The sequence below is a fragment of the Nuphar pumila genome, chromosome 3 (assembly GCF_984573655.1).
Source record: "Nuphar pumila chromosome 3, dmNupPumi1.hap1.1, whole genome shotgun sequence".
Taxonomy (NCBI): domain Eukaryota; kingdom Viridiplantae; phylum Streptophyta; class Magnoliopsida; order Nymphaeales; family Nymphaeaceae; genus Nuphar; species Nuphar pumila.
In genome coordinates this window covers 70,802,699-71,091,056 of record NC_143251.1, presented here as the reverse complement: position 1 = coordinate 71,091,056, position 288,358 = coordinate 70,802,699, and positions in this window count along the sequence as shown.

The following is a 288,358-nucleotide window of genomic DNA, read 5'->3' as shown; positions in this document are numbered from 1 at the left end:
TGAATAAAAGAAATTTGCAAAAGTACAGGGATGATATCTAAACTAATTTACTGCAGAAAAAGAGATTTTAAGAAACTACAAATAAGCAATATGAAACAGCAAATGGGCTGTTATGATATACTAAAAATGTATGGTAATGTAATGTTGCAAGAACAGGGGCGTGGATGCCTAACAGGGCATTTCTTTATGCCTTACATGGAATGTGACGTTACATAGGATCTGGAAACAAATAGAAACACAGACACTACAGTGGGCTATTGAAATGTGGGTGAAATGGAACACAATAAAAGAAACTAATAAAATTTACATAGCACAAAAAAAAAATCAAAGGTCTATTAAGGTGTAATGGGGCAAATTTTTCAGCACCTCTGATAGAAACAACTTCACCTGCTGCTATATGTGTTTGCCTAATTCTACTTTCTTCATCAATCACATTGTGCTATGAAGTACTGAATCCAATATCCCAGCAACCTTGAAAACACCACCGATGATGGCACAAACATTTGTAATGAAGTGAGAAAAGGATTTGGATACTTCTGTCACCAGTACCTGCATAGGAGAGAGCTCAAAGTGGAACTTAGCAACAGGAATGTCCTGACTCTGCACCAAACTGCTGTGTGTAGTATACTTGTACTCCTCGAGCAATTTAAATTCTGGGCTAGCCTTTCTTGATACAACCTCAGTCTTCACTATCTGAAGGTAGTGTTTAGTCTTGATTCGATAGGTGCTGAAAGTAGAGGAGCCCTCCTTCTGACTAGTACGCTTGCATCAACTGTTTTGGGGGTTTCTTGCACCAAATGGGCTTGTAGGCAGCAAGTAAGAGCAGTTCTTCTGCTGCTAGACTGACACAAATGGGGGAAAACGATGGCTGGACTGAAGGAAAGGGGCGGTTTCCTGCTGGACCTCTGCTGGGCTGAAGGAAGATGGGAAGGAGCTGGTGGGCTGAAGGCAATCTTTTGCGGTTGGGCTGAAGGAAGGTGGTGAAAACCTCTGAAAAATGCTGGATGGAGATCTGCAATGGGCTGAAAGTAGATGGGGAGCAGCTGGCTCTCCTGCGGCTGGGATGAAGATGAATGAGCGGCAGCTGCTTGAGAGGAAGACCCCTGCAAAATCGAGAAGGAAAATTCAATTGGCCCTCTCTCCCTCCCCTTTTGCTGTAGGAAAAATGGTTCCTCTCTCTGGTGAATCCCCTGCGATAAGAACAAAAGCCCTCTCAATCGGCCAACTTTTTCCCCTCCTTTTGTAAATCAATAGCCATCTTTTTAAAGACTTTAGCCTCTTAAAGAAAAACGCAGTTTTAAGCTTCCATTATGGTTTTTGAAATTTTTTCAAATTGAAACTTCAATGTTGCCGTTTTCAAAAGGGTGCATCTTGTGTTTTTTTCAAATATTTCATTTCATTTACCTAAGTTTTAGGTAAAATGAAATTTATTTGTTTTTTTTTTCTTTAGGGAAGTTCGGCTGTGTCATTTAATTCTGGAAAAGAAAATCAACACAAGGGTTGATTTTAAAGATAATGGTTCGAAACCAATTTAAGAAAAGAAGATCACCGCGATGGTTGATTTTGAAAAAGATATTAAACTTTTGGGTGATCATAACGAAGATGTTCGTAAATTTTTTTTAAAAAAAAATTCGCGATTTTTGAAAAACCCTCATAGGTAATTTCATTTCTCTCATGAATGATGTTGGGATTGCCCCTCATCTTGAAAAGAATGGGAATTTAATGTCGCTTAATAGAAGCCAATGGCAAAGAAGATTCTTTGAAAAAGGTACCCTAATGGGGCAAAAGAAAGAAGTATTGGATGAAGAAAATTGAAATTTTATTGATAAGCAGAACTGATAACAAAAGACTGCATATTTATAAGCACTCGACCAAAAGGTTGCAAAAACTAGGCAAACTTGCCCCTACGAGGTGACTGGCAAAACGAAAGGGAGAAAACAAGAAACTTTGGCATCATCAACTTTCTGAATAATCTGAGAAATTGGTCAGGATGGCCAGCTCGTCTTCTTCTTCAGTTTCAGCAGAAGGCTCTTGTCAATGCAATCCTAAACAATATTTTTGAAGACAAAACAATGATCGATGTCATGCCCTACTGCTCGATGGAACTTGCAGAACTGATTCATGAACCTTCCCATGATGGTGGGAGGAGTTGTGGCCTTTGGGAGCTTCACTAATCCCTTGGTCAACATGAATTCAAGGGCTTCTTTGAGTGTTTGTTTGAGAGGAGTGAACACACGATCATTACTCCAACCTTCACGCTTTATCTTTTCCTTTTGTGGAAAGTTGGGCTGAGATAGCTTGTTATTCTGTTTTCCCTCTCGATCCGCATGGTTGCCCTTACTACTTTTGTTATCATTGTGGCTGATGTTGGCGGAGGAGGCGAAATTTGCCTTTTTCTTTGAATCTAGATTGTTCTTGACGAGGGTGATACCATCATATACACTGTTCTCTATTCCTATCTCGAGCCATTCGGCTCGTTCAATGAGTTCAATGAAAGACTTGGATGGTGAGGTAGAAATGAGACTCCTCAAAGGCTGTGAAAAGTTAGTGAGGATCAGTGATAAAGCATGTCACTCTGATATAGAATCCCTCATTTTGTTGCAGGTCTCTCTCCATCTGCAAACGAAGTCCTTGGCTTTTTCACTATCTCCCTGCTTCAGATTACAGAGGTGATTTAACATTGGTAGCACTTCAGTATTTAACAGAAATTGCTCGATGAATAAATTGACCACCTTATCAAATTCTCGCAGCTCGATTGGATTGATATTCTCGGAGTACCACTTGGCGGCAGTACCTTCTAGGCTACGAGGAAAGCTGAGAAATAGGGCTCTATTGTCTCTCTTGAATTTGGAGCATTCGGCAAAGAACATGGCGATGTGGGCTTTGGGATCACCAGAACCATCAAACTTGATAAATTTATGAGGCAGATTTTCTAGATCTTCGTCTCCTTCTAGGCCATCATAGAAATCCTCGCTAGTGAAGACTTTCTTGCCCTTGTCGCGGGCTTTCAGATCTTTAACCACTTTGGAAATTTCTTTGAACTGTGTCTGGAAGAGCTTTTCTGCAACTTGACCTTTTGATTTGCGACTCCTCCTTTGTTCTTGGCTATGTTTCTGAAATGTCGGATGTACCTCATATTCTTCCTTAGTGTCTTCCGCTGATTCTGATTCATCTAAAATTTCCTCCGGCTGAATTTGCTTTTTGGAAGTCTTCTTATCCTTGTGCCCGTGAAACTTCTCTCTGAATAGATTATTTTCTAAACTGGTCCCGGGCTGCTCGTTCATCATTTTGGTCATCATTTTCTGGAACATGGCGTACATCTGTGGGTCTATGCCATCCTCCTCTTGTTGTTGATCTTGACTTCCGGGGGAATCCATTTCTCCTTCTGAGGCTGAGGAGTGCTATGGTGATGTGGTTCTTCTTCCTGACCTTGTTCGAACCATCAAATGTTGTGGATGCTCTCTGAGGATGAAGTCTTAATTAGACTCTGAGGGAACTTTGGATTGGGAGGAAAATGATTATTGATGATATGGTAAACAATTGGAAGAATATCCCATTACTAGGGATGGAGTTGCCGCTGAAATCACGACAATTGTGTTGTCATTCTTTGTAAGAGAAATAACAACAGAAAATGTGCCTTGTTACCTAGGCGAGGTCGTCAACCACGAGGAAAACACCATTTTGAAGGAAAAAGATATCTCTTGGAAAAACAATCCGCAAACGGATTTAGAATAAGGAGAAGGCAAGGGGGTAAACAATTTCCACCGCAATAATCAAGGTATGCACGAAGAAAATAAGATGAAGAATTTTGCAAATAGACAAAAGGATTGAAAATCTAATGAGGGAAAACATATGATGTTGGAAAATTGCAGGCAGGATGAAAATGCAGCTGGAAATTCGAGATCCAGTAGAACGGAAGAATGAAAAATCACCTAGAGTTTTGAAAGAAATTGGATATTTGGGAAAATCTTTCAGGGTTTGAGAAAATAAAGGGAAAGGATGAGAATATGGGTATTTGAAAATATTTTAGGAAAAATGTAAGAAAATAGAGGTAATATACGAACACTCACATCCTGCACAAACATTTATGCACATACAACACTCCCTAAAAGGCTGACTCTAGATGCATCATTTTGGAAAACAGTTGTAGAACCCTAATCCTAACTCTAGGTTCAGATCATCTTTGTCCAATCCAGTTATGCCGATATACTCGAATCGAAATTCGAGGTACGTGGCATATAATTTCAACTCTGGTTCTATGGTGAGGTTTTCCAACATCCTTGAGTGCCTACCGATATACTTCAGACTGTGGCCCGCGGTACGTGGTAGGGGGGCGTTAACCCAAATAATTGGCCCAGTTGTGAGGCTCTGTTCTGAACTAGGGTTCTAGAAGAGAGTCCAGAAACATGAAGACCAGGTAATGATAGGTAATGGAGGGTTTAAAAAAATGATCACATGCAAAAAAATAGAGGGCTCTAAATCCTAGAGAGATAGATTTTGAAAACTTTGAAGAAGCATACATTGTTTGCATTCAGATCCTAAATTGAGGACAGTTGTATTTAGACCTAAGTCTATGTGAACATGAGAATATCTCCTCAATCTGGTCCTACCAAACCATGCCTAGTCTATATGTAGTCAATGTCAGCTAGGTCAAAATCTAGGCTCCTAGGTTCGCATGATAGCAAAAGTAAAGAACTGACATTTTGTGAACATAATTTCGATAATTGAACTAAGTCAAGCACAATTTTGGTCAGACAAGGACAGGTCCCATCACGGTCGCCAAACCTGTTATAGTCGCAAAATTTTTCTCGTCTTCCCTTCCTTGAGGAAGAGAGACGAAAATGCTTTCGCGATTCAAACTTGACCGGATTTTAAAAATTGTTTTGAAATACTTGCCTCCATTTTAAAAATCATGAGAAAATCCATGGGATTGTGCTAGACCTGTCGATACGAGGTTCGACCGTTCCTGCCGCCTTTAATAGGGGTAATCGAACCAAGGACCAAAATTGTGCTTGACTTAGTTAAATCATCAAAATTGTGTTCTATCCTAAATGCACAAAAAATTCAGGCATGTGCTATGAGATTTGGTAAAATATAAGTTGGAAAACTATGATGTATGCTTAGAAAACATTTGGAGTTGAAAAGCATTTCTCAGGAAAAAGATGGAAATCAATTTCTCAATAAACTCATACGAAGAAGATTTGAAATCTCAAGAAAGTTTATAAAGATTTGGAAAATCTTGAAGAAATGAGAATTTCGAGAAAATGGTAAGAATTTTTGAGAAAAGATGTACACTTGAAGAGGAAAACACTTGTCAAGAAAACTCGGACTTTGAGAATTTTCATAGGAAAATGATGGAAAATTTATAGGAAAACTCATTGGAGAAGGGAATTCAAAACTTAGGAAGTTGAAATCCTGAGAATATTGTCTTTGATTCTTGAGAAAGATGAATAATTCTTTTTTGAAAATGAATCTTAAGAAAATAGCATTTTCAGGGAAAACTTTAGTTTGAGAAATCCAACCTCGAAAATCTTCATAGTTTCTTGAGGAATCGATTTCCATGGAATGAAATTTTTTTAAGAAAATCATGAGAAAAGCAGATGATGCCATGATGCAGATGATTTGAATGAATGAATGCACTTTGAAAAGATTTTCTGAGAAATTTGTTGGAAAAATGTGTATTAAGCCAAAGTAAATCTTTCACATATTCTGACTATGGCCATGAATATGTTCAGAGTTTATTTGAGTTAATTCACAATATTTTGAAAAATTAGAAATATCATGTGCATTTCGAAGATAGCCTAAGAGTGTAGGCTCAGTGTGACTAGTAGGAAGATGATGGATCTGGGTCTCGTCCATATTCCGACTAGGGCCGTAAATATGGACTTCACCGAGTTCATCAACTCTCTAAGAGTTGGTGCACATGTCATTCATGTACATCCATGGTGTTTTTGCAAAATGAGATATATGAATCATAGAATTAGGATATTGCAGCAATCAAACTACATGAGATGCATCCTAATCTAAGCAGTAAAAGTAAATATTATTTCATGTTTCATTGGTACATCTCTGACATAAGTCAAAATAAATGAAATAAAAAAATTACATGGCATAAAAGAATTAGCATCCTCCAAATTTTCCTGCAAAATGAGAATTAGTACAAGATAACCAAGGAAATGGGTATATATATAATATGTACAACGAAGATATACATGGTTATATCTAAATACTTGAATTTGTGCTAAATGACATATGATAATGAAGATGTATTTACAAAAAGAAAAAGAAAAAGAAAAATATCTACATGAATACTTGTATGTGAAAACAAGTGTACATGAAGATATCCTTATATATATATATATATATATATATATATACGTGTAATGAGAAAATACTTGTAGTAATTAGAATTCTATATGTAATCGTTAAAATCAGAAAATACAAGATTATATATACAGTTTCTGTAGGTGATTTCACAAAGCCGTAATTCCCAAATTATAACATATTTCTCAGTAAAATTGGGTATGGAGATTCCCTATATATCAATAACAAAGCATGCAAAAGTTGGTCCGGAAATCAGGAATGGATATTAAAATATCCATCCATGAACATGGCTCATTATCAAGACTGGGTACCTGCAGCAGAAGAGATGGGCAAATACATAACATATACAATGTGCAGGAAATGTACTGTGGAGGCACCATGGGCTGTCTTCAAGGGTTACAAAACAATAAAGAGAGACTAAAAAAAAAAAACATTGGCCACCCTTTAACGGTAGCTGGGCTTTGATATGATAAGAAAAAGAAATACAAATCAATCATGTAGATGAATTCTTGCTATTTGAAACCCATGAGATCTTATGGTGTGAGAACTCAGCTGAGCCTCCCTCATTTGGCCTTTATTCTTAACAAGGTCTCCACAGAAACTTTAGTTGGTACATGGAAAAACTCAAAATTCAAAAGCCAAAAGCATTACATACGTTTCAACCCATCATGGAGGAAAAAAAAAACACTTGAGTTAGAGGAAGTATCATAAAAAAAATTGAATAGATAATCAAAAGGAATGATGGCTGTAGGTAATAGAACTTAACATAGGTAAAAATAAAATCATAATAAGCTAATAAATACAAAACTTATGCTGAATAAAAGAAATTTGCAAAAGTACAGGGATGATATCTAAACTAATTTACTGCAGAAAAAGAGATTTTAAGAAACTACAAATAAGCAATATGAAACAGCAAATGGGCTGTTATGATATACTAAAAATGTATGGTAATGTAATGTTGCAAGAACAGGGGCGTGGATGCCTAACAGGGCATTTCTTTATGCCTTACATGGAATGTGACGTTACATAGGATCTGGAAACAAATAGAAACACAGACACTACAGTGGGCTATTGAAATGTGGGTGAAATGGAACACAATAAAAGAAACTAATAAAATTTACATAGCACAAAAAAAAAATCAAAGGTCTATTAAGGTGTAATGGGGCAAATTTTTCAGCACCTCTGATAGAAACAACTTCACCTGCTGCTATATGTGTTTGCCTAATTCTACTTTCTTCATCAATCACATTGTGCTATGAAGTACTGAATCCAATATCCCAGCAACCTTGAAAACACCACCGATGATGGCACAAACATTTGTAATGAAGTGAGAAAAGGATTTGGATACTTCTGTCACCAGTACCTGCATAGGAGAGAGCTCAAAGTGGAACTTAGCAACAGGAATGTCCTGACTCTGCACCAAACTGCTGTGTGTAGTATACTTGTACTCCTCGAGCAATTTAAATTCTGGGCTAGCCTTTCTTGATACAACCTCAGTCTTCACTATCTGAAGGTAGTGTTTAGACTTGATTCGATAGGTGCTGAAAGTAGAGGAGCCCTCCTTCTGACTAGTACGCTTGCATCAACTGTTTTGGGGGTTTCTTGCACCAAATGGGCTTGTAGGCAGCAAGTAAGAGCAGTTCTTCTGCTGCTAGACTGACACAAATGGGGGAAAACGATGGCTGGACTGAAGGAAAGGGGCGGTTTCCTGCTGGACCTCTGCTGGGCTGAAGGAAGATGGGAAGGAGCTGGTGGGCTGAAGGCAATCTTTTGCGGTTGGGCTGAAGGAAGGTGGTGAAAACCTCTGAAAAATGCTGGATGGAGATCTGCAATGGGCTGAAAGTAGATGGGGAGCAGCTGGCTCTCCTGCGGCTGGGATGAAGATGAATGAGCGGCAGCTGCTTGAGAGGAAGACCCCTGCAAAATCGAGAAGGAAAATTCAATTGGCCCTCTCTCCCTCCCCTTTTGCTGTAGGAAAAATGGTTCCTCTCTCTGGTGAATCCCCTGCGATAAGAACAAAAGCCCTCTCAATCGGCCAACTTTTTCCCCTCCTTTTGTAAATCAATAGCCATCTTTTTAAAGACTTTAGCCTCTTAAAGAAAAACGCAGTTTTAAGCTTCCATTATGGTTTTTGAAATTTTTTCAAATTGAAACTTCAATGTTGCCGTTTTCAAAAGGGTGCATCTTGTGTTTTTTTCAAATATTTCATTTCATTTACCTAAGTTTTAGGTAAAATGAAATTTATTTGTTTTTTTTTTCTTTAGGGAAGTTCGGCTGTGTCATTTAATTCTGGAAAAGAAAATCAACACAAGGGTTGATTTTAAAGATAATGGTTCGAAACCAATTTAAGAAAAGAAGATCACCGCGATGGTTGATTTTGAAAAAGATATTAAACTTTTGGGTGATCATAACGAAGATGTTCGTAAATTTTTTTTAAAAAAAAATTCGCGATTTTTGAAAAACCCTCATAGGTAATTTCATTTCTCTCATGAATGATGTTGGGATTGCCCCTCATCTTGAAAAGAATGGGAATTTAATGTCGCTTAATAGAAGCCAATGGCAAAGAAGATTCTTTGAAAAAGGTACCCTAATGGGGCAAAAGAAAGAAGTATTGGATGAAGAAAATTGAAATTTTATTGATAAGCAGAACTGATAACAAAAGACTGCATATTTATAAGCACTCGACCAAAAGGTTGCAAAAACTAGGCAAACTTGCCCCTACGAGGTGACTGGCAAAACGAAAGGGAGAAAACAAGAAACTTTGGCATCATCAACTTTCTGAATAATCTGAGAAATTGGTCAGGATGGCCAGCTCGTCTTCTTCTTCAGTTTCAGCAGAAGGCTCTTGTCAATGCAATCCTAAACAATATTTTTGAAGACAAAACAATGATCGATGTCATGCCCTACTGCTCGATGGAACTTGCAGAACTGATTCATGAACCTTCCCATGATGGTGGGAGGAGTTGTGGCCTTTGGGAGCTTCACTAATCCCTTGGTCAACATGAATTCAAGGGCTTCTTTGAGTGTTTGTTTGAGAGGAGTGAACACACGATCATTACTCCAACCTTCACGCTTTATCTTTTCCTTTTGTGGAAAGTTGGGCTGAGATAGCTTGTTATTCTGTTTTCCCTCTCGATCCGCATGGTTGCCCTTACTACTTTTGTTATCATTGTGGCTGATGTTGGCGGAGGAGGCGAAATTTGCCTTTTTCTTTGAATCTAGATTGTTCTTGACGAGGGTGATACCATCATATACACTGTTCTCTATTCCTATCTCGAGCCATTCGGCTCGTTCAATGAGTTCAATGAAAGACTTGGATGGTGAGGTAGAAATGAGACTCCTCAAAGGCTGTGAAAAGTTAGTGAGGATCAGTGATAAAGCATGTCACTCTGATATAGAATCCCTCATTTTGTTGCAGGTCTCTCTCCATCTGCAAACGAAGTCCTTGGCTTTTTCACTATCTCCCTGCTTCAGATTACAGAGGTGATTTAACATTGGTAGCACTTCAGTATTTAACAGAAATTGCTCGATGAATAAATTGACCACCTTATCAAATTCTCGCAGCTCGATTGGATTGATATTCTCGGAGTACCACTTGGCGGCAGTACCTTCTAGGCTACGAGGAAAGCTGAGAAATAGGGCTCTATTGTCTCTCTTGAATTTGGAGCATTCGGCAAAGAACATGGCGATGTGGGCTTTGGGATCACCAGAACCATCAAACTTGATAAATTTATGAGGCAGATTTTCTAGATCTTCGTCTCCTTCTAGGCCATCATAGAAATCCTCGCTAGTGAAGACTTTCTTGCCCTTGTCGCGGGCTTTCAGATCTTTAACCACTTTGGAAATTTCTTTGAACTGTGTCTGGAAGAGCTTTTCTGCAACTTGACCTTTTGATTTGCGACTCCTCCTTTGTTCTTGGCTATGTTTCTGAAATGTCGGATGTACCTCATATTCTTCCTTAGTGTCTTCCGCTGATTCTGATTCATCTAAAATTTCCTCCGGCTGAATTTGCTTTTTGGAAGTCTTCTTATCCTTGTGCCCGTGAAACTTCTCTCTGAATAGATTATTTTCTAAACTGGTCCCGGGCTGCTCGTTCATCATTTTGGTCATCATTTTCTGGAACATGGCGTACATCTGTGGGTCTATGCCATCCTCCTCTTGTTGTTGATCTTGACTTCCGGGGGAATCCATTTCTCCTTCTGAGGCTGAGGAGTGCTATGGTGATGTGGTTCTTCTTCCTGACCTTGTTCGAACCATCAAATGTTGTGGATGCTCTCTGAGGATGAAGTCTTAATTAGACTCTGAGGGAACTTTGGATTGGGAGGAAAATGATTATTGATGATATGGTAAACAATTGGAAGAATATCCCATTACTAGGGATGGAGTTGCCGCTGAAATCACGACAATTGTGTTGTCATTCTTTGTAAGAGAAATAACAACAGAAAATGTGCCTTGTTACCTAGGCGAGGTCGTCAACCACGAGGAAAACACCATTTTGAAGGAAAAAGATATCTCTTGGAAAAACAATCCGCAAACGGATTTAGAATAAGGAGAAGGCAAGGGGGTAAACAATTTCCACCGCAATAATCAAGGTATGCACGAAGAAAATAAGATGAAGAATTTTGCAAATAGACAAAAGGATTGAAAATCTAATGAGGGAAAACATATGATGTTGGAAAATTGCAGGCAGGATGAAAATGCAGCTGGAAATTCGAGATCTAGTAGAACGGAAGAATGAAAAATCACCTAGAGTTTTGAAAGAAATTGGATATTTGGGAAAATCTTTCAGGGTTTGAGAAAATAAAGGGAAAGGATGAGAATATGGGTATTTGAAAATATTTTAGGAAAAATGTAAGAAAATAGAGGTAATATACGAACACTCACATCCTGCACAAACATTTATGCACATACAACACTCCCTAAAAGGCTGACTCTAGATGCATCATTTTGGAAAACAGTTGTAGAACCCTAATCCTAACTCTAGGTTCAGATCATCTTTGTCCAATCCAGTTATGCCGATATACTCGAATCGAAATTCGAGGTACGTGGCATATAATTTCAACTCTGGTTCTATGGTGAGGTTTTCCAACATCCTTGAGTGCCTACCGATATACTTCAGACTGTGGCCCGCGGTACGTGGTAGGGGGGCGTTAACCCAAATAATTGGCCCAGTTGTGAGGCTCTGTTCTGAACTAGGGTTCTAGAAGAGAGTCCAGAAACATGAAGACCAGGTAATGATAGGTAATGGAGGGTTTAAAAAAATGATCACATGCAAAAAAATAGAGGGCTCTAAATCCTAGAGAGATAGATTTTGAAAACTTTGAAGAAGCATACATTGTTTGCATTCAGATCCTAAATTGAGGACAGTTGTATTTAGACCTAAGTCTATGTGAACATGAGAATATCTCCTCAATCTGGTCCTACCAAACCATGCCTAGTCTATATGTAGTCAATGTCAGCTAGGTCAAAATCTAGGCTCCTAGGTTCGCATGATAGCAAAAGTAAAGAACTGACATTTTGTGAACATAATTTCGATAATTGAACTAAGTCAAGCACAATTTTGGTCAGACAAGGACAGGTCCCATCACGGTCGCCAAACCTGTTATAGTCGCAAAATTTTTCTCGTCTTCCCTTCCTTGAGGAAGAGAGACGAAAATGCTTTCGCGATTCAAACTTGACCGGATTTTAAAAATTGTTTTGAAATACTTGCCTCCATTTTAAAAATCATGAGAAAATCCATGGGATTGTGCTAGACCTGTCGATACGAGGTTCGACCGTTCCTGCCGCCTTTAATAGGGGTAATCGAACCAAGGACCAAAATTGTGCTTGACTTAGTTAAATCATCAAAATTGTGTTCTATCCTAAATGCACAAAAAATTCAGGCATGTGCTATGAGATTTGGTAAAATATAAGTTGGAAAACTATGATGTATGCTTAGAAAACATTTGGAGTTGAAAAGCATTTCTCAGGAAAAAGATGGAAATCAATTTCTCAATAAACTCATACGAAGAAGATTTGAAATCTCAAGAAAGTTTATAAAGATTTGGAAAATCTTGAAGAAATGAGAATTTCGAGAAAATGGTAAGAATTTTTGAGAAAAGATGTACACTTGAAGAGGAAAACACTTGTCAAGAAAACTCGGACTTTGAGAATTTTCATAGGAAAATGATGGAAAATTTATAGGAAAACTCATTGGAGAAGGGAATTCAAAACTTAGGAAGTTGAAATCCTGAGAATATTGTCTTTGATTCTTGAGAAAGATGAATAATTCTTTTTTGAAAATGAATCTTAAGAAAATAGCATTTTCAGGGAAAACTTTAGTTTGAGAAATCCAACCTCGAAAATCTTCATAGTTTCTTGAGGAATCGATTTCCATGGAATGAAATTTTTTTAAGAAAATCATGAGAAAAGCAGATGATGCCATGATGCAGATGATTTGAATGAATGAATGCACTTTGAAAAGATTTTCTGAGAAATTTGTTGGAAAAATGTGTATTAAGCCAAAGTAAATCTTTCACATATTCTGACTATGGCCATGAATATGTTCAGAGTTTATTTGAGTTAATTCACAATATTTTGAAAAATTAGAAATATCATGTGCATTTCGAAGATAGCCTAAGAGTGTAGGCTCAGTGTGACTAGTAGGAAGATGATGGATCTGGGTCTCGTCCATATTCCGACTAGGGCCGTAAATATGGACTTCACCGAGTTCATCAACTCTCTAAGAGTTGGTGCACATGTCATTCATGTACATCCATGGTGTTTTTGCAAAATGAGATATATGAATCATAGAATTAGGATATTGCAGGAATCAAACTACATGAGATGCATCCTAATCTAAGCAGTAAAAGTAAATATTATTTCATGTTTCATTGGTACATCTCTGACATAAGTCAAAATAAATGAAATAAAAAAATTACATGGCATAAAAGAATTAGCATCCTCCAAATTTTCCTGCAAAATGAGAATTAGTACAAGATAACCAAGGAAATGGGTATATATATAATATGTACAACGAAGATATACATGGTTATATCTAAATACTTGAATTTGTGCTAAATGACATATGATAATGAAGATGTATTTACAAAAAGAAAAAGAAAAAGAAAAATATCTACATGAATACTTGTATGTGAAAACAAGTGTACATGAAGATATCCTTATATATATATATATATATATATATATATATATATACGTGTAATGAGAAAATACTTGTAGTAATTAGAATTCTATATGTAATCGTTAAAATCAGAAAATACAAGATTATATATACAGTTTCTGTAGGTGATTTCACAAAGCCGTAATTCCCAAATTATAACATATTTCTCAGTAAAATTGGGTATGGAGATTCCCTATATATCAATAACAAAGCATGCAAAAGTTGGTCCGGAAATCAGGAATGGATATTAAAATATCCATCCATGAACATGGCTCATTATCAAGACTGGGTACCTGCAGCAGAAGAGATGGGCAAATACATAACATATACAATGTGCAGGAAATGTACTGTGGAGGCACCATGGGCTGTCTTCAAGGGTTACAAAACAATAAAGAGAGACTAAAAAAAAAAAACATTGGCCACCCTTTAACGGTAGCTGGGCTTTGATATGATAAGAAAAAGAAATACAAATCAATCATGTAGATGAATTCTTGCTATTTGAAACCCATGAGATCTTATGGTGTGAGAACTCAGCTGAGCCTCCCTCATTTGGCCTTTATTCTTAACAAGGTCTCCACAGAAACTTTAGTTGGTACATGGAAAAACTCAAAATTCAAAAGCCAAAAGCATTACATACGTTTCAACCCATCATGGAGGAAAAAAAAAACACTTGAGTTAGAGGAAGTATCATAAAAAAAATTGAATAGATAATCAAAAGGAATGATGGCTGTAGGTAATAGAACTTAACATAGGTAAAAATAAAATCATAATAAGCTAATAAATACAAAACTTATGCTGAATAAAAGAAATTTGCAAAAGTACAGGGATGATATCTAAACTAATTTACTGCAGAAAAAGAGATTTTAAGAAACTACAAATAAGCAATATGAAACAGCAAATGGGCTGTTATGATATACTAAAAATGTATGGTAATGTAATGTTGCAAGAACAGGGGCGTGGATGCCTAACAGGGCATTTCTTTATGCCTTACATGGAATGTGACGTTACATAGGATCTGGAAACAAATAGAAACACAGACACTACAGTGGGCTATTGAAATGTGGGTGAAATGGAACACAATAAAAGAAACTAATAAAATTTACATAGCACAAAAAAAAAATCAAAGGTCTATTAAGGTGTAATGGGGCAAATTTTTCAGCACCTCTGATAGAAACAACTTCACCTGCTGCTATATGTGTTTGCCTAATTCTACTTTCTTCATCAATCACATTGTGCTATGAAGTACTGAATCCAATATCCCAGCAACCTTGAAAACACCACCGATGATGGCACAAACATTTGTAATGAAGTGAGAAAAGGATTTGGATACTTCTGTCACCAGTACCTGCATAGGAGAGAGCTCAAAGTGGAACTTAGCAACAGGAATGTCCTGACTCTGCACCAAACTGCTGTGTGTAGTATACTTGTACTCCTCGAGCAATTTAAATTCTGGGCTAGCCTTTCTTGATACAACCTCAGTCTTCACTATCTGAAGGTAGTGTTTAGTCTTGATTCGATAGGTGCTGAAAGTAGAGGAGCCCTCCTTCTGACTAGTACGCTTGCATCAACTGTTTTGGGGGTTTCTTGCACCAAATGGGCTTGTAGGCAGCAAGTAAGAGCAGTTCTTCTGCTGCTAGACTGACACAAATGGGGGAAAATGATGGCTGGACTGAAGGAAAGGGGCGGTTTCCTGCTGGACCTCTGCTGGGCTGAAGGAAGATGGGAAGGAGCTGGTGGGCTGAAGGCAATCTTTTGCGGCTGGGCTGAAGGAAGGTGGTGAAAACCTCTGAAAAATGCTGGATGGAGATCTGCAATGGGCTGAAAGTAGATGGGGAGCAGCTGGCTCTCCTGCGGCTGGGATGAAGATGAATGAGCGGCAGCTGCTTGAGAGGAAGACCCCTGCAAAATCGAGAAGGAAAATTCAATTGGCCCTCTCTCCCTCCCCTTTTGCTGTAGGAAAAATGGTTCCTCTCTCTGGTGAATCCCCTGCGATAAGAACAAAAGCCCTCTCAATCGGCCAACTTTTTCCCCTCCTTTTGTAAATCAATAGCCATCTTTTTAAAGACTTTAGCCTCTTAAAGAAAAACGCAGTTTTAAACTTCCATTATGGTTTTTAAAATTTTTTCAAATTGAAACTTCAATGTTGCCGTTTTCAAAAGGGTGCATCTTGTGTTTTTTTCAAATATTTCATTTCATTTACCTAAGTTTTAGGTAAAATGAAATTTATTTGTTTTTTTTTTCTTTAGGAAAGTTCGGCTGTGTCATTTAATTCTGGAAAAGAAAATCAACACAAGGGTTGATTTTAAAGATAATGGTTCGAAACCAATTTAAGAAAAGAAGATCACCGCGATGGTTGATTTTGAAAAAGATATTAAACTTTTGGGTGATCATAACGAAGATGTTCGTAAATTTTTTTTTAAAAAAATTTCGCGATTTTTGAAAAACCGTCATAGGTAATTTCATTTCTCTCATGAATGATGTTGGGATTGCCCCTCATCTTGAAAAGAATGGGAATTTAATGTCGCTTAATAGAAGCCAATGGCAAAGAAGATTCTTTGAAAAAGGTACCCTAATGGGGCAAAAGAAAGAAGTATTGGATGAAGAAAATTGAAATTTTATTGATAAGCAGAACTGATAACAAAAGACTGCATATTTATAAGCACTCGACCAAAAGGTTGCAAAAACTAGGCAAACTTGCCCCTACGAGGTGACTGGCAAAACGAAAGGGAGAAAACAAGAAACTTTGGCATCATCAACTTTCTGAATAATCTGAGAAATTGGTCAGGATGGCCAGCTCGTCTTCTTCTTCAGTTTCAGTAGAAGGCTCTTGTCAATGCAATCCTAAACAATATTTTTGAAGACAAAACAATGATCGATGTCATGCCCTACTGCTCGATGGAACTTGCAGAACTGATTCATGAACCTTCCCATGATGGTGGGAGGAGTTGTGGCCTTTGGGAGCTTCACTAATCCCTTGGTCAACATGAATTCAAGGGCTTCTTTGAGTGTTTGTTTGAGAGGAGTGAACACACGATCATTACTCCAACCTTCACGCTTTATCTTTTCCTTTTGTGGAAGGTTGGGCTGAGATAGCTTGTTATTCTATTTTTCCTCTCGATCTGCATGGTTGCCCTTACTACTTTTGTTATCATTGTGGCTGATGTTGGCGGAGGAGGCGAAATTTGCCTTTTTCTTTGAATCTAGATTGTTCTTGACGAGGGTGATACCATCATATACACCGTTCTCTATTCCAATCTCGAGCCATTCGGCTCGTTCAATGAAAGACTTGGATGGTGAGGTAAAAATGAGACTCCTCAAAGGCTGTGAAAAGTTGTTGAGGATCAGTGATAAAGCATGTCACTCTGATATAGGATCCCTCATTTTGTTGCAGGTCTCTCTCCATCTGCGAACGAAGTCCTTGGCTTTTTCACTATCTCCCTGCTTCAGATTACAGAGGTGATTTAACATTGGTAGCGCTTCAGTATTTAACAGAAATTGCTCGATGAATAAATTGACCACCTTATCGAATTCTCGCAGCTCGATTGGATTGATATGCTCGGAGTACCACTTGGCGGCAGTACCTTCTAGGCTACGAGGAAAGCAGAGAAATAGGGCTCTATTGTCTCTCTTGAATTTGGAGCATTCAGCAAAAAACATGGCGATATGGGCTTTGGGATCACCAGAACCATCGAACTTGATGAATTTATGAGGCAGATTTTCTAGATCTTCGTCTCCTTCTAGGCCATCATAGAAATCCTCGCTAGTGAAGACTTTCTTGCCCTTGTCGCGGGCTTGCAGATCTTTAACCACTTTGGCCATTTCTTTGAACTGTGTCTGCAAGAGCTTTTCTGCAACTTGACCTTTTGATTTGCGACTCCTCCTTTGTTCTTGGCTATGTTTCTGAAATGTCGGATGTACCTCATATTCTTCCTCAGTGTCTTCCGCTGATTCTAATTCATCTAAAATTTCCTCCGGTTGAATTTGCTTCTTGGAAGTCTTCTTATCCTTGTGCCCGTGAAACTTCTCTCTGAATAGATTCTTTTCTGAACTGGTCCCGGGCTGCTTGTTCATCATTTTGGTCATCATTTTCTGGAACATGGCGTACATCTGTGGGTCTATGCCATCCTCCTCTTGTTGCTGATCTTGACTTCCGGGGGAATCCATTTCTCCTTCTGAGGCTGAAGAGTGTTGTGGTGATGTGGTTCTTCTTCCTGACCTTGTTCGAACCATCAAATGTTGTGGATGCTCTCTGAAGGATGAAGTCTTAATTAGACTCTGAGGGAACTTTGGATTGGGAGGAAAATGATTATTGACGATATGCAAAACAATTGGAAGAATATCCCATTACTAGAGATGGAGTTGCCGCTGAAATCACAACAATTGTGTTGTCATTCTTTGTAAGAGAAATAACAACGGAAAATGTGCCTTGTTACCTAGGCGAGGTCGTCAACCACGAGGAAAACACCATTTTGAAGGAAATAGATATCTCTTGGAAAAACAATTTGCAAATGGATTTAGAATAAGGAGAAGGCAAGGGGGTAAACAATTTCCACTGCAATAATCAAGGTATGCACGAAGAAAATAAGATGAAGAATTTTGCAAATAGACAAAAGGATTGAAAATCTAATGAGGGAAAACATATGATGTTGGAAAATTGCAGGCAGGATGAAAATGCAGCCGGAAATTCGAGATCCAGTAGAACGGAAGAATGAAAAATCACCTAGAGTTTTGAAAGAAATTTGATATTTGGGAAAATCTTTCAGGGTTTGAGAAAATAAAGGGAAAGGATGAGAATATGGGTATTTGAAAATATTTTAGGAAAAATGTAAGAAAATAGAGGTAATATACGAACACTCACATCCTGCACAAACATTTATGCACATACAACACTCCCTAAAAGGCTGACTCTAGATGCATCATTTTGGAAAACAGTTGTAGGACCCTAATCTTAACTCTAGGTTCAGATCATCTTTGTCCAATCCAGTTATGCCGATATACCCGAATCGAAATCCGAGGTACGTGGCATATAATTTTAACTCCGGTTCTAAGGTGAGATTTTCCAACATCCTTGAACGCCTACAGATATACTTCGGACTGTGGCCCACGGTACGTGTGTAAACACCCCAATTTTTCACTCACCTTCTTGATATCGCCCTCAATCACCATATTTCAGTTCTTCAGAAGCAATAAAGGGCAAAATGGTCATTTTATGAGATTAAACCTTGCAGAAAGTCCAAAATTTTATTCTTGAGCCTCAAAATTTCCATATTTAGGTTCAGAGACATCTTCAAATTGCAAATCTTCAAAATCCTTTTCTGGACAAAAAGCTAGAATTTTCAAGTCCGAGCTCAGAGTGATATTTCATAGAGCATGTCTTTTGCATCGCATTGCATGAACACTTTGCATCATTTCATTGCATAGCATGTCAGTTTGAGATCCAGAATTCCTGATTTTCAAAATCGTCAATCCAGATTTGATTTTTAAACTTTTCAAAACCGATTTTTAAAACCCTGGGTATTCAAAATTACCAAATTTTCCCACTTTACCCCCAGGACTTTGAATTACAAAAAATTTTCTCAAGAAAACAATCTGGATATTTGGATATTGATTTTAAAGACTTTATCTCAAGACTTTTTGCAAAAGATTTTAAATCTCTTTACAAATTTTGTTTTTACATTTATCCATATTTTTGCATTGAAAACCCAATTTTTCCAAATTCTTGAAAATAAATAATGTTTTATCTCGTATTTTCAAATAAATGGAGCAGGACCCGCCTTTGAACTAGCACCATACTCAGATTCCCAGGTAAGTATCTTATTCTCAAGTGGGACCCACTCGGAGGTCATACCAATTTGCAAAATTTTCTTTTTAAAATTCTTATTTTTTTTTTTTTTTTAGTGGGCCCCTATTTGAAAATAAAAAGATTTTACAAAACAAAAAAAACTTTATTTTCAAAAAGAATTAAAAAAAAAAAAAAATTTGGCTGAGGTGGCATCTCCCATTTAATTTTATTCTTTTTATTTTTTTAATTTTATTTACTATTCGTTTTTTTTAAAAGAAACAGCCCCAAAACGGCGCCACAGCTGAAATTTCCTTAAAAAAGTTCATTTTACCTAAACCTTAGGTAAAAGAACCGAAAACTTTTGAAAAAAATGAAACCGTCCTCTTTTAAACAGTAAATCTTTCAAACTTAATGAGGCATCGGTTTCACATTGCCGAAATTTTCAAAAAGAGAGAAGATGTAACAAAAACTGGAGGAAAGAAGCTGCGTTTTTTTTTTTTTTTTTGGAAAGAGGCTGAATGTCTTTAAAAAGACCCAGCCATTGATCGATAGGGGAAGGAAAAATCATGATTTTCTTGTCTTCTTGGGTTTTCGCAGGAGATTTCTTGCCAGCAGAGAGGAAGCAGCAGGTTTTGGTTTTTTTTTTTTTTCCCTTTCAACCCATCTTCAGCCACAGGTCGTCCACCACCAAGTCTTCATCTTCTTCAGCCAACGTCTGCATCTCTTTCAGCCACAACAGGAGGTCCAGCGGCTGCATCACCATCACCACCAGTCGCAGATCTTCAGCCACTACAGCAGCTGCCGCCATCTCCTTCTTCAGCCCACCATCAGCAGGTGGCGGCCCCTTTATCGTTGGTTACAGGAGTCCAGCCATCATCGACTCCTTCATATTGCCTTCAGACAGCAGGCCATCTCCTCCTTCAGCCCACCAGCCGCAGAGGATCCAGTATACCCCCCAGAAGGAACATCCATCTCCCTTCAGCCCCTGCCAAACCAAGGTGTTTATAACAGAAAACATTGAAATTTTCAATGATACAATTTCTGTAAAAGGCAATATGTGAGACTTTAGTTGAATTTTTTTTATTCGTGTAAGGTATTGCTGGTAGCATAATTTCTCTTTGATCTTATCGTTTTCACCCCCTTTTCCTTTGTTTTCTACCTAGTTTCTGTTTGATATCATCATAATCCAACCCTTCATATTTACATTCTCACCTTAATCCCCTGTTATAACCTTTTACCTCCTGTATATTTTTTTTTTTGTAATTCACCCATAGGTATATATGTGCATTCTGTGTTTATCAATGTGTTATAACTGTTGTTAAACAGTTGTAATGTTTTCTCCTTTTTAAACGAAAGTAAATCCTATAACCAGACAGGTGGGTTGGTATATCAAGTGATTTGAGCAATAAAGAACAACATCAAATTCCATTTCGTAACAGAGAAGGATTATTCTCTTGTTTACTGCAACTGTGATACGTATAGATCAAACCAATTGCATTTTGGCTCTCTTCTAGAACTGGTGCCAATTTACTGAACGTGCATCTGTGTAGAAACAGAATTTCATAATGCTACTATTGTTTTTTTTTTTTTCTGTTTGCACAGTTTGACAATTCAATTGGATTAGATCAACTTCCTTCTCATTTATGTAAAAGCTTTTGTGAATGAAATGCAAAATGAATGAAACAGATCATATGAAATATGAACATCTTTGCAGTGTGATTTTTTTTTTTTTATGCCAGCAGTTGATCATTTTATAATACCGTCCGTCAGGTATCTCATACTAGGCATGACATTGACATTGAAATATATATATTCTATATATAACACTGCTGCATTACCATCAATACCTTCATATTTATTACCTCCTGCACATTGTCGTAGTACATTTCATTCATTTACAACCTCTGTGTACTCATAACAGCCTTCACAACCATCACTTATAGGATCACCTTCGTTATCCTCACCCATCTCTTTTCCTGCAGGAGTGCAGTCATGAAAAACAACTATCTTCATGAACGGATATATCCATATCCGTTCATGATCCATATGTCATCTTTTGCAAGCGTCATTACTGATATATAGGGAAGCTCCATACCCATTTTTATCGAAAATTATCTTGTAGTTTGGGAAATACGGCTGTGTAAAATCCCCTACAGAAACTGTATATACCTGTATTTTCTGATTTTACCCATTATATGAAATTTTCCTTTATATGTATATTTTCTTATTATAGGTATATATATATCGATTTCCATTGTATGTCTACCTATATATATACGTATATATGTATATATATATGTATATATATATATATGTATATATATATGTATATATATTCATATATATATATATATATAATCCCTTCATGAGTCTTTGCTATTACATGTATTTTTCTTTTCTCTTACTCTTGTAAATACATCATCATTTGATTTATGAAATTTTGTTTAGCTTGATGGTAAAATTCTTGTTTTATGAAGTTATGGCTGGAATCTCATCATTTGATGCTACAATTTCTGTTTTATGAAGCTATGGGCTAGAATATCATCATGTGATTTATGAGCTTGATGTTCAAAATTCTTGTTCTATGAAGTTATGGCTGGAACTTCATTATTTGATGCTACAATTTCTGTTTTTATGAAGCTATGGGCTGGAACATCATCATTCGATTTATGAACTTGATGTTCAAATTTCTGTTTTACGAAGATATGTTGGAACTTCATCATTTGATTTATGAGCTTGATATGCAAATTCCTGTTTTTTATGAAGTTATGTTGGAACACCATCATTCGATTTATGAGATTTCGTCTAGCTTGCTGTTAAAATCCCTGTTTTATGAAGCTATGGCTGGAACATCACCCTTGGTCTTATGAGATTTTGCTTAGCTTAGTGCTAAATTCTTGTTTGCTATATTGTTATAATATCATCCCATTTGCAGCACCAATTATACATATTGTTTCATCATTTTCCGCGACATTTTCACCTTTTCACCAAGCTTTTCATATCCTTTTCATGATATCCTTGAAATAGTCCATGATGCTTCCACAACCCATTTCCTGCATATATTCATTTTCTGCTGCAAGTGTGCAGTCTTGATATTTGGCCATATTCATGAACGGATATCTCTATATCCAATCGTGATCTCCCAACCATCTTTGGCGTGCTTCATTATGGATATATAGGGAGGCCCCATACCCATTTTTACTGGAAATTGCATTATAATTTGAGAAGTATGATTGTGTGAAATCACCTACAGAAACTGTATATACCTGTAATTTCTGGTTTTACCTATTATACGTAATTTCCATTAGTATGTACATATTTCCTCATTATATGTATATCTCTCTCTCTCTCTCTCTATATATATATATATATATATATATTTATCTATATGTATACGTATATATGTATATATATATATATATACATAGATATATACTTATATATATATATATATATATATATCTTCATGTGCTCTTATTTCCATGTATGAACATCCATATATTTTCTCATATAGTTACACCTCCATCGTTACATGACATTGAGCACTTATTTTAGCATTTTGATATATGTATATGTCTCTTCGTTGTATATATTATATATATATGTCCATTTCCTTGTTTATTTTGTACTAACTCTCATTTTGCAGGAAAATCTAGAAGATGTTGATTCCTTGGCTCCATTTCAATTTTCTTTTACTTTATGTTATGCAATGTAACAATCCAATGTAAACCTTGGAATAAGATTTACTTTTACTGCTTAGATTAGGCCGCATCTCATATAGTTTGATTTCAGTAATATCCTGATTCTATGATGCATATATCTCAATTTTCAAAACCCACCGTGGATGAACACGAATGGCACGTGCACCAACTCTTAGAGAGTTGATGAACTCGGTGGAGTCCATATTTACGGCCCTAGTCGGAATACGGACGAAACCCAGATCCATCATCTCTCTACCAGTAACGTTGAGCCTACACTCTTAGGCTATCTTGAAATGCACCTCATATTTCCAATGTTTTCAAAATATTGTGAATTAACTCAAATAAACCCTGAATATATTCATGGCCACAGTCAGAATATGTGAAGGATTTACTTTGGATTAATCCACATTTTTCCAATAAATTTTTCAGAAATATTTTCAAAAGTGCATTCATTCATTCAAACCATCTGCATCATTCATTTTTCTCAAAAGATTTTCATTTCATGGAATCGATTTTCTCAATAAACTATGATGATATTCGGAGTTGGATTTTCCAAATCAAAGTTTTTCTATGATTTTCCTTAAAAAGTTATTTTCTTAAGATCCATTTTCAAAAGGAATTTTCATCTTTCTCAAAAATCAAAAAAATTGATTTTCAGAGATTTCAAGGACAAGATTCTTAGGAATTCAATTTCCTGAATTTTGAATTTCCTTCTCTAATGAGTTTTCCTACAAAATTTTCTATCATTTTCCTAAAAAAATTCTTAAAATTCGAGTTTTTCCTGACAAATGCTTTCCTTTTCAAATATTCATCTTTTCTCAAGAATTCCTTCTCTTTTCCCGAGATTCTCATTTCTTCATGATATTCCAAGTCTTTCTAAACTCTCTTAAAATTTTCCTGAGATTCCTATTTCCTCATGGTTTTCCCAATCTTTCTCAACTTTCTCAAAATTTTCCTGAGATTCTCATTTCTTCATGGTTTTCTAAGTCTTTATAAACTTTCTCAAGACTTTCTCGAGATTCTCACTTCTTCAAGATTTTCCAACTCTTTATAAACTTTCCCGAGATTTTCAAACCTTCTTCGTCTGAGTTTTCCTAAAAGATTGATTTCCATCTTTTCCTGAGAAATGCTTTTCAACTCCAAATGTTTTCTCAGCATACATCATATTTTCCAATTTACATTTTCCAAAATTCTCATAGCACATGCCTGAATTCTCTATGCATTTAGGATAGAACACAATTTCAATGATTTTACTAAGTCAAGCACAATTTTGGTCCTTGGTTCGATTACCCCTATTAAAGGCGGCAGGAACGGTCAAACCTCGTACCGACAGGTCGAGCCCCATCCCATGGATTTTCCCGCAATTTTCAAAACGGAGGCAAGTATTTCAAAAAAATTTCCAAAATCCGGTCAAGTTTGAATCGCGAAAGCATTTCCCTCTCTCTTCCGCCAGGAAGGGAAGACGGGGAAAAATTTTGCGATGATAACAACGTGGTAGGGGGGCGTTAACCCAAATAATTGGCCCAGTTGTGAGGCTCTGTCCTGAACTAGGGTTCTAGAAGAGAGCTCAGCAACGTGAAGGCCAGGTAATGATAGGTAATGGAGGGTTTGAAAAAATGATCACATGCAAAAAAATAGAGGGCTCTAAATCCTAGAGAGATAGATTTTGAAAACTTTGAAGAAGCATACATTGTTTGCATTCAGATCCTAAATTGAGGAGAGTTGTATTTAGACCTAAGTCTATGTGAACATGAGAATATCTCCTCAATCTGGTCCTACCAAACCATGCCTAGTCTATATGCAGTCAATGTCAGCTAGGTCAGAATCTAGGCTCCTAGGTTCGCATGATAGCAAAAGTACAGAACTGACATTTTGTGAACATAATTTCGATAATTGAACTAAGTCAAGCACAATTTTGGTCAGGCAAGGACAGGTCCCATCACGGTTGCCAAACCTGTTATAGTCGCAAAATTTTTCTCGTCTTCCCTTCCTTACGGAAGAGAGAGGAAAATGCTTTCGCGATACAAACTTGACCGGATTTTAGAAATTGTTTTGAAATACTCGCCTCCATTTTAAAAATCGCGAGAAAATCCATGGGATGGTGCTCGACCTGTCGGTACGAGGTTCGACCGTTCCTGCCGCCTTTAATAGGAGTAATCGAACCAAGGACCAAAATTGTGCTTGACTTAGTTAAATCATCAAAATTGTGCTCTATCCTAAATGCACAGAGAATTCAGGCATGTGCTATGAGATTTGGTAAAATATAAGTTGGAAAACTATGATGTATGCTTAGAAAACATTTGGAGTTGAAAAGCATTTCTCAGAAAAAAGATGGAAATCAATTTCTCAGGAAACTCAGACGAAGAAGATTTTAAATCTCGAGAAAGTTTATAAAGATTTGGAAAATCTTGAAGAAATGAGAATCTCGACAAAATGGTAAGAATTTTTGAGGAAAGATGAACACTTGAAGAGGAAAACACTTGTCAGGAAAACTCGGACTTTGAGAATTTTTTTAGGAAAATGATGGAAATTTTATAGGAAAACTCATTGGAGAAGGGAATTCAAAACTTAAAAAGTTGAAATCCTGAGAATATTGTCTTTGAAGTATCTGAAAATCGACTTTGATTCTTGAGAAAGATGAAAAATTCTTTTTTGAAAATGAATCTTAAGAAAATAGCATTTTCAGGGAAAATCACCGGAAAACTTTGGTTTGAGAAATCCAACCTCGAAAATCTTCATAGTTTCTTGAGGAATCGATTTCCATGGAATGAAAATTTTTTGAGAAAATCATGAGAAAAGCAGATGATGCCATGATGCAGATGATTTGAATGAATGATGCACTTTGAAAAGATTTTCTGAGAAATTTGTTGGAAAAATGTGTATTAAGCCAAAGTAAATCTTTCACATATTCTGACTGTGGACATGAATATGTTCAGAGTTTATTTGAGTTAATTCACAATATTTTGAAAAATTAGAAATATGATGTGCATTTCGAAGATAGCCTAAGAGTGTAGGCTCAGTGTGACTAGTAGGAAGATTATGAATCTGGGTCTCATCCATATTCCGACTAGGGCCGTAAATATGGACTCCACCGAGTTCATCAACTCTCTAAGAGTTGGTGCACGTGTCATACGTGTACATCCATGGTGTTTTTGCAAAATGAGATATATGAATCATAGAATCATGATATTGCAAGAATCAAACTACATGAGATGCATCCTAATCTAAGCAGTAAAAGTAAATATTATTCCAAGTTTGATTGGTACATCTCTGACATAAGTCAAAATAAATGAAATAAAAAAAAATACATGGCATAAAAGAATTAGCATCTTCTAGATTTTCCAGCAAAATGAGAATTAGTACAAGATAACCAAGGAAATGGGTATATATATAATATGTACAACGAAGATATACATGGTTATATCTAAATACTTGAATTTGTGCTAAATGACATATGATAATGAAGATGTATTTACAAAAAGAAAAAGAAAAATATCTACATGAATACTTGTATGTGAAAACAAGTGTACATGAAGATATCCTTATATATATATATATATATATATATATATATATATATATACGTGTAATGAGAAAATACATGTAGTAATTAGAATTCTATATGTAATCGGTAAAATCAGAAAATACAAGATTATATATACAGTTTCTGTAGGTGATTTCACAAAGCCGTAATTCCCAAATTATAACATATTTCTCAGTAAAATTGGGTATGGAGCTTCCCTATATATCAATAACAAAGCATGCAAAAGTTGGTCCGGAAATCAGGAATGGATATTAAAATATCCATCCATGAACATGGCTCATTATCAAGACTGGGTACCTGCAGCAGAAGAGATGGGCAAATACATAACATATACAATGTGCAGGAAATGTACTGTGGAGGCACCATGGGCTGTCTTCAAGGGTTACAAAACAATAAAGAGAGACTAAAAAAAAAAAACAATGGCCACCCTTTAACGGTAGCTGGGCTTTGATATGATAAAAAAAAGAAATACAAATCAATCATGTAGATGAATTCTTGCTATTTGAAACCCATGAGATCTTATGGTGTGAGAACCCAGCTGAGCCTCCCTCATTTGGCCTTTATTCTTAACAAGGTCTCCACAGAAACTTTAGTTGGTACATGGAAAAACTCAAAATTCAAAAGCCAAAAGCATTACATACGTTTCAACCCATCATGGAGGAAAAAAAAACACTTGAATTAGAGGAAGAATCATAAAAAAAATTGATTAGATAATCAAAAGGAATGATGGCTGTAGGTAATAGAACTTAACATAGGTAAACATAAAATCATAATAAGCTAATAAATACAAAACTTATGCTGAATAAAAGAAATTTGCAAAAGTACAGGGATGATATCTAAACTAATTTACTGCAGAAAAAGAGATTTTAAGAAACTACAAATAAGCAATATGAAACAGCAAATGGGCTGTTATGATATACTAAAAATGTATGGGAATGTAATGTTGCAAGAACAGGGGCGTGGATGCCTAACAGGGCATTTCTTTATGCCTTACATGGAATGTGACGTTACTTAGGATCTGGAAACAAATAGAAACACATACACTACAGTGGTGTGAACACCCCAAATTTTTCAAAAATTTGTAAAAATGACCTTTTTGCCCCTGGTTTCATTTTCTGAGAAAACCAAAGCTAAATTTTGATCATGTTTCAGATTTTCTGAATTAAATTCCACATTGATATATTCAATTTCAACTCCGGGTCTGAACCCAGTGTTTTAAATCCATATTTCCTCGAAATCTGGATTCAAACCCATTTCTGAAGAAATTTTCTCAAAATAGCTTTTAAATCCTCAGAAAAATTCCCTTTTTGTAAATATTTTTGCAAAAACACAAAAAAAAAATTTATTAGTTTCAACCCTTGATTTCTCGTAAAACTTTAGGATCTTATTCTAAAACTACAAAAATTGAAAAATAAACTAAAAACCAAAAAAATTGAGAAAAATTACAAGAAAAACGAAGGATTTTTTTTAAGCCTTTTGAAGCCATTTTGCTGAAAAACTCATTTTCAAAACCATTTTATAAAAATTTCCCAAAAAGGGGCCCTCTTTTGAGAAATTGGAAAAATCACAAACTGCCGCAGGCTCGCTTCTCCTCTCCGCCCTCAATCTGCAACAACCTGCCCATTCTTCACCTTCCATCTCCAACGAGCTTTTCACTCAAACCTTCCACCTCTTCTTTAAGAAGAGGTCTTCACCCATGATCGAGCCATCCATCAGCATCATCGTCACCGAGCTTTCTCTGCAAAAATCCATTGCAATTCATCAATTTCATCCATTATCATCATTTTCCATCCCATTGACAAGGTTTTTCTGAAGAATCCATTGCCAACATCGGAGAAGCAACCATCATCCGTGACATTCATCCAGTTTTTCTTGACATTTCATTTGAGTTTTTCGATTGATTATCAACACCCATTCCTTCATTTCGAGCATCCCCTGCGAAACATTACGGAACAACTCTCTTCTGAAGCATTTCCTCTGCAAGAGATCGCCCACCTTCAGCTTTGGAGTATCGCATCAGAATTTTAGCCTTCCTCCAGATTGCCCTGGTTATTCCCCCAAATACCTCCTTCATCCGGAGTCCCTGCAACGCTTTGGTAAATCTTGCATTCTTTGTTGTTTTCTGTAAGCCGTCTATTTAATTTCTTTTGATTTCATTTTGGTCCCAGTTATGCACCAGGGATGGCGTTGGGTTGCCTGTGCAACACCAACCCATCCATGTGCTATAGCAAGAGGAACAATCTTGTTTCGATAATTATTTTTTTTTTAGTTTATATAAATATTTGTTTATGCTGTGTAAGTTCAATGGTCATTTGTAGTCTATTTGAATCATAATTCATGCTCTGCGTTATTCTGATTTCCTTTGCTATCTCTACTTTTCTTGTCCATCTGATTCCCAGTTTTCTGTGAATAATCAGTTTATGTCTCGATCATATATCGATATTTGAATTCTTGTTTTTGTTGATTTTCACATTTCCGCTTTTATTTTGATGATCCATTAAGCTTGATTGTCGCGATTAATTTAAGATCTTATCAGGTCCCTTATGTCATAACTGGTTGGGTCAATGTACTTCTGAACACATTCACGATATCCCCTGTATTACAGTCCAATCTTCCTGTTGTAGGATCTGCAACTTCCAATGTTATACCTAGAAACATTGGTAGCATTCCCTCAATAGGCATGACCACTGAATTCATTACTTGAACTCTTCTGCCGTCCTGCACATTTATTCATAGCATTGCTCATCATATACATGTTTCCCATATTGTTTTCCACTTCATGTTTTGCACTATTACGGTCCAGCCATTTCACCTAGCACACCTGCTGCTATGCTTGTTCCATCTAAATCCCTTATATATCTGATTGATTAAGGGTCAGATTTACTATCAATTCATTCCCCTAAGTTAGCAGTCAAAATCCTCTGCTATCAGAAGTTTCTTTTTAGGATACCTCTGTGTAATATAACCTTTTCACCATCACATTTTTCAGTGATATTTTCATTCACTACTTGATCCCCTAGGTATTGACCAAACCCAAGCTGACATTCCTTTTTTTAAAAAAAAAAATAATAAAATTCTAGGCTTACACTGCTTGCTGTAATGTGATTAGTCTTGTTCCATGTTTCAGCTGCGCTATTATGGTTCATATCAATCTCTCCACGTAGTTTTCAGCTTGATGATATTAAGTCATTTAATGTAATTACTTCCCCTATATTCCAGATTTCCTGCTCAATCATGTAGTTAGAAATTTTCAAAAGAAAAATCTCTGGTTTGTGGGACGATGGACTCCATCTGAGAAAAGGTTGTCTGATAAATTAACCCAATGTAGGCTTTGAGTGGTTAAATTAATCGTGTGTATGCTTGTTCTGGTCTTAAATAGAGGTTTCAGGTAAAGTTTATTTTGCTCACTTATGTTTTACATCCCCTTTTATCTCATAATATGCAGATATTTGTGCCTATCACTTGCAGCACACACCACCTTATCTACTTGCACATCTTGCTCAGCAGGTCCATCGCCTAAACATAAGTTTAATGATCTGAACTTTAGCATCATCAGCACAACTCCTTTATTGACTCACGCCTTCATCAATCCCTTTGGCTACTGTTAGACATTAATATTGCGTTATCAAAAATTTAGCATTTTAGATATGTGTCATTTGTTTGTATCCCCATAAGCGTCAACTCTTCCCAGCATCTGCGTAATTTCTGTCTTACACAAATCACCTGGTATCATTTTCTTGGGTCTGGCCATTAAGATCCTCTTGCGTTGTTGGAAGTCCTGGATTTCCATAACCATTTTAAATTCTTCTCTGAGATCCACACCATTACCATTAGATAGTGTTAGGTCATCAGGGAGTCATCCATCTGAGGTATGCCTTACCATCAATTTTGCTCGATTCAGGCAGTCACCAGCTCGCCAGAAAGAGCAATGACGTCAGCCATGTGCAGTAATGTGTCAAAACTGTCGGATAGTAATCCCAGGGATAGTAATTGGGGAGGATCCATCCCCTAATACTCATAGATGTCCTGGAGTTCTTGGAAGAGACCAATTGCATCAGGAATGGAGTTGAAGAGGCCTTGTTCTGAAGGTAAATTTTCAGAGCTGGGTAGGAGCACTATCTGGCTTAAGAAGGAAGGTATCTTGCATGCTTTTTAAAGTTAAGTCTTCTTTGGTAAATAGAATTTGTCGTGTTTCTCTTTTGATATGTGGATTTTTACATACATCCTCCTGTTGCAAAGAGGCCAAGAATTGTTACTGTCGGAGGATAAACCTGAGGTAAATTATGTAGATTCAAGAAGCTAACACTTTGGCTCTCAGGACCAATCAGTTGGTTTCCTGTACATGTAATCCAAGGAAATTAGTGATTAAGGACCCCACTAAAGACCAATCAGTTGGTTTCCCAATGTTCTTATGTTATATTTTTGCATTTCTTATTTCCATCCCTCCCCACATTTCTTCATTTCATCATGGCGACATTCAGCTACATCCATCACCACTGTAATTGATGCACCACCGGATTATAAATTCCAGTTTGATCTTTAGATGCTGCTGAGAATTTGGAAACTTTTTTTTTTTTACCACACCTTATGTCTTCAGCACATACAGCATTCCCAGCAACCTTGTGTCACCACCAACAGCCTCACCTGTTAAATGCTCACAACACCTGTGCATACGTGAGTGCAACAACCTAATGGTTGTTGCAGCTCACAAACCTCCCCTTTACTATCCTTCATGCCCCCACCTATACCATTTTGCTCAAACATTTTGTTTTCTCTTCCTTGTTTTGTTAACAAAGTCAGTATACCACCATTATATGGATCCATTTTCTGTGTATATTCTGCTGTAATTTCCTGTCTGTATTATTACACCCCCTATATATTCTGCTACACAGCAGCGCCTCTTTTTGGAGCATATATTCTGTCGCTTCACAGCACCATGCAGTGCTTTTTCCACTAGTGCCTTCAATTAGTCCCCGCTGCCATTTCTGCTCCACCAGTTTCTTTACTTCCAGCCACAACCTATCTTTCATAAGTATCCAATCTCACCCTACCTATGTCCTGTTACCACTCTATTTCCCCCTGCTCCAGCACCCCCATCTGTATACAGCATATACCTGATCAGTTATGCTCATTTGCTACAATTCACACAGTACCTACTGCATCCTTGTGTACACATCTAGCATCAATCTTACAACTGCAAAATTCTGGACTGCTGTTATAACTCTTTGCTAATTTACTACCTTGATATATCAAGAAACCACCACCTTGAGGTATGGTATATCGAATCCCATGGATTTTGTTGTTGTATGATTGTTTCACTTGTTGTCTAGAGCTCCTAGGTTATATAACATTTTCCTAATACTTGCTTGATTAGTTAAATCATATCATTAGCATAGGGATCTACATACTAATATGTTACGATGCCTCTTGCCATCTTCATTTATCCATAAGTATCTCTTCATTAATACAAATATGACCATATGTATATTGATTTTAGCATGATTGGCTCCTATATTTTTGCACCTTTGCTATATGCTAATCCTGTTTTGCAGGAATTAAGCGGAAGGGCCCATTCTCCCTCTTAGTTTAGGAATTAGAATCTTAATTTTATTTTCAAAAAGATGTAATAGTTAGATTATAATGAGAATTTTATATTTCAAGTATTAGATTGATTAGAATGTATGAGCATAGATATTCTAGAAATGCTTGTTTTCATATCATTTTTTCTCTCTCATTGCAAAATTTCATAAATGGGAACACAAATGGCACGTGCACCATTTCGTAAAAGATAATAAATACTAAGTTGATGATCCACATCAATGGCCATAGTCAGGGTGTGGACAAAACTTAGCATTTTTATCTTTTACAAAATAACACTAGATCCACACTGGATCCATTTTTCAAAATTCATCATATTTTTCTAAAATATTTTCTTCTTTTATCAGAATTTAACTTAAAATTAACTCAAAATATATACCAATGGCCATAGTCTGGGTATATTGAGGGTTAATTTCATTTTAAATTCTATAAAAGCACCAAAAATGTATTTTATCCTTCATTTTGAATTTAGATATGACTATTATATAATACACTCAATGACCATAGTCAGGAGTGTATTATATCATTAATCTTATTTAAATTCATTTGAAGAATGAAATATAATTTTCAAATCCAATTTCAACTTATTCAAATTCATTCATCATTTAGGATAGAACTGCATCATATTTTCAAAATTTCCTTTTCAAAATTTCAAGTAATTCTTCTTCTTAATTTCTCAGATCAAATCTTATTCAAATCCAATTCTATCTCATTTCAAAGATTCGAAAATTCAATTTCAAAGTCCAATTTGACTTTAAAACTCCAAAATCATTTTATATTCAAACTTCAAATTTCCAACTCAATTCAAAATTCAAATTCAAAGTTCAATTTGACTTTGAAGTTTCTGATTTATCTTCAAATTCAAAAATCAAGTTTATCTTCAAATTCAAAATCACAAGATTGATTTTGAATCTTGACTCTTCTTAAAATTTTAAATTCAATCCGGGTTTTCAAAACCCAGATCCATCTTCAAAAGTCCCATTTGGACTTTCAAAACCCAATTCATCTTGGATCTCAGATTACAGATCCAAATGCCATATAGGATTCAAAATCCAATTTCATCTTGGATCTCAGATTATGGATCCAAATTCCACTTAGGATCTAGATCCTCATTCTACTTTGGATCTTAGATTTCATATCCAAAATCTATTCTAGGATCCAGAATCTAATTCTACTTTGGACCTCAGACTTTAGATCCAAATCCATTCTTAGGATCCGGAATCCAATTCTACTTTGGATCTCAGATTTCATATCCAAAATCTATTCTAGGATCCAGAATCAAATTCTACTTTGGACCTCAGACTTTAGATCCAAATCCATTCTAGGATCCAGAATCCAATTCTACTTTGGATCTCAGACTTCAGATCCAATTCCATCTTAGGATCCAGAGTCCAACCCTATCTCGGATCTCAGATTTCAGATCCAAATACCATCTTGGATTCCAAATCTTGAATCCAATTCCATTCAAAATTCCAAATCCAAATTCCACTTTAATTCCAAACCTTAAAATCAATTCCATTTCATTTCAGATTTCAAATCAAGTTCTCATTCCAGATCCTAAAATTCAAAATTCAACTTTGAACTCTATTCAGAATCCAGATCTTGGATTCGGATTTCATCTTGAAATTCTAACTTTTAAATCAATTCCATTTCTCAATTTTATTTTCCAATTCCATCTTTCCTTCTGATTCAACTCCATTTCATTCTGATTCAAAATCCATTTATGACTTTGAAAATTCCTTTCTTCTTCTTTTATCTCAAAACTTCAAAAACATTTTCCAAATCCAGATTCATCTTCCCAAGCTCTTGATTATTCTAAAAACTTAGAACTTTAATCCTAAGTTCCAAGTTAGAAATCATTTCTTCACTTTATCAGATTCATCTCAGAAACACTTGGGAATTCTTCAAAACATTTTCAAAAGAACATACATCTTTGCATTTGCACAAGCATGATTCTTTGTTCATTTAGACTTAGGTTAGATTTCTTAGATAATTTCTTAGCAAAGCAAAAGGCATAAATTCGACCATTGGTTCGATTACCCTTGGTAAAGGCGCCAGGAACGGTCGAACCTCGTACATATTTCAAAAACGGTCGAACCTCCCAATTTTCCCGCAAATATTTCAAAAACGGAGGCGAGTTATTTTCTACATATTTTTAAAATTAAGGTCAAGTGAGACCCGCAAAAGAATTCCTCTTCTTATTTTCTCTTCTTTTCTCTTCCCTCTTTCTTTCCGTCTTTTATTTTCTCCCTTCAAAAAGGAGGAAATAGAGGTTGGAAAGGAAAAGAGAAGGAAGAGAGAGAATATTATAAAGAGGAAAATTTTTGCGATGATCACAGTTTTGGCGACCGTGATGGGACTCGTCTCCGTCCGGTCGAATTATGCCTTTTCTTTTGCTTTAATATTATCTAAATCTTTATTCTACATATGTCAGCTTCATTTTCATGCAAACCTTAGGAGCCTAGATTTTGTCCTAAAACTGACAACATTGCATATAGGATTTAAGTATGGTTTGGTAGGACCATATTGAGGAGATTATTCCATGCTCATATTAGACTTAGGTCTGAAATACGACTCTCCTCAATTTCAGGGATTAAATGCAAAACAATGTATGCAAGTGTATGCTTCTCTTCATTTTTATCTATCTCTTTAGGACTTGCATTAGAGCCATCTGATTTCTTGCATGTTGCACATATTTTGAAAACCTCCTTACCTATATTGTCCCGGTCTTCACGTTGCTGGGCTGTCTCACTGAACCATAGTTCGGGAGAGAGCCTCACAACTGGACCACTTATTTGGGTTCGCGCCCCCCTACCACGTACCTAAGGGCCATAGTCCGAGGTATATCGGTAGGTGCTCAAGGATGTTGGAAAGCCATTACCTTAGAACCGGAGAAATATTTCTATGCCACGTACTTCGAGCTTCGGCTTGGGTATATCGGCGTATCTTGATTGGAATCAGATGATCTGAACCCTAGAGTTAGGATTAAGGTCCTACAAGCCATTTCAAATATTGCATTTAGAGTTAGCCTTTAGGGAGTGTTGTATGCGCATCCTTGTTTGTGCAGCTTTAATTGTATGATAATCCTCTTATTCTCTCATATATATGTATCATACCCTTTTCAAAAAACCTGGGTGTATTATTCAAAACTTACCCTTATTTTCAAAAACCCCAGGTGTATATTGAAAAGAAGAAATTATTATCTTCATTGTATGTCTGACCTGATCCATTTGTATAATGGATCAGGTTCAGATCCAGTTCATGTATTGTAAATTATTATTTTGTAAAAGGGTATTTTCGTACCCTAATGTTTACACTTTATGTTAAATAGAATGAGAGGGCAGTCACGATGGACTGAACCCTCCTTTCAGCTGGAAATCTCTCTCTCCCTCTCTTCTCTCATCGTAGATTAGGGTTTCATTCTTTCATGGTATCAGAGCAGGGCGTGGATCTGCGTGAATCTGCGTGAAGAAAGCACAGCGTGTGCATCAGCGTGGATCTGCATCAACGTGGATCTGCATCAGCCATCTGCGTGAATCTGGGTGTGAATACCCAGCGTAAATACCCAGTGAAGAATGTCTGGGCGTGAATCAGCGTGATTTCAGCCTGCGTGAAGAAAGAAAGCCCAGCCTGCGTGAAGAAAGTCCATCTGCGTGAATCTGCGTCTGCGTGAAGAAAACCCAGCCTGAGTTTGCGTGAGCAAATCCCAGCGTGAATCCACCAGCGTCAGCAGAGTGAACTTATCAGCCGTGAATCCCAGCGTGAATCTGTGTGCCGTGATTTGAATCTGTGTGGTAAATCTCTGTGAATCTGTGTGGTATTGTGGCCCTGAAATACCTAGCGTGAATCTGTGTGAAGAAAATCTTTGTGAAGAAAATCTGTGATTTCTTTCAGCCGTGTGTTACAGCATCAATCTGTGTTTTCTTTTCAGCCGTGATTGCTTCTTTGTGAAATCAGGTTCATCAGGTTTAATCCCTGTTGTTTTCCTACATTTAATCTCTTGATCTGTGGTTTAAACCCTGCTAACCATTGTTAATCTCTTGATCTGTGATTTCCTTTTCCTTTCTGTTGTTTTTCCTGCTAATCACTGCTAATCATTGTTAGCCATCTGTCATATCATCTGTCTTTTTCTGTTAGCCGAGTTCTTTGTTCTTCATACCTAAGTGTCAGTTCAAGCATATTCATCAAATGGAATTTACTCACGGGCAATCATGCCTGTCCTCAAGTTTTCTTGGTCAACTAGTCTCTGAAAAATTGAATAACTGTAATTTCTTGACCTGGAAAAGACAGATTATTCCGTTTATAAAAAGTCAGGACCTTTCTGGCCATCTGGATGGATCGGTCCCACCGCCTCCAGAATTTCTCTCGCAAGAAAAAGTGGACGATAAAGGTGAACAATCTGTTGTTCTTCACAGGAATCCAGAATATGTTGCTTGGATGAAGAGAGATCAATCGCTAGTGGCATATATCACTTCAACTCTTTCACAGGAGGTCCTTATTGCTCTTCCTGATGATTGTTCGGCAAAGGAACTGTGGAATATGTTAGTTCAAACATATTCACAAATTTCTGAGGCAAGAATTATGTTTCTTAAGCGAGAATTTCAAATGCTGAAGAAAGATTCCATGTCTATTATGGAATACCTGAATAAAATGAAAGGCATCACAGATCAGTTGGCGGTTATTGGGTGTCTTGTCAGTGAAAAAGATAAAGTACAACAAACCTTGAGTGGATTGGGGCTAGATTATCATGTTATGACGACAACCTTACTATGCTTACCAGAACTTCCAAAGTTTGAAGATCTTCGTGCAAAACTGTTGCAATATGAGATGAATCTGATAGGTTCCTCTGAAGCCTTTCATGGGAATTCCGGAACACAAGATGTGCTGGCTATGGGAATGAGTTATGGTCGAGGTAGAGGAAGTTCTTTTCGAGGAAAAGGAGGACAAGGGAGAAATAACTATGGAGGTCGTGGCATACTTCCAACACCCAATGTTCAGGGACAAAGACCCATTCCCACCTGTTTCCTATGCAACAAGAAAGGGCACATTAAAGCGAACTGTTGGTTTAATCCTCAAAACAAAGGGAAAGCTCCACAAGCAGAGGCTAGAAAGGATGGAGAAGTAAAAGAGTTGTTGTTGGCAGCCTTGGCAGGATTGAATATGAAACAAAATGACAAAGGAACTTGGTATGTCGACTCTGGAGCAGCTACTCATGTTACAGGTGATGTAGGTAAACTCTTGACTCTTACACCTTATGTTGGAAAGAATAGCATTGTCACAGGAGATGGATCACATCATGCCATCTCACATACTGGAAATGCCATTATACACATGTCAAAGTCCTCTCTTAAACTTCCAAGTGTCATCCATGCTCCTAATATTCAAAAGAACATTGTTTCTGTCTCAAAGCTTGTTGATGATGCAAATGCTTCAGTTGAATTTACTCCCTCTTCTGTTTATGTCAAGGATCTTCGCACGAGGAGGACATTCGCTGAAGGAAAACGATGGGGCAACATGTACATCTTCCAAGAAGATCCTTCCTTCATTCATCCCAACTATTCATCCTTGAAGCCTCACCAAGTCTTTGATTCTGATTTTTTATTTAATGTTTCTGAAAGTAATAAGCCAAGACTTTGGCATAGTCGTCTTGGCCATTGTGGTCGCCATTTTATTGAAAAACTTGTCATGAATAATCTTATTCCTAAGTCCAGTCTGAGTTCAGAAGTCGTTGATACAAAATGTTCTAGCTGTCATCTATGTAAGAGTCATGTCTTACCTTTTGCTTCCATTAATAAAAGAGCTTCAAGGCCATTTGAGGTCATTTGTTCAGATGTCTGGGGGCCTGCTCCAATTACTTCTTTTTCTGGCAGTAAATACTATCTTATTTTCGTTGATAGTTATTCACGTTATACTTGGATATTCTTTATGAAGCACAAATCAGAAGTTTTTGGATTGTTCCAGAAATTTCACTCTTTCGTTCAAAATCATTTCTCTATCAACATTCTTAATTTCCAGTGTGATGGAGGAGGTGAATTCTCCTCGAGTGACTTTGTTAATTTTCTTCAACATAATGGGATAAAGAGAAGAGCGTCTTGCCTCATACACCTCAACAAAATGGGATTGCTAAGAGGAAGCATCGACATATTGTTGATACTGCAATGAGCATGATGCACGGGAGCAATCTTCCTACATCATTATGGACTGAGGCCTTCCACTCCACAGTTCATGTGATAAATTGCTTGCCCATGAATATCTTAGAAAATAAGTCACCATACTTCTCTCTTTTTGGCATACAACCTGATTATCATGAATTACGTGTGTTTGGGTCTGTTTGTTATGTGCACATTGATAGCTCACTCAGGCACAAGTTCCAAGATAAAGCTTTGAAATGCAGGTTTATAGGATATGCCGAAGATTACAAAGGGTACAGGTCTTATGATCCCCTGTGTAAGCGTGTCAAAATATCAGGGAATGTTATTTTCGATGAAATGAACTTTGCTGATCAGGATAATAATTCAACTATGGTGGATACTGATAACTCAAGCTCCAGCATTGAGGTATACTACCCATGGTTAAATTCAGAACTCTTCTCCAATGGTACAATAGATCGTCCAGAAAATTGCAATCAGAATGAGCCACATGAGGATTCAGCCAATGAGACTCAAACGGAGGAAACTGTCACATATGACTTGGAGCCAACAAGGTATAAGGGAATTGTGTACACTCGGCGAGAGAAAGAGCCCTCATTCACTTCTTGTTCGAACACGGATATCAGAAGATCTTCACGGATTCGACATCCACTTGACAGGTGGGTAAGTTATAAAAATTTTTCAATGGAATTTCAGTTATTCTTGACATCCATAAGTAAAGAGGATGAGCCTCTTATGTTCTATCAAGCTGCGAGCTCTAGAAGATGGGTAGAAGCAATGAATGAAGAAATGGAGGCCTTACATGAATGTGGCACATGGGAGATTGTGCCTAGACCACTGAACAGAAATGTAGTTGGGTCAAAATGGGTGTACAAGATAAAATATAAACCAGATGGGAGCATCGAAAGGTACAAGGCTCGACTGGTAGCCAAGGGATTCACACAAGAGGAAGGCCAAGACTTTGATGAAACTTTTAGTCCTGTTGTCAAGATGGGGACTATTCGTATTGTGTTGAGTCTAGCCATTAAACATGGATGGACATTGAGCCAGCTGGATGTGAAAAATGCTTTTCTGCACGGGGATTTAAAAGAAGAGGTCTACATGGAACAACCCACTGGATATGCAGAACGAGACGCCAAAAAATATGTATGCAAATTAAAGAGAGCACTCTATGGTTTGAAACAAGCTTCTCGTTCCTGGTTCGACAGTTTTTCTCTAGAAATACAACGACATGGCTTTTCTAGGTCTCTTCTGGATCACTCATTATTCATTCACAATGAACAAGGAGTTACTACTCTTCTGTTGATATATGTAGATGATATCATCATCACAGGGAATTGTAAAAGCCACATTGAGCAGGTGAAGAAGTTATTAAATCAGAGATTTAAGATGAAAGATTTGGGAGAGCTGCGATATTTTCTTGGGGTAGAAGTTGATAACAAGAATGATACACTTACCCTTACTCAACACAAATATACGCTGGACATTCTCGGCAGAGCAGGCATGACAGATTGTAAGCCGTTAACAACTCCAAGTGTCATTCATCAGAAATTGAGTTAGCAAGAAGGGGATATATATGGAGATCCCACTAAGTATCGCAGTTTAGTTGGCATGTTGCAATACCTGACTTTTACTAGACCTGACATAGTATATTCGGTTAATCAGGTATCCCAGTTTATACATGAACCTCGTGTGTCACATATGGAGGCAGTCAAACGTATACTTCGCTACCTAAAGGGTACAGTGGGTGATGGGCTGGTATACAAAGGCAAGGAAGAATTAGATCCAGGTGGGGGCCATGAGATTATTACTTATGCTGATGCTGATTGGGCGGGGGATCCAGACGAACGACGATCAGTATCTGGTTATTGCAGCTTCATTGGGCCAAACTTGGTATCCTGGAGCAGTAGAAAACAAAAGGCGATTGCTAGATTGAGCACTGAGGCCGAATACAGATCAATGGCCACTGCCACGGCCGAGGGTACATGGATAAGACATCTTCTGACTGAAATGGGAGAGCCGATTGTTCGATCACTGTCGCTATGTGACAATCAAAGTGCCATCAACATGTCATTCAATCCCATTCACCATAGTCGAGCAAAGCACATTGAAATAGATCAACATTTTATCAGGAAAAAGGTTGAAGACAAAGAGATTGAGCCCATGTATGTGTCAACAAAAGAACAAGTTGTTGATATCCTCACTAAAGGGTTAACAAAGGATAGATTTTGGTTTTTGAAGAACAAGTTGTTCATGGTCCAACACCATGCACAACTTGAGGGAGGCTAAAAAGAAGACATTATTATCTTCATTGTATGTCTGACCCGATCCATTTGTATAATGGATCAGGTCCAGATCCAGTTCATGTATTGTAAATTATTATTTTGTAAAAGGGTATTTTCGTACCCTAATGTTTACACTTTATGTTAAATAGAATGAGAGGGCAGTCACGATGGACTGAACCCTCCTTTCAGCTGGAAATCTCTCTCTCCCTCTCTTCTCTTCTCTCATCGTAGATTAGGGTTTCATTCTTTCATATATTTCTATCTACCTACATTTCTTTTTCTCTTTTAGATCAAATTTTCTTCAAAACCCTGGAAAATTCCTTTAAAATTTCACCAACCTTTTCAAAATCTCTAGGTTTGATTCTTCAAAGAGTCTATCCGTAAGTCCTGCATTCTATCTAATTCTCCTTATTTCTTCTTTACCCCAGTATCATCTCAATGGCGTCCAATTCTCTCGATGCGGTCTTTCCCCGAGATCATGTCTTCTATCAGATTCAGGATGGATCCCCGGATCTGTGGGTCATCCAGTCTTGTCCTTTCTTCCCTCGGTGGTATTATTCTTGGTTCGCCACCTTCTCACGTATGTTTCTAGACCACTTGGATGACTGTGGGTTGGAGATGGCATCAACGGCAGGCAAGCGAACCATCAATGGAGCCCTGATTCAGGCTATGGCAGAACGGTGGAATCAACGTACCTGCACATTCTGGTTTCCTTGGGGAGAGATGACTCTACTGATGGATGAGTTCAACAATATCATGGGATTGCCTGAACCAGCTGTCCAGCCAGATGATCCTGTCGAGCAACAGTTTTTGATCAACATCAAAGGGGTGGATGTTCGAGAAGCTTTGGCCAGAGCAACAGGGAGCAGATCTTGGCCTCTCAATGAGATTGGTGGGAATCAGTTCATTGACCTATTCAAACTATATCACAAGTATGGAGCCTACAAGGAGGTCGACACTTTGTCTCGAGCAGCGAAGGACAGGATTCAGCATGCCATGATCCTGTGCACAGTGGGGTTAGCTTTCTTCCAAGATGGCCAGAATTTCATAGACATCAGAGTCGCCCATCTCTTTCGAAGATGGGGAAGTAAGCAGACCTGTCAGCTTTCAGTCTCCATGGCCGCATTAGCCTTTATTTACAGAGGCTTGGCTCGATTTTCTCTTGGGGAGACCATTTTGGTAGAAGGATGCACCTACGCCTTGCAGTCGTGGTTCCTGCGACACGTTCCCTCGAAGGCCAGTTCTTTCAGATTCAACAGTAAGCAGCCGAAGTCAGCCATTCAGTGCCGAGCTTTGATTGAGAAACTGCATCAGGAAGAAATTACTTGGGATTTCTTTGACAGAAGAGAGACTGTTCCTCGATACACCTATGCACGTGACAAGCGCTACAAGTTGATGGGACCTTTCTTTTGTGTTGATTATCAACCAGAACGATGTCTGAGGCAGTTTTCACAGCGGCACGTTCGTGCCAACACCCGTTTCCCGACAGGCAACGTGCCAGAATTCAACCTGCAGTCAGATCAGTGGTCTGAGGCATATCATGTCGCCAAATATACCTGGGATTCCTTTATTTCTCTGTCTATATTTCCTGGACCAAATGTATCATCTGAATATCAAGAGTGGTGGCAAACTGTCTGCCCACCCTCTCTTTGTCTTTGAATGTTAAAAATATCAATAAAAATTTACTTTTTGGCCAAAAATGTTGTTTTCTGTATTTTGTTTATAGCACAAATAAAAGTCACAAATTTTGGGTGATGACCTAATCCTGGGTAAAAAGGATATTCCTTCCGCATTTCTTTAATATATTTTATCATGGTTGACGACCTCGCCTAGGTAACAAGGCATATTTCTCTATTATCATCAAAATGGTAACACAATTATCACAAATCATGTGATGACCCAATCCCGGGTAATGGGATAATCTCTTGAAATTGTCTACTAAATCCCTTCATTTCTTATTTTTTCTCAAAGAAATTGTGATTTTCAAAAGCTTCTCCATACTCTAACCATTCCCATATTCTGCATGAAAGCTTTGGCATCTGAAAATGGTTCAGACAAGGACTGGTAAGCAGGCTGCTCAGCGACACAGTGACAACGAACTCGAGGAAATGAATTCTCCTAGATTATCTAAGAAGCATGATTCGGGGGATGAAAGCGATGTTGACCCGGCCATGTACCGGGTTTTTCAAAAGATGATGACCAAGATGATGGCCGAGCAGGCTAAAGCTGGTCCCAAGAAGGCAGCTTCTAAAAGTAAAGCAAAAAAGAAGCCCATGAAGAAGCCAGTCAAGATCAGCAAGCAGAAGATTCAGCGTGACAGCACCTCAGAAAATTCAGAATCAGCAGAAGAGAACTCCTAAAAAGAGCAGCTGATTTACGTTCCGAAGCATCTGCGGCAGTCCAAGAGGCCAGTGGAAGAGCCAGTGTCAGTAAACAAGCCAAAGTATGGGCCCCCCACAGAGGATTTAATCCAGGCCTTAACCAAGATAGTCAAAGACCTGCAAATTCGGGATAAAGGAAAAAGATCATACACCAGACAGGACTTCTATCTCGGCTTAGAAGGGGACAAGGATCTGGAGAACCTCCCCCGGAAATTCATCAAGTTTGATGGAACCGGCGATCCAAAAGCTCATTTGGCAATGTTCTTCGCAGAATGTGCCCGATTCAGTGAAGATAACCGCACCCTTTTTCTCTGTTTTCCCCGCAGCCTAGACGGGATAGCGGCCAAGTGGTACGCTGAACATGTCAATCCCATCGAGTTGAGGGATTTTGACAAAGTTGTTAATATGTTTGTTGAACGCTTCCTGTTCAACACGGAAGCCCTACCTACCCTGAAACACTTGTGTAACCTCAAACAAGAGACCAATAAGAAGGTCAGGGATTTCATCCATAAGTGGAGGAGCATTTGCAATAAGATGAGGAATCCCATTTCTGAGGAGCATGCCCTCCAGGTCATCCTCAACAATTTTTGTCAGCCTCTAAAAAGTCTCCTTTTCCCATATCCCTCTAAATCCTTCATCAAACTGACAGAACGAGCGGAATGGCTCGAAATGGGGGTAGAGAATGGGATGTATGAAGGCGTTGCTTTGGCCAAGAACATCCTGGACCCAAAGAAAAAGGCCCATTTTACCTACTCAGCTGATATCCTCGAAGACAATCAGGGCACTAGCAGTAAAAATGACAGCGGCAGTGGCATGAGGCCTGAACAGAATAGAGGCATAAAGGAGAAGTTCTTCAAAATCAATGACAAGTCTCTCCCAACCGGTCCTCAACAAAAAGGGGACTTTCAATAAAAACCTAAACACATCAATTGGAGCAAGGATAGGAAGTTCACTCCTTTGGACCAGCCTCTGGAGAAAGTGCTGGAATACCTGCTGTCCCATGGGATGGTGAAGTTGCCCAAAATTGCAGATCCTCCAGTATTCATGGGAAAGTACAGAGAGCAATATTGCAAATTCCATAAAGCCATGGGGCATGATACAGAGCACTGCTTCGTCTTGAAGCATTTGGTCCAGGACTGTATCGACAAAAGCATCCTCGTAGAAGATGAAGAGGAGGGCAAAATGGAGATTTTATCTGCTCCATTCCCGAAGCATTCAACATCTACCATCTCAGAACACTCTTTCCTCCCACAGAGTCATATACATCCATGCTCTAGTGAAGAGCTAAAACTCCAGCATTAGGTAATGGTTCTACATCAGGATCAGCCTGTATCTCAGAAAATGGACATCTTCTCACTTCTTGACCAAGTAAGTGTACCAGTCGAGAATGAAAGAATTCAAAATTTTCCAAGAAGTTTTCTCAAGAAAGAGGCCTGTACAGAGAAAGCAAAAACCTCTAAAGCAGCAGAAGAACGGGCTGATGATTTTCAGAAGCCAATTACAGCGCTCTCCAACATCTCAATTTTTGAATTAACCCATGATTCTCCTAAGCATCAGGAAAAGTTGGATGATCTATTAAGAAAGATCAAGGTGAAGCCGAACACCATGCCCGAAGATTTGGAACAAATTGTAAATCAGGCGATGACAAATGCGCCTATTACTTTCTCTGATGAGGACTTGCCAAAGCCTCATTCATTCCACAACAATGCATTATACATCGTAGTCAGGACCCGGGGCATGACTGTCCCGCATGTGCTCGTTGATGGAGGCATGTGATCATCGCAAAATTTTTCCTATTCTCTTGTGGTTTCTCTCTCTTCCTTCTCTTTTCCTTTTCTAACCTCTTGTTTTTCTCCTTTTTGAAGGGAGAAGAATAAAAGAAAGAAAAGAAAGAGAGAAGAGAAAAGAAAGAAAGAAAGAGAGAAGAGGAACTATTTTGCGCGGTCTCACTTGACCTTAATTTGAAAATATTTAGCAAATAACTCGCCTCTGTTTTTGAAAATATGCGGGAAAATGGAGAGACGGGATTCGCTCGTCGGTACGAGGTTCGACCGTTCCTGGCACTTTTACCAGGGGTATTCATACCAAGGATCGAATCTATGCCTTTTTGCTTTGCCTAAATATAATCTAAGAATTTATTCTAACTCTAAATGCACAAAGAATCATGCTTGTGCAATGCCATAATGTATGCTCTTTTTGAAAGATATTTTGAAAATCTCTAAGTTATTTTGAGATGAACTTGATAAGGGAGCGAAGAAATGATTGAATCTAACTTTAGAACTTGAGATAGATCAGAGGAGTTCTAAGTTTTTGAAGTAAATCAGGATTGGAAGAATAAATGAGAAGGAATGACTTAAAGCTTTAAAATGAAGTTTCAAAGTCAGAGATGGACTTTGAATTTGAACTTTGAATTTAGGAAAGGAGATGAATACTTGAGATGAAATTTGAATTTAGATTTTGAAGTTTTGAAATTTAGAATGGATCTGAGAAAATCAAATGGTATTTAAAATAGAAATGGATTTAGAGAGTTCAAATGAGATCTGGAACTGGACTCGAATTTGAAATCTAGAACTGGGATTGGATTCTGAATCCTAAAAAGAATGGGATCCAAGGTTTTAGAATCTAAGATGGACTTGGGTTCTGGGTCCTAAAATGGAGTGGATCTAAAGTCTGAGATCCAAATGTAGAATTGGGTTCTGGATCCTAAAAATGGATTTGGATCTGAAATCTAAGATCCAATGTAGAGTTAGGTTCTGGATCCTAGAATGGATTTGGATCTGAAATCTAAGATCCAAAGTGAAATTGGTGCTGGATCCTATAAGAAAATCGGATCTGAAGTCTGAGATCCAATAAGTGGAATTTGGAGTTTTGATTCCTAAAGAGGAATTGGATCTGAAGTCTAAGATCCAAAGTGAAATTTGGGTCTGGATCCTAAAGAGGGATTGGATCTGAAGTCTGAGATCCATTTTGAGTGTTGAATCCTGGATCCTAAAAGTGGATTTGGATTTAAATTTAGAAGATTAAATTGAACTTTGAAATTTAGAAATTCAATATACAAACGAATTTCAAAGTCAAATTAGACCTTGAATTTTTGGAATTTGGAATTTAAAAGATGAATCAAGAGTCTCAAAATTGAAATTGAACTTTGATTTTGATTCAGAGTTTTGAATATAAAATGAATTTGGAATTTCAAAGTCGAATTGAACTTCGAAATCTGATTTGAATTTGAATTTGAACTTTGAGATTTGAAAATGAATTTGAATTTGAAAATGAAATGATGAATTGGATTTTATAAGAATAGATTGAGTTTTTGAAAAGGAATTTTGAAAAATATGATGCAATTCTATCCTATATGATGAATGAATTTAAATTTTTGAAATTGGATTTTGAAAAGCTATTCCATTCTTTAAATGAATTAAAATGAGATTGAAGATATAATACATCCTTGACTGTGGTCATTGAATGTATTATTTAATAATCTATATTTAAATTCAGGTGAAGAATGAAACACATTTGGTGCTTTTATAGAATTTAAAATGAAATTAGCTCTCAATATACCCTGACTATGGCCATTGGTATATATTTTGAATTAATTTTAAGTTAAATTCTAATAAAAGGAGAAAAACATTTAAGGAAATATGATGACTTTTGAAAATGGATCCGGTGTTATTTCGTAAGAGATAAAAATCCTAAGTTTTGTCCACACCCTGACTATGGCCATTGATATGGATCATCAACTTAGAATCAATTACCTCTTACGAAAATGGTGCACGTGCCATTCGTGTTTTACCATTGTGAGATTTTGGAAAATAAAGGCAAAAAATATGAAAACAGATACTTTGTGATATTTAAATGCTCATTCATTTTATCTAAAAGCTAGAAATGTAAAAATTCTCATGATCATCTAACTATTTCATCATTGACTTAAATAAGGAATTTCTAAACTAAGAAGAGGATTGCATTTTTTTATGTGTTCCCTACAAAAGATGGAGTTAGCATAAGATAATAGGCAAAATATAGAAGGAGAATAGAAACAATGCCATATTAAAATTGAAAACATACCTGAAAATGTCCATTCTGCTGAAAAACGGATATTCTAAATAATAAAAAAAAAGCCAAAAATGTATATGATATACCCTATGCTTAACAAGGAAGTTCATATATAGGATGTTGGACTGGAGACATATATATATACATATATATATATATACATATAAATATATATATATATAGATATATATATATATATATATATATATATATATATATATATATATATATATATATATATATATATATATATATATATATATGAGCATACACTGTGAGAAGTGAATGCTAATGGAAAAAGATGATAAGAGACAAGGGATGAATCAACATACTGTGAATAGTGAAGTGAAGGTGAATAGTGCTGAGTGGTGAGCTATACATAAGTGAAAGCATAAAGGCATTGTGCAAAAAGGGATATTGCTGGTGGTATGATAATTTCAGCTAACAGTAAGCTAAGTAATAGGAAACCAAAAAAAAAAATGTACAGGAATGACAAAGGATTTAGATACTATGTGATATCTAGTGGGCTGGAAAATGGGGTAGGTGAAGTAGGAAACATAGCAGCCATGAGCTACTAAAAAAAAGGAGGAAAATCATAACAGAGTGAGAACTGATACACAGAAGCAACAAGGTAATGACAACGAGGCATTGTGTTGATGAAGACAATGTTGAATGCAAGAGGCTAAAGGTGATGTGTTTTAGTCAGTGGACCTGTAGTGTAATGGAATGGAGGTGTATTCTGTGAAGAGGTGGTGGCTGGAATATGCAGATGATATATTAGTGATGTAATAGTGATAGTACACAGATGGAGTAGGGCAGTTGCTGCAAAATGTGAAAGAGATGGGTTTGAGGATAAGGTGGTATAAAGGAAAATGTGAAAATAATGCAGTAAATGGGAATGTTGCTGGAATTTCAGCAACTGTGGATATGACAGAGTAAGGATGCTGAGAGTGTAGGTTACGACATGGAGGTAAAATGAATGATGCAGCAATATGCTACTATAAGTAGGGGTTGAGATATATAGGTGTTGTGAATAGTACCTTTTGCAGGAGGTTTGGAAGTGTTAGCAGGTGGTGATATATATAAAAAAAAAATAGTGTAGAAAGGGAAGAATGATGAAGATATACTTACAGTTGGAGATAGTACTGGAGGTAATAGACAGTTATCCTCTTTTTGTTTGATTATGGGACAGGACATCTACTCGGTTTACTGCATATGAAAGTCCCCAAATTTCTGGTAAGGTAGTCACTTGTTGGTAATCCTGTATTTGGCTCCCTTATTAATAAGTTGGGAGGCACTACTGGCCAGGAAGCTCCCTGCGCCTGAATCCTGCCTCACCAGAGAATTATTTTCCTTACGAGGTTGATCAACAAATGGCGCATCAAAGCCACGAATGTCATCAGCAGGAGTCTAGAAACCAGTCAACCGATCAATGTAAGAAAGATTCAGGCCTGAACAGTGACAACAGGTTCTCAGGACATAATTTTCTGAACGAAGATGCAACAGCCATTTTCTCCTTATCGTGTAGATGTGACTGCATAACCTGCTTCTAAACATTATTAGATTCATTATCAGTGAAACTTCTCTGCAAGGCCATGATCTCTTGACCTTGCCAGATCATTGAAAGTCTATGAACCTGCAACCTCAGATGGGCCTTTTGAATCCAGAAACAAAGAATGGATCTAGAACAACATGTATAGTGAAGGTGTATTTGGCCATGGTGGATGATGAACGAGTAGGGTGGGGTGTGAGTTAAGTTGTAGACCACGACAGATTATGATGTAGACACAACCAAGCATTGCGAATGATTATAATGGGATGCCAAACCATAATGAGAAGTTGGCAAAATTCATTTAAAGAACTAAATGAATTTCTTAGCAGAATGGGACTACACATATCATTATTCAGCTGTATAACAAGTTCTTTAAATGTTATCCCAGGTAGCTGCTTAAGGATACGACCATTGTGATACTCATCACCACCCACAGATGACATGCCTAAATTAAGATTAGGAAGACTGATTCCCCTTTTTTTTTACCATCACCTCCAGATATGATCTTTTTATACTCCAACAAAATCTGATGAACCGATACTTACCTGGCTTGAAGAAAAGCCTCCAACATTTGTGGATTCCTTGGCAGATCGTTCCTGTTCATTAGGCAAGCTGGAGAATATGTTCTGAGAGCTACATGCTGGTACAAATGCTAAGTGTGCAGGGGATTGGAAATTCAATGAAGGTGCAAACCAGAACTCAAAAGAGGATTCAGAATGTAAAGCAAGCATTTAGAATGAAATCAGAAATCATATGTCTGATTTATAGATTGATCCTTTATCTTTTGCAGGAAGTCTAGAGCATGCAATGTATTAGTTTATACTTATGATAAAACAGGATACCTACGAATGCCATGCTGAATATATTGATCTGGTTAGATGAATGTATATAAAATGAACAATTCATTATACAGTAGATGTGCATATTGTTGAAATAGGTGTGCAACACCCGTATGAAAATCAAATAACAGTGAAGAGAAAAAAAAATGCAATAGGCAACAGTGGACCGATGGCATAAGGGACGTAGGGGAAATTGTGCTAAAGCAGATAGATACAAACATTGCATCAGAAAGTGCGATAACCAATGTTGCAGTGAATTAGTGTAAAAAAAAAAAAAAGAACATGAAGGAGACGCAATACCTTAATTAAGAAAGAAAAAAAAAATAGTGTCAGATATTCGTATCAACTGTAAATCGCTGAAATGTTAATATCATGTGATGCAAAATTATAATTAATGATCAGAACTCAACAATTTGGTGTTTTAATGAAATGGGGATGCCGAACTACTATGAATTTAGAAGAGGAAAGTGCAATACAGCAAGAAAAAGGGAATAAAAAAGAATGACTCAAAGGGAACAAAGTTGTGTGAATGTATATGGCAGATTTCTCAAGCCAAACTTATACAACCACCTGCCCTTAGAGACTGATCCCAACACTTAACTTTGGCAAATCGAATTCCCCTTTGCCGATATTGGCCGTAAATGGCCATCAGCAGCTTGATGCAAGGTGAATTACAAAAAGAAGAAACACACGCACAAAAAAAAAAAAAGACAACATCAACCGAAATAAACCTAAAAGAATTCAAAATAAAAATAAAAATAAAAATAAATTATAGAAGCAGAAAAGAGTTGTTGGAATATGGATTATTCCATTGATATTGCAATATGCAGGTCGATCATGCTATATGCAGATCGATACTGCAGATCATGCGCTCAGTGAATGAAAATTAAGAGCAAAAGAAGAAAAGAAAAAAAAAGACTGAAGAAAACAGTAATTGGGATTATGCAAGGGTTGAAGCAAGAACAATGCTCGAAATGGAAGTCTTACAGAGATCCTAAAGGGAAAAGGAGGTGACTATTACCTTGGATTGACACAGATCGAAAGGAAGGAGGTCCTTCTCTTCGGGTTCCTGCTAGCTCGATCGAATTGTGAAGAGGGGACCTGCTGTGGGGCTCTCTTTTGCTTTTGTTGCCGGGGCTGAAAATTCTTTGCGGATCAGCTAAGAGAGAAGAAGAAGGCCTACAGCTTTTGGGATTGATCGACTCTTTTCAATTGTCTCTGTTTTACGTGGTTCTGAAGGAGGAAGGAGAGGGGGAAGGGTGGGAAAAACGGATCCTTAGGGTTTTCATTGTATGGCTCCTTTATAGGGGAGAAGGAAGAGGTTCAGTTGAAGATGGGAGGCTGAGAAAGGGGTTGTTGCGGATGGGTGGAGGAGGTTAGCGATCGGTGGTCGGCCATGGAGGGGCTCATTGGGGGGAAGAATGCCGGAAGCTTCGCGAAGGGTGGCCGTTGCAGATTTTTCCCTTTTTCAAAAGAAGGGTCGCTTTTAAGAAAATTTTTCATAAAAAATGGTTTAAAACGAGGTTTTTGGCAAAATTCATCTCCTTCAAGCTTTAAAACCATTTGCTTTTCCTTATATTTTTCATTTTTTTGATTTTTGTGTTATTTTTTTTTTTGTATTTTTGGAGTAGAAAAACTAAAATTTTAAACAAAACAAAGTTTAAACACTAAATTTTTGTATTTTTCTGAGAAATACTTACAAATAGTATTTCTCCGAGAATTTCAGACCATTTTGGAGAAATTTCTTCAGAGAGTGGGTTTAGATCCCGATTTTAAGAAAATGTTTGAGTTTTGACACTTGAATCGAGAAATACAATGTGATGGATCCAAACGGATGTCGAATGGACTGTCCGAGCTATTTAAAGGCTATTTTTGGTATTTTCTATAATTTCAATTTAAAATTTGAACAAGGAGACTCAGATTTGTATCTGGATAATGGATCCAGATCCGAAATCAATTTAAACATATGAAATGAATTTAATTTTCAATAAAACTAGAGGAATGAATTGGAATTTAGATTTAAAATGACTCATTTACTAAAAAAAAATGAATTTAGAGGCAAAAAGGGAATATTTAAAAAAAAATTGAAAAATTTGGGGTGTTCACAGATGCCCCTCTTTGCTACTAAGCCGGTTGAAAGCCGAGCTTAGTGGCAAAGAAAACACTCCAAATTTTGAAAAATGCCCCAGTTAGCAGATCTGAACTGGGTGTGGAAGAATTTGATTTAAAAGACATGGTTTTTCAGATTTAAAACTTTATCCTTGAATGGCTTTTGGAAGACGAAATCCTCGAAAGTGATATGACTGAGTAGAAAATGAGGAAATCGTGATGAGACTTTGGGTGATGATCCGAAATGATAGGAGTTTCGATCTAGTCTCATGGGTGAGACAAGATCAGTCCTTTTGAGTGACTCAGGTTTAGCCCTTAACCTGGATGGGACAGAGATATATCAAGATAATCTGAATGGGGAAAGGAATATGTGAGGACGTTGATGGGACATTTTGGCAAATGTTTCACAATATGAAGCTCAAGTAGGATTTTATGATGGATATACAAAGCATGGATTCCTCGATGAGAGAAACCATGATGGGACTGGAGAAAAACACCTCGTCGAAACGAGGGAAACTCGTTGGAACGAGATTCAGGTTTAACCACAACCTAAAGGGGATGGCCATATAGAATCTCGAGTGAAGAGACCATGATGGGACCTTCGGAGTTTGGACGAACAAATCCGAAAGGGGTTTGTGAGAGGAGGAAGGAAATTGGGTTCCCTAAAGTTTTGAAAAAGGGGTGAACTTGAGCGTCTCATTGCTGAGACTGAAACCAACTTTTGAATTTAATGACCTCTCGCAGGAAGTACAGGTTTTGACCCTTAACCTGAGTGGGAACAACCATACGGATTTCTTGAAACCGTGATGGGACAGGAGAGATACTTCAACTGAATGGGGTAACTCTTCTGGAAGATATAAACAACGCTAGGTTGCATCAAAATGGATATTGACTACTTATTTCATTCTTAGAATATCTAGAAAATTTTGCCAATAAGATAAATTTATAGTTGACTTCAACGCTCGAAAATGTGCACGTGTGTGCAAAGATATTCCCTCTTTTACCTAGAGTATTTCCTCCAACGAAGTTAATTCCTTGGTTTTTAAGAGTCAAATTCAAAATTTTAGCGCTGATGATTTTCTTCAAGGAAGCTATCCATTTCCTTGATATAAGAAGAGAAGAAATATTCTCAATTTCATAAAAGCAAGTAGTGAAAAGACATTGATAAAAGATATTTTGCATAAGAAAAGATGATTTCTGGCAATTTAGGCAATTTGATATCTGAGTGTTTTCTCATGATGATCTTCTTGCACTCTTTTTGAGTCATTGGGCTTTTTCGGGCTTTTTACATCATCCTTCATTTTGGAGATGTCCTGACTTTTCTCTCTTTTTTTCAGGGAAGGGTACGTCACAAACTCCTTCATCTCGGAGATGCTTCGATCCTTTATTTTCTCAGGGGTTATAAATGATATTGGCTCGAAGGTCTTTAGATGATAGCTGAAATCAAATATCATTTAGGGTTTGTCGGTAGGTTCGTCACACTCGCCTTCATCTTGACAGTGATCTGAACTTTCCCTGGAAGGATCCTTCACAAACTCCTTCATCTTGGTAGATGATCCAAATCTTCTTTGGCCCCGGGGGTCTACTCGCTTAATTCGCCTTCATCTTGACGACAATTGAGAGATCCCTTTTGTAGATATTTGATTGCAGCTTTAGAATGAGAAGATGTGGATTAAGTGGGTTTTTTGTAGCTCAGGATATTTCCACTGTCTAATTGCCAGGAAATCGTCTTAAAACATGCATCATAGCTATGATCAATATCAATTCGCTTCCGGCTTTTCAATGTCATCGAATATTTATTTCACTAATCATACCGAGGATATTTCTTTCATCCTTTTGGTTGATCACCAGGAAAAAGATTTGAATTTTACCTCTTTTTCGCAAAGAGTTTCACCTTTTATGAAGAAAATACTAGAGGTAATCTGAGGTAATTCTTTTGTGCAGTAAGATTTATTTGGAATCAACAAATATTTTTAGCAGATTGGCAAAGTTTTCATGACTTCTATGTGAAATATTTACTCAATATAGATTTTGATGCGACCTTTAGTTGCAATTTATGATTTTGGACATTCTGATCAGTAAAACTGGAACCTTTCATTTAACGACCAACGAAGGAGCTGGAACCTTTCATTTAATGATCAGTGAAAACTGGGACATTTCATTTAACGACCAACGAAGGAGTTGGAACATTTTATTTAACGACCAGCGAAGTAGCTGGGACATTTCATTTAGCGACCAACGAAGTAGCTGGAACATTTCATTTAGCGACCAACGAAGTAACTGGAACATTTCATTTAGCGACCACCGAAGTAGCTGGAACATTTCATTTAGCGACCAGCGAAGTAGCTGGAACATTTCATTTAGCGACCAGCGAAGTAGCTGGAACATTTCATTTAGCGACCAACGAAGTAGCTGGAACATTTCATTTAATCATTTAACGACCAGCGAAGTAGCTGGGACATTTCATTTAATCATTTAACGACCAGCGAAGTAGCTGGGACATTTCATTTAATCATTTAACGACCAATGAAGTAGCTGGGACATTTCATTTAATCATTTAACGACCAACGAAGTAGCTGGGACATTTTATTTAATCATTTAACAACCAGCGAAGTAGCTGGGACATTTCATTTAATCATTTAACGACCAGCGAAGTAGCTGGGACATTTCATTTAATCATTTAACGACCAGCGAAGTAGCTGGGACATTTCATTTAATCATTTAACGACCAGCGAAATAGCTAGGACATTTCATTTAATCATTTAACGACCAACGAAGTAGCTAGGACATTTCATTTAATCATTTAACGACCAGCGAAGTAGCTGGGACATTTCATTTAATTATTTAACTACCAACGAAGTAGTTGGGACTTTTCATTTAATCATTTAACGACCAACGAAGTAGTTGGGACTTTTCATTTAATGACTTGATTTAAGATTGAGACTTTTGAAAGACAACCAGTACGAGGACTGAACTTGATCTTTAGATTTAAAATCTTTAGCAAAATAACCAGTGCGAGCACTAGGTTTTCCAACTGAGAGTCGGGAAGGAGATCGGCCTATTTAAGATATTTAGAGATCAAAGCAAGAAGAATGGCCGGGGTTTTCAGGATTATCCCTTATCCTGAAGAGGAAATGAAATATACATTTGATGAGAAGTTTAGGAAAAGAATGATTCAGGTTTATCCCTTACCCTGAAGGGGAAATGGAATAGACATTTGATGAGAAATTTAGGAAAAGAATGATTCAAGTTTATCCCTTAACCTGAAGGGGAAATGGAAGATTTTATGAAGAGGTAACCTGAGACTTGAATTTAGAAGGGATATGACAAGATTTAGAATTTATGATCTATGATTTAGATGGACCAGGTATGTAACGGGGGATATAAAAAGAATAAACTCTGAGGAGACAAAAGGATATAGAACATTTGATGAAATTGATTTATTTTTATAAAAAGAATTTCTCACAGGTAGCATGGTTGCCCCTATGAGTGATCTTCAGGATTATCCCTTATCCTGAATGGGAAAAAGAATAGAATTTTTAAAGAGATTAAATGGGAAATTGATATAAATCTAGAAAATCAACAAGAGATTGACAAAACTTGTATTTACAAAGGAATCCTCATAGGTAGCGTTATTGCTCCTACGAGGGGTTTCAGGATTATCCCTTATCCTGAATGGGAAAAAGAATAGAATTTAAAAATGAAGGGAAATTGATATAAATCTAGAAAATCAACAAAGATTAACAAAACTTGTATTTACAAAAAGAATCCTCATAGGTAGCGTTATTGCTCCTACGAGGGGTTTCAGGATTTTCCCTTATCCTGAATGGGAGAAAAATTTAAGAAAATTTAGCGAAGGCAAATTGATATAAATCTAGAAAATCAATAAAGATTAACAAAACTTGTATTTACAAAAGAATCCTTATAGGTAGCGTTGTTGCTCCTACAAGGGGTTTCAGGATTATCCCTTATCCTGAATGAGAAATAAAATTTAAGGAAATTTAATGAAGGGAAATTGATATAAATCTAGAAAATCAACAAAGATTGACAAAACTTGTATTTACAAAAGAATCCTCATAGGTAGCATTATTGCTCTTACGAGGGGTCTCAGGATTTTTCCCTTATCCTGAATGGGAAAAGAATAAAATTTAAGAAAATTTAGCAAAGGCAAATTGATATAAATCTAGAAAATCAATAAAGATTAACAAAACTTGTATTTACAAAAGAATCCTTATAGGTAGCGTTGTTGCTCCTACAAGGGGTTTCAGGATTATCCTTTATCCTGAATGGGAACAAGAATAGAATTTAAGAAAATTTAGCGAAGGCAAATTGATATAAATATAGAAAATCAATAAAGATTAACAAAACTTGTATTTACAAAAGAATCCTCATAGGTAGCGTTGTTGCTCCTACAAGGGGTTTCAGGATTTTTCCTTATCCTGAATGGGAAAAAAAATAGAATTTAAGAAAATTTAATGATGGGAAATTGATATAAATCTAGAAAATTAACAAAGATTGACAAAACTTGTATTTACAAAAGAATCCTCATAGGTAGCGTTATTGCTCCTATGAGGGGTTTCAGGATTTTCCCTTATCCTGAATGAAAAAAAGAATAGGATTTAAGAAAATTAAATGATATAAATCTAGAGAATCAATAAAGATTGGCAAAACTTGCATTTACAAAAGAACCCTCATAGGTAGCGGTATTGCTCCTACGAGGGGTTTCAGGATTTTCCCTTATCCTGAATGGGAAACACCTCGGACAACGAGGGTCAGGTTTATCCCTTAACCTGAGCGGGAAACACCTCGGACAACGAGGGTCAGGTTTATCCCTTAACCTGAAAGGGGCGGGAAAGAATAAAGGAAATACCTCATGGGAAAGAGGCATCAGGTTTATCCCTTAACCTGAAAGGGAAATAAAGTATTGATAAAATTCAATGGAATTTGAGGAAATATTGATAAAACTTGATAAAACTTGGTAAAATTGATGTAAACTTGATAAAATATGAATAAAATGAATGAAATAGATAAAGATACCAAAATTAACTGAAAATTTATAAGTTTTGAAAAAAAAAAAGGAGTTTTTTCTGATCCTGCCTGCATATGGGATCTTTGGAAGAAAAATGTTTATTTAAAAGATAAGTGAGAAATCATTTTGGGGGAAGAACAATCCACCACAAGAAGAATGATCAGTGCGAGATCTGATCCTTTAAATCAAACATGAGAGATCATCATGAGGGTCAATTTTTGAAGGCAATGATTTTGAAATCTAATTTTTGAAAAAGAAGATCAACAATAGATCTGATTTCTAAAAATAACAGTTCGAAATCGATAATAAGATCAACACAAGGGTTGATCGTTGAAGATAATGCTTAAAAATCAATCTTGGAAGATAAGACCAACACAGGGTCGATCTTTGAATATAATTATTTAAAACCCATTTTTGGAAGATAAGACCAATGCAATGATTGACCTTTGAATATGATGATTTATAACCCATTTTAAAAGATAGGAACAACGCCAGGGTTGATCTTTGAAACGTTTTAAGATCAACTTTGAAGGATAAGACCAACGCAAGGGTTGATCTTTTAAAAAAAAGATTTGAAATCCATTTTGGAAGATAAGATCAATACAAGGATTGATCTTTGAATATAAAGGCTTTGAAATCCACTTTGAAAGATAGGGGTTGATCTATAAAGATTTGAAATTCATTTTGAAAGATAAGACCAACACAAAGGTTGATCTTTGAATACAAAGGTTTAAAATCCATTTGGAAAGATAAGATCAACACAAGGATTGATTTTTGAATATAAAAGTTTAAAATTCATTTTGGAAGATAAGACCAACACCAGGGTTGATCTTTCAATATAATGGTTTGAAAAACTTATTTTTGAAGACATGATCAACACGAGGGTTGATTTTTTGTCAAAGGTTAGACCAAAGAATATTTGAACTCCTTGGTCATAATGAAGATTTTTAAAATTTCATGATTTTTGAAAAAGCCCTCATAGGTAATATCATTTCTCTCATGAATGACGTCAGAATCGTCCCGCATTCTGAAAAGAACAAGAATTTAAATGCCCCAGTATGGCAAAGGGAACAGAAGCATTGGATATAAAAGATATAAAGGAAATCGACATTTCATTTGATAAGCAAAGGCTTGATAACAACTGAATATTTACAAGAACTTGAAAAGGAAAAAGACTCATAGAAGACTGGGCTCACTAGCCCCTACAGGACAACTGACAAAAAGAGACAAAAGCAAACAAAAACTTTGGCTTTATTAATTCTTTGAGTGGTCCGGGAATGGTTCTGTCAGGACTGCTGGCTGCTTTTCTTCCTCGTCCTCTATCAGAATACTTCTATCAATGCAGTCTTGTATCATGTGCTTTAGGACGAAGCAGTGCTCTGTGTCATGTCTCGTTGCTCTATGGAACTTGCAGAATTGATCTTTGAATTTTCCCAAGATTACGGGAGGATCCGCTATCTTAGGGAGTTTGATCATCCCGTGCTTTAACAGGTAATCCAGAATTACTTCCATAGTTTGATCTAAAGGAGTGAAGACTCGATCTTTCTCCCACTTGATGTACTTGGGCTTCTCTTGAAGATCCCCTTTCTGTTGGATGCCAATTGGAAGCGGCTTGTCATTGTTCTTATACGCTCTCTCCTTCTGCCCCTTGTTCTGATCTACTCTCGGACCACTGTCACTGTTGTTCTTGTTTCCTTTGCTGCTACTGCCAAGATTATTGCAGGAGGCCTCCACTGAATGAGCGAACTGCGCCTTCTTTTTCTGGTCTTGGATATTCTTGACTAGAGGCATGCCCTCGTAAAGTCCGCTTTCTATTCCTGCTTCGAGCCATTCGGCTCGCTCAATCAACTTGATGAAGGATTTCGCCGGGGAAGTGGCGATGAGGCTTCTTATGGGCTGAGAGAAATTGTTGAGGATCACCTGTAATGCGTGTTCCTCAGGAATGGGTACCTTCATCTTATTACAGGTGCTTCTCCACCTGTGAATGAAATCACCTGCCCTTTCATTCTCTCCTTGCTTCAGGTTGTAAAGATGATTTAATGTAGGTGAGGCTTCAGTGTTGAATAAGAAGCGCTCGATGAACAGATTTACTACCTTATCGAACTCTCGTAGTTTGATAGGATTCACATGATCAGCATACCATCTGGCTGCTACACCCTCCAGACTGCGGGGAAAACAGATGAACAGAGCCCTGTTATCTTTCCTGAAACGGCTGCACTCTGCATAAAATGTGGCCAAGTGGGCTTTAGGGTTGTCAGTCCCGTCAAATTTGAGAAACTTGCAGGGAAGATTCTCCAGGTTATCATCCCCATTTAGACCATCGTAAAAATCTTTGCCAGTATAGGTCTGCTTGCCCTTACCCTTGGCTTGAATATCCTTAATAGCTCGATTCATCTCCTTCATCTGCTTGCTCATCAGGTCCTCTGCTGGAGCCCCAGACTTGGGCTTGTTGACGGATTCAGGCTCTTCTGCAGCTATCTTTACAGTCTGTCTCGGAGGATTCCGTTTGTAGACAATATGCTCTTCCTCTTCTGATTCTTCCTCGACTGACTCTGATTCCTCAGAAGCAGTGTCTGGCTGTACCTTCTTTTTGATGATTCTGACTTGCTTCTTTACAGGCTTCTTCTTCAGCTTACTTTTAGGAACTGTCTCTTTCAGCTTGGCCTCGGCTTGCTCTGACATCATCCTTGCCATCATCTTTTGGAACATGTCATACATAGCGGGGTCGATGTCATCTTTCTTGTTCTGACCCTGTCCCCTGACTGATTTAGGAGAGCTCATCTCTTCCGCCTCACTGTCGCTGAGTTGAGGATCTGTTTCTTTTCCCGCTCTTGTCGTAACCATTTTTGGATATCAGTGATCTCTCTGTAGAGGAAAGAGGAGGTTTTTTAGACCAGAGAAACTTTTGGAGAAGTTTTGACAAGAGGGAGGATTTAGTTTAAAAATTTAATTATATCCCCTTACTAGGGATTGAGTCGCCACCAAATTTGTAACAATTGCGTTGTTTACTCTACGAGGGAGAGTAACCAACTGAAAATATGAAAAGAAAATATTATTTTTGAAAAGGATATCTCTTGAGGGAAAGAGATTTTTATGAAAATATAAACAAGAAATATAAAAGCAGAAGAAAAATAAAAGGAAAAATGGAATTTTGAGAATAAATGGTAAGGATTTAAAATTTTGAAGAACTTGCAGGCAGGATCAGAAGAATTTGGAAAAAAATTTTAGAGGAAGAAGAAGAAGAGAAAGAATAATACACCTGGGTTTTAAAACAAAGAGGAAAATATGTACCCAGGGTTTTGGAAAATATAAGGAAGATATATATATAAAATATCATACAATCACAGATATACAAGCAAGGATGCACAAATAGTACTCCCTAAAGCTGACTCTATATGCAATATTTGAAATGGCTGATAGGACCTTAATCCTAACTCTAAGATTTATATCATCTGATTCCAATCAAGGTACGCCGATATACTCAAGCCGAAGCTCGAAGTACGTGGCATATAAGATATCTCTTCAGTTCTAAGGTAAGAGGCTTCCCAACATCCTTGAGCACCTACCGATATACCTCGGACTATGGCCCTTAGGTACGTGGTAGGGGGGCGCGAACCCAAATAAGTGGTCCAGTTGTGAGGCTCTCTCCCGAACTATGGTTCAGTGAGACAGCCCAGCAACGTGAAGACCGGGACAATATAGGTAAGGTTGTTTTCAAAATATGATCAACATGCAAATAAAATCAGAAGGCTCTAATGCAAGTCCTAAAGAGATAGATTTTAAATGAAAAGAAGCATACACTTGCATACATTGTCTGCATTCAATCCCTAAAATTGAGGAGAGTTGTATTTAAGACCTAAGTCTAATGTGAACATGGATAATCTCCTCAATATGGTCCTACCAAACCATACTTAGATCCTATATGCAATGATGTCAGCTTAGGACAAAATCTAGGCTTCCTAAGGTTTGCATGGAAATGTAGCTGACATATGTTAGAATAAAGACTTAGATTATATAAAAGCAAAGCAAAGGCATAGATCCAACCGGACGAAGACGATGTTCCATCTCGGTCGCCAAAACTGTGATCATCGCAAAATTTTTCCTATTCTCTTGTGGTTTCTCTCTCTTCCTCCTCTTTTCCTTTTCTAACCTCTTATTTTTCTCCTTTTTGAAGGGAGAAGAATAAAAGAAAGAAAAGAAAGAGAGAAGAGAAAAGAAAGAAAGAAAGAGAGAAGAAGAACTATTTTGCGTGGTCTCACTTGACCTTAATTTGAAAATATTTAGCAAATAACTCTCCTCTGTTTTTGAAAATATGCAGGAAAATGGAGAGACGGGATTCGCTCGTCGGTACGAGGTTCGACCGTTCTTGGCGCTTTTACCAGAGGTAATCAAACCAAGGATCGAATCTATGCCTTTTTGCTTTGCCTAAATATAATCTAAGAATTTATTCTAACTCTAAATGCACAAAGAATCATGCTTGTGCAATGCCATAATGTATGCTCTTTTTGAAAGATATTTTGAAAATCTCCAAGTTATTTTGAGATGAACTTGATAAGGGAGTGAAGAAATGATTGAATCCAACTTTAGAACTTGAGATAGATCAGAGGAGTTCTAAGTTTTTGAAGTAAATCAGGATTGGAAGAATAAATGAGAAGGAATGACTTAAAGCTTTAAAATGAAGTTTCAAAGTCAGAGATGGACTTTGAATTTAGGAAAGGAGATGAATACTTGAGATGAAATTTGAATTTAGATTTTGAAGTTTTGAAATTTAGAATGGATCTGAGAAAATCAAATGGTATTTAAAATAGAAATGGATTTAGAGAGTTCAAATGAGATCTGGAACTGGACTCGGATTTGAAATCTAGAACTGGGATTGGATTCTGAATCCTAAAAAGAATGGGATCCAAGGTTTTAGAATCTAAGATGGACTTGGGTTCTGGGTCCTAAAATGGAGTGGATCTGAAGTCTGAGATCCAAATGTAGAATTGGGTTCTGGATCCTAAAAATGGATTTGGATCTGAAATCTAAGATCCAATGTAGAGTTAGGTTCTGGATCCTAGAATGGATTTGGATCTGAAGTCTAAGATCCAAAGTGAAATTGGTGCTGGATCCTATAAGAAAATCGGATCTGAAGTCTGAGATCCAATAAGTGGAATTTGGAGTTTTGATTCCTAAAGAGGAATTGGATCTGAAGTCTAAGATCCAAAGTAAAATTTGGGGTCTGGATCCTAAAGAGGGATTGGATCTGAAGTCTGAGATCCATTTTGAGTGTTGAATCCTGGATCCTAAAAGTGGATTTGGATTTAAATTCAGAAGATTAAATTGAACTTTGAAATTTAGAATTTGAAAATACAAACGAATTTCAAAGTCAAATTAGACCTTGAATTTTTGGAATTTGGAATTTAAAAGATGAATTAAGAGTCTCAAAATTGAAATTGAACTTTGATTTTGATTCAGAGTTTTGAATATAAAATGAATTTGGAATTTCAAAGTCGAATTGAACTTTGAAATCTGATTTGAATTTGAATTTGAACTTTGAGATTTGAAAATGAATTTGAATTTGAAAATGAAATGATGAATTGGATTTTATAAGAATAGATTGAGGAAGATATTTACATCACTTGGAGTTTTTGAAAAGGAATTTTGAAAAATATGATGCAATTATATCCTATATGATGAATGCATTTAAATTTTTGAAATTGGATTTTGAAAAGCTATTTCATTCTTTAAATGAATTAAAATGAGATTGAAGATATAATACATCCTTGACTATGGTCATTGAATGTATTATATAATAATCTATATTTAAATTCAGGTGAAGAATGAAACACATTTGGTGCTTTTATAGAATTTAAAATGAAATTAACTCTCAATATACCCTGACTATGGCCATTGGTATATATTTTGAATTAATTTTAAGTTAAATTCTAATAAAAGGAGAAAAACATTTAAGGAAATATGATGACTTTTGAAAATGGATCCGGTGTTATTTCGTAAAAGATAAAAATCCTAAGTTTTGTCCACACCCTGACTATGGCCATTGATATGGATCATCAACTTAGAATCAATTACCTCTTACGAAAATGGTGCATGTGCCATTCGTGTTTTACCATTGTGAGATTTTGGAAAATAAAGGCAAAAAATATGAAAACAGATACTTTGTGATATTTAAATGCTCATTCATTTTATCTAAAAGCTGGAAATGTAAAATTTCTCATGATCATCTAACTATTTCATCATTGACTTAAATAAGGAATTTCTAAACTAAGAAGAGGATTGCATTTTTTTATGTGTTCCCTACAAAAGATGGAGTTAGCACAAGATAATAGGCAAAATATAGAAGGAGAATAGAAACAATGCCATAGTAAAATTGAAAACATACCTGAAAATGTCCATTCTGCTGAAAAACGGATATTCTAAATAATAAAAAAAAAGCCAAAAATGTATATGATATACCCTATGCTTAACAAGGAAGTTCATATATAGGATGTTGGACTGGAGACATATATATATATATATATATATATATATATATATATATATATATATATATATATATATATATATATATATATATGAGCATACACTGTGAGAAGTGAATGCTAATGGAAAAAGATGATAAGAGACAAGGGATGAATCAACATACTGTGAATAGTGAAGTGAAGGTGAATAGTGCTGAGTGGTGAGCTATATATAAGTGAAGGCATAAAGGCATTGTGCAAAAAGGGATATTGCTGGTGGTATGATAATTTCAGCTAACAGTAAGCTAAGTAATAGGAAACCAAAAAAAAAATGTACAGGAATGACAAAGGATTTAGATACTATGTGATATCTAGTGGGCTGGAAAATGGGGTAGGTGAAGTAGGAAACATAGCAGCCATGAGCTACTAAAAAAAAGGAGGAAAATCATAACAGAGTGAGAACTGATACACAGGAGCAACAAGGTAATGACAACGAGGCATTGTGTTGATGAAGACAATGTTGAATGCAAGAGGCTAAAGGTGATGTGTTTTAGTCAGTGGACCTGTAGTGTAATGGAATGGAGGTGTATTCTGTGAAGAGGTGGTGGCTGGAATATGCAGATGATATATTAGTGATGTAATAATGATAGTACACAGATGGAGTAGGGCAGTTGCTGCAAAATGTGAAAGAGATGGGTTTGAGGATAAGGTCGTATAAAGGAAAATGTGAAAATAATGCAGTAAATGGGAATGTTGCTGGAATTTCAGCAACTGTGGACATGACAGGGTAAGGATGCTGAGAGTGTAGGTTACGACATGGAGGTAAAATGAATGATGCAGCAATATGCTACTGTAAGTAGGGGTTGAGATATATAGATGCTGTGAATAGTACCTTTTGCAGGAGGTTTGGAAGTGTTAGCAGGTGGTGATATATATAAAAAAAATATTGCAGAAAGGGAAGAATGATGAAGATATACTTACAGTTGGAGATAGTACTAGAGGTAATAGACAGTTATCCTCTTGTTGTTTGATTATGGGGCAGGACATCTACTCGGTTTACTGCATATGAAAGTCCCCAGATTTCTGGTAAGGTAGTCACTTGTTGGTAATCCTGTATTTGGCTCCCTTATTAATAAGTTGGGAGGCACTACTGGCCAGGAAGCTCCCTGCGCCTGAAACCTGCCTCACCAGAGAATTATTTTCCTTACGAGGTTGATCAACAAATGGCGCATCAAAGCCACGGATGTCATCAGCAGGAGTCTAGAAACCAGTCAACCGATCAATGTAAGAAAGATTCAGGCCTGAACCGTGACAACAGGTTCTCAGGACATAATTTTCTGAACGAAGATGCAGCAGCCATTTTCTCCTTATCGTGTAGATGTGACTGCATAACCTGCTTCTAGACATTATTAGATTCATTATCTGTGAAACTTCTCTGCAAGGCCATGATCTCTTGACCTTGCCAGATCATTGAAAGTCTATGAACCTGCAACCTCAGATGGGCCTTTTGAATCCAGAAACAAAGAATGGATCTAGAACATGTATAGTGAAGGTGTATTTGGCCATGGTGGATGATGAACGAGTAGGGTGGGGTGTGAGTTAAGCTGTAGACCACGACAGATTATTATGTAGATACAACCAAGCATTGCGAATGATTATAATGGGATGCCAAACCATAAAGAGAAGTTGGCAAAATCTTAAGATGAAGCAGGGAAATCAGACGTAACTAAAGATGAAGAACTAAATGAATTTCTTAGCAGAATGGGACTACACATATCATTATTCAACTGTATAACAAGTTCTTTAAATGTTATCCCAGGTAGCTGCTTAAGGATACGACCATTGTGATACTCATCACCACCCACAGATGACATGCCTAAATTAAGATTAGGAAGACTGATTCCCCCTTTTTTTTTTTTTACCATCACCTCCAGATATGATCTTTTTATACTCCAACAAAATCTGCTGAACTGATACTTACCTGGCTTGAAGAAAAGCCTCCAACATTTGTGGATTCCTTGGCAGATCGTTCCTGTTCATTAGGCAAGCTGGAGAATATGTTCTGAGAGCTACATGCTGGTACAAATGCTAAGTGTGTAGGGGATTGGAAATTCAATGAAGCTGCAAACCAGAACTCAAAAGAGGATTCAGAATGTAAAGCAAGCATTCAGAATGAAATCAGAAATCATATGTCTGATTTATAGATTGATCCTTTATCTTTTGCAGGAAGTCTAGAGCATGCAATGTATTAGTTTATACTTATGATAAAACAGGATACCTACGAATGACATGCTGAATATATTGATCTGGTTAGATGAATGTATATAAAATGAACAATTCGTTATACAGTGGATGTGCATATTGTTGAAATGGGTGTGCAACACCCGTATGAAAATCAAATAATAGTGAAGAGAAAAAAAAAATGCAACTGGCAACAGTGGACCGATGGCATAAGGGACGTAGGGGAAATTGTGCTAAAGCAGATAGATACAAACATTGCATCAGAAAGTGCGATAACCAATGTTGCAGTGAATTAGTGTAAAAAAAAAAAAAGAACATGAAGGAGACGCAATACCTTAATTAAGAAAAAAAAAAAATAGTGTCAGATATTCGTATCAACTGTAAATCGCTGAAATGTTAATATCATGTGATGCAAAATTATAATTAATGATCAGAACTCAACAATTTGGTGTTTTAATGAAATGGGGATGCCGAACTACTATGAATTTAGAAGAGGAAAGTGCAATACAGCAAGAAAAAGGGAATAAAAAAAAATGACTCAAAGGGAACAAAGTTGCGTGAATGTATATGGCAGATTTCTCAAGCCAAACTTATACAACCACCTGCCCTTAGAGACTGATCCCAACACTTAACTTTGGCAAATCGAATTCCCCTTTGCCGATATTGGCCGTAAATGGCCATCAGCAACTTGATGCAGGGTGAATTACAAAAAGAAGAAACACACGCACAAAAAAAAAAAAAGACAACATCAACCGAAATAAACCTAAAAGAATTCAAAAAATAAATAAAAATAAAAATAAATTATAGAAGCAGAAAAGAGTTGTTGGAATATGGATTATTCCATTGATATTGCAATATGCAGGTCGATCATGCTATATGCAGATCGATACTGCAGATCATGCGCTCAGTGAATGAAAATTAAGAGCAAAAGAAGAAAAGAAAAAAAAAGACTGAAGAAAACAGTAATTGGGATTATGCAAGGGTTGAAGCAAGAACAATGCTCGAAATGGAAGTCTTACAGAGATCCTAAAGGGAAAAGGTGGTGACTATTACCTTGGATTGACACAGATCGAAAGGAAGGAGGTCCTTCTCTTCGGGTTCCTGCTAGCTCGATCGAATTGTGAAGAGGGGACCTGCTGTGGGGCTCTCTTTTGCTTTTGTTGCCGGGGCTGAAAATTCTTTGCGGATCAGCTAAGAGAGAAGAAGAAGGCCTACAGCTTTTGGGATTGATCGACTCTTTTCAATTGTCTCTGTTTTACGTGGTTCTGAAGGAGGAAGGAGAGGGGGAAGGGTGGGAAAAACGGATCCTTAGGGTTTTCGTTGTATGGCTCCTTTATAGGGGAGAAGTTAGAGGTTCGGTTGAAGATGGGAGGCTGAGAAAGGGGTTGTTACGGATGGGTGGAGGAGGTTAGCGATCGGTGGTCGGCCATGGAGGGGCTCATTAGGGGGAAGAATGCCGGAAGCTTCGCGAAGGGTGGCCGTTGCAGATTTTTCCCTTTTTCAAAAGAAGGGTCGCTTTTAAGAAAATTTTTCATAAAAAATGGTTTAAAACGAGGTTTTTGGCAAAATTCATTTCCTTCAAGATTTAAAACCATTTGCTTTTCCTTATATTTTTCATTTTTTTGATTTTTGTGTTATTTTTATTTTTTTTGTATTTTTGGAGTAGAAAAACTAAAATTTTAAACAAAACAAAGTTTAAACACTAAATTTTTGTATTTTTCTGAGAAATACTTACAAATAGTATTTCTCCGAGAATTTCAGACCATTTTGGAGAAATTTCTTCAGAGAGTGGGTTTGGATCCAGATTTTAAGAAAATGTTTGAGTTTTGACACTTGAATCGAGAAATACAATGTGATGGATCCAAACGGATGTCGAATGGACTGTCCGAGCTATTTAAAGGCTATTTTTGGTATTTTCTATAATTTCAATTTAAAATTTGAACAAGGAGACTCATATTTGGATCTGGATAATGGTTTCAGATCCAAAATCAATTTAAACATATGAAATGAATTTAATTTTCAATAAAACTAGAGGAATGAACTGAAATTTAGATTTAAAATGACTCATTTACTAAAAAAAAATGAATTTAGGGGCAAAAAGAGAATATTTAAAAAAAAATTGAAAAATTTGGGGTGTTCACAAGGCAGCAGCCTCAATATTTGCCCAGAGATGACAACGAAAGCACTGGGATTGAAAGAGGAAGAATATGTGCCTGATCCCATCACCATTTACGGCTTTGATAATCACGGGCAGACTGCAAAAGGCAAAGTTTTTTTAGAGATTTTCATAAACTACTCAGTGCACACTGTCATATTCCATGTCGTCAATGTGCCACCAACTTACAATCTTTTGTTGGGGCGAACATGGATCCATAACGCCAATGCAGTTCCATCAACCCTCCACCAATGCATCAAGTGGTCCAAGGGCGGAATGATTACTACTATCTTGGGCGAAGACCCTGAAGAAAGGCTGCCACAGCCGATGATTCATCGACCGACATTTACAGCAGATATTCCCAGCATCCGGGAGGCAAACGAAATCAATCTCAGTGACTGTCTAGAGATGTTAAAACTGAAAGATGTCATGGAAGAGGAGAACGTTGCAGCCACGGTCCAATGGCAGGGACCTTGTTTCTTTAAGCTAGGAGGACAGATCAATTACACCTCCTTCAAAGATCATCCTTTATTTTCACAATTTTCTAGAGCAAGAAAGGGATTCGATCTATTGATCAAACATGGATACCAGTCGTTCCAAGGCATGGGGAAAAATGAAGACGGCATGGTAGAGCCCATCATTCCAGTTCAGCATGCAGACAGCTCAGGGTTGGGGTTCACCGGCCAGAATTCCAGCAAAAAGACAGTTTTTGTCAGAGGAAGCCAACAAGTGAAGATGATGGCTTAGTTTTCCTGCTTTCTTTTCTTATCTTTTGTTTAAATCTTGTAGGGACAATACAGTCCCATCTTTTTGTCAGTGTCTTGTAAATACTTTGCTTCAATCAATGAAACATCAGTCTTTTTCCTCATATTCGGGCATCTATCATTTCTTCTTTGTCTATGTCATTGCTCTTTGCTTTATACAAAATTGGATTTGGCTCATACTTTCTCTTAAATAAAACCTTTCTTGCATTTTCAAGACCATTAACTCCTGAATCAATGAAGAAATTTGTTATCAATCCCAAATATCTAAAATTGGCAAGGTTTCCTGAGATGAAAGACAAAGCAGAGGTCAGTCAGACAGAAGAGCAAACGGAAGAGCCAGCCGAATTTGATTCTACCATTCAGAAATTGCCAGAATTTGCTTACATTCAGAAGCAGGATGAACCATCATCTTTGGTTCAAGATCCAACTGAGGATATCAACATTAGGTCAGAAGATGATCCGAAAATTCTCAAAATCGGGTCGAGTCTAAGCGAAATTGAAAAAGCTAGACTCATCCGATTCCTCGAAAAGCATCAGGAAGTATTTGCCTGGACTTACGAAGATATGCCCGTATTGGATATCAAGCTGGTTGAGCATCGACTCAAGTTAAAACGAGAAGCCAGACCAACCAAGCAGAAATTGAGGAAATTAGACCCTCGAATTAAGCAACAAGTCAAGGAAGGGCTTGAAGATTTGTTAAAAGCAGGCTTCATCCGGGCCATTGATTATCCAGATTGGTTAGCAAATATCGTAGCGGTCCCTAAAAAGAACGGAAAAGTTCGGATCTGCATTGATTTCAGGGATCTCAATAAGGCTACCCCGAAAGATGATTATCCACTTCCCAACATTGACCTGTTGATCGATAGCACAGCAGGTCATGCCATGTTTTCTTTCATGGACGGATATTCAGGTTATAATCAGATCAAGCTGGCCGTTCGTGATTAGTCGAAGACTTCATTTACTACCCCATGGGGTACCTTTTGCTATACAGTCATGCCATTTGGGCTCAAAAATGTCGGAGCAACCTATCAAAGGGCAATGGTCGTTATTTTCCACGATCAAATGCACAAAAATATGGATGCATATGTGGATGACATTTTGGTTAAGTCTAAAGAGGAAGAGGATCACCTTGATGCTCTTAGTCAAGTTTTTGAAAGACTCATTCTTTACAAATTGAGGCTTAACTCTCAGAAATATGTTTTTGGAGTTGAGTCTGGCAAATTACTCGGCTTCATTATCAGCAAGAAAGGGATCGAGGTGGATCCGGCCAAGGCAAAATCCATTATTGATATGCCGCCTCCAACTAATCTCAGAGAATTGCGAAGCCTTCAAGGGCGTATTCAGTCTATTCGCAGATTCATCTCTAATCTGGCCATGAGATGCGAGCCTTTCAACCATTTGCTAAGAAAAGGAGTTAAATTTGAATGGGGATCAGAATGTCAGCTCTCGTTTGAGCACATCAAGCAGTATCTCCTTAATCCACCAGTTTTGAAGCCGCCAAAGCAGGAAAAGCCTCTCCTACTATATATTTCAGTCAATCAGAATGCCTGTGGTGGATTCCTCGCTCAGTATGAAGAGGGCAGCCTGATAGAGCACGCCATCTACTACGTGAGCAAAACATTCATTGATTATGAAAAGAAGTATTCTCAGATGGAGAAAACTTGTCTAGCCCTGGTTTGGATGTGCCAGAAATTGAGACATTACTTGTTGGCTTCTGAAATCAAGTTTCTATCGAAGCTTAATCCTCTCAGATACATTTTGGAACAACCATTTCTCACTGGACGGATTGCGAAGTGGCAGGTCCTCCTAATGCAATATGACTTAGAGTATGTTTCTCAAAAGTCAATTAAAGGCCAAGCGATCACAGATCAGTTGGCGGATTTCCCTTTGACGGAAGAAATTAAAGCAGAGGATGATTTTCCTGATGAGCACATCTGCAATATCCAACAGCCCCCAGTTTGGAATATGTTCTTCGATGGCTCTAAAAACATGTCTGGCATAGGGATTGGAGTCTTGTTGATCACTCCAGAAAAAGAAATGATCCCTTATTCTCTCAAGCTTGGTTTCCAATGCACTCATAATATGGCCGAGTATGAAGCTTTAATACAAGGCCTCAAAATTTCACAAAATTTCAATGTCAAAAGGGTGCATGCCTTCGGTGATTCACTACTTGTTGTCAGTCAAGTTAACACTGAATGGCAAGTGAAAGATTCTAAATTGATTCTGTATCAGAAGATCGTCCTAGCTCTTGTGAACAACTTCGAAGAATTCCAGCTCAGTCACATAAGAAGAGAGCACAATCAGATAGCCGATGGTTTAGCCAGTCTGGGCTCCATTCTATCCTTCAAAGACAGTGAATCATGTCGTTCTTTTGAAGTTGGCAGACTTGAGCAACCCGCTTTCGATTCAATTATGCAAGTAAACCAGGTTAATCAGAAGGAAAAACCTTGGTATCAAAATATCAAAAATTTCATTGAAACTGGTGAATTTCCATCCGAGATGTCAAAAAGGGAGCAACGTGCGATTCAACGTATGTCTGTGTCAAACCCCATAAAAAAAATCTGTTTGGACCCGACCCGAGCCCCCTTTTTTTATTTTAGGGTTTTCAAAAACCCGAGCATTCGGGCGCCGCAACCCCCCCCCCACTTCTCCCCCTTCGTTTTCGGGTTGATTGGGGAAACCCACCGAGGTTTCCCCTTTCATCACCCTCCCCTCCCCCCCCGAGCTCCTTATGAGCATTGCTGGAGGGCGAGGGGAGGCACGCCTCCCCTCTAGAGCTTCCTCCCCCGCGCCAGTCTCCTTCCCTGCTGCGCCCGCCGCCGACGCCGGCCACCACTCCCAGGTACGCCGTTCTCTCCTCCCTCTTTTCTTCCTCACCCCTCCCTGTCACCTCACCGGGAGGCCGGCAGGTGGCTCACAGCCACTGCCGCGGCCTCCCACCGCCTCCCTATGTCACCGGGGACCCGACAGGTGGCCTACGCGGCCCCTGTCGTCCCCTTCTCCCTCTGCGATTCGCCGGAGTGCCGGCAAGGGACCGGTGGCCCCTGCGGCACCCCTTTTTGCTGCCACCTTGTGGCTTTTGGCAGAGGCTGGCCCCCCTGCCGTCCAGTGCTGTCGGCAGGGGTTGGCCCCTTGCCGACCTGTGCTGTCGGCAGGGGCTCAGCCCCTGCCACTTCGTGCTGTCGGCAGGGGTTGGCCCCTGCCGACCTGTGCTTTCGGCAGGGGCTGGGCCCCCCTGCCGTCTAGTGCTGTCGGCAGGGGTTGGCCCCTTGCCGACCTGTGTTGTCGGCAGGGGTTGGCCCCTTGCCGACCTGTGTTGTCGGCAGGGGCTCAGCCCCTGCCACTTCGTGCTGTCGGCAGAGGTTGGCCCCTGCCGACCTGTGCTTTTGGCAGGGGCTGGGCCCCCCCTGCCGTCTAGTGATGTCGGCAGGGGCTCAGCCCTTGCCACTTCTCGCTGTCGGCAAGAGCTCAGCCCCTGCCACTTCTTTCTGTCGGCAGGGGTTGGCCCCTGCCGTCTGGTGCTTTCGGCAGGGGCTGGCCCCCCTGCCGTCCAGTGCTGTCGGCAGGGGCTCAGCCCCTGCCACTTCTCGCTGTCGGCAGGGGCTCAGCCCCTGCCACTTCTTGTTGTCGGCAGGGGTTGGCTCCTGCCGTCTGGTGCTTTCGGCAGGGGCTGGCCCCCTGCCATCCATGTGCTTCCGGCAGGGGCTAGCCCCTGCCATTCATTGCTGTCGGCAGGGCTCAGCCCCTGCCATTGTGTGCGGTTGGCAGGGGCTCAGCCCCTGCCACTTCTTGCTGTCGGCAGGGGTTGGCCCCTGCCGTCCTGTGCTTTCGGCAGGGGCTGGCCCTCTGCCATCTGTTTGCTGTCGGTAGGGGCTCAGCCCCTGCCACTTGGTGGTTGTCGGTAGGGGTTGCCCCCCTGCCACCACGCTATTTGTTTCTGATAGAGGGCTCAGCCCTGTCACCCCGCGGCTGTCTGCAGGCAAGGGCTCGCCCCTTGTCGTTTTTTGGTTTTCAGCCAGCAGGGGCACACCCCTGCTGCCTCTATTTTTTCCTATAGGCAGGCTTGTTCTTCTATTTCTCCACATTATAATTAACATAGCATTGTTGCAGACCTCGCATCGGACCCCCGCTCTGGCTCCGCGGCCCGAGCCTCGTATCATCTACACGCGTAGACGCACACAGCTGCACGACATCCCGAGGTAGGGGAAAGTCGCATGAATAGTGTGTATGAACAAAATAAAATAAGACTTCTGAGATAGAATAATTATTTTTGCACATTTGCGTATTTGAAGAAGTATTGTTTGATCAATGTTTTACTCTGTGTGATTCTTTTGAAATTGCATAATGTAAATTCTTTGGGTAGACTCATTCTAGAAAGAATCAAGTAGTTTACTTGGCATGCCTGTTTACGTGTACGATTACTTAACTCATAATTGTCTATTATGCATGCTTATTCCTTTGAAACTGCATACTTAAGATAGACTTTGTGAAGAGACTCAAACCCACTGCAATTGCTATTATAATCGAACCTTAAGGTAGGTACGGTATGAATTTTATGTAAGATCATGGAGGGTATTGAAGTGTGAAATCTATACTTTACTGATTTTGATGTGGTAATATCGGCCTCCACAGGCCAATTGCTCAGAAAAGCAAAACATGTCATGTAGGAACCAAAAGAATCATAAACCATTATGTTTTCATCTCATCGTAGTTGTACCTCTAGGAAGGTACAATCGTACTTTTGGACAAGTACGTCCCATGTGGGTTACGATGGTGGGATAATGAGGTTGTGGCAACCTCGATGAGTGAAATTAGCAAAATGCTGAGATCACATAAACAGGTGACCATTCGCCTTCATAGGCAAGATGCTCGAGTGGGTCTAATGGACCAGAGCATGTAGGATGGGGCGGCGGTTAAGAAACCCCTGTCGTACCCATCCGATCTTCACAGTTCATCAAGGGAGAGGATGGATGGTACAAAGACTCCGATGGACATGTTGTTAACAACCACCCCACGGGCAAAAGACTCGGTTTTCCCCAGTCATCGGAGTTAGGGGAATTGGGATTACCATAAATTATCCTAGGTGGTAACTCCCAGGCACTTCTGCAGAAGTTTGATGCATCCATGGGCCACGAATGCCTTTATGGATTTACTCTCTTGGTCACTGACCATCCCCTTAGGAGCGGACTCAGTCAGCCATCCGGGTTAATGAAAACACCTGACATAATAAACCCCCGGATCGGTCTCGGCTGTTTCTACGTTTCGCGTCTGTGCGTACCCACAGGCCAGTTAATATCAGAATTTAAAGAATATATTCATGAATAGATGTAGATGACTGAGACTTACACTATTTCAATTAACCACTCTTTGCACTTATTATATTTGTTAGAATAGACTACAACTGCATTAATTGCTTAAATATCATAACTGCTTATCTCATGAATGTCCTGTTTTATTTTCATTCTACCTATCTGTTCGTGCACCTACTGGTTTGTTATGAAACTGACCCATTTCATGGGAAGGTGAGGAGTAGGACTTCACTGGCGGCCGATGGCGTGGTGCAACGTGGATCAAGATTCATCTTCTTTCTGTTGGTGGCTTGGCTCTGGGACTTTTTGGAGTTTTCTTAGATTTATTGAACTTTGGAATAAAATGATCATTTTGTAATAAACTGCAGATTTTAATCTATTGTCATATTTCTTAATTCCTTTAAGTTGTTGTACATGTGAATGATGGTTTTTCAGCTAACGTACCCAGAATTGTTGACTTGTGTTCCTTTCTAAATGTCTTCCGCTGTCATTTTTAAAAGTTAAAACTTTAAATCTTTGAAAGGTTTTTCGATAAAGTTTTCAAAATCACAAGTCGAAATTTTGGGGCGTTACAACTTGATATCAGAGCCAGGTTAGAAAGAAGTGAATCTTGACTATTGAGCATCCCATCGCGCTGTAAGTAAGTCTTTGATTTTTTATAGCATGTTTAGACTAAATTATATTCTTGTTTTATTCGTAGTACCGTTGGATATATGGATCCGTTTACTGGTTCTAATGGTAGTCGCGGTAGGAGCACGCATAGTGTACGTGGCCGTTCCGTAAGGGAGAGGGGCAGACGTGAGATGTTCGGGGCTGGTTACTGGACTAACCGCCCTCCTCTACCCATTTTTACGGATGAGCAAGGCTTCTCACTACCGATCGCCTACCAGATACCCTTGGCAGCAGCGTGGGCTGAAGTGCATACTCGAGAAGGTGGTTTCGCGCCTTCACACATTCGGGTGCACCATCAGACACCACAGGAGTCATCGGGAGATTTTGTTCCCCCTGAGTTAGCAGAGGAGTGCGGTTTCTGCGGAGAAACTGGGCACACCGTGGATGCTTGCCTCCACAAGGCCAAGCATGACGACAAGATCGCATTTTCGACTGCAGGCGAGCAACCACCACCTCCGGCAGACCCAGTGGGCGGTGTATCACCCACATACACACCTGCGACGGATTCTTCAGATTATAGCCTTGTCTCACCGGAATATATACTCTGGCGATGCCCCTTTACGGGCAGGAGCCCTCCTACGAGGAGCCACTTCCCTTCACCCCTAAGCGCAGATTCAGGCACACAGGCAATAGAAGGGAATATCTTAGGAAGTACTCTAGCCGTCCATAAGGGGAGGTAGCACGTACCCAGTTTTGTTGGAGTCTGTGAACTCATTTATAATTACGGAATAGAACTTTTGCTTATGTACCAGCACAGCTGGATTCTAAATATTTGACTTTCGTAATAAAAATCTATGTTTTACTTTAGCTCCTATACTTATGCCTACTTGTACGTCTTCAGTATTTTTGACGTTAATCTTGGTTGCTTTTTAAGGATGGCGGGAAACTCAAGCCACGGCATGGCCGATGAGTTGCGTGAGCAGAGGGGATTCAAGATGGATACCCTCAACTCCTTAGCTGAGGCGATTCGTAACCAGGGTCGCCCCCATCAGGATCCGGGTTCCCTTGTTGGGAATGCACCAACTGCCACTTATGAAAAATTTTTGAAGCTGGACCCTCCTACTTTCTCTGGCAAGGTTGATCCTGACTTGGCGGAGAGTTGGGTTAAAGAGGTGGAACGAGTGTTCCAAGTGTTGTCCGTTCCTGATGATAAGAAGATGATATTCGGGTCCTTTCGTTTGAAGGGCGGCGCTCGCGAATGGTGGGACACTACGCGGGAGGTGCAGTTTCCAGGTGCTGAGGTGATTCCGTGGGAGGCCTTCCGAAGGGTTTTTCTCGGAAACTATTTCCCTCCTCATGCGAGGGAAAAGAAGAAGGTGGAATTTCTGGAGCTGTGCCAAGGCAGCTTAAGTTTGAACGAATATATCATCAAATTTCAACGGTTGGAGCACTATTGTCCTCACCTATTCGAGGATGATCATGAGCGGGCCGGGAAGTTTATTCGCGGACTGAAGGAAGGACTCAGGCATAGGGTTCTCACCAGCATGCCCACGACTTTTTCTGCGGCAGTAGCAGCAGCCACCCTACTGAACGAGGATTGGGAGCATTCAAATAGTGTGCAAGCCAAGAAGTCAACCGCGTCAGGTGGTGAGCAGAAGAAGACATTTTCCGGCGGCCCAGGGCAACGACCACCTTTTCCAGTGAAGACTGAAGGAGGAAAGAAACAGTTTTCTCCAGCAAAGTGCCAACGACAGTAGGGCCACCCACCGCCCAGACAACCGTCGGGAGATAACTGCCCCAGGTGCAAGAGGCCTCATGTGGGACAATCTTGTCCGCGGGACACTGGCGGATGCCTGTACTGTGGCAAGATGGGCCATTTCATACACGACTGCCAGAAGAAAGCAGCAGATGACCTCAAGCGAACCGGCAACGTATCTCATCCTCCTCGACCACCTCATCAGCAACAACAGCGAGCACAACCAAGCAGTGGCAGGGAGCCGGGTCGAGTTTATGCAGCCACGGTCGATCAATTGACCAAAGGGGATCTCGTTCAAGGTACCATTCTTGTTGCTGATCAAGCAACTTTTGCACTCTTTGATTGTGGTGCTACACACTCGTTTGTGTCAGAAAAATTCGTAAAACAATTGCACTTAACTGTAAAACCACTTGATAATGCTTTAGACGTGTATAACCCCGTTGGGAATAACACAGTTTGCACCACTTTCATACCTGAATTGGACGTAGTTATGGCAGAGAGGCACTTGCCTGCTTGTGCTATCCTGCTGGAAATGACCGAATTTGACGTCATCCTAGGCATGGATTGGTTGCACAAGTATCATGCCAAGATCTTTTGCCGTGATGGCAAGATCGTTTTATCACCTCCAGGCTCTTCGAGAGTAAAATTCAGAATTCCCAGACCTGTTCGAGCAAGCCGGATGATCTCGGTGCTTAAAGCACAGAACTTTTTGCGGAAGGGATGCACTGCCTTTTTGGTTAGTGTTATCCAGTCGGATCCAATGCCCATTCCCGTCAGTGAGCTAGATGTTGTTCGCGATTACCTCGACGTTTTTCCTAAAGAGCTGTCGGGACTTCCACCGTCTCGTGAGGTAGAATTCAATATTGAATTGCTACCAGGTACGACACCAATCTCCAAAGCACCCTACAGAATGGCGCCAGCTGAGCTTGAGGAGCTGAAGAAGCTGAAGAAGCAGTTGCAGGAGTTGTTGGATCAGGGATTCATTCGCCCCAGCGTTTCTCCTTGGGGAGTGTAAACACCCCAAATTTTCACCCTCATCCAGTGTTTGTCCATTTCATATGTAATTGCATATCACTGCATACATTTTTGCATATCATTTCATCGCATTGCATAACATTGCATGTCATTACATGTCATTACATCTCATCTTCGAGATCCAGCACTCCTATTTCAAAACATTCAATCCAGATTTGAATTTTAAAGCTTTATTTCAAAATCAATTTCAAAACCTGGGTTTTTATTCAATACTTTGTCATTTTCCAACCCCAGGACTTTATATTTCGAAATATTTTCTCAGAAAACAATCTGGATTCCTTTCAAATTCAAACTTTAATCGATTTCAATTCACAGATGAGACCCATTTAGATGGTGTCGCTTCTGAATGCCTCTATTCATCAAATTTCTCAAATTTTTGAAAGTTTCAGTCCGATCAGGACTCTTGCTCAGAGTCCTAATCCGGTCAGAAGTCTGGTTTTTAAGTCTTTTTTACTTCCATTCTCAATCTTTTTCGTTTGTTTTCGAAATCTAGGTCATTTTACAGAGTCCAGTTAGTTCAGGATTCTATTTTAGAGTTCGGTCGAGTTGAGAGTCTAACCCTGACTGTGTTTTCTGACTTATTTCATCATTTCTTGATAAAATCTTTTGAAAATTCTTTCATTTGGCTTTTAAAATCTAAAATCTCAGAGTCCTAAGTGTTTAGGACTCTAACCCGGAGTTCCAGTTCGCTTGAGACCCTATTTTCAAAGATCTTGAATTTCAAATGTGAATTTTAACCCTTTTTTAAAGCCATTTTCAGTGTTTATTTCAAAAATGTTCAAAATTCGATGTAGGCCCACTCAGTTGGCACCATATCCAGAGGAATTCTAACTCAGTTAGGACCTTATGCCATTTCAAAAATTCTAATTTTAAGATTACTTTTGAAAATCCTTTTGAAAACTCCTTCAATTTCAAGTTTTAAAATCGTTTTTTTTGAAAAACTCAAGTAGGGCCCACTCGGGGTGGCGCCATATTCGAGTAAGTCAGGGCTAGACTAGGGTTAGTTGATGTCTTGGTTAGTGTTAGAGGTTTAGAAGAGTCAAAACCATTTTGAAAACTCATTTTAAAAATTAGTTTTTAAAACTAGTGTTTTTAAATGTTTTTAAAGGTGTTTTAAAAACCCAAATGTGAAAGATGCCAAGTGGCATCACATTTGGGGGTTTTTCTAGGTTTAGTTAGGGGCTAATTAGGGATTAATTAGAGTCCCACCTAGGTTAGAAAACCACAAAAAATTGTTGCCTTTAGTGGATTTATTAGAAAGAGTCCTAAAAAAATGAAAAACCTCTTAATTAACCCTAATTAAGTGACTTTTTGAAAAACTATAAAAAGGGACCTAAGGGGGGCCAAAAGGAGGGCTCTTTTCTCTCAAATTTTCGTGGCCTCTCTCTCCTATCCAGCACCTCCACCTTCCTCCATTGCAGCTGCAAGCACCAAGGTAATATTTTTAATATTTTTTAGTTTTATTTAATACTTTTTCATGTTTTAAATCAATTTTAGCCATTGGTGTCATCCCCTTCATGGATTAAACCATGGATTCAACCTCAAGAACCATCAAGAATCAGCAAGAACGATCCAAGAAGGTGATCTAACCCTGTTTTGGGTGATTTACAGGGATTTTAATCCATTAGAATTGATTTTAATATGGTTCTTTATATTATTAACCAATAAAATATATGATTTACCCTTTTTAATGGGTTAAATCTATGTTTTAAAGGTGATATCAAATTCCAGCCATTGATTCCCTATTTTTAATTTATTTTCATGGTTTATTCATGTTTTTTTTACGTTCTACAGCATAAAAATAATTTTTATTTACTGTTTTATGGTTTATTTTATTTATTTACATTAGTTAATGCATGGTTTTTCAAGTTTCTTAAATTTCTGTGTGTTCTAGGTTTAGAACAGTAAAGATGATGTTATTTCGGATGAAAGCACTCATTGTTTATTTCTGATTTTTTTATATGTAGTGAATGCATGAGTTATTGAGTTACTGTAGAAAAATCAGAGGTTTTGGATCTCGGGAACCCTATCAAAACAATCAGACATCAAATCGGGTTTTTAAAGCTTTAAAATCATGGTTAAAATCAAGAAGGTAACTTGCTGTTATGATATTTCTCTCATCTTATATCCTATTTTAGATCTGTAAAGTGCTATGGATTCACATTGAGTAGATCTTTCTTTTGTGAAATTTTCGGATTTTTTGATCACTGTTTAGTATTTTTCCCCTTTTAGAGAATTTGTTTTTAAATTTAAAACTCGTTAGGGTTTACCAAAACCCTAATCAGACTTGTGTCAGTCATAAATCCCAAACCATAGATCCGATTTTAGATCTGTAAAAAGTGAGTATTGTTATTTTTTTTTCTACTGTTCACCACTAAAATTTCAAAAATTTTTGTTTAGGATTGCTATTTATTCCTGTATTTTCAATCTGGAATAGCTGTTTTAATCCCTGTTAAGAGTGATATATTTTAGTTCAGATTGACGGAAGGGTTTCTCCCTAACCGGAGATGATTTTTCCGATCTGTAAATTGGGAAATCTCTGTTTTTCTTTCTAGTTAGTCTTTGTAAAATTTCATAAATTTCCATGGAGAGTTGACCCCTGATTCAGGTCTTGGATTGAAACTAGTTGGTGAATTAGGTCAAAAATAGCATATTTTTAGGGTTTAATGCAATTTTCGGATTAATTTAATGTCAAAAAATTATTTTTATAATTCCAATTCGACATTAGGGTTATAAAAAGTACAGGTACCAATTTTTATGGATTTTGGAATCCATTTGATGGTTGAATTAAGCAAATTGCAAAACCGAGTTCCTGAAAGATCCAAAAACACTGCAAAAATCACAAATTTGTGATATTATTGGATTTTCGTGCATAAGCATATATTTTTAGGGTTTAATCATGTTCATAATCATGTTAGGATGCTTTAGGTTTAATTTGATGCTCATTTGATTTCATTTAGTGCATAAAACCTAGGTTTTTACCAAAATCTATTTGAGAAAACCCTGATTTCAAGGCCATAGTCTTGCTATCGGGGGTAATTTGGTCATTTGACCTAAATTTCGAAATCCCTAACCCTAATTTCATATTTTTAATCATGTCATAGCATATTTGGTTTGGGTTTATTCCATTCAAATTTCAAAATTTGCATTTTATCAAAATATCTTTCTAAAAACCCTAATTTCAAGGCCATAGTCTTGTTATTAGGGGTATTTTGGTCATTTTGACCCCAATTTCGAAATTCCATATCTTCTCTTTCATATTTATTCAATTTTATTTCATACTTTATCATTTTTATTTAAGGGAATCAAGGAAGAGGCTTATATCTAGCAAAATCCAACAATTTCCTGATATTGTTGGATAAATCTAGAAAAGCCAACATATATTCATTAACCAAGTTTTCTAGTTTTGCAGGTACATTGAAGACTTTATTTTTCATGTATTTAAATTTCAATAGTGATGTAATTTGTAATTAAACTTTGGAATAAGAATTTACATTTCCTGCATAGATTAGGTTGCATTGCATATAGTTTATTTTTATCATGTTAATGTGTGATGGATGATGATTCATGCAGATTTTTACAAATTCACCATGGTCTACACGAATGGCACATACACCAGCTTCTATGAAGTTTATAAACTTGGTGGAATTTGTATTTATGGCCATAGTCAGAATATGAATGATACTTAGATTTATGATCTTCACATTAGCCACATTCAGCCTACACTCTTAGGCTAACTTCAAAAATGCACTGCATTTCTCAAAAATACAAAAAGTATTTCTCAATTCCTCAAAATCATATTCATTCATTTCATGCATTTGCCAATTCCAATCTCAATTCAAAGAAGTTCATTTCCTCAAAATCTCCTAAGTCTTATAGCAAAATCGATTTTCCCAAAGACATTGAATTTCAAAGGATATTTCAAGTATTTCCCAAGTTCCAAATTCAAATTTTCTAAGTTAGAATTTCAATTTCCAAGTTTGAATTTAGAGAAACCAAGTCTCTCAGAATCGATTTTCACTAAATGTCAAGGATTTTTCAAAATCGATTTTTATTTCTCTCAGAAGTATATTTCAAATCCCAATTCACGATTTCTCATGTGATATCATTTCCAAGATTTACATTTTCTGAATATTTCAATCATTCAAAGCAAACATCATGTTTTCAAATGTGCATTTCCTGAAAATTCATAGCACATGCCTGATTCTATGTGCATTTAGAAATTAGAATATGATTTAGACAAGTTGAATAGAGTAGAGCATAAGATTGATCCTTGGTTCAATTACCCCTGTTAAAGGTGGTAGGAACGGTTGAACCTCGTACCGACAGGCGAGTCCCATTCTTCGGAATTTTCCCGCATTTTAAAAAATGGAGGCGAGTTATTTTCAAAATCTTTTTCAAAGGTCAGTTTGATTCGCAAAAGTTAAAAATTTTGCGATGATAACAGGTTTGGCGACCGAGATGGGACCTGTCTTCTCCTGATCAATCTAATGCTCTACTTAGTTCAAATTGTCAAAATCGATTTCCATGGAATGTCAGCTTTACTTTATGATATCATGTGAACCTAGGAGCCTAGACTTGAACCCAGCTGACATGGAATGCATATAGACTAGGTATGGTTTGGTAGGACCATATTGAGGAGAATTATTCATGCTCACATAGACTTAGGTCTAATACAACACTCATCAATTTAGGAATTGTATGAAAACAATGTTTGCTCCTTCAAATATTTCAAAAATCTATCTCTTTAGGACTTAAAGCCTTCTGTTTGATTGCATGTGCTCATGTTTTTCAAAAATCACCCCACCTATATTGTCCCGGTCTTCACGTTGCTGGGCTCTCTTTCAGAACCATAGTTCGGGACAGAGCCTCACAACTGGGCCACCTATTTGGGTGAAAGCCCTCCTGCCACGTACCAAGGGCCATAGTCCAACGTATATCGGCAGGTGCTCAAGGATGTTAGAAAACTTGAACCTAGAACCAGAGAAATTGATTTTATGCCACGTACATCGAGCCTTGGCTTGAGTATATAGGCATAACTGGATTGGATACAAATGATCTGAGCCTTAGAGTTAGGATTAAGGTCCTACAGCCATTTCAAAATTTGTGCATCTAGAGTCAGCTTCTAGGGAATGCTGTATGTGCATACTTGTTTGTGCAGAATGTGATTGAATATGTTATAGTCATTTCCTTTTATTTTCCATATTTTCCCCAATTTTCTAAAATACTGGATGATTTTTTTAAAATTCCCCAGTCCATGTCCATGTACTGTCCATGTTTTAAATCCTGGACGATTTTCAAAATACTTCATTTTATAAAGTACTTCCTTATATTTCATTAAACCCTGGACGATTTTCATAAAGTTCCTCCATTTTCTTCAAAACTCCAGGTGATTTCCCATCTTTCCTGTCTTCTGGATCTCGAATTTCCTGCTTTATTTTTATTCTGCCTGTATTTTTCTCAAAATTCCTGTATTTTCCAAGTCTTATTCCAAATTTTCCATGTTTTCCAGTCTATTCTGATGGCATCCAGTCAGCTTGATTCAGTCTTCCCTGAGGGTCACATCTCCTACGAGGTGCGACAACGTCTTCCCGAACATCGAGTCCTCAGCACCGGATCCTTCTTTCCCCGGTGGTATTATTCATGGTTCAAAAACTTCTCTCGTATGTTTCCGGACCATCTGGATGAGTGTGGATTGGAACTGGCGTCCGCGGTGGGAAAGCAGACAGTCAACGGCAATTTGATCCATGCACTAGCAGAGCGGTGGAATCCGAGCACTTCTACCTTCTGGTTCCCGTGGGGCGAGATGACAGTACTGATGGATGAATTTTCAGAGATTATGGGATTGCCCGAGCCAGCCGGTCAGCCTGGAGATCCATTGAAGAAACAGTTCCTGATTAATGTTAAGGGTCTGGACCCTAAGGATGCATTAGCTCGCATGACAGGACGCAAGTCTTGGCCATTGATTGAAGAAGATGGAAATGAATATGTGGATCTGCTCGAAATCTACAGACAGCATGGGGCATTTGTGGAAGTCAGTTCGTTGTCTAGGACAGCTCAAGAGAGAATTCAGCACGCGATGGTTCTGTGCACGGTGGGATTAGCTTTCTTTCCCGACGGACGGAATTACATGGATATCAGAATAGTTCAGCTTATGAGGAGATGAGGAAGTCGACAGACCAGCCGCCTCTCGATAGCCATGGCCGCACTCGCTTTTCTATACCGAGGGTTGACTCGTTTCGCACTCGGAGAATCGATTCTAGTCGAAGGGTGCACCTATGCCTTGCAATCTTGGTTCTTCCGGCATGTGCCAGTCCGAGCCAGTTCATTCAGATACAATGGAGAGAAGCTTCTTCCAGTTGCGCGATACCGGTTCTTGATCGACAACCTTCAGGAGGAAGAGGTCGTATGGGACTACTTTGATCGCCAGGAATCACCTCCCAGATATACTTATGCATACGGCAAGCGATTCAGGCTACTTGGCCCATTTTTCTGCGCATATTATCATCCAGAGCGGTGTGTCAGGCAGTTCTCTCAGAGGCAGAAGCGCGTAGAGATTCGTCCACTAGCCGGGGTTCTGCCAGAATTCGATCTCACATCAGATCAGTGGTCCGGAGCATACCATTCTGCCAGACATGGCTGGGATTCTTTTGTCAGTCTTACTATTTTTCCTGGTCCTCGTGTATCTTCTGATTATCTGGAGTGGTGGAAAATTGTCTGTCCCCCTCCCCTCTGTCAAGTGTATTATTGATAAAATCATGTTTCTTTCCTCTCTATAAAAATTCCTTTATTGGTTTGACGACCTCGCCTAGGTAACAAGGCATATTTTCAGTTATTTATCTTGCAAAGAATAGCAACGCAATTGTCGTAATCCCAGCGACGACTCAATCCCTAGTAATGGGATATTATTTCAATTGTCTACCAAAATTCTCAACAAATATTTTCCTCCAAACCAAATTTCCTTCAGAAGCCTAACCATCAGTTCTGCCCAGCAGAGAGCATCAGTAATATCCCAGAGAACATTTGTGATACCCGATGGTTGATACAAGATCCAGAAAGAAAGCTGCATCAGTTGAAGGCGTCACATACTCAGTAGCTTCAGAAGAAGAGATGGACTCACCTCGATCAATCCAGAGTCAGGGTCAGCAGGCGGATGATGGCATCGATCCCCAAATGTACGCCATGTTAAAAAAGATGATGACCAAGATGCTGGCGGAGCAAGCTGAGGCCAGTACTGAGCAAATTCAGACCAAACAGAAAGAAAAGGGTCATGCAACCAAGAATGTGAAGACCAATAAAAAGCAGAATTGTCATGAGGAAATGTCTGATGAGTCAGAATCAGCAGATGATACTGACAAAGAGTATGAAAATAAGCAAGAATTCAAAAGGTCGACTCAGGGGCAGGGGTCGGCCTACAAATCCAAGAATCAGTCTGTTGACGACCCTACGCAGTCACAACTCAAAGATGTGATGAAAATAGTTAAGGATCTTCAAACTCGTGACAAGGGCAAAAGAGTCTTTACAAGTGAAGACTTCTATGATGGACTGGATGGGGATGATGATCTTGATAATCTCCCCAAGAAATTTATCAAGTTTGATGGTTCGGGTGACCCAAAAGCACATCTCGCCCTATTCTTCGTAGAATGTTCCAGGTTCAAGAGGAACAATCGTGCCTTATTTCTCTGCTTCCCTCGCAGCTTGGAGGGTATTGCGGCAAAGTGGTATTCAGAGCATATCAACCCGATAGAGCTGAAAGAGTTCGATAAAGTGGTCAATTTATTTATTGAGCGCTTTCTATTCAATGCTGAAGCACTCTCGACTCTCAGTCATCTTTGCGGCCTCAAGCAGAAAGAAAGCGAGAAGGCCCGAGATTTTATCCACCGATGGAGGTCAGCTTGCAATAAGATGAGAGACCCGATATCAGAAGGGCATGCATTGTCACTAATCTTGAATAATTTTTCACAACCCTTGAAAGGTCTCATTTCCACGGCACCGTCAAAAACCTTCATCGAACTGACAGAACGAGCCGAGTGGCTCGAGCTAAGCATGGAAAATGGAGTTTATGAAGGCTTCATCTTTATACAAGGTAACAATCAGAGTGAGCAGAAGAAGAAGGCTCACTTCACTCTTTCTGCCAATGATAGCAAAAACAACAAGAAAAATCATGATCACTATTCAGAGGGATCCAAGGGCCAAAAAGGAAAGTTCTCCAACAATGATAGGCCTCTTCAATCTAGTCCTCAACATAAAGAGAAAGATCAAGAAAAGCCAAAGCGCAAGGATTGGAGTACGGATCGAAAGTTCACCCCTCTGGACCAAACACTAGAGAGTGTTCTGGAATACATGCTTGCAAAAGATATGATCCGTTTACCTAAAGCAGCTGATCCCGCAACAATCATGGGTAGATTCAAAGAAAGATTTTGCAAATTTCATCGGGCAGTAGGGCATGACACTGAGAATTGTTTTGTCCTGAAAAATATCATTAAAGATTGCATCGACAAGAATATCCTTATTGAAGATGAGGAAAATACCAGTCGACCATCCTGAGCAAGTTTTCTAAAAATTGATAATGTCGAGACTATGTCACTTTCATCATTTTGTCATTTTGAAGCAACAATGTAGTCTCAGTTCTTCTATCAATTTGTTATTTCCTTCTTCAATGCATTAATAAATTTGTCAATCTTCCTTATGGCCTGGCGTCATCTTTTATATTCTTCATTTGCAAATGTTTAAATGTCTTCTTATAAGGGGTAACCTTTTTCAAAGTGCCTCTCTGATCAACCAAGAAGCTCATTGTCAGTTTTACCTCGTTATCCTCAGAGAATTCTCATCAAATATCAATTACTTATCCTTTCTTATTCCCCCATTACACTGAGGCATTACTTTGGAAATTGTCTTCAAAACATCCTGTATGCAGGCAGGATCAAACAAATCTCTCATTTTGCACGCATGTGCACCCATTTATATCATTTTACATACATTTGCCTTTGCAGACATTCATTCGCATTCATCTGCATTTGCATCAAGCTTCCTCGCTCAGGAGAAGGGGTTAATCCTGAAAACAGGCTTTGAAAAGCTAACTATGATGGTCCATTCAAATCATGAACCAAGAATTTTTATTTTCCAAATTCAAAACCCATAAGTTGAACACTTCCTTCTTAAATTGTGATCCTTAGGTTAAATCCCTATGGAATTGATAGTTCGTAGGTCGAACCCCTGCAGAGTCAATGTGATTTGTAGGTTGAACGCCTGTCAAACCAATACGGCTCATAGGTTGAACCCCTTTCGAACCAATCTCGTTCTCAAAAATTTCGATCTGTAGGTTGAAGTCCTCCTGATCCAATATTCTTTACAGTCCTTAGGTCGAACTCCTTTTGGATTGGTATTTTTTAGATATATGATTTGTAGGTTGAAGTCCTCCTGATCCACGTTCTTAGGTTGAATCCCTATAGAACCCATGTCGTTCCCAGTGAACCAATGTCGTTCTCAATTGAACCAATGTCGTTCTTAGGCTGAATCCCTATTGAACCCATGTCGTTCCCAGTGAACCAATGTCGTTCTTAATTGAACCAATGTCGTTCTTAGGCTGAATCCCTATTGAACCCATGTCGTTCCCAGTGAACCAATGCCGTTCTCAATTGAACCAATGTCGTTCTTAGGCTGAATCCCTATTGAACCCATGTTGTTCCCAGTGAACCAATGTCGTTCTCAATTGAACCAATGTCGTTCTTAGGCTGAATCCCTATTGAACCCATGTCGTTCCCAGTGAACCAATGCCGTTCTCAATTGAACCAATGTCGTTCTTAGGCTGAATCCCTATTGAACCCATGTTGTTCCCAGTGAACCAATGTCGTTCTCAATTGAACCAATGTAGTTTTTAGGCTGAATCCCTATTGAACCCATGTTGATCCCAGTGAACCAATGCTGTTCTCAATTGAACCAATGTCGTTCTTAGGCTGAATACCTACAGAACCCATGTCGTTCCCAGTGAACCAATGCCGTTCTAAATTGAACCAATGTCGTTCGTAGGCTGAATACCTACAGAACCCATGTCGTTCCCAGTGAACCAATGTCGTTCCCAGTGAACCAATGTCGTTCTTAGGCTGAATTCCTACAGAACCCATGTCGTTCCCAGTGAACCAATGTCGTTCTCAATTGAACCAATGTCGTTCTTAGGCTGAATACCTATCGAACTCATGTTGTTCCCAGTGAACCAATGTCATTCTCAATTGAACCAATGTCATTCTTAGGCTGAATTCCTATGGAATCCATGTCGTTCCCAGTGAACCAATGTCGTTCTCAATTGAACCAATGTCATTCTTAGGCTGAATCCCTACAGAACCCATGTCGTTCCCAGTGAACCAATGTCGTTCCCAGTGAACCAATGTCGTTCTTAGGCTGAATTCCTACAGAACCCATGTCGTTCCCAGTGAACCAATGTCGTTCTCAATTGAACCAATGTCGTTCTTAGGCTGAATCCCTACAGAACCAATGTCGTTCCCAGTGAACCAATGTCGTTCTCAATTGAACCAATGTCGTTCTTAGGCTGAATACCTATCGAACTCATGTTGTTCCCAGTGAACCAATGTCATTCTCAATTGAACCAATGTCATTCTTAGGATGAATCCCTACAGAACCCATGTCGCTTCCAGTAGACCAAATCACAATTTTGATCTCCAGGTCATCCAATATCCTATTTCCAATTTCTGAGTCTCTCCTTTGGGGAAAGGAGAGGAGAATCTAGCCACGGATGTGTCATTTAGATCTCAAGTGATTTCTTTCACCAAGGATTTCAGGAATATTTTGCCAATTTGTCATGAAAAATAGTTGTTGATCTCAAAATCTTTACTGCATAAAATTGTACCTCAGAATACCTTTAGTATTACTTCCGAAAGGACAAAGCTTTTGTGAAAAAATGATTCAAAATTCAAAATCTTTCTATTGGCCAACCAAAAGGATGAAGAATAAATCCGCGATATGGCCAGCAAAGAAAATTCAATGTTGTTGCAAAGCCATGAGTGATTGATATTGATCGCAGTCAATGGCACACTTTTTAAGATCATTCTTGGAAAATAAAAGCAGTCGAAATATCCTGAGTGATACAGAAAAATCCACTCAATCTCCATGTCTCCTCAATCACCTAAGCTGCAATTAAATATCTGCAAAAGGGATCTCTCAACTGTCGTCAAGATGAAGGCGAATTAGACGAGTCGACCCCCGGGGCCAAAGAAGATTTGGATCATCTCCAAGATGACGGAGTTTGTGACGGATCCTTCCAGGGAAAGTTCAGATCACCGTCAAGATGAAGGCGAGTGTGATGAGCCTACCGACAAACCCTAAAAGATATTTAATTTCTGCTATCATCCAGAGATTCTCAACCAATGAGCCAATAACTATAAAGATAATCCCTGAGAGAAAAGAAGGATCGAAACATCTCTGAGATGAAGGAGTTTGTGACGTACCCTTCCCAAGAAAAAAAGAGAGAAAAGTCAGGACATCTCCAAAATGAAGGAGGATGTAATTCCCGAAAAATCCAAGAGAGCTCCAATCTGCTAAAAAAAGAGTGCAGAAAGGTCATCATGAGAAAAGAATCCCAGGATATCAAACTGCCAAATCTATCAAGAATTTTCTTTAATTTTGTGAAATTCTTTTATCAATATTCTTTCACCAATAGCCCTCGCAATAGCAAGAATACTTTCTTTTCAGTCCACATCAAGGAAATTGATAGCTTCCTTGAAAGAAAGCCAATCGCAAGCAATTTGAATTCGAATCTTGATTCTACGGAGTTAAGCCCAGTCGGAGTTAATACTTCAGGTAGAAAAGAGGGAATACTTTCAAAACAAAGTGCATTATTTTCAATTATTTTGAATCAACAACAATTTTCAACAATTTGACAATATTTTCTGGCTATCCTGGTGTGAAGCGAGAGCTTAAGGTTCATCTTTGGCGCATCCTGACATCAGTTGTTATCCCTTTTAGGACTTGATAACGGGAGTTGTTAAGATTCCTTCCCTTCTTTGGTATAATCTAAGCGCATGGTCTCTCAGATTCGCACACTTCCCTGTGTCCCCACTGTCCCACCATAGACAGTCCAATTTCGGCTTGAGGTTAAGCCACCAATTTCAGCAAAAGGCAATTTCAAAAGTTAATTAGTCTCAGCAATGAGGCGCCCAAAATCAATCCCTTTTCAAACTTTAGGGACCCCAATTTCCTTCCTTTTGCAAAACCCCTATCGGATTCATTGTGCGGAAATCCGAAGGTTCCATCACGGTCTCTTCTTTCGAGGATTCCGTCCATTTTCTGCCCAATCAGGTTAAGGGTATAAACCTGAGCCTCCTTTGATGAGGTATTTCATTTTCTGCCCGATCAGGATAAGGGTATAAACCTGAGCCTCCTTTGATGAGGTATTCCATTTTCTGCCCGATCAGGATAAGGGTATAAACCTGAGCCTCCTTTGATGAGGTATTCCATTTTTTGCCCGATCAGGTTAAGGGTATAAACCTGAGCCTCCTTTGATGAGGTATTTCATTTTCTGCCCGATCAGGTTAATGGTACAAACCTGAGCCTCCTTTGATGAGGTATTCCATTTTCAACCCGGTCAGGTTAAGGGTTAAGCCTGAGCTTCGTTCCATACGAGGTATTTCCCGTCCCATCCAGGTTAAGGGCAAAACCTGAATCTCACTTCTTTTGAAATAAAATTCTCCATTTCATATCTATCATCATTACTTGGATTAATTCCTTCATACCCAGTCAGATTTATCTAACTGGGCATTTTTATGGTTCAAATTTGGCGTGTTTTCTTTGCCACTAAGCTCGGCTTTCAACCGGCTTAGCAGCAAAGAGGGGCATCTGTAAACACCCCAAATTTTCACCCTCATCCAGTGTTTGTCCATTTCATATGTAATTGCATATCACTGCATACATTTTTGCATATCATTTCATCGCATTGCATAACATTGCATGTCATTACATGTCATTACATCTCATCTTCGAGATCCAGCACTCCTATTTCAAAATATTCAATCCAGATTTGAATTTTAAAGCTTTATTTCAAAATCAATTTCAAAACCTGGGTTTTTATTCAATACTTTGTCATTTTCCAACCCCAGGACTTTATATTTCAAAATATTTTCTCAGAAAACAATCTGGATTCCTTTCAAATTCAAACTTTAATCGATTTCAATTCACAGATGAGACCCATTTAGATGGTGTCGCTTCTGAATGCCTCTATTCATCAAATTTCTCAAATTTTTGAAAGTTTCAGTCCGATCAGGACTCTTGTCTCAGAGTCCTAATCCGGTCAGAAGTCTGGTTTTTAAGTCTGTTTTACTTCCATTCTCAATCTTTTTCGTTTGTTTTCGAAATCTAGGTCATTTACAGAGTCCAGTTAGTTCAGGATTCTATTTTAGAGTTCGGTCGAGTTGAGAGTCTAACCCTGACTGTGTTTTCTGACTTATTTCATCATTTCTTGATAAAATCTTTTGAAAATTCTTTCATTTGGCTTTTAAAATCTAAAATCTCAGAGTCCTAAGGGTTCAGGACTCTAACCCGGAGTTCCAGTTCGCTTGAGACCCTATTTTCAAAGATCTTGAATTTCAAATGTCAATTTTAACCCTTTTTTAAAGCCATTTTCAGTGTTTATTTAAAAAATGTTCAAAATTCGATGTGGGCCCACTCAGTTGGCACCATATCCAGAGGAATTCTAACTTAGTTAGGACCTTATGCCATTTCAAAAATTCTAATTTTAAGATTACTTTTGAAAATCCTTTTGAAAACTCCTTCAATTTCAAGTTTTAAAATCGTTTTTTTTTGAAAAACTCAAGTAGGGCCCACTCGGGGTGGCGCCATATTCGAGTAAGTCAGGGCTAGACTAGGGTTAGTTGATGTCTTGATTAGTGTTAGAGGTTTAGAAGAGTCAAAACCATTTTGAAAACTCATTTTGAAAATTAGTTTTTAAAACTAGTGTTTTTAAATGTTTTTAAAGGTGTTTTAAAAACCCAAATGTGAAAGATGCCAAGTGGCATCACATTTGGGGGTTTTTCTAGGTTTAGTTAGGGGCTAATTAGGGATTAATTAGAGTCCCACCTAGGTTAGAAAACCACAAAAAATCGTTGCCTTTAGTGGATTTATTAGAAAGAGTCCTAAAAAAATGAAAAACCTCTTAATTAACCCTAATTAAGTGACTTTTTGAAAAACTATAAAAAGGGACCTAAGGGGGGCCAAAAGGAGGGCTCTTTTCTCTCAAATTTTCGTGGCCTCTCTCTCCTCTCCAGCACCTCCACATTCCTCCATTGCAGCTGCAAGCACCATGGTAATATTTTTAATATTTTTTAGTTTTATTTAATACTTTTTCATGTTTTAAATCAATTTTAGCCATTGGTGTCATCCCCTTCATGGATTAAACCATAGATTCAACCTCAAGAACCATCAAGAATCAGCAAGAACGATCCAACATGGTGATCTAACCCTGTTTTGGGTGATTTACAAGGATTTTAATCCATTAGAATTGATTTTAATATGGTTCTTTATATTATTAACCAATAAAATATATGATTTACCCTTTTTAATGGGTTAAATCTATGTTTTAAAGGTGATATCAAATTCCAGCCATTGATTCCCTGTTTTTAATTTATTTTCATGGTTTATTCATGTTTGTTTTACGTTCTACAGCATAAAAATAATTTTTATTTACTGTTTTATGGTTTATTTTATTTATTTACATTAGTTAATGCATGGTTTTTCAAGTTTCTTAAATTTCTGTGTGTTCTAGGTTTAGAACAGTAAAGATGATGTTATTTCGGATGGAAGCACTCATTGTTTATTTCTGATTTTTTTATATGTGGTGCATGAATGAGTTATTGAGTTACTATAGAAAAATCAGAGGTTTTGGATCTCGGAAACCCTGTCAAAAAAATCAGACATCAAATCGGGTTTTTAAAGCTTTAAAATCGTGGTTAAAATCAAGAAGGTAACTTGCTGTTATGATATTTCTCTCATCTTATATTCGATTTTAGATCTGTAATGTGCTATGGATTCACATTGAGTAGATATTTCTTCTGTGAAATTTTCGGATTTTTTGATCACTGTTTAGTATTTTTCCCTATTTAGAGAATCTGTTTTTAAATTTAAAACTCGTTAGGGTTTACCAAAACCCTAATCAGACTTGTGTCAGTCATAAATCCCAAACCAGAGATCCGATTTTAGATCTGTAAAAAGTCAGTATTGTTATTTTTCTGTCTACTGTTCACCACGAACATTTCAGAAATTTTTGTTTAGGATTGTTATTTATTCCTGTATTTTCAATCTGGAATAGCTGTTTTAATCCCTGTTAAGAGTGATATATTTTAGTTCAGATTGCCAGAAGGTTTTCTCCCTAACCGGAGATGATTTTTCCGATCTGTAAATTGGGAAATCTCTGTTTTTATTCCTAGTTAGTCTCTGTAAAATTTCATAAATTTCCATGGAGATTTGACCCCTGATTCAGGTCTTGGATTGAAACTGGTTGGTGAATTAGGTCAAAAATAGCATATTTTTAGGGTTTAATGCAATTTTTGGATTAATTTAATGTCAAAAAATTATTTTTATAATTCCAATTCGACATTAGGGTTATAAAAAGTACAGGTACCAATTTTTATGGATTTTGGAATCCATTTGATGGCTGAATTAAGCAAATTGCAAAACCGAGTTCCTGAAAGATCCAAAAACACTGCAAAAATCACAAAATTTGTGATATTATTGGATTTTCGTACATAAGCATATATTTTTAGGGTTTAATCATGTTCATAATCATGTTAGGATGCTTTAGGTTTAATTTGATGCTCATTTGATTTCATTTAGTGCATAAAACCTAGGTTTTTACCAAAATCTATTTCAGAAAACCCTGATTTCAAGGCCATAGTCTTGCTATCGGGGGTAATTTGGTCATTTGACCTAAATTTCGAAATCCCTAACCCTAATTTCATATTTTTAATCATGTCATAGCATATTTGGTTTGGGTTTATTCCATTCAAATTTCAAAATTTGCATTTTATCAAAATATCTTTCTAAAAACCCTAATTTCAAGGCCATAGTCTTGTTATTAGGGGTATTTTGGTCATTTTGACCCCAATTTCGAAATTCCATATCTTCTCTTTCATATTTATTCAATTTTATTTCATACTTTATCATTTTTATTTAAGGGAATCAAGGAAGAGGCTTATATCTAGCAAAATCCAACAATTTCCTGATATTGTTGGATAAATCTAGAAAAGCCAACATATATTCATTAACCAAGTTTTCTAGTTTTGCAGGTACATTGAAGACTTTATTTTTCATGTATTTAAATTTCAATAGTGATGTAATTTGTAATTAAACTTTGGAATAAGAATTTACATTTCCTGCATAGATTAGGTTGCATTGCATATAGTTTATTTTTATCATGTTAATGTGTGATGGATGATGATTCATGCAGATTTTTACAAATTCACCATGGTCTACACGAATGGCACATGCACCAGCTTCTATGAAGTTTATAAACTTGGTGGAATTTGTATTTATGGCCATAGTCAGAATATGAATGATACTTAGATTTATGATCTTCACATTAGCCACATTCAGCCTACACTCTTAGGCTAACTTTAAAAATGCACTGCATTTCTCAAAAATACAAAAAGTATTTCTCAATTCCTCAAAATCATATTCATTCATTTCATGCATTTGCCAATTCCAATCTCAATTCAAAGAAGTTCATTTCCTCAAAATCTCCTAAGTCTTATAGCAAAATCGATTTTCCCAAAGACATTGAATTTCAAAGGATATTTCAAGTATTTCCCAAGTTCCAAATTCAAATTTTCTAAGTTAGAATTTCAATTTCCAAGTTTGAATTTAGAGAAACCAAGTCTCTCAGAATCGATTTTCACTAAATGTCAAGGATTTCTCAAAATCGATTTTTATTTCTCTCAGAAGTATATTTCAAATCCCAATTCACGATTTCTCATGTGATATCATTTCCAAGATTTACATTTTCCTTATATTTCAATCATTCAAAGCAAACATCATGTTTTCAAATGTGCATTTTCTGAAAATTCATAGCACATGCCTGATTCTATGTGCATTTAGAAATTAGAATATGATTTAGACAAGTTGAATAGAGTAGAGCATAAGATTGATCCTTGGTTCAATTACCCCTGTTAAAGGTGGCAGGAACGGTTGAACCTCGTACCGACAGGCGAGTCCCATTCTTCGGAATTTTCCCGCATTTTAAAAAATGGAGGCGAGTTATTTTCAAAATCTTTTTCAAAGGTCAGTTTGATTCGCAAAAGTTAAAAATTTTGCGATGATAACAGGGAGCTCCTGTGCTTTTTGTGAAGAAGAAGGACGGGACCTTGCGGTTGTACATCGACTATCGAATGCTCAACCAGGCCACAATAAAAAACAAGTACCCATTGCCGCGTATCGAAGACTTGTTCGATCAGTTGCAGAAGGCCAAGGTTTTCTCGAAAATCGATCTTAGGTCTGGATACCATCAACTCAGAATTAGTAATGAGGATATTCCTAAGACAGCCTTTCAGACGAGATACGGACATTACGAGTTCATAGTCATGCCGTTCGGACTGACCAATGCCCCCGCAGCTTTCATGGACTTGATGAATAGGGTGTTCAAACCATTTTTGGACACCTTTGTGATCGTGTTCATCGACGACATCTTGGTGTACTCAGAAAGTCGAGAGCAACATCGGGAGCACCTAAAAATTTTGTTGGAAACCTTGCGTAAAGAACGTTTGTATGCCAAGTTCTCTAAATGTGAATTCTGGCTCGAGGAAGTCATGTTTCTGGGACACGTTATTTCTAAAGAAGGAGTGTCCGTGGACCCTGCAAAGGTGGAGGCTGTACTTGGTTGGCAACAACCAAAGAACGCACGTGATATCAGAAGTTTCCTTGGACTAGCGGGTTACTATAGAAGATTCATTCAGAATTTTTCTAAAATTGCGTTAGCCCTGACGAAGTTACTGAAGAAAGAAGCTAAATTCTTATGGGACGAGAAGTGTGAGGCGAGTTTTCAGTTGTTGAAGGAGCGACTTACCAGTGCTCCTATTTTGACCTTACCTTCTGGTAAAGGTGGATTCGTGATTTATACTGATGCCTCTGGGTCAGGCCTAGGGGTCGTGCTGATGCAGAATGGGAAAGTGATCGCATACGCCTCTCGACAACTTAAAATTCACGAGAAGAACTACCCAACTCACGATTTAGAGTTAGCTGCAGTGGTGTTCGCACTGAAGATTTGGCGTCATTATTTGTATGGGGAGCAATTTGAAGCATTCACCGATCATAAGAGCCTTAAGTATCTTGAAATTCCACTAGAGGGGAGGGGGGTGAATAGTGAAATTTCATTATGATCGCTAAAATAAAATAATAAAGCAATAAGGCACAACACATAAAACACAGAAGTTATACTGGTTCGGTCAATATCCAGACCTACATCCAGTCCCCAAGCAAACCACTTGAGATTTCCACTATAACATCCGAGTCACCGGATAAATAGTACAACACCCTCTTCCCAAGAGGTCTTCTTCTCTCAACAGAGAAGGGGCACACCCTCTTCCCAAGAGGTCTTCTTCTCTCAACAGAGAAGGGCAACACCCTCTTTCACAGAGGTCTACTTCTTTAAACAAAGAAGGAAAACAGTGAACAATAGAGTTACAATACTTCCTATAGAACCTTCAGAATGATATGAATGCACGAATGAAGGATTCTAAGAATGTTCTGTTTGTCACTCAGAGGATACTCTTTGTCAAAGAGCCGGACTTGACTTTTTCTCTTTCTTTTTCAAGGCTCTCTTTTCAAATCTCGAATAGAAATTTTTCTCTTTGTAAGCTCACACGTCTATTTCATTCCATTGTGTGAATAGTTTGTTTGTGTGTGTTTATATAGCTTATAAAAAGTAGTCGTTACATTTTGGAATTGTAACTTTTTGAAATGTGAAATGTTAGGTCATTTCAAAAACATTTTTTAGAGAAGTTCGAGAATGCCTTTTTCCATAAAGGTGATATAGAGGGTACACTAGTCGTTGTATTATTTTTAGGTAATACATATTTTATGTAAAAAGTCTATTTCTTACAATAGTACATTGAACGTTGGGTTGTAGTTTTGTCTTTATTCTAATTAATGATTTGAGGTACATTAGTACTTCTTTACTTTAAATGAGTGTAAGTACTATGAGTGCTTTGAGATATTTATTTGTACATAGTCATGTCAAGTGTTTTCTTTATGTTGTGTATTTCAAAGTCTCCAGAGAGAATGAGGACCAAAAGAAGGTCGACATTCTTTTGGAAGGATATTTAGTAAGGATTTGTTACAGAAGGCATTTAATGCTTTGTAGAGAGAATGATGACTTCAAGTAAGTCGACATTCTATGGTTATGAAAAAAGGTAACTAGAGTCCTTTTAAAAACATATAATATTTGTTTTTCTTATGTGTAGCCGATTTATGTTTTTTTGTCTTCTTCTTGTATTAAGAAACATTTCCTTAAAGAAGATAACTAAAGTCTTTTAAAAAATATATTTTATTTGTAGTCGTTTTTATGTTTTTGTCTTAAACAATATTTCTTTAAAGAGGGAAACTAGAGTCTTTTCAAAAACATATTTTATTTGTTTTCTCCATATAGTCGATGTTATGTTTTTTTGTCTTTTTCCTACATTCCTTTTTTCATGTTGTCTTGTATATAGTGTAAGGTACAATGACAAAATGTCTTTTTCATAAAAGGTTGTAAGAAGGTACAATTATTATATGACAAAATATCTCTTTCATAAAAGGTTGTAAGAAGGTACACTTATTGGTTTTCAAAAAAGGAGCTTTTTGAAACTACCGTATACTTTTATGATATAGTTTTTATGAATGAGTATGTAATATGCAATATGCAAGTTCCTGAAGGTTCTGTTACATATGACTCTAAAGAAGAAAAAAATCTTCATCTTGAGGAAGCCGATTTCTTCATTTGAACTTTAGGAAAGCATGGCTCATCAAGCTTTTTCTTCAAGGAGTATGATTGCACCATAGTTGTACTTGAACAGGAAGTCTCCATCCTTATTGGGTGAGATATCCTTGCATCAAATACTCGTTAGATTTAAGGCAAAACATATTCAGTCATAATATAACATTATTTCAAGAGAACATATTATCATATCATATAAAATCAAATGAGACAGTGTATCATATTATGTGACATCAAAATCGTGTTTCTCAACATATCTTTTTTCGCAGAAAGAATTGAACATGAGACAACGACGTTGGCTTGAATTCCTCAAGGATTACGACTTCACCCTCTCCTACCACCCAGGAAAGGCGAACGTAGTGGCGGACGCCCTCAGCCGCAAAGCACCAGAAGTTTCGATTAATGCCTTATTCGCTGGATGGAGGTTGGTCGAAGACCTAGCCTCTTGGGAACCTTTCGCAATCACTCAAGGTTCAATCGGTTTATCCCACCTTGTTGCTCAACCTGAGCTACTTGCAAGGATCATCAATGGGCAGAAAACGGATGCACGCTACGAGAAGTTGAAGGCTCAGGCGATACTGGCAGATACACCTTTTCGTCTGAAGGAGGATGGAAGTATATGGTTGAAGGAGCGCCTTTGGGTTCCTGACGACCCGATCCTTCGAGATGAAATTTTGGCGGAGGCCCACAAGTCTAGGTACACTATTCACCCGGGTAGCACGAAGATGTTCAAGGACCTTCAACGCAATTATTGGTGGAACAATATGAAGCGAGACGTGGCTGAGTATGTCTCAAAGTGTTTAACGTGTCAGCAGATCAAGATCGAGCACCAGAGACCCGGTGGGGTCATGCAGCAGATAGAAATCCATCTATGGAAGTGGGAAGATGTTACCATGGACTTCATAGTCGGTCTTTCGAGAACGCGGAGGAAGCATGTCGCGATTTGAGTGATCGTCGATAGACTCACCAAGTCGGCTCACTTCCTACCTATCCGTCTCAACCAATCGTTGGATAGTCTCGCTGATCTCTATGTTAGAGAGATTGTGAGATTGCACGGTGTTCCAGTCTCGATTATCTCCGATCGTGATCCTAGATTCACTTCAAGGTTTTGGGGACAACTTCAGTTGGCGTTGGGCACAAAGTTAAAATTTAGTACTGCGTTTCATCCTCAGACGGACAGGCAGTCGGAGCGTACGATTCAAACCTTGGAAGACATGCTTCGAGCCTGTATGATGGACTGGAAGGGAGAGTGGGATTCCCACATCAGTTTGGCGGAGTTCGCGTATAACAACAGCTATCATGCGAGCATCGGGATGGCCCCATACGAAGCTTTATATGGGAGGCCATGTCGATCACCTGTTTACTGGGACGAGGTTGGCGAACGAAGTTTGGAGGCACCTATAGTCTTGCAACACTATACTCAGCAAGTGCAGATGATTCGAGAACGACTCCGTACCGCTCAGAGTCGGCAGAAGAGCTATGCAGATAGACGCCGACGAGAGCTTACCTTCGATATTGGTGAGATGGTTTTTGTTAAAGTATCTCCGACGAAGAGCGTATTTCGGTTCGGGAAGAAGGGAAAGCTGAGTCCTAGATACGTCGGACCGTTCGAAATCCTGGAGCGGATTGGAGAAGCAGCTTACCGCGTGGTGTTATGATCATGCATATATTTTAGGGTTATTTCATATAAAAAATATGCATGATTTCATAAAAAATTGATTTAAAAACCAATTTTATGCTGGTTTTGAGTGAATGAGCTAAAATGAATTAAAAAGAGAAAATGCTTGAAAATTAGTGTTATTTTGCAATTTAATGAATATTTTAATGTTTGTCATTGTGAGTTCCTAAAAAATAAAATAAAAATTAGAGTTGAGAATATAGTTAGTTAGTTTTAAAAAAAAAAAAAAATTTATAAAATAAGTTGAAATGAGGTTTAGTGTAAATATTTTTAAGAAGTAGTCTTTAGTTTAGTTGAGTTTTGAGGTTTTTAGCAAATAAAATTCTTTAAAACAGTTTTTAGATTTTTTTTGAGAATAATAAAACAAACTAGTTTACACGGTTTGAGTGTTTTGAAGAAATTGTTACAAACCGGTTTGTGATTTTGAAAACTAAAAAAATCTGTTGCAAACCGGTTGAACCGGTTTGGAGTTTTTTTTAAATTGAAAAACAAACAGAAACAAACCGGTTCAAACCGGTTTGCTTGCTGTGAAAAACCCAACGGAGGGGAAATTTTTCCCCGTCTTCATCTTTTGCGCCAGAGCCCTCTCCTCTAACCCCTCTTTTTCCTCCACCTTGTTTTCTTACCTCCTTCTTCCCCTTCTCCCTTGATCTCTCTTCTTCCCTGTTTTCGGTGGAGGAGATTCTTCAACGGCGACGGCGTTGACGGTGGAGGCTAGCTTCTTTCCTAACCCCTCTGGTAAGTTTCGATTCTTCTTCTTCTTCTTCTTCTTCGTCTTCTTCTTTTTTTTTTTTTTTTCTCTTCTGGTTCCTTAATGAATTCAGGTTGTATTACTGTGTAAAGAAAAACTAAAAAAAAAAGAGAAAATCAAAACAGAAAGAAAGAAAAAACAGATCGGAATCGTGAAGAGCTCCGGTCTGTATTTGAACTCCAGTGACTATGTGAAATTCCGGTGGATGTCTTCTGTTATTTGAAATATCAGTAAATGATGTTAATGAAATTTGATCGGATGTCTGAATCCGATATGAATGGGGAAATTACTGATTTTTGAATCAATAACTACTGTTTTTCGGTGATTACTGTTCACCATGTCTCTGATTAAATTGATAACTGCTTCAAGTTTTGAAATATTTCTATTGAAATTTCGGTTGAATTCTGATATATCTGTGTGATTGTTTACTGTTCCGGTGAACACTGATTCGATTAGAGGTTCGGTTGATTTCCAGCTTTCTGCTTACATCTTTCTGTTGAACTCTAATTGTTGTGTAAATTTCTGGTGAAATGTTCTATGTAAATCCAGTGAAAATTTAATTTCCGGCATTTGAACAATTAGATTCATCGGCAATATGAGTCATTCTTTTTACTGTTTTCGGTAGAATTCAATCTGAGCTTCAGATTTTTACTGATAATAACTGTATTAGATTTGAGTTTTGCTGAATGGTAAGGAGATTTCTTCTGTTCATTTTATGATGTACTGTTCAATGTAATTGAATGTTAACTGTTTGTTAATCACTGAATTTCATTTTTTTTTAGTAATAGAGTTAATTGTTTAGTCAAGTGACTAGTTAGCTGTTAGTTTACCAAATTGATTAGGGATTAGTAGAATAATTTTGTTTGAATCAGTTAAGTAACATGTAATTGTTAGATTAGATAAGTGGTTAGTTAATTAACTGTTAGTTAATTGAGTAGCATTAGTTTCGAGTTAATGAAATTGTTAGTTAATTAGGTTGTTAATTAGTAACTAGTTAATTAGATTCATTTTCAAGTGTAATAAGTCATTTAGATTTCTTGCATACTTTCATTCATATTTTAGCATTTAGTATTTTAGTACATTCTATTTCTTCTTTCTCTGGTACTGCTCGTGTTTCGTTTGAATTGTGCAGGATTGCACAGACTGGAGCGGAAGCGATTACGTGACACGAAGTACGAAGATAGAAGATTTTTACTTTTCAGTTTAGACTTAGAATTTTAATTGGGTTTGTAAATATTGCACTTTACGCCCTCTGTGAAGGGTATTCATTTGTTGTAATAGCTAGTTGTTTTTACTTTTCTGAATATTTTATATTTCAATAATTTGGCAATAAAGATTAGTTTAGATTTGTGTGCTTGAATACGATATATTCCCGTTCCCTGAGTTTGACCCAGTCTCATCCACTAGTGAGAACCGGTTTTTATTATTTGATGTCTGGTTTTCACATGTTTTACACTTAAAAAATCTTTTCAAAATTTACAACGATTGCAAAAAGACATCAATTTTTTGGCGCCATTGTCGGGGAACGGCGTAATATTAGTATTCACTTTATTGCCTAGTGTTTGTGTTGCATTTAGGTTTAGAACCACGTATGTGCATATCTTAGAGAAGAGCTTACTTTTTTTGCACAACCCACCTATTAGGATCCCCTTAGAGGTGACTGTGTACGATTGGTACCGTACACATAGATTTTATATTTCTTTGCATAATCTCTGTTATGTGTAACTGCGTGGTGTTTGTTTAGTTTTTGTTGTTTTTAGTTTACTCACTTTGTGGTTTGCGTGGTTTGGCCGCTTAGTGCGTTAGTTAGGTAGAAAACCCAAAGTTAGGACGTGAGCGACACCGGTCTAGTAAGAGGTGTATGCAAGGGCGACGCTCACTTGACCCTGAGTTGGTAGAGCCGATTGAGGACCCCGAGTCCCTTATTAGGAGAGCCCAGAGATCTGCAACCATGGCTGAGAATCAGCAGATTACTCGTCCTCTGAGGGAGTATTTCATGCCCAACACTTACACTCCTGCCTCCTGCATCACAAGACCTGATGTAGTAGCAAACCATTTTGAGATAAAGGCCAGTGTGATCCAAATGTTACCCTCGTTTTATGGCCTTAGCAATGAAGACCCATATCGTCATCTCGATGAATTTTTAGAGATTTGCTCGACAGTGCGAATCAACAACTTTGGAGATGACGCAATGAGGTTGACCCTGTTCCCCTTCTCTCTGAAGGACAAAGCGAAGAGTTGGTTAAAATCATTAGATACTGTTCGAATTACCACTTGGGAACATATGCAAAGAGAATTTTTAAAGAAATATTTCCCAATTGGTAAAACGAACCAGTTTCGTAAAGCGATAACCAGTTTTTCCCAAATTGAAGGAGAACAGTTTCATGAGTCATGGGAGAGATTGAAAGATCTTCTCCGCAAGTGTCCCCACCACCAGGTGCCTCGCTGGCAACTGGTGCAATATTTCTATGACGGTCTTACTGAAAAGAACCGTCAAATGGTGGATGCCGCGTGTGGGGGCACATTTATGCTCAAAAGTGAGGATGAAGCATGATCGCTTTTTGAAACATTGAGTGAGAATTCGATGCACCATGCGACAGCCTCACGGTTCGATAGGGCTGCACCTGCACAAGATAACATTAAGAAGGCAGGTATTTTTGAGTTAGGGATGAACCTTGAGTTGAGCAACAAGGTAGACCAACTGTCCCAGAAATTAGATCAGTTTTTGTTGGGTCCCTCCCCTGCCATGCAGGTGTGCGCGTTGTGTGCGAGTCCTGCACACCATGTCTTCGAGTGCCCAGTTGCGCCACAATATCCTGAGTTTGTCCAAGAGCAAGCTCAGATGACTCAAAACTTCGCTAGGCCCGTACCTAATCCATTTTCCAACACTTATAACCCGGACTGGCGAAATCATCCCAATTTCTCATGGCGCAACTCACAGATCCACCCACCCAACCCTTCCCTGAGTCAACCAAGTCAAGGCGGTTATGCACCTGGATTTCAGAGATCCAGTTATCCCCCAGCCCAACCTGTTTATACTCATCCCAACCAGTCTCATGAGCCTTCGCATAGTCAGTCCTTCGAGGACAAGATGCTACAAGCATTTTCTGATATTAAAGCGAATTTGAGCTCTCATAATCAGTCTATTGCAAAATTAGAGACTCAAATGGGGCAGCTTGCCGAAGCACTTAGCAGGCGAAGTGAGGGGACATTACCTAGCCAGCCTATTGTCAACCCTAAGGGAAAGGAACCCATGCGTAGCTTGCATATGACTGATGCACATAAAGAGCAAGCTCAAGTAGTAACCCTTAGGAGTGGGAAGCAGTACCAAGCGAGGGAGGCTGCAGAAGAAAGAGAGAAAATAAGCAAGAAGCAGTCTGTCCCTAATATTTTACCTCAGGAAAGCGAGAAGGTTCTTCCATCTGAGCCTTCACCATCCTACATTCCCAAAGCCCCCTTTCCTGAGGCGTTAGAAAGGCCGAGAGCATTAGGTAAGTCCGGAGTGAACATGCAAGAGATGCTTGAGATATTCAAGCACGTTCAGATAAACCTCCCCTTACTAGATGCTATTCAACAGGTCCCTGCATATGCAAAGTTCCTCAAAGAACTTTGTACGCAGAAAAGGAAGTCGATGTCCCATGTGCAGAAAAAGATTTATTTAACTGGGCAGGTGAGCGCAGTATTGCAACATCAAACCCCACCTAAGCTCAAGGACCCAGGGACTCCTATCATCTCTTGCGTCATAGGAAACATCACTGTTGGGCGTGCGTTGCTCGACCTTGGGGCAAGTGTTAACATATTGCCGGGTTTCTTTTATGACCAATTTGGATTGAAAGAGATGAAGCCTACACCTATGACTCTTCAGCTCGCAGATAGATCTATCAAGGTCCTAAGAGGGATACTTGAAGATGTTTTAGTCAAGGTGGAGGATTGTTATTTCCCTGTCGACTTCGTGATATTAGATATGGAGGGAGTTGATAGTCCACAGCAGACTCCTATTATTCTCGGTCGCCCCTTCCTAGCTACCGCCAATGCATGCATCAATTGCCGCACTGGTGCAATGGATGTGTCATTCGAAAATAGGAAGATACGGCTAAACATTTTTCGTGCTGCTATGGGCCCTGCTGTTGAGGAGGCTTCTTTCGAGGTTGATGTCATTCAAGACCTCGTAGAAGCAGAATATGCTTGGTTATTGAGTAATTCACCTAATGAGGAGGATAATGAATCATTAGATGAGAATCACCTAGAATTAAGTGAAAATCAGATAGGTGAGTTGAGTTGGATCCGGCACTTTGAGCCATTTAGAGGTAGACAGGACGGGAACATAGTGCGCAGTGTCACTGATGACACTATTTTTCATAGAGAGCCCGATTGAGTCTGACTTCATGTCCATTGATCTCATGGACGATGAAGGATTTTTCCAGGGATCCGTCTGGCTGGGGACGTGAAACTTAGCGCTTTATGGGAGGCAACCCATATTCTGTACAGTTTTACATTTGTTAGGATTTGTAGATTTCATTTGGTTTTATTTTTCGTTTTCTATCTTTTCTATGAGTTTCATGTTTTGTCATGTATACATTACACTCATTACATTCATAGAACGTGCATTTTTTCATGTCAGGTCATTCTACTCTTTTCCCTCATTTATTTCTCTCATGTGCATTCACTTAGTTTCATTCAAGCATGGGGGAGTGCCACTGGGACAATGTCATTCAAGCATGGGGGAGGGTGTAGTTTGCACACCTTGATATTTCTGTTTACGTTCTTGCACATGTTTACACATCTCTCATGAAAAATAGATTTTTAAAGAAAGAGTTTGAACTTATATGAATGCTATTTCAAATCTGATATTTTTAGAGGATTTTTAAGCCCCACGAAAAATTTTTCTGACATAGATCTAAAAATTAGGGTTATTTATGCGGATTTCAAAGAAATGATGATAGATACATGCTAGAATTTATTTTGAATCATAATATGAATATGCACAGTTTTATTTTTGAAAAACTAAGCAAATGAACAAAAGCGTAAAAATGAGCTCAAAAGAAAAAAAATATAGCATGCGTTAGGTTGTTTGGATAATTCCACAATCCTTAGTAGATGGAACTTAGATGTAAGTTGAAACTTTTAATTCCATTTTTGAAAAGGAGAGTGGAAAACTTTGTGATCCTAAGTAACTAAGAACAGATACAAGTTGAAATATTTGACTCTCATGTTATAAAGGTGAATGAAGGAAGTCACTTTTATGTCTTAGTTGATATCTCTTTGTATGTATTGAAAAAGTATAAAAGATATTGACATTGCACAAGGCATAAAAGCAGACCACACGCAAGCTATAAGAGAAGAATAAGTGCGCAAAAAGAAAAAGCGTGAAAAAAATGAAAAAATAAGGAAAAGAGCTGAAAAAGAGAGAAAAGTTCAATGCTTAGAAGTGTGATTAAGAAAACCTATGCAGAAAACATATGAGTGAGGATAAGTAAATAATAATATGTTTTTATTGGATTTTCTAAGAATAAAACATAAATAACTGTGATATTTAGAAAAGTGAAAGAAATTCTTTTTCTGTGGTGGAACATAAAAGATTCTAATTATATTTTGATTTTGAAATAATAGGAAATATTTGTGAAAATAAAGTCTTTAATTACCTACTGCTTATGAGGATGTGTAATATTATGCATACATGACAGAGATGTTTGTGGGTAGCATCACTGCAAACCCTCACGAGACCTTACTCGTCCACTGGGGTAACCCAGGGGTTGAAAGGGCTTGTTGCATGTGCTAAATGCAACCGTGATTCCTACGAAAGTGAGTTAGGTGATAGTTTGATTTCTTGCATTTTTTCTAGTTTGCTCGAGGACTAGCAAAACATAAGCATGGGGGTATTTGATCATGCATATATTTTAGGGTTATTTCATATAAAAAATATGCATGATTTCATAAAAAATTGATTTAAAAACCAATTTTATGCTGGTTTTGAGTGAATGAGCTAAAATGAATTAAAAAGAGAAAATGCTTGAAAATTAGTGTTATTTTGCAATTTAATGAATATTTTAATGTTTGTCATTGTGAGTTCCTAAAAAATAAAATAAAAATTAGAGTTGAGAATATAGTTAGTTAGTTTTAAAAAAAAAAAAAAATTTATAAAATAAGTTGAAATGAGGTTTAGTGTAAATATTTTTAAGAAGTAGTCTTTAGTTTAGTTGAGTTTTGAGGTTTTTAGCAAATAAAATTCTTTAAAACAGTTTTTAGATTTTTTTTGAGAATAATAAAACAAACTAGTTTACACGGTTTGAGTGTTTTGAAGAAATTGTTACAAACCGGTTTGTGATTTTGAAAACTAAAAAAATCTGTTGCAAACCGGTTGAACCGGTTTGGAGTTTTTTTTAAATTGAAAAACAAACAGAAACAAACTGGTTCAAACCGGTTTGCTTGCTGTTAAAAACCCAATGGAGGGGAAATTTTTCCCCGTCTTCATCTTTTGCGCCAGAGCCCTCTCCTCTAACCCATCTTTTCCCTCCACCTTGTTTTCTTACCTCCTTCTTCCCCTTCTCCCTTGATCTCTCTTCTTCCCTGTTTTCGGTGGAGGTGCTTCTTCAACGGCGACGGCGTTGATGGTGGAGGTCAGCTTCTTTCCTAACCCCTCTGGTAAGTTTCGATTCTTCTTCTTCTTCGTCTTCTTCTTCTTTTTTTTTCTTTTTTTTTCCTTAATGAATTCAGGTTGTATTACTGTGTAAAGAAAAACTAAAAAAAAAAGAGAAAATCAAAACAGAAAGAAAGAAAAAACAGATCGGAATCGTGAAGAGCTCCGGTTTGTATTTGAACTCCGGTGACTATGTGAAATTCCGGTGGATGTCTTCTGTTATTTGAAATATCAGTAAATGATGTTAATGAAATTTGATCGGATGTCTGAATCCGATATGAATGGGGAAATTACTGATTTTTGAATCAATAACTACTGTTTTTCGGTGATTACTGTTCACCATGTCTCTGATTAAATTGATAACTGCTTCAAGTTTTGAAATATTTCTATTGAAATTTCGGTTGAATTCTGATATATCTGTGTGATTGTTTACTGTTCCGGTGAACACTGATTCGATTAGAGGTTCGGTTGATTTCCAGCTTTCTGCTTACATCTTTCTGTTGAACTCTAATTGTTGTGTAAATTTCTGGTGAAATGTTCTATGTAAATCCAGTGAAAATTTAATTTCCGGCATTTGAACAATTAGATTCATCGGCAATATGAGTCATTCTTTTTACTGTTTTCGGTAGAATTCAATCTGAGCTTCAGATTTTTACTGATAATAACTGTATTAGATTTGAGTTTTGCTGAATGGTAAGGAGATTTCTTCTGTTCATTTTATGATGTACTGTTCAATGTAATTGAATGTTAACTGTTTGTTAATCACTGAATTTCATTTTTTTTTAGTAATAGAGTTAATTGTTTAGTCAAGTGACTAGTTAGCTGTTAGTTTACCAAATTGATTAGGGATTAGTAGAATAATTTTGTTTGAATCAGTTAAGTAACATGTAATTGTTAGATTAGATAAGTGGTTAGTTAATTAACTGTTAGTTAATTGAGTAGCATTAGTTTCGAGTTAATGAAATTGTTAGTTAATTAGGTTGTTAATTAGTAACTAGTTAATTAGATTCATTTTCAAGTGTAATAAGTCATTTAGATTTCTTGCATACTTTCATTCATATTTTAGCATTTAGTATTTTAGTACATTCTATTTCTTCTTTCTCTGGTACTGCTCGTGTTTCGTTTGAATTGTGCAGGATTGCACAGACTGGAGCGGAAGCGATTACGTGACACGAAGTACGAAGATAGAAGATTTTTACTTTTCAGTTTAGACTTAGAATTTTAATTGGGTTTGTAAATATTGCACTTTACGCCCTCTGCGAAGGGTATTCATTTGTTGTAATAGCTAGTTGTTTTTACTTTTCTGAACATTTTATATTTCAATAATTCAGCAATAAAGATTAGTTTAGATTTGTGTGCTTGAATACGATATATTCCCATTCCCTGAGTTCGACCCGGTCTCATCCACTAGTGAGAACCGGTTTTTATTATTTGATGTCTGGTTTTCACATGTTTTACACTTAAAAAATCTTTTCAAAATTTACAACGATTGCAAAAAGACATCATGTTACCTCCGCAGTATGCTCAGATCCATAATGTTTTTCATGTATCCATGTTGAGGAAGTATGTTCACGATCCATCGCACATTATTCATTATGATGATGTGGACATTAGAGGGGACTTGACATTCGAAGAAAGACCAGTGGAGATCGTTGACCGTCGTGACCAAGTGCTAAGATCAAAGACAATTTCCTTTGTAAAGGTTCGGTGGCAACATCATGGAATTGACGAATGTACTTGGGAACCTGAGAACGATATTAGGGAAAAATATCCTGACCTGTATTTTGATTCTTCAAGGTAATAAATATTTCGTGGACGAAATTCTTTTAAGAGGGGTAGGATGTAAAACCCCCTAAAAAAAAAAACTGTTTGGACCCGGGCCGGGTCGGGTCCGGACCCGACCCGAGCCGCCTTTTTTTATTTTAGGGTTTTCAAAAACCCGAGCATTCGGGCGCCGCAACCCCCCCCTCTTCTCCCCCTTCGTTTTCGGGTTGATTGGGGAAACCCACCGAGGTTTTCTCTTTCATCACCCCCCCCGAGCTCCTTATGAGCATTGCTGGAGGGCTAGGAGAGGCACGCCTCCCCTCTCGAGCTTCCTCCCCCGCGCTAGTCTCCTTCCCTGCTGCGCCCACCGCCGACGCCGGCCACCAATCCCAGGTACGCCGTTCTCTCCTCCCTCTTTTCTTCCTCACCCCCTCCCTGTCACCTCGCCGGGAGGCCGGCAGGCGGCTCACAGCCACTGCCGCGGCCTCCCACTGCCTCCCTGTGTCACCGGGGCCCCGACAGGTGGCCTACGCGGCCCCTGTCGTCCCCTTCTCCCTCTGCGATTCGCCGGAGTGCCGGCAGTGGACCGGTGGCCCCTGCGGCACCCCTTTTTGCGGCCACCTTGTGGCTTTCGGCAGGGGCTGCCCCCCTGCCATCCAGAGCTGTCGGCAGGGGTTGGCCCCTTGCCGACTTGTGCTGTCGGCAGGGGCTCAGCCCCTGCCACTTTGAGCTGTCGGTAGGGGTTGGCCCCCTGCCGACCTATGCATTCGGCAGGGGCTGGCCCCCCTGCCGTCCAGTGCTGTCGGCAGGGGTTGGCCCCTGCCGACCTGTGCTTTCGGCAGTGGCTGGCCCCCCCTGCCGTCTAGTGCTGCCGGCAGGGGTTGGCCCCTTGCCGACCTGTGTTGTCGGCAGGGTTGGCCCCTTGCCGACCTGTGTTGTCGGCAGGGGCTCAGCCCCTGCCACTTCGTGCTGTCGGCAGAGGTTGGCCCCTACCGACCTGTGCTTTCGGCAGGGGCTGGGCCTCCCCTGCCGTCCAGTGCTGTCGGCAGGGGCTCAGCCCCTGCCACTTCTCGCTGTCGGCAGGGGCTCAGCCCCTGCCACTTCTCGCTGTCGGCAGGGGCTCAGCCCCTGCCACTTCTTACTGTCGGCAGGGGTTGGCCCCTGCCGTCTGGTGCTTTCGGCAGGGGCTGGCCCCCCTGCCACTTCTCGCTGTCGGCAGGGGCTCAGCCCCTGTAATACCCAAAATTTTTAATGATTTAAAAATTATGAAGAAAATTCAAGTTTTAATTTTTATTTATTCTGAATGTGAATTATAGTGTTAAAACCCTGATTTTTATGGTTAGTACTGTTCAAAGTAAAGATCTAAATCTATATTTGAAATCCTGATAAAATTTTGTTGAGGCTGGTTCAAAAATTAGAGTTCAGGGACATTCTAGTCATTAATCAAATTGTCAAAGGGTAGCTTAGTAATTTGCCAATTCAGTGGCATTTTTCGGTAAAATACCCAACTATATAAGGTCAAAATAGTAATTTTTCTTTTAGGATATTTTCAGGGAATTAATAAAATTGTCAGGGACGAAAATGGTAATTTACCATTTTCAATGGCAGGCTATGTAATTTATTGAACTACAAAAGGACACTCAAGTAATTCTAAATTCCCTTATGGCAATCCTGAAAGATGGGATTGAGCCAAGGTTAAATTGGGTATTAAAAAGTAGTAAACTGAATAAAATATATTAATTTATAATAATTTAATCTCAGACCATGGTTTTAGAAAAACCATTGGCCCAAAACCATGGACAGGCCATGGGTTTCCAAAACCATGGGAGGACAAGTGTCACTCCTCAGTGAGGAGGTGACACTAAGCCTCTCTCTCTCTTTGACACTTGTCAGAAGAATGACAAGTGTCATTCAAAAATTAATTTTTTAATTACTTTGGTGACAAATGTCACCAAAGTGGGCCCCACAGGGGGGGGCGACATCCCCTCTCTCTCCTATAAATACCCCCTCTCTCTCTACCCAAGTTCCAAGACCCCTTCTCTCTCTAAGCTCTCTCTCTCTCCTACTTTCTCTCTCTACCTTTGAATTTCTCTCTCTAACTTTTAAACCTAAACCTCTATAGAATCTCAAATTTTTTCTGAGAAACCTCTTCTATCCCTTTTCATCTTTCCTTAAGCGAAGTCTGTTCTTCTGCAAGAAGCTCCATCGAATCAGAAACAGCCTCGGAAGCGCTGCCTGCAAGAGTTCTGCTAAACTTAGCAGAAAAGTCAGATTTGGATAGCGGAAGCGCTGCTCAAATCAACTAAACAAGGTTAGTATTTAGAAACCCTCTTCTAAATTTGAATTTATACTTTCTGAGCTTCCCTATTCTCTTTCTGAACCCCAACTCTATTTCTTTTGGATTTAAATTTTGGCAATTTTGCCAAAATTTAATCCAACCCAGCCTTTACATAGAGGAAGCTTTGTTCAAATTTTTCTAAATATTTTTAAGTATTTCGAACTACTTTAGCAGTAGTTCTGGCAAAATTTTATAAAAGACTTTTGAAAAATTGAGTTTTTATAGCCGAAGTTCTGTCAAAATGATTTAAAGATTTTTGAAAAAAGTAGAATTAGTATAGTAGTAATTCTGACCAAATTTTTAAATAATTTCTGAAAAAGATTAATTATTTTAATTAAAATTCTGGCAAAAGTTTTTCAGATAGTTTAGAAATTTTTAGTTTATTTAGTAGAAGTTATATCAAATTTTTTATAACTATTTCAGAAAAAAATCGATTTTTATAAAGGAAATTCTGTTAAAATTTTCAAAAATCCTTTTAAATATTTAAATCAATTTTTTTGAAAAACCTTTATAAAAATATTTGTGACGCAAAGTCATGTTCGAATTCTTACAACTCGAATTCAAGTTCAAACCCTTTTTCGAACATTTGAGTTATTACAGAGGAAACTCTGTGAAAATTCTTATAAAAGTTTTAAAGTCAATTACAAATAAATTTTTAGATTTTTAATAATTTCTTCAAAAGATACTTCTTTAAAATATTGGGCAAATACTACTCGAAATTCGATATAAAAATATTAACTAATATAATGAATTCTATCAGATTAAATCAAAGCACGAGCGCTTTATCCTGTTCTCCTTAAGTTCTATCAAAATCCAAGTAAGTTATTCTATCAAAATCTTATAATTTTATATTAGACATGCTTTTGATTCATGTTTTTAATTCGTGCATGATTATCTAAATTTGATTCTTGATCAAATGCATATTTTAATATCCGCATGAATAAATATTTGTTTTGAATGACAAGATTTCAATCTTATGATTTGAATAAAATTTTGATGGATACTATGATCAAAACTTTGATTTTGATAAAAGAATTTGTATAGCATGTTGATTTTCGAAAGATTTTATTGTTGCAGGAGTCATGTCTATACAAACTTAATTCTCGCCTTCATAGTCGAATGCTCGTTGTGATAGAGCAAAATTCTGAATGGGCTGGATACATATGAACCGTGTTTATTTGAAAGGAATGATTTGGCTATTGAGCCTAGTTTTGAAAAGATGAAAAGTCCTATAAAAGAATCCTTCAAGTCCATCTAGGTTTAGCTTACCCTGGAAGGGGTAGTGGTACAACCAGAAGTGACATTGTGAAGATGATGATTGTTGTGAGCGATAGATTCCCTGGACCTCCTGTCACTCGGGTTGAGGAGGTCGAGACAACGGGTCTCAAGGCTGCCGCATGCCAGTGGATACACCCAACTCTCCTTGTTTGCTCGCCATTGCTGAGAATCTTCCCGGTCGTTGACTGCTCGCATGGGAGCCCGTTTCACTCAGGTATCCGGGTAATCCACAATAGAATAATATACCCCCGGAATACTTAGTTTGAGATCGGAATACTCTCCACCGTACCAAGAGGGCGTTAATATCAAAACAATGACCTTTTTCTTTCACAGAATTTGATCTGAAATTATGCATTGTTGATATAATACATAATCATATTTTAAATTGTTTTTAATTGTCATATTTATAATTGCATAATTGTTCTTGAATGTGTGCATTTTGATTTTTAAATTATTGAAATCATGCTTAATATTTGAATTGTATGGTTTTGATTAATGACTTACTTGGCTATCATAAGTCTAACCCCGTTTTATGGGAATTTCAGGTTCAGATATGGAATAGGAAATCTTACAATGGATGTTGGACAAGTGCGGCATCGAAGAATCCAGATTTCCAAGATCCTGAGATTAATTTAGGATTTATTTTAAATTTAATCCTAAATGTTTTCATTTTTGAACCTTGTGAAAAGACTATGTATATAATGTTGATATAAATTATTGTTGTTTTTGTTGTTAATTGGAATGTGACGTGCCTGAGGTTTTGAGAAACCGAAAATCAAAAGTTATTTCCGCTGTTTAAAAAAAAAAAAAATCTGCATTTTTAAATGTTTTAAAACCCCGGGGTGTTACAGTTGGTATCAGAGCAGAGTTTTGGGAAATCTAGTTCGAGATCCACCTTGTTCATACATTACACTGTAAGTATGTACTTTATATTTTTATTTTATTATTATTGTTAAATCATTGTTTTTCTTATAGATGACTCCTCAAGATTTGGTCAATATCATTAAAGAACTTGTCAAGGATGTTCAAAAGCTAGAAGAATCACATATAGTACAAAAACGGGTGGTGGATAATTTAGAAAATCAAGTTCGAAGTCTCACAAAAGAAAAAGAAAACTTAGAAAAATGTCATAGGTGTTAACAGACCCATTTATCACAACCTTGCCCACTGGAATTGAAAGAATGCTTATTCTGTGGAGAAGTTGGGCATATAGAAAAAGAATGCCAAGTGAAGATGGGTTGTATTAAAAGACAGAAAGCCGCTGAAAACCTACCAGATCAACAATCCCGTGTGGATATTCTTGCTCCTCCTCCTCCAATGGAACCTATTGTCATTTCATCCGACTCACCCATAATACCTGCTTCTGCACCCACTTTAACTCCTTTGGACTTTGTATTTTCAGTCCAACCCCCTGATCCTATATATACCCCAAGTGTGACATGATTCAAGGTACTTTATATATAGCTAGACATGCTGCTTTTACTCTATTTGATTGCGGTTCAACTCATTCTTTTATTTCTAAGAAGTTTACTACTTTACTTAATATGCCTATCAAGTCTTTGAACTGTGCTCTGGAAGTAGTCAACCCAGTAGGATGTAAATCTTTTTGTGGGTTATACTTGCCAAATCTAGAAGTATATATTGAAGGACAAAATTTACCTGCTGACCCAATTCTATTAGACATGTCAGATTTTGATATTATATTGGGTATGGATTGGCTACATCAACATCATGCAAGAATATTTTGTCAGGAGGGAAAAGTTACTTTTTCTCAACCAGGTATTCCTAAGGTAGAATTTAGATTATCCAATTCAACTCCTAAGAGTCGAGTTATATCTTCTTTAAAGGCCCAGAGATATTTGAGGAATGGATGTACATCCTTTTTAGTCAGCATTACTCTTGCCAAGCCAGCAGAAATTTCTCTTGAAAGTCTGGATATTGTTTGTGAATTTTCAGATGTTTTTCCTGATGAATTACCAGGACCTCCTCCACATAGAGAGATAGAATTCGGTATCGAGTTAATACCAGGAACTGCACCAATTTCTAAAGCTCCTTATAGGATGGCTCCAGCAGAACTTACAGAATTAAAAAAGCAATAGAATTAAAAAAGCAATTATTGGAATTAATGGAGCTGGGATTTATTAGACCAATTATGTCTCCCTGGGGAGCCCCAGTATTATTTGTAAAGAAGAAAGATGGGTCATTAAGATTATGTATAGATTACAAACTTCTTAATCAAGTTACCATAAAGAATAAATATTCGTTGCCACGAATTGAAGATTTATTTGATCAATTACAGAAGGCTAAGGTATTTTCAAAGATTGATCTTAGATCTAACTTAGAATCAAGGAAGAAGACATTTCTAAGACAGCCTTTCGGACAAGGTATGGACACTATGAATTCACTGTCATGCCTTTTGGACTTACAAATGCACCAGCAGCCTTTATGGATCTTATGAACCGTGTGTTCAGACCGTTTGTAGATACATTTGTGATTATTTTTATTGATGATATTCTTATTTATTCTGAAAATAAGGAACAACACCAGGAACATTTAAGGATTATTTTGGATACTTTGAGGAAAAATCAGTTATATGCCAAATTTTCTAAGTGCGAATTTTGGCTGAAAAAAGTTATGTTTTTGGGTCATGTAATTTCGAAAGATGGAATCTCAGTGGATCCTGCTAAAGTGGAAGCAGTATTAGAATGAAAACAACCTAAGAATATTACAGATATTCAAAGTTTTCTTGGACTTGCTGGATACTACCGAAAGTTCATTCAAGATTTCTCCCGTATAGCATCACCGATAACTAGACTTCTGAAGAAGGGTGTTAAATTTGATTGGGACACTAAATGTGAAGAAAGTTTCCAAATTTTGAAAGAAAAGCTCACTACATCTCCAGTGCTTACTTTACCCTCGAGACATGGTGGATTTGAGGTATATGCAGATGCTTCTGGTACTGGTCTAGGTTGTGTATTGATGCAACACGGAAAAGTTATTGCTTATGCATCAAGACAGTTGAAAAATCATGAGAAGAATTATCCAACCCATGACTTAGAACTTGCGGCAGTTGTTTTTGCACTAAAGATTTGGAGACATTATTTATATGGAGAACAATTTGAAGTATTCAGTGATCACAAGAGCCGACAAAAAGGATATGCTGATCAAAGACGGAAAGAACTCATTTTTGAAGTTGATGATATGGTCTTTGTCAAAGTATCTCCAACCAAAAGTATGTTCAGATTTGGAAAGAAGGGAAAGTTAAGTCCTAGATTTGTAGGACCTTTTAAGATTCTAGAATGAATCGGTGAAACTGCTTATAGAATCGAATTGCCTCCTCAGTATGCACAGATTCATAATGTATTTCATGTTTCAATGCTGTGAAAATACGTTTATGATCCATCTCATATTATCCAGCATCAAGATATAGCAATTCGAGAAGACATGACTGTTGAGGAAAAGCCTATAGAAATTATGGATAGAAGGGATCAAATTTTGAGAACAAAGACTATTCCTATGGTTAAAGTCAGATGGCAGCATCACGGAATTGAAGAATGTACTTGGGAACCTGAAAACAACATCAGAGAGAAGTATCCAGAATTGTTTGTTTAAATTGTACATAAATTTCGAGGACGAAATTTTTTCTTTTAGGGAGGTAGAATGTAATGCCCAAAATTTTTAATGATTTATAAATTCTGAAGAAAATTCAAGTTTTAATTTTTATTTATTCTGAATGTGAATTATAGTGTTAAAACCCTGATTTTTATGGTTAGTATTGTTCAAAGTAAAGATCTAAATCTATATTTGAAATCCTGATAAAATTTTGTTGAGGCTGGTTCAAAAATCAGAGTTCAGGGACATTCTACTCATTAATCAATTGTCAAAGGGTAGCTTAGTAATTTGTCAATTCAGTGGCATTTTTCGGTAAAATACCCAACTATATAAGGTCAAAATAGTAATTTTTCTTTTAGGATATTTTCAGGGAATTAATAAAATTGTCAGGGACGAAAATGGTAATTTACCATTTTCAATGGCAGGCTATGTAATTTATTGAACTACAAAAGGACACTCAAGTAATTCTAAATTCCCTTATGGCAATCCTAAAAGGTGGGATTGAGCCAAGGTTAAATTGGGTATTAAAAAGTAGTAAACTGAATAAAATATATTAATTTATAATATTTTAATCTCAGATCATGGTTTTAGAAAAACCACTCGCCCAAAACCATGGACAGGCCATGGTTTTCCAAAACCATGGGAGGACAAGTGTCACTCCTCAGTGAGGAGGTGACACTAAGCCTCTCTCTCTCTTTGACACTTGTCAGAAGAATGACAAGTGTCATTCAAAAATTAATTTTTTAATTACTTTGATGACAAATGTCACCAAAGTGGGCCCCACAGGGGGGGGCGACATCCCCTCTCTCTCCTATAAATACCCCCTCACCCCCTCTCTCTCTACCCAAGTTCCAAGACCCCTTCTCTCTCTAAGCTCTCTCTCTCTCCTACTTTCTCTCTCTACCTTTGAATTTCTCTCTCTAACTTTTAAACCTAAACCTCTGTAGAATCTCAAATTTTTTATGAGAAACCTCTTCTATCCCTTTTCATCTTTCCTTAAGCGAAGTCTGTTCTTCTGCAAGAAGCTCCATCGAATCAGAAACAGCCTCGGGAGCGCTGCCTGCAAGAGTTCTGCTAAACTTAGCAGAAAAGTCAGATTTGGATAGCGGAAGCGCTGCTCAAATCAATTAAACAAGGTTAGTATTTAGAAACCCTCTTCTAAATTTGAATTTATACTTTCTGAGCTTCCCTATTCTCTTTCTGAACCCCAACTCTATTTCTTTTGGATTTAAATTTTGGCAATTTTGCCAAAATTTAATCCAACCCAGCCTTTACATAGGGGAAGCTCTGTTCAATTTTTTCTAAATATTTTTAAGTATTCCGAACTACTTTAGCAATAGTTCTGGCAAAATTTTATAAAAGACTTTTGAAAAATTGAGTTTTTATAGCCGAAGTTCTGTCAAAATGATTTAAAGATTTTTGAAAAAAGTAGAATTAGTATAGCAGTAATTCTGACCAATTTTTTAAATAATTTCTGAAAAAGATTAATTATTTTAATTAGAATTCTGGCAAAAGTTTTTCAGATAGTTTAGAAATTTTCAGTTTATTTAGTAGAAGTTATATCAAAATTTTTATAACTATTTCAGAAAAAAATCGATTTTTATAAAGGAAATTCTGTTAAAATTTTCAAAAATCCTTTTAAGTATTTAAATCAATTTTTTTGAAAAACCTTTATAAAAATATTTGTGACGCAAAGTCATGTTCGAATTCTTACAACTCGAATTCAAGTTCAAACCCTTTTTCGAACATTTGAGTTATTACAGAGGAAACTCTGTGAAAATTCTTATAAAAGTTTTAAAGTCAATTACAAATAATTTTTTAGATTTTTAATAATTTCTTCAAAAGATACTTCTTTAAAATATAGGGCAAATATTACTGGAAATTTGATATAAAAATATTAACTAATATAATGAATTCTATCAGATTAAATCAATGCACGAGCGCTTTATCCTGTTCTCCTTAAGTTCTATCAAAATCCAAGTAAGTTATTCTATCAAAATCTTATAATTTTATATTAGACATGCTTTTGATTCAAGTTTTTAATTCGTGCATGATTATCTAAATTTGATTCTTGATCAAATGCATATTTTAATATCCGCATGAATAAATATTTGTTTTGAATGACAAGATTTTCAATCTTATGATTTGAATAAAATTTTGATGGATATTATGATCAAAACTTTGATTTTGATAAAAGAATTTGTATAGCATGTTGATTTTCGAAAGATTTTATTGTTGCAGGAGTCATGTCTATACAAACTTAATTCTCGCCTTCATAGGCGAATGCTCGTTGTGATAGAGCAAAATTCTGGATGGGCTGGATACATATGAACAATGTTTATTTGAAAGGAATGATTTGGCTATTGAGCCTAGTTTTGAAAAGATGAAAAGTCCTATAAAAGAATCCTTCAAGCCCATCTAGGTTTAGCCTACCCTGGAAGCGGTAGTGGTACAACCAGGAGTGACATTGTGAAGATGATGATTGTTGGGAGCGATAGATTCCCTGGACCTCCTGTCACTCGGGTTGAGGAGGTCGAGACAACGGGTCTCAAGGCTGCCGCATGCCAGTGGATGCATCCAACTCTCCTTGTTTGCTCGCCATTGCTGAGAATCTTCCCGGTCGTTGACCGCTCGCATGGGAGCCCCTTTCACTCAGGTATCCGGGTAATCCACAATAGAATAATATACCCCCGAAATACTTAGTTTGAGATCAGAGTACTCTCCACCGTACCAGGAGGGCGTTAATATCGAAACAATGACCTTTTTCTTTCACAGAATTTGATCTGAAATTATGCATTGTTGATATAATACATAATCATGTTTTAAATTATTTTTAATTGTCATATTTATAATTGCATAATTGTTCTTGAATATATGCATTTTGATTTTTAAATTATTGAAATCATGCTTAATATTTGAATTGTATGGTTTTGATTAATGACTTACTTGGCTATCATAAGTCTAACCCCGTTTTATGGGAATTTCAGGTTCAGATATGAAATAGGAAATCTTACAATGGATGTTGGACAAGTGCGGCATCGAAGAATCCAGATTCCCAAGATCCTGAGATTAATTTAGGATTTATTTTAAATTTAATCCTAAATGTTTTCATTTTTGAACCTTGTGAAAAGACTATGTATATAATGTCTATATAAATTATTGTTGTTTTTGTTGTTAATTGGAATGTGACGTGCCTGAGGTTTAAGAAACCGAAAATCAAAAGTTATTTCCGCTGTTTAAAAAAAAAAAAATCTGCATTTTTAAAGGTTTTAAAACCCCGGGGCGTTACAGCCCCAGCCACTTCTTGTTGTCGGCAGGGGTTGGCCCCTGCCGTCTGGTGCTTTCGGCAGGGGCTGGCCCCCTGCCATCCATGTGCTTCCGGCAGGGGCTGGCCCCTGCCATTCATTGCTGTCGACAGGGGCTCAGCCCCTACCGTTGTGTGCGGTTGGCAGGGGCTCAGCCCCTGCCACTTCTTGCTGTCGACAGGGGTTGGCCCCTGCCGTCCTGTGCTTTCGGCAGGGGCTGGCCCTCTGCCATTTGTTTGCTGTCGGTAGGGGCTCAGCCCCTGCCACTTGGTGGCTGTCGGCAGGGGTTACCCCCCTGCCGCCACGCTTTTTGTTTCTGACAGAGGGCTCAGCCCTGTCACCCCACGGCTGTCTGCAGGCAAGGGCTCGCCCCTTGTCGTTTTTCGGTTTTCGGCCAGCAGGGGCACACCCCTGCTGCCTCTCTTTTTTCCTATAGGCAGGCTTGTTCTTTTATTTCTCCACATTATAATTAACATAGCACTGTTGCAGACCTCGCATCGGACCCCCGCTCTGGCTCCGCAGCCCGAGCTTTGTATCATCTACACGCGTAGACGCACACAGCTGCACGACATCCCGAGGTAGGGGAAAGTCGCACGAATAGTGTGTATGAACAAAATAAAATAAGACTTCTGAGATAGAATAATTATTTTTGCACATTTGAGTATCTGAAGAAGTATTGTTTGATCAATGTTTTACTCTGTGTGATTCTTTTGAAATTGCATAATGTAAATTCTTTGGGTAGACTCATTCTAGAAAGAATCAAGTAGTTTACTTGGCATGCCTGTTTACGTGTACGATTACTTAACTCATAATTGTCTATTATGCATGCTTATTCCTTTGAAACTGCATACTTAAGATAGACTTTGTGAAGAGACTCAAACCCACTGCAATTGCTATTATAACCAAACCTTAAGGTAGGTACGGTATGAATTTTATGTAAGATCATGGAGGGTATTGAAGTGTGAAATCTATACTTTACTGATTTTGATGTGGTAATATCGGCCTCCACAGGCCAATTGCTCAGAAAAGCAAAACATGTCATGTAGGAACCAAAAGAATCATAAACCATTATATTTCCATCTTATCGTAGTTGTGCCTCTAGGAAGGTACGATCGTACTTTTGGACAAGTACGTCCCATGTGGGTAACGATGGTGGGATGATGAGGTTGTGGCAACCTCGATGAGTGAAATTAGCAAAATGCTGAGATCACATAAACAGGTGACCATTCGCCTTCACAGGCAAGATGCTCGAGTGGGTCTAATGGACCAGAGCATGTAGGATGGGGCGGCGGTTAAGAAACCCCCGTCGTACCCATCCGATCTTCACGGTTCATCAAGGGAGAGGATGGATGGTACAAAGACTCCGATGGACAGGTTGTTAACAACCACCCCACGGGCAAAAGACTCGGTTTTCCCCAGTCATCGGAGTTAGGGGAATTGGGATTACCATAAATTATCCTATGTGGTAACTCCCAGGCACTTCTGCAGAAGTTGGATGTGATGTCTTTTTGTAATCGTTGTAAATTTTGAAAAGATTTTTATATGTAAAACATGTGAAAACCAGACATCAAATAATAAAAACCGGTTCTCACTAGTGGATGAGACCGGGTCGAACTCAGGGAACGAGAATATTTCGTATTCAAGCACACAATTCTAAACTATTCTTTATTGCCGAATTATTGAAATATAAAATGTTCAAAAAAGTAAAAACTAGCTATTACAACAAATGAATACCCTTCGCAGAGGGCGTAAAGTGCAATATTTACAAACCCAATTAAATTCCTAATTCTAAAAATAAAAGCAAAAATCTCTACTTGTGTGCTTCCTCGTGTCACGTAATCTCTTCAGCTCCACTCCTGTGCTATCATGCACAATTCAAAGGAACACGAGCGACACAAGAGAGAAATATAGAAACTAAACAGAATATACTAACTAAATACTAAAACAATGAAAGATATGTAAAAGAACATGCAATGACAATTTCATATGGCATTGATTACTACATACTAAATCATATGCTAAACATGTAATATTACCACTTCCTAACTACTTAATCTAAGAACAAAACAATTAACAATGCTAACTATTATCAAATGCAAAGTATGTTATCTAATGTTAATGCTATATACGAATACTACTACTTCACACAGTAGATGCATCAAATTGCTGTTTATCAAATATTTGTTTATTAATCAAGAACAATCATGACTCAACCAAAGATTTAAACACAGGAGTTAATCAGGAATAGCTTTTGCTCAATTCAACCACATGTAAAGCTTTCACTGTTTAAAATTCAGCAACTCAAACAATTAGTAACTGTAAGACATGAATACTATTTGAATTTCTACTGTAAACAGTAAAAATCAATGCCATCAGAAACATTCACAAAATGAATTTCAATTGAAATTCCAAATACAGTTATTAGACAGAAACATTGATCTTTTGAAATCTATCTTCTGGAATTTCACACAGTCACAAAAAAAAACAATTTTATCAATCATGTATTAATCAAATTCAACTTTGATTAACTCTGAAAAATATTTTCTGATTAATTTTGAGTAACTTTGATTAATTCAAAACATAAAAACCTTGATTAAGTCAATCCTATTCACCGAAAATCAGGTACAGTAATTTTGGAACTCTGCTATCAGAACTTTTGATTTCATTCGGCTGATCAAATTCAGATGATCGATTGAAGATGCAGTGTCCACCGAAGAGGCAATATCCAAAGCATTAATGAAATTCCTAATCGATCATTTGCAGTGCAAGGGATCACCGGAAAATGAAAAATTTTACCAGCAAATGAAAGAGTTCAGAAACAACTCTAAACTGTCGGATAGATCAGGCTTACCTGTAGCAAAGATGCCGAGACTTGTGTTCACGAGTGCTGGATTTCATTCAGCCTCAGCCGCCGGAATGATATCGCCGGAAAACATTGAACATCCGTGAAGTTCAACAATTTCTTTTGTAAATCACGATTAATCTAGAGGAATCACGATTCCTCTGTAACTCATGGCTGAACTCATGATTTCACAGCTTATGCAGGAGATTACTGGAGATTCAATGCTCAAACCAATGCCAAATCGTCGGATAGATTAGGCGATCTATTTCTGGCAAAACATAGATGCCAAAAATCGGGATTCCGGCCAACAACAGAGCTCAACAATATTTCAATTGGCTGGAGTTATTCCAGTTCTCTGATTAATACAGGAAATCAGTTTGATCGATCAATGCTCACACATGCTATGTTTCAATCATCGGAAGTCAGATGATTTTATTCCACCGTGAGACAGATTTTCACGGTGACTGGAAAAATTATTGTGAAAAAAATGGATTCCGGTTAGCTGGAATGGATCCCGATTTTTGCTCAATATCAGATTACGATTCCGATAGCTGGAGTTTCGTTGATCATCAATCAAATGCTCAAATGAAGTTCAAGCTTATCAAAACCAGAATCAATTGGATGTAATCGATCAGATGATCGATTTTTGTTTTTTTTGTTTTGTTTTTTTCAAATTGCTATCGATCATAAGAAAAAGAAGAAAAACAGTAAATCGAAATCAAGAAAAACAGTAAATCACAATCAAGAAAAATTGGAATCAAATGCAATAGATCAAATGCAATAAAACCTGCAGAAAAAAACAATATTAAACAATGCAATCTGGAAATTTCTGAATCTACATACAGTAAATCAAAACATGAAATATGCATTCCAAAACATGAGTTCAAATGAAAATTCAGAGAGGAGAAAAGAAGAAGAAGAAGAAGAATTTAATACGTAACCTGAAAGGGTTAGAAGAGAGGTGGAATCCTCTCTCTTACTTCAGCCTTTGTTGGAATTCTCCACTGGAAAGAAGATGAGAAAAAGAGGGGAAAATAGGGAGAAGGAGAAGAAGAGGTGGAGAGGAAGGGGAAGAAGAGAGGGCTTGGGCAAAAGAGAGAAGACAAGCTTCTCTTCCCCCTACGTATCATATTTAAAGATTTGAACTTTTCTCCATAAGTCCCTCTTCTTTGTAAAATTACATTTCAAAAATTTCTCTTCAAAAAGTTATTTACAAAACAACTCAAAATGACTATGTTTTAGAAAATACAAAACTAAGTCTATTTTAACTCTAATTTTTTTTTTATGATTTTCAAAAACTAAACTACTACAATTATGTCAAACACTAAAATAGGCATTAAAATGTAAAATAAAACTATTTTTCATGCATTTTCTATTTTTAAATCATTTTAGCACATTTACTCGAAACTGACATAAAATTGGGTTTTAAATCATTTTCTCATGAAATCATGCATATTTTTATATGAAATATCCCTAAAATATATGCATGATCAAATACCCCCATGCTTATGTTTTGCTAGTCCTCGAGCAAATTAGAAAAATGCAAGAAATCAAACTATCACCTAACTCACTTTCGTAGGAATCACGGTTGCATTTAGCTCATGCAACAAGCCCTTTCAACCCCTGGGTTACCCCAGTGGACGAGTAAGGTCTCGTGAGGGTTTGCAGTGATGCTACCCACAAACATCTCTGTCATGTATGCATAATATTACACATCCTCATAAGTAGTAGGTAATCAAAGACTTTATTTTCACAAATATTTTCTGTTATTTCAAAATCACAATATAATTAGAATCTTTTATATACCACCACAGAAAAAGAATTTCTTTCACTTTTCTAAATATCACAATTATTTATGTTTTATTCTTAGAAAATCCAATAAAAACATATTATTATTTACGTATCCTCACTCATATGTTTTCTGCACAGGTTTTCTCAATCATACTTCTAAGCACTGAACTTTTCTTTCTTTTTCAGCTCTTTTCTCAAATTTTTTATTTTTTTCACGCTTTTTCTTTTTGTGTACTTATTCTTCTCTTATAGCTTGCGTGTGGTCTGCTTTTATGCCTTGTGCAATGTGAATATCTTCTATACTTTTTCAATACATACAAAAAGATATCAACTAAGACATAAAAGTGACTTCCTTCATTCACCTTTATAACATGAGAGTCAAATATTTCAACTTGTATCTGTTCTCAGTTACTTAGGATCACAAAGTTTTCCACTCTCCTTTTTGAAAATGGAATTAAAAGTTTCAACTTACATCTAAGTTCCATCTACTACGGATTGTGGAATTATCCAAACAACCTAACGCATGCTATTTTTTTCTCTTTTGAGCTCTTTTTTTACGCTTTTGTTCATTTGCTTAGTTTTTCAAAAATAAAACTGTGCATATTCATATTTATGATTAAAAATAAACTTTAACATGTATCTATCATCATTTCCTCGAAATCCGCATAAACAACCATAATTTTTAGATCTATGTCAGAAAAAAAATTTCGTGGGGCTTAAAAATCCTCTAAAAACATCAGATTTGAAATAACATTCATATAAGTTCAAACTCTTTCTTTAAAAATCTACTTTTCAAGAGAGATGTGTAAACATGTGCAAGAACGTAAACAGAAATATCAAGGTGTGCATTCTACACCCTCCCCCATGCTTGAATGACACTGTCCCAGTGGCACTCCCCCATGCTTGAATGAAACTACGTGAATGCACATGAGAGAAATAAATGAGGGAAAAGAGTAGAATTACCTGACATGAATTAAAAATACATGTTCTATGAATGTAATAAATGCAATATATACATGAAAAAACACAAAACTCATGAATGAAACAAAAAGAACCTGAAAAACTCATGAAAAAGTACAAGCAAAATAAAATCTATAAATTCTAAGCAAATCTAATAATATACAAGATATGAGTTGCCTCCCATAAAGCGCTAAGTTTCACGTCCCCAGCCAGACGGATCCCTAGAAAAATCCTTCATTGTCCATGAGATCAATGGACATGAAGTCAGACTCAACCGGGCTCTATGAAGAAAAGAGTGTCATCTGTGACACTACGCACTGTGTTTCCATCCCTTCTACCTCCAAATGTAGGATCATAACTCTCTCGACGTGAAGAACAGAGATTAGTCTCATCTGAGAGACTGGTCAAGAATCGAGAGTCTAGGACCGACCGAGTATCAATGAATGCTACTTCAGACAAGTGGTGAATATGATCAGGCTTGACTTGGTCAAGCACCTTCTGCATCTGTACCTCTTGCTTACTAAAAATTGGTGATCCTAAAGGTTGAGAAAATGGGGCTTTATATGATGAAAATGTATGCTGTGAGTAAGGCTCCTTCTGTTGAGGTATCATGGAGATCGACTCTTCAGTAGAAATGATATGAGGTTCATGAGTCGATTCCTGAGTGGAGTGACACGCCTTCCCATACTGAAGGGGTGTAATAGATTTGACTTGCTCATGATGTGAAGCAGTGGGTTGCAAGTCAAATGACATGGAATCCTCTCCCTTGGAGACAACAGACTGACTATGAAGGTTCCCCTGACTTTGTCTACTCAATGTCTGAGCTAACTGTCCCATTTGAGTCTCTAGCTTGGCTATTGACTGCGTATGGGAACAAAGAGTGACCTTGATATCAGAAAAGGCTTCTAACATCTTCTCTTGAAATGATGAACTTAGAATGGGCTCCTGAGGTGAAGGTAGACAATACTGGGGATGAACCTGTGGAAATATAGGATGTGAGTAACATTGTGAAGGGTTACTGGGTCTATACTGTGTCTGGGAGGGCTGATGGGATGGAGAAATAGACTGGTTTCGCCAACCTGGGTTATATGATGATGTAAACGAATCAGGCATGGGTCTAGCAAAACCTTGGGCAGCATTCACCTGCTCCTGAACGAATTCAGGATATAATGGCGCTGCCGGACAATCCGCAACACAGTGTGCAGGGCTAGCACATATCTCGCACACTCTTTCTACTGGATTTCTCGAAGAATTGGCTAGGAATTGATCTAACTTCCTAGTCAATTGGTCAACCTTGGTACGCAATTCTAATTCGGACCCAACTTCGGAAATCCCAACCTTCCTAGGACCACTAGACAGAGATGTACTCCTATCGAGCCGTGAAGACAAGTTATGATGCATCGTGTTTTCACTCAAGGTCTCGAATAGAGACCACGCCTCGTCCTCACTTTTGAGCATAAAAGTGCCCCCACAAGACAAATCAACCATTTCACGATGCTTTTCAGTAAGCCCGTCATAAAAATACTGCACCAACTGCCAACGAGGCACCTGGTGATGGGGACACTTGCGGAGAAGATCTTTCAATCTCTCCCAAGACTCGTGAAATTGTTCTCCCTCAATTTGAGAAAAACTAGTTATAGCTTTACGAAACTGATTTGTTTTACTAATTGGGAAATATTTTTTTAAAAATTCTTTTGCATTCCTTCCCAAGTAGTAATACGAATCGTCTCAAGAGATTTTAACCAGTGCTTGGCTTTATCTTTGAGAGAGAACGGAAACAAAGTTAACCTCATAGCATCTTCTCCAAAATTATTGATTCGCACAGTCGAGCAAATCTCAAGGAATTCGTCGAGATGACGATATGGGTCTTCATTGCTAAGGCCATAAAACGAAGGTAACATTTGAATCACACTGGCCTTAATCTCAAAATGGATCGCTCCTACATCAGGTCTCGTGATGCAGGAGGTGGGAGTATACGTATTTGGCATGAAGTACTCCCTCAAAGGACGAATCAATTGATGATCGTCAGCCATTGCGTACACCTTAGAGTAGACCGGTGTAGCACACGTCCTAACTTTGGGTTTTCTACCTAACTAACGCACTAAGCAGCCAAACCACGCAAACCACAAAGCGAGTGAACTAAAAACAACAAAAACTAAACAAACACCACGCAGTTACACATAAAAGAGATTATGCATAGAAATATAAAATCTATGTGTACGGTACCAATCGTACACAGTCACCTCTAAGGGAATCCTAATAGGTGGGCTGTGCAGAAAAGTAAGCTCGTCTCTAAGATATGCACATACGTGGTTCTAAACCTAAATGCACACACAAACACTAGGCAATAAAGTGAATACTAATATTACGCCGTTCACCGGCAACGGCGCCAAAAATTTGATGTCTTTTTGTAATCGTTGTAAATTTTGAAAAGATTTTTATATGTAAAACATGTGAAAACCAGACATCAAATAATAAAAACCGGTTCTCACTAGTGGATGAGACCGGGTCGAACTCAGGGAACGAGAATATTTCGTATTCAAGCACACAATTCTAAACTATTCTTTATTGCCGAATTATTGAAATATAAAATGTTCAGAAAAGTAAAAACTAGCTATTACAACAAATGAATACCCTTCGCAGAGGGCGTAAAGTGCAATATTTACAAACCCAATTAAATTCCTAATTCTAAAAATAAAAGCAAAAATCTCTACTTGTGTGCTTCCTCGTGTCACGTAATCTCTTCAGCTCCACTCCTGTGCTATCCTGCACAATTCAAAGGAACACGAGCAGCACAAGAGAGAAATATAGAAACTAAACAGAATATACTAACTAAATACTAAAACAATGAAAGATATGTAAAAGAACATGCAATGACAATTTCATATGGAATTGATTACTACATACTAAATCATATGCTAAACATGTAATATTACCACTTCCTAACTACTTAATCTAAGAACAAAACAATTAACAATGCTAACTATTATCAAATGCAAAGTATGTTATCTAATGTTAATGCTATATACGAATACTACTACTTCACACAGTAGATGCATCAAATTGCTGTTTATCAAATATTTGTTTATTAATCAAGAACAATCATGACTCAACCAAAGATTTAAACACAGGAGTTAATCAGGAATAGCTTTTGCTCAATTCAACCACATGTAAAGCTTTCACTGTTTAAAATTCAGCAACTCAAACAATTAGTAACTGTAAGACATGAATACTATTTGAATTTCTACTGTAAACAGTAAAAATCAATGCCATCAGAAACATTCACAAAATGAATTTCAATTGAAATTCCAAATACAGTTATTAGACAGAAACATTGATCTTTTGAAATCTATCTTCTGGAATTTCACACAGTCACAAAAAAAAAACAATTTTATCAATCATGTATTAATCAAATTCAACTTTGATTAACTCTGAAAAATATTTTCTGATTAATTTTGAGTAACTTTGATTAATTCAAAACATAAAAACCTTGATTAAGTCAATCCTATTCACCGAAAATCAGGTACAACAATTTTGGAACTCTGCTATCAGAACTTTTGATTTCATTTGGCTGATCAAATTCAGATGATCGATTGAAGATGCAGTGTCCACCGAAGAGGCAATATCCAAATCATTAATGAAATTCCTAATCGATCATTTGCAGTGCAAGGGATCACCGGAAAATGAAAAATTTTACCAGCAAATGAAAGAGTTCAGAAACAACTCTAAACTGCCGGATAGATCAGGCTTACCTGTAGCAAAGATGCCGAGACTTGTGTTCACGAGTGCTGGATTTCATTCAGCCTCAGCCGCCGGAATGATATCACCGGAAAACATTGAACATCCGTGAAGTTCAACAATTTCTTTTGTAAATCACGATTAATCTAGAGGAATCACGATTCCTCTGTAACTCATGGCTGAACTCATGATTTCACAGCTTATGCAGGAGATTACTGGAGATTCAATGCTCAAACCAATGCCAAATCGTCGGATAGATTAGGCGATCTATTTCTGGCAAAACATAGATGCCAAAAATCGGGATTCCGGCCAGCAACAGAGCTCAACAATATTTCAATTGGCTGGAGTTATTCCAGTTCTCTGATTAATACAGGAAATCAGTTTGATCGATCAATGCTCACACATGCTATGTTTCAATCATCGGAAGTCAGATGATTTTATTCCACCGTGAGACAGATTTTCACGGTGACTGGAAAAATTATTGTGAAAAAAAAATGGATTCCGGTTAGCTGGAATGGATCCCGATTTTTGCTCAATATCAGATTACGATTCCGGTAGCTGGAGTTTCGTTGATCATCAATCAAATGCTCAAATGAAGTTCAAGCTTATCAAAACCAGAATCAATTGGATGTAATCGATCAGATGATCGATTTTTGTTTTTTTTGTTTTTTTTTTTTCAAATTGCTATCGATCATAAGAAAAAGAAGAAAAACAGTAAATCGAAATCAAGAAAAATAGTAAATCACAATCAAGAAAAATTGGAATCAAATGCAATAGATCAAATGCAATAAAACCTGCAGAAAAAAACAATATTAAACAATGCAATCTGGAAATTTCTGAATCTACATACAGTAAATCAAAACATGAAATATGCATTCCAAAACATGAGTTCAAATGAAAATTCAGAGAGGAGAAAAGAAGAAGAAGAAGAATTTAATACGTAACCTGGAAGGGTTAGAAGAGAGGTGGAATCCTCTCTCTTACTTCAGCCTTTGTTGGAATTCTCCACCGGAAAGAAGATGAGAAAAAGAGGGGAAAATAGGGAGAAGGAGAAGAAGAGGGGGAGAGGAAGGGGAAGAAGAGAGGGCTTGGGCAAAAGAGAGAAGACAAGCTTCTCTTCCCCCTACGTATCATATTTAAAGATTTGAACTTTTCTCCATAAGTCCCTCTTCTTTGTAAAATTACATTTCAAAAACTTCTCTTCAAAAAGTTATTTACAAAACAACTCAAAATGACTATGTTTTAGAAAATACAAAACTAAGTCTATTTTAACTCTAATTTTTTTTTTTATGATTTTCAAAAACTAAACTACTACAATTATGTCAAACACTAAAATAGGCATTAAAATGTAAAATAAAACTATTTTTCATGCATTTTCTATTTTTAAATCATTTTAGCACATTTACTCGAAACTGACATAAAATTGGGTTTTAAATCATTTTCTCATGAAATAATGCATATTTTTATATGAAATATCCCTAAAATATATGCATGATCAGGATGCATCCATGGGCCACGAATGCCTTTGGGGATTTACTCTCTTGGTCACTGACCGTCCCCTTAGGAGCGGACTCAGTCAGCCATCCGGGTTAATGAAAACACCTGACATAATAAACCCCCGGATCGGTGTCGGCTGTTTCTACGTTTCGCATCTGTGCGTACCCACAGGCCAGTTAATATCAGAATTTAAAGAATATATTCATGAATAGATGTAGATGACTGAGACTTACACTGTTTTAACTAACCACTCTTTGCACTTATTACATTTGTTAGAATAGACTACAACTGCATTAATTGCTTAAATATCATAACTGCTTATCTCATGAATGTCCTGTTTTATTTTCATTCTACCTATCTGTTCGTGCACCTACTGGTTTGTTATGAAACTGACCCATTTCATGGGCAGGTGAGGAGTAGGACTTCACTGGCGGCTGATGGCGTGGTGCAACGTGGATCAAGATTCATCTTCTTTCTGTTGGCGGCTTGGCTCTGTGACTTTTTGGAGTTTTCTTAGATTTATTGAACTTTGGAATAAAATGCTCATTTTGTAATAAACTGCAGATTTTAATCTATTGTCTTATTTCTTAAATTCCTTTAAGTTGTTGTACATATGAATGATGGTTTTTCAGCAAACGTACCCAGAATTGTTGACTTGTGTTTCTTTCTAAATGTCTTCCGCTGTCATTTTTAAAAGTTAAAACTTTAAATCTTTGAAAGGTTTTTCGATAAAGTTTTCAAAATCACAAGTCGAAATTTTGGGGCGTTATAGTCTGCCCGTTATTTCATTCTTGCCAATGTTCTCTATCGCCGTGGGTTCAGTTCTGAGTATTCAAGGTGCTTAGACAAAGAAGAATCTATGAAAATCATCCAAGAGGCACATGAAGGGATTTGTGGTGGCCATGTCGGCTATCAAACTCTCGTCAAACAGATCGTTCGAGCAGGGTACTATTGGAATACCATGCAGCAGGACTGATGTCTTATTTTAAATCGTTGTAATTTGGAAAAGATTTTTTAAATGTAAAACATGTGAAAACCAGACATCAAATAATAAAAACCAGTTCTCACTAGTGGATGAGACCGGGTCGAACTCAGGGAACAGGAATATTTCGTATTCAAGTACACAAATCTAAACTAATCTTTATTGCCGAATTATTTGAAATGTAAAATGTTCAAGAAAAGTAAAAACAACTAACTATTACAACAAATGAATACCCTTCGCAGAGGGCGTAAAGTGCAATATTTACAAACCCAATCAAATTCCTAATTCTAAAAATAAAAGCAAAAAGAAGCTTTATTCTTTGTACTTCGTGTCACGTAATCAATTCCACTCCAGTCCTGTGCTATCTTGCACAATTCAAAGGAACACGAGCAGTACCACAGATAGAAGGAAAATTATACTAAACTGACTAAATGCTAAATATACAAAAGAAATGAGGCAAGAATTCTAAATGACAATTTCAAATGAAAATGAATTCTAATTAAATCTAAGTAACTAGTTACTAATTAACTAATAGTTTACTTAACTAACACTTTACTTAACAAAAACAGGAAAATGAATGAAAAATTAGAAGCAGGGAAATGACTTGTAAACTAAAGAAAACTAGAATCGTAATGTAAAGCAACACAGGATTACAAGAAATCAAGGAGTTGAAATGAATGTTGAAAGCTGTAAAATGAGATGAAGAAACAGGAAATAAAAAAATTACAATATGTAAAAACAGGAAATTAGGAAAAACAGGAAAAACAAGATATAAAAGAAAAATAGAAAAATCAGAACAAGCAAAATTAGGAAATTAAAGCGTGCAGAAAAACAGAGAATTTTGAAACATAGAAGCTACTAAATGAAACAAAACAGAAACTGGAATCATAATAAAAAAAAAATAGCAGGAAATCAAAGTAAATGGAATCAAAATAAAAACCGTAACTAATGAATGACAGAACAAAGTATGCAGATTAAGAAGGGAAGGAACAAATAGAAATGCAGTTATCAGAAGCAAAGAATGTAATGAATGAAAAACAGGAATTCAAATTAAATGAGACATCAAACAGAAATCGTTAAACAAAAATCAGCATCTAACATTGAATTAGGAAATAGAAATCAACATTGAAACAGAAAAATGAAACTCACATTGAAACAGAAAATGAAAACACAAATTATGAAACACGGTAAAACCAGAAATTTAAAAGCTGCAAGACAGGAAAACATCAATTGAATATAAAGCAAATCTGTGCGATGAATGAAACAAAGTGAAAACAATGAATGATTGTACAGGAAATCGACGGAATGAACAATAGGAAAATCAAACTAGCAGAAATAGAAAAACTCAAAGAATCCTAAAAAAATCGGGCATTAACAAATACAGCATTCGATCTAATTTTTTTTTGTCTTTTCATTTTTTAGAAATACACATCACTAAAATCGATTAAAAGGAAAAGAAGAAGATTAAAGAAGCTGACGAAGAAGAGGAAGAAGAAGATTGCAGATTGTAAGAAGAAGAAGAAGAAGAAGAAGAAGAAGAAGAAGAAGATTTAGAAGATGAAGAATCGGAAGAGGATGAAGAATAAGATCAGAAAACGAAGAAGAAGAAGATCTGAAGGAGAAGAAGAAGAAGAAGATGAAGAAGAAGATGAAGAAGAAGATGAAGAAGAAGATGAAGAAGAAGATGAAGAACTTACCTTAGTCGGAAGGATTAGGGGAAGAAGTGGCGACCTCCACCACCAGCCGTCACCGGACTGAAGCTCCACCACCACCAGCTGCCGGATATTGACAGAGAAAGAGGGAGAAAGGGAAGTTAGGAAAAGAAGCAGCCACCGACAATGGTGGAGGAAGGTGAGAAGAGAGGGAAGAGAGGGAAACAGGGGAAAGAGGGAAAGATCAGGCGTGAATGGAGGAGGCGCCCATTTCTTTTCATTTTTCTGGGTTTTAAAAACAAGCAAACCGGTTTTGAACCGGTTTGGTGTTTGTTTGTTTGTTTTAACAAAATCCAAACCGGCTGGAACCGATTTACTTATTATATATTTTTTTTCAGTTTTTAGAATTGCAAACCGGTTCAAGCCGGTTTGTGTTATTTTTTTCAGTTTTTTCAATTTTCAAAAATTACAAACCATGTAATGGTTTGTTTTTATTATTATTTTTTTTTAAAAGTAAAGAAAACCGTATAAATCGGTTTATTATGAAAATTTTCAAAAGTTAAAAAAAAAACAAAACTATTTATTTATAAAGAAACTCAAAAACTAATCTAACTATATATATATATATATATATATTTTTTCTAAAAAAAAACAAACACTTAAAATGAATATAAAACTATTTTTCTCAATTTTTTTATTTTTTTTATTTTTATTTTTAATAAAAACTAAAATTAAACTACTATGACTATAACAAAAACTAAAATAGGCATAAAAATGTAAAATAAAACTAATTTTCATGCATTTTCTATTTTTAAATCATTTTAGCACATTTACTCGAAAACTATCATAAAATTGGGTTTTTGAAACATTATTTTATAAAATCATGCATATTTTTATGTTAATTAACCCTGAAATATATGCATGATCAAATACCCCTATGCTTATGTTTTGCTAGTCCTCGAGCAAACTAGAAAAATGCAAGAAATCAAACTATCACCTAACTCACTTTCGTAGGAATCACGGTTGCATTTAGCTCATGCAACAAGCCCTTTCAACCCCTGAGTTACCCCAGTGGACGAGTAAGGTCTCGTGAGGGTTTGCAGTGATGCTACCCACAAACATCTCTGTCATGTATGCATAATATTACACATCCTCATAATCAATAGGTAATTAAAGACTTTGTTTTCACAAATATTTCGTGTTAAAAAAAAAATCAAAACATAATTAGAGTCTTTTATATACCACCACAGAGAAAGAATTTCTTTCACTTTTCTAAATATCACAATTATTTATGTTTTATTCTTAGAAAATCCAATAAAAACATATTATTATTTACTTATCCTCACTCATATGTTTTCCGCACAGGTTTTTTCAATCACACTTAAGCATTGAACTTTTCTCTCTTTTTCAGCTCTTTTCTCGATTTTTTTTATTTTTTTCACGCTTTTTCTTTTTGCGCACTTATTCTTCTCTTATAGCTTGCGTGTGGTCTGCTTTTATGCCTTGTGCAATGTCAATATATTCTATACTTTTTCAATACATACCAAAAGATATCAACTAAGACATAAAAGTGACTTCCTTCATTCACCTTTATAACGTGAGAGTCAAACATTTCAACTTGTATCTGTTCTCAGTTACTTAGGATCACGAAGTTTTCCACTCTCCTTTTCGAAAATGGAATTAAAAGTTTCAACTTACATCTAAGTTCCATCTACTAAGGATTGTGGAATTATCCAAACAACCTAACACATGCTATATTTTTTTTCTTTTGAGCTCTTTTTTTACGCTTTTGTTCATTTGCTTAGTTTTTCAAAAATAGCACTGTGCATATTCATATTTATGATTCAAAATAAATTCTAACATGTATTTATCATCATTTCTTTGAAATCCGCATAAACAACCATAATTTTTAGATCTATGTTAGAAAAAAAATTCGTGGGGCTTAAAAATCCTCTAGAAATATCAGATTTGAAATAACATTCATATAAGTTCAAACTCTTTCTTTAAAAATCTACTTTTCATGAGAAATGTGTAAACATGTGCAAGAACGTAAACAGAAATATCAAGGTGTGCAAACTACACCCTCTCCCATGCTTGAATGACACTGTCCCAGTGGCACTCCCCCATGCTTATATGAAACTACGTGAATGCACATGAGAGAAAAAAATGAGGGAAAAGAGTAGAATGACCTGACATGAATTAAAAATATACGTTATATGAATGTAATAAATGCAATGTATACATGACAAAACATGAAACTCATAGAAAAGAAACAAAAAGAACATGAAAAACTCATGAAAAAGTAAAAACAAAATAAAATCTATAAATTCTAAGCAAATCTAATAATATACAAGATATGAGTTGCCTCCCATAAAGCGCTAAGTTTCACGTCCCCAGCCAGACGGATCCCTAGAAAAATCCTTCATCGTCCATGAGATCAATGGACATGAAGTCAGGCTCAACCGGGCTCTATATAGAAAAGAGTGTCATCTGTGACACTACGCATTGTGTTTCCATCCCGTCTACCTCTAACTGTAGGATCATAACTCTCTCGACGTGAAAAACAAAGATTAGTCTCATCTGAGAGACTGGTCAAGAAATGAGAGTCTAGGACCGACCGACTATCAATGAATGCAACTTCAGACAATTGGTGAATATGATCAGGCTTGACTTGGTCAATAACCTTCTGCATCTGCACCTCTTGCTTAGTAAAAATTGGTGATCCTAAAGGCTGAGAAAATGGGGCTCTATATGATGATAATGCATGTTGTAGGTCTGGCCCCTTCTGCTGAGGTATCATGGAGATCGACTCGTCAGTAGAATTGATATGAGGTTCATGAGTCGATTCCTGAGTGGGGTGACACGCCTTCCCATACTGAAGGGATATAACAGATTTGACTTGCGCATGATGTGAAACATTGGGTTGCAAGTCAAATGACATGGAATCCTCTCCCTTTGAGACAACAGACTGACTATGAAGGTTCCCCTCGCTTTGTCTACTCAATGTCTGAGCTAACAATCCCATTTGAGTCTCTAGCTTGGCTATCGACTGCGTATGGGAGCAATAAGTGGCCTTGATATCAGAAAAGGCCTCTAACATCTTCTCCTGAAATGATGAACTTGGAATGGGCGCCTGAAGAGAAGGTAGACTAGATTGGGGATGAACCTGTGGAAAAATGGGGTGCGAGTAACCTTGTGAAGGGTTACTGGGTCTATACTGTGTCTGGGAGGACTGATGGGATGGGGAAATAAACTAGTTTCGCCAACCTGGGTTATGTGAGGATATAAATGAATCAGGCATGGGTTTAGCGAAACCTTGGGCAACATTCACCTGCTCCTGAACGAATTCAGGATATAATGGCGCTGCCAGACAATCCGCAACATAGTGTGCAGGGCTAGCACATAGCTCGCACACTCTTCCTATTGGACTTCTCGAAGAATTAGCTAGGAATTGATCTAACTTCCTAGTCAACTGGTCAACCTTGGTATGCAAATCTAACTCGGATCCAACTTCGGAAATCCCTATTTTCCTAGGACCACTAGACAGAGATGTAGTCCTATCGAGCCGTGCAGACAAATCATGATGCATCGTGTTTTCACTCAAAGTCTCGAATAGAGACCATGCCTCGTCCTCACTTTTGAGCATAAAAGTGCCCCCACAAGACGAATCAACCATTTAACCATGCTTCTCAGTAAGCCCGTCATAGAAATACTGCACCAACTGCCAACGAGGCACTGTGAACACCCCAAATTTTTCAAAATGCTGTAAATATCCCCGTTTTGCCCCTTTGCCCCCATTTTCTGGGTAATTGAGTCAGTTTTAAATCTAAATTCCATTCTGTTTCTCAAATTTTGTTGAAACTAAATTCATTTTACATCTCTGACTCAATTTCGGATTCAGATCTAGATCAAAATCCAAATCTGAGCTTCGTTGTCCAATTTTTTTGAATCAAATTCTCAAAATTACCAAAATAACCTTTTAACAGGCTCAGACAGTTCATCCGATATCCGTTTGGATCCATCACGTTATATTTCTCAATTCGAGTTTCAAAACTCAAACGTTTTCTCAAAACCTGGATCCAAACCCATTCTCCTGAAGAAATTTCTCCAAAATTGCCTGAAATTCTCAAAAAAAAAAAAACACTTTTGTAAATATTTCTCAGAAAAATACAAAAATTTAGTGTTTAATCTTTGTTTTCCTGTAAAATCTTAGATTTTTGTTCCAAAAAAAAAAATGGAAAAATAACACAAAAAACAAAAAAAATTGGAAAAACTACAAGAAAAATAAATGACTTAAACTTTTTTAAACTATTTTTTACTAAAAACCTCAATTTTAAAACATTTTTACAAAAATTTTCTTAAAAGGGGAATCCTCTTTTTGGAAAAGAGAAAAAATCCCAACGGTTTGCTCCCGCGCTCCATCCTTACCACCGTCAATCTTCAACAACCTCTTCCTTTTCACCTTTGATCCTTAACCAATCCATTCTGGAATCATCCGGGGTCTCTTTAAGAAGAGCTACCCTCGCCTTCTCGAGATCATCGAGTCTTCTCTGCAAAAATCCATGAAATCCATCATCATCGCATTCCCAGCTAACGAAGTCTTCTGATAATCCATCTTCTACCCTTCCATGTGCATCTTCCTCTGTTCGATCGATTCCACCCCTCTTACATCGAATCGCCTCTTTCGCCCAGTCCCCCTCTTCTTCAATTAAATCCCACATCAGGACTCTCGGCTGCCCCCCTCTTGATTCCTCAGAATTAGCTAAGGCAAAGAGATCATCCCTGCAGTGAGACCACGAATTTATCTTTCGATCAACCGAAGAGTCTTCAGCTCCGGCAATACAAGCAAAACAGGTAAGAATTTCTTCTCCCCTTGGAATCTGGTCTTTCCTTCCGATTTCCTTGCTTTATGCCCATTAACGCACCATGAATGGCATTGGGTTGCCTGTAGCAATCCCAATACATTTCTGTGCCACAACTAACGGAATCCTACATTCCAACATATTTTTCATTTCTCCTCTTTCTTTATTATTTCATTTTTTATTTTATTTTGCTCCGATTCGTAGTCAATTTATCTCTGATTTTCAGTTATTGTTTCTTGTTTACATTGGAATCTCTCCTCTTCATCCGGTTTATCTAGATTTTGCTTACTTCTTTATCTTCATTTTCTACGGTGAGCTTTTTTTTTTTCTTAATTAGAGGGAAACCACCCAAAACCACTCGGATTTATCATAATTTCCTCCCTTAGTTTATCTGTCAAAGCCCATTCCCCTTTTATGTTTTACCAGTTTATTTAAATCTTGTGTTCCGGTTTATGGTTGATTTTTTTTTGTTGCGCTTATCGTAATTTCCATTTTGTATTTAATTACCATTTTACTTTTGTTGATCCTGGTTCATTGATTTTCAAGAGATCACCACGTGATTCCCTGTGCATTGATTCAATATCTGCCTGTGTTTCTCTTTATGCCAATTTTTTTTTATCAGTAATATGGTTACTTTCATTTTGCTTAATTTCATTTCAGCAGGAGTCTTAGTTTTATGATCCCATGCTATGCTCATATCAATTATACCATATTAGTTGTAGGTATGAATTCTTTAGCGTATGCCTGTTAAATTCACAAGCATCTGCATGACATGTCACCTTTTTTTTTTTTATCCTGCATTCACCTGCAAACCTCTGGTATCATACGATACCTGTGCATCCTCTGTTAATAATAACGTCTGATTCATTCTCGCCCACAACCACCTTTTGCTGATCATTGTTTACTCACTTTATGATGATTGTGGTTATGAGGCATCATTGTCTATTAAGAATTCATCGACATCATCAAGGGTAACAGATCAACGCCTATTGAGAAATCGTGGAGGTCTCGCAAAGACATCATCAATTCGTTTGAATGTCATTTTTTTTCCTTTTCTTGGTCAAATCAGCATTTACTTTCTCGTGTTAGTTTTTATTCTATCTATGATACATCCTCCCCTCAACCTTTATTTCTTTTCTGATTGTAAAATCGATGACCTTTGTTTGGAATTTTTTTTTTTTGAGTGTCCACCCTTGCATGAGCAGAAGTCCATTTCCACTGATATATCTGTGATGATCAATAGATTTTCATTGGCTCCTGGTGTTGTTATTAAGCTCTGCAAGGCACGTCGGTACAATTGATTCCAAATATGAATCATGTTGTGTTTCCTTTGTGTTGGTCCATCAGAGACCGATCCTACTGTGGTTCGGCCAGTTCATTGTCTAGCAGGGTTTTGAATCAATGGAAAATTCCATCTGGATGTATATCCATAACAGTATCAAATGCAACGATTGATGAAGCATGGTCAAACAGGACCAGGTACGATGCTACCGTGATCAAATTCACTTGCCCATAAGTCGATGAACGACTTTTGCCTATCTCGAATTGATAAGTCACAAGAGCCTCACACGAGTGACTCTCCAAGAGGACAACCATTGATTTAACATTTACTCAGAAAATTTGTTCAAGTTTCTGGAATCTTGCTTATAGAATGCTGAAGCCGAGGCAACCTTGCCATGGCTCGTTCAGCCAACAGAGATCAACTTATATCCCTGTCACTCGCTATCTGTCAGCAGCAATGTGGCTTGTTGAACTTGGCCAGTTCTGAGAAAGGAAGGAAAATGTATAACTCTCAGATAAGCATTTGCCATCAGTTTTACGATTGCTGAATACCAACCTTCAATATATTTGCCAGACTGCGGTGACATTTAGGTCTATGATTTCCCTTTTTCTAATGCATTCTTTCATGCTTCAGTATGGTACAATTTTGGACAATGATCACAAAAGCATATGCCAAGCATTGGTGACCTTTGATAACATTTGCATCAGATGATGGTGTTTGGGCCACAATTCAACGGTCAGAGGGAGATTCAATGCAGTACCATAAAATATATATTAGTTCTGAAAAACCAGAGAACTTCATTCATCTGTCACACCACTCTGTGATACAGGCTTCATGTCTATAGAAAGTCATTTTATAGTATTTCTGCAACTATTAAGTATTTCTCAAAATCTAGGATTTTTTTTTTTTTACATTCTGGTAGCCACTTACCTTAATCATTGTTAAACATTGTTGCATTATTGCATTCTGCATATGTTAGTGTGGTTATATAAAAAATGTTATGTTGCCTACATTCTCGTTACACCCCTTTTACAGCCACAACATACCCTCATGTGTAGCACTGTTTACCTTGTTGACAGAAGTAGCTCCCATCATTCTGCCTTGTTAGCTCCTGCATTAATATAGATATATATATATATATGTTACTTCCTGCATTTCCTGTCATCCCAGCCATCAACTCCCAGCACTGCACTTGCAGTAGTAGCTTCCAACATTCCACTAACTCCCCTAACTTCATTATCATTTACCTCACACAACCCTCCATAGCATATTGCACATTCACTTTAAACATCACCTGCTGCTTATCCACACAGTAAGTCACTCTACTTATGGCTTATGTTTACCTATATCTGCCATATGCTATAGTAGCCTTCTACAGCACCTCACAGCACAACACTTACCATCTGTTCATCGGCATTACATCTATCATAACATTGTCTATCCGCAACATTTGTTCCTCATACTGCTGAACCATCAGCCGTATCTCTCTACACAGCATCCACTGCTGTACCTTCCTGTTGCATCCATCAGATTATCTCTCATCCACCTACATTGAGTGTATGTCACATGTAATATGTCTATATATATACATATATATATATATATGAATATATATCTATACGTGTATATATGTACATATATATATGTATATACTCGTATATATATATATATATATATATGTTTGTGTATAGGCATATAGGTATGTATGTCATTCTCCATCTTTTCCATCATTTATATCTTAGTATATGAACATTTTCTTAGATATCCATATGATATATGCCACTTTTTTTTTTTCTTCTTCTTCATGCTAACCAAGTGTTTTGCAGGAAATACACGAAAATAACTATCTTCTTGGAGATTCTTTCAATTTTTAATCAGATTCAAGTTGTAATAGCTAGATTTGAATAAGAATTTACATTTCCTGTCTTAGGTAGAATGAATGAGCATTATAAAATCACAAATTACCTGTTTTCATGCATCTTTTCCTTTATTTCCCAAATTCTCACAAATGGTGAAACACGAATGGCACGTGCACCATTTCGTAAGAGGTAAATTAATCCTAAGTTGATGATCCATATCAATGGCCATAGTCAGGGTATGGACAAAACTTAGGATTTCTATCTTTTACGAAATAACACTGGACCCATACTGGATCCATTTTCAAAATTCATCATATTTACTCAAATATTTTCTTCTTTTATTAGAGTTTAACTTAGAATTAATTCAATATATATACCAATGGCCATAGTCAGGGTATATTGAGAGTTAATTTCATTTTAAACTCTATAAAAGCACCAAAATGTATTTTATTCTTCACCTGAATTTAAATATAGATTATTATATAATACATTCAATGACCATAGTCAAGGATGTATTATATCCTCAATCTTATTTTAATTCATCCAAAGAATGAAATAGCTTTTCAAAATCCAATTTCAAAATTCTTTTTAAATCATTCATCATTTAGGATAGAACTGCATCATATTTCAAAATTACTTTTTCAAAACTCCAAGTGATGTAAATATCTTCTTCAATCAAATCTTCAAATCCTGTTCATCTTTTTCAAAATCTATTTCATTTTCCATCTCAGAGTCCAATTTAACTTTGAGATTTCGATTTCATTCCATATTAAAAAATCCCTAATCATTTTCAAAGTTCAATTTTACTTTGAAAATTCAAATTCATTTTCAAAAAGCTCCAATCAAAAGGTTTAATCTTAACTTTGAGATTCTTGATTCATTTCAAATCCCAGGATTAAATTGACTTAAGATTCATCTGTATATTCAACATTCAACTTCTAAAAATTCCCTTTTCCCAAACTCAAATCAGACTTAGAAATTCTTGAATTAACTCCAAGTCTATTTTTTTCTAAAATTCAGCATTCATATTGGATCTCAGACTTCAGATCCACTTCCTCTTTAGGATCCAGAATTCAACACTCATGTTGGATCTTAGACTTCGGATCCAATTCCTCTTTAGGATCCAGAGTCCAATTCCACTTTTGGATCTTAGACTCCAGATCCAATTCCTCCTTAGGATCCAGAGTCCAATTTCACTTTTGGATCTCAGACTCCAGATCCAATTCCCAATTAAGATCCAGAATCCAATTTTGCTTTGGATCTCAGACTTTTAGATCCAAAAATCCATCTTAGGATCCAGATTTCAATCACACTTTGGATCTCAGATTTCAGATCCAATTCTCTTTTAGGATCCAGACTCCAATTTCACTTTGGATCTTAGACTTCAGATTCGAATCTATTTTAGGATCCGAAACCCAATCTCCATTCCCAATTCTAGATTTCAAATTCAATTCCACTTTCGAAATCTTACTTTCTTTTTCTTAAATCCATGATTAAATTCAAAGTTCACCTCTGACTCTGAAACTTCATCTCCTTTCATTTTCAAAACTTTAAATCATTCTTTCTCTAAGTCAAAGATTTACTCTTTCGACTCTGATTTACTTAGACTTAGAAAATTTCTGATCTATCTCAAGTTCTAAGTTAGATTCAATCATTTCTTCACTCCCTTATCAAGTTCATCTCAGAATAACTTGGAGATTTTCAAAATATCTTTCAAAAAGAGCATACATTATTGCATTGCACAAGCATGATTCTTTGTGCATTTAGATCTTTTAGGATAAATTCTTAGATTATATTTAGGCAAAGCAAAAAGGCATAGATTCGATCCTTGGTTCGATTACCCTTGGTAAAGGCGCCAGGAACGGTCGAACCTCGTACCGACGAGCGAATCCCGTCTCTCCATCTTTTTCCCGCAAATTTTCAAAATGGAGGCGAGTAATTTTTCTAAATATTTTCAAATAAAGGTCAAGTGAGACCGCGCAAAAGGATTCCTCTTCTTTCTTTCTTTCTTTCTTTTCCCTCCTCTTTCTCTTTTCTTTCTTCTATTCTTCTCCCTTCAAAAAGGAGGAAAATAGAGGTTAGAAAAGGAAAAGAGAAGGAAGAGAGAGAAACAAGAGAATAGGAAAAATTTTGCGATGATCACAGTTTTGGCGACCATGATGGGACTCGTCTTCGTCCGGTTGGATCTATGCCTTTGCTTTGCTTTTATATAATCTAAGTCTTTATTCTAACATATGTCAGCTACATTTCCATGCAAACCTTAGGAGCCTAGATTTTGTCCTAAAGCTGACATCATTGCATATAGGACTTAAGTATGGTTTGGTAGGACCATATTGAGGAGAATATTCCATGTTCACATTAGACTTAGGTCTTAAATACAACTCTCCTCAATTTTAGGGATTGAATGCAAAACAATGTATGCAAGTGTATGCTTCTTCTTATTTAAATCTATCTCTTTAGGACTCGCATTAGAGTCTTCTGATTTTATTGCATGTTGATCATATTTTGAAAACATCCCTACCTATATTGTCCTGGTCTTCACGTTGCTGGGCTGTCTCACTGAACCATAGTTCGGGAGAGAGCCTCACAACTGGACCACTTATTTGGGTTCACACCCCCCTACCACGTACCTAAGGGCCATAGTCCGAGGTATATCGGTAGGTGCTCAAGGATGTTGGGAAGCCCTTACCTTAGAACCAGAGAAATATTTTATGCCACGTACTTCGAGCTTCGGCTTGAGTATATCGGCATACCTTGATTGGAATCAGATGATATAAATCTTAGAGTTAGGATTAAAGGTCCTATCTGCCATTTCAAATATTGCATTTAGAGTCAGCCTTGAGGGTATGCTGTGTACACATCTTTGTTGATATGACTTTAGCTATGCAATGTCTCTCATATTTTCTTATATATATATATCAAACCTTTCCAAAACCCTGGGCATATTATTCAAAATTTTCCTTCTCTTCGGAAACCCCAGGTGTATTTTTCTTTTCCTTTCGTGATTTCTTTAAATTCTTTTCTGATCCTGCCTGCAATTTTTTCCAATTTTTCAAAATTTACCATCTATTCTAAAAATTTTCTTCTACATATCTTCTAAATCTATTTTGTAACAAAAAACTCTTTCATCAAGAGATGTCCTTTTAATCATATTCTAAATTGTTTATTTCTTCTTACGGGAAAATAATGCAATTGTCATACCTCTCGTACAGGCTCAATCCCTAGTAGTGGGATATCTCTTTATCAATTTGATTTCTTCCTTTATCAAAAGTTTCCTCCAAAATCTTTCTAAAAGGGTCCCATTTTGTCCTACCAGAGAGAGCATTCAGTATTAACGGGTGGTTTCAGACTAAGATCAGAGGCCGCGCCAGTCAGAAGCAAGAATTGAGAAATGGACTCTCAGAGGTTTGCTAGAGAAGGAGGTCAGGACAGCCAGAATGAGATTGATCCTGCCATATATCGGTTGTTCAAAAGGATGATGGTTGAGATATTATCCGAGCAGGCTGAAGCCAGTTTTGGAAAAGCTCCCACCAAGGAAGAGACACCTGTCACTTTTCGAACGAGCAAGCACAACGATGGCAGTGCAGGAAGTTCTAAAACCAGCAAGAGTGGCAACAAAGGCAACCCGGGCAATCGAGACAACAATTTGGAGTCATCTAGGAACCAGAAGGGAAAGTTCAGCAGAAACCAAGATGAACCACTTCAATCCAATCCTCCGCAGAAGGAGAAGAATCAGGAAAAGCTAAAGCATAAAGATTGGGGTAGTAACCGAGATTTCACTCCCTTGGATGAGCCGCTGGATAAAGTTCTTGAATACATGTTAACCAAGAGACTAGTCAGGCTCCCAAAAGCCACGAGTCCTTCCACTATCTTGGGAAAATACAAGAACCAATTCTGCAAATTCCATCGGATAACAGGACATGACACTGATCATTGCTTTATTTTCAAAAATATTATTCAAGACTGCATTGATAGGAATCTTTTTGTTGAAGACAAAGAAGAAAAGTGCCCGTTTCCCCTAACCAAGCATGCTCAGTCTAGCTCTCAGAAAAGGGACGGCTCTCGACAAAAATCAGGCAAGCCAAAGGAGACAAAGCATGTTGGCTGGAGTTATGATCGCGAGTTTTCCCCTTTAGGTCAACCAGTCGAGGAGGTTCTCGAATACCTGCTCACGGAAGATATGATCAAGCTTCCTAGGGGAGTTGATCCTTCAGTCCCCATGGGAAAATGGAAAGAATGTTTTTGCAAATTCCATCAAGTAAGGAGGCACGATACAGAGCATTGCTTCGTCCTCAAAAACATCATACAGGATTTCATCGACAAAGAAATTTTGGTACCAGATGAAGGAGGGAAACAACCTCCAGTTCCAACCTAGACTCTTCCGGATCACCCGAAGAATTGATAAAACCAAAGTTTCCTGCTTTCGTCTCTTTTTGTTAGTTATCTTGTAGGGGCCAGTCAGCTCAACCTTCTATGGATCTTTTCCTTTTTAAAGTTCTTGTAAATATTCAGTTTTTGTCATCAAACCTTTGCTTATCAATGAAATATTAAATTTTCTTTATATCTTTGATATTCAAATACTTCCTTCTTTTGCCATACTGGGGCATTTAAATTCTTGTTCTTTTCGAAACGTGAGACAATCCTGACATCATTCATGAGAGAAATGATATTGCCTATGAGGGCTTTTTCAAAAATCATGAAATTTAAAAAAAAAAAAAACTTCGTTATGACCAAGGAGTTCAAATATTCCTTGGTCTAACCTTTGACAAAAAAATCAACCCTCGTGTTGATCACGTCTTCAAAAATAAGTTTTTCAAACAATTATATTGAAAGATCAGCCCTTGTGTTGGTCTTATCTTCCAAAATGAATTTTAAACTTTTCAAAGATCAATCCTTGTGTTGATCTTATCTTTCAAAGTGGATTTCAAAACCCTTATATTCAGAGATCAATCCTGGTATTGATCTTCTCTTCCAAAATAGATTTCAAATCTTTTTATTCAAAAGTTCAACTCTTGTGTTGATCTTATCCTCCAAAATTGATCTCAAAACTTTTTCAGAGATCAACCCTGACGTTGTTCTTATCTTTTAAAAAGGGTTATAAATCATCATATTCAAAGATCAATCATTGCATTGGTCTTATCTTCCAAAAATGGGTTTTAAATCATTATATTCAAAGATCGACCCTGTGTTGGTCTTATCTTTCAAGATTGGTTTTTAAGCATTACCTTCAACGATCAACCCTTGTGTTGATCTTATTATCAATTTTGAACTGTCATTTTTAGAAATCAGATCTGTTGTTGATCTTCTTTTTCAAAAATTAGATTTCAAAATCATTACCTTCAAAAATTGACCCTCATGATGATCTCTCATGTTGATTCGAAGGATCAGTCCTCGCACCGATCATTCTTCTTGCGGTGGATTTTCTTCCCAAAAATGATTTTTCACTTAAATAAATATTTTCCTTTAAAGATCCCACGTGCAGGCAGGATCAGACAAACTCTTTTTCAAAAAAAAAAATCTTCTCAATTTTCAGTTAATCTTGTTATCTTTATTAGTTGCATTCATCTTCAATTTAATCAAATTTTCGTCAGTTTATTATCTTTATCAATTTTTTTGTCAAGTTTTCATCAATTTCATTAAATTCTATCAATTTTTATTCTTAAAACCCTTTCAGGTTAAGGGATAAACCTGATGCCTCTTTCCCATGAGGTATTTTCTAAAATCTTTTTTTTTTGTTTGTTTGTTTTTTGTTTTACCCTTTCAGGTTAAGGGATAAACCTGACCCTCGTTGTTCGAAGTGTTTTACCCTTTCAGGTTAAGGGATAAACCTGACCCTCGTTGTCCGAGGTGTTTTACCCTTTCAGGTTAAGGGATAAACCTGACCCTCGTTGTCCGAGGTGCTCCCATTCAGGATAAGGGATAATCCTGAAATCCCTCGTAGGAGCCACAATGCTACCTATGAGGATTCTTTTGTAAATATAAGTTTTTTTTAATCTTTGTTGATTTTCTAGATTTATATCAGTTTCTCTTTATTAAATCTCTTTAAATTCTATTCTTCTTTCCATTCAGGATAAGGAATAATCCTGAAACCCCTCGCAGGAGCGATAGTGCTACCTATGAAGATTCTTTTGTAAATAACAAGTTCTATCAACCTTCATTTGATTTTTTAAATTTATCAATTTCTCTTCATTTAAATTTATCTTAAAATCTATTCTTTTCCCATTCAGGATAAGGGATAATCATGATACCCCTCATAGGAGCATCGCTGCCACCCGTGGAAATCCTTTTCCAGAACAAATTTCCAAATAAATCTATTTAAATTCCTCTCCATGTTTATAAATTTTATTCTTCTTCAAATAAAGGGATAAATCTGGATTATTCCCCCATAGATTCTTCAATTCTCATCAAATTTTATTCTATATTCCTTTAGGATACGGGGAGATCCTGAAGCCGTTCGAATCTTAGGCCATCTTGGGTCAAGGATCCCGAATAAAAACACTCATCTTCATCATCAAAATCTACTCATGCTTCTGTCAATCCTTCAAATTCCAACTCTTGGGTAGAAATTATTTCCTTCCCGTCTGAGTTCCGACTCAGGTTTTTGTTTTTGTTTTTGTTTTCATTTTTATATTAAAATCCGGGTTCCGACTCGGGTTTCCCCTTTTTACATATATATCGTTTGAAGTCTTGAGTTCCGACTCGGACTTCCTATCGGATTCAACGCTCGTGTTGGAACCGATCGTACCCTTGAAGATTCGAGTTTTTCAAAACTCAGGTTCTTCCATTTTTTATCATTATTTTTAAAAAAAATTCGGGTTCCGACTCGGGTTTCCCTTTTTTATATATATATCGTTTGAAGTTTCGAGTTCCGACTCGGACTTCCTATCGGATTCAACGCTCGTGTTGGAATCGATTGTACCCTTGAAGATTCGAGTTTTTCAAACTCGGGTTCTTCCATTTTTTATCATTATTTTTAAAGATCCAGGTTCCGACTCGGGTTTTCCCTTTTTATATATCGTTTGAAGTTTCGAGTTCCGACTTCCTATCGGATTCAACGCCCGTGTTGGAGCTGATCGTACCATTGAAGATTCGAGTTGTTCAAAGCTCGGATTCTTCCATTTTTTATCATTATTTTTAAAGATCCGGGTTCCGACTCGGGTTTTCCCTTTTTATATATCGTTTGAAGTTTCGAGTTCCGACTCAGACTTCTTATCGGATTCAACGCCCGTGTTGGAGCCGATCGTACCCTTGAAGATTCGAGTTGTTCAAAGCTCGGATTCTTCCATTTTTTATCATTATTTTTAAAGATCCGGGTTCCAACTCGGGTTTTCCCTTCTTTATATATCATTTGAAGTCTCGAGTTCCGACTCGAACTTCCTATCAGATTCAAGGCTCGTGTTGGAACCGATCGTACTCTTGAAGATTCGAGTTTTCGAAACTCGGATTCCCCATCTTTATCATCATTTTTAAAAGATCCGGGTTCCGACTCGGGTTTTTCCTCTTATATATCATTTGAAGTCTCAAATCCCTACTTGAACTTTCTTTTGAATCCAATGCTCGTGTTGGACAAAATTGTTGGGTTGAGAGTTCGAGTTTTCAAACTCGATTCTCACCCATTTTCTTATATTTGAAAAACGGAGTTCCGACTGGGATTTTCGCTTTTGTATATCCTTATTTTCTCAAAGTTCCTCCTTAAATTCCCCTTCAGGATAAGGGATAATCCTGAAACACCGGCAATCATTCTCGCTTAATTCTAAAGTATCTTTGAATGTCGGTCTCATTTTTCAAATTCTCCTATTGAACCATCCAGTGCTCGTGCTGATGTGCATTTCGAAAACCCAGTGCTCGTATTGGTGTGCATTTCAAAAACCCAGTACTCGTGCTGGTATGCATTTCGAAAATCCAGTGCTCGTACTGGTGCGCATTTTTCAAAAACCCAGCGCTCGTACTGGGGCTTTCTTTTTGAAATCCAGTGCTCGTGCTAGTGTTTGGCCGACTAATCAGTTAGCCCTCCAGGTTCAGTCTTTGTGCTAACCAAGCATCATCATTTCAAGCTATAAATTCTCAATTTCGACCGTCAGGTTACCATTCTATCAAGAATCAACCTTTTCTTGCGAAGGACCCTCTTCAGGGAGAGTTCGAGGGAGCTCGTTCTTTTCGCATGCAACCATCTTTCGTTCGCAAGGACCCTCTTCTAGAGAGAGTTTGAAGGGACTCGTTTTCTTCGCGAACAGTTTGCAAAACAACAACCAACTTTACACAAGAGAACCCTTTTTCCAGGGAGAGCTTCGACGGAAGCTCGTTTCTTTTGTGGCCCTCGTTTTATCATCTTTGGCCAACTCCTTCACAGAGGACCCTTTTCTAGGGAGAGTGTGATGGACTCGTTCCTTTGTGATACTTTCAACTTTGTTTTTCGGCCACCTTTGCATAAGAGAAGCCTAGAGATAGGGAGTTTTGACGAAAACTTAATTTTTCTTCGAAAGTTCCGTTTTGCAAACACCTCCTCTTTCAAGGAAGAGAGGAGTATTTCCAACTTCCCATTCAGGTAAGGGCTTAAGCCTGAGTCTCTCTTTTTGGGGAAAAAGAGAGGAGAATTTTGTCATAGATGTGTCGACTCGATATCAAACGACCTTCGTCAAGGATTTTCTAGAATACGTTGCCAATTTGCTATCAAAAGTCATTGTTGATCTCAAAATTTTCATCGCACAAAGAATTATCTCAAACTACCTTCAATATCATTTTCAAAAGAGCAAGACTCTTGCGAAGTAAGAGCTAAATTCAAGCTTATTCTGCTGGTCAACCGAGAGGATGAAGAAAAATCTTCGATATGATCGGCAAAGGAAAATTCAATGATGTTGAAAAGCCATAAGTGAACTGGTATTGATCATAGCTGTGGCGCATTCTTAAAGATTATTCTTTTGGCGGTAAGACAGTGGAAATATCCTGGGCAGTAAAAAGAACCTACCCAATCCATATATCCTCAGTCATCCAAGCTAAAGCTGTAATCAAATATCCGCAAAAGGGATCCCTCAATTGTCGTCGAGATGAAGGCGAATTAAGCGAGTGGACCCCCGGGGCCAAAGAAGATTTGAAACATCTCCAAGATGACGGAGTTGGTGACGGATCCTTCCAGGGAAAGTTCGGATCACCGTCGAGATGAAGGCGGATGCGATGAACCTACCGACAAACCCTAAAAGATATTTGATTTCTGCTATCATTTAGAGATTTCAACCCAAGAACCAATGTCATAATTCCCGAGAAAGAAAAAGAAGGATCGGAGCATCTCCAAGATGAAGGAGTTTGTGACGTACCCTTCCTCGAAAAAGAGAGAAAAGCCAGGAGCATCTCCAAAATGAAGGAGGATGTAAAAGAACCCAGAAAAGATCCATGGTTCAAAAGAGTGCAAACAGATCATCATGGGAAATGCCCAGGATATCAAACTGCCCGAAACTATCAAGAATCATCTTTTTCTATGTGAAATTCTTTATCAATGTCTTTTCACTTAATTGCTTTTATGAAGCTAAGAATGTTTTCCTCTCTTTTCATGTCAAGGAAATTGATATCTTCCTTGAGGAAACTCAACAGCAAGAAATTTGAATTTTAGGTCTCAAATTCTACAGAGTTAGCCCAATTGAAGCTGATGCTCTAGGTAGAAAGAGGTGATATTTTCACACATGAGCACAATTCAATCATTTCAAATCAACTACAACTTTTGGCATCTTATTGGCAATACTTTCTGATTATCCCAACATGAAGTGTGAACTTGAAAATCGTTTTTTACGTATCCTGACGTCATCCCTCCTTAGGACTGAAAAGTCCTTTCCTTCCGTCTGATCTGAGCGCTCTCAGATCCGCACACTTCCCTGTGCTCCCCACTGTCCCGCCATAGACAGTTCCCGCTCAGGATAAGGGTTAAACCTTAACTTTTTGCAAAAGATCTGTTATTGTCAAAAGCTATTTTTAGTCTCAGCAATGAGGCGCCCAAGAACAACCCCTTTTCAAGCTTTAGGGACCCCCATTTTTATCCTTTTGCAAAAACCCCTCTTGGACTTGTTGTGCAAAGTCTAGAGGCCCATCACAGTTTTCCTCGCTCCTCGAGGATTCTGTATCCATTCAGGATAAGGATTAAACCTGTTGCCTCGCTCCTCGAGGTACCACCCAAACCTTCTACGAGAGGTCGTCTGTTTTTAGAAAGCTGATTTTAGTCTCAGCAATGAAGCGCCCAAGATCATCCCTTTTCCAAGCTTTAGGGAATCCCTTGTTTTTCTCTTCTCGCAAACCCCTTTCAGGATTTGTTCATCCAAATTCTGAAGGCTCCATCACAGTTTCTTCATCCGAAGATTCCGTATCATCCCCCACTCAGGTCAAGGATTAAAATCTTAAATCTTCTTCTGATGATATGTTCCTTCCTGTCCCATCACGGTTTCTTTTGTTTAAAGAGTCCGTATGGTCATCCCTTTCAGGATAAGGGTGAAGTCTGAATCTCACTCCGTGAGGTACCTTCCTTTCAGGTTTGGGTTAAACCTGAGCCTCATTTTGACGAGGCAATCATCATGTCCCATCATGGCTTTCCCCACAAAAGAATCTGTGCTCGTTGTACATCCATCCAGGAAAGGATCGTCCTTGAGTTTCATGTCACGAGACATTTCTCTCAAAATGTCCCATCGAGGTCTGCTTATATTCCTCTCCATCCAAATTATCTTGATCTATCTTCGTCCCATCCAGGTTAAGGGCTAAAACCTGAGTCATTCCAAAGGGCTGATCTTGTCTCACCCACGAGACTTGATCAAAATTCTTACCTTTCACCATTTCGAGATCTTCGCCCAAAATCCCATCACGATTTCCTCACTTCTATCATTCAGTCGTATCATTGTCGAGGATTTCATCCCCTCAGGACCATTCGGGATAAGGTCTTAAGCCTGAAAAGTCATGTTTTAAAAATAAATTCTTCCACACCCAGTTCAGGTTGGCTAACTGAAACATTTTTCAAAATTTGGAGTGTTTCTTTGCCACTAAGCTCGGCTTTTAACCGGCTTAGTAGCAAATAGGGGCATCTGTGAACACCCCAAATTTTTCAAAATGTTGTAAATATCCCCGTTTTGCCCCTTTGCCCCCATTTTCTGGGTAATTGAGTCAGTTTTAAATCTAAATTCCATTCTGTTTCTCAAATTTTGTTGAAACTAAATTCATTTTACATATCTGACTCAATTTCGGATTCAGATCTAGATCAAAATCCAAATCTGAGCTTCGTTGTCCAATTTTTTTGAATCAAATTCTCAAAATTACCAAAATAACCTTTTAACAGGCTCAGACAGTTCATCTGATATCTGTTTGGATCCACCACATTATATTTCTCAATTCGAGTTTCAAAACTCGAACGTTTTCTCAAAACCTGGATCCAAACCCATTCTTCTGAAGAAATTTCTCCAAAATGGCCTGAAATTCTAAAAAAAAAAAACACTTTTGTAAATATTTCTCAAAAAAATACAAAAATTTAGTGTTTAATCTTTGTTTTCCTGTAAAATCTTAGATTTTTGTTCCAAAAATAAAAAAAATGGAAAAATAACACAAAAAACAAAAAAAAAATGGAAAAACTACAAGAAAAATAAATGACTTAAACTTTTTTTAACTATTTTTTACTAAAAACCTCAATTTTAAAACATTTTTACAAAAATTTTCTTAAAAGGGGAATCCTTTTTTTGGAAAAGAGAAAAAATCCCAACGGTTTGCTCCCGCGCTCCATCCTTACCACCGTCAATCTTCAACAGCCTCTTCCTTTTCACCTTTGATCCTTAACCAATCCAATCTGGAATCATCCAGGGTCTCTTTAAGAAGAGCCACCCTCGCCTTCTCGAGATCATCGAGTCTTCTCTACAAAAATCCATGAAATCCATCATCATCGCATTCCCAGCTAACGAAGTCTTCTGATAATCCATCTTCTACCCTTCCATGTGCATCTTCCTCTGTTCGATCGATTCCACCCCTCTTACATCGAATCGCCTCTTTCGCCCAGTCCCCCTCTTCTTCAATTAAATCCCACATCAGGACTCTCGGCCGCCCCCCTCTTGATTCCTCAGAATTAGCCAAGGCAAAGAGATCATCCCTGCAGTGAGACCACGAATTTATCTTTCGATCAACCGAAGAGTCTTCAGCTCCGGCAATACAAGCAAAACAGGTAAGAATTTCCTCTCCCCTTGGAATCTGGTCTTTCCTTCCGATTTCCTTGCTTTATGCCCATTAACGCACCATGAATGGCATTGGGTTGCCTGTAGCAATCCCAATACATTTCTGTGCCACAACGAACGAAATCCTACATTCCAACATATTTTTCATTTCTCCTCTTTCTTTATTATTTCATTTTTTATTTTATTTTGCTCCGATTCGTAGTCAATTTATCTCTGATTTTCAGTTATTGTTTCTTGTTTACATTGGAATCTCTCCTCTTCATCCGGTTTATCTAGATTTTGCTTACTTCTTTATCTTCATTTTCTACGGTGAGCTTCTTTTTTTTTTTTCTTAATTAGAGGGAAACCACCCAAAACCACTCGGATCTATCATAATTTCCTCCCTTAGTTTATCTGTCAAAGCCCATTCCCCTTTTATGTTTTACCAGTTTATTTAAATCTTGTGTTCCGGTTTATGGTTGATTTTTTTTTTGTTGCGCTTATCGTAATTTCCATTTTGTATTTAATTACCATTTTACTTTTGTTGATCCTGGTTCATTGATTTTCAAGAGATCACCACGTGATTCCCTGTGCATTGATTCAATATCTGCCTGTGTTTCTCTTTATGCCAATTTTTTTTTATCAGTAATATGGTTACTTTCATTTTGCTTAATTTCATTTCAGCAGGAGTCTTAGTTTTATGATCCCATGCTATGCTCATATCAATTATACCATATTAGTTGTAGGTATGAATTCTTTAGCGTATGCCTGTTAAATTCACAAGCATCTGCATGACATGTCACCTTTTTTTTTTATCCTGCATTCACCTGCAAACCTCTGGTATCATACGATACCTGTGCATCCTCTGTTAATAATAACGTCTGATTCATTCTCGCCCACAACCACCTTTTGCTGATCATTGTTTACTCACTTTATGACGATTGTGGTTATGAGGCATCATTGTCTATTAAGAATTCATCGACATCATCAAGGGTAACAGATCAACGCCTATTGAGAAATCGTGGAGGTCTCGCAAAGACATCATCAATTCGTTTGAATGTCATTTTTTTTCCTTTTCTTGGTCAAATCAGCATTTACTTTCTCGTGTTAGTTTTTATTCTATCTATGATACATCCTCCCCTCAACCTTTATTTCTTTTCTGATTGTAAAATCGATGACCTTTGTTTGGAAATTTTTTTTTTTTTTTGAGTGTCCACCCTTGCATGAGCAGAAGTCCATTTCCACTGATATATCTGTGATGATCAATAGATTTTCATTGACTTCTGGTGTTGTTATTAAGCTCTGCAAGGCACGTCGGTACAATTGATTCCAAATATGAATCATGCTGTGTTTCCTTTGTGTTGGTCCATCAGAGACCGATCCTACTGTGGTTCGGCCAGTTCATTGTCTAGCAGGGTTTTGAATCAATGGAAAATTCCATCTGGATGTATATCCATAACAGTATCAAATGCAACGATTGATGAAGCATGGTCAAACAGGACCAGGTACGATGCTACCGTGATCAAATTCACTTGCCCCATAAGTCGATGCACGACTTTTGCCTATCTCGAATTGATAAGTCACAAGAGCCTCACACGAGTGACTCTCCAAGAGGACAGCCATTGATTTAACATTTACTCAGAAAATTTGTTCAAGTTTCTGGAATCTTGTTTATAGAATGCTGAAGCCGAGGCAACCATGCCATGGCTCGTTCAGCCAACAGAGATCAACTTATATCCCTGTCACTCGCTATCTGTCAGTAGCAATGTGGCTTGTTGAACTGGGCCAGTTCTGAGAAAGGAAGGAAAATGTATAACTCTCAGATAAGCATTTGCCATCAGTTTTACGATTGCTGAATACCAACCTTCAATATATTTGCCAGACTGCGGTGACATTTAGGTCTATGATTTCCCTTTTTCTAATGCATTCTTTCATGCTTCAGTATGGTACAATTTTGGACAATGATCACAAAAGCATATGCCAAGCATTGGTGACCTTTGATAACATTTGCATCAGCTGATGGTGTTTGGGCCACAATTCAACGGTCAGAGGGAGATTCAATGCAGTACCATAAAATATATATTAGTTCTGAAAAACCAGAGAACTTCATTCGTCTGTCACACCACTCTGTGATACAGGCTTCATGTCTATAGAAAGTCATTTTATAGTATTTCTGCAACTATTAAGTATTTCTCAAAATCTAGGATTTTTTTTTTTTTTTTACATTCTGGTAGCCACTTACCTTAATCATTGTTAAACATTGTTGCATTATTGCATTCTGCATATGTTAGTGTGGTTATATCAAAAAATGTTATGTTGCCTACATTCTCGTTACACCCCTTTTACAGCCACAACATACCCTCATGTGTAGCACTGTTTACCTTGTTGACAGAAGTAGCTCCCATCATTCTGCCTTGTTAGCTCCTGCATTAATATAGATATATATATATATATATATATATATATGTTACTTCCTGCATTTCCTGTCATCCCAGCCATCAACTCCCAGCACTGCACTTGCAGTAGTAGCTTCCAACATTCGACTAACTCCCCTAACTTCATTATCATTTACCTCACACAACCCTCCATAGCATATTGCACATTCACTTTAAACATCACCTGCTGCTTATCCACACAGTAAGTCACTCTACTTATGGCTTATGTTTACCTATATCTGCCATATGCTATAGTAGCCTTCTACAGCACCTCACAGCACAACACTTACCATCTGTTCATCGGCATTACATCTATCATAACATTGTCTATCCGCAACATTTGTTCCTCATACTGCTGAACCATCAGCCGTATCTCTCTACACAGCATCCACTGCTGTACCTTCCTGTTGCATCCATCAGATTATCTCTCATCCACCTACATTGAGTGTATGTCACATGTAATATGTCTATATATATACATATATATATATATATATGAATATATATCTATACGTGTATATATGTACATATATATATGTATATACTCGTATATATATATATATATGTTTGTGTATAGGCATATAGGTATGTATGTCATTCTCCATCTTTTCCATCATTTATATCTTAGTATATGAACATTTTCTTAGATATCCATATGATATATGCCACTTTTTTTTTCTTCTTCTTCTTCATGCTAACCAAGTGTTTTGCAGGAAATACACGAAAATAACTATCTTCTTGGAGATTCTTTCAATTTTTAATCAGATTCAAGTTGTAATAGCTAGATTTGAATAAGAATTTACATTTCCTGTCTTAGGTAGAATGAATGAGCATTATAAAATCACAAATTACCTGTTTTCATACATCTTTTCCTTTATTTCCCAAATTCTCACAAATGGTGAAACACGAATGGCACGTGCACCATTTCGTAAGAGGTAAATTAATCCTAAGTTGATGATCCATATCAATGGCCATAGTCAGGGTATGGACAAAACTTAGGATTTCTATCTTTTACGAAATAACACTGGACCCATACTGGATCCATTTTCAAAATTCATCATATTTACTCAAATATTTTCTTCTTTTATTAGAGTTTAACTTAAAATTAATTCAATATATATACCAATGGCCATAGTCAGGGTATATTGAGAGTTAATTTCATTTTAAACTCTATAAAAGCACCAAAATATATTTTATTCTTCACCTGAATTTAAATATAGATTATTATATAATACATTCAATGACCATAGTCAAGGATGTATTATATCCTCAATCTTATTTTAATTCATCCAAAGAATGAAATAGTCTTTCAAAATCCAATTTCAAAATTCTTTTTAAATCATTCATCATTTAGGATAGAACTGATCATATTTCAAAATTACTTTTTCAAAACTCCAAGTGATGTAAATATCTTCTTCAATCAAATCTTCAAATCCTGTTCATCTTTTTCAAAATCTATTTCATTTTCCATCTCAGAGTCCAATTTAACTTTGAGAGTTCAATTTCATTCCATATTAAAAAATCCCTAATCATTTTCAAAGTTCAATTTTACTTTGAAAATTCAAATTCATTTTCAAAAAGCTCCAATCAAAAGGTTCAATCTTAACTTTGAGATTCTTGATTCATTTCAAATCCCAGGATTAAATTGACTTAAGATTCATCTGTATATTCAACATTCAACTTCTAAAAATTCCCTTTTCCCAAACTCAAATCAGACTTAGAAATTCTTGAATTAACTCCAAGTCTATTTTTTTCTAAAATTCAGCATTCATATTGGATCTCAGACTTCAGATCCAATTCCTCTTTAGGATCCAGAATTCAACACTCATGTTGGATCTTAGACTTCGGATCAAATTCCTCTTTAGGATTCAGAGTCCAATTCCACTTTTGGATCTTAGACTCCAGATCCAATTCCTCCTTAGGATCCAAAGTCCAATTTCACTTTTAGATCTCAGACTCCAGATCCAATTCCCAATTAAGATCTAGAATCCAATTTTGCTTTGGATCTCAGGCTTTTAGATCCAAAAATCCATCTTAGGATCCAGAATTCAATCACACTTTGGATCTCAGATTTCAGATCCAATTCTCCTTTAGGATCCAGACTCCAATTTCACTTTGGATCTTAGACTTCAGATCCGAATCTATTTTAGGATCCGAAACCCAATCTCCATTTCCAATTCTAGATTTCAAATTCAATTCCACTTTCGAAATCTTACTTTCTTTTTCTTAAATCCATGATTAAATTCAAAGTTCACCTCTGACTCTGAAACTTCATCTCCTTTCATTTTCAAAACTTTAAATCATTCTTTCTCTAAGTCAAAGATTTACTCTTTCGACTCTGATTTACTTAGACTTAGAAATTTTCTGATCTATCTCAAGTTCTAAGTTAGATTCAATCATTTCTTCACTCCCTTATCAAGTTCATCTCAGAATAACTTGGAGATTTTCAAAATATCTTTCAAAAAGAGCATACATTATTGCATTGCACAAGCATGATTCTTTGTGCATTTAGATCTTTTAGGATAAATTCTTAGATTATATTTAGGCAAAGCAAAAAGGCATAGATTCGATCCTTGGTTCGATTACCCCTGGTAAAGGCGCCAGGAACGGTCGAACCTCGTACCGACGAGCGAATCCCGTCTCTCCATCTTTTTCCCTCAAATTTTCAAAACGGAGGCGAGTAATTTTTCTAAATATTTTCAAATAAAGGTCAAGTGAGACCGCGCAAAAGGATTCCTCTTCTTTCTTTCTTTCTTTCTTTTCCCTCCTCTTTCTCTTTTCTTTCTTCTATTCTTCTCTCTTCAAAAAGGAGGAAAATAGAGGTTAGAAAAGGAAAAGAGAAGGAAGAGAGAGAAACAAGAGAATAGGAAAAATTTTGCGATGATCACAGGCACCTAGTGATGGAGACACTTACGGAGAAGATCTTTCAATCTCTTCCAAGACTCATGAAACTGTTCTCCCTCAATCTGCGAAAAACTGATTATGGCTTTACGAAACTGCTTCGTCTTACCAATTGGGAAGTACTTTTTAAGGAACTCGCGCCGCATTCCTTCCCAAGTGGTAATTTGAACCGTATCGAGAGCCTTTAGCCAATGTTTAGCTTTATCTTTGAGAGAGAACGGAAACAACGTCAACCTCAATGCGTCATCTCCAAAATTGTTGATCCGCACTGTCGAGCAGATCTCCAAAAAATCATCAATATGACTATATGGGTCTTCGTTGCTAAGGCCATGAAAGGATGGTAGCATTTGAATGATATAGGCCTTTATTTCAAATTGATTGGCTCCTACATCAGGTCTCGTGCTGCAGGAGGTGGGAGTGTATATGGTGGGCATGAAGTACTCCTTAAGGGTACAGAACAACGACCGATTTTTGGCCATGGTGATAGGATGAGGAGTTCTCCTAACAAGAAACTCGGGACTCAATTAGCTCGGGTCGAGTGATCGTTGCCTGTGCATACACCTTGAAGTAGACCGGTGTAGCACTCGTCCTAATTTTGGGTTTTCTACCTAACTAACGCGCTAGCGGCCAAACCACACAAACCACACAGCGAGTAAACTAAAAACAACAAAAACTAAACAAACACCACACAGTTCCACATAAAAGAGATTATGCATAAGCAATATAAAATCTATGTGTACGGTACCAATCGTACACAGTCACCTCTAAGGGGGTCCTAGTAGGTGGGCTGTGCAGAAAGTAAGCTCGTCTCTAAGATATGCACATACGTGGTTCTAAACCTAAATGCAACACAAACACTAGGCAATAAAGTGAATATTAATATTACGCCGTTCCCCGGCAACAGCGCCAAAAATTTGATGTCTTCTTTTAAATCGTTGTAATTTTGAAAAGATTTTTTAAATGTAAAACATGTGAAAACCAGACATCAAATAATAAAAACCGGTTCTCACTAGTGGATGAGACCGGGTTGAACTCAGGGAACGGGAATATTTCGTATTCAAGTACACAAATCTAAACTAATCTTTATTGCCGAATTATTTGAAATGTAAAATGTTCAAGAAAAGTAAAAACAACTAACTATTACAACAAATGAATACCCTTCGCAGAGGGCGTAAAGTGCAATATTTACAAACCCAATCAAATTCCTAATTCTAAAAATAAAAGCAAAAAGAAGCTTTATTCTTCGTACTTCGTGTCACGTAATCAATTCCACTCCAGTCCTGTGCTATCCTGCACAATTCAAAGGAACACGAGTAGTACCACAGATAGAAGGAAAATTATACTAAACTGACTAAATGCTAAATATACAAAAGAAATGAGGCAAGAATTCTAAATGACAATTTCAAATGAAAATGAATTCTAATTAAATCTAAGTAACTAGTTACTAATTAACTAACAGCTTACTTAACTAACACTTTACTTAACAAAAACAGGAAAATGAAGGAAAAATTAGAAGCAGGGAAATGACTTGTAAACTAAAGAAAACTAGAATCGTAATGTAAAGCAACACAGGATTACAAGAAATCAAGGAGTTGAAATGAATGTTGAAAGCTGTAAAATGAGATGAAGAAACAGGAAATAAAAAAATTACAATATGTAAAAACAGGAAATTAGGAAAAACAGGAAAAACAAGATATAAAAGAAAAATAGAAAAATCAGAACAAGCAAAATTAGGAAATTAAAGCGTGCAGAAAAACAGAGAATTTTGAAACATAGAAGCTACTAAATGAAACAAAACAGAAACTGGAATCATAATAAAAAAAAATAGCAGGAAATCAAAGTAAATGGAATCAAAATAAAAACCGTAACTAATGAATGACAGAACAAAGTATGCAGATTAAGAAGGGAAGGAACAAATAGAAATGCAGTTATCAGAAGCAAAGAATGTAATGAATGAAAAACAGGAATTCAAATTAAATTAGACATCAAACAGAAATCGTTAAACAAAAATCAGCATCTAACATTGAATTAGGAAAAAGAAATCAACATTGAAACAGAAAAATGAAACTCACATTGAAACAGAAAATGAAAACACAAATTATGAAACACAGTAAAACCAGAAATTTAAAAGCTGCAAAACAGAAAAACATCAATTGAATATAAAGCAAATCTGTGCGATGAATGAAACAAAGTGAAAACAATGAATGATTGTACAGGAAATCGACGGAATGAACAATAGGAAAATCAAACTAGCAGAAATAGAAAAACTCAAAGAATCCTAAAAAAATCGGGCATTAACAAATACAACATTCGATCTAATTTTTTTTTGTCTTTTCATTTTTTAGAAATACACATCACTAAAATCGATTAAAAGGAGAAGAAGAAGATTAAAGAAGCTGACGAAGAAGAGGAAGAAGAAGATTGCAGATTGTAAGAAGAAGAAGAAGAAGAAGAAGATTTAGAAGATGAAGAATCGGAAGAGGATGAAGAATAAGATCAGAAAACGAAGAAGAAGAAGATCTGAAGGAGAAGAAGAAGAAGATGATGAAGAAGAAGATGAAGAACTTACCTTAGTCGGAAGGATTAGGGGAAGAAGTGGCGACCTCCACCACCAGCCGTCACCTGACTGAAGCTCCACCACCACCAGCTGCCGGATATTGACAGAGAAAGAGGGAGAAAGGGAAGTTAGGAAAAGAAGCAGCCACCGGCAATGGTGGAGGAAGGTGAGAAGAGAGGGAAGAGAGAGAAAGAGGGAAAGATCAGGCGTGAATGGAGGAGGCGCCCATTTCTTTTCATTTTTCTGGGTTTTAAAAACAAGCAAACCGGTTTGCTGTTTGTTTTTTTGTTTTAACAAAATCCAAACCGGCTGGAACCAATTTACTTATTATATATTTTTTTTTCAGTTTTTAGAAATGCAAACCGGTTCAAGCCGGTTTGTGTTATTTTTTTCAGTTTTTTCAATTTTCAAAAATTACAAACCATGTAATGGTTTGTTTTTATTATTATTTTTTTTTAAAAGTAAAGAAAACCGTATAAATCGGTTTATTATGAAAATTTTCAAAAGTTTAAAAAAAACAAAACTATTTATTTATAAAGAAACTCAAAAACTAATCTAACTATATATATATATATTTTTCTTTTCTAAAAAAAAACAAACACTTAAATTGAATATAAAACTATTTTTCTCCATTTTTTTATTTTTTTATTTTTATTTTTAATAAAAACTAAAATTAAACTACTATGACTATAACAAAAACTAAAATAGGCATAAAAATGTAAAATAAAACTATTTTTCATGCATTTTCTATTTTTAAATCATTTTAGCACATTTACTCGAAAACTATCATAAAATTGGGTTTTTGAAACATTATTTTATAAAATCATGCATATTTTTATGTTAATTAACCCTGAAATATATGCATGATCAAATACCCCCATGCTTATGTTTTGCTAGTCCTCGAGCAAACTAGAAAAATGCAAGAAATCAAACTATCACCTAACTCACTTTTGTAGGAATCACGGTTGCATTTAGCTCATGCAACAAGCCCTTTCAACCCCTGAGTTACCCCAGTGGACGAGTAAGGTCTCGTGAGGGTTTGCAGTGATGCTACCCACAAACATCTCTGTCATGTATGCATAATATTACATATCCTCATAATCAGTAGGTAATTAAAGACTTTGTTTTCACAAATATTTCGTGTTACAAAAAAAATCAAAACATAATTAGTCTTTTATATACCACCACAGAGAAAGAATTTCTTTCACTTTTCTAAATATCACAATTATTTATGTTTTATTCTTAGAAAATCCAATAAAAACATATTATTATTTACTTATCCTCACTCATATGTTTTCTGCACAGGTTTTTTCAATCACACTTCTAAGCATTGAACTTTTCTCTCTTTTTCAGCTCTTTTCTCGATTTTTTTTTTATTTTTTTCACGCTTTTTCTTTTTGCGCACTTATTCTTCTCTTATAGCTTGCGTGTGGTCTGCTTTTATGCCTTGTGCAATGTCAATATCTTCTATATTTTTCAATACATACCAAAAGATATCAACTAAGACATAAAAGTGACTTCCTTCATTCACCTTTATAACGTGAGAGTCAAACATTTCAACTTGTATCTGTTCTCAGTTACTTATTTTCACGAAGTTTTCCACTCTCCTTTTCGAAAATGGAATTAAAAGTTTAAACTTACATCTAAGTTCCATCTACTAAGGATTGTGGAATTATCCAAACAACCTAACGCATGCTATATTTTTTTTCTTTTGAGCTCTTTTTTTACGCTTTTGTTCATTTGCTTAGTTTTTCAAAAATAGCACTGTGCATATTCATATTTATGATTCAAAATAAATTCTAACATGTATTTATCATCATTTCTTCGAAATCCGCATAAACAACCATAATTTTTAGATCTATGTTAGAAAAAAATTTCGTGGGGCTTAAAAATCCTCTAAAAATATCAGATTTGAAATAACATTCATATAAGTTCAAACTCTTTCTTTAAAAATCTACTTTTCATGAGAAATGTGTAAACATGTGCAAGAACGTAAACAGAAATATCAAGGTGTGCAAACTACACCCTCCCCCATGCTTGAATGACACTGTCCCAGTGGCACTCCCCCATGCTTATATGAAACTACGTGAATGCACATGAGAGAAAAAAATGAGGGAAAAGAGTAGAATGACCTGACATGAATTAAAAATATACGTTATATGAATGTAATAAATGCAATGTATACATGACAAAACATGAAACTCATAGAAAAGAAACAAAAAGAACATGAAAAACTCATGAAAAAGTAAAAACAAAATAAAATCTATAAATTCTAAGCAAATCTAATAATATACAAGATATGGGTTGCCTCCCATAAAGCGCTAAGTTTCACGTCCCCAGCCAGACGGATCCCTAGAAAAATCCTTCATCGTCCATGAGATCAATGGACATGAAGTCAGGCTCAACCGGGCTCTATATAGAAAAGAGTGTCATCTGTGACACTACGCATTGTGTTTCCATCCCGTCTACCTCTAACTGTAGGATCATAACTCTCTCGACGTGAAAAACAGAGATTAGTCTCATCTGAGAGACTGGTCAAGAAATGAGAGTCTAGAACCGACCGACTATCAATGAATGCAACTTCAGACAATTGGTGAATATGATCAGGCTTGACTTGGTCAAGAACCTTCTGCATCTGCACCTCTTGCTTAGTAAAAATTGGTGATCCTAAAGGCTGAGAAAATTGGGCTCTATATGATGATAATGCATGCTGTAGGTCTGGCCCCTTCTGCTGAGGTATCATGGAGATCGACTCGTCAGTAGAATTGATATGAGGTTCATGAGTCGATTCCTGAGTGGGGTGACACGCCTTCCCATACTAAAGGGATGTAACAGATTCGACTTGCGCATGATGTGAAGCATTGGGTTGCAAGTCAAATGACATGGAATCCTCTCCCTTTGAGACAACAGACTGACTATGAAGGTTCCCCTCGCTTTGTCTACTCAATGTCTGAGCTAACAATCCCATTTGAGTCTCTAGCTTGGCTATCGACTGCGTATGGGAGCAATAAGTGGCCTTGATATCAAAAAAGGCCTCTAACATCTTCTCCTGAAATGATGAACTTGGAATGGGCTCCTGAAGAGAAGGTAGACTAGATTGGGGATGAACCTGTGGAAAAATGGGGTGCGAGTAACCTTGTGAAGGGTTACTGGGTCTATACTGTGTCTGGGAGGACTGATGGGATGGGGAAATAAACTAATTTCGCCAACCTGGGTTATATGAGGATGTAAATGAATCAGGCATGGGTTTAGCGAAACCTTGGGCAGCATTCACCTGCTCCTGAACGAATTCAGGATATAATGGCGCTGCCGGACAATCCACAACATAGTGTGCAGGGCTAGCACATAGCTCGCACACTCTTACTATTGGACTTCTCGAAGAATTAGCTAGGAATTGATCTAACTTCCTAGTCAACTGGTCAACCTTGGTATGAAAATCTAACTCGGATCCAACTTCGGAAATCCCTATTTTCCTAGGACCACTAGACAGAGATGTAGTCCTATCGTGCCGTGCAGACAAATCATGATGCATTGTGTTTTCACTCAAAGTCTCGAATAGAGACCATGCCTCATCCTCACTTTTGAGCATAAAAGTGCCCCCACAAGACGAATCAACCATTTGACGATGCTTCTCAGTAAGTCCGTCATAGAAATACTGCACCAACTGCCAACGAGGCACCTGGTGATGGGGACACTTACGGAGAAGATCTTTCAATCTCTCCCAAGACTCATGAAACTGTTCTCCCTCAATCTGCGAGAAACTGATTATGGCTTTACGAAACTGCTTCGTCTTACCAATTGGGAAGTACTTTTTAAGGAACTCGCGCTGCATTCCTTCCCAAGTAGTAATTTGAACCGTATCGAGAGCCTTTAGCCAATGTTTAGCTTTATCTTTGAGAGAGAACGGAAACAACGTCAACCTCAATGCGTCATCTCCAAAATTGTTGATCTGCACTGTCGAGCAGATCTCCAAAAAATCATCAATATGACTATATGGGTCTTCGTTGCTAAGGCCATGAAAGGATGGTAGCATTTGAATGATACAAGCCTTTATTTCAAATTGATTGGCTCCTACATCAGGTCTCGTGATGCAGGAGGTGGGAGTGTATATGGTGGGCATGAAGTACTCCTTAAGGGTACATAACAACGACCAATTTTCGGCCATGGTGATAGGATGAGGAGTTCTCCTAACAAGAAACTCGGGACTCAATTAGCTCGGGTCGAGTGATCGTTGCCTGTGCATACACCTTGAAGTAGACCGGTGTAGCACCCGTCCTAATTTTGGGTTTTCTACCTAACTAACGCGCTAGTGGCCAAACCACATAAACCACACAGCGAGTAATCTAAAAACAACAAAAACTAAACAAACACCACATAGTTCCACATAATAGAGATTATGCATAAGAAATATAAAATCTATGTGTACGGTACCAATCGTACACAGTCACCTCTAAGGGGCTCCTAGTAGGTGGGCTGTGCAGAAAAGTAAGCTCGTCTCTAAGATATGCACATACGTGGTTCTAAACCTAAATGCAACACAAACACTAGGCAATAAAGTGAATACTAATATTATGCCGTTCCCCGGCAACGACGCCAAAAATTTGATGTCTTCTTTTAAATCGTTGTAATTTTGAAAAGATTTTTTAAATGTAAAACATGTGAAAACCAGACATCAAATAATAAAAACCGGTTCTCACTAGTGGATGAGACCGGGTCGAACTCAGGGAACGGGAATATTTCGTATTCAAGTACACAAATCTAAACTAATCTTTATTGCCGAATTATTTGAAATATAAAATGTTCAAGAAAAGTAAAAACAACTAACTATTACAACAAATGAATACCCTTCACAGAGGGCGTAAAGTGCAATATTTACAAACCCAATCAAATTCCTAATTCTAAAAATAAAAGCAAAAAGAAGCTTTATTCTTCGTACTTCGTGTCACGTAATCAATTCCACACCAGTCCTGTGTTATCCTGCACAATTCAAAGGAACACGAGCAGTACCACAGATAGAAGGAAAATTATACTAAACTGACTAAATGCTAAATATATAAAAGAAATGAGGCAATAATTCTAAATGAGAATTTCAAATGAAAATGAATTCTAATTAAATCTAAGTAACTAGTTACTAATTAACTAACAGTTTACTTAACTAACACTTTACTTAACAAAAACAGGAAAATGAAGGAAAAATTAGAAGCAGGGAAATGACTTGTAAACTAAAGAAAACTAGAATCGTAATGTAAAGCAACACAGGATTACAAGAAATCAAGGAGTTGAAATGAATGTTGAAAGCTATAAAATGAGATGAAGAAACAGGAAATAAAAAAATTACAATATGTAAAAACAGGAAATTAGGAAAAACAGGAAAAACAAGATATAAAAGAAAAATAGAAAAATCAGAACAAGCAAAATTAGGAAATTAAAGCGTGCAGAAAAACAGAGAATTTTGAAACATAGAAGCTACTAAATGAAACAAAACAGAAACTGGAATCATAATAAAAAAAAATATAGCAGGAAATCAAAGTAAATGGAATCAAAATAAAAACCATAACTAATGAATGACAGAACAAAGTATGCAGATTAAGAAGGGAAGGAACAAATAGAAATGCAGTTATCAGAAGCAAAGAATGTAATGAATGAAAAACAGGAATTCAAATTAAATGAGACATCAAACAGAAATCGTTAAACAAAAATCAGCATCTAACATTGAATTAGGAAATAGAAATCAACATTGAAACAGAAAAATGAAACTCACATTGAAACAGAAAATGAAAACACAAATTATGAAACACGGTAAAACCAGAAATTTAAAAGCTGCAAAACAGGAAAACATCAATTGAATATAAAGCAAATCTGTGCGATGAATGAAACAAAGTGAAAACAATGAATGATTGTACAGGAAATCGACAGAATGAACAATAGGAAAATCAAACTAGCAGAAATAGAAAAACTCAAAGAATCCTAAAAAATTCGGGCATTAACAAATACAGCATTCGATCTAATTTTTTTTTGTCTTTTCATTTTTTAGAAATACACATCACTAAAATCGATTAAAAGGAGAAGAAGAAGATTAAAGAAGCTGACGAAGAAAAGGAAGAAGAAGATTGCAGATTGTAAGAAGAAGAAGAAGAAGATGAAGAAGATGAAGAATCAGAAGAGGATGAAGAATAAGATCAGAAAACGAAGAAGAAGAAGATCTGAAGGAGAAGAAGAAGAAGAAGATGAAGAACTTACCTTAGCCGGAAGGATTAGGGGAAGAAGTGGCGACCTCCACCACCAGCCGTCACCGGACTGAAGCTCCACCACCACCAGCTGCCGGATATTGACAGAGAAAGAGGGAGAAAGGGAAGTTAGGAAAAGAAGCAGCCACCGGCAATGGTGGAGGAAGGTGAGAAGAGAGGGAAGAGAGGGAAAGAGGGGAAAGAGGGAAAGATCAAGCATGAATGGAGGAGGCGCCCATTTCTTTTCATTTTTCTGGGTTTTAAAAACAAGCAAACCGGTTTTGAACCGGTTTGCTGTTTGTTTGTTTGTTTTAACAAAATCCAAACCGGCTGGAACCGATTTACTTATTATATATTTTTTTTCAGTTTTTAGAAATGCAAACCGGTTCAAGCCGGTTTGTGTTATTTTTTTCAGTTTTTTCAATTTTCCAAATTTACAAACCATGTAATGGTTTGTTTTTATTATTATTTTTTTTAAGTAAAGAAAACCGTATAAATCGGTTTATTATGAAAATTTTCAAAAGTTAAAAAAAAACAAAACTATTTATTTATAAAGAAACTCAAAAACTAATCTAACTATATATATATATATTTTGTTTTCTAAAAAAAACAAACACTTAAAATGAATATAAAACTATTTTTCTCCATTTTTTTATTTTTTTATTTTTATTTTTAATAAAAACTAAAATTAAACTACTATGACTATAACAAAAACTAAAATAGGCATAAAAATGTAAAATAAAACTTTTTTTCATGCATTTTCTATTTTTAAATCATTTTAGCACATTTACTCGAAAACTATCATAAAATTGGGTTTTTGAAACATTATTTTATAAAATCATGTATATTTTTATGTTAATTAACCCTGAATTATATGCATGATCAAGGACTGTCATCGTTTTGTGAAGAAGTGCGTCAAGTGCCAATTACACGCGCCTTACATTCATGCTCCAGCCACATATCTCCAATCAGTTGTTTCTCCTTGGCCATTTTCTATGTGGGCATTCGACGTCGTAGGCCCTATTACCCCTTCTGCTTCCAACGGTCACAAGTACTTTCTGGCTGCGACAGAGTATTTCACGAAATGGGTTGAAGCTGTTACTCTACGCACGGTAGAAGGCAGCCATGTGGTTTCTTTCATTCACAAGAACATTCTTTGTCGCTTCGGCATACCACATGACATTGTTTCAGACAATGGAACCCATTTAAAAAATGAGAGGATGAAGACATTTTGTTCTAAATTCAGAATTTCCCATCATTTCTCAGCTCCCTATTATCCTCAAAGGAATGGCCAAGCAGAGGCCACCAATAAGATTTTGATTCGTATTCTGGAAAGGACTGTGAAAACAGGTCGAGACTGGCATGAGAAAATTCATGACGCACTTTGGGCATATCGGACCACCATTCGGACTCCGACTAATGCCACTCCTTCAGAACTTGTTTACGGAACTGAAGTGGTATTGCCTATCCATATCCAAAAGCCCGCTCTCAAATTTGCTTCCCTTATGGAACTGCCACTCGATCAGTATCAGTAGCAGAGATTGGTGCAGTTGGATTTACTGGATGAGAAGAGGCTCAAAGCAGCAGAGCACGCTCAAGCTTATCGACAAAGGATAGCTCGACATTATGCCAAGTCTGTCATTGAGAGAAAATTTCGAGTTAACGATTTGGTACTCAGATCAACGACTCATCTCAAGCATCGACCACAGGGCAAGTGGTCACCCAATTGGGAAGGCCCTTATGTGGTTAAGGAAGCACTTTCTCGCAATTCGTATCGTCTAATCAATGCAGATGGAGTGGAAATGCCAGATCCCATCAATGCTCTGCATTTGAATAAGTTTTACACCTGAAATGTTCATTCTAAAGCCTTTGTACTCTTCAAAAGAGCCATTTCAATAAAAATAATGATCTTCTATCAATTCTTACATTCTTCTCCATGATACTGGGGCATTTTTTTTTCGATCTATAATCATCTTCTTTCATCATATGTAGGCAGGATTAGACAAAAGCTCTTTTTCTCAAATTTTGTTAATTCTCATTTGATCTTATGATCTTTATTTTCATTTCATTTGATTTACTTTTTGGTTTGAGCAAATTTTCTTCAAGCTATTGCTCATTTATGTCAAGTTTTAAACAAATTTTCATCAATCTTATTAAAATTTTCATCTACCTTTTTAATATACCCTTTCAGGTTAAGGGATAAACCTGATGCCTCCTGTCAATGAGGTATTCTCTTTTTATTCCCCCGTTCAGGACAAGGGGACAAAATCCTGAAAGTCGGCCACATGCAATTAAACTATGATGGTCCATTAATTTTTACCAAAGAATCTTTATTCTCTGAAAAATTCACTTTGTTTAGCTCATCTTTACAACCCAGTCCTCGCACTAGGGTATTTCCCAAAATCTTCAAACATACATTGAGCTCATTTGGAGGATCCGACCCTCGCACCAATAACTTTCTACATTCAATCTTTTGATCAAAATCCTTTCTTCTACAAAATTCAAGTTCTGATTTAAAATCTCCCAAAAGCTGATATATTTCAAACGTCCCAGTTTTACTGGTCAGGTATTTCAAACGTCGCAGTTTTTACTGGTTAGGTACTTCAAACGTTCCAGCTTTTTACTGGTCAGGTATTTCCGAAAAGATCCAACACTCGTTGGTCATATATTTCAAACGTTCAAACTTCTCGCTGGTCAGGTATTTCAAACGTCCCAGTTTTTTTGCTGGTCAGGTATTTCAAAAGATCCAACACTCGTTGGGCATGTATTTCAAACGTTCCAGCTTCTTGCTGGTCAGGTATTTTAAACGTTCCAGCTTTTTACTTGTCAGGTATTTCCGAAAAGATCCAACACTCGTTGGTCATATATTTCAAACGTTCTAGCTTCTCGTTGGTCATATATTTCAAACGTTCCAGCTTCTCGCCGGTCAGGTATTTCAAACATCCCAGCTTGTGCTGGTCAGGTATTTCAAAAGATCCAACACTCGTTGGGCATGTATTTCGAACGTTCCAGCTTCTTGCTGGTCAGGTATTTCAAATGTTCCAGCTTTTTGCTGGTCAGATCCAACACTCGTTGGTTATGTATTTCAAACGTTCCAGCTTCTCGCTAGTCAGGTATTTCAAACGTCCCAGCTTTCGCTGGTCAGGTATTTCAAAAGATCCAACACTCATTGGACATGTATTTTAAACGTTCCAGCATTTCACTGGTCATGTATTTCAAACGTTCCAGCTTTCGCTGGTCAGGTATTTCCAAAAAAAAAAAAAGATCCAACACTCGTTGGTCATGTATTTCAAACGTTCTAGCTTTTTCGCTGGTCAGGTATTCCAAACGTTCCAGCTTTTCGCTGGTCACGCATTTCAAACGTCCCAGCTTTGCTGGTCGTGCATTCCCAAAAAGGACTCAGCTTTTGGTCGTGTATTTCCAAAAGACCCAGCTCTCTCTGGTCGTGTATTTTAAAAAGTCCCAGCTCACAATTGTCAAGCTCCCAAAATCAACCTATTCCATAAAATCAAACTTTCAGGTTGCAATCTCTCCATTCTCTCATTTCCAAACCTTCAGGCTTCAATCTCTCAAATATGTCATTTCCTAATCTTCATATCTCCAAATATCTCAAGATTATCAATTCTCCAACATCTGTGTACAATGTTTTCAAAAAAAAAAATTCACCATTTTCTCAACCCTCGGGTTATAATCTCCCAATTTCGATCATTCTCAACCTTTTTATTAAAATTCAGTTTTTTTCATAACCAATCATGTATTTCCCAAAAAGATCCAACACTCGTTGGTCATGTATTTCAAACGTTCCATGCTCTTGCTGGTCAGGTATTCCAAACGTTCCAGCTTTCGCTGGTCAGGTATTTCCAAAAGATCCAACACTCGTTGGTCACATATTTCAAACGTTCCAGTTTCACTGGCCATGTATTTCAAAACGTACCAACTTCTGCTGGTCATGTATTTCAGAGGTCCCAGCTTTTGCTGGTCATGTATTTCTAAAATCAAAAGATTGCAACTTAAGGTCTCATCAAAATCTATATTGAGTGATTATTTCACAAAGAATTCATGAAAACTTTACCAATTTGCTAAAAACACTTGTTGATTCTAAAAATCTGATTACACAAAAAGATTTCCTCAGATTACCTCCTGTATTTCCTTCCAAAAGGCGAAACTTTTTGCGAAAAAGAGGTAAAATTCAAATCTTTTTCATGTTGATCAACCAAAAGGATGAAAGAAATATCCTTGATATGATTAATGACACAAATATTCAATGATGTTGAAAAGCCAGAAGTGAATTTATATTGATCATGGCTATGACGCATATTTAAAGATGATTTTTTGGCAATCAGGCAGTGGAAATATCTTGAGTTGCTAAAAACAGTTGTTGACTCCAATATTCTTGCTACACAAAAAGAATTTCCTTAGATTACCTCCTGTATTTCCTTCCAAGAAGGTGAAACTCTTTGCGAAAAAGAGGTAAAATTCAAATATTTTCCTATTGATCAACCAATAGGATGTAAGAAATATCCTCGATATGATCAATGAAAGAAATCTTCAATGATATTGAAAAGCCAGAAGCGAGTTGATATTGATCATGGCTATGGTGCGTGCTTTAAAATGACTTTCTGGCAATCAGGCAGTGGAAATATCTTGAGCCATAAAAAGAATTCACTCAATCCATATCTTCTCATTTATTCATTTAAAGCTTCAATCAAATATCCGCAAAAGAGATCTTTTGATTGTCGTCAAGATGAAGGCGAATTAAGCGAATAGATCCCCGGGGCCAAAGAAGATTTGAAACATCTCCAAGATGACGGAGTTTGTGACGGATCCTTCTAGGGAAAGTTCAGATCACCGTTAAGATGAAGGTGAGTGTGATGAACCTACCGACAAACCCTAAAAGATATTTGATTCCAGCTATTATCTAAAGACCTTTTGAGCCAACATCATCAATAGAATCCCTGAGATAAAAGAATGATCAAAACATCTCCAAGATGAAGGAGTTTGTGACGTGCCCTTCCCTGAAAAAAAGAGAGAAAAGTCAGGACCCATCCAAATGAAGGATGATGTAAAAACCGAGAAAGTGCAATGACTCAAAAATAGTGCAAAAAGATCATCGTGGGAAAACACCCAGATATCAAACTGCCAAAGTTGCCAGAGATCATCTTTTCTCATGCAAAATTCTTTTATCAGTATCTTTTCATTACTTGCTTTTATGAAATTAAGAATATTTCTTCCATTCTCATATCAAGGAAATGGATAGCTTCCTTTAAGAAAATCATCAGTGCTAAAATTTTGAATTTGACTCTTAGAACTGAGGAGTTAACCTCATTGGGGGAAATACTCTAAGTAAAAGAGGGAATATCTTCGCACATGCGTGCACATTTTCAAGCATTTTGAGTCAACTATAATTTTATCTTATTGGCAAAATTTTCTAGCTATTCCAAGAATAAAATAAACATTCAATATCCATTTTGATGCAACCTAGCGTTGTTTATATTTCCCAAAAAGAGTTGCCTCTGAAGGAAGTATCTCTTCCTGTCCCATTGCGGTTTCTTCAGTCAAGGATTTCGTATGGTGTTCCCCCACTCAGGATAAGGGTCAAACCTAAACCTTCTGCGAAAGATTCTTTGATTTCAAAAGCTATTTCAGTCTCAACAGCGAGACGCCAAATTTCTTCCCCTTTTCGAAGCTTTAGGGAACCCTATATTCCCTCCTTTCGCAAAAACCCCTCTCGGATTTGTTCGTCCAAATTCCGAAGGTCCCATCATGCTTTCTCCATTTTTGAAAAACCCGTATGGTAGATTTCTTATCCGGATTAAGAGTTAACCGGAACCTCGCTTCGCGAGGTATTTTCCTTGCAGGTTTGGGTTAAACCTGAGTCTTGTTCCTACAAATTTCCTTGTTTTAACGAGATGATTTCTCCCAGTCCCATTATGGCTCTTCCCATCAAGGAACCCATGCTTTGTATATCCATCCAGGATAGGATTCCACTTGAGCATTCATTTCACAAGACATTTTCCGAAAATGTCCCATCAAGACCCTCGTGAATCCCTTTCCTCAGTTCAAATTCATCTTGATATATTTTTCGTCCGATCCAGGTTAAGGGCTAAACCTGAATCATTCCGATAAGAGTATCTGGTCTCACCCATGAGACCTGATCAAAATTCTCATTTCTCACCATTTCAGAATTCCCATCTAAAGTCCCATCACGATTTCCTCATTTTCTACTCAATCATATCATCTTCAAGGATTTCGTCTCCCCAAAAACCATTCAGGATAAGGTTTCAAAGCCTGAGAAGCCATATTTCCAAAATAATTCTTCCACACCCAGTTCAGATCTGCTGATTGGGGCATTTTTCAAAATTTGGAGTGTTATCTTTGCCACTAAACTCGGCTTTCAACCGGCTTAGTAGCAAAGAGGGGCATCTGTGAACACCCCAAATTTTTCAAAGTTTTGTAAAATGACCCTTTTACCCCTAACCCCATTTTCTGAGAAAATCAAAGCAATTTCAAAGCTAAATTTCAGATTTTCTGAATTAAATTCCATATTGAGGTATTCAAAATTTATTCCGGATCCGAATCCAGCACTCTAAATCCATATTTCCTCAAAATCAGGATCCAAATATATTTTCTGAAGAAATTTTTTCAGAATAGCTTTTAAATTCTCAGAAAAATCCCCTTTTGTAAATATTTTTGCAAAAACTCAAAAAAAAAATTTAACCTTTAGTTTCTCGTAAAACTTTAGGATTTTATTCTAAAAATACAAAAAAATTGAAAAATAACACAAAAACCAAAAAATTGAAAAAAAATTCAAGGAAAACGAATGGGTTTAATCTCTTAGAAAAATCAAATTTTTGCTAAAAGCCTCAGGAGCCCCCCCTCTTTGTAAATACTCGAAAATCAGAGGGGGGTCCTCTGCAAAATCGTTGTTTAGGGTTTTTCGTAAGCAGAAGAAGGCCGAAACCCTCAGCCGCCCTCTCACTCTCACCTCTCTCCCCTTTTGCAGAACTACCGATCCTCCTCCATCGCCCTTTTCCTCCTCCGCTCATCTCTAACCTTCTCTTCCCGAATCTTCCCTGCTCCTCCTTAAAAGGGGACTCAAGGAAACCCTAAGGACCACGTTTTCACCCCTCCACCTTCGATCAAAAATTTCTTCATCCGATCCCCTTTTCCCCCCGGCTTCTTCTTCACGATCCGTCTCCTACCTCCCCACCATTACCTCTCTTCTTCCTCTTCTCAATCCGTTATCACCCTCGCACCCCTCTTTCACGATGGCTTTGCCCCTTCTTCAACTTCTTTGATCCATTTATCACCCCTCCACCTTTTTGAGTCTTCATCTCCTCTTCCTAAATCCATCCCCTTCTTCTACATCCTCTTCCTCCTCTCATTTCGTTGATTTTTCCCCGACCAGTGGAAAAACATCAGCCATCTCTACACACAAGCTAAGAATCAGATTTCCAACTTTTTTTTAGAAGATATCAACACTCGATCGACGGAAGCAAAATTGATTTTACAGCAAAAGTGCTGCCAAAAAAAAAAGAAGAAGAAGAAAAGTCTATCCTACAACAACGATATTCAGAGAAGTCGTTCTTCGCCTCCTTCCTTCAGAGCTCCAGTCCTCCTTGCAGCAAGAATACGGTAAGTAGCCATCGTATCCCTCTGTTCTTTCCTATTATTTGCCCTCTTCCTCACCTTATCACTTCGGGTTTTCGTTTCATTATGATTTTATCCCTTTCTCTGGTTCCTTTTGGTTTTATCCTTTCATCAATTCATAAAAGCATATTGATAGCATCGAGCTGTACATAGCAGCCTCGATGCTATGCAAATGCAACAACAATCTCGCCTCCGTTCCAATGCTTATGGCATTTTTGAGGCTATATTTTCATTTCCTGTTTTAATATATCGATCTTGTTTTTTTTATTTTTATTTATTATTTTTTTTTTTTGGTTTGAATGGTTCATTATATTCTGTGTTTGCTTTAGCTCTCATCAGGATATGGGCTTGCCTCTGTAAAACGACCTTTGATTAGTCGTTATTTCCATTCTTCTTTACTGTTTTCTGTATTCTTTGTCAATTCTATTTTATTTTATTTTTTTCTTCACGGTGAGAACCATTTTAAATAGATACCAAATTTCTGATTCTAAAGGGGGAAGAAGGAGTAAAAGTAGGTCTGACGTTGGGTACATAATTTATTGCCGACAGCATTACAATTTCTGGATATTTGATCGCCCTTTAATGTGTCTTGATCCTATTAAATTAGATGGCCTGTGGTGTATTGAGCATCTTTACAATCTTCCCTGCAATCAAAGTTGTAATCCACCATCTTAACATCTGTTGTCTTCTTTCCTATAACATTTTTTTAGAATTGCCATATCATAGCAGTCGTCACAGCATCATGTATCCCTGTGGAATATTTACTTCATTGTGTTGTTTTACTTGCAATATCATTTTATATCTCCTGCTAAATATTGATGTTATGGTCTGCGTCTTACTTTCTTTATATATATATATATATATATATATATATATATATATATATATATATATATATATATATATATATATATATATATATATATATATATATATATATATATACATAAAGTTGGAAGACCATCTTCTGTACCTGTAGATAGGAAGGTAGCCATTTCATTACATTTCATGTTTGTTTCCCCTATGCATTATAACAATCCTTTGATCTTTGCATAATTTACATTCCACCTGTTTAGTTCACTATCTGTAATCCCATATCATTCCATAACAACCTCTCTGCTCAAGAAAACCAACTCATGAGATTACAGTAGATGCCATGTCAAGTCAATGATTTGCAGGGTTGCTGTCTTTTTCTGTCAAAGCAATCCAGATGGAAAACCAATTCTTGAGCTTAAATGACAGTTTGCAACGGCCATCAAGCTTCAGTAACAGCCTGCAGGAATCAGCCCATTACTGACAGATCATCTTTCACTATTACATCACCTTGTCACTACATTTTTTTTTTTAATGATACTACACTTCCCATATGTTGCTGCGAAGTCGCTGGAGTAACTGCTGCCGATCGACACCTCTGGGCTGAGCCGCCAGTCAAGTTGTGGTGGATAGGTGCACACTCTTTATCCTTCTTATCTGTTGTTTGAATTTTTTTTTAGGTGTCGTATGCCATGCCCACAACACCACCCGCACACTTGCCACTCTTGGTATATTTTTCACTTGCGCATAATCACACATATACCTGTGTACTCTAATGCCTCATTAGTTATGACAATAGTCGCCCCTTTTTGAAACCAGTTGGTAGAGATCCCTTTACAAGCGTCGATTTGCTATAAGTAATTGATTCACCATAGATCAACTTGTTATCAATGTGGTTCATTAGTTCTTCAGTTAATCAGTTTGCTGTGATTAGCTTACAGCAACTCTTAATGTTGTTACCCCTTAGATATGCCATCCCATTACGGGTCAATTTGAAAGTCTGAATGGCTGTACCTTGTATATGCCATCTGTGTCACATCTACTGTGGTCTCCAAACATTCATAAGCCGTTGCATCTTTCACTTACTTGCACCCACACCCTTCATACCAACTTCCAAACACCTCATCCTCACTGTTTTCATTTCTCAACATCTGCCCATTCCATCTTTCCATTCCCTCATCAGCAACTCAAAGAGTCGTTGTGGTCACTTTGAGTTGCACAACAATTCACAGAATTGCTGCAAACCTCCACAGCAACTCGAAGAGTCGCCGTAATCATTTTAGTTGCCCAAACAGTTCTTTGAACCATTGCAACTTTTATCTTTTCACAGCAACTCAAAGAGTTGCTGTGATTGCTTTATTTGCATAACAACCTTAGCATCATAGGGCATAACAGCCTCCCCTATCTCTTCACCTTACATTCACCTGACCATCATTTTAAACACTCCTATCATAGCCACTTCAACCCTGATTCCCAGCACATATCTCCTCATTGCCCAGCCTCTGTTAGGTACCCATCCACTTACCTCACTGCGATTCCACCTTTTTGCACAACAACCACTTAAACCACATCTTGTGCATGACTGGTATATGCTCTGTAACCCACCTCACTGTCACCATTTGCTTCTACCTTGCTGCTACAACACTTCAAACCACACCAGCAGCCCTCCAGCTACATAGTTCAGGGCCTTATGATCAAACCACTTATCAGTGACCGGCTTCAGTGAGTTCATCGTAGATCAAGCAGAGCCAATTATCCATGAATTCAGTCGGATTTGTTGCTATTCACAGCCAGGTAGGTACCATCTCCTTGGCCCAGAATGACTCAGTTTGATATTTAATTGAAGGTTGCCCTGAGATCTGAATGCATGCAGAATAAAACTAGATAGGTCTTCTAGGTTGCCTAAACTTCTATGATGCTTTGGAACCTGGAATAATGGCACAAGGAGAGAGGGAGTTAACTCCTGACATGGTCAAAATAGCTCTGTCTGGTACAGCTGCAGTTAAAGTTCCTACAAATACATATTATCCCCAGCATATTGCCATTTCCACCTAATCTGAGCTATATCCGTTAATACCTTATACACCTCATTCCCTGTATTTTATCCACCATAGCATACATATCTGTACATCTTCATTTTTTTTTAATACTTGTATCATGCTTCCTTTTCAGTATATATATTCACACAAGTATTTGCATGTTGCAAATGTGTATATAGCTGTCCCCTTTGTGATGCCATTTAGATGTATATACTACACCATCAAACACAAACATTGCATTTTTTTTATATGGTTAGGGTGACATTCACATGTTTTCAACAACTAGCCTTCACCACTATTTTAGGACATTATATATTCAGTGTCTTAAGATACATTTTATCATCTGTCTTACAACTCCTTTTAGCATGATCTTAAGATTCAATGTGATATTACTACTTTCTATATACATTTTCCTCTCATGTTAACTTGAGTTTGCAGGGATCAAGACTATTTCTCTTCTTAGTCTAGGAATTTGAGTTTGAATTCCATCCGACAATGTAATAACTAGATACAATGAAAATTTACATTATTTGTCTTAGAATAGAATGAATGAGCATGTATATATCTTCTAGAATTGCTTGATTCATGACATTTTTCTCTTTTTCAAAACTACACCCATGGTGAAACACGAATGGCACGTGCACCATTTCGTAAGAGGTAAATTAATACTAAGTTGATGATTTACATCAACGGCCATAGTCGGGATGTAAACAAGACTTAGTATTTTTATCTTTTATAAAATAACATTGGATCTGCATTGGATCCTCTTCAAAATCATCATATTTTCAAATATTTCCTTCTTTTATTAGAGTTTAACTTAGAATCGGCTTAAAATATATACCAATGGCCATAGTCAGGGTATATTGAGAGTTAATTCCATTTTAAACTCTATAAAAGCACAAAAATATATTTTATTCTTCACGTGAATTTAAATATAGATTATTATATGATACATCCAATGACCATAGTCAAGGATGTATTATATTTTCAATCTTATTTTAATTCATCTAAAGAATGAAATAGCTTTTCAAAATCCAATTTCAAAATTCTTTAAATTCATTCATCACTTAGAATAAGAACTGCATCATATTTTCAAAATTCTTTTTCATGAAATCCAAGTAATTATTTCCTTTCTCAGATCAAATCCTATTTATAAATTCAAATTCAATTCTATTTCTCAAAAGGATTCAAGAATTCAATTTCAAATTCCCATTTGACTTTGAAACTTCAGAATCATCTTGTATTTCAAATTCCAAATTCTATCTTAAATTTAAAATCCAATTCAATTTTGAAATTCATCTGTATATTCAAGATTCAATTTCTAAAATTCATTTTCCAAGTCCAAATTCAAACTTGGAAGTCATTGATTCATCTCCTGAATTTAACTCCCAATCCATTTTAGGATCCAGGATTCAACACTCATATTGGATCTGAGACTTCAGATCCAATTCCTCTTTAGGATCCAGGATTCAACACTCATGAAGGGGAAATGAAATAGACATTTGATGAGAATTTTAGGAAAAGAATGATTCAGGTTTATCCCTTAACCTGAAGGGGAAATAAAAGATTTTATGAAGAGATAACCTGAGATTCGAATTTAGAAGGGATATGACAAGATTTAGAATTTATGATCTATGATTTAGATGGACCAGGTATGTGACGGAGAATATAAAAAGAATAAACTTTGAGAAGACAAAAGGATATAGAACTTTGAAAAAAATGTAGAACATTTGAGAAAAAATTGATTTTATTTTTGTGAAAAGAATTCTCACAGGTAGCATGGTTGCCCCTATGAGTGATCTCAGGATTATCCCTTATCTTGAAGGAGGAAAAGAATAGAATTTAAAGAGATTTAATGTAGGGAAATTCATATAAATCTAGAAAATCAACAAAGATTAACAAAACCTGTATTTACAAAAGAATCCTCATAGGTAGCGTTATTGCTCCTACGAGGGGTTTCAGGATTATCCCTTATCCTGAATGGGAACAAGAATAGAATTTAAGAAAATTTAGCGAAGGCAAATTGATATAAATCTAGAAAGTCAATAAAGATTAACAAAACTTGTATTTACAAAAGAATCCTCATAGGTAGCGTTGTTGCTCCTACAAGGGGTCTCAGGATTTTCCCTTATCCTGAATGGGAGCACCTCGGACAACGAGGGTCAGGTTTATCCCTTAACCTGAAAGGGTACACCTCGGACAACGAGGGTCAGGTTTATCCCTTAACCTGAAAGGGTACACCTCGGACAACGAGGGTCAGGTTTATCCCTTAACCTGAAAGGGTACACCTCGGACAACGAGGGTCAGGTTTATCCCTTAACCTGAAAGGGTACACCTCGGACAACGAGGGTCAGGTTTATCCCTTAACCTGAAAGGGTAGGGAATTGATAAAATTTAATGGAATTTTGAGAAAATATTTGATAAACTTGATAAAATTGATGTAAACTTGATAAAAATATGAATAAAATGAATGAAACTGATAAAAATATCAAAATTAACTGAAGATTTACAAGATTCGAGAAAAAGGAGTTTTTCTGATCCTGCCTGCATATGGGATCTTGGAAGGAAAATGTTTATTTAAAAGATAAATGAGAAATCATTTTGGGGGAAGAAAATCTACCACAAGAAGAATGATCAGCGCGAGATCTGATCCTTTAAACCAAACATAAGAGATCATCATGAGGGTTAAATTTTCGAAGGCAATGGTTTTGAATACCTAATTTTGAAGAAGAAGATTAACAATAGATCTGATTTCTAAAAATAACAGCTCGAAATTGATAATAAGATCAACACAAGGGTTGATCGTTGAAGGTAATGCTTAAAAACCAATCTTGGAAGATAAGACCAACACAGGGTCGATCTTTGAATATAATGATTTAAAACCCATTTTTGGAAGATAAGACCAATGCAATGATTGATCTTTGAATATGATGATTTATAACCCATTTTAAAAGATAAGAACAACGCCAGGGTTGATCTTTGAAAAGTTTTGAGATCAATTTTGGAGGATAAGACCAACGCAAGGGTTGATCTTTTGAATAAAAAGATTTGAAATCCATTTTGGAAGATAAGATCAATACAAGGATTGATCTTTGAATATAAAGGCTTTTGAAATCCACTTTGAAAGATAAGGGTTGATCTATAAAGATTTGAAATCCATTTTGAAAGATAAGATCAATACAAGGTTGATCTTTGAATATAAAGATTTAAAATCCATTTTGAAAGATAAGATCAACACAAGGATTGATCTTTGAATATAAAAGTTTAAAATTCATTTTGGAAGATAAGACCCACACAAGGGTTGATCTTTCAATATAATGGTTTGAAAAACTCATTTTTGAAGACATGATCAACACGAGGGTTGATTTTTTTGTCAAAGGTTAGACCAAGGAATATTTGAACTCCTTGGTCATAACGAAGATTTTTTAAAATTTCATGATTTTTGAAAAAGCCCTCATAGGTAATATCATTTCTCTCGTGAGTGATGTCAGGATTGTCTCGCATTCTGAAAAGAACAGGAATTTAAATGCCTCAGTATGGTAAAGGAAAGAAGCATTGGATATAAAAGATATAAAGGAAATTGATATTTCATTTGATAAGCAAAAAGTTTGATAACAACCGAATATTTACAAGAATTTAACAAGGAAAAGACTCATAGAAGACTGGGCTAACTAGCCCCTACAAGACAAGTGACAAAAAGAGACGAAAGCAAACTGTGAACACCCCAAATTTTTCAAAATGTTGTAAATACCCCCTTTTTGTCCTTTTCCCCCATCCTTGGGATAATTGAGTCGATTTTAAATCTAAATTACATTTTTTTTCTCAAATTTTGTTGGAATTAAAATTCATTTTACATATCTGACTCAATTTTGGATCCGGATCTACATCAAAATTCAAATCTGAGTTTCATTATCCAATTTTAAATCAAATTTTCAAAATTACCAAAAATAACTTTTTGAAAAGCTCAGACACTTCGTCCAGTATCCGTTTGGATCCATCGTATTATAGTCCTCGAATCGAGGTTCAAAACTCGAATGTTTTCTCAAAACTTGGATCCAAACCCATTCTTCTGAAGAAATTTCCCCAAAATGGTCTGAAATTCTCAGAAATATACTCTTGTAAATATTTCTCAGAAAAATACAAAAAATTAATGTTTAATCTTTGTTTTTCGTATAAAAAAACTTAGATTATGTTCCAAAAATACAAAAAAATGGAAAAATCATGCAAAAAACCAAAAAAAAAAATTAGGAAAACTGTGTGGTTTTCAAAGATTTTGCCGAAAAACTCACCTTTAACCATCTTTTTAGAAAAACTTGAAAAGAAGGCCTTTTTTTGGAAAAACCAATTTTTAAGGTTTAAGGGTCGAGTTAGGGTTTTTGAAAACCCTAACTCGCCTTCCTCCCTCAACCGCCTCTCTCCCTGTCTCAGTCTCCTTTTTCCTCTCACCGAAACCTTCCATGTGCGACCATCCCCATGTGCATTTCCCCTCCATCAACCCTCCATCACCAACAGTCTCCTCCACCTTCGTCCATCTCCAACAAACTCGCACGCTTCTCTCCTTCACGAAGTTTCCATCGAACATCCCCATGTGCGACCCCCATTCTCATCCTCCATGGACCCTCCATCACCAACAGTCTCCTCCGCCTTCGTTCATCTCCAACCACATCGCGCCCTCCAGAAACCCCCCTCCTTATAAAAGGGGTGCAAAGGGGGGGAAGAGGGGATCAGAGAGTTTTTTTTTGGTATATCCCCACGCCCTTCCCAATCAACTGGACACCATCTCTCGGACATCAATCGTCGCTGATCTGTCACGATCTTCCCCTTTTTTTTTCTTTCCTCTCGTTACCCCTCCTTCTTTTTCCTGGTGTTCTGGTTTCTCTTAAAACTGCCAGAGGAAGCTGACCGTTCTACGCTAAGGCCACACCTCTCTTATTGATCTGAAGCCATCGTGGACCTTCTTGGAGCTGAAATCATCCCTCATCGGAGCTGACCTTATCCTGCAGCAACTTGCGATAGTCGTCTTTTCTCCTTCTTTCTCTCACATCATCGAGTTCACGGTGAGTACCTTTTTTTTTTAGATTTCATTCTCTTTGATCTTTCCTGTTTAATGCCCCACTGAAGCACCCTGGGTAATATCGGGTTGCTCGTAGCAACTCCGACCTACCCATGTGCAAAATCAATGGAAAAATGCTTATTCCAACATTTGTTTTCCCTCTAGTTACAATTTGTTTCGGGTTCATTACGATTTCTGGTAGTTTTCTCGCCTTATTTATCGTTTATTGTTGTTCATACATGATTTACTTCATATTTTCAATGCCATTTCATTGTCAATCGCCTGCATCGTTCTTCTTCCGCCACGGTTCATGTTCTATCAGGATGCTCGAGAGGGGATTCATCACACGTACAATAATCTGATGTCTAGCAATAAAACCATGGTGTGTCGAATTGTTACAAAATGCTAGTTCTGGTGCTCAAATTATCCTGTTCATACCCATTTCAATACTTGCTCATGTCCTTGCGTTTGTTATTTCTCCTATGATAGCACCCACTCTGTTGCCCTGTATGCTTCTGGCATTTAGATGTTCATTGCAGATTGTTTATTCAACCTTATATGGCATCTTGATCATTTAGATACATAGTTTCATGCTCTGTATAATGTTTCTATCTCAATCTAAATGTCGCATCGTTTGAGATTTTTTTTTTTTAATACTCTTCTACATCTCACCCCCAGTTTATCATTTTCGTTTTGAAAATTCAGTTAATGCCCCTTAGTAGAAGCGAATGTTCAAATTATTCCAAAATAACCTTATGTTTTCCTAGCATCTCGCGCTCTATGTTATATTGCGCATCATCACCATGGTATATGCCTCCACTAGAGGATCAGAATTCGTAGATATTGATGAAAAGGGTTGAGATTCTATCACTCTGAGTCTCTAAAGATCCAAGAGTTTCCAAACAGAAATCTCCAGGAGACATAGTTTTGTCTCCTTTCTGAAGTTTTGAAGAAGTTTTGCCGCACATTCCTAGCCTTTCCGCCAAGAGCTTCTCTACACTAATGGAATTGGAGAAGGGGTTGTATCAGTTTTTTTTTTTAGGCAAAGTGATTATTTCCTTTGTTGGATCATGATAAAATTCAAGTTAAACAAGGCAAATTCACCTGTATTCCTAAGCCCCTTCATTCCCTAAACCTACAGAATGATTTCTACCTATAATCAAGATGGATTTGAACTGAAGACCCCAGGTTTTGACGTAGGAGCAAGTGATCAATTGTCCAAAGAGACATGGGATTGATTACTGTTAATGGTGGAATTATCTTTCAGAACCATATCGGTAGGATTTTGAAGGAGTATTTCAGAGATGAGACTCATTACATAGATTTCATAAACCTGTTCAATAAGATTGAACTTCGGTCAGCTTTAGGTCAGATGCTGGATCTGATAACTACCCCAGGACAGAGAGGATGTTTCCAAGTACCAAGCGTCAGCATATGGAAGAAATTCGATAGCTTCTTACACAGAATTGCGATGGCTTAGTACTTCACTATGAGAGGGCTTGTGCTGCTCATCGTAAGAGGGCTGAGATACTTGAAGTTCAGATAACCTGTTTCATCTTAATTTGCACTACTTTGTTCCTACAGTTTTTTTTTTTTTATCTTTCAAGTTTCTATTTCTCTCTTCAATGAATTATCTTTTAATGTCCACTGATTTATTCAATTATTGAATGGTGATGTAGTTACAGGTACATTCTTCAATTCGAAAACTACATACTCCCTTCATCACCTATAAGTAAATCACTTCCTCTTACGTTGAATATGTTAGTGATCATGATTCATGAATGGGATAACCTGATATATGTATGCATGTTATAGTTATTTATAAACAAAATTTAGTGGATTCTGATGATACAATTTGTATAAGATGCTGTAAATGTGTTCAGCACGTTTGATTTAGTGAATCGACCATTGGATCATTTTTTTTTTTTTCGCCATTTCGTAGCTTATAGAGAATAACAAAATCACTTTGCTCCATCCCACCATCATAGCACCTCACTAATAAACTTGCACATTTCCCATTTTTCTGTAAAATTGCATTACTTGCTGTTCTCTGTTCCATGTCATTGAATCTCTTTCATAAGCTATGAGTTTTTTTTTTTAGTTGTGCAGCAGTTCAAGGACTGCTGAAACATCCTCTGTTTTACAGCTATTCCGCGAGTTACCGTAACTCCTTAGTCGCACAGCAACTCAAAGAGTTGCTGCAACTATTTTCTCTACAGCAACTCAACGAGTTGTATTCCTTTTAGTTATAATTCAAGGAACTGCTGCAACGTCCATTCCTTTCACTGCCTTCCATTTTCACCATTCAATACACCCAACCCTTCACACTCATTTCATCTTACAGCATGTATATATATATATATATATATATATATATATATATATATATATATATATATATATATATATATATATATATATATATTTGCCACTGATCGTCCATTATCACTCTTTAGCAACTACCTTGTACCCATCACCTTCTTCCCCTGTAGCATTCTTATCACCCCAACAGCACCTTGCTGTCATCATCTTCACCATTGTTACCACCCAGTCATTTTTTTTTTTTACCCTGCTTACTGCTGCTACCAAGCAACTGTGCTTGACTCCTACAGTCTGATTATATTGACACCACTACACTCCATTTGTACATCCCTCTTGTATACATATGTACCATCTATCTTTCTCACTGTTATATAACACCACTCAATCCCTACCACTTCAACATTTTTTGTACCTACATTATTTCCCTGCATTTACTGAATTCCTGGGTATCCACAATATAGCAGCCCTATGGGCTGCTGTGATTGACTATGCTTCCATAACCCGGATCTATCTACCTCGTTTACCATCTAGTGACAGTCATCCTACCTCGATCTTGTCCACGTAATCTCCTCTACTTCACTCATGCATTGTCTATAAATTTCGTCATCTAGTCATGTTAGGCATTACTTCACTCATGTATATATATATGATTATACATATATCTACACATATATATATATATATATACATATATATATGTGTGTGTGTGTATATATATATATATATATATATATATATATATATATATATATATATATATATATATATATATATATATATAGATATAGATATGCATATACATATGAATGTAAGTATATATATATGTATCATTTCCCATCTTTTTCATCATGTATATCTTAGCATATAAGTATTTTACCATTGACCTCCATGTGACATGTGCGGTTTTCCTCTATTTTTCATACTAATCAAGTGTTTTTGCAGGAAATATGTGGAACATATCATCATTAGGAGTTATAAATTCAATTTTGGTGTGTTGTAATAGTTAGAGCTTAATGAAAATTTATATTTCCAGTTTTAGGTAGAATGAATGAGCATTTGTAAACATCATGAATTGCTCATTTTCATGAATTCTTTTCTTTTATTTCTCAAATTCTCACAATGGTGAAACACGAATGGCACGTGCACCATTTTCGTAAGAGGTAATTAATCCTAAGTTGATGATCCACATCAATGGCCATAGTCAGGGTATGGACAAAACTTAGGATTTTTATCTTTTACGAAATAACACTGGATCCACACTGGATCCATTTTCAAAATTCATCATATATTATTTTTCTTTTCTTTTATCAGAATTTAACTTAAAATTAACTCAAAATATATACCAATGGCCATAGTCAGGGTATATTGAGAGTTAATTTCATTTTAAATTCTATAAAAGCACCAAATGTGTTTCATTCTTCACCTGAACTTAAATATAGATTATTATATAATGCATTCAATGACCATAGTCAAGGATGTATTATATCTTCAATCTTATTTTAATTCATTTAAAGAATGGAATAGCTTTTCAAAAATTCAAAATCAAAAATTTAAATTGATTCATCATTTAGATAGATTTGCATCATATTTCTAAATTTTTTTTCATAAAATCCAAGTAATTCTTTCCTTTCTCAGATCAAATCCTATTTATAAATTCAAATTCAATTCTATTTCTCAAAAAGGATTCAAGAATTCAATTTCAAAGTCCCATTTGACTTTGAAACTTCAGAATCATCTTGTATTTCAAATTCCAAATTCTATCTTAAATTTAAAATCCAATTCAACTTCAAAATTCATCAGTATATTCAAGATTCAATTTCTAAAAATTCATTTTTCAAGTTTAAATTAAACTTGGAAGTTCTTGATTCATCTCCTGAATTTAACTCAAAAATCCATTTTAGGATCCAGAATTCAACACTCATATTGGATCTCAGACTTCAGATCCAATTCCTCTTTACGATCCAGAGTCCAATTCTACTTTTGGATCTCAGGCTTCAGATCCAATTCCTCTTTAGGATCCAGACTCCAATTTCATTTCGGATCTTAGACTTCAGATCCAATTCCTCTTTAGGATCCAGACTTCAGTTTCACTTTGGATCTTAGATTTCATATCCAAATCCATCTTAGGATCCAGAGTCCAACTCTATATTTGATCTCAGACTTCAAGATCCAAATCCATCTTAGGATCCAAAGTCCAACTCTATATTGGATCTCAGACTTCAGATCCAAATCCATCTTAGGATCCAGAGTCCAACTCTATATTTGATCTCAGACTTCAAGATCCAAATCCATCTTAGGATCCAAAGTCCAACTCTATATTGGATCTCAGACTTCAGATCCAAATCCATCTTAGGATCCAAAGTCCAACTCTATATTGGATCTCAGACTTCAGATCCAAATCCATCTTAGGATCCAGAATCCAAATTTACATCGGATCTCAGATTTCAAATTTTTAAATCCATTTTAAGATCCAATTCCATTCCTAAATTCTAGATTTCAAATCCAATTCCATTTTCAGATCTCGTCTGAATCCCTTTTCTACTTTCTATATCATTTGGATCTCTCAAGCTTGTCCTGATTTCAAATCTTAAGATTACACTTTCAAATTTCATCTTCTTCTCCTAAATCTAGGATTAAATTCAAAATCCATTTCTGACTTTGAAATTCCATTTTCTTTCATTTCAAAGCTTCAAATCTTTCTCTTCAAAATCAATATTTATTCCCCAACTCTGAAAACTTAGAACTTCTCTGATCTATCTCAAGTTCTAAGTTAAATTCAAATATTTCTTCATTCCCTTATCAAGTTTATCTCAGAATAACTTGGAGATTTTCAAAATATCTTTCAAAAAAGAGCATACATTATTGCATTACACAAGCATGATTCTTTGTGCATTTAGATCTTTTTAGGATAAATTCTTAGATTATATTTTGGCATAGCAAAAGGCATAGATTCGATCCTTGGTTCGATTACCCCTGGTAAAGGCGCCAGGAACGGTCGAACCTCGTACCGACGAGCGAATCCCGTCTCTCTATTTTTCCGCAATATTTTCAAAAACGGAGGCGAGTTAAATTTCTAAATGTTTTCAAATTAAGGTCAAGTGAGACCGCGTAAAGGAGTTCCTCTTCTCTCTCTCTTTTCTCTTCTCTCTTTCCTTTTCTTTCTTTTATTTTTCTCCTTTCAAAAAGGAGGAAAATAGAGGCTGGAAAAGGAAAAGAGAAGGAAGAGAGAGAAACAACGAAAGAGAAAAATTTTTGCGATGATCACAGTTTTGGTGACCGTGATGGGACTCGTCTTCGTCCGGTTGGATCTATGCCTTTGCTTTGCTTTTATATGATCTAAAGTCTTTATTCTAACATATGTCAGCTACATTTCCATGCAAACCTTAGGAGCCTAGATTCTGTCCTAAAGCTGACATCATTGCATATAGGATCTAAGTATGGTTTGGTAGGACCATATTGAGGAGATTACCCATGTTCACATTAGACTTAGGTTTTAAATACAACTCTCCTCAAGTCTAGGGATTGAATGTAAACAATGTATGCAAGTGTATGTTTCTCTTTATTTAAATCTATCTCTTTAGGACTTGCATTAGAACCTTCTGATTTTATCGCATGTTGATCATATTTTTAAAACATCCCTACCTATATTGTCCCGGTCTTCACGTTGCTGGGCTGTCTCACTGAACCATAGTTCGGGAGAGAGCCTCACAACTGGACCACTTATTTGGGTTCGCGCCCCCTACCACGTACCTAAGGACCATAGTCCGAGGTATATCGGTAGGTGCTCAAGGATGTTGGGAAGCCCTTACCTTAGAACCAGAGAAATATCTTATATGCCACGTACTTCGAGCTTCGGCTTAAGTATATCGGCATACCTTGATTGGAATCAGATGATCTGAACCGTAGAGTTAGGATTAAGGTCCTACAAACCATTTCAAATATTGCATATAGAGTCAGCCTTTAGGGAGTGCTGTGTGCACATCCTTGTTTGTGCAGCTATGATTATGCGATGTTTTCCTTGTATTCTCCTATATATATCAACCTCTTTTAAAACCCTGGGTGTACTCTTCAAAACTTCGTGTATTTTCAAAAATCCCGGGAGTATATTTTCTCATTTACCTATGTTCTTCTCTCTTTTGTTGTCAATCTTTCTTTAAAAACCCTGGAAATTCTTTCTTTAAAAATCCCTTGATCTTTTACAAAATTTCCAGGAAATTATGCCTATTCCTCAAAAGTCTATTCGTAAGTCCTGCATTCTATCTGACTCTTTTTCTCTTTTTGCCTCAGTATCACTCTGATGGCATCCAAATCTCCCGATGCTATCTTTCCTTGGGATCATGTCTTCTATCAAATAAGAGATGGAACCCCAGATCATCGGGTCATCCTGTCTCGTACCTTCTTCCCTCGGTGGTACTATTCTTGGTTCACCGCCTTCTCGCGTATGTTCCCAGACCACTTGGATGATTGTGGATTGGTGATGGCATCGACAGTGGGCAAGCGAACCATTAACGACAGTCTGATTCAAGCTATGGCAGAGCAGTGGAATCCACGAACCTGTACATTCTGGTTTCCATGGGGAGAGATGACTATACTAATGGACGAGTTCAGTGATATCATGGGATTGCCAGAACCAGCTGGTCAGCCGGATGATCCAGTCGAGCAGCAATTCTTGATCAATGTCAAAGGGGTAGATGTTCGAGAAGCATTGGCCAGAGCTACAGGGAGCAGATCTTGGCCTCTTACAGAGATCAACGGAAGTCAGTTCATCGATCTGTTTGAGCTCTACAACAAATATGGGGCCTACGAAGAAGTCGATACCTTATCTCAAGCAGCGAAAGAAAGAATTCAGCATGCTATGGTCCTATGCACAGTGGGACTAGCGTTCTTTCAGGATGGTCAGAATTTCATTGATATTAGAGTCGCCCAACTTTTTCGAAGATGGGGAAGCAAGCAGACCCGTCAGCTTTCAATATCCATGGCAGCTCTAGCTTTTCTCTACAGAGGTTTGGCTCGATTTGCCCTCGGAGAGACCATTTTGGTAGAAGGGTGCACGTATGCTTTGCAATCATGGTTCCTGCGACATGTGCCATCAAAAGCCAGTTCTTTCAGATTCAGCAACAAGCAGCCGAAGTCAGCCATTCAGTGCCGAGCTTTGATCGAGAAACTGCATCAGGAGGAAATCATTTGGGACTTCTTCGATAGAAGAGAGACCGTTCCTCGGTACACTTATGCTCGTGACAAGCGCTACAAATTGCTCGGCCCTTTCTTCTGCGTAGACTATCAGCCAGAGAGGTGTCTTCGACAGTTCTCGCAGCGGCAGATTCGTGTCAATATCCGTTTCCCGACACGCCGCATGCCAGAGTTCGATCTACGGTCGGATCAGTGGTCTGGAGCATACCACGTCGCCAAATACACTTGGGACTCTTTCATTCCTTTGTCTATATTTCCCGGTCCTAATGTATCGTCAGAGTATCGAGAATGGTGGCAAACTGTCCGCCCACCCTCTCTTTGTATTTAAATTTGGTCATTTAATGAAAATGCAAACTTTTGTCCTGATAAAAAGCTTTTATGGCCAAATCTTATTTTGTTTCATATAGTTACGGATTCATCCCCAGTGATGAGACCCATTTTGTCTATTCTTTTATCCCTCGTCATGACAGACGACCTCGCCTAGGTCATAAGGCGCATTTTGTCACCATAAAAGGGTGACGCGATCATTGCAAAAATTTGTCAATTCCTTCCCTCATGTCTTTTCCTAACAGAAATCACATTTCCAAAAATTTCCTCCGAACCCTAACCATTCCTTTCACCTTCACCTGAAATCACTGGCATTGGCAAAATGGTTGTAACGAGGGCAGGAAAAGAAACAGTTCCTCAACACAGCGATAGTGAGGCCAGTGGGATGGATTCCCCCAAATCAGTTCGGGGACAGAATCAGAATCAAACAGATGATATAGATCCAGCCATGTATAATTTGTTCAAAAGAATGATGACCAAAATGATGGCTGAGCAGGCCGAGGTTAGTCAGAAAGAAGTTACTCCAAAAAGCAAGCCAAAGAAGAAGGCTGTAAAGAAGCCGGTCAGGATTGTTAGAAAGAAAGTACAGCCTGACACCACTTCTGAAGAAGCGGAATCAGTAGAAGATGAATCAGAAGAAGAAGAGCAGTTTGTTTATCAGAATCCTCCACCGCAGTTGGTAAAAGCCACTGTAGAACCCGAATCGATAAACAAGCCCGTTCCGGCTAATGACCCGATGCAAGAGCAGATGAAAGAAATGAATAGGGCCATCAAGGATATTCAGGCTAAAAGCAAGGGCAAACAGACCTACTCCGGTGAAGATTTTTACCACGGCCTGGACGAGGATGACAATCTGGAGAATCTCCCTCGAAAGTTCCTTAAATTTGACGGAACAAGCAATCCCAAGGCTCATTTGGCCACCTTTTATGCCGAATGCGGCCGTTTCAGGAAAGACAATCGGGCGTTATTCATCTGCTTTCCTCGCAGCCTTGAAGGGGTAGCAGCCAGGTGGTATGCAGACCACATTAATCCTATCGTATTACGAGAGTTCGATAATGTTGTGAACTTGTTCATTGAGCGCTTCATGTTTAATGTCGTAGCCTCACCAACCCTCAATCATCTGTACAATTTAAAACAGATGGAGAATGAGAAAGCCAGCAAATTTATCCACAGGTGGAGAAGCACCTGTAACAGAATGAAAGTTCCCATCCCTGAGGAGCACGCCTTGCAGATTATTCTAAATAACTTTGCCCAGCCTCTGAGGAACCTCATTTCTACTTCGCCCGCCAAATCATTCATCAAACTGATTGAGAGAGCCGAGTGGCTCGAGACCGGTCTGGATAATGGCCTGTATGAGGGTTACCCTTTCGTCCGAGGAAACCCTGAGCAGAAGAAAAAGGCTCATGTTGCTTATTCCACGGATTTTCCCGACAACAGCTGTAGCTCTGGCAAAAAGAAAAGCAAAAAGAATCGTAGCAAGAACTCAGGGCATCCCAGGGCCGAAAGGACAAATTCGGCAGCCCAGAAGGGAAAATTTGTTAAGCCACAGCCTGTTCAATCAGTACCTCAGCCAGAAGTAAAGCAGTCAGAAAAGCCGAAGCACGAAGGTTGGAGCTATGATCGGGAGTTCTCAGCTTTAGAGCAGTCCCGCAAAGACATCTTAGAATATATGATGTCGAAAGGAATGATTAAACTTCCCAAGGTAGCGGATCCTCCCGTCGCTATGGGTAAATGGACTGATAAATTCTGCAAGTTCCATCGGACTGTCGGACACGACACCGAACACTGTTTTGTCCTCAAAAACATCATTCAGGATTGTATTGACAAGAACATGCTGATTGAGCATGAGGATGAGCAGCAGCCAGAAATCTTGTCCAAGCCATTTCCTAAACATTCAGCTTCGATTATCACAGAGCAGGCATTCTCTCTGCAAGGCAGTATCCAACCATGTTCTGAACAAGACATTCAGGATCAACATCAGGTCCTAGTCCTTCGCCAAGCACAATCTTCCGCCAAGAGGGCGGATGTCACTACATTTTCTAGTAAATCAGCAAAGGCAACAACAGAAATTACCAAAGTGGTCCCCAGGATCCCGAAGCGCTTTATCAAGGCAGCTTCGAAGAAAGAAGAGGCTTCAGGGTCGATTCAGAAGCCGATTACTGCTTTATCCAACATCTCGATCTTGGACCTGACTCACGCTTCATCTGAGCACCAGCAAGTGCTAGAAGATCTTCTCAGAAAGATCAAAGTCAAGCCTAGCACGACTCCGCAAGATATGGCTCAGATCGTCAATCAGGCCATGACAAATGCACCGATCACCTTTTCTGATGAGGATTTGCCAAAGCCTCATTCGTTTCATAACAATGCCCTATACATAGTAGTGCGAACCAGGGGCATGACAGTCCCTCATGTGCTCGTCGATGGAGGCAGCAGCCTAAATATCTGTCCAGAAATGACAGCCAAGGCATTGGGTTTAAAAGAAGAGGAATACACCCCAGATCCGATCACGATCTACGGTTTTGATAACCATGGGCAGACAGCCAAGGGGAAGATATTTCTCGAGATCTTCATCAACTATTCGGTGCATACTGTACTCTTCAATGTGGTCAATGTACCGCCAACGTACAATCTGTTGCTGGGGCGCACCTGGATCCACAATGCCAATGCGGTCCCATCAACCCTGCACCAGTGTATCAAATGGTCGAAGGGGGGCATGATCACTACGGTCCTAGGAAAGGATCCGGAAGAACGACTCCCGCAGCCGATGATTCCCCGTCCCACTTTCACTGCTGACATCCCGAGCATCCGGGAAGCCGAAGAGATTGATCTGAGTGAAAGTCTGGATATGCTAAATTTGAAAGAAATCCAGCCAACAGAAAATGTCACCGCAGTTGTTCAGTGGCAGGGACCTCGCTTCTTCAAGCTAGGAGGACGCCTCGATTGCACCTCATTTAAAGATCACCCCCTGTTTCCTCGATTCTCAAAATCAAGGAAAGGATTTGATCTCCTAATAAAGCACGGGTATCAGCCCTTCAGGGGCCTGGGCAAAGATGAAGACGGCATCCTGGAGCCGATCATCCCTGCTCAGTATGTCACCGGCACAGGCTTGGGTTTCACAGGTCAATCATCCGGCAGAAAGACCATCTTCGTCAAGGGAGCTCAGTGATGAAGACAATGCCAGTGTTTTATGCTCTCTTTCCTTTCTGTCATCTTGTAAGGGCAAGATCCGCCCCAGTTTCTTTCTTTTTCTCAAACAATCACTTGTAAATATCAAAGTTTACTTAATCAATGAAAAGTTTGTTTGCTCTGTTCATTTTGGTGTACACAAATTCTCTACTTATATCCTTATCTATGTTGTCATTCTCTGTTTCTGTACAAAAGGCTATTTTTCGAACATTTTACCTTTTTCTCAAAGGCCTTCTTTTTTGTTTCCAGGATTGCCAGGATCATGGCTCCTAAATCGTTCAAAAAGCTCGTCATCAATACCAACCTTTTTCAAAATAAACCAGCCAGAGCATGCAAAGCGAAGGCAGGGGCAGAAGTCAGCAAAATGACAGAGCAGATTGAAGAGTTGGCAGAATTCGACTCGACAATTCAAGGTTTGCCAGAATTTGTCAGCATTCAGAAGCAGGATGAACCATCGCTGTTAGTTCAAGATCCAATGGAGGATGTCAATATTGGTTCAGAAGACGACCCAAGAATCCTCAAAATTGGTTCCAGTCTAAGTTTAGATGAGAAGGAAAGGCTCATCTACTTCCTCAAACAACATCAGGAAGTCTTCGCTTGGACTTATATGCCAGGTTTAGACCCCAAGTTAGTCGAGCATCGCCTTGTGTTGAAGCCGGATTGCAAACCGATCAAGCAGAAACTAAGAAAAATGGATTCGTGGGTGGCACCGCAAGTCAAAGAAGGACTTGAAGAATTGTTAAAGGCAGGATTCATTCGGACTATGGAATACCCAGATTGGTTGGCGAACATCGTGGCGGTTCCCAAAAAGAATGGCAAAGTTCGGATTTGTATTGATTTCAGAGATCTGAACAAAGCCACCCTAAAGGATGATTATCCACTCCCCAACATCAATCTTCTGATCGATAGCACGGCAGGCCATGCCATGTTCTCCTTCATGGATGGATACTCAGGCTACAATCAAATCAAATTGGCCGCTCATGACCAATCCAAAACTTCCTTCACCACGCCTTGGGGTACCTTTTGCTATACAGTCATGCCGTTCGTACTCAAGAATGCTGGGGCAACCTATCAGAGGGCTATGGCAGTGATCTTTCATGATCAGATGCACAAGAACATGGATGCCTATGTGGATGACATCTTGGTCAAGTCCAAAGAAGGAAAGGATCATCTTGATGCTCTCGGCCAAGTCTTCGAAAGACTTATTCTCTACAAGCTGAGGCTCAATCCACATAAATGCGTCTTCGGAGTGGAGTCAGGCAAGCTGCTTGGCTACATGATCAGCAAGAAAGGCATAGAGGTGGATCCTGCCAAGGCAAAGGAGATCATTGACATGCCGCCTCCCACCAACCTCAAAGAATTAAGGAGCCTTCAGGGGCGCATTCAGTCTATTCGACGTTTCATCTCAAATTTGGCCATGAGATGCGAGCCCTTCAATCACTTATTAAGAAAAGAAGTGAAATTTGAATGGGGATCAGAATGCCAGCTCTCATTTGAGCGCATCAAGCAGTATCTTCTCAATCCACCTGTTCTGAAGCCACCAGAACTCGGAAAACCACTCCTCTTGTATATTTCTGTCAACCATAATGCTTGTGGCGGATTTCTTGCGCAGTACGAGGAAGGCAGCCGGATTGAGCATGCCATCTACTACGTCAGCAAGACTTTCATCGATTATGAGAAGAGATACTCTCAGATGGAGAAAACATGTCTAGCCTTAGTATGGATGTGTCAGAAGCTGAGACATTATCTCTTGGCATTAGAAATCAAAATTTTGTCAAGGCTCAATCCTCTCAAGTACATCCTTGAGCAGCCTTTTCTTACTGGACGGATTGCGAAATGGCAAGTCCTCTTGATGCAGTATGACTTGGAATACGTTTCTCAGAAGTCAGTCAAGGGTCAGTTCATCGCAGATCAGTTGGCAGACTTCCCGTTGACAGAAGAAATCAAGGCGGAAGATGATTTTCCTGACGACCGAATTTGCAGTATTCAGGAATCTCCAGTTTGGACTCTATTATTTGATGGAGCCAGAAATATGTCTGGTATAGGGATTGGGATCTTGTTGATCACTCCTGAAAAGGAGATGCTCCCTTATTCCCTCAAGCTCAATTTCCAATGTACTCACAACATGGCTGAGTACGAAGCTCTAATACAAGGCCTCAAGATTCTGCAAGACTTTGATGTCAAGAGAGTACATGCCTTCGGCGATTCCTTGCTTGTTGTCAACCAAGTTAATGCTGAATGCCAAGTCAAGGATTCAAAGTTAATCCCCTATCAGAAGATCGCCTTGGCTCTCATAGGCGAATTTGAAGAATTTCAGCTCAATCATGTCAACAGGGAATACAATCACATAGCAGACGGCCTAGCCTGTTTAGGCTCTATTCTGTCTTTCAGAGATAGTGAGTCCTGTTGTTCCTTTGAGATCGGTAGACTTGATCAACCTGCCTACATTCCAATTGAGCAAGTGAACCAGGCCGCTCAGAAGGAAAAGCCTTGGTATCAAGACATCAAAAGCTTTATCGAAACTGGTGAATTCCCACCAGACATGCCAAGAAGGGAGCAACGTGTAATTCAACGCATATCAATCCGTTATTTCGTCCTTGCCAATACTCTCTACCGTCATGGGTTCAGTTCTGAGTATGCTAGATGTTTAGATAAGGATGAAGCCATGGAAGTTGTCCAAGAGGCACACAAAGGAATTTGTGGTGGTCACGTCGGCTACCAAACACTCGTCAAGCAGATTATCCGCGCAGGATATTATTGGAAAACCATGCAGCAGGATTGCCATCAATTTGTAAGGAAGTGCGTCAAATGTCAAATACGCGCACCTTCCATTCATGCGTCTGCCGCTTACTTGCAGTCTGTGGTTTCTCCTTGGCCCTTTTCAATGTGGGCCTTCGATGTAGTCGGTTCAATCACTCCTTCGGCTTCTAATGGCCACAAATACTTCCTCGCAGCTACAGAATACTTCACCAAATGGGTCGAGGTTGTAACTCTGCGAACGGTAGAGGGCCGACATGTGGTCTCGTTTATCCATAAGAATCTTCTTTGCCACTTCGGCGTCCCACATGACATCGTGTCTGACAATGGCAGTCATTTCAAGAATGAGAGGATGAAGACCTTTTGCTCGAAGTTCGGGATTCATCACCATTTTTCAGCTCCTTATTACCCTCAAGGAAACGGCCAGGCAGAGGCCACCAACAAGATTTTGATCCGCATTCTGGAAAGAACTGTGGAGACGGGCCGTGATTGGCACGAGAAGATGCACGATGCACTTTGGGCGTACCGAACCACCATTCGGACCCCGACCAATGCTACGCCTTTAGAGCTTGTTTATGGGACGGAGGTGGTGTTACCTCTACATGTTCAGAAGCCCGCATTCAAGTTTGCGTCACTCATTGAACTTCCGCTTGATCAGCATCAGCAGCAGAGATTGGTACAGCTTGATCTATTAGACGAGAAAAGACTCAAGGCAGCAGAGCACGCTCAGGCCTATCGTCAGAGGATAGCTAGGCACTACGCCAAATCAGTTATTGAGAGAAGGTTTCGAGTTAATGATCTTGTGCTCAGATCGACAGCTCATCTCAAGCACCGGCCGAAAGGCAAGTGGTCACCCAATTGGGAAGGCCCTTATGTGGTTAAAGAAGCATTGCCTCGCAATTCCTATCTTCTGATCAACGCAGATGGGGCGGAACTGCCAGATCCTATTAATGCCCTACATTTGAAAAGATTTTACACTTAAATTCCTAGCCTTTTGTACTCTTCAAAAATCTCTCTCAATAAAGCGACGATTTTCTAGTAAATTCTCACATCTTCTCCCTGATACTGGGGCATTTTATTTTGGTCTATACATGTCTTCCCTCGTCATATGCAGGCAGGATTAGACGAACTCTTTTTCTGAAAAACTTATCAATTTTCAGTTAACCTATTTTTATTTAAATTGCATCTATTTCATTTTCCGATTTAATTGAATTTTCATCGATTTGTTATCCATTTTTATCATTTTGTCAAGTTTTATCAAGTTTTTATCAAACTTTTAAAATTTTATCGATCTTTTATTTTACATCCCTTTCAGGTTAAAGGATAAAAACCTGAACTACTTCCCATAAACTCTTCAATTCATATCAACCTTTATTCATTCTTCTTCAGGATAAGGGAAAATCCTGAAGTCATCAAAATTCAGACCATCTTGGGTCAAGAATCTTGAATAAATCTTTGTAATCGGCGGAATCTATTCATGCTTTTTGTCAATCCTTTCAATCCGACTCTTGGGTAGGAATTATCTCCTTCTCATCTGGGTTCCGACTCAGATTTTCCTTTTTGTATATTCTTATTTTTGAAGTCTCAAGTTCCGACTTGAACTTCCTTTTGAATCCAATGCTTGTGTTGGACAATTCATTCTTTTGAGAATTCGAGTTTTCAAACCCGATTCTCACCTTCTTTCTTGTATTTAAAAACCGGGTTCTGACTCGGATTTTCCTTTTTATATATCCTTATTTTTGAAGTCTCAAGTTCTGACTTGAACTTCCTTTTGAATCCAATGCTCGTGTTGGACAATTCATTGTTTTGAGAATTCGAGTTTTCGAATTCGATTCTCACCTTCTTTCTTGTATTTAAAAACCGGGTTCCAACTTAGATTTTCCTTTTTGTATATTCTTATTTTTGGAGTCTCGAGTTCCGACTTGAACTTTCTTTTGAATCCAATGCTCGTGTTGGACAATTCATTGTTTTGAGAATTCGAGTTTTCAAACTCGATTCTCACCTTCTTTCTTGTATTTAAAAACTGGGTTTCGACCCGGATTTTCCTTTTTTGTATATTCTTATTTTTAAAGTCTCAAGTTCCGACTTGAACTTCCTTTTGAATCCAATGCTCGTGTTGGACAATTCATTGTTTTGAGAATTCGAGTTTTCAAACCCGATTCTCACCTTCTTTCTTGTATTTAAAAACCGGGTTCCGACTCGGATTTTTCTTTTTGTATATTCTTATTTTTGGAGTCTCGAGTTCCGACTTGAACTTCCTTTTGAATCTAATGCTCGTGTTGGACAATTCATTGTTTTGAGAATTCGAGTTTTCAAACCCGATTCTCACCTTCTTTCTTGTATTTAAAAACCGGGTTCCGACTCGGATTTTCCTTTTTGTATATTCTTATTTTTGAAGTCTCAAGTTCCGACTTGAACTTCCTTTTGAATCCAATGCTCTTGTTGGACAATTCATTGTTTTGAGAATTCGAGTTTTCAAAACCCGATTCTCACCTTCTTTCTTGTATTTAAAAACCGGGTTTCGTCTCGGATTTTTCTTTTTGTATATTCTTATTTTTGAAGTCTCAAGTTCCGACTTGAACTTCCTTTTGAATCCAATGCTCTTGTTGGACAATTCATTGTTTTGAGAATTCGAGTTTTCAAACCCGGTTCTCACTTTCTTTTATTTAAAAAAAAAAACCGGGTTCCGACTCGGATTTTCCTTTTGTATATTCTTATTTCTGAAGTCTCAAGTTCTGACTTAAACGTCCTTCTTCCGATGCTCGTATTGGACAAGTTATTGTGAATTCGAGTTTTCACACTCACTTCTTCCCCTTCAGGATAAGGGATAATCTTGAAACACCGGCAATCATTCTCGCTTAATTCTCAAGTATCTTTGAATGTCGGTATCGTTTTCAAATTCTCCTGTTAAAGCATCCAGTGCTCGTGCTGGTGTGCATTTCGAAAATCCAGTACTCGTGCTGGTGTGCATTTCAAAAACCCAGTGCTCGTACTGGTGTGCATTTCGAAAATCCAGTGCTCGTACTGGTGTGCATTTTTCAAAAACCCAGCGCTCGTACTGGGGCATTTTTTTTTTCGAAATCCAGTGCTCGTGCTGGCACATCTAGCGCTTGTGCTAGTGTTTGGCTGACTAATCAGTTAGCCCTCCAGGTTCAGTCTTTGTGCTAACCAAACATCATCGACTCAAGTTCTAAATTCTCCATTTCGACCTTCGGGTCATCAGTTTTATCAAAAATTCAATCTTTTTCTCTTGCGAAGGAACCTCTTTAGGGAGAATTCGAGGGAGCTCGTTCCTTTCGCATGCAGCCATCTTCCGTTCGCAAAGAACCCTCTTCCAGAGAGAGTTTTGAAGGGACTCGTTTTCTTCGTGAACAGTTTGCAAAACAACAAACCAACTTTACACAAAAGAACCCTTTTTGCTAGGGAGAGCTTTGACGGAAGCTCGTTTCTTTTTGTGGCCCCCATTTTTTCATCTTTGGCCAACCCCTTCACAGAGGACCCTCTTCTAGGGAGAGTATGATGGACTCGTTCCTCTGTGATATTTTCTCAACTTTGTTTTTCGGCCACCTTTCCATAAGAGAAGCCTAGAGATAGGGAGTTTTGACGAAAACTTAATTTCTCTTCGAAAGTTCCGTTTTGCAAACACCTCCTCTTTCAGGGAAGAGAGGAGTATTTCCAACTTCCCATTCAGGTAAGGGCTTAAGCTTGAGTCTCTCTTTTTGGGGAAAAAGAGAGGAGAATTTTGTCATGGACGTATCAATTCGATATCAAGTGATTTCTTTCGTCAAGGATTTTCTAGAATACGTTGCCAATTTGCTATCAAAAGTCAGTGTTGATCTCAAAAGTTTTTACAAAGAATTATCTGAAACTACCTCCAGTATCATTTTCAAAAGAGCAAGACTCTTGCAAAATAAGAACTAAATTCAAGCTGTTCTGTTGATCGGCCAAGAGGATGAAGAAAAATCTTCGATATGATCGGCAAAGGAAAATTCAATGATGTTGAAAAGCCATAAGTGAACTGATATTAATCATAGCAGTGGCGCATTCTTAAAGATTATTCTTTTGGCAGTAAGACAGTGGAAATATCCTGAGCAGTAAAAAGAACCTACCCAATCCATATATCCTCAGTCATTCAAGCTAAGCTGCAATCAAATATCCGCAAAAGGGATCTCTCAATTGTCGTCAAGATGAAGGCGAATTAAGCGAGTGGACCCCCGGGGCCAAAGAAGATTTGAAACATCTCCAAGATGACGGAGTTTGTGACGGATCCTTCCAGGGAAAGTTCGGATCACCGTCGAGATGAAGGCGGATGCGATGAACCTACCGACAAACCCTAAAAGATATTTGATTTCTACTACTATTTAGAGATTTCAACCCAAGAACCAATGTCATAATTCCTGAGAAAGAAAAAGAAGGATCGGAGCATCTCCAAGATGAAAGAGTTTGTGACGTACCCTTCCTCGAAAAAGAAAGAAAAGTCGGACATCTCCAAAATGAAGGAGAATGTAAAAAGAACCCAGAAAAGGTCCATGGTTCAAAAGAGTGCAAAGAGATCATCATGGAAAAATGCCCATAATATCAAACTGCCCAAAATTGTCAAGAATCATCTTTATCTATGCGAAATTCTTCTATCAATATCTTTTCATTTATTCGCTTTTATGAAGCTAAGAATATTTCCTCTCTTTTCATATCAAGGAAATTGATATCTTCCTTGAAGAAGCTCAACAACGACAAATTTGAATTTGATTCTTAAATTCTACAAAGTTAGCCCAATTGAAGCTAATACTCTAGGTAGAAAGAGGTGATATTTTCACACGTGAGCACAATTCAATCATTCCGAATCAACTACAATTTTTGGCATCTTATTGGCAATATTTTCTAGTTATCCCAACATGAAGTGTGAACTTGATGGTCGTTTTGACGTATCCTGACGTCATCCCTCTTTAGGACTGAAAAGTCCTTTTCTTCCACTTGATCTGAGTACTCTCAGATCTGCACACCTCCCTGTGTTCCCCACTGTCTCGCCATAGACAGTTCCTTCTCAGGATAAGGGTTAAATCTGAACTTTTTGCAAAAAGATTTGTTATTGTCAAAAGCTATTTTCAGTCTCAGCAATAAGGCGCCCAAGAACAACCCCTTTTCAAGCTTTAGGGACCCCCATTTTCATTCTTTTGCAAAAACCCCTCGTGGACTTGTTGTGCAAAGTCTAGAGGCCCGTCGTAGTTGTCCTCGCTCCTCGAGGATCCTATATCCATTCAGGCAAAGGATTAAACCTGTCACCTCGCCCCTCGAGGTGTAACCCAAAAACCTTCTGCGAGAGATTGTCTGTTTTTAGAAAGCTGATTTTAGTCTCAGCAATGAGGCGCCCAAGATCATCCCTTTTCCAAGCTTTAGGGAATCCCTTGTTTTTCTCTTCTCGCAAACCCCTTCTGGATTTGTTCGTCCAAATTCCGAAGGCCCCATCATGGTTTCTTCATCCGAGGATTCTGTATTGTCGTCCCTTTCAGGTTAAGGGTTAAGCCTGAACCTCGCTCCACGAGGTACCTTCCGTTCAGGTTAGGGTTAAACCTGAGTCCCATTCCGACTAGATATCCTTTCTAGTCCCATCACCGTTTCCTCGCTCCTCGAGGATTCTGTATCCATTCAGGCTAAGGATTAAACCTGTTACCTCGCTCCTCGAGGTACCACCCAAACCTTCTGCGAGAGGTCGTCTGTTTTTTGAAAGCCGATTTTAGTCTCAGCAATGAGGCACCCAAGATCATCCCTTTTCCAAGCTTTAGGGAATCCCTTGATTTTCTCTTCTCGCAAAAACCCCTTTCGGATTTGTTCGCCCAAATTCTGAAAGTTCCATCACGGTTTCTTCATCCGAAGATTCCGTATCATCCCCACTCAGGTCAAGGATTAAAATCTTAAATCTTCTTCTGATGATATGTTCCTTCCTGTCCCATCACGGTTTCTTTGTTTAAAGAGTCCGTATGGCCATCCCTTTCAGGATAAGGGTGAAGCCTGAACCTCACTCCGTGAGGTACCTTCCTTTCAGGTTTGGGTTAAACCTGAGCCTCGTTTTGACAAAGCAATCCTCCTATCCCATCATGGCTTTCCCCACAAAGGAATCCGTGCTCGTTGTACATCCATCCAGGAAAGGATCGTCCTTGAGTTTCATCTCATGAGGCATTTCTCTCAAAATGTCCCATCGAGGTCCGTTTATGCTTCCTTTCCCCATCCAAATTATCTCGATCTGTCTTCATCCCATCCAGGTTAAGGGCTAAACCTGAGTCATTCCAAAGGGCTGATCTTATCTCACCCATGAAACTCGATCAAAGTTCTTATCTTTCACCATCCCTGGAATTTTCACCCAAAGTCCCATTACGATTTCCTTATTTCTATCATTCAGTCGTGTCTTTGTCGAGGATTTCATCCCCCCAGGACCGTTCAGGATAAGGTTTTAAGCCCAAAAAGTCATGTTTTTAAAAAAAATTCTTCAACACTCAGTTCAGATCGGCTGACTGGGACATTTTTTCAAAATTTGGAGTGTTTCTTTGCCACTAAGCTCGGCTTTCAACCGGCTTAGTAGCAAAGAGGGGCATCTGTGAACACCCCAAATTTTTTAAAATGTTGTAAATACCCCCTTTTTGTCCTTTTCCCCCATCCTTGGGATAATTGAGTCGATTTTAAATCTAAATTCCATTTTTTTCTCAAATTTTGTTGGAATTAAAATTCATTTTACATATCTGACTCAATTTCGGATCCGGATCTACATCAAAATCCAAATCTGAGTTTCATTATCCAATTTTAAATCAAATTTTCAAAATTACCAAAAATAACTTTTTGAAAAGCTCAGACACTTCGTCCGGTATCCGTTTGGATCCATCGTATTATAGTCCTCGAATCGAGGTTCAAAACTCGAATGTTTTCTCAAAACTTGGATCCAAACCCATTCTTCTGAAGAAATTTCCCCAAAATGGTCTGAAATTCTCAGAAAAATACAAAAAATTAATGTTTAATCTTTGTTTTTCGTATAAAAAAACTTAGATTATGTTCCAAAAATACAAAAAAAATGGAAAAATCATGCAAAAAACCAAAAAAAAAATTAGGAAAAACTATGTGGTTTTCAAAGATTTTGCCGAAAAACTCACCTTTAACCATCTTTTTAGAAAAACTTGAAAAGAAGGCCTTTTTTTGGAAAAACTAATTTTTAAGGTTTAAGGGTCGAGTTAGGGTTTTTGAAAACCCTAACTCGCCTTCCTCCCTCAGCCGCCTCTCTCCCTCTCTCAGTCTCCTTTTTCCTCTCACCGAAACCCTCCATGTGCGACCATCCCCATGTGCATTTCCCCTCCATGAACCCTTCATCACCAACAGTCTCCTCCACCTTCGTCCATCTCCAACAAACTCGCACGCTTCTCTCCTTCACGAAGTTTCCATCGAACATCCCCATGTGCGACCCCCATTCTCATCCTCCATGGACCCTCCATCACCAACAGTCTCCTCCGCCTTCGCTCATCTCCAACCACATCGCGCCCTCCAGAAACCCCCCTCCTTATAAAAGGGGTGCAAAGGGGGGGAAGAGGGATCAGAGAGTTTTTTTTTGGTATATCCCCACGCCCTTCCCAATCAACTGGACACCATCTCTCAGACATCAATCGTCGCCGATCTGTCACGATCTTCCCCTTTTTTTTTTTTTCCTCTCGTTACCCCTCCTTCTTCTTTTTCCTGGTGTTCTGGTTTCTCTTAAAACTGCCAGAGGAAGCTGACCGTTCTACGCTAAGGCCACACCTGTCTTATTGATCTGAAGTCATCGTGGACCTTCTTGGAGCTGAAATCATCCCTCATCGGAGCTGACCTTATCCTGCAGCAACTTGCGATAGTCGTCTTTTCTCCTTCTTTCTCTCACATCATCGAGTTCACGGTGAGTACCTTTTTTTTTTAGATTTCATTCTCTTTGATCTTTCCTGTTTAATGCCCCACTGAAGCACCCTGGGTAATATCGGGTTGCTCGTAGCAACTCCGACCTACCCATGTGCAAAATCAATGGAAAAATGCTTATTCCAACATTTGTTTTCCCTCTAGTTACAATTTGTTTCGGGTTCATTACGATTTCTGGTAGTTTTCTCGCCTTATTTATCGTTTATTGCTGTTCATACATGATTTACTTCATATTTTCAATGCCATTTCATTGTCAATCGCCTGCATCGTTCTTCTTCTGCCACGGTTCATGTTCTATCAGGATGCTCGAGAGGGGATTCATCACACGTACAATAATTTGATGTCTAGCAATAAAACCATGGTATGTCGAATTGTTACAAAATGCCAGTTCTGGTGCTCAAATTATCCTGTTCATACCCATTTCAATACTTGCTCATGTCCTTGCGTTTGTTATTTCTCCTATGATAGCACCCACTCTGTTGCCCTGTATGCTTCTGGCATTTAGATGTTCATTGCAGATTGTTTATTCAACCTTATATGGCATCTTGATCATTTAGATACATAGTTTCATGCTCTGTATAATGTTTCTATCTCAATCTAAATGTCGCATCGTTTGAGATTTTTTTTTTTTTAATACTCTTCTACATCTCACCCCTAGTTTATCATTTTCGTTTTGAAAATTCAGTTAATGCCCCTTAGTAGAAGCGAATGTTCAAATTATTCCAAAATAACCTTATGTTTTCCTAGCATCTCGCGCTCTATGTTATATTGCGCATCATCACCATGGTATATGCCTCCACTAGAGGATCAGAATTCGTAGATATTGCTGAAAAGGGTTGAGATTCTATCACTCTGAGTCTCTAAAGATCCAAAAGTTTCCAAACAGAAATCTCCAGGAGACATAGTTCTGTCTCCTTTCTGAAGTTTTGAAGAACTTTTGCCTCACATTCCCAGCCTTTCCGCCAAGAGCTTCTCTACACTAATGGAATTGGAGAAGGGGTTGTATCAGTTTTTTTTTTTTTAGGCAAAGTGATTATTTCCTTTGTTGGATCATGATAAAATTCAAGTTAAACAAGGCAAATTCACCTGTATTCCTAAGCCCCTTCATTCCCTACACCTACAGAATGATTTCTACCTATAATCAAGATGGATTTGAACTGAAGACCCCAGGTTTTGACGTAGGAGCAAGTGATCAATTGTCCAAAGAGACATGGGATTGATTACTGTTAATGGTGGAATTATCTTTCTGAACCATATCGGTAGGATTTTGAAGGAGTATTTCAGAGATGAGACTCATTACACAGATTTCATAAACCTGTTCAATAAGATTGAACTTCAGTCAGCTTTAGGTCAGATGCTGGATCTGATAAAAACCCCAGGACAAAGAGGATGTTTCCAAGTACCAAGCGTCAGCATATGGGAGAAATTCGATAGCTTCTTACACAGAATTGCGATGGCTTAGTATTTCACTATGAGAGGGCCTGTGCTGCTCATCGTAAGAGGGCTGAGATACTTGAAGTTCAGATAACCTGTTTCATCTTAATTTGCACTACTTTGTTCCTACAGTTTTTTTGTTTTTTATCTTTCAAGTTTCTATTTCTCTCTTCAATGAATTATCTTTTAATGGCCACTGATTTATTCAATTATTGAATGGTGATGTAGTTACAGGTACATTCTTCAATTCGAAAACTACATACTCCCTTCATCACCTGTAAGTAAATCACTTCATCTTACGTTGAATATGTTAGTGATCATGATTCATGAATGGGATAACCTGATATATGTATGCATGTTATAGTTATTTATAAACAAAATTTAGTGGATTTTGATGATACAGTTTGTATAAGATGCTGTAAATGTGTTCAACACGTTTGATTTAGTGAATCGACCATTGGATCATTTTTTTTTATTTATTTATTTTCGCCATTTTGTAGCTTATAGAGAATAACAAAATCACTTTGCTCCATCCCACCATCATATCACCTCACTAATAAACCTGCACATTTCCCATTTTTCTGTAAAATTGCATTACTTGCTGTTCTCCGTTCCACTTCATTGAATCTCTTTCATAAGCTATGAGTTTTTTTTTTTTAGTTGTGCAGCAGTTCAAGGACTGCTGAAACATCCTCTATTTTACAGCTATTCCGCGAGTTACCGTAACTCCTTAGTCGCACAGCAACTCAAAGAGTTGCTGCAACTATTTTCTCTACAGCAATTCAACGAGTTGTATTCCTTTTAGTTATAATTCAAGGAACTGCTGCAACGTCCATTCCTTTCACTGCCTTCCATTTTCACCATTCAATACACCCAACCCTTCACACTCATTTCATCTTACAGCATGTATATATATATATTTGCCACTGATCGTCCATTATCGCTCTTTAGCAACTACCTTGTACCCATCACCTTCTTCCCCTGTAGCATTCTTATCACCCCAACAGCACCTTGCTGTCATCATCTTCACCATTGTTACCACCCAGTCATTTTTTTTTTACCCTGCTTACTGCTGCTACCAAGCAGCTGTGCTTGACTCCTTGTGAACACCCCAAATTTTTCAAAATGTTGTAAATATCCCCTTTCTGCCCTTTGTCCCCATTTTCTGGGTAATTGAGTCAGTTTTAAATCTAAATCCCTTTTTTGTTTCTCAAAATTTGGTTGAAATCAAATTCATTTTCCATATCTGACTCAATTTCGGATCCGGATCCATTGTCAAAAATCCAAATCTGAGTTTCATTATCCAATTTTAAATTAAATTCTCAAAATTACCAAAATAATCTTTTGAAAAGCTCAGACACTTCGTCCGGTATTCGTTTGGATCCATCAAGTTGTATTTCTCGATTCAAGGTTTCAAACTCGAATATTTCCTCAAAACCTGGGTCCAAACCCCTCTTTCTGAAGAAATTTTCCCCAAGATGGCCCGAAATTCTTGAGAAAACATTTTTTTTTTTATATTTCTTAGAAAAATACAAAAACTTAGTGTTTAAACTTTAAATCTTAGTTTTTCTTTTACAAAAATACAAAAAAAATGGAAAAATCATGCAAAAAAACAAAAAAATTAGGAAAAACTACGTGGTTTTTGAAAAACTTTTTTTTCCGAAAAACTCACCTTTAACCACCTTTTTAAGAAAACTTGAGAAGAAGGCCCCTTTTTTTTAAAAACCCAATTTTTGATGTTTAAAGATCGAGTTAGGGTTTTGAAAACCCTAACTCGCTTTCCCCCCTGATTTTCGCCTCTCTCCCTCCATGGCCGACCACCCCCATGTGCATCCCTCTTCTTCAGCCACCTTCGATCACCATGGCCTGGGGCCTCCTCCATTCATCCTCAACGGTCTCGCAGGCCTTCTGCCTTTCCATGCCAGACCCATGTGCGACATCAAGCTCCTCCCCTCTCACGGAACGGCTTCCCCATCCTCAACCCTCGATCAACAACCAACTGCCCACCGATCCTCAACTTCCCCATCGCCTCTACCATCTTCCCGAACCTTCTCCTCCCCTTTAAAAAGAGCTCGCAGGGCACCCCACGAGGAGATCGGTTTTTCACCCCAACCCTCTCTCTCTCCTCTTTCACAATCGCTCTCCAGTTTTCCTCATCTTCTTCTTCCCCCTTTTTTTCTCTCTTCTTTCTTTGGTCGACTGCAAAATCGGGTCCCCCCTTTTTTTCGGCTCACCTTCAAGCAAGAACGCTGGAGCTTCCATTAACCGCTGAAGCAAAAGATCCGTCGCCACCCCAACTGACGGAAGAAAGTATACCTCGTTGCAGGGGTTTTCACTAATTTGGTAAGAATTCCTTTCATCCCCCTTTGTAACTTCGAGCTTCTCATTTGCCTTGATCCTTTTCTTTATTATCTTCCTTAAATAATGCACTCCTATGACCCTGATGTTGCTTACAGCAAGATCGGGCCATATAACGTGCAATAGTGAATGGAACCCCTTCGGATTCCAATATTTCATTTCCGCAATCATGTGTATTCCTCCGAGTTTGTATCCATATCCTGCATATCGATCTTCTTTGTATATTTTTTCTTTCTTTCTTTCTTTCTCAATCTAATCTGTCTGCTGAATCTTTGAGATGGGTTCTTGTTATTGTTTTCGTTGAATTTCCCCATTTTGTTTTGAAGAGGGTATTTTCGTTGAGTTTTGGATCAAATTGTGGAGGAAATCATCTGTCGATGTGCTAAATTTGGGATGAGTTCACCTCTTGTTGGGGAGTTTTGAAGCGTGAAAATTGATCATCCCCACCATGTAGGAGATCATCACCCGCATACCTCCACCTCCATTTGCATGATGTCCCTTGCCATCAGCCACCCCCTGTGCACCCCTGTCACCATAAAACCCAGTATCCTGCATCTCTACAACATGCTTCAGCCATTTTTTTTTTTTTTACCCATCAGTTGCTGCTCTACGCAACACATTTTCTGTATCTTCTGCGTTACCATACAACCCCCACAAGCATTCAACCCGGTCCACCAGCATTCCACCATCCATCTACAAATAACACTAGTTACCCCTTTACCACCGTTATGGAATCATTCAAGTCCTGGTTAGAGTGATAAAAAAAAAAGGGAGGACAAAGAAAGAAAGCGAATATCTGAGCCCAAACTTGAGGTCTGGGTCAGATCTCCAAGTGCAATCTAGGCTTATGAGGTAAGTTTGATCCCTGCCTAACCGCTGATTTGCTGTGGAGAGGAAGTTAATGAGTTTTCAATGAAGAAATCTGGACTTTGGCATGCCTATAAGCATATATAAACCTGATTGAAGACTTGTCTTTCTCTTCTCTTACTGATGGATGTTTGGGAATTTTGGGAGCAGAGGCGTCTAATAAGGGTTGAATAATTTGATTTATTGAAACTGTATGGGATTACTAATGCTATCATTCATTTCAGCAATTACTGAGCACTTTGATATTAGAATCGGTTATCCGGGTCGACGAGTCGACATCCGGCAACTTTTCCAAAATCTTGATACGTGACCACCCTTCGTCACCAGTTAAGAGCCAGAACCAACTCAATTGTGGGAATTTCCGAAAGGTACACCCTGCAGTTACTGTCAAATACCTTCCGTGCTAAGCGTTGAGGCAACTGTCTACTGGACTTTATCTCCGAATTCGGTATGTAAATCTCACTAAGTCCCTCAAAAATAAATGTTATGGTCTTTCATTGAACTTTCACGTTACTGTGGTTTGCTCTCTTTTGAATACTATCTTACAGAATAACAGTTGAATGTTATTGTTTAACTAAGACGTTTATGACTACAAATTGTGCGTCTTGTATAATCTTATGGGGGAATTTTGTGTAGCTCATCACTCCTCTCCAAGAGTCGAGGTAGAGTCCATTGGAGGTGTGCCTAGAGTCAGTAGGGATCGAGTCATAATACTGAGGTTTTTAGCAGTATGGGTATGTTAGCAATATGTTAGAACTAGATGAATTAACTTTGGCAGTTTAGGACTAATGAGGTAGTTAGTCAACAAGTTAGCATAACCAGTGTTAGTCGGTATGTGCATTAATGATCAATATATGGTTCAAAATAAAAAAAGATAAAAAAAAAATTAAATAAATATGTGAGTCGTTGGATCTAAATGGATGATATGTGGTGTCAACAGTATGTTAGCATAATCTGTGTTAGTCAGCAGTCGGTGAGAATGTTAGTAGTTAGTCTGCATTAACATGTTAGCAATAAATTATTGTCAATAAAGTATGTTAGCATTGCATGAGTTAGTCTGTTTAATATCAATGTGTGTTAGTAGTTAGTCTGTAATACGACATATTAGCAGTAAATTTGTGTTAAGCAGAGCATGTTAACCTGTGTTATGGTATGTTAGCAGAGAATCCATGTTAATCTAGGTTATGATGCATTAGATTATGAAATTAGATTATGAGTGATTAGTAGGGGGGAGTGCCTCGTGCTGAAATACAAAAATTTAGGATGAATGAGCACAAGTGCAAATGACTCAGGTGATTCCAGTTTTCAAGACCAGTTAGAGTCTTTGCCCTTGAAAAACAACAGTTATAGTTGTTCTAACACAGCTTACAGAAGCGACCAATCCTGCCTTGAATTTACTATGCCTCCTTCCTGTAAGATCCAATAAATGGTCACCAATCAGTCGATTTCTTCATGAAGACTCGCCAGCAACAGTTGCTGGTGGAGCAGGATCTATCTCAAGCACTGTTCTTCATCGGTCATATTCACAATTCCAATTCTTATAGCCCAGATTCAGATACACATCAGAGAGGTTGAAAGCAATGCAAGTCCTATAGGTCATTCGGGTATACCTACTTTTGAGTTAGAATACGCGGCTGAAGGGAGTTGAAGACTTAAGCCTATCGAATTCCGAGTCGGCGAACTTGGTTCACTTTTTTTTTTTTGAGTTTCCAGCATGCTCTGTGTATCATCGATCAGCCCCATCAAAGTCTCTGCTAGCTGTTAGTTTAATCGCTTTTTTCTTTTTTTTTAGCCTCAATTAGCCTTAGTAAAACATACATGTTATCTGCTATGATTTAGATAGTTGAAAATCCATGCGGCCTGTAGGTGTTTAAAAGTCATTTTAGTCACATATCCCACCCTTCCATATGCATACATTTTCTAACATTTTCCCTGCACATTCCCTGTGTGAAGGGTCCATTCCCTTCATGGATCTCATTGTATCTGAAGAGTCATTTTTATGGCTGCCATTCTTTTCTCTTCAACATATCATTTACTATCTTCCATGTATATGTATATATATATAGGTATATGTATGTATATATATGTATGCATATACATATCATCATTTATGTTGTTTCAGGTAGATGTTCGTTTAGTTCAGGGGTTAGCTTGTATATATCCTCAATAGTTCCATCAATTTAGCATGATATATGTTCTCATAAGAGCATGTTGGTTGTCAACATGACACCCCTTTGCTATATTGTTCATATTAACTTTTCTTTTGCAGGAAAATATATGAAAAAATATTATTTTGTTTTCTTAGCTTAGAAATTGTAAATTCAATTTCGTTTTCCAAATTGCAATACTTAGAGGATAATAAATTTCCATCTCTTGCATCAGATTAGAATGTATGAATATGCATATTTCTAGAATTACTTATTTCATTTTACCTTTTTCACGAATGGAAACACGAATGGCACGTGCACCATTTCGTAAGAGATAAATTAATCCTAAGTTGATGATCCACATCAATGGCCATAATCAGGGTGTGGACAAAACTTAAGATTTTTATCTTTTACGAAATAACACTGGATCCACACTGGATCCGTTTTCAAAATTTCATCATATTTTCCTTACATATTTTCTTCTTTTATCAGAATTTAATTTAAAATCAACTCAAAATACATACCAATGGCCATAGTCAGGGTATGTTGAGAGTTAATTTCATTTTAAATTCTATAAAAGCACCAAATGTGTTTTATTCTTTACCTGAATTTAAATATAGATTATTATATAATACATTCAATGACCATAGTCAATGATGTATTATATCCTCAATCTTATTTTAATTCATCCAAAGAATGAAATAGCTTTTCAAAATCCAAATTCAAAATTCTTTTTAAGTCATTCATCATTTAGAATAGAACTGCATCATATTTCAAAATTACTTTTTCAAAACTCCAAGTGATGTAAATATCTTCTTCAATCAAATCTTCAAATCCTGTTCATCTTTTTTTCAATTCTATTTCATTTTCCATCTCAGAGTCCAATTTAACTTTGAGATTTCAAATTCATTTCATGTTCAAAATTTCCAATTCAAATTCATTTTCAAAGTTCAATTTTACTTTGAAATTTCAAAATTCATTTTCAAAAGACTCCAATCAAACTCAAAGTTCAATCTAACTTTGAGATTCTTGATTCATCTCAAGCTTCAAATCCCAGGTCTAAATTGACTTTGGGATTCATCTGTATATTCAAAATTCAATGTCTAAAATCCCTTTTCCCAAATTCAAATCAGACTTAGAAATTCTTGATTCCTCTTCTGAATTTAACTCCAAATCCATTTTAAGGTCCAGGATTCAACATTCATATTGGATCTCAGACTTCAGATGCAATTTACTTATAGAATCCAGAACCAATTTCACTTTGGATCTTAGACTTCAGATCCAATCTTCCATTCTAGGATCCAGAATCCAACTCTACATTGGATCTCAGACTTCAGATTCAAATCCATCTTAGGATCCAGAACCAATTTCACTTTTGGATCTAAAACTTCAGATCCAATTTTCTATTCTAGGATCCAGAACCTAATTTCACTTTGAATCTTAGACTTCAGATCCAAATCCATGTTAGGATCCAGAATCCAATTCTACATTGGACCTCAGACTTCAAGGTCTGAATTCATTCCAAGATTCAGAATCCAACTTTCATTCCCAAGTCCAACTTCTTTTCAAAACCAATTCGTCTCCGGATTTCAAATCCAAAACATTCCTTAAATCCATCTCTATTTTTTACCATTTGATCCCTCAGATCTATTCTAAATTTCAAACTTCAATAATCTAGATTCAAATTCATCTCAAGCATTTCCTTTCCTTGCCTAAATTCAAAATTCAAAATCCATTTCTGACTATTAAAAACTCATTTTTCAAAACTTCAAGTCATTCCTTCTCATTTATTCTTCCAAATCCTGATTTATTTCAAAGACTTAGAACTCCTCTGACCTATCTCAAAGTTCTAAGTCAGATTCAATCATTTCTTCACTCCTTTACCAAGTTGATCTCAGAATACTTGGAAATTTTCAAAAACATCTTTTAAAAGGAGCATACATTTTGCATTGCACAAGCATGATTCCTTGTGCATTTAGAGTTAGAATAGATTCTTAGATTATATTTAAGCAAAGCAAAAGGGGCATAGATTCGATCCTTGGTTCGATTACCCCTGGTAAAGGCGCCAGGAACGGCCGAACCTCGTACCGACGAGCGAATCCCGTCTCTCCATTTTCCCGCAATATTTTCAAAAACGGAGGCGAGTTATTTTCTAAATATTTTTCAAATAAAGGTCAAGTGAAAACGCGCAAAATGGTTCCTCTTCTCTTTCTTTTCTCTTCTCTCTTTCTTTTCTTTCTTTTATTCTTCTCCCTTCAAAAAGGAGGAGAATAGGGGTTAGAAAAGGGAAAGAGAAGAAAGAGAGAGAAAATCAATAAGAAAGGAAAAAATTTGCAATGATCACAGTTTTGGCGACCGTGATGGGACCTCGTCTTCGTCCGGTTGGATCTATGCCTTTGCTTTGCTTTTATATAATCTAAGTCTTTTTTCTAACACACATGTCAGCTACATTTCCATGCAAACCTTAGGAGCCTAGACTCTGTCCTAAGCTGACATCATTGCATATAGGATCTAAGTATGGTTTGGTAGGACCATATTGAGAAGAATATTCCATGTTCACATTAGACTTAGGTTTTAAATACAACTCTTCTCAATTTTAGGGATTGAATGCAAAAACAATGTATGCAAGTGTATGCTTCTTTTCATTTAAAATCTATCTCTTTAGGACTTGCATTAAAGCCTTCTGATTTTATTGCATGTTGATCATATTTTGAAAACATCCCTACCTATATTGTCCCGGTCTTCACGTTGCTAGGCTGTCTCACTGAACCATAGTTCGGGAGAGAGCCTCACAACTGGACCACTTATTTGGGTTCGCGCCCCCCTACCACGTACCTAAGGGCCATAGTCCGAGGTATATCGGTAGGTGCTCAAGGATGTTGGGGAAGCCCTTACCTTAGAATCGGAGAAATATCTTATATGCCACGTACTTTGAGCTTCGGCTTGAATATATCGGCATACCTTGATTGGAATCAGATGATCTGAACCATAGAGTTAGGATTAAGGTCCTACAAGCTATTTCAAATATTGCATATATAGTCAGACTTTAGGGAGTGCTGTGTGCGCATCCTTGTTTGTGCATCTATGATTATGCGATGTTTTTCTTGTATTCTCCTATATCGACCTCTTTTTAAACCCTGGGTGTATTCTTTAAAACTTCCTCTATTTTCAAAAACCCCAGATGCATATTTTTCTCTTTGCCTATATTCTTTTCCCTTTTTTATGTCGAAACTTTTTTTTCAAAAACCCTGGAAAGTCTTTTTCAAACCCCCTGTTCTTTTCAAAACTTCCAGGATTAATGTTTGTCCCCTTCTTTCATCGAAAAGTCTATCCGTAAGTCCTGCATTCTATCTGACTCTTTCTTCCTTCTTGCCTCAGTATCGCTCCGATGGCATCCGAATCTCCCGATGCTGTCTTTCCTTGGGATCATGTCTTCTATCAAATAAGAGATGGAACCCCAGATCATTGGGTCATTCAGTCTCGTACCTTCTTTCCTCGGTGGTACTATTCTTGGTTCACCGCCTTCTCGCGTATGTTCCCAGACCACTTGGATGATTGTGGATTAGAGATGGCATCGGCAGTTGGCAAGCGAACCATCAATGGCAGTCTGATTCAAGCTATGGCAGAGCGATGAAACCCGCGTACCTGCACGTTTTGGTTTCCATGGGGAGAGATGACTATGCTAATGGACGAATTCAATGATATCATGGGATTGTCAGAACCAGCTGGTCAGCCAGATGATCCGGTCGAGCAGCAATTTTTGATTAATGTGAAAGGGGTAGATGTTCGAGAAGCATTGGCCAGAGCTACAGGGAGCAGATCCTGGCCTCTCACAGAGATCAGCGGAAATCAGTTCATCGACCTGTTCGAACTCTACAACAAATATGGGGCCTATGAAGAAGTCGATACCTTATCTCGGGCAGCAAAAGAAAGGATCCAGCACGCCATGGTCCTATGCACAGTGGGGCTGGCATTCTTTCAGGATGGTCAGAATTTCATCGATATCAGAGTCGCCCAACTTTTTCGAAGATGGGGAAGCAAACAGACCCGTCAGCTTTCAGTATCCATGGCAGCTTGTTATCATCGCAAAATTTTACTTTTGCAAATCAAACTGACCTTTGAAAAAGTTTTTGAAAATAACTCGCCTCCGTTTTAAAATGCGGGAAAATTCCATAGAATGGGACTCGCCTGTCGGTACGAGATTCAACCGTTCCTGCCACCTTTAACAGGGGTAATTGAACCAAGGATCAATCTTATGCTCTACTCTATTCAACTTGTCTAAATCATATTCTAATTTCTAAATGCACATAGAATCAGGCATGTGCTATGAATTTTCAGAAAAATGCACATTTGAAAACATGATGTTTGCTTTGAATGATTGAAATATAAAATGTAAATCTTGAAAAATCCTGAATTGGGATTTCAAATATACTTCTGAAAGAAATAAAATCGATTTTGAGGAATCCTTGACATTTGGTGAAAATCGATTCTGAGAGACTTGATTTCTCTGAATTCAAACTTTGAAATTGAAATTCTAACTTAGAAAATTTGAATTTGGAATTTGGGAAATACTTGAAATATCCTTTAAAATTCAATGTCTTTGGGAAAATCGATTTTGCTATAAGACTTAGGAGATTTTGAGGAATTCAATTTTCTTGACTTGGATTTTGAATTGGAGTTGACAAATGCATGAAATGAATGAATATGGATTTGAGAAATTGAGAAATACTTTTTGTATGTTTGAGAAATGCAGTGCATTTTTTTTTAAGTTAGCCTAAGAGTGTAGGCTGAATGTGGCTAATGTGAAGATCATAAATCTAAGTATCATTCATATTCTGACTATGTCCATAAATACGAATTCCACCAAGTTTATAAACTTCATAAAAGCTAGTGTATGTGCCATTCGTGTAGACCATGGTGAATTTGTAAAAATATGCATGAAGCATCATCCATCACACATTAACATTATAAAAATAAACTATATGCAATGCAACCTAAGCTAAGCAGGAAATGTAAATTCTTATTCCAAAGTTTAATTACAAATTACATCACTATTGAAATGAAAATAAAGTCTTCAATGTACCTGCAAAACTAGAAAACTTGGTTAATGAAAATATGTTGGCTTTTCTAGATTTATCTAGTAATATCTAGAAATTGCTGGATTTTGCTAGATATAAGCCGTTTTGCCATGATTCCCTTAAATCAAAATGATAAAGTATGAAGAAATAATAAAGGTAAAATATGAAATTTCGAAATTGGGGTCCAAATGACCAAAATACCAATAATAACAAGACTATGGCCTTGAAATTAGGGTTTTTAGAAAGATATTTTGATAAAATGCAAGTTTTGAAATTTGAATGTAATAAACTAAGCTAAATATGATGTGACATGCTTAAAAATATGAAAATTAGGGTTAGGGATTTCGAAATTTAGGTCAAATAACCAAATTGCCCCCGATAGCAAGACTATGGCCTTGAAATCAGGGTTTTTAGAAAGAGATTTTGGTAAAAACTTAGGTTTTATGCACTAAATGAAATCAAATGAATACAAAATTAAACCTAAAGCATCCTAATATTATTATGAACATAATAAAACCCTAAAAATATATGCTTATGCACGAAAATCCAAAAATATCACAAAAACTGTGATTTTAGCAGTGTTTTAGATCTTTCAGGAACCCGGTTTTGCAATTTGCTTAATTCAGCCATCAAATGGATTCCAAAATCCATAAAAATTGGTACCTGCACTTGTTATAACCCTAATGTCGAATTGGAATTATAAAAATAATTTTTTGACATTGCATTAATCCGAAAATTGCATTAAACCCTAAAAATAAGCTATTTTTGACCTAATTCACCAACCAGTTTCAATCCAAGACCTGAATCAGGGGTCAAATCTCTATGGAAATTTATGATATTTTACAGAGACTAACTAGGGAGAAAAACAGAGATTTCCCAATTTACAGATCGGAAAAATCATCTCTGGTTAGGGAGAAACCCTTCCGGCAATCTGAGCTAACATATTTCACTTTTAACAGGGATTAAAACAGATACTTCAGATTGAAAATACAGGAATAAATAGAAAACCTAAATAAAAATCTCTAAAATTTTTGTGGTAAACAGTAGACAGAAAAATAACAATACTCACTTTTTACAGATCTAAAATCGGATCTGTGGTTTGAGATTTATGACTAACACAAGTCTGATTAAGGTTTTGGTAAACCCTAATGAGTTTTAAATTTAAAAACAGATTCTCTGAAAGGGGAAAAATACTAAACAGTGATCAAAAAATCCTAAAATTTCACAGAAGACAGATTTACTCAATGTAAATCCATAGCATTTTACAGATCTAAAATCTGATATAAGATGAGAGAAATATCATCACAGCAAGTTACCTTCTTGATTTTAACCACGATTTTAAAGCTTTAAAAACATGATTTGATGTCTGATTTTTTTGACAGGGTTCCCGAGATCCAAAACCTCTTATTTTTCTACAGTAACTCAATAACTCATGCATGCATCACATATAAAAAAATCAGAAATAAACAATGAGTGCTTCAATCCGAAATAACATCATCTTTACTGTTCTAAACCTAGAACACACAGAAATTTAAGAAACTTGAAAAACCATGCATTAACTAATGTAAATAAATAAAATAAACCATAAAACAGTAAATAAAACTTATTTCTATGCTATAGAACGTAAAACAAACATGAATAAACCATGAAAATAAAATAAAAAAAGGGAATCAATGGCTGGAATTTGATATCACCTTTAAAATATAGATTTAACCCATTAAAAAGGGTAAATCATATATTTTATTGGTTAATAATGCAAAGAATCATGTTAAAATCAATTCTAATGGATTAAAATCTCTGTAAATCATCCAAAACAGGGTTAGATCACCTTCTTGGAGTGTTCTTGCTGATTTTTGATGGTTCTTGAGGTTAAATCCATGGTTTAATCCATGAAGATGATGGTGCCAATGGCTAAATCATGCTTAAAACAATGAAAAACATTAAATAAAAACTAAAAATTAAAGAAAAACATTACCTTGAGGTTGCTGCAATGGAGGAAGGGATGGAGAGGAGAGAGAAGCTCCAAGAATCCAATAGGAGAGAGATGGAAAAATCGACCCCCCTTATGCCTCTATTTATAATAAAAAAATTAGGTTTAAAAATTGACAATTTTGAAAATTTTGGACTCTAAAAGGGGGGGGCGATTTTTGGGTGGAGTTACCTATATGCCCTTAGTCTAAATTATCCTAAATAGTTCCTAATTAACCCCTAGCTAAACCTAAGAATCCCCCAAATGTGGTGCCACTTGGCATTCTCTCACATTGGGTTTTTAAAACACTTTTAAAAACCTTTAAAAACACTAGTTTTAAAAACTAACTTTCAAAAATGGGTTTTTCAAAATGGTTTTGACTTTTCTAAAACACTAACACTAACCAAGACATCAACTAACCCTAGTCTAGCCCTGACTTACTCGAATATGGCGCCACCCCGAGTGGGCCCTACTTGAGTTTTTCAAAAAGCGATTTTAAAACTTGAAATTGAAGGAGTTTTCAAAAGATTTTCAAAAGTAAACTTAAAATTAGGATTTTTGAAATGGCATAAGGTCCTAACTGAGTTAGAATTCCTCTGTATATGGTACCAACTGAGTGGGCCCACATCGAATTTTGAACATTTTTGAAATAAACACTGAAAATGGCTTTGAAAAGGGGTTAAAATCAGTATTTGAAATTCAAGATCTTTGAAAATAGGGTCTCAAGCGAACTGGAACTCCGGGTTAGAGTCCTGAACTCTTAGGACTCTGAGATTTTAGATTTTAAAAGTCAAATGAAAGGATTTTCAAAAGATTTTATCAAGAAATGATGAAATAAGTCAGAAAACACAGTCAGGGTTAGACTCCCAACTCGACCGAACTCTAAAATAGAGTCCTGAACTAACTGGACTCTGTGAAATGACCTAAATTTCAAAAACAAACGAAAAAGATTGAGAATGGAAGTAAAACAGACTTAAAAACCAGACTTTTGACCGGATTAGGACTCTGAGACAGAGTCCTGATCGGACTGAAACTTTCAAAAATTTGAGAAATTTGATGAATAGAGGCATTCAGAAGCGACACCATCTAAATGGGTCTCATCTGTGAATTGAAATCGATTAAAGTTTGAATTTGAAAGGAATCCAGATTGTTTTCTGAGAAAATATTTCGAAATACAAAGTCCTGGGGTTGGAAAATGACAGAGTATTGAATAAAAACCCAGGTTTTGAAATTGATTTTGAAATAAAGCTTTAAAATTCAAATCTGGATTGAATGTTTTGAAATAGGAGTGCTGGATCTCGAAGATGAGATGTAATGACATGCAATGCTATGTAGAATACATGCAATGACATACAATGATCTGTAATGACTTATGAAATGGACAAACACTGGATGAGGGTGAAAATTTGGGGTGTTTACAGATGCCCCTCTTTGCTGCTAAGCCGGTTGAAAGCCGAGCTTAGTGGCAAAGAAAACACACCAAATTTGGACTATAAAAATGCCCCAGTTAGATGAATCTGACTGGGTATGAAAGAATTAGTTCAAATGATGATGATAGATATGAAATGAAGAATAAGGAGAAAATTTTATTTCAAAAAAGAAATGAGATTCAGGTTTTGCCCTTAACTTGGATGGGACAGGAAATACCTCGTATGGAACGAAGCTCAGGCTTAACCCTTAACCTGAAAGGGGATGACAAATGAAATACCTCATCAGAATGAGGCTCAGGTTTAACCCCTTAACCTGAAAGGGGACGATACCTCGTGGAAAAATGAGGCTCAGGCTTAACCCTTAACCTGAAAAGGGACGATACCTCGTGGAAAAACGAGGCTCAGGCTTAACCCTTAACCTGAAAGGGGACGATACCTCGTGGAAAAACGAGGCTCAGGCTTAACCCTTAACCTGAAAGGGGACGATACCTCGTGGAAAAACGAGGCTCAGGCTTAACCCTTAACCTGAATGGGGACGATATACGGAATCCTCAAATGAAGAAACCAAGATGGGACCTTCGAATTCTGCACAATAAATCCGAGAGGGGTTTGCAAAAGGAAGAAAGGGGGTTCCCTAAAGCTTGAAAAGGGATTGATCTTGGACGTCTCATTGCTAAGACTGAATGGCTTTTAAGACAGATGACCTTTTGCAGAAAATTCAGGTTTAACCCTTAACCTGAACGGGAACTGTCTATGGTGGGACAGTGGGGAGCACAGGGAAGTGTGTGAATCTGAGAGCCCAGGCACTCAGATCAAAACAAGAAGGGAAGGATCTTGGACAACTCCCATCATCCGATCCTAAAAGGGATAACAATAACGCCTGGATACATCAAAATAAACATCAAGTTCTCACTTCATGTCAGGATAACTTAAAAAGATTGCCAATAAGATAAAAAATTGTAGTTAATTCAAGAATGATAAGCACATATATATATGAAAAATATTCCCTCTTTTCTACTTGAAGTATTACCTCCGACTGGGCTTAACTCCGTAGAATCAAGATTCGAATTTAAATTACTTGCAATTGACTTTCCTTCAAGGAGGCTATCAATTTCATTGATATGGACGGAAAAGAATGTATTCTTGATATTGCGAGAGCTATTAGCGAAAGGATATTGATAAAAGAATTTCACAAAATTAAAGAAGATTCTTGATAGATTCGGCAGTCTGATATCCTGGGATTCTTTTCTCATGATGATCTTTCTGCACTCTTTTTTGACAGAATTGAAGCTCTCTTGGTTTTTTCGGGAATTACATCATCCTTCATTTTGGAGATGTCCTAGCTTTTTCTCTCTTTTATTTTTTTGGAAGGGTACGTCACAAACTTCTTCATCTCAGAGATGTTTCGATCCTTCTTTTCTCTCAGGGATTAGGTTTAATTTTGTGCTCATTGGTTAGGAATCTCTTGATGATAACAGAAATTAAATACCTTTTAGGGATTGTCGGGAGGTCCATCACACTCGCCTTCATCTCGACGGTGATCTGGACTTTCCCTGGAAGGATCCGTCACAAACTCCGTCATCTTGGAGATGATTCAAATCTTCTTTGGCCCCGGGGATCGACTCGTCTAGTTCGCCTTCATCTTGACGACAGTTGAGAGATCCCTTTTGCAGATATTTAATTGCAGCTTAGGTGATTGAGGAGACATGGAGATTGAGTGAATTTTTCTGTATCACCCAGGATATTTCGACTGCTTATTTTCCAAGAATGATCTTTAAAAATATGCCATTGACTGTGATCAATATCAATCACTTCTGGCTTTGCAACAACACTGAATTTTCTTTGCTGGCCATATCGCGGATTTATTCTTCATCCTTTTGGTTGGCCAATAGAAAGATTTTGAATTTTGAATCCTTTTTCGCAAAAGCTTTGTCACTTCGGAAGTAATACTGAAGGTATTCTGAGGTACAATTTTATGCGATAAAGATTTTGGAATCCACAACTATTTTTTTTTTTTTATGGCCAATTGGCGAAATATTCTTGGAATCCTTGGTGAAGGAAATCATTTGAGATCTATATGACACATCCGTGGCTAGATTCTCCTCTCCTTTCCCCAAAGGAGAGACTCAGGCTTGACCCTTACCTGAACGGGTAACAAAAGATACTCCTCTCTTCCCTGAAGAGGAGGTGTTTGCAAAACGAACTTTCGAAGAGAAATAGAGTTTTCGTCAAAACTCCCTATTTCTAGGCTTCTCTTATGGAAAGGGGGCCGCTAACAGAGATTGAAAGGATATCATAGAGGAACGAGTCCATCACACTCTCCCAGGAAAAAGGGTCCTCGACGACGGAGGTGGCCTAACAAAAGACATTTAAGGCTACAAGGAGGACGAGCTTCCGTCGAAACTCTCCCTAGAAAAAGGGTTCCTTGTGTTACAACAAAGATTATTTTGCAAACTGTTCGTGAATCACGAGTCCCTTCAAACTCTCCCTAGAAAAAGGGGTTCAACGAACGAACAATAAAGACATGCGAAAAGAAACGAGCTCCCTCGAACTCTCCCTGGAAAAAGGGTCCCTCGCAAGAGAGATACTTGGCGATTGATTTTGATAGCTTTTGATAACTCAAAGAACTGCTTGATAACATGAATGACTAGAGGTCTTGACAAAATCGGCAACCCGAATGTCAGATTAACAGAATGGAATGACCCAAGAGTCTGATACAGATTGTTTGGTTTGCAGGTCTAAAGATTGAGCCTGAACCTCAATGTGAGAGTTATGTTGCGACCAGTGTGAAGACCGAACTTTGACAAAGTACCAATACGAGCACTGTATTTTAAAAGATTACCAGTACGAGCACTGGATTTTTAAAGGATACCAGTACGAGCACTGGACTTTAAGAGGCTACCAGTACGAGCACTGGATTTTAAAAAGATTACCAGTACGAGCACTGGATTTTTAAAGGATACCAGTACGAGCACTGGACTTTTAAAGGTTACCAGTATGAGCACTGGATTTTAAAAGATTACCAGTACGAGCACTGGGTTTTAAAGATTACCAGTACGAGCACTGGGTTTTAAAGATTACCAGTACGAGCACTGGGTTTTAAAGATTACCAGTACGAGCACTGGGTTTTAAAGATTACCAGTACGAGCACTGGGTTTTAAAGATTACCAGTACGAGCACTGGGTTTTGAAGGGTCATCAATTGGCGATGACTTGGACGACTTGCCGGGGTCTCAGGATTTATCCCTTATCCTGAATGGGAAATTCAATGCAAATTGATGCAGATGAATGCGTGCAAATGCAAATGGATGCAACTGAGTGCACATGCGTGCAAAATGAGAGATTTATTAGATCCTGCCTGCACACAAATTGTTTTGGATAAAAGGCAACTTTAACAAGAATGCCCCAGTATATTCTGGGGAAGAGGGGTATTTTGACCAAAGAATAATTGATCATTTATTGAGGAGAATTTTTGAAGAATACAAAAGATAGAATAGAGATTTTCTAGGTATAGAATTTCTTCAGATGTCGAGCATTAATGGGGTCGGATAGTTCTACCCCGTCTGCATTAATCAGACGATATGAATTACGGGGCAACACTTCTTTCACCACGTAGGGACCTTCCCAGTTTGGTGACCATTTGCCACGTGGACGATGCTTGAGATGAGCCGTTGATCTAAGGACCAAGTCATTAACTTGGAATCTCCTTTAGATGACTGACTTGGCATATTGCCTTGCTATCCTCTGACGATAAGACTGAGCGTGTTCTGCTGCTTTGAGTCTTTTTTCATCGAGTAAATCTAACTGTACCAATCTCTGTTGCTGATACTGATCGAGTGGTAGCTCTAAAAGAGATGCGAACTTAAGGGCGGGTTTCTGAACATGAAGAGGTAACACCACCTCAGTCCCATAAACAAGTTCTGAAGGAGTCGCATTGGTTGGGGTTCGAATGGTAGTTCGATATGCCCAAAGTGCATCATGAATTTTCTCGTGCCAATCACGACCCGTCTCAACGGTTCTTTCCAAGATGCGAATCAAACTTTTGTTGGTTGCTTCTGCCTGACCATTTCCTTGTGGATAATAAGGAGCTGAAAAATGATGATGAATTCTGAATTTTGAACAAAAGATCTTCATTCTCTCATTCTTGAAATGAGTACCATTATCTGACACGATGTCGTGTGGTATACCGAAACGACAAAGAATGTTCTTATGAATGAACGAGACTACATGTCGACCTTCCACTGTACGCAGAGTGACGGCTTCAACCCATTTGGTGAAATATTCTATTGCGGCAAGGAAATACTTATGACCATTAGAAGCTGAAGGAGAGATGGGTCCTACGACGTTGAAGGCCCACATAAAAAATGGCCATGGAGACACGACTGATTGCAAGTACGTGGCTGGCGCATGAATGGAAGGTGCGTGTATCTGACACTGAACGCACTTCTTCACAAAACGATAGCAGTCTTGCTGCATGGTTCTCCAATAGTATCCTGCCCGAATGATTTGTTTAACAAGGGTTTGGTAGCCGACATGACCACCGCAAATACCTTCATGCGCTTCTCGTATGATTTCTTTAGCTTCTTCTTCGTCTAAGCACCTGGAATACTCAGAACTGAACCCACGATGATAAAGAACATTGGCAAGGATAAAATAGCGAGCGGACATATGCTGAATTGCTTTTTGCTCCTTCTTTGATAGCTCTGGTGGAAGCTCTCCAGTTTTAATAAAGTTTTTGATATCTTGATACCAAGGCTTCTTTTTCTGTTCCGCCTGGTTGACTTGCATTACCGGAACGAAGGCAGGTTGGTCAAGTCTACCGATTTCAAATGAGCGACAGGATTCTCCATTTCTGAAAGACATAATGGAGCCCAGGCTGGCCAAACCATCAGCTATTTGATTAAACTCTCTTTTGATATGGAAAAGCTGAAATTCATCGAAATTGTTGATAAGGGATAAAACGATCTTTTGGTAAGGGAGCAGCTTCTGATCTTTTACCTGCCATTCAACTTTGACTTGCCTGACGACGAGCAATGAATCGCCGAAAGCATGTACCCTCTGAACATTGAAGTCTTGCAAAATTCTCATACCTTGTATTAAAGCTTCATACTCGGCCATATTATGGGTACACTGAAAATCCAGTTTCAGAGAAAAGGGGATCATCTCTTTCTCTGGTGTGATCAGCAAGATTCTGACTCCTATGCCGGCCATGTTCTTGGATCCGTCGAAAAACAGATTCCAAACTGGGGATTGTTGAACATTATAGATCCACTCATCGGGAAAGCTATCCTCGATTCTAACATCTTCTGCTAAAGGAAAATCTGCCAATTGGTCTGCAATTGCTTGACCTTTGATAGATTGCTGAGAAACATACCCCAGATCATACTGCATTAACAGGACTTGCCACTTAGCAATCCGTCCACTAAGAAATGGTTGTTCGAGAATATACTTGAGAGGATTAAGTTTTGAGAGAATCTTGACTTCTGATGCTAACAAGTAATGTCTCAGCTTCTGACACATCCATACCAGTGCTAGGCATGTCTTCTCTATTTGAGAATATTTCTTCTCGTAGTCAATGAAAGTCTTGCTTACATAGTAAATGGCATGTTCAACCAAACTGCCTTCTTCATATTGTGCCAAGAATCCGCCACAAGCGGCTTGGTTAACTGAAACGTATAGCAAGAGAGGCTTTCCCAATTCTGGTGGCTTTAGAACGGGCGGATTAAGAAGATATTTCTTGATACGCTCAAACGATTGCTGACACTCTGGTCCCCATTCAAATTTCACTCCTTTTCTGAGTAGATGATTGAAAGGTTCACATCTCATGGCAAGGTTGGATATGAATCTCCGAATTGATTGCATACGTCCCTGAAGACTACGCAATTCCTTAAGAGTAGTTGGAGGTGGCATGTCAATGATGGCCTTTGCTTTAGCGGGATCCATTTCTATCCCCTTTTTGCTGACCAAGAAGCCTAGCAATTTGCCTGATTCAACTCCGAAGACACACTTCTGAGGGTTGAGTCTTAGCTTATAAAGAATAAGCCACTTGAAGACTTGACTTAAGGCATCAATATGGTCTCCTTCCTCCTTGGATTTGACCAAGATGTCATCAACGTATGCATCCATGGTCTTGTGCATCTGATCATGGAAAATGGCAGCCATTGCACGCTGATAAGTTGCCCCAGCATTTTTGAGCCCAAACGGCATGACTGTATAACAGAAAGTGCCCCATGGCGTAGTGAATGATGTTTTGGATTGGTCACGAGCGGCTAACTTGATCTGATTATATCCGGAGTATCCGTCCATGAAGGAAAACATGGCATGCCCAGCCGTGCTATCAACTAGGAGGTCAATATTTGGGAGGGGATAGTCATCCTTCGGAGTAGCTTTATTGAGATCGCGAAAGTCGATACAAATTCGCACTTTGCCATTTTTCTTGGGAACTGCAATGATATTCGCCAACCAGTCCGGATAATCTATTGCTCGAATGAATCCTGCTTTAAGCAAGTCCTCAAGTCCTTTCTTGACCTGTTGCTCGATTCGAGGATCCATTTTCCTTAACTTCTGTTTAACAGGTTTCGCATCAGGCTTCAGAACGAGTCGATGTTCCACCAATTTAGGATCTAAACCAGGCATATCTTCATAAGTCCATGCGAATACTTCTTGGTGCTGCTTCAGAAAGTCAATGAGCCTTTCCTTCTCATCTATACTTAGGCTGGTGCCGATCTTGAGAATTTTCGGACTATCTTCTGAACCAATATTGATGTCCTCAGTCGGATCCTGGACTAGGTCGATGGTTCATCTTGTTTCTGAATCGCTGCAAATTCTGGCAACTCTGGAAGCGACGAATCGAATTCTGCCATTTCTTCTGACTGCTTTGTGACCTTACTGTCCCCTGCTCTTGCTCGGACCCGATATATCTTTGCCGGTTTCGATAGGATTGAAGGATTAATGACTAACCTTTTTATCGGTTGAGAAGACATTCTGAAATTTTGAAAAGGAATAGCTTTTAGAGAAAGCTCCTTTACTATGACATAAATTGCATGGGAATAAAAAAAAAAAATAAGAACAAATGAATTTTGAAGACAAATTGCAGAGGAATAAGAGAAAGATGACATCCAGATAGACGAGAAACTTGATAACTTTATTGAAGACTTGAAATGAAATAAGGACACTTAAAATGAACTGAAATGGGACATTGTCCCTACAAACTGCAAAAATCAAATGAATGGAATAGAAAAGACAGATGGTAGAAAAAAAATTTAATGGATCCCTTTAATGAAGACAGTATTTTTGTGGGATCTTTTGCCCGTGAATCCTAGTCTTGCCCTGCGCGGATGCTGATCAGGGATCACTGGCTCTAGCCGGCCATCTCCGTTCTTGCCCAATCCTTTGAAAGGCTGATAACCATGCTTCAGTAACAGGTCAAATCCTTTCTTGGTCCTAACAAACTGCGGGAAAAGAGGATGGTCCTTGAAAGTACTGTAATCGAGATGACCCCCAATCTTAAAGAAATGTGGTCCTTGCCATTGGACCATCGCTGCTGTGTGATTTGTCTCTGATGTTGCTCCTAACTTTAGCATTTCAAGGCTTTCACTGAGAACAATTTCTTCACTTTCCCTAATGCTAGGGATATCAGCAGTATAAGTTGGCCTAGGGATCATAGGCTGAGGTAGCCTCTCTTCTGGATCTTCCACCAAAACAGTAGTTATCATGCCACCTTTAGACCACTTGATGCACTGATGCAGAGTGGATGGCACGGCGTTGGCATTATGAATCTGTGTTCTTCCAAGTAGAAGATTATACATTGGCGGCACGTTAATGACATGGAAAAGCACTATATGAACATAGTAGTTGATAAATATTTCCAAGAAGATCTTTCCCTTTGCTGTCTGTCCATGATTATCAAACCCATAAATGGTGATCGGATCCGGTGTATACTCTTCTTCTTTTATACCCAAAGCCTTGGCAGTCATTTCAGGACAAATGTTGAGGCTACTGCCTCCATCTACAAGCACGTGGGGTACAGTCATTCCCCGGGTTCGCACCACAATGTACAAGGCATTGTTATGAAATGCGTGAGGTTTTGGCAAATCCTCATCTGAGAAGGTTATGGGAGCATTGGTCATGGCCTGATTAACGATCTGAGCCATGTCCTCAGGTGTGGTGTCTGGCTTGACTTTGATTTTCCGCAGTAAATCGTCCAGAACTTGCTGATGCTTAGGAGAGGCACGTGCCAACTCAAGGATAGGGATATTAGAGAGGGCAGTGATTGGTCTTTGCACCGTGTCGACCTTTTCTTCTGGTTTTCTCCCTTTTTCCGAAGTAGATTTGACAAGGTTCTTGGGTAACCATGGCATTCTTTTGGCTACCTCTGGAGATATTCTAGCGGGTTCTCTCGAAACTTTCAGCTTACTGAATGCTGAAACGAGGTCCATCTTTTGAGAACTGGACTGGGCCTTATACAACACTAATACCTGATGCTGCACCTTGATATCACTGCTAGGGCATGGTCGGATATGATCTTGTGGCCGAAAGGGATGATCAGATATCATTGCTGTTGAGTGCTGCAAGAAAGGCTGTTTTAGAATCTCCATTTTCTCATCTTCAGCCCCTTCTACTAACAGATTTTTGTCAATATAATCTTGTATGATGTTTTTGAGAACGAAACAGTTCTCGGTATCATGTCCCACAGTTCGGTGGAACTTGCAGAATCTGTCCTTCATTTTTCCCATAATCACTGGCGGGTCAGCTACCCTTGGAAGCTTAATCATATGACTGCCGAGCATATATTCTAATACTGTCTCGAGGGACTGGTCTAGAGGAGTAAACTTGCGGTTATAACTCCATCCTTCCCGCTTCGGCTTTTCTTGTGGTCTTGATCTTTGTTCGAGGGTTTGTTGTGGCTGCTTATCATATTGAATAATCGACTTGCCTTTCTGATCACTTTTGTTGGGATTTGACCCTCCTGAAGCATAACTATGATTTTTTCCATTTCCTTTGTTCTGATTCTTACTGTTATTGGCAGAGTAGGTAAAATGGGCTTTCTTCTTTGATTCTTGTTGACTGTTATTCTTTGTAAACATAAAACCTTCATAAGACCTGTTCTCCATACTCAACTCGAGCCATTCAGCTCGTTCTGTTAGTTCTATGAAGCTCTTTGATGGAGATGTAGAAATTAGTCCCCTCAGGGGTTGCGAGAAGTTGCTCAGGATTAAAGATAGTGCGTGTCTTTCTGCTATTGGCTCGCACATCTTATTGCAAGCGGATCTCCATCTATGAATGAAATCCCTGGCCTTCTCGTTTTCCTTCTGCCTCAGACTGCAGAGATGACTGAGAGTCGGGAGTGCTTCAGCATTGAATAGAAAGCGCTCAATAAATAAATTGACCACTTTGTCGAATTCTTTCAGTTCTATCAGATTAATGTGCTCTAAGTACCACTTTGCTGCGACACCTTCCAAACTGCGAGGGAAGCAGAGAAATAAGGCACGATTGTTCCTCTTGAACTTAGAACATTCTGCGAAGAATAGGGCGAGATGTGCTTTTGGGTCACCCGAACCATCAAACTTGATAAATTTCTTGGGGAGATTATCAAGATCATCATCCCCATCCAGTCCATCATAGAAGTCTTCACTTGTAAAGACTCTTTTGCCCTTGTCACGAGTTTGAAAATCCTTAACTATTTTCATCACATCTTTGAGTTGTGACTGCGTAGGGTCGTCAACAGACTGATTCTTGGATTTGTAGGCCGACCCCTGCCCCTGAGTTGACCTTTTGAATTCTTGCTTGTTTTCATACTCTTTGTCAGTATCATCTGTTGATTCTGACTCATCAGACATTTCCTCATGACGATTCTGCTTTTTATTGATCTTCACATTCTTGACGGCATGACCCTTGTCTTTCTGCTTAGTCTGAATTTGCTCAGTACTGGCCTCAGCTTGTTCTGCCAGCATCTTGGTCATTATCTTTTTGAACATGACGTACATTTGGGGATCGATGCCATCATCCGCCTGCTGACCCTGACTCTGGATTGATCGAGGTGAGTCCATCTCTTCTTCTGAAGCTACCGAGTACGCGACGCCTTCAACTGATGCGGCTTTCTTTCTGGATCTTGTATCAACCATCGGGTATCGCAAATGTTCTCTTGGATATTACTGATGCTCTCTGCAGGGCAGAACTGATGGTTAGGCTTTTGAAGGAAATTTGGTTTGGAGGAAAATATTTGTTGAGAATTTTGGTAGAAAATAATATTCCATTACTAGAAATTGAGTCGTCGCTGGGATTACGATAATTGCATTGCTATTCTTTACAAGATAAACAACTAAAAATATGCCTTGTTACCTAGGCGAGGTCGTCACACCAATGTAAAATAAAGGAATTTTTATTGAGAGGAAAAACATGATTTTATCAATAATACACTTGACAGAGGGGAGGGGGACAAACAATTTTCCACCACTCCAGATAATCAGAAGATACACGAGGACCAGGAAAAATAGTAAGACTGACAAAGGAATCCCAGCCATGTCTGGCAGAATGGTATGCTCCGGACCAATGATCTGATGTGAGATCGAATTCTAGCAGAACCCCTGATAGTGGATGAATCTCTACGCGCTTCTGCCTCTGAGAGAACTGCCTGACACACCGCTCTGGATGATAGTATGCGCAGAAAAATGGGCCAAGTAGCCTGAATCGCTTGCCGTATGCATAAGTATATCTGGGAGGTGATTCCTGGCGATCAAAGTAGTCCCATACGACCTCTTCCTCCTGAAGGTTGTCGATCAAGAACCGGTATCGTGCAACTGGAAGAAGCTTTTCACCATTGTATCTGAATGAACTGGCTCGGGCTGGCACATGTCGAAGGAACCAAGACTACAAGGCATAGGTGCAACCTTCGACTAGGATCGACTCTCCGAGTGCGAAACGAGTCAACCCTCGGTATAGAAAAGCGAGTGCGGCCATGGCAATGGAGAGGCGGCTGGTCTGTCGACTTCCCCATCTCCTTAGAAGTTGAACTATTCTGGTATCCATGTAATTTCGTCCGTCGGAAAAGAAAGCCAATCCCACCGTGCACAGAACCATCGCATGTTGAATTCTCTCTCGAGCTGTCCTAGACAACGAACTGACTTCCACAAATGTCCCATGCTGTCTGTAGATTTCGAGCAGATCCACATATTCATTTCCATCTTCTTCAATCAGAGGCCAAGACTTGCGTCCTGTCATGCGGGCTAAGGCATCCTTAGGGTCCAGACCCTTGACATTAATCAGAAACTGCTTCTCCAATGGATCTCCAGGCTGACCGGCTGGCTCGGGCAATCCCATGATCTCTGAAAATTCATCCATCAGCACTGTCATCTCGCCCCACGGGAACCAGAAGGTAGAAGTGCTCGGATTCCACCGCTCTGCTAGTGCATGGATCAAGTTGTCGTTGACTGTCTGCTTTCCCACTGCGGACGCCAGTTCCAATCCACACTCGTCCAGATGGTCCGGAAACATACGAGAGAAGTTCTTGAACCATGAATAATACCACCGGGGAAAGAAGGATCTGGTGCTGAGGACTCGATGTTCGGGGAGACGTTGTCGCACCTCGTAGGAGATGTGACCCTCAGGGAAGACTGAATCAAGTTGACTGGATGCCATCAGACTGGAAGACATGGAAATTGGAATAAGACTTGGAAAAATACAGGAAATTTGAGGAAAATGCAGGCAAGATAAAAATAAAGTAGGAAATTCTAGATCCAGAAGACAGGAAAGATGGGAAATCACCTGACGTTTTGAAGGAAATTAAGGGAAATTTGAAAAATCGTCCAGGGTTTAATGAAATATAAGGAAGTATTTTATAAAATGAAGTGTTTTGAAAATCGTCCAGGATTTAAAACATGGACAGTACATGGACATGGACTGGGGAATTTTAAAAAAATCGTCCAGTATTTTAGAAAATTGAGGAAAATATAAAAGGAAATGACTATAACATATTCAATCACATTCTACACAAACAAGTATGCACATACAGCATTCCCTAAAAGCTGACTCTAGATGCACAAATTTTGAAATGGCTGTAGGACCTTAATCCTAACTCTAAGGTTCAGATCAACTGTATCCAATCCAGTTATGCCTATATACTCAAGCCAAGGCTCGATGCACGTGGCATAAAATCAATTTCTCCGGTTCTAGGTTCAAGTTTTCCAACATCCTTGAGCACCTGCCGATATACGTTGGACTATGGCCCTTGGTACGTGGCAGGGGGGTTTTCACCCAAATAAGTGGCCCAGTTGTGAGGCTCTGTCCCGAACTATGGTTCTGGAAGAGAGCCCAGCAACGTGAAGACCGGGACAATATAGGTGTGGTGGTTTTTGAAAAACATGAGCACATGCAATCAAACAGAAGGCTCTAAGTCCTAAAGAGATAGAATTTTGAAATATTTGAAGAAGCAAACATTGTTTTCATACAATTCCTAAATTGAGGAGTGTTGTATTAGACCTAAGTCTATGTGGGCATGAATATATCTCCTCAATATGGTCCTACCAAACCATACCTAGCCTATATGCATTCCATGTCAGCTGGGTTCAAGTCTAGGCTCCTAGGTTCACATGATATCATAAAGCAAAGCTGACATTCCATGGAAATCGATTTTGACAATTTGAACTAAGTAGAGCATTAGATTGATCAGGCGAAGACAGGTCCCATCTCGGTCGCCAAACCTGTTATCATCGCAAAATTTTACTTTTGCAAATCAAACTGACCTTTGAAAAAGTTTTTGAAAATAACTCGCCTCCGTTTTAAAATGTGGGAAAATTCCATAGAATGGGACTCGCCTGTCGGTACGAGATTCAACCGTTCCTGCCACCTTTAACAGGGGTAATTGAACCAAGGATCAATCTTATGCTCTACTCTATTCAACTTGTCTAAATCATATTCTGATTTCTAAATGCACATAGAATCAGGCATGTGCTATGAATTTTCAGAAAAATGCACATTTGAAAACATGATGTTTGCTTTGAATGATTGAAATATAAAATGTAAATCTTGGAAAATCCTGAATTGGGATTTCAAATATACTTCTGAAAGAAATAAAATCGATTTTGAGGAATCCTTGACATTTGGTGAAAATCGATTCTGAGAGACTTGATTTCTCTGAATTCAAACTTTGAAATTGAAATTCTAACTTAGAAAATTTGAATTTGGAATTTGGGAAATACTTGAAATATCCTTTGAAATTCAATGTCTTTGGGAAAATCGATTTTGCTATAAGACTTAGGAGATTTTGAGGAATTCAATTTTCTTGACTTGGATTTTGAATTGGAGTTGACAAATGCATGAAATGAATGAATATGGATTTGAGGAATTGAGAAATACTTTTTGTATTTTTGAGAAATGCAGTGCATTTTTTTTGAAGTTAGCCTAAGAGTGTAGGTTGAATGTGGCTAATGTGAAGATCATAAATCTAAGTATCATTCATATTCTGACTATGGCCATAAATACGAATTCCACCAAGTTTATAAACTTCATAAAAGCCAGTGTATGTGCCATTCGTGTAGACCATGGTGAATTTGTAAAAATATGCATGAAGCATCATCCATCACACATTAACATTATAAAAATAAACTATATGCAATGCAACCTAAGCTAAGCAGGAAATGTAAATTCTTATTCCAAAGTTTAATTACAAATTACATCACTATTGAAATGAAAATAAAGTCTTCAATGTACCTGCAAAACTAGAAAACTTGGTTAATGAAAATATGTTGGCTTTTCTAGATTTATCTAGTAATATCTAGAAATTGCTGGATTTTGCTAGATATAAGCCTTTTTGCCATGATTCCCTTAAATCAAAATGATAAAGTATGAAGAAATAATAAAGATAAAATATGAAACTTCGAAATTGGGGTCCAAATGACCAAAATACCCCTAATAACAAGACTATGGCCTTGAAATTAGGGTTTTTAGAAAGATATTTTGATAAAATGCAAGTTTTGAAATTTGAATGTAATAAACTAAGCTAAATATGATGTGACATGCTTAAAAATATGAAAATTAGGGTTAGGGATTTCGAAATTTAGGTCAAATGACCAAATTGCCCCCGATAGCAAGACTATGGCCTTGAAATCAGGGTTTTTAGAAAGAGATTTTGGTAAAAACTTAGGTTTTATGCACTAAATGAAATCAAATGAATACAAAATTAAACCTAAAGCATCCTAATATGATTATGAACATAATAAAACCCTAAAAATATATGCTTATGCACGAAAATCCAATAATATCACAAAAACTGTGATTTTAGCAGTGTTTTGGATCTTTCAGGAACCCGATTTTGCAATTTGCTTAATTCAGCCATCAAATGGATTCCAAAATCTATAAAAATTGGTACCTGCACTTGTTATAACACTAATGTGGAATTGGAATTATAAAAATAATTTTTTGACATTGCATTAATCCGAAAATTCCATTAAACCCTAAAAATATGTTATTTTTGACCTAATTCACCAACCAGTTTCAATCCAAGACCTGAATCAGGGGTCAAATCTCTATGGAAATTTATGATATTTTACAGAGACTAACTAGGAATAAAAACAGAGATTTCCCAATTTACAGATTGGAAAAATCATCTCTGGTTAGGGAGAAACCCTTCCGGCAATCTGAGCTAACATATTTCACTTTTAACAGGGATTAAAACGGATACTTCAGATTGAAAATACAGGAATAAATATCAAACCTAAACAAAAATCTCTAAAATTTTCGTGGTGAACAGTAGACATAAAAATAACAATACTCACTTTTTACAGATCTAAAATCGGATCTGTGGTTTGGGATTTATGACTAACACAAGTCTGATTAGGGTTTTGGTAAACCCTAATGAGTTTTAAATTTAAAAACAGATTCTCTGAAAGGGGAAAAATATTAAACAGTGATAAAAAAATCCTAAAATTTCACAGAAGACAGATTTACTCAATGTAAATCCATAGCACTTTACAGATCTAAAATCTGATATAAGATGAGAGAAATATCATCACAGCAAGTTACCTTTTTTATTTTAACCACGATTTTAAAGCTTTAAAAACCTGATTTGATGTCTGATTTTTTTGACAGGGTTCCCGAGATCCAAAACCTCTGATTTTTCTACAGTAACTCAATAACTCATGCATGCATCACATATAAAAAAATCAGAAATAAACAATGAGTGCTTCAATCCGAAATAACATCATCTTTACTGTTCTAAACCTAGAACACACATAAATTTAAGAAACTTGAAAAACCATGCATTAACTAATGTAAATAAATAAAATAAACCATAAAACAGTAAACAAAACTTATTTCTATGCTATAGAACGTAAAACAAACATGAATAAACCATGAAAATAAAATAAAAAAAGGGAATCAATAGCTGGAATTTGATATCACCTTTAAAACATAGATTTAACCCATTAAAAAGTGTAAATCATATATTTTATTGGTTAATAATGCAAAGAATCATGTTAAAATCAATTCTAATGGATTAAAATCTCTGTAAATCATCCAAAACAGGGTTAGATCACCTTCTTGGAGTGTTCTTGCTGATTTTTGATGGTTCTTGAGGTTAAATCCATGGTTTAATCCATGAAGATGATGGTGCCAACGGCTAAATCATGCTTAAAACAATGAAAAACATTAAATAAAAACTAAAAATTAAAGAAAAACATTACCTTGAGGTTGCTGCAATGGAGGAAGGGCTGAAGAGGAGAGAGAAGCTCCAAGAATCCAATAGGAGAGAGATGGGAAAATCGACCCCCCTTATGCCTCTATTTATAATAAAAAATTAGGTTTAAAAATTGACAATTTTGAAAATTTTGGACTCTAAAAGGGGGGGGGGGAGGCGATTTTTGGGTGGAGTTACCTATATGCCCTTAGTCTAAATTATCCTAAATAGTTTCTAATTAACCCCTAGCTAAACCTAAGAATCCCCCAAATGTGGTGCCACTTGGCATTCTCTCACATTGGGTTTTTAAAACACTTTTAAAAACCTTTAAAAACACTAGTTTTAAAAACTAACTTTCAAAAATGGGTTTTTCAAAATGGTTTTGACTTTTCTAAACCTCTAACACTAACCAAGACATCAACTAACCCTAGTCTAGCCCTGACTTACTCGAATATGGCGCCACCCCGAGTGGGCCCTACTTGAGTTTTTCAAAAAGCGATTTTAAAACTTGAAATTGAAGGAGTTTTCAAAAGATTTTCAAAAGTAAACTTAAAATTAGGGTTTTTGAAATGGCATAAGGTCCTAACTGAGTTAGAATTCCTCTGGATATGGTACCAACTGAGTGGGCCCACATCGAATTTTGAACATTTTTGAAATAAACACTGAAAATGGCTTTGAAAAGGGGTTAAAATCAGTATTTGAAATTCAAGATCTTTGAAAATAGGGTCTCAAGCGAACTGGAACTCCGGGTTAGAGTCCTGAACTCTTAGGACTCTGAGATTTTAGATTTTAAAAGTCAAATGAAAGGATTTTCAAAAGATTTTATCAAGAAATGATGAAATAAGTCAGAAAACACAGTCAGGGTTAGACTCCCAACTCGACCGAACTCTAAAATAGAGTCCTGAACTAACTGGACTCTGTGAAATGACCTAAATTTTGAAAACAAACGAAAAAGATTGAGAATGGAAGTAAAACAGACTTAAAAACCAGACTTCTGACCGGATTAGGACTCTGAGACAGAGTCCTGATCGGACTGAAACTTTCAAAAATTTGAGAAATTTGATGAATAGAGGCATTCAGAAGCGACACCATCTAAATGGGTCTCATCTGTGAATTGAAATTGATTAAAGTTTGAATTTGAAAGGAATCCAGATTGTTTTCTGAGAAAATATTTCGAAATACAAAGTCCTGGGGTTGGAAAATGACAGAGTATTGAATAAAAACCCAGGTTTTGAAATTGATTTTGAAATAAAGCTTTAAAATTCAAATCTGGATTGAATGTTTTGAAATAGGAGTGCTGGATCTCGAAGATGAGATGTAATGACATGCAATGCTATGCAGAATACATGCAATGACATGCAATGATCTATAATGACTTATGAAATGGACAAACACTGGATGAGGGTGAAAATTTGGGGTGTTTACACAGCTCTAGCTTTTCTCTACAGAAGTTTAGCACGTTTCGCCCTCGGAGAGACCATTCTGGTGGAAGGATGCACGTATGCCTTGCAGTCATGGTTCCTGCGACATGTACCAACAAAAGCCAGTTCTTTTAGATTCAGCAGCAAGCAGCCGAAGTCAGCCATTCAGTGTCGAGCTTTGATCGAGAAACTGCATCAGGAGGAAATCATTTGGGACTTCTTTGACAGAAGAGAGACCATTCCTCGCTACACCTATGCTCGTGACAAGCGTTACAAACTGCTCGGCCCTTTCTTCTGCGTAGACTATCAGCCAGAGAGATGTCTCAGACAGTTTTCGCAGCGGCAGGTTCGTGCCAACACTCGCTTCCCGACAGGCCGCATGCCATAGTTTGATCTGCGGTCGGATCAGTGGTCTGGAGCATACCACGTCGCCAAATACACTTGGGACTCCTTTATTCCTTTGTCTATCTTTCCTGGTCCTAATGTATCATCAGAATATCGAGAATGGTGGCAAACTGTCTACCCACCTTCTCTTTGTATTTAAATTTTGTCAATCAATGAAAATGCAAACTTTTATTTTGTGGCCAAATCTTATTTTATTTCATATAGTTACGGCTTCATCCCCAGCGATGAGATCCATTTTCTATTCTTCTATCCCTTGTCATGACAGACGACCTAGCCTAGATCATAAGGCGCATTTTGTCACCATAAAAGGATGACACGATCATTGCAAACATTTGTTAATTCCTTCCCTCATGTCTTTTCCTAAAAAACACATTTCCAAAAATCTCTCCTGAACCTTAATCATTCTTTTTTTCCTCTGCAGGAAATCACTGGCATTGGCGAAATGGTTGTAACAAGGGCAGGAAAAGAAACAGTCCCTCAACACAGCGACAGTGAGGCCGGAGGGATGGATTCCCCCAAATCGGTCAGGGGACAAAATCAGAATCAAACAGGTGATATCGATCCAGCCATGTATAATTTGTTTAAAAGAATGATGACCAAAATGATGGCTGAACAGGCCGAGGCCAATCAGAAAGAAGCTGTTCCAAAAAGCAAGCCAAAGAAGAAGGCCGTGAAGAAGCCAGTCAGGATTCTTAGGAAGCAAGTACAGCCCGACACCACTTCTGAAGAAACAGAATCAGTTGAGGAATCAGAAGAAGAAGAGCAGCTTGTTTATCAGAATCCCCCACCGCAGTTTGCAAAGACCACTGCGGAGCCCGAATCAATCAACAAGCCCGTTCCGGTTAATGATCCGATGCAAGAGCAGATGAAAGAAATGAATAGGGCTATCAAAGATATCCAGGCTAAAAGCAGGGGCAAGTAGACCTACTCCGGTGAAGACTTCTATTATAGTCTGGACGGGGATGACAATTTGGAGAATCTCCCTCGCAAGTTCATTAAATTCGACGGAACTAGCAACCCCAAGGCTCATTTGGCCACCTTTTATGCCGAATGCGGCTGTTTTAGGAAGGATAATCGGGCATTATTCATATGCTTTCCTCGCAGCCTTGAAGGAGTAGCAGCCAGGTGGTATGCAGACCACATTAATCCTATCGAACTATGAGAGTTCGATAAAGTTGTCAACTTATTCATTGAGCGCTTCATGTTTAATGTTGAAGCCTCACCAACCCTCAATCATCTGTACAATTTAAAACAGATGGAGAATGAGAAAGCCAGTGAGTTCATCCACAAGTGGAGGAGCACCTGTAACAGAATGAAGGTTCCCATCCCGGAGGAGCACGCCCTGCAGATTATTCTGAATAACTTTGCCCAGCCTTTGAGGAACCTCATTTCCACTTCGCCTGCCAAGTCATTCATCAAATTAATTGAGAGAGCCGAGTGGCTCGAGACCGGCCTGGACAATGGTCTATACGAAGGATATCCTTTTGTCAGAGGAAATCCAGATCAAAAGAAAAAGGTGCACGTCGCCTACGCCGCAGGATTGACAGATCAGGGCAGCAGTGGTTCCGGCAAAAAGAAGAACAAGAAGGGCCGCAACAAGAACTCAGGATATCCCGGTACCGAAAGGACAAACTCGGCAGCCCAGAAGGGAAAATTTGTTAAGCCCATCCAACCAGCGCCCCAGCCAGAAGCGAAGCAGCCAGAAAAGCCGAAGCACGAAGGTTGGAGTTATGATCGGGAGTTCTCAGCCTTAGAACAGTCCCGCGAAGACATCCTAGAATATATGATGTCGAAGGGAATGATCAAGCTCCCCAAGGTGGCGGACCCTCCTGTCGCTATGGGTAAATGGACTGACAAGTTCTGCAAGTTCCATCGGACTGTCGGACATGACACCGAGGATTGCTTTGTTTTGAAGAACATAATTCAGGACTGTATTGACAAGAACATGTTAATTGAGGACGAGGATGAGCAGCAGCCGGAAGTCTTGACCAAACCATTTCCTAAGCATTCAACCTCGGTCATCGCAGAGCGAGCATTCCCTTTGCGAGACAGTATCCAACCATGTTCTAGGCAAGATATTCAGGATCAATATCATGTCCTAGTCCTTCGCCAGGCACAGTCATCCGTCAAGAGGGCGGATGTCATTCCATCTTCCAGCAAACCAACAAAGGCAGCAACAGGAACTGCCAGGCCAGTTCCCAGGATCCCGAAGTGCTTTATCAAGGCAGTTTCGAAGAAAGAAGAGGCTTCAGGGTCAATTCAGAAGCCGATTACTGCATTATCCAACATCTCTATCTTGGACCTGACCCACGCTTCATCTGAGCACCAACAAGTGCTAGAAGATCTTCTTAGAAAGATCAAAGTCAAGCCTAGCACGACCCCACAAGATATGGCTCAGATCGTCAATCAGGCCATGACGAATGCACCAATCACTTTTTCTGATGAGGATTTGCCAAAGCCTCATTCGTTTCATAACAACGCCCTATACATAGTAGTGCGAACCAGGGGCATGACAGTCCCTCATGTGCTCGTCGATGGAGGCAGCAGCCTAAATATCTGTCCAGAAATGACAGCCAAGGCGTTGGGTTTAAGAGAAGAGGAATACACCCCAGATCCGATCACTATCTACGGTTTTGATAACCATGGGCAGACAGCCAAGGGGAAGATATTTCTCGAAATTTTCATCAACTATTCGGTACATACGGTCCTGTTTCATGTAGTGAATGTGCCACCTACATACAATCTGCTCCTCGGACGCACTTGGATTCACAATGCCAATGCGGTCCCATCAACCCTGCACCAGTGTATCAAATGGTCGAAGGGAGGCATGATCACCACGGTCCTAGGAGAGGATCCAGAAGAACGACTCCCGCAGCCGATGATTCCCCGTCCCACTTTCACTGCCGACATCCCGAGCATTAGGGAAGTCGACGAGATCAATCTGAGTGAAAGCCTGGATATGCTGAATCTGAAGGAAATCCAGCCAACAGAAAATGTCACTGCAGTTGTTCAGTGGCAGGGACCTCGCTTCTTCAAGCTAGGAGGACGCCTCGATTGCACCTCATTTAAAGATCACCCTCTGTTTCCGCGATTCTCAAAATCAAGGAAAGGATTTGATCTTCTGATGAAGCATGGGTATCAGCCCTTCAGGGGCCTAGGCAAAAATGAAGACGGCATTCTGGAGCCGATCATCCCTGTTCAGCATGTCACCTGCACAGGTTTGGGTTTCACAGGTCAGTCATCCGGCAAAAAGGCCATCTTCGTCAAGGGAGCTCAGTAATGAAGACAATGCCAGTGTTTTCTGTTTTCTTTCCTTTCTGTCATCTTGTAAGGGCAAGATCCGCCCCAGTTTCTTTCTCTCCTTCAAACGATCACTTGTAAATGTCAAAGTTTACTCAATCAATGAAAAGTTTGTTTGCTCTGTTCATCTTGGTGTACACAAATTCTCTGCTTATATCCTTATCTATGTTGTCATTCTCTATCTCTGTACAAAAGGCTATTTTTCGGATATTTTACCTTTTTCTCAAAAGCCTCCTTTTCGCTTATAGGATTGCCGTGATCATGGCTCCTAAATCATTCAAAAAGCTCGTTATCAATACCAATCTTTTTCAAAATAAACCAGCTAGAGCATGCAAAGCAAAGGCAGGGGCAGGAATCAGCAAAATGACAGAGCGGATTGAAGAGTTGGCAGAATTCGACTCGACAATTCAAGATTTGCCAGAGTTTGCCAGCATTCAGAAGCAGGATGAACCATCGCCGTTGGTTCAAGATCCAACAGAGGATGTCAATATTGGTTAAGAAGATGATCCAAGAATCCTCAAAATTGGTTCCAGTCTAAGTTTAGATGAGAAAAAAAGGCTCATCTACTTCCTCAAACAGCATCAGAAAGTCTTCGCTTGGACATATGAAGATATGCCAGGTTTAGACTCCAAGTTGGTCGAGCATCGTCTTATGTTGAAGCCAGATTGCAAACCAATCAAGCAGAAACTCAGAAAAATGGACCCTCGAGTAGCACCACAAGTTAAAGAAGGACTTGAGGAGTTGTTAAAGGCAGGATTCATTCGGACCATTGAATATCCAGACTTGTTGGCAAACATTGTGGCAGTCCCCAAAAAGAATGGCAAAGTTCGGATTTGTATTGACTTTAGAGATCTGAACAAAGCCACCCCAAAAAATGATTATCCACTCCCCAACATCGATCTTCTGATCGATAGCACGGCAGGCCATGCCATGTTCTTCTTCATGGATGGATACTCGGGCTACAATCAAATCAAATTGGCCGCTCGTGACCAATCAAAAACTTCTTTTACCATGCCTTGGGGCACCTTTTGCTATACAGTCATGCCATTTGGACTCAAGAACGCAGGGGCAACCTATCAGAGGGCTATGGCAGTAATCTTTCATGATCAGATGCACAAAAACATGGATGCCTACGTGGATGACATCCTGGTCAAATCTAAAGAAGGCGAGGATCATCTCGGTGCTCTCAGCTCAGTCTTTGAAAGACTTATCCTCTATAAGTTAAGACTCAATCCGCAGAAATGTGTCTTCGGGGTAGAGTCAGGCAAGCTGCTTGGCTACATGATCAGCAAGAAAGGCATAGAGGTGGATCCTACCAAAGCAAAGGCAATCATTGGCATGCCGCCTCCCACCAATCTCAAAGAATTAAGGAGCCTTCAGGGGCGCATTCAGTCTATTCGACGCTTCATCTCTAACCTAGCCATGAGATGTGAGCCCTTCAATCACTTGCTAAGAAAAGAAGTGAAATTTGAATGGGGACCAGAATGTCAGCTCTCATTTGAGCGCATCAAACAATATCTCCTGAATCCACCTGTTCTGAGGCCACCTGTAACGCCCCGGATTTTCAAAACAAAAATAAGTTAAAATTTTCATGGATTTCTTTTTTTTTTTTTCTTTGCAGCGGAACTTAGAAAAGCTTTTAGCAGCGGAATAAGACGATAATGAGTCGTCGGTTTTAGAAAACTCCGAGCACGTTGCAGGTATGTGGCCAAGCAACTCATTGACCACCAAAGTGTTCCATTTTATCGAAAGCACATGTTTATTACAACATTACTGCTTAGAAAAGCAGTGAAGGTTCAATAAAAAGGAAGCAATACAACTCTGTCTAGAGAAACCCTGGAACTTGATGCCGCCTTGCTCCGCATATCGCCACGCAGGTTCAACACCTGAAATCCCCATTAAACGGGGTCAGAACCACTGATGGTCTGGTAAGTAGGCAAACGCCTATCTATTCAACTCAAGTAAATGCATAGACCACTCAGGGTCGCAGTTCGTAATACGACGCTCAAGCCTCCATGACTTAGCGTATATCGCACAAGCCTCATCAGGGCTATGAGTTGAACATCCACGCAAGTCGTCATGACTTCGCATAAGCCTCTTCAGGGCTGTGAGTTAGAATAACCTCTCAAGTCTCTACGACTTAGCCTTGACTTCCTCAGAGTCACGAATGGATGTCTAGCTCAAGCCTTTATGCTTGGCACATCCGTATCCTACGAATCTAAGGACAGCTCTCCGAGCTTCACTTAGTCGTACGGATATCAATGGGGTTGTTTCCCAATCGGTCCAGTAGTATACCGACCATGACACCTTCACAAAGGTTATGCAGGACTGACTCAACAACGTCATCCACTCATACATTCAAAGTAGCGCTGTACCTAAGCTAATGCTTTGTTTCGATAATTGTACCTCCCCCTGGGCTTAGGGGACTCATATCTGGGTGACAACGCGACGATCTGGGGGTTGATTATTCTATGTATTTTAGATACCCCAGAGGCCTGTTGACCCCATCCCCCTAGTAGGACGGTACAGCATACCGGAAGAGATCCTTACTAGGTATCCGAATGCATTCTGCTACTGCAGTAGTTGGGTTCAATCCTTAGATATTTAAGGATAACCACGACCTCCATACCTCTGAGTGACGAAGGCCATCAATGAACTCTATCAGGTTCGGGTGAAATATATGTCACTCAAGGCTGCGCCATCACCGTCTTCCTCGGTGAGAAATTCTGAAAGGGGCCTGCCGGTCTTACAATTACTTGACGAACATTGCATGCCTATAGGGCAGCCTTTGAGAAGTATGTACCCGACCTCAATCAACCACACGGTTTTCACCGTGGAACAAAGGTTTTATTCATATGCATGATTAACTCTGCTCTCGGCACTTCGGCCTCGACGAGCACTTCACCTCTTTCGGTGGAAACAACACACTCCGGCTCAGCGGCCCTTACGAGTCTGGTTGTCTGATAATTCTCAATGAGCATGCACATGACTCGATCTCTACGGATCGGCTACTCGGCGTATTTTTACGCAACGAGCTCAGGACCTCGTCAAGGCGCTACCACTACTTTGGCGCAACGACTCTTACAAGTATGATGCCCTTGCAGGTGTCAGGGAGACGAGTCATTCTGACATCGTTCCAACAAAGGACATCATTGTGCCACTTAACTGGTTTTGGCAGCTCTTCTGCCAACCATTCTGTCAACACCTTCTCTGTTCTACCGGCAGTGGTGCGACGAACCTTTCTACATTGTAGAAGGCGTTTCATAACTGGGTAGCACTTCTGCTACGTTCTTTCTGAGTCATTCTTAGCTCCTTCAGGAATTTCAGCAGCACTTCCTCTCTTTTACGGAGAAAGCGTGCGTTTCTTTTATCCATTTCAGCGGCATCTCCCCTCTTTGGTGGGAAATCGCTACGCTTAACTCGGGAAATGGATGCGCACCGTTGTGCGTACTTTGCATCCATCAAGGTTGCAGGAACCTTGGGCCATAGCTAGGCCATACGTAATTGATTTAGTCTTTACGTAAAGAGCATTTTGCCAAAAGGCGAAGCCTTTCCAATAGGGGCTTCATTCGTCAAGCAGAATCTTGTACGAGGAGCGGTAAGGGAATCGCATGGAAGATTTTGGAGTTGATCTCCGTTTGAACGCTCACTTACGCGCCATATATGTAATATAAGCAGAAGCCTGTGCTTTATACAGCGGCGGCGTAAAGAAATGCATATACTATTGTTCAGGGTGTGTAACTGAACGAAATATTCTACATATATAACAAAGCAGAAGCCTTGGCATCGTTCGACGCGACGGCGTAAGTAAAGACATTGCAGAAAGCAGGAGCCTTGGCATCGTTCGACGCGACGGCGTAAGTAAATGCATAATCGGAAGTGCAGTAATCGGAAGTACAGAAAGCAGGGAGCCTTGGCATCATACGACGCGACAGCAAAGGTAAATTACATGGCCTGTGCGATATAAGACGCGTCGGCAGTATCAGCAGATATACACCTAGATCTGTATCCAACGATAGTTACGAGGCGAGCGAGTGAACACCGAAGTGTCCTAGAGGGCTCAACCAAGAACTAGGGTGAGATACTATTTTGAAGAACGCATATACTGCGTATTCGAACATATATATCCGACGATAGTTACGAGGCGAGCGCGTGAACACCGAAGTGTCCTAGAGGGCTCAACCAAGAACTAAAGCAAGATACTACTTCAGAAAGTATATTCTATATACAAACAGTCAAATACTTGAGAGAGATGGATCAACGAAGCGAACTTACTTCAAATCGTGGAAGAAACGGCTCCGGGTTGCTTCTTCGGCTTCGAGCCTTCTTTCGAGAGGTCAGACTAAGTCAGATGAAGCTGACTTAGTTGAGAAAGAGGTAGAGCAGGTCAAGCTACTCAACCTAAGTGGTTTGAACCAAACAGGGTTCAATCCAAGTCAACTGGGTTCAGCAGGTTCGAACTCAGCTCAAGTAGGCTAAGTCTGGGTTCAGAAATCCAAACCGGAATCTGGACCAAAAAGGACTTTGACTTTGACTTTAAACCCAACTAGGTTCAAGTCAAGTCAACTGGGTTTGGACCAGGTCAAGTGGGTTCAGACCCAGGTCAGGTGGGTTAGGACCAGGTCAGGCAGGCTCAGGCTAAGTCAGGCAGGCTCAGACCAGGTCAGGTGGGCTCAGGTGGGCTAGGCTAGGTAGGGGAGGTTTAGGAGAGAGAGAGAGGAGGCAAGAGAGAGAGGGGGTCGATTTTTATGAGAAGAGAGAGAGTGGGGAGGGCTATTTATAGCCCAAGCCCACCTCCTCTTGGGAATTTTTATCCCTTTTTTGCCCCTGAGCTTTATTTTAATTCCAGGAGGTTCCTTTTGAGGTGGGGCCCACTAGATATTTCCATAGGATATTTTGTGGGTCCCACAAGATATTTTCTGAGGAATATTTCTGTGGGTCCCACCAATATTTCCGTGGGTCCCGCAAGAATTTCGGGTTTCCGGCGATTTTTTTTCCGAAAAATTCTGAGTACGCCATTCTCTTCGTATTGACGTAACTAAGAAAGTTGGCTCGAGGAAATCCTTTGTTTTTGTTTAGTTAAGAGGTTATGGCTTCCAGAGTGTTTGAGCATATATTCGCAAAGCGACGAATATCTCAAGTATAACTGGTTCGTACAAATCGATCTGATTTGTATTTCGGGTTCAGATGTTATTTTTACTTGAAAATGCCTCGTGAATTTCTTCAGAAAGATACTGAAAAATTGCGGGTCTTACATCATCACCCCCTTAAAGGAATTTCGTCCGCGAAATTCAGTTAAGTGTACTAAGTGCGTAACTCGGGATATTTCTCCCATATGTTAGATTCATAATGTTATTCACTTAGTTCAACATCATATTTGTTTCAATCATAACCTCATATCATGATTCTCGATCAATTGAGGTATGCTTCTCATATCTGAGTTCAAATTATGCTACAACCACGATAGTTTGTTGAATCAATGTTCTTCCAACCGGCTATTATCATAGCCATCCTGTGTAACTATTTTGTACACACAGATCATTCTTCTAGAGATTAACCATATTGGAATAAGTCCCCTGTCAGACTACCTGGTATTGGAAACGTACCTCCTCACAGGTTCGCCCTCGTCAGACTCACCTGATATTGGATCAGTACACCCTCACAGACTCATACTAGCTAAGCTACTGATTTTGGATCATATACACTCGCACGGAGCTGTATACCCTCATAGGCTCACTCTGGCTAGACGATCTGATCTTGAATATGTAAAACCTCACAGGACTCTCTTCTTGGGAACAATTCCTCAATGGTTTATTTTATTAAGTAAGTTTTAACGTTCTAATTACGCAAACTTAATTTTTCAATCATGGGGTCTATAGCCATAAATTTTGGGCATAAGCACTTAAGATTTTTATTTGACAAATCCAAAATTACTTTAGAGAGCAAGGATACATATTGATCCAGATGACCGTACACAAGGTCGTAAGCCACTTGTCTCAAGCATTCATTGGATCTTGTCTTTCAATCGCTTTTTACCCATTACAACTCTATCTATCAAGGTATCCAGATTCCTTGATATGGTCATCATTCGTGAGTTGTTCGGCTGTCACCGCATAGACACGACCTGCCATGGGTTTCTGCTCTGCCCCAGGTAATGGCAGACGTTGTTGTTGAGAGGGTCCTCCAGATCCCATATTTCTTCGTTGAAGATCTGAGGCCTTCTTGCGGCATTCTGTTACACGATGCCCTGGTTTGCCGCAATACAGGCAACCCCCTGTATCGCGAGGACAAACCCCTCCGGGGTGATCTGAGCTACACCTCGGGCATCGAAAATTAGACTGTCGGTAGGGCTGATTGGCTTCTACCATCTGTAATGGCCGCTCGGCCGGTGGAGTAAAGTTGTTCTCCTGAAAATCCCTCTTATAAAAAGTTGGTCGTGATTCTTGGCCACCGGGGAACGTCCTCTTGTTGTTCCCATTACTTGCTACCGGTCGCTTTACTACGACCCCTTTGCATCGCTCCCAGTCTGCACTAATCTTTGAAGCTGCTGCCACAGCGGCTTGAAATGTTTGGGGCATGCTAGTTATGACTCGAGATCGTAGCCCTTCCCGAAATCCATTGATATATTTATCGGCCCTCTCTTGGTCAGTATCAAATAACCGAGAGCAGTACCGCTCAAGGTTCTGAAACTTGGTAGTATAGTCGATAAGACTCATACCACCCTGCTCTAGTTCCAGAAACTCCATCTTTTTCTTATTTCTGGAGTGCAACGGGAAGTAGTTATCCAAGAAAGTTCTCCGAAAGTCAGTCCAAGGAATGACTTCGACTTGTGAGAACTGGATAAGCTTAGTGGTATCCCACCACTTTCGTGCATTATCCTTCAGCCTATATGTGCCGAAGTTAGTCTTTCTATCCTCTGGTACTCCCAATACCAGGAATGCCCGCTCTGTTTCCTCGATCCAGCTTTCTGCAAGCTCTGGATCGGCACTGCCAACGAAAACAGGTGGGTCGAGTTTGAGGAACCTTTCATATGTTATTCCTCCAAGGTTCTCATTGCGAGGTGGGGCTGGTGCTTGCCTTGATTCACGAATGGCAGACACAAGCCTGTTGAGTGTCTCCAGCAGGAAGCCCTGCGTATGGGACTCCTCGCTCGGCATGGTTCTCCTCGTCCTAGGAGCCATTTTATCTATTCACACAAATACACCCAAATTAGAAAAAGTATAAGATTTATACTTACAGTGCGATACCGCAAACATGACGGATCTTGAACCAGGTTTCTCAGACTCATGCTTTGATACCAATTCTGTAACGCCCTGGATTTTCAAAACAAAGCTAAGTTAAAATTTTCATGGATTTCTTTTTTTTTTTTTCTTTGCAGCGGAACTTAGAAAAGCTTTTAGCAGCGGAATAAGACGATAATGAGTCGTCGGTTTTAGAAAACTCCGAGCACGTTGCAGGTATGTGGCCAAGCAACTCATTGACCACCAAAGTGTTCCATTTTATCGAAAGCACATGTTTATTACAACATTACTGCTTAGAAAAGCAGTGAAGGTTCAATAAAAAGGAAGCAGTACAACTCTGTCTAGAGAAACCCTGGAACTTGATGCCGCCTTGCTCCGCATATCGCCACGCAGGTTCAACACCTGAAATCCCCATTAAACGGGGTCAGAACCACTGATGGTCTGGTAAGTAGGCAAACACCTATCTATTCAACTCAAGTAAATGCATAGACCACTCAGGGTCGCAGTTCGTAATACGACGCTCAAGCCTCCATGACTTAACGTATATCGCACAAGCCTCATCAGGGCTATGAGTTGAACATCCACGCAAGTCGTCATGACTTCGCATAAGCCTCTTCAGGGCTGTGAGTTAGAATAACCTCTCAAGTCTCTACGACTTAGCCTTGACTTCCTCAGAGTCACGAATGGATGTCTAGCTCAAGCCTTTATGCTTGGCACATCCGTATCCTACGAATCTAAGGACAGCTCTCCGAGCTTCACTTAGTCGTACGGATATCAATGGGGTTCTTTCCCAATCGGTCCAGTAGTATACCGACCATGACACCTTCACAAAGGTTATGCAGGACTGACTCAACAACGTCATCCACTCATACATTCAAAGTAGCGCTGTACCTAAGCTAATGCTTTATTTCGATAATTGCACCTCCCCCTGGGCTTAGGGGACTCATATCTGGGCGACAACGCGACGATCTGGGGGTTGATTATTCTATGTATTTTAGATACCCCAGAGGCCTGTTGACCCCATCCCCCTAGTAGGACGGTACAGCATACCGGAAGAGATCCTTACTAGGTATCCGAATGCATTCTGCTACTGCAGTAGTTGGGTTCAATCCTTAGATATTTAAGGATAACCACGACCTCCATACCTCTGAGTGACGAAGGCCATCAATGAACTCTATCAGGTTCGGGTGAAATATATGTCACTCAAGGCTGCGCCATCACCGTCTTCCTCGGTGAGAAATTCTGAAAGGGGCCTGTCGGTCTTACAATTACTTGACGAACATTGCATGCCTATAGGGCAGCCTTTGAGAAGTATGTACCCGACCCCAATCAACCACACGGTTTTCACCGTGGAACAAAGGTTTTATTCATATGCATGCTTAACTCTGCTCTCGGCACTTCGGCCTCGACGAGCACTTCACCTCTTTCGGTGGAAACAACACACTCCGGCTCAGCGGCCCTTACGAGTCTGGTTGTCTGATAATTCTCAATGAGCATGCACATGACTCGATCTCTACGGATCGGCTACTCGGCGTATTTTTACGCAACGAGCTCAGGACCTCGTCAAGGCGCTACCACTACTTTGGCGCAACGGCTCTTACAAGTATGATGCCCTTGCAGGTGTCAGGGAGACGAGTCATTCTGACATCGTTCCAACAAAGGACATCATTGTGCCACTTAACTGGTTTTGGCAGCTCTTCTGCCAACCATTCTGTCAACACCTTCTCTGTTCTACCGGCAGTGGTGCGACGAACCTTTCTACATTGTAGAAGGCGTTTCATAACTGGGTAGCACTTCTGCTACGTTCTTTCTGAGCCATTCTTAGCTCCTTCAGGAATTTCAGCAGCACTTCCTCTCTTTTACGGAGAAAGCGTGCGTTTCTTTTATCCATTTCAGCGGCATCTCCCCTCTTTGGTGGGAAATCGCTACGCTTAACTCGGGAAATGGATGCGCACCGTTGTGCGTACTTTGCATCCATCAAGGTTGCAGGAACCTTGGGCCATAGCTAGGCCATACGTAATTGATTTAGTCTTTACGTAAAGAGCATTTTGCCAAAAGGCGAAGCCTTTCCAATAGGGGCTTCATTCGTCAAGCAGAATCTTGTACGAGGAGCGGTAAGGGAATCGCATGGGCGATTTTGGAGTTGATCTCCGTTTGAACGCTCACTTACGCGCCATATATGTAATATAAGCAGAAGCCTGTGCTTTATACAGCGGCGGCGTAAAGAAATGCATATACTATTGTTCAGGGTGTGTAACTGAACGAAATATTCTATATATATAACAAAGCAGAAGCCTTGGCATCGTTCGACGCGACGGCGTAAGTAAAGACATTGCAGAAAGCAGGAGCCTTGGCATCGTTCGACGCGACGGCGTAAGTAAATGCATAATCGGAAGTGCAGTAATCGGAAGTACAGAAAGCAGGGAGCCTTGGCATCATACGACGCGACGGCAAAGGTAAATTACATGGCCTGTGCGATATAAGACGCGTCGGCAGTATCAGCAGATATACACCTAGATCTGTATCCAACGATAGTTACGAGGCGAGCGAGTGAACACCGAAGTGTCCTAGAGGGCTCAACCAAGAACTAGGGTGAGATACTATTTTGAAGAACGCATATACTGCGTATTCGAACATATATATCCGACGATAGTTACGAGGCGAGCGCGTGAACACCGAAGTGTCCTAGAGGGCTCAACCAAGAACTAAAGCAAGATACTACTTCAGAAAGTATATTCTATATACAAACAGTCAAATACTTGAGAGAGATGGATCAACGAAGCGAACTTACTTCAAATCGTGGAAGAAACGGCTCCGGGTTGCTTCTTCGGCTTCGAGCCTTCTTTCGAGAGGTCAGACTAAGTCAGATGAAGCTGACTTAGTTGAGAAAGAGGTAGAGCAGGTCAAGCTACTCAACCTAAGTGGTTTGAACCAAACAGGGTTCAATCCAAGTCAACTGGGTTCAGCAGGTTCGAACTCAGCTCAAGTAGGCTAAGTCTGGGTTCAGAAATCCAAACCGGAATCTAGACCAAAAAGGACTTTGACTTTGACTTTAAACCCAACTAGGTTCAAGTCAAGTCAACTGGGTTTGGACCAGGTCAAGTGGGTTCAGACCCAGGTCAGGTGGGTTAGGACCAGGTCAGGCAGGCTCAGGCTAAGTCAGGCAGGCTCAGACCAGGTCAGGTGGGCTCAGGTGGGCTAGGCTAGGTAGGGGAGGTTTAGGAGAGAGAGAGAGGAGGCAAGAGAGAGAGGGGGTCGATTTTTATGAGAAGAGAGAGAGTGGGGAGGGCTATTTATAGCCCAAGCCCACCTCCTCTTGGGAATTTTTATCCCCCTTTTGCCCCTGAGCTTTATTTTAATTCCAGGAGGTTCCTTTTGAGGTGGGGCCCACTAGATATTTCCATAGGATATTTTGTGGGTCCCACAAGATATTTTCTGAGGAATATTTCTGTGGGTCCCACCAATATTTCCGTGGGTCCCGCAAGAATTTCGGGTTTCCGGCGATTTTTTTTCCGAAAAATTCTGAGTACGCCATTCTCTTCGTATTGACGTAACTAAGAAAGTTGGCTCGAGGAAATCCTTTGTTTTTGTTTAGTTAAGAGGTTATGGCTTCCAGAGTGTTTGAGCATATATTCGCAAAGCGACGAATATCTCAAGTATAACTGGTTCGTACAAATCGATCTGATTTGTATTTCGGGTTCAGATGTTATTTTTACTTGAAAATGCCTCGTGAATTTCTTCAGAAAGATACTGAAAAATTGCGGGTCTTACACCACCAGAACTTGGAAAGCCGCTGCTCCTGTATATTTCTGTCAACCATAATGCTTGTGGCGGATTTCTTGCACAGTATGAGGAAGGCAGCCGGATAGAGCATGCCATCTACTACATCAGCAAGACTTTCATCGATTACGAGAAGAGATATTCTCAGATGGAAAAGACATGTCTAGCCTTAGTGTGGATGTGTCAGAAGCTGAGACATTATCTAATGGCATCAGAAATCAAGATCCTGTCAAGACTAAACCCCCTCAAATACATCCTTGAGCAGCCTTTCCTTACTGGACGGATTGCGAAATGGCAAGTCCTCCTGATGCAGTATGATTTGGAGTACGTTTCTCAGAAATCGGTCAAGGGTCAGTCCATCGCAGATCAGTTAGCAGATTTCTCGTTGACAGAAGAGATCAAAGCAGAAGATGATTTTCCTGACGATCGCATCTGCAGTGTTCAGGAATCTCCACTCTGGACTCTATTCTTTGATGGAGCCAGAAATATGTCTGGTATAGGAATTGGGATCTTATTAATCACTCCTGAAAAGGAGATGCTCCCTTATTCCCTCAAGCTCAATTTTCAATGTACTCACAACATGGCTGAGTATGAAGCTCTAATACAAGGCCTCAAAATTTTGCACGACTTTGATGTCAAGAGAGTACATGCCTTTGGCGATTCCTTGTTTGTTGTTAACCAAGTTAATGTAGAATGGCAAGTAAAAGACTCGAAGTTGATTCCCTATCAGAAGATCGCTTTGACTCTCATAGGCAACCTTGAAGAATTTCAGCTCAATCATGTCAAGAGGGAATACAATCACATAGCCGATGGTTTAGCCTGCTTAGGCTCTATCTTGTCTTTTAGAGACAGTGAATCCTGTCGTTCCTTCAAGATCGGCAGACTTGATCAACCTGCCTACATTCCAGTTGAGCAAGTGAACCAGGCCGCTCAGAAGGAAAAGCCTTGGTATCAAGACATCAAAAGCTTTATTGATACCGGTGAGTTTCCAGCAGAAATGCCAAGAAAGGAACAACATGCGATTCAACGCATGTCAGTCCGCTATTTTATCCTTGCCAATACTCTCTACCGTCGTGGGTTCAGTTCTGAGTATGCCAGATGCTTAGACAAAGACGAAGCCATGGAAGTTATCCAAGAGGCACACGAAGGAATTTGTGGTGGCCACGTCGGCTACCAAACACTCGTCAAGCAAATTATCCGCGCAGGATATTACTGGAAAACCATGCAGCAAGATTGCCATCAATTTGTAAGGAAATGCGTCAAGTGTCAAATGCACGCACCTTCCATTCATGCGCCAGCTGCATACTTGCAGTCAGTGGTCTCTCCTTGGCCCTTTTCAATGTGGGCCTTCGACGTGGTGGGTCCAATCACTCATTCTGCATCTAATGGCCATAAATACTTCCTTGCAGCCACAGAATACTTCACCAAATGGGTCGAAGTCTTCACTCTGCGAACAGTAGAAGGCCGGCATGTAGTTTCATTTATTCATAAAAATCTTCTCTGTCGCTTCGGCGTCCCACATGATATTGTGTCAGATAATGGTAGCCATTTCAAAAATGAGAAGATGAAGACCTTCTGCTCGAAGTTCGAGATTCATCACCACTTCTCAGCTCCTTACTATCCCCAAGGGAACGGTCAGGCAGAGGCCACCAACAAGATCTTGATCCGCATTCTGGAAAGAACTGTGGAGACGGGCCGTGATTGGCACGAGAAGATGCACGACGCACTTTGGGCATACCGAACCACCATTCGAACCCCAACAAATGCTACGCCTTCAGAGCTTGTTTATGGGACAGAGGTAGTGTTACCTCTACATGTTCAGAAGCCCGCACTCAAGTTTGCGTCGCTCGTTGAACTTCCACTTGATAAGTATCAGCAGCAGAGATTGGTACAGCTTGATCTACTAGACGAGAAAAGACTCAAGGCAGCAGAGCACGCTCAAGCCTATCGTCAGAGGATAGCTAGGCACTACGCCAAGTCAGTCATTGAGAGAAGGTTTCGATTTAATGATCTTGTGCTCAGATCGACAACTCATCTCAAGCATCGGCCAAAGGGCAAGTGGTCACCCAATTGGGAAGGCCCTTATGTGGTTAAGGACGCATTGCCCCGTAATTCCTATCGTCTGATCAATGCAGATGGAGCGGAATTGCCAGATCCTATTAATGCTTTATATTTGAAGAGATTTTACACTTAAATTTCTAGCCTTTTGTACCCTTCAGAAGAATCTCTCTCAATAAAGCGACGATTTTTCTATTAAATTCTCATATCTTCTCCCTGATACTGGGGCATTTTTATTTTTGATCTATACATGTCTTCCTTCGTCATATGCAAGCAGGATTAGACGAACTCTTTTTCTGAAAAACTTGTCAACTTTTCAGTTGATCTATTTTTATTTGGCATCTATTTCATTTTCCAATTTTATCGAATTTCCATCGATTTGTTCATTTTGTCAAGTTTTTATCAAGTTTTTATCAAACTTTTAAATTTTATCAATCTTTTATTTTACATCCCTTTCAGGTTAAGGGATAAAACCTGAACTACTTCCCATAAACTCTTCAATTCATATCAATCTTTTATTCATTCTTCCCCAGGATAAGGGAAAATCCTGAAGTAATCAAAAGTTCAGACCATCTTGGGTCAAGAGTCTTGAATAAATCCTTGTAATTGGCGAGATCTATTCATGCTGTTTGTCAATCCTTTCAAATTTGACTCTTGGGTAGGAATTATCTCCTTCTCATCTGGGTTTCGACTCGGATTTTCCTTTTGTATATTCTTATTTTTGAAGTCTCAAGTTCCGACTCGAACTTCCTTTTGAATCCAACGCTCGTGTTGGATAATTCTTTGTTTTGAGAATTCGAGTTTTCGAACCCGATTCTCACTTTCTTTCTGGTATGTAAAAAAACCGGGTTTCGACTCGGATTTTCCTTTTGTATATTCTTATTTTTGAAGTCTCAAGTTCCGACTTGAACTTCCTTTTGAATCCAACGCTCGTGTTGGATAATTCTTTGTTTTGAGAATTCGAGTTTTCGAACCCGATTCTCACTTTCTTTCTGGTATTTAAAAACCGGGTTCCGACTCAGATTTTCCTTTTGTATATTCTTATTTTTGAAGTCTCAAGTTCCGACTTGAACTTCCTTTTGAATCCAACGCTCGTGTTGGATAATTCTTTGTTTTGAGAATTCGAGTTTTCGAACCCGATTCTCACTTTCTTTCTGGTATTTAAAAACCGGGTTCCGACTCGGATTTTCCTTTTTTTGTATATTCTTATTTTTGAAGTCTCAAGTTCCGACTTGAACTTCCATTTGAATCCAACGCTCGTGTTGGATAACCCTTTGTTTTGAGAATTCGAGTTTTCGAACCCGATTCTCACTTTCTGTCTTGTATTTAAAAACCGGGTTCCGACTCGGATTTTCCCTTTTTGTATATTCTTATTTTTGAAGTCTCAAGTCCCGACTTGAACTTCCTTTTGAATCCGATGCTCGTGTTTAGAATTCGAGTTTTCAAACTCGATTCTCACTCATTTCTTATATTTGAAAAAAATGAGTTCCGACTAGGATTTTTCATTTTCCCTAAATTTGCATTAAAATGTCCATTCTATTTCCCCTTTAGAGTAAGGGATAATCCTGAAACACCGGCAATCACTCTAGCTCAATTCTCAAATATCTTCGAATGTCGGTCTCATTTTTCAAATCCTCCTTTTGAAAAACCAAATGCTCGTACTGGTGTGCATTTCGAAGACCCAGTGCTCGTACTGGTGTGCATTTCGAAAACCCAGTGCTCATACTGGTATGCATTTCTAAAAAACCCAGTGCTCGTACTGGTGTGCATTTCTAAAGCCCAATGCTCGTACTGGTGTGCATTTCGAAAGCCAGCGCTCGTACTGGTGTGCATTTCGAAAACCCAGTGTTCATACTGGTGTGCATTTTTTCGAAAACCCAACGCTCGTACTGGGGCATTTTTCGAAAACCTAGTGCTCGTACTGGTGTGCATTTTTCGAAAACCCAGCGCTCGTACTGGGGCATTTTTCGAAATCCAGTGCTCGTGCTGGCACATCTAGCGCTCGTGCTAGTGTTTGGCTGACTAATCAGTTAGCCTTCCAGGCTCAGTCTTTGTGCTAACCAAGCATCATCATTTCAAAGTTCTAAATTCTCAATTTCAACCTTCGGGTTATCATTTCATCAAAAATCAATCTTTTCTTGCGAAGGACCCTCTTCAGGGAGAGTTCGAGGGAGCTCGTTCTTTTCGCATGCAACCATTTTTTTTTCGTTCGCAAGAACCCTTTTCCAGGGAGAGTTTGAAGGGATTCGTTTTCTTCTCGAACAGTTTGCAAAACAACAACCAACTTTACACAAAGAACCCTTTTTCTAGGGAGGGCTTCGACGGAAGCTCATTTCTTTTGTGGCCCTTGTTTTTATCATCTTTTGGCCAACCCCTTCACAGAGGACCCTCTTCTGGGGAGATTATAATGGACTTGTTCCTCTGTGATACTTTCTAACTTTGTTTTTCGGCCGCCTTTTCATAAGAGAAGCCTAGAGATAGGGAGTTTTGACGAAAACTTAATTTCTCTTCGAAAGTTCCGTTTTGCAAACACCTCCTCTTTCAGGGAAGAGAGGAGTATTTCCAACTTCCCATTCAGGTAAGGGCTTAAGCTTGAGTCTCTCTTTTTGGGGAAAAAGAGAGGAGAATTTTGTCATGGACGTGTCAGTTCGATATCAAGCAATCTCTTTCATCAAGGATTTTCTAGAATATGTTGCCAATTTGCTATCAAAAGTCATTGTTGATCTCAAAGCTTTCATTGCACAAAGAATTATCTCAAACTATCTTTAGTATCATTTTCAAAAGAGCAAGACTCTTGCGAAATAAGAGCTAAATTCAAGTTTTTTTCTGTTGGCCAACCAAGAGGCTGAAGAAAAGTCTTTGATATGACCGGCAAAGGAAAATTCAATGATGTTGAAAAGCCATAAGTGAGCTGATATTGATCATAGCTGTGGCGCATTCTTAAAGATTATTCTTTTGGCAGTAAGGTAGTGGAAATATCCTAGGCAGTAAAAAGAACCTACCCAGTCCATATATCCTCAGTCATCCAAACTAAGCTGCAATCAAATATCCGCAAAAGGGATCTCTCAATTGTCGTCAAGATAAAGGCGAATTAAGCGAGTGGATCCCCGGGGCCAAAGAAGATTTGAAGCATCTCCAAGATGACAGAGTTTGTGACGAATCCTTCCAGGGAAAGTTCGGGTCACCGTCGAGATGAAGGCGGATGCGATGAACCTACCGACAAACCCTAAAAGATATTTGATTTCTGCTATCATTTAGAGATTTCAACCCAAGAACCAATCCTTGAGAAAGAAAAGAAGGATCAGAACATCTCCAAGATGAAGGAGTTTGTGACGTACCCTTCCTCGAAAAAGAGAGAAAAGTCAGGACATCTCCAAAATAAAGGAGGATGTAAAAGAACCCAGAAAAGATCCATGGTTCAAGAAGAGTGCAAACAGATCATCATGGGAAATGCCCAGGATATCAAACTGCCCGAAACTGTCAAGAATCATCTCTATCTATGTGAAATTCTTTATCAATGTCTTTTCGCTTAATTGCTTTTATGAAGCTAAGAATGTTTCCTCTTCTTTTCATATTAGGGAAATTGATATCCTCCTTGAGGAAATTCAACAACAACAAATTTGAATTTTAGATCTCAAATTCTATAGAGTTAGCCCAATTGAAGCTAATACTCTAGGTAGAAAGAGGTGATATCTTCACACATGAGCACCATTCAATCATTCTGAATCAACTACAATTTTTGGCATTTTATTGGCAATATTTTCTAAATTATCCCAACATGAAGTGTGAACTTGAGATCGTTTTGACGTATCCTGACGTCATCCCTCCTTAGGATTGAAAAGTCCTTTCCTTCCGTCTAATCTGAGCGCTCTCAGATTCGCACCCTTCCCTGTGCTCCCGACTGTCCCGCCATAGACAGTTACCCGCTCAGGATAAGGGTTAAACCTGAACTTTTTGCAAAAGATCTGTTATTGTCAAAAGTTATTTTCAGTCTCAGTAATGAGGCGCCCAAGAACAATCCCTTTTTCAAGCTTTAGGGACCCCCATTTCTATCCTTTTGCAAAAACCCCTCTTGGACTTATTGTGCAAAGTCTAGAGGCCCATCACAGTTCGCCTCGCTCCTCGAGGTATAACCACCCAAAATCTTCTGCGAGAGGTCGTCTGTCTTTAGAAAGCTGATTTTAGTCTCAGCAATGAGGCGCCCAAGATCATCCCTTTTTCAGGCTTTAGGGAATCCTTTGTTTTTCTCTTCTCGCAAAAACCCCTTCTGGATTTGTTCGTCCAAATTCCGAAGGCCCCCATCATGGTTTCTTCATTCGAAGATTCCATATGGTTGTCCCCTTCAGGTTAAGGGTTAAGCCTGAACCCCGCTTCGCGAGGTACCTTCCTTTCAGGTTTGGGTTAAACCTGAGCTTCATTTAGACGAGGCAATCTTCCTGTCCCATCACGATTTTCCCCACAAAGGAATCAGTGCTCTTTGCACATCCATCCAGGAAAGGGTCGTCCTTGAGTTTCATCTCATGAGACATTGTCCTCGAAAATGTCCCATCGAGGTCTGCCTATATTCCTTCCTCATCCAATTATCTTGATCTATCTTCATCTCATCCAGGTTAAGGGCTAAACCTGAGTCATTCTAAAGGGCTGATCTTATCTCACCCATAAAACTTGATCAAAATTCTTATCTTTCACCATCCGTGGGATTTTCACTCAAAGTCCCATCACGATTTCCTCATTTCTATCATTCAGTCGTATCATTGTCGAGGATTTCATCCCCCCGGGACCATTCAGGATAAGGTTTTAAGCCCGACAAGCCGTATTTTCAAAATAATTCTTCCACACCCAACTCGGATCAGCTGACTGGGGCATTTTTCAAAATTCGGAGTGTTTCTTTGCCACTAAGCTCGGCTTTCAACCGGCTTAGTAGCAAAGAGGGGCATCTGTGAACACCCCAAATTTTTCAAAATATTGTAAATATCCCCTTTCTGCCCTTTGTCCCCATTTTCTGGGTAATTGAGTCAGTTTTAAATCTAAATCCCCTTTTTGTTTCTCAAAATTTGGTTGAAATCAAATTCATTTTCCATATCTGACTCAATTTCGGATCCGGATCCATTGTCAAAAATCCAAATCTGAGTTTCATTATCCAATTTTAAATTAAATTCTCAAAATTACCAAAATAATCTTTTGAAAAGCTCAGACACTTCGTCCGGTATCCGTTTGGATCCATCAAGTTGTATTACTCGATTCGAGGTTTAAAACTCGAATATTTCCTCAAAACCTGGGTCTAAACCCCTCTTTTTGAAGAAATTTTCCCCAAGATGGCCCGAAATTCTTGAGAAAACATTTTTTTTTATAGATTTCTTAGAAAAATACAAAAACTTAGTGTTTAAACTTTAAATCTTAGTTTTTCTATTACAAAAATACAAAAAAAATAGAAAAATCATGCAAAAAACCAAAGAAATTAGGAAAAACTACGTGGTTTTTGAAAAACTTTTTTTTCCGAAAAACTCACCTTTAACCACCTTTTTAAGAAAACTTGAGAAGAAGGCCCCTTTTTTTGAAAAAACCAATTTTTGATGTTTAAAGATCGAGTTAGGGTTTTGAAAACCCTAACCCGCTTTCCCCTTTGATTTTCGCCTCTCTCCCTCCATGGCCGACCACCCCCATGTGCATCCCTCTTCTTCAGCCACCTTCGATCACCATGGCCTGGGGCCTCCTCCGTTCATCCTCAACGGTCTCGCAGGCCTTCTGCCTTTCCATGCCAGCCCCATGTGCGACATCAAGCTCCTCCCCTCTCACGGAACGACTTCCCCATCCTCAACCCTCGATCAACAACCAACTGCCCACCGATCCTCAACTTCCCCATCGCCTCTACCATCTTCCCGAACCTTCTCCTCCCCTTTAAAAAGACCTCGCAGAGCACCCCACGAGGAGATCGTTTTTCACCCCAACCCTCTCTCTCTCCTCTTTCACAATCGCTCTCCAGTTTTCCTCATCTTCTTCTTCCCCCTTTTTTTCTCTCTTCTTTCTTTGGTCGACTGCAAAATCGGGTCCCCCCTTTTTTTCGGCTCACCTTCAAGAAAGAACGCTGGAGCTTCCATTAACCGCTGAAGCAAAAGATCCGTCGCCACCCCAACTGACGGAAGAAAGTATACCTCGTTGCAGGGGTTTCCACTAATTCGGTAAGAATTCCTTTCATCCCCCTTTGTAACTTCGAGCTTCTCATTTGCCTTGATCCTTTTCTTTATTATCTTCCTTAAATAATGCACTCCTATGACCCTGATGTTGCTTACAGCAAGATCGGGCCATATAACGTGCAATAGTGAATGGAACCCCTTCGGATTCCAACATTTCATTTCCGCAATCATGTGTATTCCTCCGAGTTTGTATCCATATCCTGCATATCGATCTTCTTTGTATATTTTTTTTTCTTTCTTTCTCAATCTAATCTGTCTGCTGAATCTTTGAGATGGGTTCTTGTTATTGTTTTCATTGAATTTCCCCATTTTGTTTTGAAGAGGGTATTTTCGTTGAGTTTTGGATCAAATTGTGGAGGAAATCATCTGTCGATGTGCTAAATTTGGGACGAGTTCACCTCTTGTTGGGGAGTTTTGAAGCGTGAAAATTGATCATCCCCACCATGTAGGAGATCATCACCCACATACCTCCACCTCCATTTGCATGATGTCCCCTGCCATCAGCCACCCCTGTGAACCCCTGTCACCATAAAACCCAGTATCTTGCATCTCTACAACATGCTTCAACCATTTTTTTTTTTTACCCATCAGTTGCTGCTCTACGCAGCACATTTTCTGTATCTTCTGCGTTACCATACAACCCCCACAAGCATTCAACCCGGTCCACCAGCATTCCACCATCCATCTACAAATAACACTAGTTACCCCTTTACCACCGTTATGGAATCATTCAAGTCCTGGTTAGAGTGATAAAAAAAAAAGGGAGGACAAAGAAAGAAAGCGAATATCTGAGCCCAAACTTGAGGTCTGGGTCAGATCTCCAAGTGCAATCTAGGCTTATGAGGTAAGTTTGATCCCTGCCTAACCGTTGATTTGTTGTGGAGAGGAAGTTAATGAGTTTTCAATGAAGAAATCTGGACTTTGGCATGCCTATAAGCATATATAAACCTGATTGAAGACTTGTCTTTCTCTTCTCTTACTGATGGATGTTTGGGAATTTTGGGAGCAGAGGCGTCTAATAAGGGTTGAATAATTTGATTTATTGAAACTGTATGGGATTACTAATGCTATCATTCATTTCAGCAATTACTGAGCACTTTGATATTAGAATCGGTTATCCAGGTCGACGAGTCGACATCCGGCAACTTTTCCAAAATCTGGATACGTGACCACCCTTCGGCACCAATTAAGAGCCAGAACCAACTCAATTGTGGGAATTTCTGAAAGGTACACCCTGCAGTTACTGTCAAATACCTTCCGTGCTAAGCGTTGAGGCAACTGTCTACTGGACTTTATCTCCGAATTTGGTATGTAAATCTCACTAAGTCCCTCAAAAATAAATGTTATGGTCTTTCATTGAACTTTCACGTTACTGTGGTTTGCTCTCTTTTGAATACTATCTTACAGAATAACAGTTGAATGTTATTGTTTAACTAAGACGTTTATGACTACAAATTGTGCGTCTTGTATAATCTTATGGGGGAATTTTGTGTAGCTCATCACTCCTCTCCAAGAGTCGAGGTAGAGTCCATTGGAGGTGTGCCTAGAGTCAGTAGGGATCGAGTCATAATACTGAGGTTTTTAGCAGTATGGGTATGTTAGCAAAATGTTAGAACTAGATGAATTAACTTTGGCAGTTTAGGACTAATGAGGTAGTTAGTCAACAAGTTAGCATAACCAGTGTTAGTCGGTATGTGCATTAATGATCAATATATGGTTCAAAATAAAAAAAGATAAAAAAAATAAATAAATAAATATGTGAGTCGTTGGATCTAAATGGATGATATGTGGTGTCAACAGTATGTTAGCATAATCTGTGTTAGTCAGCAGTTGGTGAGAATGTTAGTAGTTAGTTTGCATTAACATGTTAGCAATAAATTATTGTCAATAAAGTATGTTAGCATTGCATGAGTTAGTCTGTTTAATATCAATGTGTGTTAGTAGTTAGTCTGTAATACGACATATTAGCAGTAAATTTGTGTTAAGCAGAGCATGTTAACCTGTGTTATGGTATGTTAGTAGAGAATCCATGTTAATCTAGGTTATGATGCATTAGATTATGAAATTAGATTATGAGTGATTAGTAGGGGGGAGTGCCTCGTGCTGAAATACAAAAATTTAGGATGAATGAGCACAAGTGCAAATGACTCAGGTGATTCCAGTTTTCAAGACCAGTTAGAGTCTTTGCCCTTGAAAAACAACAATTATAGCTGTTCTAACACAGCTTACAGAAGCGACCAATCCTGCCTTGAATTTACTATGCCTCCTTCCTGTAAGATCCAATAAATGGTCACCAATCAGTCGATTTCTTCATGAAGACTCGCCAACAACAGTTGCTGGTGGAGCAGGATCTATCTCAAGCACTGTTCTTCATCGGTCATATTCACAATTCCAATTCTTATAGCCCAGATTCAGATACACATCAGAGAGGTTGAAAGCAATGCAAGTCCTGTAGGTCATTCGTGTATACCTACTTTTGAGTTAGAATACGCGGCTGAAGGGAGTTGAAGACTTAAGCCTATCGAATTCTGAGTCGGCGAACTTGGTTCACTTTTTTTTTTTTTTAATTTTCCAGCATGCTCTGTGTATCATCGATCAGCCCCATCAAAGTCTCTGCTAGCTGTTAGTTTAATCGCTTTTTTCTTTTTTTTTTAGCCTCAATTAGCCTTAGTAAAACATACATGTTATCTGCTATGATTTAGATAGTTGAAAATCCATGCGGCCTGTAGGTGTTTAAAAGTCATTTTAGTCACATATCCCACTGTTCCATATGCATACATTTTCTAACATTTTCCCTGCACATTCCCTGTGTGAAGGGTCTATTCCCTTCATGGATCTCATTGTATCTGAAGAGTCATTTTTATGGCTGCCATTCTTTTCTCTTCAACATATCATTTACTATCTTCCATGTATATGTATATATATATAGGTATATGTATGTATATATATGTATGCATATACATATCATCATTTATGTTGTTTCAGGTAGATGTTCGTTTAGTTCAGGGGTTAGCTTGTATATATCCTCAATAGTTCCATCAATTTAGCATGATATATGTTCTCATAAGAGCATGTTGGTTGTCAACATGACACCCCTTTGCTATATTGTTCATATTAACTTTTCTTTTGCAGGAAAATATATGAAAAAATATTATTTTGTTTTCTTAGCTTAGAAATTGTAAATTCAATTTCGTTTTCCAAATTGCAATACTTAAAGGATAATAAATTTCCATCTCTTGCATCAGATTAGAATGTATGAATATGCATATTTCTAGAATTACTTATTTCATTTTACCTTTTTCACGAATGGAAACATGAATGGCACGTGCACCATTTCATAAGAGATAAATTAATCCTAAGTTGATGATCCACATCAATGGCCATAGTCAGGGTGTGGACAAAACTTAAGATTTTTATCTTTTACGAAATAACACTGGATCCACACTGGATCCGTTTTCAAAATTTCATCATATTTTCCTTACATATTTTCTTCTTTTATCAGAATTTAATTTAAAATCAACTCAAAATACATACCAATGGCCATAGTCAGGGTATGTTGAGAGTTAATTTCATTTTAAATTCTATAAAAGCACCAAATGTGTTTTATTCTTTACCTGAATTTAAATATAGATTATTATATAATACATTCAATGACCATAGTCAAGGATGTATTATATCCTCAATCTTATTTTAATTCATCCAAAGAATGAAATAGCTTTTCAAAATCCAAATTCAAAATTCTTTTTAAGTCATTCATCATTTAGGATAGAACTACATCATATTTCAAAATTACTTTTTCAAAACTCCAAGTGATGTAAATATCTTCTTCAATCAAATCTTCAAATCCTGTTCATTTTTTTTTCAATTCTATTTTATTTTCCATCTGAGAGTCCAATTTAACTTTGAGATTTCAATTCATTTCATGTTCAAAATTTCCAATTCAAATTCATTTTCAAAGTTCAATTTTACTTTGAAATTTCAAAATTCATTTTCAAAAGACTCCAATCAAACTCAAAGTTCAATCTAACTTTGAGATTCTTGATTCATCTCAAGCTTCAAATCCCAGGTCTAAATTGACTTTGGGATTCATCTGTATATTCAAAATTCAATGTCTAAAATCCCTTTTCCCAAATTCAAATCAGACTTAGAAATTCTTGATTCCTCTTCTGAATTTAACTCCAAATCCATTTTAAGGTCCAGGATTCAACATTCATATTGGATCTCAGACTTCAGATCCAATTTACTTATAGAATCCAGAACCAATTTCACTTTGGATCTTAGACTTCAGATCCAATCTTTCATTCTAGGATCCAGAATCCAACTCTACATTGGATCTCAGACTTCAGATCCAAATCCATCTTAGGATCCAGAACCAATTTCACTTTTGGATCTAAAACTTCAGATCCAATTTTCTATTCTAGGATCCAGAACCTAATTTCACTTTGAATCTTAGACTTCAGATCCAAATCCATGTTAGGATCCAGAATCCAATTCTACATTGGACCTCAGACTTCAAGGTCTGAATTCATTCCAAGATTCAGAATCCAACTTTCATTCCCAAGTCCAACTTCTTTTCAAAACCAATTCGTCTCCGGATTTCAAATCCAAAACATTCCTTAAATCCATCTCTATTTTTTACCATTTGATCCCTCAGATCTATTCTAAATTTCAAACTTCAATAATCTAGATTCAAATTCATCTCAAGCATTTCCTTTCCTTGCCTAAATTCAAAATTCAAAATCCATTTCTGACTATTAAAAACTCATTTTTCAAAACTTCAAGTCATTCCTTCTCATTTATTCTTCCAAATCCTAATTTATTTCAAAGACTTAGAACTCCTCTGACCTATCTCAAAGTTCTAAGTCAGATTCAATCATTTCTTCACTCCTTTACCAAGTTCATCTCAGAATACTTGGAAATTTTCAAAAACATCTTTTAAAAGGAGCATACATTTTGCATTGCACAAGCATGATTCTTTGTGCATTTAGAGTTAGAATAGATTCTTAGATTATATTTAAGCAAAGCAAAAGGGGCATAGATTCGATCCTTGGTTCGATTACCCCTGGTAAAGGCGCCAGGAACGGTCGAACCTCGTACCGATGAGCGAATCCCGTCTCTCCATTTTCCCGCAATATTTTCAAAAACGGAGGCGAGTTATTTTCTAAATATTTTTCAAATAAAGGTCAAGTGAAAACGCGCAAAATGGTTCCTCTTCTCTTTCTTTTCTCTTCTCTCTTTCTTTTCTTTCTTTTATTTTTCTCCCTTCAAAAAGGAGGAGAATAGGGGTTAGAAAAGGGAAAGAGAAGGAAGAGAGAGAAAATCAATAAGAAAGGAAAAATTTTGCGATGATCACACTCCTACAGTCTGATTATATTGACACCACTACACTCCATTTGTACATCCCTCTTGTATACATATGTACCATCTATCTTTCTCACTGTTATATAACACCACTCAATCCCTACCACTTCAACATTTTTTGTACCTACATTATTTCCCTGCATTTACTGAATTCCTGGGTATCCACAATACAGCAGCCCTATGGGCTGCTGTGATTGACTATGCTTCCATAACCCGGATCTACCTACCTCGTTTACCATCTAGTGACAGTCATCTTACCTCGATCTTGTCCACGTAATCTCCTCTACTTCACTCATGCATTGTCTATAAATTCCGTCATCTAGTCATGTTAGGCATTACTTCACTCATGTATATATATATATGATTATACATATATCTACACATATATATATATATATATATATGTGTGTGTGTGTATATATATATATATATATATATAGATATAGATATGCATATACATATGAATGTAAGTATATATATGTATCATTTCCCATCTTTTTCATCATGTATATCTTAGCATATAAGCATTTTACCATTGACCTCCATGTGACATATGCGGTTTTCCTCTATTTTTCATACTAATCAAGTGTTTTTGCAGGAAATATGTGGAACATATCATCATTAGGAGTTATAAATTCAATTTTGGTGTGTTGTAATAGTTAGAGCTTAATGAAAATTTATATTTCCAGTTTAGGTAGAATGAATGAGCATTTGTAAACTTCATGAATTACTCATTTTCATGAAAATTTATATTTCCTTTATTTCTCAAATTCTCACAATGGTGAAACACGAATGGCACGTGCACCATTTTCGTAAGAGGTAATTAATCCTAAGTTGATGATCCACATCAATGGCCATAGTCAGGGTATGGACAAAACTTAGGATTTTTATCTTTTACGAAATAACACTGGATCCACTTTCAAAATTCATTATATATTATTTTTCTTTTCTTTTATCAGAATTTAACTTAAAATTAACTCAAAATATATACCAATGGCCATAGTCAGGGTATATTGAGAGTTAATTTCATTTTAAATTCTATAAAAGCACCAAATGTGTTTCATTTTTCACCTGAACTTAAATATAGATTATTATATAATGCATTCAATGACAATAGTCAAGGATGTATTATATCTTCAATCTTATTTTAATTCATTTAAAGAATGGAATAGCTTTTCAAAAATTCAAAATAAAAAATTTAAATTCATTCATCATTTAGATAGATTTGCATCATATTTCTAAATTTTTTTTCATAAAATCCAAGTAATTCTTTCCTTTCTCAGATCAAATCGTATTTATAAATTCAAATTCAATTCTTTTTCTCAAAAAGGATTCAAGAATTCAATTTCAAAGTCCCATTTGACTTTGAAACTTCAGAATCATCATGTATTTAAAATTCCAAATTCTATCTTAAATTTAAAATCCAATTCAACTTCAAAATTCATCCATATATTCAAGATTCAATTTCTAAAAATTCATTTTTCAAGTTTAAATTAAACTTGGAAGTTCTTGATTCATCTCCTGAATTTAACTCAAAAATCCATTTTAGGATCCAGGATTCAACACTCATATTGGATCTCAGACTTCAGATCCAATTCCTCTTTAGGATCCAGAGTCCAATTCCACTTTTGGATCTCAGGCTTCAGATCCAATTCCTCTTTAGGATCCAGACTCCAATTTCATTTCGGATCTTAGACTTCAGATCCAATTCCTCTTTAGGATCCAGACTTCAGTTTCACTTTGGATCTTAGATTTCAGATCCAAATCCATCTTAGGATCCAGAGTCCAACTCTATATTTGATCTCAGACTTCAAGTTCCAAATCCATCTTAGGATCCAAAGTCCAACTCTATATTGGATCTCAGACTTCAGATCCAAATCCATCTTAGGATTCAGAGTCCAACTCTATATTTGATCTCAGACTTCAAGATCCAAATCCATCTTAGGATCCAAAGTCCAACTCTATATTGGATCTCAGACTTCAGATCCAAATCCATCTTAGGATCCAAAGTCCAACTCTATATTGGATCTCAGACTTCAGATCCAAATCCATCTTAGGATCCAGAATCCAAATTTACATCGGATCTCAGATTTCAAATTTTTAAATCCATTTTAAGATCCAATTCCATTCCTAAATTCTAGATTTCAAATCCAATTCCATTTTCAGATCTCGTCTGAATCCCTTTTCTACTTTCTATATCATTTGGATCTCTCAAGCTTGTCCTGATTTCAAATCTTAAGATTACACTTTCAAATTTCATCTTCTTCTCCTAAATCCAGGATTAAATTCAAAATCCATTTCTGACTTTGAAATTCCATTTTCTTTCATTTCAAAGCTTCAAATCTTTCTCTTCAAAATCAATATTTATTCCCCAACTCTGAAAACTTAGAACTTCTCTGATCTATCTCAAGTTCTAAGTTAAATTCAAATATTTCTTCATTCCCTTATCAAGTTCATCTCAGAATAACTTGGAGATTTTCAAAATATCTTTCAAAAAAGAGCATACATTATTGCATTACACAAGCATGATTCTTTGTGCATTTAAATCTTTTTAGGATAAATTCTTAGATTATATTTTGGCAAAGCAAAAGGCATAGATTCGATCCTTGGTTCGATTACCCCTGGTAAAGGCGCCAGGAACGGTCGAACCTCGTACCGACGAGCGAATCCCGTCTCTCCATTTTCCCGCAATATTTTCAAAAACGGAGGCGAGTTAAATTTCTAAATGTTTTCAAATTAAGGTCAAGTGAGACCGCGCAAAGGAGTTCCTCTTCTCTCTCTCTTTTCTCTTCTCTCTTTCCTTTTCTTTCTTTTATTTTTCTCCCTTCAAAAAAGAGGAAAATAGAGGCTGGAAAAGGAAAAGAGAAGGAAGAGAGAGAAACAACGAAAGAGAAAATTTTTTGCGATGATCACACAAACAAAAACTTTGGCTTAATTAATTCTTCGAGTGGTCCGGGAATGGTTCTGTCAGGACTGCTGGCTGCTTTTCTTCCTCGTCCTCTATCAAAATACTTCTATCAATGCAGTCTTGTATCATGTGCTTGAGGACGAAGCAGTGCTCTGTGTCATGCCCTGTTGCTCTATGGAACTTGCAGAATTGATCTTTGAATTTTCTCAAGATTACAGGAGGATCCGCTATTTTAGGGAGTTTGATCATCCCGTGCATTAACAGGTAATCCAGAATTACTTCCATAGTTTGATCTAAAGGAGTGAAGACTCGATCTTTCTCCCACTTGATGTACTTGGGCTTCTCTTGAAGATCCCCTTTCTGTTGGATGCCAATTGGAAGCGGCTTGTCATCGTTCTTATACGCTCTCTCCTTCTGCCCCTTGCCCTGATCTATTCTCGGACCACTGCCACTGTTGTTCTTGTTTCCTTTGTTGCTGCTACCAAGATTATTGCAGGAGGCATCAACTGAATGAGCAAACTGCGCCTTCTTCTTCTGATCTTGGACATTCTTGATCAGAGGCGTGCCCTCGTAAAGTCCGCTTTCTATTCCTGCTTTGAGCCATTCAGCTCGCTAAATCAACTTGATGAAGGATTTCGCCGGGGAAGTGGCGATGCGGCTCCTTATGGGCTGAGAGAAATTGTTGAGGATCACCTGCAGTGCATGCTCCTTTGGAATGGGTACCTTCATCTTATTACAGGTGCTTCTCCACCTGTGAATGAAATCACATGCCCTTTCATTTTCTCCTTGCTTCAGGTTGTAAAGATGATTTAATGTAGGTGAGGCTTCAGTGTTGAATAAGAAGCGCTCGATGAACATATTTACTACCTTATCGAACTCTCGTAGTTCGATAGGATTCTCATGATCAGCATACCATCTGGCTGCTACACCCTCCAGGCTGCGGGGAAAGCAAATAAACAACGCTCTGTTGTCCTTTCTGAAACGACTGCACTCTGCATAAAATGTGGCCAAGTGGGCTTTAGGGTTGCCAGTCCCGTCAAATTTGAGAAACTTGCGGGGAAGATTTTCCAGGTTATTATCCCCATCTAGACCATCATAAAAATCTTCGCCAGTGTAGGTCTGCTTGCCTTTACCCTTGGCTTGAATGTCTTTAATAGCTTGATTCATCTCTTTCATCTGCTTGCTCATCAGGTCTTCTGCTGGAGCCCCAGACTTGGGCTTGTTGACGGATTCAGGCTCTTCTGCAGCTATTTTTACGGACTGCCTTGGAGGATTCTGTTTGTAGACAATATGCTCTTCCTCTTCTGATTCTTCCTCGACTGACTCTGATTCCTCAGAAGCAGTGTCTGGCTGCACCTTCTTTTTGATGATTTTGACTTGCTTCTTTACAGGCTTCTTCCTCAGCTTGCTTTTAGGAACTGCCTCTTTCAGCTTAGCCTCGGCTTGCTCTGACATCATCCTTGCCATCATTTTTTGGAACATATCATACATAGCAGGGTCGATGTCGTCTTTCTTGCTCTGACCTTGTCCCCTGACTGATTTAGGAGAGCTTATCTCCTTCGCCTCACTGTCGCTGAGTTGAGGAACTGTTTCTTTTCCCCCTCTTGTTGTGACCATTTTTGAAATATCAGAGCTCTCTCTGTAGAGGAAAGGGGAGGTTTTTAGACCAAAGAAACTTTATGGAGAAGTATTGACAAGAGGGAGGATTTAGTTTGAAATCTAAACAATTATATCCCATTACTAGGGATTGAGTCGTCACGAAATTTATGACAATTGCACTGTTTACTCTACGAGATAGAGTAAAAAAAATATAAAGAAAGAAAATATTATATTGAAAAGGATATCTCTTGACAGAAAGAGATTTTTATGAAAATATAAACAAGAATATAAAATCAGAGGAAAATAAAAGGAAAAAATGGAATTTGAGAATAAATGGTAAGGATTTAAAATTTGAAGAAATTGCAGGCAGGATCAGAAGAATTTTTTGAAGAAATGTAAAAGAAGAAGAAGAAAATACGCCTGGGTTTTTAGAAAATAAAAGAAATTTTGAAGTATATACCCAGGGTTTTGGAAAATATAAGAAAGATATATATATAAAGTATCACACAATCACAGATATACAATCAAGGATACACAAACAGCACTCCCTAAAGCTGACTCTATATGCAATATTTGAAATGGCTGATAGGACCTTAATCCTAACTCTAAGATTTATATCATCTGATTCCAATCAAGGTATACCGATATACTTAAGCCAAAGCTCGAAGTACGTGGCATATAAGATATCTCTCCGATTCTAAGGTAATGGTTTCCCAACATCCTTGAGCACCTACCGATATACCTCGGACTATGGCCCTTAGGTACGTGGTAGGGGGACGTGAACCCAAATAAGTGGTCCAGTTGTGAGTCTCTCTCCCGAACTATGGTTCAGTGAGACAGCCCAGCAACGTGAAGACCGGGACAATATAGGTAAGGTTGTTTTCAAAATATGATCAATATGCAATAAAATCAGAAGGCTCTAATGCAAGTCCTAAAGAGATAGAATTTAAATGAATAGAAGCATACACTTGCACACATTGTTTGCATTCAATCCCTAAAATTGAGGAGAGTTGTATTTAAAACCTAAATCTAATGTGAACATGGAATAATCTCCTCAATATGGTCCTACCAAACCATACTTAGATCCTATATGCAATGATGTCAGCTTTAGGACAGAGTCTAGGCTCCTAAGGTTTGCATGGAAATGAAGTTGACATAGAAAAAATAAAGACTTAGATGATATTAAAGCAAAGCAAAGGCATAATTCGACCAGACGGAGACGGGTCCCATCTCGGTCGCCAAAACTGTGATCATCGCAAAATTTTTCCTTTCTTGTGGTTTCTCTCTCTTCCTTCTCTTTTCCTTTTCTAACCTCTATTTTCCTCCTTTTTTGAAGGGAGAAGAATAAAAGAAAGAAAAGAAAGAGAGAAGAGAAGAGAAAGAAAGAGAGAAGAAAAGAGGAACTATTTTGCGCGGTCTCACTTTGTAAGATCTACGATTCTAATTTTGATGTATATTGTGTAATTATATGGAATCGATGAATTTTTATGTTTTGACAATTTTCTAATGATTTGCTTAGTTGAGAATCGGGTAAGTCGCGTAATTTTATTACAAAGAGCGATTCCGTGGAATCTAGAATGAATCTACCTCCGAAACTTTTATGGTGAGTTTGGAATAGGGTTGTGGTGATACACCCCGAAAATGAGACCCGAGTGACGAAAAAACCTCGTCAGTGCATGCGAATCACGAGTCTTGACCTAATTTTAGACCCAAAACTTAGAACGCTCAATTTTAGCAAACAAGAGGTGATTTTGTTGGGGGGGGCATTGACCATTCTACGTTAATTACGGTTATGGAGAGAACAAAATGAGTTGTTGGAATTAAATTAGCATTTTAATGTGTTGAATAAGCATTCTTTAAAGAAGTACACTATGTGCGATTTTGGATTTGGATTCGGGGCTACTAGGAGATCCAAAACCCTGGGACGACCCTACAGTGGACGTCCATGTCCTTGGTTGACCAGCTGGTCAAGGACTGACCAGCTGGATGGTACTTTAGAAATAATCTTGCATGGCTTTAAAGAATAGGCCTTCATTGGCCATGTGTCTTTCCAACACCCTCATGATGAAGCCTAGGCTCCATCATGAGGGGCGCCATTTTCAAAAGAGAGCCATGGGGTGGCGCCCCATGGCAAATTCATGATTATTTTCAAAGACATTTGAATCCTTTCAATCCATTGGGCACGATGGGTGGCAGCCAGGGGCGCCCTTTTGTAAAATTTCAAACTTTTAAGGGCATTTAATGATGGCATTTTCGAGATTTTTGCAAAGCCTTTTGTAAGGCTTGACATGCATTGGTTGTTGGGGGGCGTGGAGCTCCCCAACCCTCCATCTTGGAGGGATTTAATCCCAGCCGTTCACCTCTAAGCCTACCTCTATAAAACCTTTACAAAAAAAAACGGGTCTGTAAACACCCCAAATTTTTACTCACCTCCCCAACATTTCCACCAAGCATCAACATCCAGCCTCTGAAATCGCTGGAGGGCAAAATGGTCATTTTCTGAGCCCGGACCTTGCAAAAGTCCAAATTTCATCTGAAACTCTCAAATTTTCTCTATTTTTATCTCAGATGTTCAAGATTTTACTCCTGACAGGAGACAGACATCTCCAAGTCTTGGTTCAAGATTATATTGCATAAGACATGTCATTGCATATCATTGCATGAGCATTTCAAATCACTGCACTGCACAGCATGTCATTTCGAGGTCCAGAACTCTCGATTTCAAAATCTTCAATCCAGATTAGAATTTTAACTCTTTTCAAAATTGATTTCAAAACCCTGGGTCTTCAAAATTATCAATTTTTCCCATTTTACCCCCAGGACTCTGAATTTCAAAATATTTCCTCAGGAAAACCATCTGGATAGTTTTCAATGTGGATTTCAGTCACTTCACCTTAGATTTTGCCCTTTTTGACAATTTCAAATATCTTTCTTTTACAAAATCGCCCTACAAGGGCCAACTCTTTCCAAAATTCCTGTTTTGCCCATTAGTCCAGATTTTATGAAAATTCCAAAAAGAAGTTGTGGTTTTATCCTTATTTCAATAAAGAAGCAATGTGGGACCCACACTAAGGTGGTGTCACACAAGCTTTCCTTTTGAAAATTTGAATTTTGAAAAACCCAAAAATATAGGAGCCTTGTCCCCTGGATTGGTGCCACTCTCTCCTCCCATTTACATGCCATGTGTCAGCATAGGGTTCACCTAGAGTTGGTGCCACATGTCACGTTCCCTCTTCTGCCACGTGTCAGTGTGGGGCTACCCTAAGAAGCCGCCACATGTCATCCCATTTTATCTGCCATGTGTCACCCTATCCATCCTGCGCCATGTGTCATTTCAAAGACTACCAGAAGATGCCAAGTGTCATAGGTTGTCCTGTCTAGAAAAAGTGGAGTTTGTCTCCTCTGAGGTGGCGCCACTTGAAGTGTGTCTCCTGCAGAGGACACGTGTCAACCCCTCCTTCCTTCTAGAAAAGTAGCCTGACACATGTCTTCTTCCTACTTTTTTTTAGAAAAGTAGGAGACATGTGTCACTCCTAAATTCCTACAAAAAAGGTAGGCTTGTCTCCTCTGAGGTGGCGCCATCTGGAGTGTCTCCTGCAGAGGACACATGGCAAGCTCTCATTTCCTCAGAAAAAGCAAGTGCCATGTGTCATTTCCTGCTTTCTTCAGAAAAACTAGAATTCAAAAGTTCAAAACTCCTCGTAGGTGGCGAAAATCCTGAACTTCTACCTTTTTCATCTTATCTGAGATGGCGCCACATGGCTTGGCCCACCTTCTCTCCCCTCTGCCACGTGTCATTCTCTGCTTCTTTCAGAAAAAGTAGAGGACACATGTCTTCTCCCTACCTCTTTCAGAAAAGTAGGAGACACATGTCACTCCTGGCCTTCTTCAGAAAAAGAAAACCATTTAAAATTCAAACAAGGCATTAGGTGGCGAAAATCCGGAGCTCTGATTTTTCTAGATGGCCTGTGAGGGCGCCACATGTCCCTTCCCTCCTTCTCATCCCTCTGCCACGTGTCATCTTCTGCTTCTTTCAGAAAAAGTAGGTAACACATGTCTCCTTCTCACTCCTTCAGAAAAAGTAGAGGACACATGTCCTCTCCCTACTTTTTTCAGAAAAGTAGGAGACACATGTCACTGCCCTCTTTTTCCTCCCTCTTGCCACATGGCATTGTAGGAGCCACTCTGAGGTGGCGCCACATGTCCATCCTCCATTCCTCCAGGGCCAACCTCCATTTGAATTTCAAACTTCCCCCTGAGGTGGCGCCATTTGAGAAAGCCTCTCCAGCAGGCTGACACTTGGAACCATCCTGGACTGCCACATGTCCAGATCTCATTTCACCAGAAAAAGCAAAATTCAAATTCCTCTGAGGTGGCGCCTTCTGAGCCCACTGCTCTATCCTTCTGACATGTGTCAAACACCTTTTGAGGTGGCACCATTCCAGGACTCCACTTGGCTCCATTTTTATTTTTTATTTTATTTTTTATAAAGGTAGCCCACCATGAGGTGGCGCCACCTGAGGACTCCCTACAAAAGGTGAGTTTGAATTTCAAATTCCAAGAGAGCACCCTCTGAGGTGGCGCCTTCTGGGAGCTCCCTGCAGAGACAATCAAGCAAACTTTTGAAAAATTCCAAATTCCCCCTGCTGAGGTGTCTCACCCACAAAATTTCCATTTTTTATTTTTCTCAAAAAAATCAAAATAGCCTTTTGAGGTGGCGCCATCTGAGGGCTCCCTGCAGAAGACAAATTTGAATTTCAAACCCCTCAGATGACACCCCCTGAGATAGCGCCACATGGAGGGCTCAGATTGAGCCTGTTTGAATTTCAAAAAAATTTCAGAAAATTTATAAAAACAAGGGTTCACGCCCAGCCTGAGGAGATCATTTTTTAGCTCTGGTGAACTTGGAAAATCCGACCTAGCCTTCCTAGAATCAGATTTTGAACTGTGGAAATCGTGCCCCCTTTGGCGCATTGAAGAAGGTGGAGTAGAGCTCGTGCTGTGGCCAATTCAATTCCAACAGAGGTCGAGTTTGGTGGACCATCCGAAGCTCGGAGCGAAGGACGAAGGAAGCTCGTGATAGCTGCCCCTTTCAAGAGCTCCTACGCTGCGTAACGAAGCAAGGTGCACTTCTTTTCTCATTGATTGGATTCCATAATTCGAATCGGGGGGTCGTTTGAAGAAAGAGCTCATCCGAGGGATGAATTGAGCTATTCTCATAAAACGACATATATAAAAATGTTTTGTTATGCTTACTTGATGATTTTTAACATTCATATAGTTAGCTAGGTTTAATTTGCATTTTATTTCATTCATTTAGCATATTTCATGAATTAATTAGGATTAATTTAGCCTTTATTTCAATTCTGCTTATTTTCAGTAGGTCTCTATTTTTGTCAGTCAGTCCACACGTCATTTCATGCATTTGTTTTTTATTAAAAATCCCCAAAACATCACGGAATGCGCCCTTAGGTGTCTCTGAAATTTTGCCAAAAATTCAGAGGCATTTGAATTTGTTTACTGCGGTAAACATTCAAAATGGCAAGTCGGGTTTTGCTACCCGGGATACGTTTTGAAAATCATTTTCCGACTTGTAAAATCGAGATATCCCTCATGGGAGATCCGATTTTCGATCCGAAAGATGTTTTGAACTCGGGAGAATGTCTAGTTTTTAATATGATTTTTTTAGATTTTTCTGATGTTTTTTAATGTCTGACAAAAATCCGAGATATCGGTACACGTGTCAGAGCCTAATTTGGGCCTCTGAGATCTTGGATCGACTTAGGGCTATGGTTTCTCTTTGTGTGTTGCTCCAAATCCGAAACTGTAAAAAATGAAAGTGGTGTCCGAGATGTCCTTTGTTTGAATCTGAAAGACTGTAATTTTTAGAACAGCGTTGACCCCTGCTTTGGATTTTTCTTGTCATCCCCCTGTTTTGCTATATTTGTCTGTTCTGTTAGTTTAGGCAGGAATAATTATATTTTTATCGGTGTTTATGTTGATCAAATGCCAAAGTCATAAACATGAAAGTTGTTCATGTAGGTGTCCTGCATATCTCTGATTAATTTCATAAATTTCCATGGCCGTTTTGTATTTTTTTAGCATTTTACATCAGATTAGTGTGATTTTTACCTCTGTCTGAACTAAATCCCTGTTATTGAACTCACCATGGCTCAAATCCCGAGGCTGTAAAAACCAAAAATGTTCCATTTCGGGTCTTTTAGCAGTCTGCAAAATATCAGAAGTTTCCATGGTGTAAATATTGCATTATCATATTAGGCATTGCATTTGGTTCGGATCCATAGGCAAAATCCATCATTTTTAGGACTTTCTTTGAATTTTGGCATTTAAATCATATCATTTCATGATTTTTAGCATTTTAGGTTGTTTATCAGAGTGTTTAGATGCTTCATACCGAATTTGGTGCAATTTGGAATCCATTTGAGGTTCGGATCATCCATAATACCCAAAACAGGGCCCCGCAGGACCCGGATCCAAGTGAAAAACAAGCGAAAATCGCTATTTTTGATAAATTGCAAAATACCAAATTCTGATTTTACAGTCTTAATGTGTCTAGCAGCATGTCATCATATCTCTTACTGCATTTCATCATCATTTGATTCAATTTGAATTTCAAAATCTCAATTTTACCAAGTTTTCCTTTAAAAAACCCTGATTTTAAAGATGTAACTTTAATTTTAGGGGTATTTTGGTCATTTTAACCTCAATTCCGAATTTCAAATTGTTCTTCACTGAATTTCTAGCATTTTCATCATTTCAAAATATCAAGGAAGCATGAGAATAGGGTTTATATCCAATTAAGTCCAATAATTTCATAATATTATTGGAAAATCTTGGAAAAACCCACATATTTGAGCTAACTTTATGTCAAGCTTGGCAGGGACATTCAAAATAAGGAGCTGAAGTCTGCAAATTTCTTTTATTTCATTTATTTAGTGATGTAATAATGTAAATTTTGGAATAAGAGAGTTAATTTCCTGCTTAGACTAGGATGCATATCATATAGTTTGAATTTATGCAAATATCCTGCTTATGTGATGCATACATCTTATTTCAAAAGCACTATGGATGTTCACGAATGGCACGTGCACCAACTCTTAGGGAGTTGATGGACTCGGTGGGATCCATATTTACGGCCCTAGTCGGAATATGGACGAGACCCAGATCCATCATCTTTCTACTAGTCACATTGAGCCTACACTCTTAGGCTATCTTGAAAATGCACATCATATTTCCAAAGTTTTCAAAATCATGTGCATCAAATCAACTAAATTCTGAACATATTCAAGGCCACAGGCAGGATATGTGAAGGATTTATCTTGACTTAATGCACATTTTCCAACCAATTCCTCAGAAAATCTTCTCAAAGTGCATTCATTCACTTATGTCATTTGCATCATAAAATCATTGATTTTCTCAAGATTTTCTCAAGAAAACTTCATTCTCAAGAAATCGATTTCTCAAGAAATTCTAAGGATTTTTCAAAATCGGTTTTCCAAAGACAAGCTTTTCCACAGTTTTCCCAGGAAAATGATATTTTCTTAAGATATTCAAAAGAGTTTTCCAATCTTTCTTCAAGATCCAAAATCGATTTCCGAGTATTTCAAAAAGGTAAAATTCCCAGGATTTCGATTCCCCAAGTTTTGAATTTCCTTCTCCAATGAGTTTTCCTATGAATTTCCATCATTTTCCTAAGAAAACTCTCAAAGTCCAAGTTTTCCTAAGAAGTGCTTCCCTTTTCAAAAAGTTCATCTTTTCTCAAGAATCACTTCCATTTCCCCAAGATTTTCAACTATTTCTGAATTTTCCACATCTTTATAAGCTTTCTCATGTTTTCAAAAACCCCTTTTTATCTGAGTTTCCTGAGAAATTGACCTCTTTCCTGAGAGATTCTTTCCAACTCCAAATGTTTTCTAAGCATACATCATGTTTTCCAACTGGCATTTTCCAAAATCTCATAGCACATGCCTGAATTCTCTATGCATTTAGGATAAAACATAACTTTGATAATTTTGCTAAGTCAAGCATAGTTTTGGTCCTTGGTTCGATTACCCCTGTTAAAGGCGGCAGGAACGGTCGAACCTCGTACCGACAGGTCGAGCCCCATCCCATGGATTTTCCCGCAATTTTAAAAAACGGAGGCGAGTATTTCAAAACATTTTCCAAAATCCGGTCAAAGTTTGAATCGCGAAAGCGTTTCTCTCTTTTTCTCTTCCGCAAGGAAGGGAAGACGGGGGAAAATTTTCGCGACGATAACAGGTTTGGCGACCGTGATGGGACCTATCCTTGTCTGACCTAAATTATGCTTGACTTAGTTCAATTATCAAAATTATGTTCATAAAATGTCAGCTCTTTTACTTTCAATATCATGTGAGCCTAGGAGCCTAGATTCTGACCCAGCTGACATTGAATGCATATAGCTTAGGCGTGGTTTGGTAGGACCATATTGAGGAGATATTTTCATGCTCACATAGACTTAGGTCTAAATACAATCCTCCTCAATTTAGGATCTGAATGCAAACAATGTATGCTTCTTCAAAATTTTCAAAATCTATCTCTCTAGGACTTAGAGCCTTCTATTTCTTGCATGTGATCATTTTTTTCAAAACCCCCATTACCTATATTGTCCCGGTCTTCACGTTGCTGGGCTCTCTTCCAGAACCATAGTTCGGGACAGAGCCCCACAACTGGGCCAACTATTTGGGTTAACACCCCCTACCACGTACCGCGGGCCACAGTCCGAAGTATATCGGTAGGCGCTCAAGGATGTTGGAAAACCTTACCTTAGAACCGGAGTTGAAATTCTATGCCACGTACCTCGGATTTCGATTCGGGTATATCGGCATAACTGGATTGGACAAAGATGATCTGAACTTAGAGTTAGGATTAGGGTCCTACAGCTGTTTTCAAATTGATGCATCTAGAGTCAGCCTTTTAGGGAGTGCTGAATGTGCATAAATGTTTGTGCAGGATGTGATTGTATGATTTTCTCAATTCTTTATTTCCCAATGTTTCAACTCATTAGGCCTTTTTCAAAACATCCTTATTTTCCACAAGATGTTTTTCTCAAACCCTGGATGATTTTTTCAAATATCCCATTTCTTTCAAAACTCCAGGCGATTTTACATTCTATCTTTCTACTGGATCTCGAATTTCTAGCTGCATTTTTATCCTGCCTGCAAAATTTTTCAAAATTTCTCACATTTTCCTAAGTCTCATTCTGAGTCTTTCTCTGTTTTCAGTTCGATGGCATCCAGTCAAGTCGATCCTATCTTTCCTGAAGGTCACATCTCCTTCGAGGTGCGACAAGGTCGTCCTGAACATCGAGCCCTTAGCACCGGAACTTTCATTCCCCGGTGGTATTATTCCTGGCTAAAGAGCTTTTCCCGAATGTTCCCGGACCATTTGAGCGAGTGCGGATTAGAGCTGGCATCAGCAGTCGGAAAGCAGACCATCAATGGCAACCTGATCCATGCAATGGCGGAGCGATGGAATCCTCGAACGTGTACCTTCTGGTTCCCGTGGGGAGAGATGACTGTTTTAATGGATGAATTTTCAGAAATCATGGGGTTGCCAGAACCAGCTGGTCGACCAAGCGACCCATTAGAGCATCAATTCCTTATTAATGTCAAGGGTTTGGACCCCCGAGACTCCTTAGCTCGTATGACAGGCCGCCGATCTTGGCCCCTGATCCAGTTAGAAGGAGATGAATATGTTGACCTACTTGAGTTGTACCGCCAGTACGGGACCTTCGTCGAAGTCAGCACACTTTCAAGAACAGCCAAAGAAAAGATTCAGAATGCAATGGTTCTATGCACCGTAGGACTGTCCCTTTTCCCAGATGGACAGAACTACATGGACATCAGGATAATCCAGCTTATGAGGAGATGGGGAAGTCGGCAAACCAATCGCCTCTCCATAGCCATGGCAGCGCTCGCCTTCCTATATCGAGGTCTGACTCAATTCTCACTCGGAGAGTCCATTTTAGTTGAAGGATGCATCTACGCACTTCAGTCCTGGTTTTTCCAACACGTTCCAGCCCGAGCAAGCTCTTTCAGATACAATGGTCAAGAACTCCTTCCAGTGGAGCAGTACCGGTCTATGATCAACAACATTCAAGAGGATGACGTTGTTTGGGACTATTTTGATCGGCAAATATCTCCTCCCAGATATACCTACGCTTATGGCAAGCGGTTCAAGTTGCTAGGACCATTCTTCTGCACTTACTACCAACCAGAGAGATGTGTTCGACAGTTCTCCCAGAGGCAGCAGTATGTCGAAGCCCGACTGTTATCAGGAACTATGGCAGAGTTCGATCTCACTTCCGCACAATGGTCCGGGGCATATCATTCTGCCCGCTACGGCTGGGATTCCTTTGTCTCTCTCAAAATCTTTCCAGGTCCTAGAGTGTCTGCCGACTATCATGAATGGTGGCAAATTGTTTGTCCCCCACCTCTTTGTCAAGATCAATAAAATCTTATTCTTCTCATTTTAAATAAAATTCTCTTTCTTTCCATTATGGTTTGACGACCTCGCCTAGGTAACAAGGCATATTTTCGTTGTTTATTTCTTTTGCAGAAGGAATGACAACACAATTGTCGTGATTCCCACGACGACTCAGTCCCTAGTAATGGGACATCTTTTCCAAATTGTCTACCATATTTTCAGCAAATATTTCCTCCAAAAGCTAATTCCCTCAAAATCTAATCAGGTCTTTTGCCCTGCAGAGAGCATCCATATCATTTGATGGTTGAGACAAGATCAGGCAAAAGAACCACAGCATCCCAGTACTCGTCAGCCTCGGAAGAAGAGATGAGTTCCCCTCGATCTGAGAAGAGTCGAGAGCAGCAGCAAGAAGACGATGGCATAGACCCTCAAATGTATGCCATGTTCAGAAAAATGATGAATAAGATGATGAATGAGCAGCCCGGGACCAGCTCAGAAAGGAACCCATTCAGAGAAAGGTTCCATGGTCGCAGGAGTAAGAAGGCTCCCAAGAAGCAAATCCAGCCAGAAGAGATTTCAGATGAATCAGATTCCACTGAAAACACAGATGAAGAATATGAGGTGCCTCCGGCATTTGAGAAGCGTGGCCAAAGTAAAAGCCGCAGATCAAAGAGCAGAGATAAAGAAGAGCCTTTGCAAGCGCAGTTCAAAGAAATGGCCCGAGTTGTCAAAGATCTGCAAGCCCGCGACAAGGGCAAGAAAGTCTTCACCAGTGAGGACTTCTATGACGGCTTAGAAGGGGATGATGATCTGGAGAATCTCTCTCGTAAATTCATCAAATTCGATGGTTCTGGCGACCCAAAAGCTCATCTTGCCACCTTCTTCGCAGAATGCTCGAGGTTCAGAAAGGATAACCGAGCATTGTTTCTATGCTTCCCCCGCAGCTTGGAAGGAGTTGCAGCCAAGTGGTATGCTGAGCATATCAACCCCATCGAGCTCAAGGAGTTCGACAAAGTTGTAAATCTATTCATTGAACGCTTCTTGTTCAACACAGAAGCGCTGCCTACATTAAGTCATCTCTGCAATTTGAGACAGAACGAGAATGAAAAAGCACGGGACTTCATTCACAGGTGGAGATCAACCTGTAATAAGATGAGAGATCCTATCTCGGAAAGGCATGCATTGTCCTTAATCCTCAACAATTTCTCGCAGCCGTTAAGAGGATTAATTTCCACAGCGTCGTCCAGGACCTTCATTGAGCTGACTGAACGAGCCGAATGGCTCGAGCTGAGTGTGGAAAATGGAGTCTATGAAGGCTTCACCTTTTCCAAGAACAACTCCCATGGTGAGCAGAAGAAGAAAGCTCACTTCACTTATTCTGCCAACAACAACAGCAAAGGCCGTAATCAGCGCAAAGGGCAGAAGAAAGATTACTGCTACAGCTCAGGCAGTTCGAACAACAAAGATCAGAAAGCAAAGCCTGCTCCTCAGTTCAGCAAGCCTCCTCAGCAGGATCAAGGACCGAAGCTGCGCGAGAAAGCCAAACATGAAGGATGGAGTTACGACAGAAAGTTTACTCCTCTTGACCAATCACTCGAGGATGTACTCGAGTACATGCTATCGAAAGAGATGGTCAAATTGCCCAGATTGGCCGATCCCCCTGTGCCCATGGGGAAATGGAAAGATCAGTTCTGCAAGTTCCACAGGACAGTGGGACACAACACCGAGAACTGCTTTGTTCTCAAAAACATCGTGCAAGATCTCATTGAAAAGAATCTATTGGTAGAAGGAGAAGAAGAAGAGAAAATGGACATTCTCAACCACCCCTTCCCTTCGCACACCACAGCAGTAATGTCTGCACAACCATTTCTACCGCATGAGCATATCAAGCCATGTTCTGCGCAAGATCTCCAAGTTCAACATCAGGTGACGGTGCTACGACAAGCAGCTCCAGATTCTAAGAAGATGGACTTAATTTCAGCATTCAGTAAAATGAAAGTTGCAGAAGCACCTGTGAAGTCAGTTTCCAAATCAAAGGAAACTCCTGACTTCTTCAAGCAAATCGTTAGACCAAAGCCAGAGAATTCAAGTCAGAAGCCTCTGACTGCTTTATCCAATGTCTCCATCCTTGACTTGGCCAAGAATTCTAGCAAGCACCGACAAGTACTGGATGATCTGCTCAGGAAAATCAAGGTTAAACCCAGTACCACTCCTGAAGACATGGCACAGATTATGAACTCTGCCATGACCAATGCGCCAATCACTTTTTCGGATGAGGACCTTCCAAAGCCTCATTCCTTTCACAATAATGCTCTTTACATTGTCGTTCGAGTCAGAGGAATGACGGTTCCCCATGTGCTGGTCGATGGAGGCAGTAGCCTCAACATATGTCCTGAAATGACCGCAAAGGCATTAGGGATCAAGGATGAAGAATATATTCCCGATCCCATCACTATCTATGGGTTTGACAATCATGGTCAAACGGCCAAGGGCAAGATATTCTTGGAGGTGTTTATCAACTATTCGGTGCACTCCGTCCTTTTCCATGTGGTTAATGTACCACCAACCTACAACTTGCTGCTCGGTAGGACGTGGATTCACAATGCTAATGCAGTGCCTTCCACCCTCCATCAATGTGTGAAGTGGTCAAAGGGTGGAATGATAACCACAATACTGGGAGAAGACCCAGAAGAAAGGCTCCCGCAGCCCATGATTCCCCGGCCATCATTCAATGCAGATATTCCCAGCATCAGGGAAAGTGAAGAGATCAACCTCGGGGAGAATCGAGAAATAATTCAGGCACCATCAGAGCCATCTCTGCACACAGTAGCCACGACACGATGGAAAGGTCCTCAATTCTTTAAGGTTGGAGGTCGAATCGACTACAGCACCATTAAGGATCATCCCTTGTTTCCTCAATTCATGAAGTCAAGAAAGGGATTTGATTTACTCCTGAAGCATGGCTATCAACCCTTCAAGGGACTCGGCAAGAATGAAGATGGCCGCATCGAGCCAATGATCCAGAAACATCGTCCCCACCGGGCAGGATTGGGGTTCTCCGGAGGAAGCTCATCAAGAAAGACTGTTTTTGTCAAAGGGGCACAATGAAGACCATTTGTTATTTCCTTTCTATTCTTTTCCAAATAAATGTCTCATTTTACCAATGTCATTGATCCATTCAATCAATAAAATTCCAAGCTTCTTTGTCTATCCGGATGCCATCTACTCCCTTTTTGTCTGTCTCATCATTTTATAATTCAATGCCATTTTATGTATGGTTCTCTTCAAATGATTGCTTGTCTTACTATAGGCCAATTTGTTTGAACCAAAATTTCTTCTCCAAAATTTCAGAATGACTTCTCGGACAATCAAGAAGCTCGTTCTCAATCCCAAGGCCTCTCAAAAGTCGACAGCAATTCACAGGATCAAAGCAAGCACCGGAAATGACAAGAGTGCAAAGCAGTCTGATGATTGTGCGGAATATGGTCAGTCTCTTCAGGAATTACCGGAGTTCGCCGCAGTTCAGAAGCATGACGAACCATCTCCTCTAGTACAAGATCCAACTGAAGGTGTCAATATCGGTTCAGAGGAAGATCCAAAAATTCTCCAGATCGGAACCAGTCTGAGTCCAGAAGAAAAGAAAAGGCTTATAGATTTTCTCAAGCGGCATGAAGAAGTGTTCGCATGGACATATGAAGACATGCCAGGCTTAGACCCCAAATTAGTCGAACACCGTCTTGTCTTGAAGCCGGATGCTAAGCCAGTCAAGCAGAAGCTGAGAAAAATGGATCCCAGAATAGAACAGCAAGTCAAGGAAGGACTTGAAGATCTGCTCAAAGCAGGATTTATTCGAGCTATTGACTACCCAGATTGGTTAGCCAATATCGTCGTCGTCCCAAAGAAAAGTGGCAAAGTAAGGATCTGCATAGACTTCAGAGACCTCAACAAGGCAACTCCGAAGGATGACTATCCACTTCCAAGCATCGATCTTCTAGTCGATAGCACGGCAGGACATGCCATGTTCTCTTTCATGGACGGATACTCTGGCTACAATCAGATTAAGTTGGCTACCCGCGACCAATCCAAAACTTCCTTCACTACGCCTTGGGGCACTTTCTGCTATACGGTTATGCCTTTTGGGCTCAAGAATGCTGGAGCAACATATCAACGGGCAATGGCTGTTATCTTTCATGATCAAATGCGCAAAATCATGGATGCGTATGTTGATGATATTCTCGTGAAATCTAAAGAGGGAGAAGATCACCTCGAAGCACTTGATCAAGTCTTTAAAAGACTTATTCTTTACAAGTTAAGGCTTAACCCGCAAAAGTGTGTCTTCGGAGTCGAATTAGGCAAACTGTTGGGTTTTCTGGTCAGTAAAAAGGGAATTGAAGTCGACCCGGCCAAAGCAAAGGCTATCATTGATATGCCACCCCCGAAGAATCTCAAAGAGCTACGTAGCCTTCAAGGACGTATGCAGTCAATCCAGCGATTCATTTCCAATTTGGCGATGAGATGTGAGCCCTTCAACCACTTACTCAGAAAAGGAGTTAAGTTCGAATGGGGACCCGAGTGCCAGCAATCGTTCGATCGAATCAAGAAGTATCTTCTTAATCCTCCCATCCTGAAGCCGCCAGAATTGGGAAAACCTCTTCTGTTATACATCTCAGTCAATCAAGTCGCATGCGGCGGATTCTTGGCACAATACAAAGAAGGCAGCCTGATAGAGCACGCCATTTATTACGTGAGCAAGACTTTCATAGATTATGAAAAGAGATACTCTCAAATAGAGAAGACCTGCCTAGCTCTGGTATGGATGTGTCAGAAGCTAAGACACTACCTGCTAGCATCAGAAGTCAAAATCTTGTCTAAACTCAATCCTCTCAAGTATATCTTAGAGCAACCTTTCCTCAGCGGACGAGTCGCAAAATGGCAAGTCTTACTGATACAGTATGACCTAGAATATGTCTCGCAGCAATCAATCAAAGGCCAAGCAATTGCAGATCAATTGGCGGATTTTCCTCTGGCCGAAGAAGTGAAAGCCGAAGATGACTTCCCTGATGAGCAAATTTGCAATACCCAGCAATTCCCAGTCTGGAATTTATTTTTTGATGGTTCTAAGAACATGGCCGGAATAGGCATCGGAATTTTACTAATCACTCCTGAGAAGGAGATGATTCCATTTTCTCTCAAGTTAGATTTTCAATGCACTCACAATATGGCTGAATACGAAGCCCTGATTCAAGGTCTAAAGATTCTGCTAGACTTCAATGTCAAGAGAGTGCATGCCTACGGCGACTCATTACTTGTTGTCAATCAAGTTCGAGCCGAATGGCAAGTCAAAGATCAGAAGCTATTTCCCTATCAGAAAATTGTTTCAGCTCTTATCAGCGAGTTTGAAGAATTCCAGCTCTTCCATATCAAGAGAGATTTTAATCAAGTGGCCGATAGCCTAGCCAGTTTAGGCTCCATTATGGCATTCAAGAATGGAGAATCTTGTCGCTCTTTTGAAATTGGCAGACTTGACCAACCTGCTTTCATCCCAGCGGAACAGGTAAACCAGGCTGAGTAAAGGAAGAAGCCTTGGTATTACAACATCAAAATTTTCATAGAAACTGGCGAATTTCCTCCAGAACTCTCAAAGAAAGAGCAACGAGCAATCCAACGTATGTCTACTTGATACTTCATTTTGGCCAATGTCCTCTATCGTCGCGGATTCAGTTCAGAGTATTCCAGATGTTTAGATGAAGACGAAGCCAAAGAAGTCGTGCGAGAAGCACACGAAGGCATCTGTGGTGGTCACGTTGGCTACCAAACCCTTGTCAAGCAAATCATCAGAGCAGGTTACTACTGGAAGACTATGCAACAAGACTGTTATCGTTATGTGAAGAAGTGTGTGCAATGTCAAATACATGCACCTTCTATCCATGCTCCGGCAACTTATTTACAGTCTGTTGTCTCTCCATGGCCATTTTCTATGTGGGCCTTCGATGTTGTAGGTCCCATCACTCCTTCAGCTTCAAATGGCCACAAATACTTCCTTGACGCAACAGAATATTTCACCAAGTGGGTAGAAGCCATCAGTCTCCGCACAGTAGAAGGCCGACACGTGGTCTCTTTTATTCACAAGAACATCCTTTGCCGTTTCGGCATCCCACATGACATTGTGTCAGACAATGGCAGTCATTTCAAGAATGAAAAGATGAAGACATTCTGCTCAAAATTCAAGATCTATCACCATTTTTCCGCTCCATATTATCCTCAAGGGAATGGTCAGGCAGAGGCCACCAACAATATTTTAATTCGTATCTTGGAGCGAACTGTGGAAACAGGCCGTGACTGGCATGAGAAGATCCACGATGCATTGTGGGCCTATCGGACCACCATTCGTACACCAACGAATGCTACCCCATCAGAACTGGTTTATGGAACAGAAGTAGTATTGCCGCTACATGTTCAGAAGCCCGCTTTGAAATTTGCTTCACTTCTGCAATTACCTCTTGATCAATACCAGCAGCAGCGACTAGTGCAGCTAGACTTACTCGACGAGAGAAGACTAAAAGCAGCAGAGCATGCTCAATCCTATCGCCAGAGAGTAGCCAGGCAATATGCGAAGTCTATCATCGAAAGAAGATTCAAAGTCAATGATTTAGTACTTCGATCCACAGCTTATCTCAAGCATCGTCCTGGCGGCAAATGGTCGCCAAATTGGGAAGGTCCCTATGTTGTCAAAGAAGCATTACCCCGCAACTCATATCGGCTCATCAATGCCGATGGAGTAGAATTGCCAGATCCTATCAATGCTCGACACTTGAAAAAGTTTTATACTTGAAACATTTATTCTCCCCTTGTAATCCTTCCTGTTTCCTTCAAATAATGATCCAACTTTCTTTCCCAGTTACACTGGGGCATTTTAAAATTTTGTTCTATATGCAGGCAGGATAAACAAATTCCTCATTTCATGCACATGTGCATTCATATGCATCAACCCATATTCATTTGCATTTAATTGCATTAATAACAATCCGGTCAGTATTGGGATTTCAACAAACAGTCCCATCACAATTCCTAATGATTCAAAGATCATCGCCAATACTGAACCAAAACCCGGCGCTCGAACTGGTATTATTTCAAAATCCAGTATTCAAGCTGGTACATTTTCCTAAGATCCAACTTTTTGGAAAACCGAGTTCCGACTCGGGTTTTTATTCAAATCATTTTTCTTTGTTGATCCGGGTTCCGACTCGTGATCTCTCTACTTTACTCGAGCCTTGACTCGATTTCTTCATTTTCCTTTGTTGATCCGGGTTCCGACTCGTGATCTCTCTACTTTATTCGAGCCTTGACTCGAACTCTTCATCTTCCTTTGTTGATCCGGGTTCCGACTCGTGATCTCTCTACCTTATTCGAGCCTTGACTCGATTTCTTCATTTTCCTTTGTTGATCCGGGTTCCGACTCGTGATCTCTCTACTTTATTTGAGCCTTGACTCGAACTCTTCATCTTCCTTTGTTGATCCGGGTTCCGACTCGTGATCTCTCTACCTTATTCGAGCCTTGACTCGATTTCTTCATTTTCCTTTGTTGATCCGGGTTCCGACTCGTGATCTCTCTACTTTATTCGAGCCTTGACTCGAACTCTTCATCTTCCTTTGTTGATCCGGGTTCCGACTCGTGATCTCTCTACCTTATTCGAGCCTTGACTCGAACTCTCCATTTTCCTTTGTTGATCCGGGTTCCGACTCGTGATCTCTCTACTTTATTCGAGCCTTGACTCGATTTCTTCATTTTCCTTTGTTGATCCGGGTTCCGACTCGTGATCTCTCTACTTTACTCGAGCCTTGAATCGAACTCTTCATTTTCCTTTGTTAATCCGGGTTCCGACTCGTGATCTCTCTACTTTATTCGAGCCTTGACTCGATTTCTTCATTTTCCTTTGTTGATCCGGGTTCCGACTCGTGATCTCTCTACTTTACTCGAGCCTTGACTCGAACAAATCATTTTCCTTTGTTGATCCGGGTTCCGACTCGTGATCTCTCTACTTTACTCCAGCCTTGACTCGAACAAATCATTTTCCTTTGTTGATCCGGGTTCCGACTCGAGATCTTTTCGAGCTTGTCATTCTCTTTTGTTGATCCGGGTTCCGACTCGTGATCTCATTACCTTACTCGAACCCTGAATCGAGTTTTTCATTTTCTTTTGTTGATCCGGGTTCCGACTCGTTATCTCTTTCCCTTATCCAAGCTTTAATTCAAGCACTTCATTTTCCTTTGTTGATCCGGGTTCCGACTCGTGATCTCATTATCTTATTCGAGCTCAGATGCAAGCTCTTCATTCTCTTTTGTTGATCCGGGTTCCGACTCGTGATCTCTCTACATCATTCGAGCTCAGATTCGAGCTCTTCTTTTTTTTTGTTATTTTTTTGTTGATCCGGGTTTCGACTCGAGATCTCTTTATTCTTTCGAGCTCAGATGCGAGCTCTTCATTTTCACTTGTTGATCTGAGTTCCGACTCGTGATCTCTTTATCGTCATTCGAGCTCAGATTCGAGCTCTTCATTTTTCTCTGTTGATTTGGGTTCCGACTCGTGATCTCATTACATCATTCGAGCTCAGATTCGAGCTCTTCATTTTCTTTTGTTGATCCGGGTTTCGACTCGAGATCCCTCTATTCATTCGAGCTCAGATTCGAGCTCTTCATTTTCTTTTGCTGATCCGGGTCCCGACTCGTGATCTCTATTTTATTCGAGCTCTGACTCGAACTCATCATTCTCCTTTGATTAATCCAAGTCATTTCAATCATCAAAGTCTGTCAATTGCTCAAGTTTGACATTTTGCCCTCCAAATTTCAATTTAAGTCCTCAAATCAGGCAATTCTCCAATTTCGACCTCTGGGTCACCCGATTTCCAATTCTCAATTTCAATTACCAATTTCCAATTCTCGACCTGCGGGTCAACCAATTTCCAATTTTCGACCTTCGGGTCAATCAATTTCCAATTCTCGACCTTCGGGTCAACCAATTTCCAATTTTCGACCTTCGGGTCAATCAATTTCCAATTTTTCGACCTTCGAGTCAATCAATTTCCAAATTTCGACCTTCGGGTCAATCAATTTCCAATCTTTGACCTTCATTTCCAAATTTCGACCTTCGGGTCACCCAATTTCGACCTTTTGGTCAATCAATTCTCAATTTTGACCTTTTTGGTCAAATCAATTTCCAAATTTCGACCTTCGGGTCACCCAATTTCGACCTTTCGGTCAACCAATTCTCAATTTCGACCTTTGTGGTCAAATCAATACTCAATTTCGACCATCAGGTCATCCAATTTCGACCTTCGGGTCATTCAATTTTCAGCAACCAATTTTCCAATTTTCAATTTCGACCTTCGGGTCAATCAATCTCAATATCCAATTTCAATCATTTTCTCTTGCGAGAGACCCTTTTAGGGAGAGTTCGAGGGAGCTCGTTCTTTTTGCATGCTATCCAATTCGTTCA